Source organism: Mesocricetus auratus, unplaced genomic scaffold (genome assembly GCF_017639785.1).
Source record: "Mesocricetus auratus isolate SY011 unplaced genomic scaffold, BCM_Maur_2.0 Super-Scaffold_100009, whole genome shotgun sequence".
NCBI classification, from domain to species: domain Eukaryota; kingdom Metazoa; phylum Chordata; class Mammalia; order Rodentia; family Cricetidae; genus Mesocricetus; species Mesocricetus auratus.
The window spans coordinates 68,164,648-68,453,005 of NW_024429193.1; the positions used below are offsets into that span (position 1 = coordinate 68,164,648).

The 288,358-nt window shown below is 46.1% G+C and overlaps 2 protein-coding genes, 2 long non-coding RNA genes, 1 other non-coding gene and 2 pseudogenes across 10 annotated transcripts; 3 read left to right on the plus strand and 4 right to left on the minus strand.

The window, feature by feature from the left end:
* Positions 1 to 30,480: 30,480 nt before the first annotated feature.
* LOC121142448 lies at positions 30,481 to 33,564 on the minus strand. The gene is made up of 3 exons (XR_005879486.1): positions 33,207 to 33,564; positions 32,747 to 32,892; positions 30,481 to 31,623 (listed from the first exon to the last, which is right to left on the minus strand). It is a non-coding gene; the product is annotated as an uncharacterized LOC121142448 (long non-coding RNA).
* A 24-nt stretch (positions 33,565 to 33,588) lies between these two features.
* On the plus strand, positions 33,589 to 131,530 carry Kirrel1 (kirre like nephrin family adhesion molecule 1). 5 transcript variants are annotated; one of them, XM_040752551.1, is made up of 16 exons: positions 33,702 to 33,837; positions 67,406 to 67,551; positions 113,454 to 113,618; positions 115,279 to 115,428; positions 118,932 to 119,089; positions 120,548 to 120,698; positions 121,161 to 121,266; positions 121,416 to 121,564; positions 121,755 to 121,882; positions 122,460 to 122,634; positions 122,721 to 122,821; positions 124,193 to 124,391; positions 125,509 to 125,616; positions 125,742 to 125,881; positions 126,270 to 126,347; positions 126,552 to 131,530. In XM_040752551.1, the coding sequence occupies exons 2-16, from the start codon at positions 67,419 to 67,421 to the stop codon at positions 127,026 to 127,028; spliced, it is 2,418 nt and encodes an 805-aa protein (XP_040608485.1). In that variant the 5' UTR covers positions 33,702 to 33,837; positions 67,406 to 67,418; the 3' UTR covers positions 127,029 to 131,530. The 5 variants fall into 5 exon arrangements, with proteins under 5 accessions (XP_040608490.1, XP_040608487.1, XP_040608485.1 ...); XM_040752554.1 differs by having other exon boundaries at positions 33,704 to 33,837; positions 122,508 to 122,634; XM_040752552.1 differs by having other exon boundaries at positions 33,705 to 33,837; positions 67,409 to 67,551.
* On the minus strand, positions 83,557 to 95,306 carry LOC121142449. The gene is made up of 2 exons (XR_005879487.1): positions 94,766 to 95,306; positions 83,557 to 87,891 (listed from the first exon to the last, which is right to left on the minus strand). It is a non-coding gene; the product is annotated as an uncharacterized LOC121142449 (long non-coding RNA).
* Positions 131,531 to 146,794: 15,264 nt separating the features above from the next.
* On the minus strand, positions 146,795 to 148,370 carry LOC101841018 (annotated as a pseudogene).
* Positions 148,371 to 177,999: 29,629 nt separating this feature from the next.
* LOC101840748 lies at positions 178,000 to 181,160 on the plus strand (annotated as a pseudogene).
* Positions 181,161 to 207,025: 25,865 nt separating this feature from the next.
* Positions 207,026 to 211,360, plus strand: Cd1d (CD1d molecule). Of its 2 annotated transcripts, none has more exons than XM_013120707.3 (6): positions 207,026 to 207,198; positions 207,472 to 207,738; positions 208,029 to 208,307; positions 208,771 to 209,049; positions 209,671 to 209,773; positions 209,862 to 211,360. In XM_013120707.3, the coding sequence occupies exons 1-6, from the start codon at positions 207,138 to 207,140 to the stop codon at positions 209,881 to 209,883; spliced, it is 1,011 nt and encodes a 336-aa protein (XP_012976161.1). In that variant the 5' UTR covers positions 207,026 to 207,137; the 3' UTR covers positions 209,884 to 211,360. The 2 variants fall into 2 exon arrangements, with proteins under 2 accessions (XP_012976161.1, XP_005080332.1); XM_005080275.4 differs by having other exon boundaries at positions 209,674 to 209,773.
* A 75,557-nt stretch (positions 211,361 to 286,917) lies between these two features.
* LOC121142540 lies at positions 286,918 to 287,080 on the minus strand. Its single transcript, XR_005879581.1, has one exon. It is a non-coding gene; the product is annotated as a U1 spliceosomal RNA (small nuclear RNA).
* Between the last annotated feature and the right edge of the window lie 1,278 nt (positions 287,081 to 288,358).

The following is a 288,358-nucleotide window of genomic DNA, read 5'->3' on the forward strand; positions in this document are numbered from 1 at the left end:
CTTTCATTATTTCCACTTCTTTGCAGAAACTAAACAGCTAGGTGAGACAAGACTACCAATCTAGCTTCCGCTAAAATCAAGCATCCACCTGATACTTTAGTCTCCATTTTTCCAGCAGTTTCGCTAAATCCTGCCTCATACTAAGGTGACAGCCCTCACAGGAAACCCAGATTCACCACTGGGTGTTGCAGTCTGACCTCCGTATCAGGCCCGGTTGTCACGCTTCTGGCTCCATTCAGGAATCCTGGCTGTTCGCGCTGCCTGAGGCTGGGCAGAGTAAGACACCTTGTAAATTAGCTGTATGAGCTTTGTGCCTGTCATTTTCTCCTCCCTGGTCTTGAATCTCACTAACAAAAGTGGAGAATTAAGCCAACCTGGCCCACACGTTTTCTCTATCTGTGCAAACACCTAGAAAGCCTGGGGAATGCGAATCTTTTTATGTAACTGTCATTCCACAAACATGTCCTATGTGCCAGGCACTATTTTGAAAGGTGCTGGGACACAAGTTTTTGTTAAAAAGTTAAGTTCTAGATTGTCGTGATGGCTCAGTGGTTAAAAGGCTAGCTGTGCCAGTGTGGTGACTGCAGCTCTGATCCCCAGAACCCATGAAAATGGCAAGCCCACCTATAATTCCAGAACTTGGTAGGCAAAAGACAGGGGACTCCTTGGAACAATCTGGCTATCCAGACTAGCAGTGTTGGTGAGCTCTGGGTGCAACTGGGAGATTCTGCCCCAGTGAATAAGGCTAAAATTGATGGAGGGAGACTCCTAATGTCAGCCTTAGAGCTCTAGATGCACCCACACATCCATGTGTGCCCACACATATGTGAGCATCCATATATGCATGCACACATGCCACATTCATGTGAGGGGGAAATAAGTTCTTCAGAAACCAGGAAGTGGAAGAAGTTGGTGGAGGGAATTAGTGATTTCACATATATTAAATGCATGCTATTTGTCAGGCATTTCACAAAGTGTAGGAACAGCACCTCACAATTATACATAGCAGAAAAGGCAAAGCTTACACCAGCCTGACCTGTGCTAGATTCTTAGCTCTGTCACTGTGTAACTGTCACCGATGAGCCATTATCCTTAGAGGCAAAGCCAAATTGTTTGTCCAGCCTGTGGGAAGGCTACAGTACTGTGTTGCTACAAATAGACAGCTGTGCTTCTTACGAAGAAGTGGCCTACTCCCCAAATCCCACACAGTTGTCCAGGAACTGGCCAGTTGGGTGTGGGGTCCAGGAATAGTTCATTTCTGGAAAGAGGTGCAGGAACGCCATTTCTAGGTCTCAGCAATACCCTCACACTGCACAGATCTAAGCATTTGGAATATTCAAAGCTCCTGGGAAAAGGGGGGCAAGAAGGCATCACCATCAGCTGCAACAAACATAGTGCTGCCCCCCCCAGCCTCCTAACGCCTCTGCTCAGCACTCCAGACCTCAGAATGCTGAGTTTCATCGGTGATGTCCAGGTCTTCCCATTACAGCCGTCCGACTTGTCTGCAAGGGAAAGACTTAAACATTGCCCCCTTCACCAAGGATTACAGCTTTCTCCTCCTTGTTCTCAGGAAGGTAGTACCAGAGAGTATTTGCTAACCAGACACTCCAAGGGCCTGTGGAATCTGTCTGACTGCCTCAGCTCTCGGAGAGCAGGAAGCTCTCTGGCGGTTATAAGTAGCTATATCGTCACCCAGTTCTGAACAATGGCTTATGAGAAGACTACTAGGAGTATTCTAGAAAATCCTTTGCTTTCCTCATGAACAGAAGTACTTGCTTCTGTTCCCTTCTGTGTGCACAGAACAGAGTTGTGGTTCTAGGAGCGTTAGAAGCAGTCTCGTGACCGTGGATGGCAGTCCTGAGAATGAAAGGATACTAAATCATGGCGCAGTACTTGATGGTGCTGTTTGGAGTGACCCAGGGGAAGTCGTCTCCAAACACAGGTTCATCCTTTTTTCAAAAGCCAGTGTTAGCTGAGTACTCTATTTGTTTTTTTTTTTTTTCTCTCTTTTTGAATGAGGGAAAGGTTTATTTTGACTTGTAGTTTACGTGATTTCAGGCCATGATCACTTGACCCTGCTGCTTTGAGCTTGTACATCATGGTAGGAACACATAGAAAAGGAGGTCTGTTCACCCCGTGGTGGCCAGGGTTCAGGGAGACAAGAAGATGCAAAGTCATGGCAGATGAGGCCTAGTCACCTCATGGTGGCCAAGAAGCAAAGGGGGACAGGATGAAGAGAGGGTCCTGATATCCATTTCAAGAGTACAGCCCCCTATCAAGAAATTGCAACTGAAAGCACTTAAGGCGGGTTAACCTTGGTGGATCAGTGACAGAAACTTAGCTTGTTAGAAAACAGGTTTGTAGGCAAGACTGGCCAACTTGATCAGTTGCTCTGGATTTTCCTGGTTTTAGAACGAGAAACCAATATCCTGAGAACCTCTTCAGCCTAAAGCAAAGACAGAGGCTGTGCATCACTTCACTGATGAAAATCCTAATGCCTAAGGAAGAAAAAGGCTTGCCCAAGATAAAATAGGACATAGTCCAGACTCCTGATACTAACTAAATTCAAGACTTTCTAGTGACACTGTAAACCCACATCAGTCTGTTTTCCTCTCCTGGAAACAAAGTTACACAGCTTCAAGTTGCAGTCTGCGACCCCTGCACCTTCTAGTTAGTGCCTGTTTCATCATGGGTGGCGGAGTCAGCACGGCTGCACCTGCAAAGACCAGCGCTGGAGGAAGGGAAGCCACCTCTGACCTTTCACAACAGCTAGAAAGGGCGTGGCCTTTGGTCATGGGCCACAGTGCTTGATGATCACTAGCTCTAGGAAAACTAGTTAAGACAGGTTAGTAGTCGCCATGGACGTCAGCCATCTGCTTTTCTTGATTTCAGATTTGAAAGCCATGTATTGGGAGCTGAGTGAGTTGGGAGCTGTAGCCAATGGTTCTCTGAAGCATGAATAATCACTGTGTTAATCACTCTTCCCGTTGCTGTGAAGATACCTGACACATATCTTCACCCTGGTTGGATCCAGGCCCCGGTGCGTTCTAGGCAGCCTGCAAGCGCTTACTTTGACATGTGGACAAAGATTAGACCAGGGATTAAGCACTCTTGCTATGTAGTGTGACATAGGGTCAAAAGGTGTGTCCTGCAGCCCAGACACCTCCTGTACCCGGAAGACCTCCCCTGCTTTGCCTTCTCCAGCCTGCACACCCAATTCTTTCCCTGCATACTTACCTGAAAAAGTAAGTCACAATACCAACACACACTCTGGAGTGCATGCTAAGTCGATTATTTACTAATGACCCTGGTTATGTCTACAGGGTGTAATGGCTATTCTTGGTTGTCAATTGACTACTTCAAACTAACTAAAACCCCATAGGCATAACACATGTGAAGTGATTTTTCTTGATTGGATCATTTGAAGTGGAAAGACCCACCATAAATCTGGGCCACACCTTCTCGGGACAGCCTTTATAAAGTACCTGGAAGAAGAAGCTCCCTTTTGCCTGCTTGCCTTCCTTCTTACTGGCAAGTGCATATATTCTGCTATGGAGGTGTTCCTTCACTGATACAAGAGCGTACTTCTTCGGGAATCTGACATGTACTGAAGACCGACTGAGGCATCCAACCTCGTGGGCTGAACAACTGTTGGATTCTTGGGTGTTCTGTTGGGAGACAGTCATTGTTGGACTAGCTGGACACATCCTATAAATCCCCTTTTTACATCTGTGAATATATTCATCCCATCAGTTATGTTTTTTAAAGAACCCTGACTAATACTCGGGGATAAATGATGTTAAGCTGAAGGTCTGTCAGAAAGTTCTAACAAGTACACAATTCTGCATGTTCTTAATGGGTTTTATAGATTATTCATTGGTTTCCAGTTGTGAAACACTATTGGGGGTAAACCCCTTAGACCTGCTGTTTACTACTGAGAACTGCACAGAGTGAGATAAATTTTTCTTGTCAGACAGGCATATGGTCCAGGTACCAGGCTACCCAGCAGAGCCCTCAAGAATAAGGTTACAAGAAACAGGTAACTCTTTCAGGTCATCCGTGGTGGTTTGAATGAGAATGGCCCCATATGCTCATATATTTGAATGCTTGGTCACCAGGGAGTGGAACTGTTTGGGAAGGATTAGGAGGTGTGGCCTTGTGGGAGGAAGTGTGTCACTGAGAGTGGACTTTGAGGTTTCAAATACATGTGCCAGGTACATTGTCCTTTCTCTTGGCCTGCAATTTGCAGGCGAGCTCTCAGCTACTTCTCCCACCCCATGCCTGTCTGCCTACTGCCATGCGCCCACTGCGATGATAATGGACTAACCCTCTGAAACTCTAATCGAGCCCCCAATTCAATGTTTTCTTCTATAAGTTCCCCTAGCCATGGGGTTTCTTCACAGCAATAGAACAATAACTGCATCACCTCACAAGAATGTGGAGTCAGACGTGAGGTGATCTGCTCTAGCTTCTGGATTTGTCCTATAGCATAGTACTGCAAAGCACGGGAGCCTTTTCTTTCCTGAATTCATTTACAGCAAATGTGGGAGCACCCTGGGTCTCAGGCTCTGTCATATGAACTAGGAAAGCAAACACAGACGTGTACCCTAAGGGAAGGAGACAAGAGTGGAGGTGCACTGTGATTGACACTGGAATTATAGAGTTACCCGGTTCATCGAGTGAATGTCTAAGTCAGCTGTTGAAGAGGGGAAAGCCCACCCGGCTTCTTGGGTTTCTGATTAAAGGGAACACTTCCAGTCTCGGTTTTGCCAGCACAGTGAGTTCTGAGTTGAGCTGAGATCAAAAGTCCTAACCTGGAAAGTAAGAGAAAAGCTATGAGAGAGAAATATTTGTGCACACTTTTACTGTTCTATGTAGCTCTGTGAACTCATCAACTTCTGTAGACTGAAAATTAGTGTGTTAGACTTCTAGTCATCAGCGTGACTGAGTTTAAAGTGGATGTGACTCACTCTCTAACACTGAACTCCCAGTGTCCACTTCTACTGAAACATGACTGCCATTGTGACTGCTACTACTACTATTGCTACTATTACTGCTCTATACTACTGCTGCTGCTGCTGCTGCACAGTGCCACCAGACATAGTGAGTGCCTGAGACTTTGCTAGCTACTGTCATCATCATCACTATCATTAACAGTAGTCGAGGTATTCTAGTGGAAGTGGATACTAGAGGCTGAATAGTAAGGAGTCATGTCCACAAACACATGCACACACTTGAGCGTACACACACACACACACAGCACACACACTCCATCAGCTAACGTTTTCTGAGACAGCATCCTTCCTCTTGGCATCATTACCAACAGTACCCTCAGCTAGAAGCAGGTGTTGGCAGCGGTGGCACAATAATCCTGACCTGCTGCCATCTTCTATCCACTCTGCACACACCCTCCAGGCTTCAGTTACCAGCCTCAGAACTAGAGCACGAAGAATGCAATCCACAAGCTCAGAACTGGGTCAGAAACCTTTGCTCCGCTAATACCCCTGATTCTCTTCTCAGGCCGCCTCAGACCCGGCTCACCGCTTTCTTGTGTCAAATGTTGAACTGGTGCTGCTCAATTCCTGACCTGGGTTCCAGTGGCCGAGAGTGATGGCTTGATGAGACGTTTCCTCCCTGAGCTTCAGCACGTGGTTTGCAGTCGGCTGGAGGAAGTACGGTAACTGCTGGGGACAGTTCACAGCCCCACCCTGCTTCCAGTGTCTGAGTCGTACTTATGGCTAAAGGTAGGATCCCTCAGCTTCCTGCTCCTGCTGCCATGCCTGCCTTGCAGGCACGCCTTTCCCTGCGTCATGATGGATTCTTATCCCTCTGGAACGGGAAGCCAAAATAAATCCTCTTTTCCTTAAGTTGGCATTGGTCATGATGTTTTATCCCAGCAACAGAAAAGTAACAGTACACAAGGAAGAAGGAAAGGAGCTTGTAACGGAGCCAGGGCCTCTGCCACCTTCCCAGAGGCCAAAAAGATGTCTGTTCCTGTGGCTGTGCTGTCGTGTCGGCAAAAAGGAAGCAGGAGGAAGAAAGTCATGTAGGACACTCCTCTCCAGATGACTCCTGGAGATATGACTCGGTGACTGGGGAGTGGGCCTTAAGCAACTTGTACCAAGGCTCCACGCCTCTTTCTTTCATCAAGATGCATGGGGGATCAAAAACTTAATGAGATGGTTGTTTAGAATCTCAAGGGGGAGCTTCTGGGTCCACAGTCACAGCCTGGTCTGATCCGCCTAAGTAAGCCCTAGGTGGTGGAGGAAAAGGAAAACATGGTTTCCTGTCTCATAATTGAACCAACTCACACTTATTCGCACCCTGGCAAGATTTCAGCACTGTGCGACCATCAGTGGCTACTCATTCAGTGCGTGCGACTGTCTCTGCCAGGAGCAAGGGGGTGCTAGGCAAAACAGGTGGCTACACAGACTGTGAGGTTCCTGGAAATGTGCAGTCGAGTGGGCGGTAAGACGGTGCTGTGAGGCAATAATGTAAAGCAAGAGCACATGCCCATTTATGGGCAGGGATGGTGGGGAAATGCAGGGAGAGGCCTTAGATACCTGTGCCGCTGACCACGTCCGTTTGGCCTCATCTCAATGGCAAGCATTTCAGTGAAGGGCTATTGGCATAAGGTGCTCTGTAAGCCCCTCACCCCCTACTTCTAGCTGGGATATGGCACTTTGTGGGAGGCTGGGACTCCGTCTGCAGAGTGGGGTGAACTGAGCAACATGGCGGTTAGAAAAGCAGGGTAGGAAGGTGTGCAGTGACGTCACTACAGGTCCTGACCCCGTCATCTGTCCCTAGTGTGACACTACAGGTCCTGACCCCGTTCATCCGTCCCTACTGTGCTTCCAGGAACCAAGAAAAGCAGAATGGTGGGACACTGGTCATAGCATAGGTCATAAAGATGAATAAACTAGAAACTTTTTGCCTTCTCCCATGCAACAGGCATTTGCTTTTTACTGTATGTCATGCACTGGTGTAGGACTTTTGTGCTATTATTTTATTTTTCCCCAGAACAACACTTTCCTTCTTTCTCTTTTTCTTTCTTTCTCTTCTTCTCTCTCTCTTTCTTTCCTTCTTTTTGTCTGTCTGTCTTTCTTTCTACTGCTAAAGATAATATTTTGACAATGCTCAAGAATGCTTTTAGTTAACTGACTTGTGGGTTACAAATTGTTAGAAACTGCAATGGATATTAAAGTATTTTTAAATGAGAGTTTTTATATTTTTGATTGAAATTATTTAAGAATTTAACTTTTAGCTGGGTGCAGTGTCCCACACCTTTAACCCAGGACTCAGGAGGCAGAAGCAGCTGGGTCTCTGTGAGTTCGAGGCCAGCCTGGTCTACAAAGTGAGTGCCAGAATAACTAGAGCTGTTATACAGAGAAACCCTGTCTTGAAAAGAAATTTTTGTATGTTGTAAGCAGAGCTTAAAGAGCTGGTGGGAGACTGGAAGGCAACAGTGCCAAGAGCTCTGCAGACTAGGGAGGTCTTACTCAAAAGGCTTCATAAGGAAACAATGTTGGGGACTAGACTAGAGGCCATTCTTGTGACACTTTAGCAAAGAATCTAGGAGCCTCTGTCCTCATCCTAAGAACTTGCCTACGGCTAAAATTAAAAGTAATGAAGTATTTTGTTTGGCGGAAGTGAGTTAAAGATTACTTAATACTGAATCTATGGGTTTTTTGTTTTTTTTAACCTTTGTTTTTATTTTACAGGTATGGATGGTATTTTACCCGCCTGAGGATCTATATACCACATGCATGCAATGGCCTTGGAAACCAGAAAAGGGCATCAGATCCCATAGTACTAGAGTTATAGACCGTGGTCAGCTGCTGTATGGGCGCCAGGAATCAAACTTAGGTCCTTTGGAAGGGCAGTCAGTGAGTGTTCCTAACTGCTGAGCCTACTCTCCAACTCTGGTGTAGTTATTACAATGGCTGTTGCACTCGTCCTCAATGAGAAAGAGCAAATGGGTCAGAAGAAATATAAATGTACAGCTTGAAGAGAAAAAGAGCACCCGGAAACTTAATGGTTCAGCCAAGGCTTGTGCTAAAAGAGGTAAGATTAACATCATTAAGGAAAGGCCTTCACTTCAGAACTGAATAGAGAGAAGAGTTCTCTCAAGCAAGACTTCGCCTACCTCAGCTTGGGAGAGAGAACCTAAAGCATTTTCTTCTCTTAAAAGGAAACTGAGTAAAAGAGTTGCTGCCAATGAGATTCTTGGGGGTTGAGTATCCACCCGGATCAGCATTGTCCGCACAGTGATGGCTTTAGACTCCCTAAGGATGCAAGCATAAAGGGAGTTGTTCTCTTCCTATGCAGTTTCAAGAGAGCCACTGAGGCCAGGCGGTTTGTGGTAGGGTAGTCCTTGGGTGAAGAGCACAAGAGGGCAAGAGGTTGTAAGAAGTCAATGTGTGAAGCTGTGACTTCTGTGAAGTCTGGCTTACAGTGGAGACCCCAAGTGTTGAAGATGCCAGAAATATGAGACATTTGCCAAGGAGAGCTGCAGACAGGAAGTGGAGCCAGTCCGAGAGAGGGTTGTATATTCCAGTAGCACTTAGGTTTCTGTCCCATCCCGTCCTATAGCCATTCAGTCCCAAATAAACACATAGGCTTATCTAAATAATAAACTGTTTGACCAATGGCTCAGACTTCTTATTGGCTAGCTCTCTCTTAATTATTAATTCTTTTCTATTAATCTGTGATGCCTGGGTCTCTTGCTTCCTCTGTAGCTACATGGTGTCTCCTTGACCCTGCCTACCACCTTTCTCTATCCCTGTTTGGATTTCCTGCCTGGCTAAACCCTGCCTGTCCATTGACTAAAACAGCATACAGAAGGATGTCCCCCATCAGCAGAACAATCTAAGACCTTTGAAATTAAAGTCCCCAACATCAGACATGGAACCACAGGATTTGATGTTTGCCCTACTGGGTTCTGATTTTGTTTGGGTCCCATATTTCCTCCTATTCTCTCATTTCCTTGTTTTGGGATGGTAATGTATACTGGAAGTATGTAATATTTTTAAGTAGGGGTTAAAATTATGAAATTGCCTTTAGTTTAAGAAGAGACTTTAGATTTGAGACTTTTAAGTGGTGTTGAGGCTGTGAAAGACTATGGGGACTTTGGAAGTTGGACGACATGCATTTTGCATTACGATGTAGCCATGAGCATGTAGGGACTATGGTGTGGAATGTATAGTCGGGTATTTGAACACTCGGTCCCCAGTTGGCAGTTGGCAGTTGGCAGCGCTGTTTGGGAAGGTTTAGAAGGTTCAGCCTTGCTCATCATTTCCAGATTACTTTCTCTGCTTCACGTTTGCAGTTCAAGATGTGAGCTCTTGGCCTCCTCCTGCTGTCCTGCCTGCTGCCTGCTGCCATGCTGTCCTACCACCTGTTAAAACTTATCACCCTGGAACCACAGACCAAAATGATTTCTTCCTTCTCCATGTTGCCTTGGTCATGATGTTTCATCACAGCAACAGAAAAGTTAAGTAATGTCGAATAAGATTAGCTAATAGATGAAACAAGAGGATCAGAGAAGAAATTGACTCGCATGCCACCAGGTTGTCTGATGTCTCCAGTTTTTCCCCCTCTAGCTGTCTTTAATGAAGTAGCCATGGTGAGGTTCTTAAAATACTGATACAGTCATGTTGATCCTAAGCCTAAACCCTTGAAATAGTTTCATGATCCTTAATACAGCATGAGTTCTCTGTACTTGGAAGGTTCTGTCTTCTTCCTCCTGTCTCATCAAGTCCTAGTTTATTGTATGCATCTACTAATTAGAAGAGCTGGCATCTATTGAGCATATAGTATGTGCAAGATGTTGTTGCGTGATCTATGCATGTATTGATTTGTTTTTTTCTGCATTGTAGTATGAATAATACAAACCCAGAGACAGATATCGGTGTTGAAGATCAGAGAAGCAAAACAGCCAGCCACTTGCTCTTACCTGTACCTCAGCCTGAAAGGGTGATCCGGTCTCCACAGATCCCCAGACTTGACTGCATTGCTCCTCAGACTCACTGAGACTGCAGTGAGCTCCTGTCTCCCCCTGCCTTGTATCCCTCTCTCTGCCCAGACATCTCACTGCAGTCTCCACCTCCCTAGTGCTGGGATTACAGTTGTGAGCTCTGTTGCTCTTTTAAACTGATTCACTCTCATGTAGCCCGGGATGGCCTTGAACTCACAGAGATCCATCTGCCTCTGTCTCCAGAGTGCTGGGATTAAAGGTATATGCCACCACTCCCTGGCCTCTATGGCCGTGGCTAGCTTTGCATTCTGACCTTCAGGCAAGCTTTGCTAGATAATAAACAAAATATTGCCACACTACATGACAATCCCTGTCGTGGCTCCACTCTGTGTTGAAGGAATTGACTCACATGTAGTTTAGTCAGTGCCCAGGGTTACACAGGCTGCAGAGTCAGAGCAAGATGTTTTTGAGAAACCGTCATGCAAGATTCCACGATCCCTTCAATCTGGCGTCTTTCATACCTGAGAAACCAGCACCGCGTGCTGCAATGCCGCCACATTCTGCAGACGCCTAGGAAGGGGTCTGGTCTCCTTGGCTCCCAGTTGCATCAGCCCCTTGCTGACCCAAGGAAACGCTTTCCTGGGTAGTTGCTTTTGAGGAACATGTGGCTGCCTCAGTAGTCTTCTCGCTTTAGGCTCTCTCCTCGCAAATGGATTTGGATTTTCATAAGATGGAACCGTTTATGGGTGGGATCATGTCCTCAGAACACCTTTCTTGTCACCCCAGGGCCAAATGCTATGTTTCTCTTCGATAGCACTCACCTCAACAACCATAGATACTTCCAAGCCTGGTGTATCTGGAGGGCTGAACTAGCTCACACTATTTCCCCAACACACAGCACATTTTCCATCTCTCTGCTCTTTCACTGCAGACTGCGGCCTGAGTGATATACTGTCATGAAATTTACTACACACAAAAAAATTAGTTAATTTCTCTTGTGTTTAGCTTCAAATTCTCAGGATGCTAGCAAAATGCAGTCAGATTTGGGGCCAGAGAGATGGTTTAGCAAGTAAAGGTATTTGTTTCTAATCCTGATGCCCTGAATTCAATCACCAGGACTCACATAGTAGAAAAAGAGACTAGCTCCTTTAAGTTGTCTTCTGATCTTCACCACATAGTGTGGTACACACACACACACACACACACACACACACACACACCACAGTAGAGCCCTACACTCCTCTCTAACCTCCACCGTCCTTGTTTCTCTCCATCCTGGTCTTCAAAACTCCCACCAGAATGTCCATCAAGCTGTGCTAACAGCGTGCTAGGGCTGGTCAAGCCCAACATTCCAAACTCTTTGACATCTCTTCCATGAATGGTTCCCAAAGGCTTAGGAACAACGCAGTCAGGTTTATCACAGCTAAGGCCCCTCTTCTCTGTGTTGGTTACAGACCTTATCGCTGCAACCAATCCCTAACAAGAACAACTTCAGGAAGGGAGGCTTTATTTTGGTTTACAGCTTCAGAGAATGCAGCCCATCCTGACAGGCAAGAGATGGGGTTATAGGAGGAGAAGGAGGCCGCTGGTCTCAATGTGTCCCAGTCAGAAAGTAGACGGGCAATAATGCTTGTACTCAGGTCTCCTCATTTTTATTTAATTAAGACCCCATATGTAAGATGTGTCACTCATGTTTAGGATTTCGAACCCAGTTAGCATAATCTAGATAATTCCTCACAGATGTGCCCAGAGGTTTATCTCTTCAGTGCTCTCTTCTAGATCCTAACAAGTTCACAATGATCCATCACAACTCCAACACTTTGTGTTTCTCTCTACTTTAGCTCCTTAGTCCTTGCCAAACTATGCATACTTATTTGTCATTTTGTCTACTGTGTATTTATTTATGTATTTTGGGTCTGGTACCTACACTCTATGAACATTTGTTCAAACTGATCTAGTCTCCAAATCTACTATACCATGGGCAGTGAGCAGTGAAATTTCCAGGACATTAAATGCCACTCAATTCACATGTTGACACAGAAACACAGCCCCAGTCCAAAGCGAAATTGCCTGTGTACTTCCATATGTGTGGACTGCCTTGGCTTCAGCCCATCTTTTAGAATGAGGGACAGACAGCCAAATGGAATGTGCTTCACTTACAAACAGACAAAAATACTTTCAAACCAGTCCCGGAAAATGTTCTCTTCAAAACACTGAAGAGTTTCTTGGTCATCTGGGAGAAAATTTCTGGTTTATTGCATTCTCTCCAAAGTTATGGCTTCCCAATCCTGCCAGAGACCTCTCAGAGTAGGGATTACAGCTCTGAAGTCTGGTTTTAAATAGAGACACATTTCACCTCCCCACAGAGCACTTACCACAAAAGTGCTGCTTAGGCTCAGCTCAACTGCCAGATCCCTTCAGGCTGGGAAGTTGTAGGGCGTGGCCCTCCAGGACCCCATACCATGCCAATTGGCCCAGACCTTGCCCAACCCTCCTCCCTTCCTGAGTCTCCATTCTTGGTGCTATTTCTCTTGGTCTTCATCGGCCATTTGAATCCACAGATAGTTGTTGGGTGTCTGCTTTTTTGACTTACACTGCGCTGTGATAGGTACTAGGAGTGACAGTAAAGGCAGAACAAACATTTAATGTGTGGAGACAGATGAAGGAGTCCCATGTGTCCTTGGTAAGCCTTTCGGGGGTTATTAAAGCACTGCTGAAATCACTGCTGGCCAGGCTTGGAATACAACTCAGTTGGGGAAACACTTATGCACACGCCTGAGGATCTGAACTTGGTCCCCACACCATGTGAAGATGCAATTGAGTGGTACACACTTGCAATCCCAGTGCTGGGAAGGTGAAGACAGGCAGACCCTGGAGCACAATGGACAACCAGACTAGACTAATCAAAGATCCTAATCCTAATCAATGAGCCTAATCCCTATTGATCCTAGTGAGAGGCACAAAAGACAAGATGAATAAAACAGAACAAATATGAAGTACATAACCCAGGCTGATCCCTAGCCTACACACACACACACACACACACACACACACACACCATGCACACCATGCACACACATACACACAGCATGCACACCATGCACACACATGCACACACCATGCACACACATACACATACCATGCTCATACATATACACACCATGCACACACATACACACACCATGCACACACACACCATGCACACACATATATGCATTTACACATACCTACTACACACACACAAACACACATCTACATACTCCCACATGTGCACACACATACAACTCTACATCTACGCACCTGCTACCTATAAAAATAATTTCTAGTGTTAATGATAAGTTAACTAAATTTATATTCTGAACACTCTTCGAAGTGTTTGTTTTCCTGTAAAATAGGAAGGATTAGAGGCCAGGCCAATATGATTGCCTTATTAGCAGCTGTTGGCCTCAAGCTCACAGACATGTGCTTGCCTCTGCATTCACAGTCTGGGATTAAAGACATGTACCCCCTGGTCCAGCCCTCTAATGGAGGCGTTTTCTCAATGGGGCTCCCACTTCTCAGATGATTCTGGTTTATGACAAACTGACATCAACCAACCAGGACCCTCCCTTCTTCTGAAACCTATGAGAAGGGACATCTGTTTGGTCACATGGGCCTAAACTTGTCCCAGAACTTCTACCATTAATAACTCTTCTAGTAGATTTCTTAACCTGAAACCTTTTACCTGGCACTTCTAAGAAACCTTAAATGTGTCAGGGGAAAGTGAGGGAATTGGTCTACTTTCTTAGATTCTCCTTTTATTCACTCTCGATGGACGCCAATGACAGGCCAAAGTACCACTTTACTGAAGTCCAAGATGATGAGACATGAGTTTACTGGACTTTCTTATAGAACATAGATGAAGAGTTACTTAAAGGAGCCTGGGGGATTCCAAAAAAGCTGTGTCACCACAAGGTCCCACCCATCGTGGATGGGGCACCCTCATGAGAGCTACACCATGGAGTCTCCCTTCCAGTTGACTTTCTATGTCCCTGTACTCTGCCACCTCCCGATATGGCTTGCACCTGGATGGTGATGGGTGGTGGGGGCAGGGGGAGGGGTGGTAGAGTGGAGGAAGCGTCTAAGAACAGTCCCAGGTGAGGGTCTCATAACCCTGTTCTTCTTCCTTCCAGCCCCATCGCCATTACCACAGACGTGACTACCTATCACTGTGTTCTTCTCCAGTCGACACAGCCACCAGGCCAAGAAGGTATCATGTCACGACTGGGGAAAAAGCCAGCCAGCAGGGTGGATTTGTGGATGTCAGTGTCCAGTCTAGAGTCAACCCCACAATCTGCAGTCTGGCAGCAGACTGGTCCTATACCTGAAATAAAGAAACTGATGTTAGCTGACTTTGTTCAGCGGGATAAATAGGCAAAGAATTGCCTTTCCGGGAAAGTTAACAGACTGAAATGCAGAGAGGACAGGGCAAAAACAACCACTGGGTACAAGTTGAGCACAAACTCCTGCTGGGATGGGAAGGAGCACGGAACACCCAGGTTTTGGAATTCTTAGGATGTGCGCGGGAGTGTGAAGTGGGCCTCTCAGTTAGACACATTTCTTTCTTTTTCTTTCTTTTTTCTTTCTTTTTTTTTGAGACAGGGTTTCTCTGTGTAGCCATGGAGCCCGTCCTGGAACTCACTCTGTAGACCAGGCTGGCCTCGAACTCACAGAGATGTGTGCCACTACCGCCCAGCTTCAGTTAGACTTTTTATAAGACTCCCCCAGATATCTGTCTCTGAATGGGTCTTCTCCTTCCCCGACCTTTCCATGAGCAGCCCCTTAGGAGTCCTGTCCGTGTTCTCCCTGACATCCTGTTACCTCCTTCACGCTGAATGCATCATGGGCTGACCCCGGTCCCCCAAATTCATGTGTTAATTCCCAGTACCTCAGAACTGACTGACTGCACGTGGAATAAGGTGTTTGGGTGGGGGGAGTTCTGACATAAAATTCCCTTCAGACACAGTTTGTTAGGTAGCCATGATCAGACTTTCAAGCAAGAGGGCACTCAGACAGAGGGAACACCAAACAGTTCTGGTTTACTCATTTCCCAGGGGCAGGATAGGCAAGCTCCACACCAAATGGTCTAACCCAGCTTGGCCTGTGTGCTAAGACTCAGGAAGGAGACAATGAAAGTCAAGTTATACCGCAAAGTTGTCCCGATCTAGGAAGCAGGGGGACCTGGCCTTCCTACAGCTACTCGTGGGAAGGAGCAAACTGCCAGGTGGGGAAGGCTACAGATACCACAGCCTGATTTCTGGAAGACAAAGAAAGTCCACTGGAGAGTCTGTGGTATAACAGGGTCTTTAAAGAAGTGCTAAGTTCAATGAGGTCACTAGCGTTCACCTTAACCCAATATACACAGCCTAGAGAGATGACAGTGTGGGTACCTAGAAGCCAAATGGGGGACTTCAGGGGGACCCAACCCTGTCAATACCTTAATCTGGGGGTAATTTTAGTCTCCAGCTATGAAAAATGGTGTGAGGGCTCTTCTTGATTATCAGTTTGTCAACATCTGGAATTAACTAAAACCCAACTGGCTAGGTATAACGTGTGGGATTTTTTTGCTTACTTAAATCATTTGAAGGGGAAGATCCCACATTCAATCCAGATCTTCTGAGGGGGGAAGAGCTGCCTTCATCTGGGCCACACCTTCTGCTGGCCGTCTAGATGGAAGACACAGAAGAAGGAAGCGGGCTCCTTCTGCCTGCTTGCTCTCACCCTTGCTGCCAAGTCCACTCCTTCACTGGTATTGGAGCCCACTTCTTTGGAATTCCCGTAAATACTGAAGACCAGCTAAGACAGCCAGCCTCATGGACTAAACGATTCCTGGATTCTTGGATGTTCTGTTGCCAGGCAGCCATTGTTGGACTAGCTAGACCACATCCTGTAAGCCATCCTAATAAATCCCGTGTGTGTGTGTGTGTGTGTGTGTGTGTGTGTGTGTGTGTGAATATGCATATACATATATATATTCATTCTTTAAGTTCTGTTCTTGTAGAGCAGTGGTTTTCAACCTGTAGATCATGACCCCTTTGGATGTGAAATGACCCTTTTACAGGGGTCCCATATCAGATATCCTACATAGCAGATGTTTACATAACAGTAGCAAAATTATAGTTATGGAGTAGCAATGAAAATAATTTTATGGTTGGGGGTCACCACAACACAAGGAACTGTACTAAAGGGTCGGGCATTAGGAAGGTTGAGCACCACTGCTGTAGAGAGAAACTGATATAAATAGATTTGCATTGTTTAGGCCCCAGTCTGGGGAACTGCGCTAAGGTGAGTATGACAGACCAAGAGGAGAGCTAGAAACTTTGCAGATGGTAGAGGCAGACCCTGGGACTTTCCCTGGGTCACATACTTTATCGTCACTCTGTTTCACTGGAACCACACTTGGCTGTAGGGAAAGGACTGTGCAATGCTGTCTTGGAAGCTCTCTGCTTCCAGGGTTCCCTGGCTGGGAATTATCTGTGGGGCCATCTCCTAGTTTCCTGGCCTCTGCAGCTGGGAATATTCCCTCCCAGCCCTTTGTGGCTTAGTCTAAGTTAATAAAAATGGGGGAGGCTAAGTTGCTGGTGCTGCGGCTCCTAGAGGCACCCACCTTCTAAAGGCATGTCTCAGCCATCTCCAGCCTGCCCAGCTGGCCCCAAGCTGCAGTGGGTGACACCCCAGCCACTGCCTGGGTTTGGGCCAATGCTGGGTGCTACAGGAAGGGAAAACTTGCAGACTGGAGGTCTAATCCTGTCTTTGTCTGTCTGTCTGCCTGTCTGTCGGTCTGTCGGTGAGTCAGTCACACCTTCCAAGTCTTTGGTGCCCCTATAAAGCATAAACTGTATAAAATGCGAGTGTTTTGTACTTGAGTCTGGGATTGAAGAAAGGGAGGGAAATGGTAGAAACAGGCACCCGGGTGACCCCAGACTCCGCCACCTCCCAGCTGAATAAGACTGAGCAGGACATCAGTCTCTCCTTTGCACCATGGAGGGAATGGAGCTGTGGAGAGCAAGAGCAAGAGACTCCCTGGAAACTGCAGGTTCACAGCTTGGGAGGAAAGCGCCACCACCGGCAAGTTCAGCTTGTCTGGCCTTCGATGCTGTGCACAGGGGCAAAGTCAGAGTTTACAGTGGCTGGGAGTTTCTCCCATAAAGGAAAAGACAATGCACCAATACAAAATTAATACAGATGTGAAATTTTATTTTAAATATGAGTAAAGTAGTCAAAACAAGTTATGAAATTTTTAGGCAGGCAAATCAAAATTATTAAAAATTCAGGAAAACTGTGCATGTTTGATTAATCAACTGTCCCGCATGCTTATAGCTGCCCCATTTTTTGGCTCTGCACTCCGATTTTTCATAATGATTTTGTTGAGGAGGGAACAGAAGGATAATTCAGTTTCCCTGTAGGAGGGGTGATCAAAACTTGACAGTCATTAAAAGTGCCTTTCAACGTTAGAATTTACTGCTAGCAATAAATAGCATGTGTTTTGGGGATTGTCCAATTTGGCAGGGAAAGCTTCTACAGGATTTTTTTAATTGAGCTAAATATTTCTTTCATGGTTTTCTTAGGCAGTAAGTAATCCTAAATACTTAAATAATCTCGGCTTAAAGGGTAGTAATATTCAGTAACTAGTTTGCCCTAGTGGTAGCAGTCCATTGGGGATTTTGTGATCATTTTCTTCATCAAATCAAGAAATTTAAAACTTTTTCCAGTGTGTGCACATGAATTCCTCTTCCATATTACTAAGCAATCCAAGAGCCTGTTAGAAACCCATCTCATCTACTTGATACAGCATCTCTCCGGGGATAATCTGAGTTTTCTGTTACAATTCGCTTCTTAATGGCAGTAATTTCTAGTAATTTCACATGAAAGTACATGGAGACGTGTGCACGGTGTGCCTGGGATTGCATTCACTGCATTACCGAGTGTCTCCACCGCCATGGAGCCAGAACCCCGCACACAGCAGGCGCTATGCTTAGGCCCAAGCACAAGAGGCTACATTCCCACTGCTGTGACCTTCGTGTCACAGTACCGCCTGGCTGTAGCTGTAGGAGTCATTCTGGAAACCATTCTCACACCACAAGAGTTGGCAACAGCTGAACTCTAGACAGCTGTGGACCGTTTTGTCACAACCAGGGACAGTAGCTTTAACCAGCGGTGACCACATTTCACTCATGCATCTTCTGAGGAGCCATGTAGGCAATCTGGCAGGGCTTCCCCATGGCCCAAGAGAACTAAGTGAGCCTTGTGGGCCCTTGGACTAGGAATCATACAGAAAGACTGTAAAAATGTCTTTCTGCATTGTTCCCCAGATGCCTTCTTATTATGTAAGAGTTGGCTCTTTTGGCTAATGCAATGTCCCAATGCTGGCTATAGTTCTCTTTAAAAATACATTTTTTTTTTGTTTTTTGAGACAGGGTTTCTCTGTATTGTTTTGGAGGCTGTCGGTCCAGCCCAGCCTCAAACTCACAGAGATCCGCCTGCCTCTGCCTCCCGAGTGCTAGGATTAAAGGCGTGCGCCATGCCACCACCGCCCGGCTTTTAAAAATACATTTTAAAAAGTGAGGTGGGCTGGGAAATGAAGACCCTCACATGTTGTATGAATTTATTACCCAAGCAAGTGTGAATAAGACAGTGCTGAGGATTCTGGAATAGAGACTCAAAAAGGAAAGGCTGGACCTGGCGGGAAGGCGGGGAGCAAGATCTTGTTATCAGAGATCTAAAGTCAAGGCAAGCTGAGCTCAGCCCAACAAACAATACACACGCACAAAGGCTAGTCTCTTTAGATTCTTTGTAGAATGGTAGAAATAGCGGCTCACACCTGTAATATCAGCAGGAAGGGGGATTAGGAAGATGAGGCAGGAGGATTTCTGTGAGTCTGAGATCACACTGAGCCACATGGGAAATAAGTCAGCCATGGTAATATAGTAAGACTTTGTCTCAAAAAACAAATAAAATATATTAATAATAGTAATTTTATCCAGAACCGATGTGTTGACTTGGGCTGTAATCCAGGAGTATGATCGGGACAATTGAAAATACAAAGCTAGCCAGGGTTATACAGACAAACCCTGCCTGTGAGGACTCAGGCACTATGCTGACCTGCCCCTGTCACCTGGCAGAATGCACTCCGGCAGCACCCTGGTCAGCCCAGGGTCCATGAGTACTAGTCTGGATGCAGGTGCAAAGGACACCTTTAAAAGAAAACCCGCCCACTTATGCTCTCTTTCCCTCTCTATCTCTGCTCTCTTTCCCTCTCTCTTTCCTTCCTGCTGTTCCCCTGGGGCAGACAGGATGCTTCCTGTCTCCTTCTTCTCTTCTGTCCTCTCTCTGTCTCTGTGTCTCTACCTCTCTTTACCTCTTTTCTCTTTCCTTCCCCTCCCCCTTCCCCTTTCTAATAAAACTTCTCACTAAACTCTGTCTGATGGCTGATTGTTCCTCCACCTTGGTCACCCTCAACTTCCATGGAATCCGCCAAGGTTCCCCACATACTGCCTGTCCCCAAATAATAATTTTTCAATGATATCATGTCCCCACTCCTGCTGCCTGTGTGCATGGGCGCGTGCGTGTACGTGAGTGTGTGTGTGTGTGTGTGTGTGTGTGTGTGTGTGTGTGTGTGTAGAAGAGAGAGAGTCTCACTGTATTGTCCTGCCTGGCCTAGAACTTGCTATGTAGACCAAGTCAGTCTAGAGCTCATAGAGCTCCACCTGCCTCAGCCTCCTAAGTGCTGGGATTAAAGGCATTTAATTAATCACTTTTCTTAATAAATGTTTTAGATTTTACTGAGTGCTCATGACACCCCTCACCTCACCTCACCCCACCCCATTTGTCACCAGTCCCCATTTCCCAACAATTTAGGAGAGCCCAGGGCAAGGCAGCCTGGCTGAACTCTACCCTTATCCTTGACAGGTGACCAATGGTTGTGAGCTGAAGCTAGCCCCTCATCTCACCTTCTCTCTCCATTCAGAGCAGAATGTGGTGGGTGACACTTCCCCACATCTGTCAGGCTGGCAGGAGAAAGGCTCGGGGACCATCTGGGGCTGCAGTTTTTCCTAGAAGTGATTTTCTGATCAGTTGAAAACCCCACTGCTTGAGTTGCCTGCTCAAACCTCTTCCCTCAGCTGGGAAGAGACAGCCTCCGGTTAACTGAGACTAGAACGTAACACCAAGGATGTTAGAAAGAAATCAGGCTCAACACACAGCCCGGGGAGTCCAGAAGTAGAAGGGTTATGGTAGTGTCAGAACCCAGTGACCACATCTACGCGATGTGTGACTTTGGGAAGCTTCTGACTCAGTTCCCCTATACAGAAGTGGAGAAGTTATGTTCCTTGGTCATCGTAATTACAAAGACCCATGTGTTGCTTAGCACAATACCTGACAAGAGGGATCAGACACCACGGAGAGAATAGACAGGTGAAGATATTTCATTGAAATAGTTCCCTGCGATTCCTTCATGTGCCAGACCCCAAGCGGGCCTCAGGTGTGTGGGGACAGTCTGAGGGGAGATGAAACACATGTGACTGTAACAGTGACAGGTGGCATCGAGGAAGGTGTGCCAGCGCAGTGGTTTGGATGAGAATGCCCCACCCCCACAGGCTCATGGATTGGAATGCTTGGTCACAGGGAGTGGTGCTGTCTGGGAGGATGAGGGGGTGTGGCCTTGTTGGAGGAAGTGAACCACTGAGCATGGGCTTTGAGGTATCAAAACCCCATGTGAAGCCTGTCCGTGACCATCTGTATTAGCCCCACATTGCAGGGGCCATACGTCGCAGACTGGTGTCTTCGGGGCTGCAATCGGGACCAGCTGAACAGCCCTGGGTCTGTTCCTGAGTGGGGGAGTATGGATGAGGGAAGGCCAGCTATCGGCATTGAAGGAAAGATGGAGACATAGGATCCTATCAGGAGGGCAGGATCAGTTAACACTGAATGTGCCCAGTTTATCCATGTATCAATCTTAAGTAACCAACTAAAGGTGGGGACAATGGCAGAAGCCTTCTATTATCATGTATAAAGAGCATGTAGCAATTATTCCCTGAATCCTAAAGACACTCTGTAGCAGCACTAGGCCTTCAGGCACTACTTAGCTGCAAGCATCACCTAGCCTTCTCGGAGAGTATAAACTCTGTGCCCAGGTCTATTGTTATTTAGATAGGAGTCGTTCACCACCGAGTCCAGGGCTTCCTGTAGCTGTTAAGCTAAAATCTTAAAGACAATAGGAGTCGAGGCTCTCAGAACTCATGGCAGGATGGAATAGATTTCCAATATAAGGCCCGACAGACGCCCAGAGTCAGAGTTCTCTCTCTCTCTCTCTCTCTCTCTCTCTCTCTCTCTCTCTCTCTCTCTCTCTCTCTCTCTCTCTCTCTCTCTCCTCCCTCCCTCCCTCCCTCTCTCTCTCTCTCTCTCTCTCTCTCTCTCTCTCTCTCTCTCGTGGATCAGGATGTAGCTCTTAATACCTCCAGCACCGGCTTGCCTGCCATCATGCCCCCCACCATGATGATAATGAACTCACTTCTGAAACTAACCCCAAACAAATGTTTTCCTTTATAAGAGTTGTCATGATAATGGTGTCTCTTGACAGCAACAGAACAGTGACTAAAACAGCCAGTGACATTGGAAAAGGTGCTTTGTCCCATCACAGTTTAGGGAGAACACTGCACCACAGCTGGATCTTAAAGAAAGTGGGGCTTTTGGTGTTTTTTGTTGTTGTTGTGCAGTGTTGAAACAAAATCTTGCTATGTAGTCCAAGGTAGCTTCGAATTTGCAGTGATCTTTCTGTGTCTGCCTCCCAGGTGCTGTGGCTGAAAGTGTGTACTAGCTGAAGGATACGTTCTGATTAGCGGCTTAAGTGAAAGGAAAAAGAAAACAAAAACAAAACCATGGCACATAGAAGGGAACACACGGACAAGGCAGGAAAAGACAGAAACCTGGGGCCACCTGGACAAAATAGAGAATGGGGGCTTCTGGGTATGTGAAATGGGGGCTTCTGGCTTTGCATGCTGTGAAATGTTGATGTCTGCGTTCAGAATCTACCTGGAAAGGGAGGGGATTCTGATGATATGGTGTCTCCTCTCCTCACGTCTCATAAATATCTTAACCCCAATTGGCCCAGCCGTCCAGCTTCATCAAAAGAGCCAGGGAGCCGATTTCTCCTGCCCTGAGCATTCCTTAGTTGCTGGCAGGCCGTTGAGGTCTCCTGGGATTCTCCCATCCCCCATCACGTTAGCATGTCTATTGTTATCCAAATGATCAGACCTGAAAACATACATACAGGTAACATTTGTCATTATGCAGAGAGAGAGAGAGAGAGAGAGAGAGAGAGAGAGAGAGAGAGAGAGAGAGAGAGAGAGAGAGAGAGTGTGATAACAGTTAATTAAAAAAAAAAAAAAGAGGCCATGAATTCAAAAGGGTTTGAAAGGAGGAAGGGAAAAAAGGAATGACATAATTGTCTTATAATCTCAAGACATAGTGTTTGTTTGTTTTAAAGAGCAAGAAATGTGGTCACCTCTCTGACCAGGAGACTGAGTGGGCGTTAGTGAGGCGTGTAGAAGTACTGCCAAGCCACAGCATTGTAAATCCCCTTCGGGCATGTGACATGGCTGTAAATTGCTATGCTCAGGTATGGCATCCCACGCTCAGCTATATTTATCACTGTGATCACTGCACCCTGGGACTCCTTTTTTTAAAAACATGTTGTAGGTAATATGTATCTCCCCCACATATTCTGAACAACAAAAGATAAACTTTTATGCCATTTCTGCTCTTCTGTTTCAGCCCCCAGGAAGAATAATTTCTTGAAATTTTAACAAATGCCTGCTTACTGGGGAAGTTCCCTTCTAATCCAATTACTACTAGGTCTCTGCACAATGGAGCCCAGCTCTGTAGACAACTCAAAGCATACACATCTCCCTTTTCCTCCAGCTCTAGGTGCCAGCAGTCCCTGCTTATATTCGAGGCAAACTGCAGAGAAATACCTAATTACACGTGCGATCAATGATACTGGTGGAAAGGGAGGGGATTTGACAGCAATAGTGAGACAGTCGCTTGTCTGGATGCAGCAGAGAAGATTCTGTGGAAATCGACATTTGGCGTGAGCTCTGAAGGATGAACAAGGCGGCTCGGGGCAGGGCCAGGCAGAGAACCCTGCAGGAGAGGGAGCCGACAGCGTCACGGTTAGAAAGATCTGGGCACTCCGAAGAACTGGAAGAAACCTAGTGGACAAGCGCGGTGTGGGGAGCAGGAGGCTGGGGAAAAGGCAAGTCCACCCCAGGCCAGCTCCGGAGGCTGGGGGAAGGACACTGTGTCTGACTATAGAGACAGCGGGGATGACTGGCAGCTTCTAAGCGGTGTAGGGCTGTGGTTAAGCCTGTGCTTAAGAAAGACAACTGGATGCCGGGCGGTGGTGGCGCACGCCTTTAATCCCAGCACTCGGGAGGCAGAGGCAGTCGGATCTCTGTGAGTTCGAGGCCGAGATGGACCGACAGCCTCCAAAACAATACAGAGAAAAAAAAAAGAAAAGAAAAAGAAAGACAACTGGAGTTACAGAGGAGAGAGTGGACTGAGGCAGGGTGTGAGCAAAAGGAGGGGCCGGTCCACAGCTGGAAACAGATGACAGCATTGATCAGGTGGTATCAGCTGGTGTTAGGGAGTAGATGAGCAGGGCTTAGAGGCCAGGTGTGAAGGGATAGTAGGAGTCAGGAACAGATTGGCAGAAGTCTGGTTCAGGGGATAAGATGCAGTTCAGGTGTGTGTGTGTATGTGTGTGTGTGTGTGTGTGTGTGTGTGTGTGTGTGTGTGTGTGTGTGTGGTGTGTGTAGTGTGGAGGGGGGGTAGGGGATATTTCTTGGCCAAGGGCCACTGATCATATTGTGTGACTTCTCCTGGACTGGAAAGACATTAATAGAAGCCTCTTCAGCCCAGACAAGACACCCATAACAGACCAATGAAACAAGTCAAGCCAAGTGTAGCTAAGGGAACCAGTGCGTTTTCTGTGGTGATTGACAAGAACCCAGGTGAGTGGTTACTTACAGGAGTCTGGGTGACCCAGCTGCCCCACTGAAAAGCCCCACCCTCTCCCCAGCTAAGAGTGGCTCACAGAAGCTGCACCCTTGGAGCTCCCTGCACAACTTGCAGGCTTCCTGGCTGCAGAGCAGTGCCTCTCCCCAGCCATTGTCCATGGCTTTTATAACCTCTGGAAGAAGGCTTGTAAATCTCGATTTTCTAAACTAATTGAGTTTCACTAGCTTCCTGCACCCAGTGAGTTTCCTCAGCTTCCGGGCTCTCTGGGGCTCATCTCTGTCACCAAGAAGGAATGCTCTCCTTCTACCTCTGCTCCCTGGGGACTCTGTCAGACCTTGGTGTGGACACAACTTTCCTCCTACCTGTGGACCCTCTCAGCCCTCAGGTCATCCCTCTCCATTTGCGTCCTACCCGGCACGCCCCATGACCCCACACCTGGCAGGGACTCAGGAGAGTCACGCTGTCCTTCCTGTCTTCCATGGCTCTCTCCATTCTCCCCTAAGCCTGCTAACTCACCGTCACCCCTTCCACCATTGCAGCTCCAGTCACTGGAGGCACCAACTCTTGATTCAGACCCGGGATCCCCCCACCTTTCATCTTGTCTCTCCAGATTATTCTTTGCATTACTGAACCCCACTTGCAGGATCCCCAGTTAGCACTACACATCAACTCCCTGAGGACCCCACCTCTAGATGTGAGCAGGATCCCCTTAGCTCTTTGCTGAAGCCCCCCTCACTGTCTCCTCCTAGCCCATTTCAATTGCTCTCTGCTAACCACCACACTTTCCTAATTAGTCCAGAGAGGGTGATGGAACCAAGGAACGGAATATCCACTCAAACAAGACAAGGTAAGACCAACATCTAGACTCGCCTTAATCACCCCAACCCCAGATGCGTACACACCAGAACAAAATCATAAACACCACAGCCAAAATAATATGCTTCCACCAGAACCCGCTAGCCCTGCTGCAGTAGGCCCTGAGAAATGCAATATAACTAAAAGCAACAGACAAAGACTTCAAAATGCCAATTATGAATATGTTAAGGACGTTAAAAAAGACATGAATGAGTCTGTTAATGAGGTCTATGAAAACACAAAGAGTGGAATGAAATCAGGGAAACCATTCAAGACCTGAACGTGGAAATAAAATCACTAAAGAAAACCCAAACTGAGACAAAACTGTAAATGATAAATGTAGGAAGTCAAATAAAAACTTCAGAAATAAGCCTCACCAACAGAAGAGACCCTTCGGACAGTAAAGACAAAATACAAAAGATGGGTACTCCAGTCAAAAAAAATTAAATCTAAAAATTCCAGGTACAAAATATTCAGAAATTTTATACACTATTAAAAAAACAAATCTAAAAAATAATAGGAACAGAAGAAGGAGAAGAAATCCAGGTCAAAGGTATAGAAAATACTTCCAACAAATTCATGAAAGAAAATATCTCCAACTAAAGAAGGTACATGAAGTATACAGAACACCAAATAGACAATACCAGAGAAGAAATTCCCTACAACACATAATAATCAAAACACTAAAAGTACAGAACAAAGAAAGAATATTAAAAGCTGTAAGAGAAAAAGACCGAGTAATATATAAAGGCAAACTATTAAAATAACACCTGCTTTTTTGATGGAGATTCTCAAAGCCGTAAGAGCCTGGAGAGATACTCCACAAGCAATAAGGGACCAAAGATGTCAGTACAGACAATTGTACCAGCAAAGCTATTGATCATAACAGACAGAGAAAGAAAAACATTCTGGGATAAAATCAAATTTAGGCAATTTCTGTCTAGAAATCCAGATCTAGATAAGGCACTAAAAGGAAACTTCAACCTGAAGAGGATAAATGTACCCCCAGAAAGGAATAAATAACCCCAGAACAGTAAATCATAAGGGGGGTTCACACCACAACAATGGAATAGTGGGAATTAATAAACACTACTCATTGATAACACTCAATATTAGTTCAAACAGACAGAAACAAGGCGTTGTTTCAATTTTCTTAATAAATGGGGCCTCATGAAACTACAAAGCTTCTGTAAGCAAAGGACACATCATTCAGACAAAGCCGCTGGATACAGAACAGGAGAAGCTCTTTATCAATTATATATTTGGTAGCAGGTTAATATCTGAATTATATACAGAACTCAAAAAAGTGGACATCAGAAAAACAAATAACCAAATTAAAACATGGAGTAGAGTACTGAACAGAGAATTCTCCATAGATGAACACAATTAAAAGAAATGTTCAACCTCTTTAGTTATCAGAGAAATGAAAATCAAAACTACTTTGAGATTCATCTTACACCGGTCAGAATGGCCAATATTAATAAAACAAATGACATGCCGAGTGGTGGTGTCCACGTCTTTACTCCCAGCATGTGGAGGCAGCGACATGCGGATCTCTATGAGTTCAAGGGCCGGCCTGGTCTACAGAGTGAGCTCCAGGACAGCCTGGTCTACAGAGTGAGCTCCAGGACAGCCTGGTCTACAGAGTGAGTTCCAGGACAGCCAGGGCTGTTATACAGAGAAACCCTGTCTCAAAAAGCAAAACAAAACAAAAAAGCCCAATAAAACAAAACAAAGCAAATGGCAGCTCATACTGGTGAGAATGTGGGGGGAAGGGAACACTTATCCACTGCTGGAGAGGGTGCAAATGTGTATAGCCTCTATGGAAACCAGTGTGGTGTTTCCTCAGGAAGTTGTGAATAAATAGATCTACCTCAAGATTCAGCAATATTACTCTTGGGCATATATCCAAAAACTCTATATCCTGCTGCAGAGATATTTGCTCATTCATGTTCATTGCTGCTCTATTCATAATAGCCAGAAATTGGAAGGCACCTAGGTGTCTGTCAAAGGATAAGCAGAAAAAGAAAATGTGATGCATTTACACAACAGAATATTATTTAGCTATTAAGAAGAAAAAATAATAAAATGTGCTGATAAGTGGATGGAGCTAGGAAAAAAATCATTCTGAGTGATCTAATTCAGATATGGTATGTATTCTCTTTATATGTGAATATTAGCTTTTAGGCCTTTGAATGGCATGCTACAATGCATATAACCACAGAGGCTAGGTATAGAATAAGGGACTAAGGGCAGGGATCTCCCAAGGAAGGGAAAATATATAGTTATGGAGTGACATGGGCAAACTAGAATGACAGGATTAAAAGGGGAGGGAGAGGGATTAAGAGAGTAATGCAGGAAGGACAGGGAGGGACGACTAACCCTGAGGGCCTTCTGAGCAGTCACATGGAAACCTACTTCAGGAGAAACTTCCTAAAATATATATGTACTCGAAAGAAATAAAAATGAAGTCAGCAAATAATGGGGAGAGAATACCCCGACTATACACATTTTACCACCCACTGGAACTTCCAGTGGAAGGAATTAATTATGGCTGGCAGAGGCAGGCAGGTGGATCTCTGTGAGTTCGAGGCCAGCCTGGTCTACAGAGCAAGTTCCAGGACAGCCTCCAAAACAATACAGAGAAACCCTGTCTCGAAAAACAAAAAGAAAAAAGAAAAAAAGGAGAGAAAGAAAGAAAGAAGAAAAGAAGAAAAAGGAAGGAAGGAAGGAAGGAAGGAAGGAAGGAAGGAAGGAAGGAAGGAAGGAAGAATCAGTGTCTTGCAGACACAGCAGGACTGGTGCACACATGAACTCTCAGAGACTGTGATAGCGTGCACAAGTCTACACAGACTCAAGCCAGTCAGTTTCCCAGCACTGAGAGGGGAAAGTGGACACATGCTCCCACCGGTAACCAAAAAGTTATTTGGAACTGATACCTACAGGCAAAGGAAAAATATGTTTTACTTGTTCTCCAGTGGAGTCTCAGTAGGTATATAAACTACACTTAAGGTAAGCCCCATGCATAGTAATAGGTGGTCAATACAAAACAAACTCAATGTTATTTTTGTAGGTGTGTGTGTGTGTGTGTGTGTGTGTGTGTGTGATATTGCTTTGTTTGGCCTTTTAAAAACAATCTTCCTGGTCCTTTGCTTGTACATCATTGTTTCCAATTTTATGTTGCTATGGTCTGTGTGTTTCGTGTGGCTTTTTTGTTGTTGTTATTGTTGTTGCTGTTAATTCTGGGTTTTTTTGTTTGTTTGTTTTGCTTTGATTTTGCCTGTTTGTTTCCCAGGGAAAGAGGTTTGGAATTGTGTGGTTGAAAGATGGGGAATCTGGGAAGAGATAGGGGAGGAGAAACTGTGATCAGAATATATTGTATGAATTTTCAATAAAAATAAATAAATAAAATAAATGCATTTAAATTAATTGTAAAGAAAAAAGACAAGCAATGAAAACTAAAACCCAAAGAAGGTGAGGAAGGCAGAGGCAGGCAGATCTCTGAGTTCGAGGCCAGCCTGGTTTACAGAGCGATTTCCAGGACAGTCAGAGCTATGCAGAGAAACTCTGTCTTCAAAAATGAAAAAGAGGAGGGGGGAAGGAGGAGGGGAAAGAGGAGGAGGAGGACTAGGACTAGGAGGAGGAGGAGGGGAGGGAGGAGGAGGAAAAGCAACCTCCCCAGTGTCCCTCAGGTCCCACTCACTTGACCTGCCAGGGCAGCAGTAGCTAGAGTCAGAGTTGTTAGGCATAAGGAAATGACGCCTGGGTATAGAGGTGGGACGTGGGGTGGGTATCCATGGACAGACCTGAGCTTGCGCTCTGGGCCAGCCTCACCTGAACTAGCTTAGTGACTCTTGGACAGCTTCATTCTCCCTCTCACAGGAGATGGGCTTCAAGGTGTCTGAAGTCTCATGTGTTTGAGTCACCAATTTGTCTTACTTTCCACACCTTTCTAGGATGTCCATTTTTCTCTCCTCCCATAATTCCTCTGTTTGGGGTTCCTGAACCTGTTGTCTCTCTTAGCAAGTCTTCTCAATGGACCAATTACTGGAAGCGGGGAGCTTCTAATTCCTGTAAGCTTAGGCAGTGAAATCCTTATTACACCTAATAAGAGTTAACTGGTCCATTTCACACAAATTGTCTTCCTGTGTGGGACTGAAATATAAAGCACTAAAATCGAGAGGTGTGGGCTGGAGGACAGTTGTTCACAGCCAATGCTGGCACTCATGGGGACTGTGTCTTAGCCAATGCCATCCTCTAGAAGCCAGAGCAGTGTCAACATTTCACACCATCTTTCCCTAAATAGTTCAGCCATCCACAGTGGGTGGTCCCACGTAATGTTTTTGTTTTATTGTCATTGTGATCAAACACCTGATAGAAATAACTTAAGGGGAAAGGCTTGCTTTTGCTAGTGACTTCAAATGCTTCAATCAATGATGCTGAGTAAGGCAGATATCTCCCAGGAACCACAGCTCACACCATGGTAGGTAGGGAACACGGTAGATCCTTAGCAGGAATGGGCCAGTCTTATGCCACAAGAACACACCTCCAGTGACCTTTTTTCTTGAACCAGGCTCTCCACTTTCCAAAGTTCTCCTCCCTACCAAACCAAGGTCAGAATTCATGATCTATTGTATCTGGAAAGGTCTACTTCCCTGGCGTCCTAGGCATTTCACATTCAAATCAAGTTGACATAGGGCCTAGCCTTTTCTCTTCTCTAACAGCCATGCAGTTTCCTCACTTAGGCCCTGACACCCAACCTCCATCCATGGTCTCTGACTTCTTCAGGAGGCTCAGTGAAGACGGCTAACTGCTGTTGTTGCCTAGGATGCCTAACTTCAGCTGAGCTTCCTCTTGACAGCTCTGTGTCTTAATCAACCAGAAACATGGGCATCTATAGAATGTCTTCTTTGCTTTGCACACACACATAGAGGGCAGTTTCAGCTGCCAGGACCCTAATCCTTGGCATGATGTCAAGCACAGTTGGCAAATACGAGATGAGGACACAGCAGTTTGCACACCAGAATTTCTACTCCCACTCCTTTTGCAGGGCCGGGTACTCTTTACAGTCCAGGTCTATCTGGACATAGGGCCCCTTGGCCACTAGGATGCTTCAATGGACGCTTTTCCTCTGCTCATGTTTCCCTCACGAGACTGGAGTCTCCCCTTGCTCCTGCCCCACTACTGTATGAACAAGAGTTGGTCCCTTAAGGAAAACGAGAAGATGAGCGAATGGACTGTTCCAGCAGCTGGAAACTCATGGCCTAGTGTCTGGAAGTGTCTGTTGCAGTTAAATGATATATAAGACACAGCAGACAGCTGCTTCTGCCTGGAGGCGTGTGAGAAAGGCTATGCCTCCCAAACTCTGGGCTGCTGGCTTAAGTCATAGCTCGGCAGGTGAGGAGAAAAGTCAAGGTGGCCTCTGAGGCTCCCTCAGCCAGAGGGACTCTGGTGGAGGTTTCTGATAGAGCAGTGCTTTTCAACTTGGGGGTTGCTACCCCTTGGGGGTCCAACGGCCCTTTCACAAGGGTCACACATCAGATATCCTACAGTTCAGATATTTACATTATGATTCACTACAGTGGCAAAATTAGTTATGAAGCAGTGAAAAAAATAATTTATGATTGGGGGATTCACCACAACATTAGGACCTGTGTTAAAGGGTGGCAGCATTAGGAAGGTTGAGAAGTACGTGTTAGGGCCTTTCTTTCCTATCTCTGTAGTAATCATTAGGGAGAGAATCTTAGCCTTTCTCTGTTTCAGAGTCCATCCACGTTTCCAACTTTCAACTACTTTGCTACTTCAGTGATTAAGAAGGGAGATCCAGCTTCCTCTTTACTCTCAGGAAGTCCTAACTAAGGAGACAGAGACAGTCCTTGCCTTCAAGGAGCTCAAAGTTTAAGAAGATGCCCTGTGCTAAGGAAATCGTTATGTCTAGTCTGTCGGGACATGGGGTTTCTCTTCACAGTGCCTGGATACTGGAAGGCTGACCTTCAGGATGCCTGCTGTGATAACAGGTATGTGATGAGAGGCCAGGAGACTCAGATAGCCCGCTGAGACAGAACTGTGAGCTTTGGTATTAGTGAGCAGAGCTAAGGAGCTTTAGTGGGGTTGGCCTGGACGGAGGAGGTGAAGCAGGATCGGTAATACTCAAGTATGATCGCAGAGAGACGAGAGCGCATGTCCTGGGGATGCGCAAGCGCACTGGAACGGTGTGGTATTCGGCTCCACAATGCTCACTCAAGTCACATGGGGTATGTTTGAAACTAGTGATGTTCGGGTGACACGCCAGAAAAACCCATCTGTCCAGGACTAGGCCTCAGTGCTGCTCTAGGAAAATCTATCAGGAGACCCTCGTCTGGCTGGTGTTGGGGACTGCTACGCAAATGGGCATCAGGCTTTAGGATCTGGGATGCTGAGTAGCTTGTAGGAGACTAGCCATGAGAGGAAGGAGCTTCTCTCAAGCTAATTGGTGGAGATTTATCTTTAAAGGGAGAGGGCAAGGTAAGCTAAGGCCAGGAAAGCGAGCTCGTTAGCTGCTGGGGACATCTTCCTAGCATTTTCTTTTATCTCTGCATGCACTCATTCAGAGTAAAAGGGGAAAGGCTGTTTCATTCCAGAATACCCTGACCTAAGGTATTCGGTCTGTTCCTGTCCACTTGCTATGTTCTGTCCTCAGATGCCTGCAGAGACGAATGCCCAGTGTTACCCCAGGAGGACAGCTTTCCTTCCTTGACCTACAAGAAAAATAAAAAAAACACTCCTTTCTCCCGTCTCTATTTTGTTTTGTCAACATAACCTAATATCTTACAATTTTTATGGACCCCTTCTCCCCGATGAAACGCTAACGGGAGGAGCTTGTATCGGTGTGCTTTTTCTGTGACAGGGTGTCATTATTTTGACTGGGTTCTCCTTGAACTTACAGTTCTTGTCTTTATTTGTTTTGTTTTAAGACAGAATTTCATTTACGCCCTGGCTATCCTGGAGAGTCCTATGTAGATCAGGCTGGCCTCCACTCACAGAGATAGATCCACCTCTACTTCTAAAGTACTGGGATTAATGATGTGAGCCACGATGTCTAGCCTATTCTCCACCTTTGTCTCCTGAGATAGGATTACAGACATGTACCACTATACCCAGATTTTATTTATTTATTTACTTACTTATGTAGTTGTATTCTGAAAGCCTAGTTTTGTGACTGGACCATATTAAACACAAAAGAAATATCTGTTGAATGACAAGTTAATGAATAAATAAATTAAAAACTCTAGCATATCCAAGTTCTGGCCTGTATTTGCATGGGTGTGTCTCTGTGGGATGGTATTCTTAATCTCTGGATTAGCTATCCCTGTTTTTAAATTGTGGTTTTTGCCTATGCATGCAAGTATTTTTTAACGTAACAAAATCTATAAGTCCTTGCATAATATGCTTTTGAATGTGAACTTTTTTAGTTTTGGTTTTGTTTTGTTTACTGTGTTCTGTGTCCTCTAGTTGTGTGTGGTTGTGTCTGGATCACTCTGCCTAACTGTCAAGGTTTTTGGAGGAACTGTGTCCATCTCCTGTCAGCAGAGGGCACTAGAGCTATGCGCCTTAGTTCCGGGCATCAAGCTCAAGCTATCTTGGTCAGGAGCTTTAAGGGACTCAGGTGATCTAGAATCTGAGAAGGAAGAGGTGGAGACCTCTCTCCAGTTCAGCGTAACTGGAAAGTTGTGCAATTCCTGTGACTTTCCTACTATTTTCCCCACATTCATTCTCTCGGGCCCAGGCTTCATTCAGTCTCAGCAGCCCAGGGAGCATGATTTAGTCAGGGATTGGGGGCGGAGAGGGTCACTACACGAGGTCCTTGGCTGGACCACTCACCCAAATGCCCTTCCACTTCGGGTCTCCATCTCTCCGCCTCGAGCCCCGGAGTGCTTAGAGATCGTTCGCTGGCTGCCTTCTGTGGCAAGCCTTCGGGGACGCAAAGCCATGGAGTTGGTTGGCTTTCCCTCCGGATGGATAGATGTCTGGGATGAACAAAGGAAGAGTTAACTGCGCCTCTTCGCGGCTGCTACCGACTCCAGCGTTGAGAGGCGGGCCTCAACGTGGCTGGCTGAAGCCCTCCGAAGGGGCTCAGAGGCAGACTCAAGATTTCTCCAGTCTGAGATTTGTGGGTTGGAAGAGCTTCTCCCCTTTCCAACATTCTCTAGTTAATTGAGAATTCTTATTTTAGGCATCTAGGGTTAGATTCTGGGGTGTGAGATTAGAACAGAAAAGACCTTAAAGCTTTTAGCCCCCCACCCCCTCCAAGACACAAGCACACCCCTCCCAACGCAGTCACCCAATTGATGGAGGTTCGTCCTCTGCCCAGCCTGCCACCCTATGTCCGGCTCAGTTACGCCACTGGGGGCAAAAGTAGGTCTCGGCACCGGAGGGGCGCGGATGGACCGGGGCCCGGCGGTCTTTGCTTCCGAGCCTGCGACGCCGCGTTCTCCCCACCCCTCCCCACCCCTTGCCTCTGCCCTCAATTCCTTTCTCTTTGCTCTCCTCCCATCTCGGCTCCAGCGAGCGGAGCCAGTGTGTGTGCGCGCGCGTTGGGGGACCAGGGGAGGGCAGTGGAGGGAGGCGCCGTCGGAGGGAGAGCAGACGTCAGGAAGAGGGAGGGAGCTGGGGAGGGAAGAGAGGGAGAGAGGGAGAGAGAGAGCGAGAGAGCGGCGAGGAGGTTGAGAGAGGCCCCGAGAGATAAAGCTGGAGGGCAGAAATTATTAGGGGGCGCGGGACGAGAGGAGGGGCCAGGGGAGCGAGCCCGCGGCGGGAGAGGCGAGCGAGTGTGCGCCGAGTGTGCAAGGGCGGGAGGGAGGAGAGAGAGCCCGCGGCGGCCGGGATCGCGCCGACTCGGGCCCAGCGGCGGGCGGACAGCATGCTGAGCTTCCTCATCTGGATCCTCACTCTCTCCGACACTTTCTCGCAAGGTAAGCCCCAGCCGCGGGCCGGGGAGTCCGGGGAAGGGGCGCGGAGTCACCCGGAGAACACCCGAGGAGTTCTTGATGAAACGGCCCAACTTGCTTCCTCCCGCTGCGCGGGAGAACGGAGAACTTAGGTCGCGAAAGCCGAGATCCGAGTAGAAATGGGACCCGAGTGCTCAAAGTCTTTCCTCCCAGTCCCCGGCAGTTCTCCCTCCCTCCACCTCCTGGGCCCAGGGCTGGACTCCTGGGTCCCGGCCAAGAGAAAGGCTGGGAAGAGGTGGGATTTCAGATCTGGGGGGTGGAGTGCGTGGAAAGCACGGGCGCAGGCTCCCAAAGATGAGGCTGAGGGGTCGATCCTGCTACCCCATCCAGCCTAGAGTCACCTTCATCTCAAGTCCGGCTGCAAACTGCTTGGGGTTGCCCCTCAAAGGAAGGCTGCATTCGCGCCCCCCCCCGCTGTGGGTGAGAGGTAGAAGTCCGGACATCAGGGCTGTTTGGATTCATCAGGGGAAGGGGAGTTGATTCGGCCAGGCACTCTCTACAGGTCAGGAAAGTGCAGCTATCTGGGGCTCCTTTGGAACTGGCAGGGCAGAGGTTAGAAGAAAACCGGGGGAGAGAGAGGAGGGTGTCCAGGTATACTGGTCTGGGTGCCCGTGAAGGAAGCAAGGGTCTACACCCCAGCCAGGCCCGGGGTCTGCGGGAAATGGGTCTTGTCTCCTGAGACTGACTCCAAGGAGGATTTAATGCTGTTGGGCCCCTCCCTGACCTGGAACACAGAAACTGACACACCAATAGCTTCAAACTGAGCCACTGAGACAGACTGCTCACCTAGGGAGACATCCCCACAAACATCTCCCACACAGAGACAGACACATACACAAAGACATTGACTGACATCTCTGAAGAAGGAAGATTCCTCTTCCAAGCCAACACACGCTTACCTAGTCCTACACCAGGCATCAAACTTACACTGTACACGCATGTGTGCTCCATTGAAAGGACATAACACCCACCACACAGCATTGCTTCCACATACCCCAGCCATGGAGCAAACAAAGAAACTTGGGCAGACATTCTTATAGGCAGGCGCCCACAGAGAGGTACAGTCTTCAAAATGGAGGAGGTGGTCTCTCGCTGGGGTGGGTGAGTGGTCTGGGAAGAGGGAAGCCGCCGAGTGGGAAGAGCCTCGGGCATTGGTCGGCTCTCTTCCTCTCCTGAACACTGTGTGTGTGTGTGTGTGTGTGTGTGTGTGTGTGTGTGTGTGTGTGTGTGTGTAGGGGTGGAGTGTTTCGCTGGACCCCTCCTCTCTTTGCTAGGCCTCTCCTCCAGCTCCGAAGGCAAACCTGGCTTAGTTCAGGGGGGTCTTGATTCACCTTCCTTCACCGGAGCCCCAGGACCCTCTTAGGACGTGGGAAGGCACACATCCATGGTATGTGAGCAGGAGTGGAGCTGGAGGAAAAAGAAGGCCTGGCCTCGGGGTCGGCCACTTGGCAGAAAGTTGGGAAGATAAGTTAAGTTCTGACTTTGTTCAGCCAGGTTGCAGGAGAGGGGGAGGGGGAGAGCATGGTGGGTGAGGGGCAGCGGAGTCAGTTCTGACGTGTTGGGAGCAGGCTTCTCTGCCTGCCCCTCTTGCAGCCCTCATATGTCAGTGAAACAGAATGAGCTTTAAGAAACAGAAGCTGCAGTTAGGAAACAGGAGAAAGATGCAGCTTGAACCTGAACTGATAGAAGATCTGGAAAAAAAAATGCTTGCCGTGTTCCTCTCCATCTTTGCGGGTGGGTGTGGCTAGGGAATGCCACTGAACCCCAGCCTTCTTGACTCTGTCAGAGGTGAAGAACTGCAGGAGGGGTGCAGATGAATTTTGGGGTCACAGGGAGGAAAGCAAAGGGAGAGAGGAAGCAAGAGGGAGAAGAGATCACTAGTGAGTCTTCAGGGGACACAGGACTGGGGAGGAGACCCTGAGGGAGAAAGGGGGGGCTGACAAGAGAGGGCACGCAGCGCGGTTAGCAGGGAGTTGGAGGCAGACAGAAGACAGTGAAAAGTGGCCAGAGGAGCAAGAAAATTGAGAGCAGAGAAGAGCTAGGAGGGGGAGACTCAGCCTAGCTGAGAAATAAAAATCGTATTTTACAGGATTTCAACGGGCTTCATCTATTTTCATTTTTTACTAAATAATTTTCCGTATCTTATCTAAATGAAAACCATTATCTTCCCCCTCCCCCGCTACTGTGTCCATCATGCCCCAGCTCCCCAGACTGATTACGCTGAAAATTGAAATATTTATTCATTTTCTAAGAGATTCTTCTCCCTCCCTAGTCTCGGGGAGGAGAAATTGAAAAGGAAGGATTGTAGTTAATCAGAGCAATGTGGGATGACAGGGTGATTCCAGTGGGAGCTGCCTCCAGAGGCTGGTGGCTCTGACTGGAGGAGGAAAATCTGTTCCTCTGGTACCCCCCCCCCAAGCTGCTCTGTCTGTTCCGCCTTTGCTCCAAGGAGACTAAGGGGTAAAACAAAGAGACCCAAGGGCCTCCTATGTTCCCAGCATTTAGCTCCCGGTGCACAGCTATATCCTGGCAGAGGATGGTGAGCCTGGCTTCTACAGCTCTGTTCTGCACACATATGCATGCCACACACTCCAAATGGCCTACTTCTGCCCAAAGCTGGGGTAAGGTAGGGAAGCTGGCAGAAATCGAGCAGTTAGGGCCGCCCCTGACTTTGACCGAGCTCTATCTCCAGCCTTCTACTCAAACTCAGAGGGAGACGTGAAGCCAGCACTGGGTGCCAGGGGGAAGCATCTGCGACACCCAGGCAGGGCAGGAGGGGTGGGGGTGGCATCCATTGCTTCCTCCCTTTTCTCCTTATTGCCACTGGGTGGCTGGCTGGTCCCAGTTTGCTTTTCCAGTGGGGTAGGATGATGAAGTCCCCTGCTTGCCCGTGCTTGCAGAGAACCGCACTCTGAGGAAGCCTCCTTTTGAGACCTCTGGAGACCAGGTCTTCACTTCTCTCTCACTACAACACGGCCTGGTGCTGTGCATATAGTCAGTGCCCCCTTAGTACCTGATTGATGAGGGAGCCGCAGTGCAGGAGGGAGGTCGCAGTAGACAGTGATGATGTCACGGTCTCAGCCTGGTATGCCTGGAATCCTGGTGTTCAAGAGGCTGAAGCCGGAGGACGGCGAGTTCAAGGCCAGCTTGGACTACACATACCAAGTTTCAGGCCAGTCAAGGCTGAATTGTAAGCCCCCTATAAATAAATAAATAAATAAATAAATAAATAAATAAATAAATCCAGAGACCTCCATTCAGCTCTCCCGAGTTGGTGGTCTAAAGAGGTTGTGTGCTCACTCATTAGGTGCTCCAGTTTAGTTGTATGCAAAGTGGTGATGATATATATTGTATATGTGTATATATATATATATATATGTTTGTTTTGGGTTTTTTTTTTTTGGTTTTTACGAGACAGGGTTTCTCTGTATTGTTTTGGAGGCTGTCGGTCCAGCCTGGCCTCGAACTCACAGAGATCCGCCTGCCTCTGCCTCCTGAGTGCTGGGATTAAAGGCGTGCACCACCACCGCCCAGCCATATATGTATATATGTTAATTCATAGATTATCAACATATATTAATCTGGGGAAAGTGCACGGAACGGTGTCTGGCCCAGAAGTGTACCGTGACTGTGTTATGACTGTGTCTGAATGTAAGTGGACATATGTTGAGTTGACTGCCCCTTCTATTTTCCTGATTGTGGTTCTCTTTGTTTTCTGGTTCAAATCCCCCTGGTTCTTGGTCCAGTGCTTTGCCCCAATCATAGAGATTGCCTGGCTCAGTCGACCTAAAAGGCACAATTCAGCTCCTCCCAGCTGGTGCTCTCAGAAAAGGTCTCAGAAGGGCCACGAGGGGAGGGCAGAGTGGAGAAGCCTGAGCCTGTGGGTGAAATGAGAAGTGGCATGCTGAAGTCATGCTAATGACTTTTTGTTTTATTTTATTTGCATTGGTGTTTTGCCTGCATGTATGTCTGTGAGGCTGTAAGATCTTGGAGTTACAGACAGTTGTGAGCTGCCATGTGGGTGCTGGGAACTGAACCCTGGTCCTCTGAAAGAGCAGTGGTGCACTTAACCACTGGGCCATCTCTCCAGCCCTGTTAATGACTTTAAATGCATGTTAACTTCGACAATCCCCTGAGTTAGGCTGGGTAATTAATTCCTTTTTCCTGGATGGAAAACTGAGGTTCAGATATGTAAGGCAGGCCATTACAGGAACCAGCTGATTTCAAGACCTACACCATTTTCCTCTGCCAGAGACCCCTCAGCTATCAGGGACTGGAACTGGCCTGGGGTAGGGTTGTGTTGTTCTGGTCCATGGTAGAATAAGTGTGGAGAAGGGGATTCATGCTAGTAGCTTTTAAACTTTTAAAAACAGTGTGCCCTATATTTTTGGGTTACTCTTTCTTTATGATATGGCAATCTCCTGGTTATTTGTTAAAAGGACTTTACTTGCCAAATATGATTTATACTCTTGTATTTGTTCCATATATGAAACCTAGCCTTTCTAACCCATGGATTTATACTTGAGGACCCCACCCCACCCCAAGTGACTCTGTAGAGTCCTAGAGGCATGCAAGGACTCACACACTCAGTGGACGTCTGGGGACAACCTGTACTCTCCCGCTTTTAGCCTCCACACCAGGCACAGTAGGGCTATAAGCACAGTAGGGCTCGAGGCACATTAGAGCTGTAGGCACAGTAGGGCTGCAGGCACATCAGAGTTGTAGGCATAGTAGGACTACAGGCACAGGGTGGCTGTAGGCACGGTAGGATTATAGGCACAGTAGGACTGCAGGAACAGTAGGATTGATTGTAGGCACAGTAGGACTGACTGTAGGCACAGTGGGGCTGTAGGCACAGTAGGACTGACTGTAGGCACAGTGGGGCTGTAGGCACGGTAGGATTGATTGACTGTAGGCACATCAGGGTTGTAGGCACAGTAGAAGGTGAAAACTTGGGTGTCTCATTGAGCTCACCTGGAGGTGCACAGCTTTGCTTTGCAGCTGATTTCCCCAGGACCTGCCTGGTCTAAGGTACTGAAAGGGATCATGGGAGGTCAGCAGCATACCAAGGTGTCAGCATTACCTTTCACTGAGTTCCTGCTGTGTGCCTTTCAAAACTGATGCTCCTGCCATTTCATAGATAAGAAAACCAAAACTGAGAGGTTAAACAACTCACTCAGGGCCATCTCTGGAGTGTTACCACCCTGATCCAAGTCCTTTTATGTCACTACAAAGCTCATCTGTGCTGGCAACCTCTATTAGACAGGAGGAGAACCTAGGTCTGCTGTCTTGTTCCATATGACAGTCCTCTCTGATAGGCTGCATAATTATTCGCCGATCCTCAGCTAGGAATGCTAGGCTACCCATAGTTTCCCCGGGTTTGATATCAACATACAGAGGTGGGAGTGAAATATTAATCCCTGTCAAAAAGAGGCTATGTCACCCCAGTTTCTTTCCGTCTGTGTTCTCAGGTGTGTTTTTTGGAGGGTGGGGGGTAGGGTGGAGTGAGGTTGTGTGATGGGAATCAAGTCCTGGGTTAGGCAAGTCCTTTATCGCTAAGCTACAGACCTAGTCCTCCCTCTCCTTCCTGCCTGTCTCCTAGCTTTGTAACCGTGTAATACTTTCAGATTTTAGTAGCTGTCACATGTGCCATAACATTTGATAGATTGTCATGTGATATAGGCAGGATCATCGTTATTTTTCCATTTAGTAGAGGAGAAAATGGAGTTGCAGAGAAGTTAGATGGCTTGTGAAAGGGGTGAGAGCCGAGATGGAGGACGTGACTGGGAGGCACGTTTCTCTATCTCCCTCTGAAGGCAGGGCAGCCTCTCGTGAGCAAGTGAGTGCCTGACCAAGCTGCCTTCTGTTTGCTTCCAGCTCTCCCCAGGGCTCCAGGCCAGTCAGTTTGGCAGAGGGGGTTTTGACCTGAAAAGGGCTGGGGGTTTCAGTGAGGGGAGGAGAGAGAGGTTGCTGTGTTCTTGGTCTTGAAATGTGAGACGTGGGGAGTAGAGAGAATTCTAGGAGTCTTGATGCCGAGTGACTCTCAGAATGGAGAAGGAAGTCATGCACACTTGGGGAATGGCTGCTTTGTGTTCTGCATATAATTGTAATGTCAGGTGCTATTCCCATTTTATAGATGGGCAACTAGGGGACTAGATAAGGTAAACAGATTGCCCAAAAGGACACAGTCAGTACCTGGCAGAGCAGTGCCATTAGGATGGTGGCTGGGAACAGATCCCAGAAAGACACTCCAGAAGGCCGTGCACGTTTGCCTCACACGAGCCTGCAGGTTCAGTCCATGTCACGTGTGCTTGGACTCCTCTTCCCCGGGTGCATCGGGACAGAAACCTCTGTGTGTTCTGACCCTTCCATCTACCACGGCACGGGTTGGTATCAAAACCAAACCAAACCAAACCAAACCAAACCAAACCAAACCGTTCCCTTCCCGTCATTTCTCTTCCCAGCCGCAGCAGCCCTGGTGAGTCTGGGGGAGCGCTATCCTTGTGGTGTGCCCGCTGACAGATGTGCACAGAAAGCCAGGGCCCTTGAGTTCCCTGCTCTCTGACCCTGCCCCCTGTGTCTCTCATCTCCAGCTCTTAGACTTTCCATTCCTGGTTCTCAGACAGTGCGAACCTGATTGAGTTCTTCCGGCGGCGCCCGGGATGAAAGCCTCTGCAGCTTCTAGGTGCCTCCGAGGATCATTTTTCTTTCTATTCGACTTTCCCTCTATCAGCTCCTCCCAGTGTCTCCTTCCTACACATTTAATTTCTTCAGCAACTTTTATTAACCTCTCTCGTCTCTGGGGACTGCAGTGCTCATCCGTCTCTGCCCTTCTCAGACCCATTCAACAAAATTGGGATGGTATTGAAATAAATGGGCCTTGCAACCAGCCACCCTCTTCAAGATGGAGGCTCTTAAATCTGGGCTAGACATCTCTAACAAACGCCATTAGTTTTCCAGAGATGATACTGCTGTTTCACTCTGGGTCTGAGCCCTGGGAATGTGCTGGCAGGGTCTCCCAGAAGGCCCTGGGGCCTGGGTTTTGAGGCAGAGAGGGGAGAGCAGGATTCTGAGTCTCATGTAGCACCCAGGGCCCCTCAGAGCTATTTCAGGAAGCTGTTCTACGTGTGTTATCTCTTTCCCCAGCTCCCTAACTTGGCTTAAGAATAATAAATTCTTCTTTAGGACAGGATTGCTCGTTCTCTCTGGCCTGCATTTCCTTCTGAGGCAATATGAGGAGTCTATCCTAACTGGAGGCTGTGGAGAAAATGTAGAATTAGTTCCCTCCCTCACCAGCAATGTACAGTTAGGCATGCCTCGATGGCTGGAACTGCACAGTCCCACATGGGCTAATGGTGGAGATGCCTTCAGAGAGATGCGTGGTTGGGCAGTTTCCCCAGCTGTGACACCATCACACTGTTTGCACAATTCTACTGCCACACGATGTCATTGTATGGTTCCTTGGGCACAGGTATTTCCTTTCTTTTCTAAAAAATCTATTTGTTTTTATTTACATCGGTGTTTTGTCTGCATGTATGTCTGTGTGCCGGTGTCAGATCTTGGAGTTACAGACAGTTGTGAGCTGCCGTGTGGGTGCTGGGGATTGAACCTGGGTCTGCTGGAAGAGCAGTCAGGATGCTCTTAACCACTGAGCCATCTCTCCAGCTCCAGGTACAGGTATTTTCTCACTGACCCCAAACATCATTAGGGGACTGGTTCGAAGCTGAACAGCAGGGCGCATGGTAATGTGCAAGCCCTGACTGAGCTCAGCCTTCTGCAGCACAAATAGAATTATATTGTTATGTAGCAAATGGGCAGATTGTGTTAAAAAATGAGTAAGATACTATCTCTACTCTTAAGGACCTTTATCTTTTATGTGAAAGTATTCAACCCCATAGGCCTTAGTTTCTTCTTCCACAAAATGGGGACAACTGATTTCTCAAAAATCTAGTATAATTATTTGGAAAATGGATACAAATTATGTGTGTGTGGTGGGGGGAGGGGGACAGTATGTAGTTCCTTCTTTCCCAAGAAACTAAACCTCAAAACTACACAGACTCTGTGTGTGTGTGTGTGTGTGTGTGTGTGTGTGTGTGTGTGTGTGTGTGTGCGCGCGCGTTGCTATTAAGGGGCTACTGTAGTATTGTGAAGGCCAGAGCAGGAGCATTCAGTACAGAGGAATAATTTGCTGTGGGCTGCAGTGATCAGGGAAGGCTCCCTGGGAGAAGTGGTCTTAGAGTTAGGGATGTATATATCCCCACAGGTCCACCTTCCCCAGCCAGGGTATGGTTGATAGCCAGGCAGGTATGCAGGTGCAGTAAGACAGGGGGGTCCGGGTGGGAATGAGAGAGGTGGGGTGTCACTGAGAACTCAGCCGACACTGCTGCCAAAGTCCCCAAGGCTCAGAGGCTCACAGACATCCCTGCAAAGAGTGGGAAACCAGCTGATTCTGGGATTTCTTTTTTTGACACATCTCACTTTGTAGCTCAGGTAGGCAAATGCTTCAAGCTGCCTCTGCCTCCTGGGTCTTCTTCTGACTTTTAAAAGAAGGGTTTGCTTAAAAAAAAAAAAACCACCACCAACAAAAAACAGCAATAACAAGTTAGGGCCCCTGCCTCATTCTCCATCAAATCTCCCTTTCCTCTAAACTCTTAACCTGGTAGGTAGAGCAGCTATGGAAACTTGTAAACCCTATGGTAAAATAAAATTAATAAATAGATAAAACACATAAATGAAATGAAAATCAACTTAGCTAGGCAGAAGTGAACAGAGATAGGAGTGTCACTGAAGTTCCCAGTCTGTGGCCTAAGTTTGGGGATTGGGAAGCAGAGTTCCACAGAGTTAAGGAAGAAGAGAGCCTTTTTACCCAGACGCCTGGAGCAGAATGAATCTGAGCATTTCATTGTTGGTCCACTCTGAGCCTGGGCAGTCTGTACCATCCAGGGTTGAGAGAGACACCAGGGTTAGACTTGCATGGTCTTTCTGGCCAGCAGCCTTAGCTCTCATCATGCAGAATTTCTGAAGGCCTCAGCAAGGAAGGGAGCTCCAGGATTTCAGTGGGATCCTCAGCAGAGGGGCCCTGGCAAGGAGGAGGAGGCCAGTAAACAAGCCTTAGCCATGTTTTGTTTTGTGGTGGTCCTAGGGCTCTGGTAAAGAGGGGAGATTTAGTCCTTGTCCTTGGAGCACTCTCAGCACGGTGTGGGAGATGGATATGTAAACACAGACAGTCCTGTAAGGCAGAGGTTGTGAGAGAAGAATGTGAAAAATGTTGGAGACTGATTTTCCTGGTGTTTGCCTGAAGCTGGGAGGAACCGGCCATAATGCTCGCTATGCCTGCCGCTGTGTGGCTTGCTGGAGTGCTGGGCAGCAAGCTGTCCCGGCTCTGGACAACCTTGATTGTACCCCTGCTCTAGAGGAAAGGAACTCAGGAATCCCCAGGACCCAGTCTTTATTCTGCCTAAGGATCTTGACTTGCAAGAACAAAGGCAGTTTACGTAAAATACCCTTTTCCTCAAGTCTCCCAAACTCTTGTGTCCACTTCCTTCTCCCCAGCGGCTCCCCCCAACCCCTGCACCGCTTCTGCCCAGTAGAGCTGATTTCTAAATTAACTTTCTCCTCCTAATTAGCTTAGCCGAGTTTTTATTATTATTCCCTCTCCCCAAATTCTCCATGCACAGCCTGGGGCCCTGTGTGCTCCGTTACCCAACATTGCCCCACCACGAAGCACACACTTTTAACTGTTTCTTCCCATTCCGTTCACTTAGCTGGGAGTTTATTACAGGGAAGGAAGAGATGGACCAGAGGGACTGAAAACAGAAGGGAGCAGGAGAAGGCATTTTCTAAGCAACAGAAACCCGTGGCTAGCCATGCTGGCTGATGGGAGCTTTCAGAAAACTTGAGGTTTTCTCCATCTTCATTTTTAAGCAACTGAGGACTTCCTGCCCAGACAGTAGGACTCCTTTGTCAGGAGTTTACCCTGCTCTGTGGCTTCCACCCATCTCCACTCCCAATTCCCGGAGGAATCTGCCAGCTTGACTTGATTGTGGAATGGGTGTCTCCAGAGTTCCCACAAAGCCCTCTCTTCCACACTCCCTGTGGCTGTGCTGACCGGAATGAGCAGCACTCGGATCAGCTTCACCGACTTTGTTGATGATGCTGGACTAAGGCACCCCTCTCCCAGTGCACGTCTGGGGATGTCTCCCTTTCCTGGTCAGTGGATGAAGTGAGGATGCGGTGTCATTTTAATTGCTGGTATGAGCCAGAGATAACTAGGAAGTGAAGTCTGACATTGTAAAATAATAGATAATTATAATGCATGGCCAAGGCAAGCTGATGACTTTTGGACTCTCTGTACCACTGCTGTGCTCTGTTATGCAGGGCATGGAGAAGCTGGTAACATCTGCATGTGAGGGGTTTGCACACACTTTCAGGTTCACTCCAGGGTCATGATGTAACATAGGTTACTCTCTAGAAACCCGAGTCTCCTAGGACCCCCTAACCATGGGACTTTAGGAATGTCAGCCTTTTGCCAGAGGTGCCACCCTGTGCCCCTTAGAACCTTGGCTTCCTCATCTATGACATGCAGATGGCTGCCCCTGCCTCCCAGGGTGATTGTGGGGATTGAATGAAATGATGTATGAAGCAGAAGTGTCTGGTACTTACTACACTGTATTAATAATGCACAGCGCTTGATTTTTCAGGGTTCACAGTGCAAGGCAACTCCAAGAAGGGAAACAAGAGAATGAGAGAGGACCAGTGGCGGACCAAATGCAGCTTGGGTTAGTGGTGCAGAGTGAGGTGACCAGTACTCTGAGTTTCAGTGAAGGCGGAGCCCTGTGGGGGTGACACCCTTCTTTAGAATTTAGTCTGCGTTTGTTCTGTCTGGAGACTGAGTGGCCTTTTACCCGTTGTGAGCCATGGTTTCCTCATTTTCAAGATGGAGACCTGTTATCCACCTACTTCCGTGAAATCTTCATCCTGGAAGAGTCATTGCAGGGCAGTAAGCTTGACTATTACTTCAAACCCCACCTTTCTAGAAGCCTCAGCTGTGCGTTAGGACAACAGCCCTCAAGCTTTGGAGGAAGGGGAAAACACAGTCTGTGTTGGCACCAGGCTCCCTGGTGATGCTGGCGCTGCCTGTCTGAGGAGCCGTGTCGAGGTGTGAGAGGGTGCTTTTCTCTGTCTTCTAACACGAGCCAAGAGCAGAGTTTGCTTTTAAAACAGCTTGGATGGGTCGTTAATTCAATGGCACTGATGTGCTCGTTTTGGGAAGGCAGGTGTGGGGATTCCTTAGCGCCAGGCTGACCTATCAGGTCCCCTGCCTGCTACCTGCCCAGTCCCATCTCCACGCCAACTCGCCCCTGCTCCCGACCGCAGAGCTGAAAGCCCCAGCCTGTGTGTTGCTGGAAGCTCTCCCATGCCTGAGCAGTCATTACCACATCGATTTTTTTCTAAGTTCTCATGATTCATCATGGGAGGTTTGGGAGAAACATTTTGACAGAGCTTCTAGCCAAACCCTGACCCTTACTGGCTTTGGCTTGAAAGTTGGGTTACTAGCAAGATGTATGATGGAGAGGGGAAGGGGTGCCGTGGCTTCCCTGCACATGGCTGTAGGGGAGCAGTGGGAGGTCTCTGAATAGGCCAGCGTCTCACCCTTACATGACACAAGAGATGCTCAGCCTTACAGACCGCACTCACCCCTGGCTCTGTGGAGGAGTCCTGTCTTAGTAGGCAGGCGCCCCACTGATTCTCTTGCTTCCTCTTGTACCCCAGGAACCTGGTGTTCATGCAGCTCTCTGCAAGTCCAAGGGTAGCACAGTGACTAGCAGCAGCAGCCTGGGGAGTTTGCAAGGTACAGGGAGGGGTGCAGTCAGTCGGATTTGGTTTCCTGGGACAGAGAAAGAATTTAAGGTCAAGAATGTGATGCAGGCCTGGCGTTGGTGCACACTCCTTTAATCCCAGCACTCGGGAGGCAGAGGCAGGCGGATCTCTGTGAGTTTGAGGTCAGCCTGGTCTACAGAGCGAGTTCCAGGACAGACTCCAAAACAATACAGAGAAACCCTGTCTCGAAAAGCCAAAAAGAAAAAAAAAGATGGCAACCCTTTAAGAACACCATCTTCATACCCAAGATGTTTCTCTCGAGGAGGGAGTAAATCAAGTGAATTTGTAAGTCAGCATTTGGCCCTTGTTGGAAGAGAAAGGAATTTTACTAGCACTGTCCGCCCTTTCCCTCTCATGTCTGACAATCCCTAGCAAGTAGGAAGCTCTTTGTGCCTACCCTGGGCTTTCCTGCTCCGCATGGAAACTGTAATTAGCGGTTGTAACCGAATACACCTACAGTACTCTCTATATCTGACTAAATATTTTTTCCCTAACAGTTCACTTTTTCAAACTTTATGGTCTGCTCCTTTAATTGAGAAGCAAGGCCTGAGAGGTCAGAGGTAAGCCTCTCCCAGGCTCCATGGGAGTCAAGGAGTTCTCTTTAAGGGTCTTCAGATAGAGGCTATCACTGCGCAGTGTCCTGGGCCAGGGCTGGCAGGATGAGACTCATAGCTCTGACACCTCCCACCAATGGTAGGGACAACTTGAAAGCCTCTTCATCTCCCTCTGTGAGTGACCAGACTGAGAAAGGAACTGTGCCCGCTGTGGAAGTCTGGTTATTAGGAAAAGAACCCAGCACGATGGGCCCTGAAATCAGCAGTGTCCCGAGCCCAGCTTTGCCTGCGTGAATCTCGTATGACAGTGACGTGTGTAGAGGAAGTGTCTGTTGTGCATGAGCAGGGTAGCAGATTGAAACAGGTAGTGGAGCTGGCCAGTTAGGAAAACGGCCCGGGGAGGAGCACACCGGGGAAAATGGACTCATCTGAGAAGGAGAGCCAGGACTGGACTTGTGGGAAAGGTAAAGGAGACTGACCACCTTGTCATGGAGTTTGGTGGGAGAAGCCACGAGGCCCCGGGAGATCTGCCCGATTAGGGGTGTGTAGTAAGAACCTCTGAGACATGGTAACTAACTGTGGGGCGGTCATGCTGGCCGGGGCCCCCACAGCTGTCACATCTGCAGCCTGGGTGATGAATGTCCCACACAGCTGTGCGGAGGGGGGGAACAACCCCTGCTCCTTTCAAACAGGATGGGCTATCAGGCCTTCAAGAGGAAGGGCTGGACCGTGGCAGGAGGAGAGCACTGAGCCATTGGGCAACCTGGCATTCCCTTTCTCAAGGGTAGGGTAGGGAGGCAGGACAGCCATGGGCTAGAGTCCCACAAACACCAAGTGTGGCCTGGCTTGGGACGGTGGCTGTCTTCCAGCTACACTGCTAGCATGGTCTCTGGCTCTCCCTGCCCCTGGATGGCTGTTCTCGGCTCTCCTAATCCTGCTGTCCTCTGTCTGTCACTAGGCAAGGATGCATGGCTCTCCTGAAGCGCTTGGTGCTTAATAATTTGTGGATTACAGCTAACTCTCGATAAAGATTCCCCTAATTGCTTGGCTCACCTCAGGTTCCATCATCAAAGCGGAGTGGTGAGGCCCCCCTCTCGCCCTCCTCTTCTTTTTATTATCTCTTAATTAATCACTCTGGCTTTCACACTTAGCAGATAATTACAGTCTCCTGGGCACGAAGCTCATTTTCATAACCTCCTGCTCCAAGCCTGCAGCAGCAGCGTGGAGGGGGTGGGAAGGGAGAGGGAGAGGGGAGAGCAGATAGACACATGCTAGAGGAAGGTGGGGTGGCAGCAAGCCAGCCAGGTGAAGAAAGGGACAGCGGAAGGAGCAGCAAGAGGGACATGCGGACTGGGGAGGGGCACACAGGGTCAGGGCCCTGACGGTGGGCCGAAGGTTGGTGACGCCTGAGGAGCCTCCTCCAGCGACAGACTTTCTCTACTGAGTTATTGTCGGCAGTCCCTTCATTTGCCCTGGGGCACAGCAGAAGAGATGTGCGTTGCCATAGAGCTTAGGGATGACTACAGAGCAATAGGAGTGTAGTCTCTGGGCACAACTGAGATGTTTGCAGCATGACTGTGACTGGGAACTCTTCTCTTCTGGGAGAGCAGAGCACACCTTAGGGTTTGAAGCTATGGGAATGAACAGGCAGTGGCCATTTAATAGCGTGGCCAGATGGAGGGCAAGGCCAGGCATTCTCTTATCACCTTCACTTGGGAGCTGTGCCTGATGGCTCCCAGTATGTTAATTACCCCATTTTAGAGATGAGAAGACTTTCCCTGGGGTCTGCTGCATTCAGGAAGGGTGACCAGTTGGCCCAAGTTACATGAAGTTAAGTCCAGGTCTGAAGGCAGGGTTACAGTCCAAGCAAGGGGGTGCCCTCTGTGCCTGTGGAGGCCTCTGGACCATCAGGTTCTCCTTGCACTGCTGACTCCTAGATAAATAACTGACCGCACATTCAGACGGCAGACCTGAGAGGCACAAGGGAGAGAGAAGTTTACCCAGTGAATCCGGTGTGGAACTGGACTGGGACACAAGCCTCTGACATGAGCTCCCTATCTGGCCCTCATCTTGTTCCTTGGCAAGTCGCATGCTTACTGCTGCTCTATGCACGATAACAGAAAATTTCAACCACCCTGGTTGTCTATCAACAGTTGAATAGACAATGAAAATCTCTTACTTATAGAAAATTAAGTACTATTCAGCTGTAGAGAAAAGTTGAAAAATTTGCAGGATGAAGGAGGGGCTTAGAATGTATAATGTCTAAGTGAGGCCACACAGTTTTAAGAAGAAATAAACCACATATTCTCTCTTATATGCGGAATGTATATGTACAAATATCCATGTGGCTAAACATAAGGGGACGAGAAAGGCATCAGTGCAGGCAATGGGCACAGATTATGAACGAGACTATACAGTTGCTTTTCTTGTTCAAATTCTGCTGTGTATTTGTGGGGGCTGGTGTGGATAAGCCCATAAAACATAGTAGATCCTGGAAATGTAAAACAGAATGTGAAGCTTGGCAGCGTCTGCGTCAAACGCCGATTCTAACTGCCTAAGTTCATTAAGTTGTATGGACTTGGGGTCTGGTTAATTTTGGTGTGTGTTGTTTTTATTTATTTGCAAACCTTTTATATAATAAAGTTTATTTAAAACAAAACAAACCCTCAAAATTGAGTCTCTGTGGCCTGGGCTTCAGCGGGTCTTAAAGGAGGCTCTACCACAGGGATTCTTTTCCATGAACATAGTCTGCTGTTCTTGGTTACAGATTTCTACTACTTTGCCATTAACCAGCACTAAGATCTCTCCAAATCTCTGTTTCCTTTTGGGTAAATGAGAATCTTAAAAAGTTTGAGGCCGTTTTGTTTACATCTAGAATAGAGTCTCGGGCATGGTAAGGCATTATTAGTCAATGACGGCTTCTGTTTCTCCTACTGTTGTCCCCATGGATGAACGCAACTAGCCTGTGCCTAGCCAAGGGTAGTGTTGCCATTCCATTCCATTCCTTCCTTCTTTCTTTCTTTCTTTCTTTTCTTTTTTTTTTTTTTTTGGTTTTTGGTTTGTTTGTTTGTTTGTTTTGTTTTGTTTTTTTCGAGACAGGGTTTCTCTGTGGCTTTGGAGGCTGTCCTGGAACTAACTCTTGTAAACCAGTCTGGTCTTGAACTCATAGATCTGCTTGCCTCTGCCTCCTGAGTGCTGGGATTAAGGGCGTGCGCCACCCCGGCCCCATGCCCCATTCTATTCTTATGAAACTGGTAAGAGAGGGCCTTCTCCGTTTCCTGGTGGGAGGGTGGGAATAAGAGTCTTGCTCTGCGCTAATTCTGGGTGCAGCTCGCAGAGCCCTGACAGCTTGACCACCCAGTCCACAAACCAAGCTGTTTGGCTGAGGCTGCCTCCCACCCAGCGTGTAAGGACATCAGCTTCAAGCGTCAGGGGCCTGTATAGCAGAAGGTTTATCTTACTGAGTCGAAGAAGGCTTGCAGCTTCTGGCTTCCTGGGCACTATGATGTAAGAAACGCCACATATGAAGGCACTGTGGAAATAGCACTGAACTGTGCATACCAGATGGGGATGTTTAGTCCTGCCGTGCCCTGTCCCCAATGGAGTGACCTTAGTGACATGGGCTCTCTTAGCATAAATGATTGTCTAAGACACTTCATAGAGGCACAGTTTTCTGACTGCCATTTAGGGGGAGTTCCTCATAGACTGGCCCTGGGTCTTCTGTTTGGTTTTGTGAGCCACTGTCAGAAAGGCTAGTCTCAGAGAGCCAGTTAGGGACCCAGGAGGAGCTTTTGCTCAGGACCCAGAGGAGCAGCAGATATGTTAATACATTTAATACATTTTTAGATCTGATATGGGCTTGGGGTAAGATGTTCGGGAACTCCTCAACACGTGTGCATGTATACACACTCGGAGACATACAGAGACATACACACATGCATTCATGCCTCCACACCATACACACACCCCACACATATTCCTACCCTCCCTCGTGCACGCCCTCACTCCACACACACTCATACAAGCCCATCACAAACACAGATACATGCAAATACTTATCCACTGCACCCCATACACACACACACACACACACACACACACACACGTCCTCGGAGCAGATGGCCTGACCTGTGTGGGATGTGGGGACCCCACTAAGGGTGTGGGTGCTTATGTGTTCATGTTGATAAAATGTTCTCCCTGAAAAAGCATGCTCTGGCTTTTCTCTGAACTTTAGCTTTGGCCTATGAAAAGGTTTTGCAGTCTTGTGGGAATATAAACATTTGGCAGATTTCTTTCTCTGAAAGCTGTTTCGCCTCTTTTCTTTTTCTGGGAATTTTAACCAGCAAGATCAAGGTCCCTCCGCCCATCCTTCCTCTTTCCCCTTTGCCTGCAACACCCCCCCCCCGTCTTTTGAACACCCCCCAAATAAAAACAAAGTTAATTGGTGTACACTGGGAATGTCTTAGAGCCAGAAGAAAGGAGTGAAGCAAACAGCTCTCCCAAGAGAAAAAGCCGTAGGAGAGAAAAGGAAGCCAACAGCAGTGGTGAGGAGTGAATTCTTTTGGTTTTAATCATCTCAGAGGGCAACCAGCGCTGAGCTGTGGGGGCAGGGGAGAAATGGAAACCAGGGCCATCTACTTCCAGCCTGCAGGACTCTGGAGACTAAAAGTTTCCTGATGGAGGCTTCTCAGTCTTCCCTGCCGGGACCCTCAGAACCTGGTGTCTGCCTACCCCAGTGTGGCGCCCAGAGGCTCTTCCTCCTCAGCCCCCCTCCCGTTTGGTTTACAGGCTCAGGATTCTCAGTTTTAAAGCATTGACCTTTCAGGTTTCCAGCCAAATTGCAAGTTCCCCCAGGCCTGGGATTATGTGTTGTTCAAAACAAAACAAAACAAACAGCAAACTCCAGCTCTTTCATAAGCCATAGCTTTTCCTTCAATGGAAAAGTGGAGCCATTGAAGTATTTAAGGAGCTCTCTCTCTCTCTCTCTCTCTCTCTCTCTCTCTCTCTCTCTCTCTCTCTCTCTCTCTCTCTCTCTCTCTCTCTCTCTCTCTCTCCCTCCCTCCCTCCCTCCCTCCTCCCTCCCTCCCCCTCTCATAGGAAGGGACTTGTGAGAGAGATGGAATGGATGGGGTTTTCTTACGTTCCCTCAGCACCAGCTAGCTGACATCAGGGAAGTTTGGGACACTGGTGTCTGGGGAGGATGAGGGGGATGTAACTCCAGAGTCCTGTCTTCTCCACCAGAGTGACTCTTTGGGTGATAGAGGGAGTCAGGAAATCTTGTGACCAGGCCCACGGGGATGCCCATGTGAGGTCACGGGTTTCCAAGAGGCAGCCATCTCTCTTCCTAGCCCCATTTCCGGGTGTTCAGCATCTTCTTTCCTTCCTAATGCCCACCGCCCGCCCCCCACCCTAGCATCAAGTTCTCTGGTTCTTTCTTTTTATCTGGGGCAGCTCCCCATATGCTGGTGGCCACCCGCTGTCTCCCCACCTTCCATCCTTTCTCCCACTTTCCAAAAGTTTTGATTCTTGGGTCTTTGGTTCTTTTCCTCTCCCCTTTTTCTTCTTTTGAGTAGCGTTTACCCATTCCTCTCTCCTGACTGCCCAGGATATCAGCTTAGAATGGGAGTCAGTCAGACGGTGGCTGAGCTTTGACTTTCTCCTCTCAGCTTTCCACCTGGTCAAAGCTGCTCGCTGCTCGTGGGCTTGGGGTTGCTCGTGGGGAACTTGCCAGCTATTCCCATGATCCAGCATGAACGTGTCCTTCCTTTGTTTCTGGAAAAAAGAGGAAGGTGGAATTTGGAGTCAAATCCAGAAGCTCCCTCCTACCAGTGTGACCCATGCAGGGCACTTCATCTCTTTGTAGAACTGTGCTGTCAACACATAGTGACAGTCGAGGCCACATTGATAATCTCTGATATGATTTTGCTATTCCCCTGTGGTCTGTGTCAGTCTTCTTGTTTTGGTGGCTCTAAATATTTAGTGGTGAAGAGTGATAAAGAGAACCATGCGGCCTGGGGTTCTGACTGACCTTATGGAAGTCCCCTTTCCAGCTAGAACATGAGTTCACTGCCACCAAGCCCATGCCACCCGAGAGTAGAGAGTATAGGTGACACAGTCCTTCTTTGTCTTGGTCTTATAGCTATCTACTCCCCAGTACTTCACATCAACACTAGTAAAAATGTGAATCTAGGGGTAAAGAACTTTGGGGTCAGAGCGTCACAGTGACTCTTAAGTGGATATAGCTGACCCTTGTTGGGGAACCTTCTCTGCACTGCCTTCTACACACTGAAAGCCAGTGGCATCCCCTCTCTAGGTATGACAGAAAATGGTTCTTCAGATTCTTCCAGAGTGCCCTGTGAACAAAGTGGCCCTCATCTGAGGACCAATGAGTTTGCAGGAGAAGAATCTGGGCCAAGAAAAACCTGTTCCTGATCATGGATTTTCTAAAAATGCCGAGTGTCTCTCCCTCCCTTCACATATCCTTGATCAATATTTCATAAAAGTGAGACATTTTAAGTTAATGATGGTGAGGAAATGTCTTGTCCTCTCATCCATTTTAGAAATGGTAAACTTCCTGTTTAGACCTTGGTTTATCTCCCAATCCAAGGTTTGATTAGGGAGGTGGCAAGCATAGGATCGTGGTACCTCCTGGATGAGCTCTGATGCCCTGTAGGGCCGTTGGAAGATCTACCATGCCCTTGCTTTAATCCATCAAAAGCTGCCTGCCGGGGATGTCAGATCATGGTCCCAGATGTTTGCCATGATCTTGCCTTCTTACTTGGCACCCTCCCTCACATCCCCAGAATACCTGCTGAGCCCTCTCCCAGGTCTTGGGTACCGTTGGAGTACAGTTTGGAAGCCCAGATTTTGTACAACCCCTGAATGATCCCAGCAGAATGAGAACATGGAGAATATGGAACTCAGGGCCCAGAACTGCAGGTTCACCGTAGCCTTTCTCAGTAACCACTGCATGTTAAAAACCTGCCTCCTCCCTTCTCCACAGACTGCACTCGCTGCTTCACGGTCCCTGTGCAGATCGGAAAGTGGTGTCTGAGTGTTGGCTGGTGGGCAGTCTAAGCTGGAGGATTTGAGGTCCAGAGAAGAAGGAAGTGGTAATAGCCTAGATGTGTCCCAGAGAATATAGGATGAACCTGCCCTGGACTGACTGCAGGTCCCCTGCCCTCCCCAGACATGCCCACACTTTCCAACCTTTGCCCCTAAGGGGCCCAACTTGCTGTGGCAACCAGGAGGTTAAGAGCAGTTTGGAAGCCCAAAGATACAGAAGCCGGCTTAGACAAGGAGGCTGCCAGGAAGAGGAAGTGATGGAACCTGATACGGAAACAGCGGAGTGGAAAGTGGGAGGCAGCCAGGAAGGGAAGAGGAGAGGAGGGACAAACCTCATCCCTGGAAAGAGGGGAGAAAGGGGTGGGGGGAGAAGCCTCAACTTTTATTTAAAATCTGAGAGCAGTTATGTGCCTGGAGTTGTTGCCATAGCAACAGCACAGAAAAGGAGATAGCTTGTAAAGGGGGGAGGTGGCAGGAGGGAGATGATTCAATAGAGGTAAATGTTTAAAGACAGGAACAAAAACCATTTACAGATAATTAAGTAACACACTGCGGGTTCTTCAGCCCTGCCTGTGTCTGGGGACTGGCCTACGATCTGGCCTAGTGCCTTCCATCCTTTCCCGTCCCCGGCTCACCAAGAAAACTTCAAAGAGGCAGCCAGGAACGCCAGCCACATCCACACTATGTCTGTCTAGTCCTCTGGCCTCCTGTAGTCCCAGCTCCTCAGAACAAGGTGGAAAATAAGGAGAATAAAATCTTCCTGAGGCGAAAGCCCGCCCCAGCGTTTGGGTGGCAGGGCTCTTGCCTTGTCTGCCAAAGACCCAAAGGCACAGCACTTATGCCTGGAGGCATGGCTGGGGCTGTCTGTGGCAGCATCACCCTAACCCCTCTGGGAGTGCTCACCCCTCTCTATTTCAAGTTCATCCTCAGAGAGCCAGGCACAGGGCAGGGGACTGTGAGTCAGCACCAGATAGCTTCGCCCCTTTGAGATCTGCCCTGACTGAGCTGAGCACTTGTGCCCAGAATGTGACTCTACATGTGAATGCCTTTTCGTGAGGGTCCTTGGTGGAAGTTCTGCAGTGGTACTTCTGGTTAGTTTTTATGTATGCTCCCCGACACACACACACACTCAAAACTCTAAATTGGGGCTGGAGAGAAGGCTCATAAGTGAGAGCATTGGCTGTTCTTCTAGAGGACCTGAGTTCAGTTCCCAGCACCCACATGGTGGCTCACAACCAGCTGTAACTCCAGTCCCAGGGGATCTGGTGACCTTTGACTCCTAAAGGCACCATATATGCATCTGATTCAAAGACATATGCAGACAAAACATACATACACATAAAATAAGGATATTTTATGTGTATGCGTTTTATGTGTAAATTATGTCAGGAATTTTGAATTTTTGTTCTTTGTATTAGCTGTTTAAAATCTAGGGCTGATCCTAACAGTTCATCTCTGATGAGGCTTTCAGTACATTATCACACGTGCGCGCGCGCACACACACACACACACATTCACACATGCTTTACTGCAGCCTAAGTGATTTTTTTCCCTCGTAATCATCACTATTGCCACTCACTGTTGTTCTCTTAGTTTATTTTTTATATTACTGACCAGATGTGTCTGTTTATGTTGCCTCAAATCTTTTATGGAGCAAATAAACTAGTTGAATGAGTTAAGCTTTCTAACACAGTGTAGAGCCTGGCAAGAGGTAGGAAGCAGAGAAAAATGCCAGCTACTGTTCCATAGAGGCAAGAATATGAATCGTCTCTCACCTTGCTTTAGAGACTGTGTGAAGATGGACCAGACTTCAGAGACCTCTCCAGACTAAAGGTCACCTCAGTTAACACCCAGTTGAACTGTTTAGAAGGGGAGTGCCTCAATGTTTTTAACACCCACTACCCCGATTTCTTTAATCTTTTCCACACACACACAGTGTGGAATGCTTCGTGTCGGTATGAGGACATTAGCCAGGTCTGTTTGCTTTTTTGAATTGACTTGGATGCTGTTTAAGCAAGCTTCTAATTGCTTGCTCATACCCAAACATTCTGGGTGTAAAAGCCTGCCTGGGATTAAGGTTTTTTTCATGGATAATCCTCGGGGTAAGAAACCTGTGTCTCCCTGTAGCTTTTCACCAATTCTGCTCTGCCTGGCCAGACCGGGAGGGAATGAGTAGGTCGGAGTAGAGAAACTGCAGCAGGCACTCCTGGTCCTCAGTGGAGGCCGCCTGCCTCAACCCACGGGGCACTGGCTCTCTCCAGCCCAGTTTCTCTTTTGTTCCTTGGTTTCCTCCTGGGGGTGGGGGTAAGAAGGAACTGTGAACCCCATCCTCACTCGTCAGTGCTGCAAGTGAGATCCTGGAGGTGTGGTGGGTGCAGCAAGTCTTGCAAGCGTTCCTGCGTGCAGTGGGAAGCCAGGTGAAAAGCTGCTCAGTGGACGCACGTCATGAAGAGTCTGTCTCTCTTTCCCTCGGGGAGTCTGCCGGCCTCCCTCCTTTTCCAGTCCTCCCTTTGTCTCCCCTCTCCTTTGGGGGTGGGGAGGTCTTCTTTTTCCTCCACATTTTCAAGGCCTTCCTCTTTGTTTTTATTTAGATAGATTTTTAAGGAAGAAAACAATTTCGTAATTGGTCCCCTCCCCTGTACTTGTTTATCTGTTTTTATTTTTAGAGGAGGGGTTACATATAGCACAGGCTGGCCCTGAATTTGCCAGGCCTGCACATACCTCCTCTGTGACCCCTCCCCAGATTCTTCCCCAGTTACTTACAAGAGAGGAAAAAAGAAGATATCCGGCCCTCTCAGTCTGAGCTATTCGACTTAGAAGACAAAAGACCCTTCAGAATTAAGAGAGGAAGGGGGACAGGGAAGGGGGGAAAGATTTCGGTTAAAAATCTTCACCAGGGTCAAAACCCTGACAGGAGCGCTTTGTCTGAGGGGCGTGAGGGCAGGGTGGGTGAGGGGCTGGCAGTGGGCCCTCAAAAGGCAGATGTCTTGAGACGGAGGAGATGTGTACTTCAGTGGGTATTCCCGTCAAAGTCAGGAGGATTTCTGAGTCCGGGTCCTCTGAGACCAGTAGGGTGTGTTGAGAGCAAAGACTGCGTGGGAGGGAAAGGGAAGCAGGAAGCTGCCATTTTAATCCCATACCACTCCAGAATTGTCAAGAGTCTGCAGAGACTCCAGGGGCCTCGAGCGCTGGCCATCTGAGGGAGAAAAGCCAGTGAGCAGAGCTGAGGTGTGGTACGGTGTAGGGCTAGGCAGAGGACTTGCTGCCATGGACTGGCATGGGTGACTGGGAATGGTGCCGTGGGCAGGGAGGGAAGAATTCCCCCTTCCAACCATTAGCATTTCTAAGACCTCGGGCAGACAGGACTCAGGGACGTCCTTTGATTGGATACCAAAGTAGAGGGTCAAAGGTTATCAAGAATGAGACAGCTAGCCTGGTCTGGTTCACAGCCAGCACTTGAGAGGCTGAGGCAGGAGCATCAGGAATCTTAGATTAGCCTTTGCTATGTACTGAGTTCCAGGTACGCTAGGGGGAGATCCAATAGGACAACCAAAAGAGGATGTGGTCCCATCCCAGGAGGACCCTAGACTGCAGGGCTCTCTAGAGTCCAGGGAAGGGCGGGGCGGGGATCCAGCAGCAGGAGGCCACACTGATGCTGGGCTCCCAACAGGGTCTGCTAAGGGCATGGCTTGGTCAGTTTAAGAACTATTTGTGGCAAAATTTTAAAACCCAGGCTGCTTTGCCCTAGTACCTGGAATCCAGCCACCAAACGCTATGTCACAAGAGCATATGAACTGATTTTACTGTTGGCCTGAACAAAGTAGAAGAGGAATTAGCTTCTTCTCCTCAGCTGCTGTGGTTCATTCAGATGTCTTTCTTGTTCTTGCCCTTCTGTCTCTGTCTTGAACCATAATATAGAGGTCCTTAGCCTCTACCCTGCCTCTTAGAAGTCCCCTAGACAGACAGATTGCCAGGGGCAGTCCTGTGACCCACTCGCTGGAGCAGGCACTGTACAAGGGCACGAATCAAAGAAACCAACGCACGACGAGCATGTGGGCATAGGGCGAACGACAATAGACTGGCGAGGAGGGGGTAAGCGCCCGAGGAGTGCCTCGCTTAACTCCTGTGGTGCTGGCGGAGGGAGACACCGAGCTGCAACTGCAGAAAAAACAAGTTGGCTTGGGGGGGGGGATGGCTAGCTCTGTCCCCTGTCCGGTTACCACTCTCTCAGGCAGGCGGAGGAAAAGGTGTGAGTTCCTGGGAGAGAAAGGAGGCAGGGAGTGACCTCGGGCACAGATGCGGTCCTCTCTGGCCCCACCGCCAGCTTTCGACTCGGACCACTGTGGCGGAGGAAGGCGGGAATGGAAACTGGAGGCCCTAATTGCTAGGTCTCTCTCAGCTCTGCTCTTCCAGGGAGCGCAGGGCAGGAAATTCCTCAGATTCCAGGCTTGTAGGATCATTGCTGAGTGTTAACCGCAGAGCTAGGGTAAGAGGCTGGAGGCAAAGGGAACGGCCTCCTCTCCTGCCTCTTTTCCCTTTGTTTTAAAACGGTCTCAATTAAAAGGGTTTAGAGGGGCTGCTGGCTGGAACAAAAGCCCCCACTGTCACAACCCTCCCGGAGAAAAAGTCCCAGGTCTGGGAATCCCAGAAAAATTAGCGCTGAATTGAGTAACTTCGAAGTTGAAAACAGACTGTTGTGGACTTGTGCAGGAATTTGTTCCCAGGGTGAATTTTTTGGTTGTTGTCCGCTCCTCCCCCCGCCCCCCCCCCGGGACTCAGCGAGTGGGAAGGAACTGGCGTGAGAAGCTCCGAGAGTTCCTTGTGGAGAGAGATAAGGGTGGCTGTGTGGATCCGGCACGAGGGCGCTTCCCCTGCAGCGTTTGCTTCACTGGGAATTGGGATGGGACTCCTCCTTAGTCACAGGTTACAGGGTCTGTTTGCACCTCACCACTCCATGTCCTGGGCAGGGCAGGGCAGGGCAGCCCAGAGCTCTAGCGCTGTGTCTGCCTTCCAGAGACTTCTTGCAAGCCCTCCAGGGAGTGCTCTCAATCTCCCAAAGAATAACTGCCTCATCCCCTCAGGCTCCCAGAGCAACTGCTTGTCCTTAGGTAGATTCTGTCCCAACTGAACTTGAGTGAGCTGTTTACTGCCCTAGAGTTCTGTGTTCTTTAGGGGACAGAGTGTGTTGACTTGGTTATGTTATTAACCTCATAGAGCGATGGGGTGAATGCTACATGGTAAACCCTCAGAAACAAACAAACAAACAAAAAAGTAAAGACAGCAGCAACCTTGTTGGGTGACTGTCCCTGTCCTTGGGGGTTGGATTATCCATTTGGCAAGTCCCTAGGATGGATGTTCAATTCATGGTCTGGATTTTCTTCCAGCTCAGCCCTTCACTGTCATGTAACATGTACTCTGAGAAGGTGAGAACTGTGGTGTGTGTGTTACCTTCCCTAGAACATAATAATTGCTCCGTTCCAGTGAGCCCAGACATGACCCCTGTGCTGCCCACATCCCTGCTGGTACAGCGTGGGAGATGGTCCATGCTGGATTTGTGTTCCATTATAACTGATGTAAGGCTGCCTTAAGAGCAGAGGCCTTGTGGGGTCTGGGAGGAAAAGCAGTGGCCCATAGCCACTGTAATTCTTTCAGTTGCTATGGATTCTGGGACTTGGGTTGAGCCTACAGTATCGAGCACCCAGCCTCAGCCGCAGCCTCAAATGAGCAATGGGAACTGGCAGCAAGGAGGCATTCAGCCAGGGCCTCAAACAGTCTGGGGATGAGCACATGTGATCTTCTCATTCTTCAGACTACCATGTCCCCATGGCAGGGTGACCAAGACCCAGCGTGCTCTGAGAGAGAGCAGAAACCACCCTGCTGCTCATGTTAACTTTCTGCTGAGCCGGTTCACTCTTCTGGTTTGAATATCCAGAGTGTGGATGAGGCATCACCTATCTAATCTTCTTGGGTTTCCAAAACTCCTAACATGGCAGAGTTGGGCTAGGTAAAGACTTGGTTGTTTGTTTGAGACACAGTCTCTCTAGGTAGCCTTCACTAACCGGAATTTCAACATGCGGACCAGGTTAGCCATAAAATCACAGAGACCTGGCTGCTTCTGCCTCTCCAGGGCTGGAATTAAACGTGTGTGCTGACAAAGTGATGCTCAGCCGATGAAGTTCTTTCTAACTGTAACTTTTTGTGTAAGTCTGTGAGTGGAAAGAAAAGTTCATGCATTTCTTTTCTTCCTTTTCTTCTTTGACTGAGTACCATTTACTTCCCATAACAAGTTATATCTGTGTATTTTTATCTTCCTGTAGCCTTATCTTCCTTGAAAAGACCACCAGGTCCCTAGGAATTCTATGGCATGACAGTTGTGGAAGGGAATAAATATATGGGCCTTTCCATAGCCCCACTGTTAATCTGCAGCTTTCGGAAGAATGCCCATTGTTACCGGGGTGTATGCATGCTTACATATATGTATGTAGGCAGCTGCAATGTGACTCAAGGTGTTAAACATCAGAGAGACAGGAAATAGGATCAGCTATCATGTGGGTGGGGCTGGTTTGGCTAGGCTTCCTGAAAGAGGTTGAATTCACCGTAAGGCTCAGAGGAGCCAACAGTTTTAGGTTGCAGAAGGGGGAGGAAATCACTCCAGGTGTGTGAGTGCCTGTGGCTGGCATAGGGGTGGGGGACTTGGTAAAGCCTTATGCACCTGGATTCTTAGTGGGCAGCTTCTGTAGGTTCTTGAACAGTAAGTCAACTTTACTGATGCCAGAGAGGCTACATTCCAATTTCTAGTCATCTGGGGGGAAGGAAGGCAAGAATCAAAGAAAATTATAGAGGGGCCATTTTCACCCAAATGAAGCTAGAAGGATGGAGGGATGTGGAGAACTTTATAGATATCCAGAGGAAAGGAATCTCATAGCAGAAACTATTGTGCTGAATACCTACCCTGTTCCAAGGTGTCAATTCTGGAAAGGACCTTGGGAAGTGATCTAGTTCCTAACTTTGAAAACTGAAGACCTGGGGAAAAAAAACGTGACCTGTTCAAAGCACACAGCTTACTCTGACCCAGCCTGGCTGGAAGACCTGACTACTGACTTCCATTCCAGCAGAGATAGCTAAGTGCTACCCACTGTTTTGTTTTGGTGTGTGTGTGTGTGTGTGTGTGTGTCCTAGGTTCTTATGTAGCCTTGGCTTCAAACTCATTATGTAGTCAAGGATAACCTGAATTTCTGTCCTGCCTCTGTCTCTCAAGAGCTGGGATTAAAGGCTTGTGCCAGCACCCAGTTTATGTGGGACTGGAAATGGAGCCCAGGGCATCTTACACATCAGACAAGCACTCTGCCTACGGAGATATGTTCCTAGCCCCACCTACTGCCTTTGGCTCTTGGAGCTGCATTGGGGAGTGACCTTAACATGCCCCTGCATCCCTGCTGCAAATGTGCTGCCTCCTAAAAGTCAGGACTTGCCCCAGATCTTCCCTTTCCGCCAAAATTGAAGGCCCTGAGAAAAACTAAAGTGCTCCTACAATCTTAGACGAGGTGAGACAGTGCAGTAGCTTGATGGAAGGGAGGCTGAGGGCCGAGGTTCAGGCAGGTTCTCCCGGGCCACTGCCTCCACCCATCCCCAGCATTCATTACGCTCCTTTGCCTTGCGTGAGGGTTTCCGTAGGGCTTCTGCTGAAGTGGTGTGGACCTAACTGGTTTCCAGCCTACTCCTTCCCAGGACCCCTGGTCTACATATGCTCAAGGTGAGTCAGGCGAGGAAGGATCTAGCCCGGAATGGGGGGCAGGAGGAGCCAGTGGGGCTCACTCAATGGTAGGGTTCCCAGGTGTCTTCTAAAGTTCTTTTTGGTTTGGCCTGCAGCCATGAAGTGTCCCACCCAGTTGCAAAGTCCCTGGCTTGGAAGGCCATGCCGTTCTCCTTTGATCTCGGAAAGGGCAAAAGCGCAAGTTGGGCTCGTAGCAATTCCTTCTGTCCTTTGGGATGCCGGGCAGTGCGGGACAGTGCTGGCTCCATGGGTTGTGCCATTCTTTGCCATTTTGTTTTGAGAAAGAACCTCCTTTGCCCTCCTGTTAACGCCAATCTGTTGTTTTAGATACCCACAATATGTTTTCATTTTGTTCCCGATCTGGCAGACATCCATAGAGAGCCAGGTATGGTTAGGCGCTAAGGAAACAGATGAGTACAACATGCCTACTGGCTTCCCAGGAGCTCAAGGTTAAGTGAGTTTTTAAGACCAACATCATTCATATGAAATACAGCAAAGAGATTGCGTATGTAGAAAGACACTTTAGGGCAGAGGACAGGAGGCATAATAATGAGAATGTGTTGCCCATCAGACGGGGCCATCAATTGTCCCTTCTTTGGCTGGCAGACAGCTTGGCAGGATAGAGAGAGTAGAACAGAAGAATCAGGAGACTTGCTTGCCTTCTCCCATTGGCAATAGATACTCCCTGTGGACTGTGTTAGTTACTCTTCCATTGCTGTGACAAAACACCGTGACCACGGCTGCTCATGAAAGAACGTGTTTGACTGGGTTTCCAGAGAGTCTGTGATGGAGGAATGAAGGCAAAGACACAGATGGCTGGAGCAGCAGCTGAGAGCCCACATCTTGATCCCCAAGTAGGAGGCGGAGGGGGAACACTGGGAACAGCATGAGTATTTTGAAACCTCAAAGCCCACCCCCAGTGACACACCTCCTTCAAAAAGGCCACACCTCCTAATCCTTCCCAAACAGTTCCATCAGTTAAGAACCTATTATTCAGATAGATGAGTCTATGGGGGTCATTTCTTTCAAACTACCACATGGACTGAGTAAAATATACAACCACTCTGGTACTCAGGGTCTTACGTGCAGATAAAGATGCAATTAGATAATTAATTAGTGATAGTGTATTTCCTTAGGTAACTTCCATATTTAGGATAAGATCAATTGGAAGGCTTCTTCAAAGGAATGCAATTTCAGAAGGTGGAAAAAGAGATGCTCAAGTTATACTTCTAGGAAAGATATACCCCTCCCTTTAACACCATCCCAGGGAAAAGGAACTTGGAAGTAAAAGGAGGGAGAGAACCGAAACAAGAGCCTGGAACCAGCATTGTGAATAAGTGATGTTGGAGCCCCTGAGGTGACTGTAGCAAGGTCTTCAGATCCAGCTATAGAAAACCATATGTGAAAGCAAGGCGGTGGTGGCGCACGCCTTTAATCCCAGCCCTCACGAGGCAGAGGCAGGTGGATCTCTGTGAGTTTGAGGCCAGGCTGGTCTACAAAGGGAGCTGAGAGCTGTCACACAGAGAAACCCTGTCCCCCGCCAAAACAAAAACAAAACAAACAAAAAAAGAAAACCATACATGAGAGTGGAAGTTTCTAGAGAAGAACTGAAGGAGGCAGGAAAGTTCAGATGCTCTCCCTATGGCAAGCTCCCTCCCTTCAGCTCCCCTGGCCTCAGGATTCAAGCTGGAGGTAGCATAGCTAAGCTCAGAAGTTGAAATTTCTTGCACTAATAGGAAGAAGCCATCCCAACAAGGTCCTCTCTTTAGACTTCCTTAACAACAGATGTGGCAGCCTAGGTGTGGCTGGCAGGCACCTGTCACCAAGCTGGCCTCTGATGACTACACAAAGCCTGTGCTGCTGCCTCTGAGTGGAAACAGCATCCTTGCTGGGCTTCTCCTTAGCCCTGAGCCACAAACTTTAAACTGTCACTGGGCTTCCTGTTCCGTGCTAGCAAGTGGCACTTAGGCTACACTAATGCTAGCCTTGACCTCCTGGGGCTTTTCCAAGCTCTCTCACCAAGACAGAACTGGGTACAAACATGGAAGAAAGTGGGTGTGTGGGTAAGGGCAGGAAGGGAGGAAACAGTAAGAAAATGGAAAAGAGAATGAGAATACACCAACGAAGGAGAGTTAGGTGGGGCTGAGAAACGGGGCGTGGAACGAGCTTGCCGCAGTGGAGCTAGCTCGGGCTGCCCCAGGAGCGCGAGCGGCAGCCGGGGTCTGTGGCTAACAGCGATGGCAGGGTGACTCCCAGGACTCTCTGGAAGCAGACTGGCACTTACCCTGGCTACTATGACAGAATGGTACACTAATTTGCTTGGAACTTGGAGCCCTAGCGTTTTCTCAGGTGAATCGTGGGTAGTCCTAAGGAGGCTAGAAGCCATGTGAGAAACAGGCGAGCGGAAGTGGCCGCAATCAGGGCTTTCTTCTCCAGAGCTTCTGTGATGTTCCTCTTCTCAGTGTCCGCACTGGCGCTCCGCACACAGCCTATAGGCAGGACAATGGAAGCATGGAAGCATTCCTTCCCCCTGTTCTGATTCTGAGCTCTCTGGCTGATGCCATTGAGGTCCATGGAGTACAGAAAGGTGGTTTGGAGCTACTGTTCCATAAGGGATTTACCATCCAATGCAGGTTTGTCAGAGACGGAAGACAGCATACTTTGAGATGGGAAGTGGGCTGACCGTGAGTTTTCAAGTCAGATCAACTTGATTATAACCACCTGCTGGGGCTGGAGTAAATGTCTGCATGCTGTTTACCTCATGCACTAACCGTGCCCTGGTGCCTACCTAAGTGATGTTAATACACTCAGCTTCACAGTGATTTTAGGAGATTTTTTAATTAGCCCCCTTATTTTACACGAGTAGTATCTAACATACACGGAGAAGTTAAGCCCCTTATCCAAAGTCACAGATAGGATGTGACAGAACAGTGGATTTAGAATCGTACTGGCTGGTGGTTGGTTGGTTTGTTTGTGTCTCAGAAAGTATACAGTTGTTGAGGAGCAGGACCGGCCGGTACCTTGGTGCTTAGTGGGTCCTCACAGAGCAAGGCGGGAGATGCTGTATTAGCATGTGGGTAGCATGACTAGGAGGCTCTGAGCAGCAGAAATCAGGTCCTATTAGAATGTCTGGAGGAGGCTTCACCTTCAGGGTGAGTTAACAAACAGGATTTCAGTCTTTGGGATAGATAGGGTTGGGGGAGTAGTCTAGAAACTTCAGAAAAGACCAGCACTCCAATCTCCCCTGCGCATTCTCAGGAGAGCTAATGCTGTTTCTGTTACTGCCACCCCACCTATCTATTCCCGAGTCCCCAAGGCGGGGCCTGCTCACTTCCGCCACCAGGCGTGTAACATTGCTGGCGGACTGCTCTGCTTGCTCCGTCACTGACCCCTGACCTTCACCTCCTATAAAACCAGCTTATAAATCTTACCCTAGCCAAGCCGTGACTTGGTTGGCCTTGTCTGCCCACTCAAGGTCTGTCTCGTGCTCCCCTGGGTCCTCAGAGTGAACTGCATGGTAATTTGCTCTCACTAGCCTGTTATTTCAGCCTACCTAACGCTGGGTGGCAGTGGCGTGTGTGGAGCTGTGTGCGTTGCCCCTTCCAGGACGGCAGGAGATGAGCTGGTGCCAACTCAATGGAATTTAGAACTTGGGCGAATTCCTCTCGTCTTGAGTCGTTCCCAAAGCTGGGTGCAGCAAGCGTTAGGACTCTCTCCAGGGTGTTCCTCCCACTCCTTGATGCACCAGGCTTCGGCACGGTGACCATGCTGAGCAAAGCACGTTCTGATGCTGGGGATACAGAGCCCAGGAGGCATTTTTCCCCTTGGAGGTTTTGGGACTACAGCATCATAGCGGGACTACAGCATCATAGCGGGACTACAGCATCATAGCGGGACTACAGCATCATAGCGGGACTACAGCATCATAGCGGGACTACAGCATCATAGCGGGACTACAGCATCATAGCGGTTTGATCACTTATGATTTTTTAAAATCTATTTTCCTCTTTTTTTTCTTTTTTTTTTTTTTTGGGCTGGATATCAAACCCAAGGGCTTGTGCATGCTAGGCAAGTACTGTAACAGTAATATGTATCCTTAGTGCTTTCTCTCTCTCTCTCTCTTTAAAAAGGTAATTGATATATAATGAATTTCCCTTCAGTAAGGAGTTCGCAGTTCTGTGTTTAATTTTCACTACAATTCCATGAGTAGATATCATCTCCATTTTCTAGTAGGTAAACTCATGACAGAGAGGCCAGCATTCGTGTGTGTTCTACCGTATGGCACTGTGTGGTGAAACTTGTCCTGCCCAGAGGTTTTGCTTCCATTTAAGTTAAAATAAATGATCTTTATCTTGGTGGTTATTAGCGCAAGCCTTTATGTGAACATGTGAAGAGATATATATTGCCCACCCTTGCCCTCCTTGGACGCTAGTCCAAGCCAGAGGCATTGGCATGGATTGGCTGGATAAGGCAGTAGGCAGCAGAATTAAAGGAAGAATCTACCATATGTTCATGACGGTGTGAGCCAAGTTGCCTGGGTGTGTCTCCATACTGCCAGACCACAGGACCACATTTTCTTTTTCTTTTTGAATATTTATCTATTTATTTAATGTACATGAGTGATCTGTCTTCCCTTATACCAGCAGAGGGCATCAGATCCCACTACAGATGGTTGTGAGCCACCATGTGGTTTGCTGGGAATTGAACTCAGCACCACCGGAAGTGTCCTTAACAACTGAGCCACTTCTCCAGCCCCACAGGACATTTTCAATAGCCATTCTAATTCTCTCTCCCTCTTTTAAAAAAAGCTGCCACCATCCTCCCCAAGTGTGTACACACATAAATGCGTATTTAAGTGTGTGTGTATATGTGTGTGTGTATGTATGTGTATATATATATTTTAAAAACAATTTTCTTTGGGCAGCAAGTGGACAGTTGAATGGGTCATAAGGCCAATAGTTCCGGGATTCCTATGTTTAGATAATAATGGGGAAAGTTTCAGACCTGCCCCTGCCCCCAGTAGCAATATAGTGAAATTTATTCTTCAACGTATACCATTTTCATCTGTTAACACTGAGCTTTTAAGGTAGAATAAGCATCTACAATTAATATATGGAAGTATGAGATTACAGCTCTGAAAACAGATAAGAATTTTAATCCTACCATCGAATATTCAGCCACATACCTGACACTGGCTGGCTTATCTGGGAGCTTGCTGAACCTCAGTTGCCTTGTATGCAATTGGGAAATTTATCTCTACCACACAGGCTGCCCAGAGGATTGAGTGAGATTATATGTGTAAAATGTGTAACCTGAGGGTTAAAGTGTTCTTGTGAAATTTTAATTTATATTTTCAGGAGCTAATACATTTGGGTACAAACATTTTAGAATGATGAGCTGTGAAAAAAGTTCCTTTTCAGTGTCGTCTTTTGGCCTCTATTTCTTATCCTTTATGCATATTGGACCTCAACAAATCCTCATGTGTTGGGCAAAGCATGGTTTATGAGTCTTCTTTTTCAGGCATTAAAAATAGAAGCCTGAGCGGGGTAAAGAGGTCACCAGAGGTCACTCAGATGAACTGAGGTTGGAACCCACAGGAGAAAGTGTGGTCAGGGATGAGCTCCGCATTGCTGAATTCTGCAGTGGGGCCATAGGCTCCTTTGACAACCCTTGGAGTGCTATGGACCACTCCCCGCCCTCGCTTTAACTCTTACTATGATTTTAAAATTATATAATTTATAACCATACTATCTTACGGTGTATTTTTAAAAACGATGTGTACTTGTGTGTATCTGTGTGTAGACATGTACATGTGAATGCAGGTCCCTGCAAAGGTTAAAAGAAGGCACCAAATGTCCTGCAACTGGAGTTACAGGCGGCTGTGAGCTGCCTGACGTGAATTGAACTCAGGTCCTCTGTAAGAGCAGTATGTACTCTTAGCCTCTGGGCCATCTCTCTAGTCCTAGACTCCTTTTCCCCCTCCTGAGACAGGGTTTCTCTGTAGCTTTGGAGCCTGTCCTGAAACTAGCTTTGTAGACCAGGCTGGTCCTGAACTCACAGAGATCTGCCTGCCTCTCTGCTTCCCAAGTGCTGGAATTAAAGGTGTGGGGCCACCACCATCTAAGTTCTTTGGTTTTTGTTGTTTTGTTTTTGGTTATAGACTCTAACTTAGATGATTTTACATTTTATGAGGATTTTAGATCTGAGTCCTCTATCACTGAAGTTCACACTGTAATGCCTTCTTTGCATTCATCCCCAGCAGGGCTGTAGGAATGCCTCTGGAGAGCAATAGCACATGTCTGATGAGCTGCCAATCAAGCCTGCTCCCTGAGAAGCCCAGGTTTCTGAATCAGAAGATGTGGGCTCCACACTTAGCCATTGCTTATCTTATCTCTGTGACTTTGGGTGAGTTCCTCCGTTTCTCTCAGTCTTTGCCTATTAGATAGTGTTGGGATTCTTTGCTCCCAGGGACTGGTGAGCTAACATGCATAAAGCGTCCTGTTCCAAATCGTGTACTCATAAACAAATCTGTGATATTATTTCTCTCTGAGAATCCTGGGGAGGCCGAGGAATCCAGAAAGAAGTGGATTGATTATTCTGCAGCTCAGAAAGTGCCTTGTTACTGCGTACCCTTCCCTGGATTAGGCTTCCAGAATCAAGGTCCCCAGCCTTGGGTGTGAGTGCTGACTCATGTAGGATTGACTATCCATTCCCCTAGCTGATCTCAGCCCCGTGTGCTTCTTTCAGCCCAAAGGGAGCAATAATCCCATTATGAAGACATGTCTCATTAAGACATCTCTAAGATAGAGCCAGCAAACAGCCCTGTAGACGCTAGGTTGTTGCCTGGGAAAGCTTCTGCTCCCTTCCCCCATTCATTAATGGATATGGGAGGTTTTATTCCCCCCAACAAAAGTGTTAATTAGACATTGCTCTGAACAGGGATATTACACAAATGAATTAAACCTAAATCAATCAGCAAGCCAGCTCTGTGCTTCAGGTCCCCCGGATGAGAAGGGAATCGAAGGCTGTAACGGGAAACAGGTGGTGGGATGTCTTCCCTCTGTTTCCAGCACCAGTTTTCAGGCAGATAGCTTTATTCTCTCACTTTCTTTGCCTTCCTGCTTCCTTCCCTGTATCCAATCCCCTTTCCACCGCACGCATGCACACCCACAAATGGCCTTGACGCCTTGAGGGTCTGGATTCAGTTTTCGTAACTGAAGTTGGTCTGGATTTACCAGTAGTGCTTCCTGGGCGCCTTGTTGTGCTCAGGGTGGATATGCCAATCAAAAGCCACCAAATGCAGTCACACCCTACCATGGCCTTTCCTTGTGGCCCTAGTTTTCTCACCAGAAAATGGAGTGTAGCTTGCTCGTGTGTGGCAGGGAGGGGAACCTGTACAATCTGAATGGCTGGGTGACTTCTGGATCTCCGTGGACTTGTGATGCTGGTCATCCCTTGTGCATTGAACGCAAAAGCAGTGAATTATGAAGGAGATGGGCCAGTGTGATGGCTCACAGGCAAAGGCCTGATAACCTGAGTTTCCTCAAAAGTGGGCTTCTATTCACATGTGCACACGTTTGCACACATGCACAATGAGCAAATAAATAAATGTGAAAAATTAAAAATCTAAATGGAAAAGTCCTCATAAATGTACAAATGAGCCAGGTATGTTGGCATATACCTGTAATCTTAACATTGTTGGCTGAGCCGGGAAGATTGCATGAGTTCAAGGCCAGCCTGGCCTACATATAAGCAAGACTTCACCAACACACACATTATGAACATGTCATATACACCACATATTCACCACATATGAACTCCACATATGCCACATATAATATATTCCATACACACGTATGCCAAACACATGAACATAAGATAGGACAAAAATTAAGTATTAGGTATGTAATTGGGAGAATAGGTCTGTTGAGAACTGTGGAGAAGTTGGAACAAGGATTCTTGTCGCTCTGATAAGGGGGGCCAGTTAGGGGCAAGAGATGCAGAGGGACGGTGATGAGTTGGGCCACCAGGTTTGTGCCAGGGAAGGGTATATGTGCCTCTATCTGGCACAGAGCAGAGTTTGAATAAATGCATGAAGCAGCACTTCTTTCTTTTTTTTTTTTTTTTGGTAAAGACTTATTTATGTCATTAATTAATTTATATAAAGATTTTGTTTACTAGCACACACACAAACTATGTGTGTGTATGTGCGTGTTTGACTGCGGTTGCTGGAGGATGCCAGAAGAGGGTGTTGGACCCATGGAGCGGAAGCCGCTCTCTCACGTGGGCTCTAGGGACTGAACTGCAGTCCCCTGCAAGAGTAGCAAGTACTTACCGAGCCATCTCTCTAGCCCCCACCTCCTTGTCTTTGAAGGGGCAGCCTGCGGTTCCAGGCCAGGCAGGAGCTCCCGGGCGCTGTTATCTGCTGTGCCCACTCCTAGAAGCCCATTTCTGTGGCCCTTTCTTATTACCAGCCCACCAGAAGCTGTCCGCTCCTTCTCTCGAGCTCGGCCACTGCAGGCTTTTCTCTAGTCAGCCCTTGGCTACACACCACTGGGTTCTTGCTCAGAGGCAGATGAACATTTTCGTTATTCCTTGTTTGTTTGTTTTGACCTTCAGTGTTGGAGGTTGAAGCTAGGACCTCGTGCATCCTAGCCAAGTATTGTACTGAGCTGAAGTCTCGGCTGCCTCTGTTTCCTACAGACTCACCATTCACACCTCCACTCTACCTTAAAAAATTGTTTTATCCTATGCGTGCGAGTGTTTTACTTGCATGTATATGCGTGCACGATGCCCCTGCCTGCTGTCCAAGGAGGTGAGAAGAGGGCACAGAAGTCCAGAACCGGACTTACAGGCAGCTGTGAGCAGCCTTTTGGGTGCTAGGAATTGAACCAGGGTCCTCCCATCCAGACACTGAACTCTTCATTTTCCAGAAGTTTATAATCGGGTGGTGAGCAGCGCCCCCAACAGGAAAGCCATTCTCTGGTCTCTCTGGTATCTCTTTCACTGCCCTCTGTGATGTGACAGGGAGAGAATGGGCAGCCGTAGTGCTGATTTTCCATCGCTGTAACAAAATGCCCGTGGCCATAAGACAGGAAGTTTGAGGATCCAGTCCTGCATCGGTTGGCTCTATTCTTGTGGGCTTGTGTCAAGGCCGTCTGTCCTAGCGGGAGCACACAGCAGAGGGAGCTCCTCATGTCATGGGGCTTGGGAAGCAAATACAGCTGAAGAGGAGAACCCAGAGTCTCAGTAACCCGGCCGTCGTCCAGTAGGTCCCATCTCCTCGGGTGACAGCACTTTCTCAATAGCCCTACAAACTAGGAAGCACACTTTCAGCACACGGGCCACTGGGGCCGTTTCAGGCTCAGACTACTGGGAGGAATCGGATGTGGGCTCTGCCTTATGGTCTCTGACCAGCAGTGAGAACTCAGGGAATTGATTGAGCGTCTCTGAGATTCAGCTGCTTAGGGCTGAGATTTCATGGCTCAAAATGAAAATGGATGTGGAAGTGTTTTGTGAGTGCTTAGCTGTTCATCAATGTAAGCAATTGCTATTTCTTGCTGTTTCTGTTCATTTGGTGCTGAAGGACTGGAGGTCTTTGTGGGTGACACCACAGGCAGGTAAAGCAGACATGCTTATGGGTCTGAGCCTATCCAGAGATGCTAGAAACACTTGTTTCCCATCCCACCACATATAAAGGAATTCTTTTTCTTTCATTTAAAAAAAGAATAATCAAAGCGGGCTGGAGAGATAGCTCAGTGGTTAAGAGCACTGGCTGCTCTTCCACAGGACCCAGGTTCAATTCCCAGCACCACATGGTGGTTCACAGCCACCTTTAACTTCAGATCCAGGGAATCCTATGGCTTCTTCTGGCCTCCATAGGGAGGGGGGTCAAGGCATGCTGGAGAAAGAAAACCAACACTTAAATTGCATGGTGTGTGTGTGTGTGTGTGTGCTTTGTGTGTGTGTGGTATGTGTAGTATGTTTGTGCAGTATATATGTGTGTGTGGTATATGTGAGTGTGTGTGATGTTTGTGTGTGGTATGTGTAATATGTTTGTGCAGTATATATGTGTGTATGGTATATGAGAGTATATGTGAGTGCTTGATGTTTGTGTGTGTATGTGTGTGTGCTGTATGTATGGTGTTTGTTTATGTGAGGTGTGGTATATATGAGTGTGTGTAAGTGTGTGTACTGTGGTATATGTGAGTGTGGGATATGTGAATGTGTGTGTGTTGTTTATGTGTGTGTGGTATGTGTGACTGAGTGTGTGTGTGTGTGGTGCATGTACATGGTGTGTATGTATGTACTTTTATTTATTTCTGCCTTTCAAAAAATTGCTTTTGCCTATTTCCTTCCTTTATTTACTTCCTGGGTTGTGTCTGGTCTTAGACCCTTAAAACTTCACTGTAAATTTTAGCAGCTCTCTTCCTTTGTCACCTGTATAGGCCACTCTTACGCATCCTGCTAATGGGTCAGTTACTTACCATTACCCAGTTTCTGTTTTCTTTTAGAAGAAACCAGGTGAGAACAGTCCACTTGGATTAGCCTGAGGCTATGCGCTCGGAGAGAGGGACGTCAGACAGTCCTGACACACCTGTCACACAGTGTCACAGCAGAGTCCAGACAGTCCTGACATACCTGTCACACACACAGTGTCACAGCAGAGTCCACACAGTCCTGACAAACCTGTCACACACAGTGTCACAGCAGATTCCAGAGAGTCCTGACACACCTGTCACAGTGTCACAGCAGAGTCCAGACAGTCCTGACACACCTGTCACACAGTGTCACAGCAGAGTCCAGACTGTCCTGACACACATGTCACACACACAGTGTCACAGCAGAGTCCAGACTGTCCTGACACACATGTCACACACACAGTGTCACAGCAGAGTCCAGACTGTCCTGACACATCTGTGCACACACAGTGTCACAGCAGAGTCCACACAGTCCTGACACACCTGTCACACACAGTGTCACAGCAGATTCCAGACAGTCCTGACACACCTGTCACAGTGTCACAGCAGAGTCCAGACTGTCCTGACACACCTGTCACACACACAGTGTCACAGCAGAGTCCAGACTGTCCTGACACACATGTCACACACACAGTGTCACAGCAGAGTCCAGACTGTCCTGACACACCTGTGCACACACACAGTGTCACAGCAGAGTCCAGACTGTCCTGACACACATGTCACACATACAGTGTCACAGCAGAGTCCACACAGTCCTGACACACCTGTCACACACAGTGTCACAGCAGATTCCAGACAGTCCTGACACACCTGTCACAGTGTCACAGCAGAGTCCAGACTGTCCTGACACACATGTCACACACACAGTGTCACAGCAGAGTCCACACAGTCCTGACACACATGTCACACACACAGTGTCACAGCAGAGTCCACACAGTCCTGACACACCTGTCACACACACAGTGTCACAGCAGAGTCCAGACTGTCCTGACACACCTGTCACACACAGTGTCACAGCAGAGTCCACACAGTCCTGACACACCTGTCACACACAGTGTCACAGCAGAGTCCAGACTGTCCTGACACACATGTCACACACACAGTGTCACAGCAGAGTCCAGACTGTCCTGACACACCTGTGCACACACACAGTGTCACAGCAGAGTCCAGACTGTCCTGACACACATGTCACACACACAATGTCACTGCAGAGTCCAGACTGTCCTGACACACCTGTCAGTGTCACAGCAGATTCCAGAGAGTCCTGACACACCTGTCACAGTGTCACAGCAGAGTCCAGACTGTCCTGACACACATGTCACACACACAGTGTCACAGCAGAGTCCAGACTGTCCTGACATACATGTCACACACACAGTGTCACAGCAGAGTCCAGACAGTCCTGACACACCTGTCACACACACAGTGTCACAGCAGAGTCCAGACTGTCCTGACACACCTGTCACACAGTGTCACAGCAGATTCCAGAGAGTCCTGACACACCTGTCACAGTGTCACAGCAGAGTCCAGACTGTCCTGACACACCTGTCACACACAGTGTCACAGCAGAGTCCAGACAGTCCTGACACATCTGTCACACACAGTGTCACAGCAGAGTCCAGACTGTTCTGACACACATGTCACACACACAGTGTCACAGCAGAGTCCACACAGTCCTGACACACCTGTGCACACACAGTGTCACAGCAGAGTCCAGACTGTCCTGACACACATGTCACACACACAGTGTCACAGCAGAGTCCAGACAGTCCTGACACACATGTCACACACACAGTGTCACAGCAGAGTCCACACAGTCCTGACACACCTGTGCACACACAGTGTCACAGCAGAGTCCAGACTGTCCAGACACACCTGTGCACACACACAGTGTCACAGCAGAGTCCAGACTGTCCTGACACACCTGTCACACAGTGTCACAGCAGAGTCCACACAGTCCTGACACACCTGTCACACACAGTGTCACAGCAGAGTCCAGACTGTCCTGACACACCTGTGCACACACAGTGTCACAGCAGAGTCCACACAGTCCTGACACACCTGTGCACACACAGTGTCACAGCAGAGTCCACACAGTCCTGACACACCTGTCACACAGTGTCACAGCAGAGTCCAGACTGTCCTGACACACCTGTCAGTGTCACAGCAGATTCCAGAGAGTCCTGACACACCTGTCACAGTGTCACAGCAGAGTCCAGACTGTCCTGACACACATGTCACACACACAGTGTCACAGCAGAGTCCAGACTGTCCTGACATACATGTCACACACACAGTGTCACAGCAGAGTCCAGACAGTCCTGACACACCTGTCACACACACAGTGTCACAGCAGAGTCCAGACTGTCCTGACACACCTGTCACACAGTGTCACAGCAGAGTCCAGACTGTCCTGACACACCTGTGCACACACAGTGTCACAGCAGAGTCCACACAGTCCTGACACACCTGTCACACAGTGTCACAGCAGAGTCCAGACTGTCCTGACACACATGTCACACACACAGTGTCACAGCAGAGTCCAGACTGTCCTGACACACATGTCACACACACAGTGTCACAGCAGAGTCCAGACAGTCCTGACACACCTGTCACACACAGTGTCACAGCAGAGTCCACACAGTCCTGACACACCTGTCACACACAGTGTCACAGCAGAGTCCACACAGTCCTGACACACCTGTCACACACAGTGTCACAGCAGAGTCCAGACTGTCCTGACACACCTGTGCACACACAGTGTCACAGCAGAGTCCAGACTGTCCTGACACACATGTCACACACACAGTGTCACAGCAGAGTCCAGACAGTCCTGACACACCTGTCACACACAGTGTCACAGCAGAGTCCAGACTGTCCTGACACACCTGTGCACACACAGTGTCACAGCAAAGTCCAGACTGTCCTGACACACCTGTGCACACACAGTGTCACAGCAGAGTCCAGACTTTCCTGACACACATGTCACACACACAGTGTCACAGCAGAGTCCACACAGTCCTGACACACCTGTCACAGTATCACAGCAGAGTCCAGACAGTCCTGACATACCTGTGCACACACAGTGTCACAGCAGAGTCCACACAGTCCTGACACACCTGTCACAGTATCACAGCAGAGTCCAGACAGTCCTGACATACCTGTGCACACACAGTGTCACAGCAGAGTCCACACAGTCCTGACAAACCTGTGCACACACAGTGTCACAGCAGAGTCCAGACTGTCCTGACACACCTGTGCACACACAGAGTCACAGCAGAGTCCAGACTGTCCTGACACACCTGTGCACACACAGTGTCACAGCAGAGTCCACACAGTCCTGACACACCTGTCACACAGTGTCACAGCAGAGTCCAGACAGTCCTGACACACCTGTGCACACACAGTGTCACAGCAGAGTCCAGACAGTCCTGACACACATGTCACACACACAGTGTCACAGCAGAGTCCACACAGTCCTGACACACATGTCACACACACAGTGTCACAGCAGAGTCCACACAGTCCTGACACACCTGTGCACACACAGTGTCACAGCAGAGTCAGACAGTCCTGACACACATGTCACACACACAGTGTCACAGCAGAGTCCACACAGTCCTGACACACCTGTCACACACAGTGTCACAGCAGAGTCCAGACTGTCCTGACACACCTGTGCACACACAGTGTCACAGCAGAGTCCACACAGTCCTGACACACCTGTCACACATAGTGTCACAGCAGATTCCAGAGAGTCCTGACACACCTGTCACAGTGTCACAGCAGAGTCCAGACTGTCCTGACACACCTGTCACACACAGTGTCACAGCAGAGTCCAGACAGTCCTGACACATCTGTCACACACAGTGTCACAGCAGAGTCCAGACTGTTCTGACACACATGTCACACACACAGTGTCACAGCAGAGTCCACACAGTCCTGACACACCTGTGCACACACAGTGTCACAGCAGAGTCCAGACTGTCCTGACACACATGTCACACACACAGTGTCACAGCAGAGTCCAGACAGTCCTGACACACATGTCACACACACAGTGTCACAGCAGAGTCCACACAGTCCTGACACACCTGTGCACACACAGTGTCACAGCAGAGTCCAGACTGTCCTGACACACCTGTGCACACACACAGTGTCACAGCAGAGTCCAGACTGTCCTGACACACCTGTCACACAGTGTCACAGCAGAGTCCACACAGTCCTGACACACCTGTCACACACAGTGTCACAGCAGAGTCCAGACTGTCCTGACACACCTGTGCACACACAGTGTCACAGCAGAGTCCACACAGTCCTGACACACCTGTGCACACACAGTGTCACAGCAGAGTCCACACAGTCCTGACACACCTGTCACACAGTGTCACAGCAGAGTCCACACAGTCCTGACACATCTGTCACACACAGTGTCACAGCAGAGTCCAGACTGTCCTGACACACCTGTGCACACACAGTGTCACAGCAGAGTCCACACAGTCCTGACACACCTGTGCACACACAGTGTCACAGCAGAGTCCAGACAGTCCTGACACACATGTCACACACACAGTGTCACAGCAGAGTCCACACAGTCCTGACACACCTGTCACACAGTGTCACAGCAGAGTCCACACAGTCCTGACACACCTGTCACACACACAGTGTCACAGCAGAGTCCACACAGTCCTGACACACCTGTCACACACAGTGTCACAGCAGATTCCAGACAGTCCTGACACACCTGTCACAGTGTCACAGCAGAGTCCAGACAGTCCTGACACACATGTCACACACACAGTGTCACAGCAGAGTCCACACAGTCCTGACACACCTGTCACACACAGTGTCACAGCAGATTCCAGAGAGTCCTGACACACCTGTCACACACAGTGTCACAGCAGAGTCCAGACAGTCCTGACATACCTGTGCACACACAGTGTCACAGCAGAGTCCACACAGTCCTGATACACCTGTGCACACACAGTGTCACAGCAGAGTCCACACAGTCCTGACACACCTGTCACAGTATCACAGCAGAGTCCAGACAGTCCTGACACACCTGTGCACACACAGTGTCACAGCAGAGTCCAGACAGTCCTGTCACACCTGTGCACAGAAAGTCCTGCCATGGACTACATTTTCCCTCCACCAGGGAAGGGAAGGAGTTGGCTCTGAAATAAGAACCTGCTGTGCAATGGAACTGAAGTGGGTGTGGCTGGGTAGGGAGAAGGAGAGAATTCATTGGAAGAGAATGGAGTCATGAGTTCCTTCTCTGTTCTCTGTAACAGGCCCTGTGGAATCTTCTATCTGCTGTTGAACGGTTTGCTAATTCACACAGAGGTCTGTTAATAGGAATTAGTGACCCTATTTTCTGAATGAGTGATAAGTCTATAGAAATGAATGTGTATCTGAAATCCAAACCTGGGCCTCTGGCTTGGCTCTTTTTACCGTGATCTCTTAGGCTTTCATATAATCTTCATGATGCAGTTGCTGGACCATGTCACTGCTAAATAGACACCATGTGGCTAATCCCACTAGTTGGATGATTGGGTGGCTTGTTTTATTCGTTTGTTTTTTTAGATAGGGTTTCATTCTGTAGCCCAGTTTATCCCAGAACTCACCGTGAATCCCAGGCTGGCCTTGAGTTTGAGGTTCCCTTCCTGCCTCGGCCTCTGAAACGCTGGGATTACAGACTTGTGCCTCCATGTAGCTCTTGTTCATCTCCTGGTAACTGGAGAGATGTGTTCTTGCCCCTCAAAGAGTCGTTTACAAACTGAAGCATCCTATGGAACTACACAGGGGTAGACTTTTGTGCTAAGTTTTCCAGTCTCGAATCCTGATGCAAACAGCTGAGATACTGAGAGAGAAACTTCCCTATAGTGACAGTCGGATCAAGGAATCTCTAGGATCCTAATAGTGTGTGTGTGTGTGTTTGTTTCAATGTAAAAGGACTATTGAGTCTTGACTTTACAAGTCAAAGAATAAGAATTACACACACCGCACTGTAAATGGAACCCCTTGGAGCATAGGATCCAAGTGAGGGATTTCAAACTGCTCATTCATTCATTCATTCAGTCAGTCATTGTTCTAGACATATTTTCTAGTGCAGCTTGTTTGGATGGCTCCTACAGTTCAGTGAGTAGACCGTTTAAGAGGTTTACAGAGCTACTCTGGGCTGAAGAACACAGGGCTCCCTTACAGTCTGGTGCAAGAGACACGCTTGATGCTCAGCCAACAGCAAGCACTGTGCTGGGTGTCCTGTGTTTCTGGATGGTGGAGAGGTAGGTGAGTCAGGACAGACAGGGTGGGTTCCGGGAGCCCTCCAGATAGACAGGGTCTACAAGGAGGAAAATAACAGGCTCCATGGAGGGGAGTCCATGGGTTTGGGGACGGCTGTGTTGTCCAGGTTCAGGCACAGTTTCTAGGCAGGGCTTGATGGGCACTTTAAGGCCCTATTGATAGAGACTGGCACCGCCTTGGTCAACCCGTGGAGGGGTGGCCTTCCGCTTTAAAGCAAGGAGGTGGCTGGCAGGTGAGTGAGGTATCCCAGTAGCTGAGCGCAGTCCTGTCCCCTGGTTTCAAAGGGGACGAGGAGACGACTTGGGGTGGAGAACAAGCCGTATGAGGAAGACTCCGTAGAAAAGGACACCAGATAGAGTGAGGGCATCCAGCTCGTGGGCGCTGTGGCTTTTATCTGGCGGAGGCACTTGGGAGATCTGCCTTAAACTACAGAGGGGCTGCTGCTAAGGTCTGATTTAGCTCGAATTTGGTGACCCCCCCCCACATCTCTTGGCCTTGGGGCCTGTCTGTCCCACTCAGTGACCCTCAGAGAGCAGCTGCTAGTATGGGGCTGGCCTCAAACTCATAGCAGTCTTCTCGTGTGCTGGCGTCATGCCCAGCTGGGGCCCTCCATTTGTGAAAGGGGTTGGCCACCCTGCCTTCTCCAGGCTTTGTAAACATGATGTGGATCTACGTCCTTGAGATAGCCGAAAACCTGGTATACATTTATGCAATAGGTGTCCGTAGTTCTCATTGCTGCCGGACATCGTGTCTCATCTCTCTTCTTAAATGTTAGACGTAGCCATCTTCCAGGGAAGGAAGCATTACCTCTGGTGGGCACTCAGTGCTTCCTGTCACGTAGCTTCCCTTTGGGGCTCTCAGGTAGCTGCTGGCTCTAGTGTTCTAGGCACCTGGTCTCTGTCCCCAGATCTCTCCCCAGGGCCTAGAGTAGAGCCCGAGTGACTTACAGTTGACCCCTGCCACTTGAACCCTCTTCTTCAGCAGGAACCAATTCTACTCTGTCAGCTAGATCCAGAGCAGGCTGCCATGCCAGCCACCAGTAGTGGTTCTAGCTGAATCAGGGTGTGGCTCTGTGCCCACAAACTTTCTCAGGAAGCTTTTTCTCAGACTTGCTGTCCATCTGCATGGGTCTAGGAGGAAAAACCCTAGGTCATGCGGAGAGAACATTAAGTAGATGGGCCCTTGTCTGTGAGTACCAAGAAGAACTTTTGTTTTGTTCACCAATGCATCTCTCTAAGATGAATGGAGAGGCATTATCCCACTGTTCATAGAGAGCTGCTTTTTAATAGCAGGACTGTCGGCAGAAAGAAAGTGTTGCTTCATGAGGGAGTAAGCCCTGCAGCCTGATTCAGGGGCACCTGCAGGACGCGTGCTAGACATGCTGGGTGGGGACAAGGTGGTCCCACCATCCCTAATGCTGAAGTGTCCCCTCCCCTCCCAAGCTCAGGCCGCCTGGCCTTGCAGTATAAAAGCTTGGGCTTTGCTGACAATGCCTGGATCTAGATTGCCTGGTAACTGTCTGTGAGAGTGCAAAATGGAAACGCTTGGAAATCCTTTTACCTTTACTGACCCTGCAGCGTTGTTCTCGTTTACTTTTCTGGATCAAATTGCCAGTGGTGGGATTTCTGGATGCATGTCACGTGCCGTTTGCTCTCCTGCCTGCCCCTCGTCCCCCCACTTGTAGCCATGGCTTGGGACTGGGGTCGGAAGACTTGAGAGTGGCAGGTCTAGGTGGGGTGAGGTGGCATGTCGGAGCCCAGCAACCTAGGACAGGGTACAGGGACCGAGGGCAGGTGTAGCAGTGCGCTCAATTTCCCCCTTTGCTGCTGCGTCCAGTCTTCAAGCTGGGCTGTCCCCCTGGTCTCCCGTGACCCCTGAGGCTGTTGCCTGGGGGAGACCCTCTGGCTTAGCACGTTTGTTCCCCTCTCCGCCTGGCTCCGTTTTTACATGTGTAAAAACCTAAGCTGTAAAAACCGCCCGGCCCTGTGAGATATGAATTACCTCTTCCAGGGCATTCTTTCCGGATGGCCTGGGGGTTGCTACATGTTTTAGTGCACTGAGCTCTGAGGGAGGTCCCAGAGGCAGGGAACGAGTCTGGCTTGCTCTTGAGAGAGAGCTGCATTTGTCGCTTGTGGGTAGTGTTGTTATGGTTTTTCCTTTGGTTTGTTTTGATGTGTTTGGTTTCTGTTTTTTTGGCAACCATGCCATCTCCTCACGGCTGTTCATGTGCTTAAAAGCAGAGCTCCAAGCAAGGCGACAGTTAGTGCTCAGGAGGCTCTCCTGCTGGGCACATGGGACTGGGTCTCTCCGGCCTGCTTTCCCTCAGGACAGTCCCCTGCTCTTGCCCGGGGCTGGGGGAGTGATGTCACACTCAAGGTCATTCATTCGTTCACTCACTCTCGCTCCCTTAACCAAGTTTACGAGGCCCTTCTGCCAGCTGGTTTGTGGGTCCAACCTTTACGAATGGAGTAGAGGAGGAACTGGGCTGTCACGCTGCATCTGGGGACAGGGACAGACATAAAGTGGCCCGACAGTGGAACACACAAGCCAACCTCCTAACAAGGGTAAGAAGTGAGAACCATAGGCAAAGGGACCAGGGCCTTCGGAGGCTGCTGGGTCCTGGCTCCAGCTTGCATTCATTTAAAGACACACAGACGCCCAGGTTTGCTGGAACGGTAGTGTCCCCACACAGCCAGCGTGCGATGTTAAGAAAAGCATAGGGCGAGGGCAGAAGAGGGCCAAGACAACCTCTCACAACCCTGGGAGTGGAGGGCAGTCCAGACCACCAGGACCTCGTGACAGTGACCAGTGGCTCTTCCCCTGGGGAAAACGACTCAGTTAGGGGTAACTACCAAACAAGGTTGCCAGGTGACCTGAAGGTAAGAGGGTCCAGGAATTGGTAGGGATGACCTTTGTACCCTTCTCCCACCTCCCGGTTTTTCGGGAGGCAGATTGGATATTTAGAATCTTTCACCCGGGCTCACAAGCTTTTCCATAACTTCACTCTGTGACTTGTGGCTTCCCCGTGTGAAGCAGGAGAGATAGGAGACCAGGTGAGATTGTGGAATCGGAGCCACCTGAGGAATCCCCGTATCTTCACACTGCTGCACTGTCCACTGAATCCCCACTAAGGGCCAGGCTGTCTGTGTCCTGCGCACACCGAAGTCTTCATCACCTGGAGGTGGTGCAGTTTTCCTGCTCTGTAGGTGAGGGAGTGGATGGCAGCCAGGGGACACACACGCAGGCAGCCTGCTTTGGCCTTTGCCTTCTTGGTTACTCTTGCCTTTTGCCTGCGTAGGACTGCACGCCTTAAGGGTGGGGGAGGAAGAATCAGACGTCGTGTACGTAACTGGGCTGTGACAGCCACGCTGGAGTATCTGGGGAAAGAGCCTTCATGAAAAGTTTCTTGGGAATGGGAATTGTGAGATCTCTCTTCTGCCCTCCTCACGGAGGGAGAAAAGTAGAAGTGCTGACGCCAGCCCCTCCCCTTTCCTTCTCCAGTTCACCCCAGCCCCTTTCTTGGCCCCTTCTGCAAGCTTCCCTACCCCAGCTTGTGGTCTTCACCCTGTTGGAATCAGATATGGCCTTTGTCTTTCTGCCTGGCTGCTCCCTTTCAGGGATAAAGGGCTCTGTGTCTGGGAATGCTGTGGCTTAGGGAAGCCTGGGGCAGCTTGGGGACCTTTTCTCTGCATCACCTTCCCTGAGACTGGTGAGCCCCGTGGAGGTAGAGAAAGCCTTTGCTTTCCTGGGTCACTGCTCAGGGGGGAACGGGGAGCAGAGCAGAGAATGTGACCCTGTGGAGAGGCCTTGGAGTATGGTGGGTTGCGTGTCAACAGGGGTCTGAAGAAAGGACAGCAGCATCGGTTGAGTCTCCTGCTCCCAATGCTCGCACTCGGATCAGCCCTGCATGTCTGAGAGGACTCATGTCGGGTTGGGTGGTGGCTGTCCCTTTGGGTGCACCATGTGCTCCTTCCCACCAGGGGAAGGCATAACTGTTTGCCAGCTCAATGTAATCTGAAAACCATGGTGTTGATGGTAAAAGGGCTAGTGAAATTTCATGTCTATTTATAATCGTAATTATTGCTAATAGCTTCATCTGCATAACATGTACAAGACTAAGCACTTCATATACTTTGGTTCATCCAGTCTTTACAGCCATATTTTATAGACGAAAAAAACCTGAGGTTCAGACGAGTTAAGTTTGTTTGTGCAGAGGGCAGCTGCGAAGCTCTGAGTCAATCCGTCAGTAAGCCCATGCTCTCCCTGGCGGGAAGACCCTGTAGGAAACCTGCCTTTCCATCCCAACAGCGTTGTGAACCATGCACTCCTTAATGTCTTTTCACCTCCACATTTCCATCAGTACAATGGCGTTAATGATAGGAACGTTCATGGCGGATATTAGGATTCACTGAGACAACTACATAAAACGTTCATCCAGAAGGTTTGAACTGGAGAACAGAGGTGACACTGCATTTAGATATAAGAAAGTGAGCAGTATGGGCATGGTCCCTCCCTATGTGCAACCCAGCTGCGCCTGCAATGCTCACATTCTGTATATTGGATGCACACTCACATTCTGTATATTGGATGCACACTCACATTCTGTATATTGGAGACACAGTGTAAAACCAGCTACTCAAGGGTGGCAGAGCCAAAGGTAAGCCCTCTTCTGCCTACCTCCAGACCCAGGCTGAGCGTCTCGTGAAGCCCTCCCTGGGGAGGGGGTGGTCCTGTGCTTTGTGCTGGGAGTCCACATCTAGAGAGAGCATCCACCCTTTCTGAACAACCCCCCTTTTCTTGAGATAGTTTCTTTGTGTAGCCCTGGTTGTCCTAGAACTCGTTCTGTAGACCAGGCTGGCCTGGAACTCACAGAGACCCCCTGCCTCTGCCTCCCGAGTGCCGGGATCAAAGGTGTGCGCCACCAACGCCTGTAGCAGATTTTCTCCCAAATCAAGACGTGGAGACTTATCAGTTATCTTATGCATGTCCCACAGGCTCTTAGAACTTAATTTAACCTGTTTCTCTCCATCTGTTTGTTTTTGCCTCGGGTCTCTACCATTTTTTCCTTCTGTATGTCCTTCTTTCCTGCTTCTTCATGTCTGTCTGTCTGGCTGGTGACTGGCTGGTCCCAGGCATCTCCCTCTCTTTCTCCCTTTTTCTCTCTTCTCTCAAGCCCAGATTTCTCCTCCTACTTATTCTCTCTGCCCACCAGCCCCCCTCCCTTTACTGCCTAGCTATTGGCCATTCAGCTTTTTATTAGACCAATCAGGTGCCTTAGGCAGGCAAAGCAACACATCTTTACATAGTTAAACAAATGTAGCACAAACAGATGTAACACATTTTTGCATAGTTAGAGTAATGTTCCACAACAACTGCCTGGCCCTGGCCACCCACTTGAATGAGGAGTGGATCAATAAAACTCCTTGCCAGGCGGTGGTGGCGCATGCCTTTAACCCCAGCACTCAGGAGACAGAGGCAGGCGATCTCTGTGAGGTTGAGGCCAGCCTGGTCTATGGAGTGAGTTCCAGGACAGCTGAGGTGGGGCGGTTACACAGAGAAACCCTGTGTCAAACAAACAAAACAAAATTAAAAAAGAAAAGGAAAAAAAAAAAGGAGAACAGAAGGCAAGCTTTAACAATCTAATTTATCCATTTAACGCTTTAAATCTCCTGATGTATTTTCTAAGTGCTGTGTTGACAGTAATAACTAAAACAGGAAAAGAAAATGCCCACCTCTTAGATCTATAAAGGAAAGATCCAGTAGATAAATTAATAATTACAATATGAATACTCAGTTACAATAGGAGCAGTGGTAAGGGTCATGGAGAACAATCAAGCAGTAGGAGGGGAGTCTAGGATGTGGCAAAGCTGGTCGACAGTTTAAATCAGTCAAATTTCTGTGGCTGTAACAAATATTTGAGCAACCTATAAGGAGGAAAGGTTTATCCTGGCCCGTGACTTTAGTCCGCAGTTGCTTGGCCCCATTGCTTTGGTGGTGAAGCAGAACATCTTAGTGGAGAGTGTGTGGCAGAACCAAGCTGCTTATCTCACAGCAGCCAGGAAGCAGAGAGAGGAAAGAGCAGAATCCCAGTCACCTCACCCGCCTGAAGATCTCACCGTCTCCCGACAGCATCATCCAGCCTTTAGTGCATGGGCTTTGGGAAGAGCAAACCATAACATACGATCCAAACCATAATGGGCTGGAGAGCTTACTCAGAAAGCAGCAACTTAGGAAAGATCCAGAGGAGAGAAAGGCACAGGTGAGACGCAGGAATGTGCCTGGTGTAGCTGAGCAAAAGCTGACACGGGTGTGGTGAATCGAGGGAAACAATGGCTGTGGAGGGTGCGGTGTGGGTTCGTAAAGCAGCGTGCAGTGCAGGCCATGTCTTCAGTGCCACAGCCCATTTCTGACCCTCATCACCTTGGACACAGGGCAGATTTCACACAGTGCAGAACATGGCCCAGCAAAATTCCCTGCACTTCGAATGCCAGTCTCAAGTTCAGGAGCTGCCACGACCCTATTGGATTTGATAACTTCACGAATGTCTCACAGAGTTCGGAAAAGTCGTACGGTTTTCAAAGAGACCTGCCATAGAGATCTGAGAAGGTTTCAGATGGAGCTGCCATGTCCTCTGCTTGAGGAATCAAGACTAACATCCTCCACAAGTCATGCATTCAGTAACTAGAAGCTTCTGGAGCCCTGAGTGTCTGGGGTGTTTACTGGAGTTTCTCAGTTGAGTTTGCAGCCTCTAGCCTCCCTAGCATTAACCCAGGTGTGGAGCTGGGCACAATGGCACACTCCTGTAATCCCAACACTTGAGCAGAAGTGGGAGGCTTAGGAGTTCGGGGTTGTCCTTAGCTTTATAGCTAGTTCAGATCATTTTGGGCTACATGAGACTCTGTCTCAAACAAGCAAAAACCAAACCAAACGAAAACAAACAAACAAAAAACCATCTGTGGGTCTAGCATGAGTAGCAAAACTACTCCTGTCACTCCGAAGTCCTTAGAGCTTGGAACTAGAATGAAGACCAGACAAGCTTTTTAAGAGCAGGCTTTGAAGGAATTCTCAGGACCATGGCTTCTCAACAATATCAGAAGCCATCTGTGGGTCGGGGGAGGGATGAAGTAGGCAGAGGAGCCACATGTTAGAATTTCTGTTTGAACAGTTATTCTGGCTGCTATGTTAAGAGTGAACCTAGGAAGGAAGGAGTGGGGTCTCCATGGCTACTCTAGCTGTCTTGGCATGAAATGGTGGCTAGCATCAGGTACCCATCTCTAGAGTTACTTTGAACTTAGAACTACCACTATTGACTGGTGGTTTGGGTACTAGGCAAGAAAGAAATAGGACTCGGGTGATATGTTTTGCTTTAAGTTCTGGAGGAGTGAAATTGTTATGTACTGACAGTATAGGGTCAGGGTGAAAACCAGAGGCTCAGTTTCACTTTGGGGGATGAAATCCAGGGCATCTTATGTGCCAAGCATATATTCTACCACTGAACTGTATCTCCAGCCCAGGAGCTTCGTTAGTTAAGTGTGAGATACTAATTAGATACCCAAGGAGGGATGTTAAATAGGCCATTTAATAGATGCATCTAGGTCTTGAGGGGGTGTTCTGAGCAGAGATAGGACACCAGAACACATGTTTAAAGTCATGTCACTAAAGGCTGGGGAGACTGCTCAGTCAGTAAAATGCTTGCCACACAAATATGACTGAATTTAGATCCTTAGTACCCATGGAAAAAGCCAGGCATAGTAGTGGAAACATGTCATCCTAGTGCTGGAGGGTCAGGTGGCAGGAGGATCCTTAGGTTTTGCTGGCCAGCTAGTCTTGTGAATATGTAAGTTGCGGGTTTAGTGAAAGACCCCGTCTCAAAAAAATAAACCCAATGTCGACCTCTGACCTCCACCACAACTGCATGCATTCATACATGCACAAATATGTACAAATGTATGCACAGACCGTATGATTAAATGAGTTCGCCACAGACAGGCCCAAAGCAAAACCCTGGAAACACACAGATCAGTGTAGTCCTCACCCCTTATCAAGGAAACTCTTCGTAACAGGCAGAAAACCATGGGTAATCAAGATGAGAAGTGGCGGGGCCCAGTTCCAATGGGAACACCTATAATACAGCTCCAGAACTGAAGGCTCAAGGATGCTTATGGAAGAGGGGTGGCTAAGAACAGGGAGTTTTGCCATGAGATCATGTTTCCTGGGAATGTCAGAAGCTCCCCCCATGGAGCCTCACCAGCATGAGTGCTGAACAAGGGCAACAACTGGCTTGCTAATGTGAATAGAAGCACGCCCAGGATGCCTCAGCAGAGGACCAAAGGATGCTGAGCTGGAGAAATGCTCTTCCCCAGGGAAGAGCACACTGCTTGTTTGTCTGATGGCAAATGGCCAGCCCTGAAAACATGCACGTAATATACAGACTGGACGGTTATATTTAGGAGTATATGTGTCACACACATGCACATGTAACCGCAGTCGGTGGAGAGGGGCGGAACATAACTTTGAAAGCCAGCAACAAGGTATATGGGAAGAAAAGGAAGGCAGAAGTGATGTAATTATATTATAACCCCAAAAGTGAAGAGGAAATACCAGAGGGTAGGCAGTCACAGAAAAACCATGTGTGTGGGTCCTGCAGGACCTGTGAGGAAAGCTCCTGCTTTCAACTAGAAAGTTCTATTGTGGCCCATGAGGCAAGATGGCTAAGGACTAGGGGTGGGCTCAACAGTAGAGCACACGCGTGCCTGGCCCGTGCAAATCCCGATCCAGATCTAGGCATGGAAAATTAGGTAACGACCCACCCCAATAAGAGGAGGACTAAGATGGGCTAGCGTTACCCGCTGAGGAGCTCCATCCCCAGTGACCTTAGTGAGATGTTCTTGTGTGGGACGGGGGATTATGTACCCAGTTCTGCCAGGGTGCTTTTGCTTATGAGGAGAGCCGAGGTTATGGATTGAGCAGTGTCCGTCTGGGGTCCAGAGAGTTGAGCAGTGTCCATCTGGGGTCGAGAGAGAAGATGCAGTGTGTTTACAGGGAGGTGCCTGTGGGAGCAGCAGCAGCGTTAGAGATGAAGGATCTCTGGTCAGAGGTAAAGGAGACTCGGGGGGAATGTCATAACTCGCCTCTCATACTTAAAGGACTATCATGTGGAAGAGAATTAGATTCGTTTTACGTGACCCCCGAGGAAAAGCTAGGATTGACGCCTGGAAGCTGCAGTACAGCCTGAATTAGAAGTCCTTGCCTGCGTTGTTTCCTCATCTGATTAAGCTGCACTCGGTGCCTGCTGTGGAATCAGCATTGGCTGAAGGAGGCACCGAGACAGAGTTCTGCTAAAATCCCAGCCCTCTTCGGATAATGCAAAGGAACTCGGACGCGTTGCGTAATGTGGGCTGGAAATGCTAACCTGCCTGGGGTGGAGAGTGGGGGTCTGGGGATCATATGGCTCAGATGACCATTGGCATAATTCCTGGCTAAGGATATTCCACTGTCTGGTAATGGAGATTCGTCTCAGTCAAGCCCGGTGAGTTTTCAGGACGCCTCGGCTGTGTGGGTGCAGCCTTCGTAAAAACGATGTCTGACAGACGATTGGTGGTAGTATATTACCACTCGCCGAGCACTTCCGGTTCTCGTCCCAGGCCTGGCGAAGCCAGTCTGTGGTCTTGTGCCTTTTAGCTGGGTATCAGGTGAAGCATCTCTTACCGCTGCCTCCCGGTTTGGTCCCCTTGAACCTGCTCCAGTCAAGCCTGTTTTCTGTCCTCTGCCTTTTGTGCTCCTCCTCCAGCTGAACACTCTCCTGTTTCCTGGACGTGTTTCATGTTTTCTTTTCAAGAAGGTCTCTGGAAGTCAAGTTCCCTGAATCTGTGACGTTCTGTGGTCCAGTCATCCTTGTAGTCTTCGGGCGTGCTGTGAAGCATGCCTAGTTTAAATGGCATGGAGGTTGGTCTGTAGGATGCTGTAAATAAGGAGGGTGGAAGACAAAGAAGAATGAAGTGAGATTGGTTCCAGTTGCACCTTACTGGAAGCTGGTATCCTCTTCATTCTACAAAGCAAGCGTGTTGCCCCGGGCTGACTGGCCTGGTGGGCTGCCGCACGGATACACTTGAGCTCTGCGCTCTGCTGCCTCTCTCAGGATGGAAAAGAGTTAAGATGGGAAAGCGTCTTTCTGTTCTGCCTGGCTGTTCTGAGCTTCAACCTGCTGGACCTGTGAGGGCAGACAGACTATGCCCTGTCCTCTTTGATTTCACAGCTGTAGAATCACAGGATAGCAAAGAGGGACATGGGGAGATGACTTGGAGTGGCCACAAAGGGAAAGAAACTGTGAGCCTTTGTGTATATACAAAAATTACAGAATGTCCAATTTGGTAACTCAGGGTGGGTTCCCGAACAGCCACAAGTTAATCCTGCTGCAGTGAATCTCGTTTCTGGTGTTGCTTTAAGAGTGAAGCAATGTCCTTATTCTCCAGGTAGAAGGCTAATTACAAGAGTAGGAAATGGTACACTGTTGACCAGAGTATGAAGTGGTTCAGTGTGTCGGAGGAAGCATAGGCAGCAGAGACTAATGGGATCAGTCTCCCTTCTCAGAGAATAGAGAAAGACAAGGTGGACAGCTGAGCTGAGGGATTCCAAGAGGAGCAGTCAGGTGGGCTGTTGGGGAAGGTTTCCTGGAGAGGAGGCACTGGGAGAAAAAAACTTGGACTGGCAAGCAAGAATGAATAAGATATTTGTAGGATGCTAGGAAAGGGAGCAGGAACTACTTTGAGGTTTAGCTCAGTTCTACAAATGTTACTGAGGCCTAGACATCGCGGCTACGTACAAAGGTTAATTAACACTACCTGTCCTCTAAGAGCATACCAAGGTTTTGCAGAGTGATGAGGTGCACATGATCCCTCCGTAGCGGCCTTGGCCCAGGCTGAGTGGTAGGAAGGCTCCCAGGATCCAAGCCAGAAATGCATCTTGAAGGATAAATAGAAATGAGCAAGGGTTGGGCAGGGAGCTGCCCGGCGTGGATGCTGGAGCAGGATGCTACTGGCGTGGGCAAGACCCTGACAAGGTGAGAGTCCTCACGGGAGGAAGTGGCACTGCAGTGTAGAAGAGGACTCTGAAGAGTGAGTGGCAGTAGCTTTGGGTAAGCCTGATCTGTACTTCTTCTGAAGTCCCGGAGAACCCCTGAAGGATTTTATACTGGGCCTGTGCTTTAGAAAGACCATTTGGGCAGCTGTATTGAGAATGGATTTAAGAGGAGCAAGCTGGAGGCAGGGAACCATTAGAAAGGAATTGGAACAATCCTGGGGAGCAATGGAAAAGATTTTAACCACTTTGGTGAGGATGGAGATGAAGGATTAAAACTGGAACCTCCTTAGGAGATACACATGCACAGAGACACACACACACACACACACATGCATGCACATATATATCCCTGATATGCATCATGAGAGAGTCTTGGATGAGTCTCGGGTCTAATCGACAGTGAAGAGGTAGCAGAGTCTCTGGACAGAAAGATTAAGGTAATGATCCTGAGAATCTTCCCACATCACAGAAGTCATGGCCCTTGGTAAATGAGGGAGGGTCATCAAAGACAGAGCCACAACCCTTATTGGCTAAGTCTAAGTGATGTGAGCACTTCCTGAGAATCTCTGGCTGGGGTCAAGGGCTGTGCAGCTCTTCGGGTTTAGGGCCAAAGTCAGCGTCATGAAAGGGACTGGAGGTTGAGAGGGCTGTGCCTGCGGTGTAGGGCATCTGCATCATTTGTTTCATGGGGGTCTATTACAGGGACAGAGCAGCAGGGTGTGGTTGGCATGAGATGACATGAGATGGATTCTACGGGAACACACTCACACTTCATTTCTGGTTTGGCTGTTAACCGGTTCTATGACATGAGACTTCAGGAGATCCACGTCTCCTCTTTTGACCCCTGATTTTATCTTTTGTAGAGTAAAGGGCCAGATTAGATTAGGAAGTTTCATCAAATGTGAAATCTCACAATTCTGGAGAATACAGTCAGGTATTGAGTCTAATGAAGCGCAGGATGGCCTTGAACCCAGCAAGTAGCAGAAGGTGACTTAGATTCTCTCGCTCCACTCTCCAATTCCTTTTCATGGGCAAGTAGCACCGTATGTGGCTCCGACACAGACCCGACTGGGGAGAAGGGACGCCTGTTGTTCCTGTAGCTCCACATGAAGACTCACCCCTCATGCCTCAGTTTTGTCTAAAGCAAATGAACGATTGGGACCACTTACTGAATGTCCCAAAGGCGGCACAGGCCAGCGCTCACGGGAGTCTGTCCCGCGCTCCCGTCCTGCTCTGTGCCCACGGCTTATGCTGCCTCTGGAAGACCTCCCCCCTCCCTCCTTGTGTCTGAGATGGCAATCCTGCTCCCACTGGCAGCTCTCGGCATCTATAAAAACAGACAGTAAGCTATTGTTCTGAATGGTTCAAGGTCACATAGCAAACACGTATAGATTATGAAGTAGACATTAATGAAGTAGAAACAGTGGCCATTTCATTACTATGTGTAAAATCCCTTTAGGTCCTCATAACTCAGCACTGCCAATAACGGATACACAGCCACAGCAACCCCAGCGCAGTAGCTGTGCCTCCTCTGACTCCCGCTTTTCTCCTGTCTGGGAAGGAATGCAGTGCAGAGATGGGGCCCTTTCTTCCTCTCTCTTTGCTTCATTCATCCTCCCTTCTTGCTTACCCTTTTCCTGGGAAAAGTACAAGAACAACTTAATAATACCCGGCCCCCACCCGGTCATCTGCAGGATGAAGTCACCCACACATCACTGGCCTCTGCCTCCCCCCCACCACACCAGGGCTCCTGTGAATGTCTTCACTGACCCTCCGCTCTCAGATCCCACGCTCCTCCAACCCTGCGGATTGACATCTACTGCCTTTGCTTTACACTCTTACAGTTTCCCTCCAGATGGAGTGTGGCTTCTCTGCGCCGTGCCTACCGTTTCCCCAGCTTGTATCTCTGTTGCCCCATGATGAAAGTCCAGACTGGTGCACCTGAGAGTCCGTGCGAGCCCATCAACGCTCTCCCCTTGCCCCGTCTCTTTAGTTCATCGGAAACCCTTCAGGGGTCTCAGTCCACCGTAGCCTCCCGTTTGCTTCCGTGCAAGTTTTGCTTGAAGGACGCCTCCCCCCCCGAATTCATTTGTGTGCTTCCTGAGCACCTCCCACGTTTCAGATCGTTGCCTGGCGGATGCCCCCTTTCTGCCAACCCGGCACACTTTGTCCTTTCACCTAGAACCCTGCACTGCATGTGTATGTGACTGTGTTTGCTTGTAGATCCCTGAGCGGGAGGTGTGGCACTCCACTTCTTGTCCATCCCATGATAGTACCACACACACACACACACACACACACACACACACACCACACACACACACACACCACACACACACACACACACACACGCACACACACACACGCACACACACACACACGCACACACACACCATGTACATCCACACTCACAATAATGATACATTTTTACTTTTTTTTTGTTTTGTTTTGTTTTTCAAGACCTGGTTTCTCTGTGCAATCCTAGCTGTCCTGGAACTCTCTCTGTAGACCAGGCTGCCTCCCAAGGATTAAAGACAATTGCCACTGCTGCCTGGCACATTTTAACTCTTTAAATAGATCTGTTTTATTTGTAATTTTGCGTGCCCCGGCCCCCACGCCCCGTTATTCTCCGGACACACTTGCTGCCCCGCCTACCTCTGTCAAACGGTACGTACTCTGTCGCATCTGCTAGCTCAAGGCTTCACCCTATCCTTTGCAAACTTCTCATGTTCACTCTTCCCTCCTTTTTGTCATCTTCAAGACTGGGTCCAAAATGGCCTCAAACTTTTTAATTCTGAAATGCATTTTATTTTGCGTGCGTGTGTGGTGTGTGTGTGTGTGTGTGTGTGTGTGTGTGTGTGTGTGTGGTGTGTCTGAGTTTAAGCCTGTGTGCTGCATGTGTACACAAGCCCGTTGATGTCAGAGGAGGGCATTGGGGCCTTGGAAGCTGGAGTTACAGACAGTTGTGAGCTACCATTTAGGTGCCAGGCACCAGGGTCCTCTATCTACAAAGAGCAGTAGGCGCTCTTACCTCTGCGCGGTCTGACTAGCTCTGGCTCCTCCCTACTCTGTGTGGCTAAGGCCGGGCTTAACCTCCTGCCCCTACTTTTTGAGTGATGGGACTGCTGGTGTGTGCCATTGTTCTTAGTCTTTCTTCTTTTATCACCATTGAAACTGCTGATTTCTTCCCAGAAGAAAGCTGAGACAGGAGGATCACTGTGAGTTTAAGGCCAGACTGGGCTACAGAGTGAAACTCTGTCTCAGTCTCAGAAACAACCAAATTAATAATTTCTCTCCTACATACCAGAGCTGATGTTTGGCTGGAGGTCATTGTTCCTAATACCTGGAGGCTATGCCTTATCCCTCCCCCCCCCCCCTTATCTCCATAGCGACAGCCATAAACCCTGCATGAAGTGGCCCAGGATGGAAGGCAGAGTGCCTCTGCGTTGCATCACCTGTTTTGATTTCTGGGTTTCCTTTTTTTTTTCTTTCTTTCTTTTTCTGGACTCATGGGCCACAAAGGATTGAGAGAGTGGTGGGCTGGGTTGAGAAGAAGGTGGGGGGGGGGGGGGGGTAGGTCCAGCCGGAAGACTGGTTCAGTTTGACAACTCACAGAGGTTACAAACAGGATTTCTTCACCGCTGAGCTACCTGTGAATATTTATGGGAACATCACCATCCTTACATTATTACTCAAGTTTTGATTATCTTAAACACATGCCAGGCTGTGGGGAAACATGCAAAAACTGTGTTAGTTACCCGGTTCTCCACCTCAGAGTTCGGGGCCGTATCCCCTCCCCATGCCACTAATGTGCTTGAGGTCTGGTCATGATATTTATAGTGATTTTCAGTGCCTCTCTCTGGCTTCAAAAGTACTCCGACATCTGAGCGTTGCTCATCATTTTCAAGGCCTGTCCAGCCCGTGCTCTTTATAGAGGAGGAAATGAGAACTGGGAAGTGTTGCTGGCCCCCGGGCCTACTTCCTTGGCGAGTGGTTGTTCAGTCTAGGTCTTCTGACTCCAGTGAAATGTCTGTTGTTTTTGAGGCCTCTACTGGGGATGGAACCCAGACTTACGCGCCTGCCAGGCAAGCAGTCCGCCACTGGGATGTGCCCTTTTCCCCAGCAGACATTTTCTCCCCACATGCTACTAAAACCCGCCCACCGACTGTTCTTAGAATTCCTCTGTCCTCATCAATTCTATTTATTCTACAAATGGTTATTTTATCAAGTATGTACTCCTGCAGAGATAGAGACATTAAAATAGGGCAATGAGGTCAGCAGAGATGCTCCTCTTGGCAAGGTTACCCCTTTTCTGGATGCGGGGATTTACGGGTGTGCACACAGGAACCTTCCTTTCATGGACCATTTCACTGTATTCTTCAGAATCTTTTTTGTGGTCTTTTCTGTCACCCGTTTCTGGGCTGATCTGTCACCCTGTTGCATCACTGATGAAACTGAAACTCAGAGAGTCTTAGCCTTCACTTGGCTGAACCTAGGCCCAAGGGCTTACAACTCTACCACCCTCAAGAAAGCAGGAGAGCGAAAGAACAAAAAGAAAACAAACCGTGGCTACCTAACCCGGATAGGCCCACCTGGGAACGCAGGAGCAAAGCGGGGTGGGCTCTGCTAAGTTCCTAGAACCCAGCATTTGCTGTCATTACCCACAGCTGCTCGAAGCTCCTTGGTCCCCTGAGGGTCCTTCTACTTCATTATGGAAGAAACATGCTTTGAACTGCTTTTGCAGCTCTGCCAGAGATACAGGCTTCTGCTAGCAGAAAGCTCTGTGTTTGCTACAGCTGTCCCTCACCTCAGAGGTTTGGGCAGCACACCCTCCCTAGACCACCGTCTAGGTGCCATCTGGGGAAGGCCAGCACGCCAGAAATTTGCGTGCCTCAAAACCATTTTATTGGCCTCTTGTGGTACTGAAAGTCATGTAATTACCAGCAGAATTTATACGTTACCAGGGCTGCGAAGGCACCCTCCCTGCATCTCCTTCCAGGCACTGCAAATATTGAAGGCTGGCTAAGGAAAGAGTCAAACATACCCACCTTTATTATCTGTGCACCCTGTAGATAAGGTTTAATTGAAAATTGGTTCATCTGTTCCCTGCGCCTAATTACAAGCTGCCTGCAATGCCAATGGAGCTCAGGAAGAGGAGCCCAGCACTCTCAGAGAAGACCTGAGCTTGGAACTTGAATGCAGCGGCGGCGAGTGCCATATCCCCTGCTCTATGTGTCCTCTGGCTGCCGGTGCAGGAGCAAGCCCTGGGTCCACTGCCGTGGCTTTTTCCTTGCGGCTCATGCCTGCTTCCTCCTCCCCAGGGATACATTCCCCCTACTCCATCCTTTCCACTTCTTCCCTTCCAGCCAGATGGGCCCAGCCTCTATCTGCCATCTCCGTCCCCTGTACACTTTCGGGCTTGTCTGGAAGCCCCATGCCCTTCCAGGACACCCCTTCCCATATGGTGCAACCTCCTCCTCTACATCTTTCTCTAACAAGCCCTCACACTGGTAATGGCAGCTCTTGGGCCCTTGTGACCACCCCAAGGACTTGTTTCTCCCACCACGCCATACCAGTCTTTACCTTCCCTAGCTCTTCCTTCCGGGGCACAGGCTCTGCATACGGGGCGGTGTTTTCAATAGAGCGGGAGAGCCTGGATTCCAGGCCCTTTCTGCATTCCGAGAGTCGATCACTCTGCCAGATGGCAGAGCCAGATAGATCAAGCCGGCTGTCTTGCTCAGACACCCAGGACCTACCTCCGATGATGCGTCTTCCACCGTGGCCTGCTCCGTCCTGGCCCCACTCACATATCATTGCTGCCGCGTTGAGCTCCAAGGATAATTCTGCTGCCAGAGAGCAGGAGGAGGAATTCATCTTCCAGCTCCGGGCGGGCAGCTGTGAAATACGATTTCTAAAGTGTTTATAATGCACCGTGTTTAGATAGCACTTTACATCTTCCAGAGCAGCTGGCTGAGCAGTGGCACTGCCCATCTGGGCTGGAGGGTGGGGCTCGACTCTTCAGCTCAAACACACGCCTGGCGTCGGTACCTTAGTTTCTCCTTCCGAAACAGCGAGGGAACCCTTGGGTCTCTGCCTTCTGCTGGAATATGAGATGGCATCTCTCCTCCCCCACCCGATCCTCATCTTTCAAACCCGTGCTCTCCTTAGCTTATCTCCTCCTGGAAAGTGCCCGCATGCCTCGTTTCCCCCAGCAAACCCACAGTGTGTGCCCGCTGGTGGCCAGAGTCTGGGATACAGAGGAGCCTAGAGCCTTTGTGGTCTCTCGGAAGTTGATGGAATAGGAGTGTGAGTCTCCTGCCTCCAGCGCTGTGGTCTGAGAAGGCAGCGGAGGAAGCCACTCCCACTGCCCTTAGTTTGGGGTCAGGATATGCTCCCTGTGGTTGAGGACTCCTTGGGGAACCAGCAAATGCAGACACAGAAAAGATACTTGCCTTGTTCATGGTGTTCTGCTCAGAACCCTTAAGCCTAAGATCTAGAACTTTCCTCAGTCACCACACTTCCTGGGCCTTTTGCTCAGATGTGGAATACGAGCATTTATCTCTTTAGTCCTCTCCAGACCTCTCGCTGGACCCAGAATTCTTCCCTACTTACAAACCACTGAATCCTTTCCGGTCATCCATCCAAAGACCAGGAAACCCCAGGGTGAGCCAAGGAATAAAAAGGACATAGAGAGGTTGCTATGGCCACCCTTGCTTCTTCCCAAAAGACAGCTGCTCCAGCCGTGACAGCGTCCTAGTCTCCCTCTTTGAAGCAGTCGTCCCCTGAAAGGCCCATGGCAATTCTGTTTGTAGGTAAAATCATATCGATTTGTAGATAGTCTGGGGTTTAGTTCCCAGGGTTGCTGACTTGGGCAATAGCAGTCCAGGGTCTCGGGAGTCGAGGGTCACCGGGGACTTACTCTAACCTTTTGTGGTGTGACCATGCTACTTAACGATTCCTCAGTGGACCACCAGGTGGAGAGAGTCTTTGGTAAGTGTGTGGTTGCTGTACGGCTGATTGATGCACAGGCCGGGCTAGGGAGGCGTTTTTTCAGGCGGATTGCTTTGGCTGTGCTCCGGAACATTCTTCACGGGATGCTGCATGCCTTTAGCTACATTTGTGGCATGTGTGCCTGGTCAGAATGGAGCCTTGGAGCAGAGGTTCAGACCGAAGGCTCTGTGTGTCTCCACTTTGTGTACTTGCTGATTTCAGGCTTTGGCCTGGAGTGTGGATGTCTCCCCTGTCGGCAACCCTGTGGACTCTTTACCTCCCAGGAAGACGGTTCCTCACCAGAGTTCCCCAGCCTTTGTGCCACTGCTTTTCAGCAGACACCACGCCTGACGATATCAAACATTCTTCATTATCATTCTGAATATCCTCCCTCCCCCTCCTCCCTTCCTGTCCTGCCCTAGGCTTCCAAGGCCCACATCTGTCATTGAGAAAGGCCGAGAGGCCGTTAGCCAGAACACTTGTTACACCCCCTCCATCCAAGTACTTGTCACAGGCATTGAAAGCTGGTCTGAGACTTTAGGTCCCACCCAAGGGCGGGAGATCCCGACTCGGTGCCCGCTTCCAGATTCAGAGCTGAGCGCAGATGTTACCGGCTCAAAGTTGTTTAGATCAAGAAATAGTTGGGAAGCTCGGGAGATGACTCAGTGGTTAAGACTACTGGCTGCTCTTCCGGAGGACCAGGGTTCAATCCCCAGCACCTGTAAATGCCTAACAAACTGTCCTTCACTCCAGTCTCAGGGACCTGACATCTTCTTTGACCTCCTTGGGCACCGTATGCTCATGGCTCACTGCAGACACCCATACATGTGAAAGAAAAAGAAAAGAAGAGGAAACAGCTGGAAGCCGGGCGAGTTTTTTCAGTCTCCCTGGTTAGGGTGACATCTCCTATGAATGCGAGCTCCAGATGACATCTGGGAACTGATGTCTCACCCCCTAGAGAAAGAACTACAACTAACTCCATCATCCTATTCCAGGAGATGAGGACCCAGACCTAGCACATCTGTCACACGTAAAGTCCTCAGATTTGGCTGTGACAAGAGTAGAACAGCCGTTTCCCAGGTGCCGCAGCAACAGCTCCTGAGAGATGCGCAGAGCTGTGCTCTTTGGAGATGTCAGGGAAGGAGCAGTGCCCAGAGGGAGTTCTGCTCCAGAGTCAGGCGGCATCAGGTAGGAAGCAGCTCCAGAGCAGCTCAGTACCTGTCAGCGCCCTCCCCACCTCAGTCTCCTGTCAGCGCCCCCCCACCTCAGTCTCCTCAGCGCCCCCCCACCTCAGTCTCCTGTCAGCGCCCCCCCACCTCAGTCTCCTCAGCGCCCCCCACCTCAGTCTCCTCAGCGCCCTCCCCACCTCAGTCTCCTCAGCGCCCTCCCCACCTCAGTCTCCTGTCAGCGCCCCCACCTCAGTCTCCTCAGCGCCCTCCCCACCTCAGTCTCCTGTCAGCGCCCTCCCCACCCCAATCTCCTCAGCGCCCTCCCCACCCCAGTCTCCTGTCAGCGCCCTCCCCACCCCAGTCTCCTGTCAGCGCCCTCCCCACCCCAATCTCCTCAGCGCCCTCCCCACCTCAGTCTCCTGTCAGCGCCCTCCCCACCTCATCCTTCCTGTCAGCGCCCTCCCCACCTCAGTCTCCTGTCAGCGCCCTCCCCACCCCAATCTCCTCAGCGCCCTCCCCACCTCAGTCTCCTGTCAGCGCCCCCCCACCTCAGTCTCCTGTCAGCGCCCTCCCCACCTCAGTCTCCTGTCAGCGGCCCCCCACCTCAGTCTCCTGTCAGCGCCCTCCCCACCTCAGTCTCCTGTCAGCACCCCCCCACCTCAGTCTCCTCAGCGCCCTCCCCACCTCAGTCTCCTGTCAGCGCCCTCCCCACCCCAATCTCCTCAGCGCCCTCCCCACCCCAGTCTCCTGTCAGCGCCCTCCCCACCCCAGTCTCCTGTCAGCGCCCTCCCCACCCCAATCTCCTCAGCGCCCTCCCCACCTCAGTCTCCTGTCAGCGCCCTCCCCACCTCATCCTTCCTGTCAGCGCCCTCCCCACCTCAGTCTCCTGTCAGCGCCCTCCCCACCCCAATCTCCTCAGCGCCCTCCCCACCTCAGTCTCCTGTCAGCGCCCTCCCCACCTCAGTCTCCTGTCAGCGCCCTCCCCACCTCAGTCTCCTCAGCGCCCTCCCCACCTCAGTCTCCTGTCAGCGCCCTCCCCACCTCAGTCTCCTGTCAGCGCCCTCCCCACCTCAGTCTCCTCAGCGCCCTCCCCACCTCAGTCTCCTGTCAGCGCCCTCCCCACCTCAGTCTCCTGTCAGCGCCCTCCCCACCTCAGTCTCCTGTCAGCGCCCTCCCCACCTCAGTCTCCTGTCAGCGCCCTCCCCACCTCATCCTTCCTGTCAGCGCCCTCCCCACCCCAGTCTCCTGTCAGCGCCCTCCCCACCCCAATCTCCTCAGCGCCCTCCCCACCTCAGCCTTCCTGCAGGCAGCCTGCACAGCACAGGGCTGGAAAGCAGTTAGAGGCAGAAGATGTCTCCTATTCTGCCAAGCGACTGGAGCTGACAGCTTCTGTCTGCTCAGACTTGCCTCTGTTTGTCTTCCTCAGTCTCACTGCTCTCTGTCCAACATCAGATTCCTTTGCCCAGAGCCTCACATCCTCGTAACAGACCCCAGACCCCTCTTTACTCCAGGGCTTAGGACCAAACCACTGGAGCGGTAATAACCATGTTAGCCTGAGAGTCTAGGGGTCTGCGTTTCTAGTGTGATGTGGCTTCCAGGCTATTTCTCTCCCCTTAACGGCCGCTGCGGTTTAGAGCACCCATCCAGGTATGTGGGGGTAGGAAAATATGGGGTGAAGTAAAGTTGGAGATGGGCACAGTGGCCTTTGGGCTTAGGACGGGGATGAATAAGAGCGGGAACCTGGGGTCAGATTCCATGTTAGGTTACCTGTAAGATGCGGGTGTGCTAAGGATTTTAGTGACTCGGTAAACATCTTTTAATCACCCAAGCTGTTCTTGGCACTGAGGTGGCCTCAAGACAAACAGTCTACTCAAGACTTGCTGTCACGATTGGTTTAAGAAGCATTCGCGTTGGGGTTGAGGGTGGGCTAGAGACTGAAGCAGGGATATGTAGCCATCGAGGTGGCAGGGAAGCGGGTTCTGTGTAAGTTTCCTTCTTCCCAAGCTCTGCTTAGTTCTTTTCTCCCAGTGCTTACTCAAGCTTGTCTCTGCTGCCCACGGCTTGCAGGACTTACTGAAATCCTTTTAATGACTGTGACCATCTGCTACCCCTCCCAGCTATCAGCCCTTCCCCCCCCTCTCCTCCCGCTTCCCCGGCAGGGTGTCTGCCTTCCTGGGGCTGAGTCTCCGAGTCTCACCTCTTATTTTTAATCTGCTTAGAGTCTCTAGGACGACCTACTTGCCCCCATCCCTTCCTCCTTCCCCTCACCACTGCCCCGTGTAGCCCCAGACTCTCACACTTGGACTTCTTTACACACACGTGAGATCCTCTGTCTTTACTGAGAGTGCGTTTTCACCCCACTCAGGGCACCTGGTGTCCCCGGTGTGTCCTGCTGACGTCCCCTTTCTTCCATTACTGGAGTCATAGGAGCCACGCCCGAACCCCCCCCATCTCTGCCGTTTCACGCTGCTGTCTTCCTCAGGCCGTTTCCTCAAGCACACTCCCACCTCATCCTTTCTCCCCACCTCTGCATCTGGGACAATATCCAATGGTCGCCTTCATTGACCCTTTAAAGCAGACCCCTCCAGGAATCATGTGCACCCAACCAGGAGCAGGTAGTTCTGCGTGGAGCAGTCACTTCCAAGGGACACGGGTGAGCAGGAATGCTGGAATGAGGCAGAGAAACATTTCTTCTTTTGTTCCCAGTGAAGAGACACGACCGCTAAGTTCTGTGTGGGAAGTGGGCAGACGAAATACCGATATTTCAGAAGGAAGGAAGTTTGTTCCAGAACCCTCTGAGCAAAGGTCAGACTGCTCCTACTTTCCATTTTAGAAAACTCTGCAGTCCACCCACTGAGAGCCTGGGTTAGAGGTCTCCACCCAGCCCCTCCTTGACCCCGCCTTTGCTCTCAGGACCATCCTGTGATCCTTGGAGAACTTCGGCTCCCATGTGTTAATCCATCGACCCATGCATCCGAGGACTGTGGGCTCGATTGACTCTGATGACAAGGAAAGCAGGGCTTGTTTGTTGGAGCGCACTGCACCCTGCCCCGCCCCCTCAGAGATACTTCAAGGGGAGTATTGGCTTATCCAGGAAACACGGTGCTAAATGTGTTGAGAGACTGCTGTCATAAGACATCAAAGGAGCCTCTTGATGTGGAGGGTTGGGCAGCTAAATCAAAAATCACTAAGTTATTTCAGGGCCCAGAGACTATGGAAATGGAGAGAGAAGAGACCTCCCCTCCTTGGGGCAACAGAGGGTTATAATATATATAATACATAATATCATATATATATATATATATACACTATCAGTAAGAAAGAATCAGATGCAGGGAACAGATGTGAAGGAAGTTGGCTGCATCCTGGAGGATGCTCCCATGCTGTGTCTGCATCTTCTCTGCCGTGGGCCCCAACAGGCTCCAATCTGAAACCTTTGATGATGAAGAGGCTCTTTGGAACTCCAGATTTTGAATCCAAGCAGTCTCAGATTGATGCCTCTATGAATTCTTGCCATATACCCACAATCTGTTGTCACTGTGTCCCCATCATGTGGTAAGATAAACTATTTTAGCCTTCTTGGTTCACCTTTGCCCTTGGGACATGTGTGTCCCATTTAACAAGCAAACTGAAGCAAGCAAAGGAAGAAAGATCAGTGTCGCGTCTGCTGCGTGGCCTGTGTCCGAGAATGTGCGGAGGGTGTCGGGGATTGACAACACAGAGACTCGTTCAACGATGTAAAGAAAACTTTAAGCAGGCTCCAAAAAGGTTCAAGAAAACTTCCCAAGAAAGGCCCCCACCAGAGAAGCTTCTGCTCTCTCTTCTCCCCTGGCTGGTTCTGCTCTGACCCCAGAAACTGATCTGGGCGTGTCAGAAGAGGCGGTTAGTCTTTGGACAAGGTCAAGGTCAGGGCGGATTCCGTGGGCAGGCCTTTTCCAGGAACTTAATGCCCCCAGGCATTGTATTGTTTTTAGTAAACATGTTTTTAGTAAACATTGTCTTACAGCTGCCTACTCCCAGGCAGAAGGGGAAGTGGGTCTCTGCTCAAGGTCTGGTGTTCCCACAGATCAGGAACAAATACAAAAAGTTGCTTACATGGCTCCCTGCCCTGGAGTCCTCAGCCAATCTCTGAGCCTTCTTCCCTCTGTGCAGGCTGCTGGGGCCCTGTTCTACCACGGTTGGTTTTAGAGCCGGCCCCCCCCAGGCTCCCCCAGGTCCCTGCAGCAAATTAACATTCCATGCCTCTTATGCGTGTAGAGTGAATAGTTAGATGGATCAATTCCACAGCCCGTTGGCACTGCTTTCACTCTACTCAAGATTGATCCAGATAACCTCAGCTTGGGGCTTCTGGAAGTGCCTTTGTGGAGAATCTTTTTAATGGAGATTAATTGGAAAAGCTCTTGGTTTTAGGAAGAAGGTTCTGGTGATGACATATCAGCTCGTGTGTGTGTGTGTGTGTGTGTGTGTGTGTGTGTGTCTGTCTGTCTGTCTGTCTGTCTGTCTGTCTGTCTATGTCTCTGTGTGTGTCTTTGTGTGTGTGTGTGTGTGTGTGTACAAAAAGGGACTATAGCTATAGTTAGTAGGCCTAAGAAACATGAGCCTTACTCCAAATGAGGAACAGGTCAAACATGTGACAAAATTAGGTATATTTATTCATTCGGTAAATATCCATTAAGATATTTGAGCAGGAACTGCTAAGGTTCTAAGATCCATACACCCATGCTTGCGGTTGTAGGGGAAACCTTACCGCTGCTCACTAAACGCACTGCCAAGCTTTCATCTCTTCACCACCATTGGTTAGTTAGTACTGTCTAGCATGACACTGATGGAATCTTCAGCCCTTAACTGGTTATCACCTCCTCCAGCTCCCCTGTAGAATATGATAGCAAGGACAGCTTCCTGTTTCTCAGCATGTCCATTCCAATGCCTGTCTTCAAGGACACAGTAGCAGGGCTAAACTATTTCTAGGATCCTGAATGAATGTTCTTTTCCAACTGCCCATGCCTTTTGTCTTCTGAGAACATTTTGTTCTCCCTTTTCTCCCTCCTGTCCAATATAACTCCTGTACAGTCCTCAAAGTCCAGCATAGAGACCCAACAGTTCTTCAAGGATTCTTCCTATAACCTCAGATATTTTTTTTCTATTCTGTTTTACACTATAGTGTCTACAGGCTGAAGGTTCCATATGTTGTTCCCTTTTGGTGAGACATATCAGTGTGTGTGTGTGTGTGTCTAGTGGATTTCTAGTGGGCAAGGGCAGGTCTACCAGGTCTTTGCATCCTGAGTCCAGGACAGTGCCTGGTAGGTAGTTGGCACTCAATAAATACTTGTTACAATAATAAATGTATATTTAGTTGATATAATTATTAATGAACACCACTGAATAAGTATTATTGAGAAACCATGGTATGCAAGGCTAGTTATTTCAGAAGATAAATATCTGTTATATTTGTTATTCCAAGGGGTTTTCTATCTTGTCATCAGAACACAAACCCAGAATAAATTACAGAATGGTTACAAGTCTAAGTGAGACTTGTTTCTGTCCAAGGCCCAACACTATTATATTGAGGTCTTAGTGGCTATAGGTTAAATATCTATCCTTCACTTGGTCTTGACTTCTCTCTTAGATCATCGTTGACCTGTTCTTTTCCCCTTAGATGCCACAATTCATAGTTCCTTTCCTTTACATTTAAAATCTACCTTGATTGAACCATCATGGATTGATTATTTGATAGGTGTTTACCTAAAGCAAAAAGAAAACAGAAATCATAAGTCTACCCAGAGTTCTCTAGAATTCTACTGAGAGACAGCCATCCTGCTTCATCCCTGATGCCTCCAACGATGGGGGTGCACTGCTTGGTACTTTTAGAAAGTTTGATCTGGTGGTGGTAGCACCCATCTGTAATCCCAGTGTGGTAGTTTGAATGTAATTGGCCCCTGTAATTCCATAATATAGGGAGCGGCGCTATTAGGAGGTGTGGCTTTGTCAGAGGGATTGCATACTGTGGGGGCGGGCTTTGAGGGTTCATATACTCAGGATGCCGCCCAGTGTGACAGTTGATTTCCTATTGTCTGTGAGATATAACATTCTCAGCTCCAGGACCGCCTCTTCTCGTACGCCTTGATGTCCCACCATGATGAACTGAATCTCTGACTGTAAGCGAGCCTCCACAGTTAAATGTTTCCTTTGTAAGAGTTGCCGTGGCCGTGGTGTCTCTTCACAGGAGTAGTAAATCCTCACAGACACCCAGCTTTTGGGCACCGAGTCAGCAGGGTTGAAAGTTAAAAGCTTTCCTGACAAGCTGAGTGAGACTTGTCTCCAAAGAGAGAAAAGAGAATTCAGAAAGCCCTTATGTAACTAGAATGCTCTGTTCCAAAGAATCCACAGTCATTAATGTGTTTCTCTATCTTATGCAGAAGTACAGTCGTGGGGTCTTGAGACACACCCAGGTTGTGCTCATGCACAGAATGTCCTCCACCTTTTACAACTGTTCGGGTGAAGAACCAAGTCAAGTGCTCATGGAGTTAAGACCCATGTCTTCCTTCCTCTATTGGTTGATCCTGCTCATAGATGCAGATTATCCATCTAAAAGGGCTAGAGCCACCTGCAAAGGACTTCTGTAATAATGGGTTGACGATTCTAGGAGATTAGTGTTTCCCCCGGATCTGCTGGTGGTGGGAATGTAAGAAGCCTCATAAACTCGGAAGCAGAGGCTTACTCTCAGGAATGCTAGCCTGGCATCCCAAGACCTGGGCTTCCTTCTGGCTTTTTCAGTGCCTAAGTGAAGGAAAACTTCTTATTCTTGTCTAGACCCCTCTGAGTCTCTGAATTGAGACTTTTATTTTGGAAAATATTACTAAAAGTTCCAGAAAAATCTCCATGGAGGGACCTAGCCTACATTTCTTCCTAGGCTTCAAGCCTGTAGGGGACTCAGGTGTCACTGTGACCCTGCTAAGTTCCTTACAGCGATAACTAAGAATGTTCAAACAGGTAGAGGTGGGCTTTCTGGGCAGAACCAGCACCCCGGGGACTCGTGTGCCCAAGAAAACGGCTTCCACGGAAGAGGGACCATGGGGCTAGAACCAGGAAAGTATGTGTGTGCCGAGGCAGGGGCAGGCAGGCAGGGAACGAGATGTAAATGTCCGGAGAGTGAGACTTCGACCTGCTGAGTACCTTGTAGAAGGGTGCCAGGTTTGGACGGTGATAGGCAGGGACCTTCTGAACTCTCTCCTTGTATAGTCCTCTCAAGAGTAGCTCCTGTGCTCAAAGACATCCCTCCTTTCTCTGGCCTAAGACATCAAAACCTTGAGATGAGGACGTGGGGTGGTGATGTGCCCTCATGCCCACCTTCCCTTGGCTCCCATCTCTGGGACCTCCCGTCTTACTAAGGCTTCCCTGCTGCTGTCTTCCCTCTCCTTTCTTCCCCCCGACGGTCCTCAGCACTTTCTTGAGATTTGCTTTGCGTCGTTTAATCTCTCAGGTCTTCCTTCAGTGCCTGAGCGCTTCCAACAGGATTCTCTACCCCGTCTGGCTGTTCTATCCGCGCAGGGACAAGCACACACTGTGCTATACCCAACTCTGTAAAGGGGACTCTGTAATTGGAGGCTAGTTCCGAAACCACCAGGGATTTGCAGGTTTTTCCCTGTGCCCCATGATTCCTACTCCCACCCTGTTTATTTCTTCTAAATAAAGGGGTTTGGGCTGCATTTTTACCAGTGCCCTTTCCAGTCCTAACCTCTGGGCGCTGCTCCTCTTTTTTTTCCTAGCAGATGGCCTTGGGGACCTAGGCTTTTTATTTTTGGATCCACCTCAGGGGCTGTGCGTGTTCAGGGTTCTATTTCTGATTTATTTCTCTCTCTTGCCCTTTTCTGTCCTTATATTTTTTCTCTCTCTTTTGTAACATAGTATCACTCAGCTCGGCCCTTTCCTTCCTTGCCTAATGTTAATTCTTTTTTCTGAGATGGTCTCATGCATTCCAGGCTGGCCCCGAACTTGTTATGTAGCTGATGCTGGCCTTAAAATCCTGATTGCCTTTCCTCTGTCTTCTGAATTCTGGGAGGATAGACATGTACCGCAGTGCCAGGCTTTCTGTGGCCCTGGGACGGAGCCCTGGGCATTCATGTTTACATGCGAGCGCTCCACCAACTCATCTGCGGTCTTAGTTTTAGTCTTCTAGTTCACCCCCGCTTCTCCCGCCTTCATGGCCCAGATGGAGTGGAGAGCAGAGGTCCCGTTGCTCACCGTCTCTCGTCTCTCGCTTTCTCTGTCCTTGTTCTAGTTCCCCCGTTCCTTCGTCACCCATCTGAGCTGGGTCCTCGCTCGCCACCTGCCTCTCCTCCCTCCCCTGCCCACTGGAGCCAAATGGATATTCAGGGTTTTCGGTTTGATTTTTGCAGAGCCAGACACTGGGCCCTGCCGTCCCTTTCCGCTTCTGCCTGCTGTACCTGCTACAGCCAGCCCCACTTGGCTCTCCGTATCATTGTACATAAAACATTGTCAGGGCTCCCTGCCAGGCCGTATTTGCACAGAGCTGTCAGATTGGGTCTGGCCCAGGTACCTAGGGGCTGGAGGCCAAAACGGAACAGGTGGGACTGTTTCTAGCCACACCTGCCAGCCTTTTTCACTTGAAGAGCAGTGTCCCTGTGAGCTGGCCTGGACTAGCGAATGGCCTCAGAGTCCATGCTGGCCTTCTCTCTCTCCTCTGTTGATTCACTGAGAGCCTGTGGGAGGGAATACACAAAGAATAGCCTCTGCCTCCTAGGCTGGGTACCCCATTTGGGTCCTCTCTGCCACTGTCCTGTTGTCACAAAGCCATCAGCTGTCCCCATATCCTGCAGGAAACACTAGGATAAACCCAGGCTCATAGGCTCCCTTTAGTCTGAAGGAGAGTGGGCATGTAGCCTCAAGGCTTGGCCATGGTGTAGACAAACAGGAGGCAGGGACGATGAACTCTTAGAACCTGGGTCAGGGGGCTCCTGTGGCCGAATTACTCAGCCCCTTCCTGTTATACCTGAGGAAGCTACTGCCCAGAGGAGTGGTGTGTCTTCCCGAGAGTTACGCAGGTTGGTGACAAAGCCAAGACCAGGTCTACCCACACCTCTTTGGCTTCTGGTCCATGGGTTTCCTGCCTCTTCCGGCAGAGCTGTGTGGAGCCTGTCCCTCACCCTCATCCTGCCCCTTGTATTTCAGGGCTCTTTCCTGGCTCTTTGGGAGACTGATCCACTGGTCCAGACCTAAAAACCTCTTTTCCTGTCACAGCAGATACCAGCCGGCCTCTGCAGTCTGCTCCAATGCATGGAAACAGGCCAGGCTGTGTGGCCATTTGCAAAACCCCATCTGGTGCCTGGAAAAAGTGTCCTTTGGCTTTTCTCTCTACCCTCCCTCCCCATCCCCACCAGCTTTAGAGGTAGGCATTGGAGTCCTGTGGCCATACAGGTTGTGTGGAAGAGAAGGGCCTGGAAGGAAGAGGGTGGGGAAGAGGACATTTGAGGCCCCTACCACCTGAGTTTTTTTCACTCAAAGAGGGAGGTGACACTGGGGGACTCTAGGCAGGATGGTGGATGCTGAGATAATTCTGGCTGTGGTCTGTTCCTTGAGCTCTTCACCGTCTACCCATAGCACCTGATGGAGGAATTAACCATTCCTCCAAACAAGTCGATACGTTTTCCAACTCGCAAAGTGAAGCTTCATCCGCCAGAGGAGGAGGCCATGGGTGCACAAGACGCTCGCACCCATTTTAATGTTTAGGACTCCAGACAGAGTTCAGCCGAGAGCAGAAACAACAGGCCTCGATTCTTCCTGCCTGCTCAGCTGGGGTGAAGCCTCTTTCCTGGAACTTCCAGTCTGAGGGTCTGCTTCGGGGTGTCGGACGGCTCTCTGCTCTTTTCCGTTATCTCTCCTCACTCTGGCCATCAGCCTTGTCTGTGACCTTCCTCCTCCCCCTCCTCCCCTCCGTCCTCTTCCTCCTCCTCCATCAGAAGGACAAATCTTTGTCCTTTTTCCCTTCCTTTGCTGGCCCATCCCAAAACGTGAAACCCTCTTTCCTCAGAGGATTCACTGTGGAAGGCTCTGTGGTGGCTGTGAGTGAATGTCTGGGATGAGGAAGGAAGTCCCGTCAGGATGAGGAGAGGGAGGGACAGGAGATTGGAGAGAGTTAGTTCCATCTGAAAGCTGTCAGTGTGAATCAAAGGCTCCCCTTTGAACAGCAGCATGGTCCGGAGTGGTGAGCTCAGGGACCGCTTCAGCCCAGGGGGTTCATTACTGCTCTTTGATAAATCCAGGGAGACGGGGCTCAGCCCCCGCCATCCGTCTCTCCTGCTGCTTAGCTCCCTGGCTCCTGTGTGCTTGGTTGGCCCCATTCTCTCTGGTCCTGGTTGGTCCTGTCAGGCTAAGCTCTGGGAACATGACCACCAGGGCACGGGCTCCAGAACAGGGAGCAGACTGGTGCCCATGGGCACAGACAGCTGTGTCCTCACACGCAAGGATGCGGAAGGGGTGTTCACGTGGGCAGGAAAATGAGCACGTGGGCTTGCTCATTCCTGCCCACGTGTGACCTCGTGAAGTCTATGGCTGTGAGAAGTTATACACATGTCCATCATATCAAAGGTTTAGGGGCCGATTCCTAATTCTCCATCAAAAACAGGGTTTGAGGCCTACGGGTGTGAGTTCAGTGGTATAACTTTGCCTAGCATGCATGAGTACTTGGGTTCGAAGCCCAGTGCCAGGAAAAAAAAAAGCAACAATAAAAAGAGGTCTGACCTCTCTGTCCTTGCTAGGCTCAGCAGAAACAGGAGATTGGATATTTGTTCATGAACAAAGACTGGCTTGGCCCTGGCCCCCAGTGCTGTGATGACAATGGAGAAAGGGACTGAAGGACAGGCCTGGGTCATGAGGAAAGGGGAAGAATGTATTAGATGAGGGAATAAAGAGATAACATCAGGAGTATAGAGGCCTGGGGACCAGCCTCTGGCCCAGGGGGGCCCAGGAGAAGACAACAGCCAGGCTACCAAGATAGCATTTGGGGAGAACTTGGTGTCTTCCTGAGCTTACTGTGTCCCAGCCTTAGCATTTGTGAGGCTCAGGGAAGCTCCTTGGTGTCTCTGAGCTGTGATTTCTTATTATGAGCAGTGACTACCCCAGTGTCTTTGAGGTTTTCTGTCCTCAAGCTTGGTAAAAACAGTACCAGTGTGTCTACGGACAGCAGCAAGTCTTTCACGTGCTGAACCTGTTTACCAACACGCGCGCACACACACACACACACACACACACACACACACACACACACACACACACACACACTTGTATGTACTGCTGGCCGTCATTGATGGCTTAAAGACTGTTTTTGTTTGTTTGTTTGTTTTGTCACTGAAACTCCCTGGGCTCAGGAGAGCTACTCTGGCCTTGGGTACCACTCACTGTTCCCCCACACAGTAAGATCAAACTTCTCCTGTGCTTACGTAACGTGCAAGGCAAGTGCGACAGGCTGTGGGGCCAGACTTGAGTACTGCTGTCTATCCAAGAGGTAAACAGGGTGGAGAAGCAGAAGTCAGAAATGGCCAGTGGGTAGAATTTAAGGCTACCAGTAGCTCTTGTCCAGGCTGAGGCATGAATCCAATTCATTTACGAGACTAGATATTCCTAGAATGTGACAGAATACCAAGAATGGCGACTATGGAACTGAGAAGGCTGTTTTTATCTCATTTCTACCAGACGATAATTCCCCTTTCTTTAAAATGCAGGTAATAACTACCACTGTGTAGCGGATTATAATGCTAGGAACAAAGTCTGTAAGACATCAGAGTGGCACGCAATCAGCATTTTATAATTGGAGGTATTTATTATTACGGAGCATTGCTAGACTGAATGAACAGAAATGGTAAATCAAAACCTCTGTTCTCAGAGGCTTCCAGGAGAGTGGGGAGACAAAGCACACATGAGTAGCTTTTAATGCAAGGCAGGTTGTAGTGTGTGCTCTAACCAGAAGCCCAGACAGCACCAGGAGAATAAAGGAAGGAGCCATTTTGAGTCTGAGGCTAGAAGAGGTGCGAAGGGTTGACCGTGAACTTGGAGGGAAGGCAATCTGGGAACAGGGCAGGGTGATGACGGCAGGGGGTCAGGGTCCTCCAGCTCCCATGCTCGCAGGCAGGCAGCGTCCTGTAGCTCCCATGCTCTTTATAGGCTAGCAGGCAGCAAAGAGCTCTGCCGTGTTCCTGCTGCTGTACTCCCAGGTTCGACTAGGGTCCCTCTTACCTCTCCAGTGTGGATGTCTCCTCCGCTTCACTCTGTTCTCCCCGGCTGAGTCTCCAGATATCCCGGTGGAGGTAGGAAAGAGAGGTTGCTCAGACAGAGGGACTTAGCAGGTAACTGAAGGAAAGGCTGAGCCGGCCTCACCCCTGCAGGCCCCTGCCTCTCTGCTCTTGATCTCTTTTGGTCTGTAGCTCTCCGCCGGCCTCACCCCTGCAGCCCCCCCCCGGCCTCTCTGCCCTTGATCTCTCTTGGTCTGTAGTTCTCCGCCGGCCTCACCCCTGCAGGCCCCCCCCCCCCGCCTCTCTGCCCTTGGTCTCTCTTGGTCTGTAGCTCTCCGCCGGCCTCACCCCTGCAGCCCCCCCGGCCTCTCTGCCCTTGGTCTCTCTTGGTCTGTAGCTCTCCGCCGGCCTCACCCCTGCAGCCCCCCCCGGCCTCTCTGCCCTTGGTCTCTCTTGGTCTGTAGCTCTCCGCCGGCCTCACCCCTGCAGGCCCCGGCCTCTCTGCCCTTGGTCTCTCTTGGTCTGTAGCTCTCCGCCGGCCTCACCCCTGCAGCCCCCCCCGGCCTCTCTGCCCTTGGTCTCTCTTGGTCTGTAGCTCTCCGCCGGCCTCACCCCTGCAGCCCCCCCCCGCCTCTCTGCCCTTGGTCTCTCTTGGTCTGTAACTCTCCGCTGTCTTCCCTTGCACCTTGGTCCCTTTAAGACTCTACAGACATCTTTGTCTTTAGGGTCTTTCCTTGCTCCTTTCTCTTCTGCCTTCGTGTGGATGTCTGTCCTTGGCTCTATTTCTCAGCGTTCGTCTCAGTACCTCTGTGTGTGTGTGTGTGTGTGTGTGTGTGTGTGTGTGTGTGTGTGTGTACATACATGTATGTATCTCTTCGTTGTGGCTGTCTTGCCTCATCTGTGATGGAGTCTGAAGGTTGGGAGGGAGCAGGATCAAAGTGGGAATTCACTTTAAGACGCCACCAGAAATGTGAGGCCTTGAGTTGATGCTGCAGTAAGAGGCTAGCTGGCCTGTGCTCACCTGTCTGTGGCCAGGCCCTTTCTGGTTCTTTCTCTGCTTTGCTATGCTGTGTTGGTTCTGTTCCTGGACATGGATGAGGATGTGTGCATAGACCCAGACATAAGGATGGGGCTGGGATTCTTTTCCTCTCTGTTCAGAGCAGGCTCCCCTAAGCTTAGCTGGCAGCTCCGGCACGCAGGTCCCCGGAGACACACTTGAGTTGTCTTGTGAGGCAGTGCAAGACAGTCATGGCAGATGCCCAGAAGAGGGGACTAATTGATGCCCAGAGAAGGGGGTGCTTTGCAGAGACCCGTGTGAAGAGCTGAAGGGTGACCTATACCCAGCTTATACAGAGTTTAGAGAACAGAACTGTTAGATCAGACTGAGTTTTTCCTAATCCTGAGTTGACTTAAGTACCACCCATGGCTTCTGGTCTGTCTCGTATGCTGTCTTGGCTGCAGGGCTGTTTGGGAACATGGAATGCTGCTTGTGACTTTGGTACAGAGAGTGGTCTTTCCATAAATTCAAATTCAGAAGAGTCCCTCCTTTCCTTCATCATCGGGCCACCCATCATTGCTTCCATTCTGTTTCTGAACCAAATTGCTTCAACTGGGGCTAGGTCAAAATTTATTTTACCTCAAATTTCACAGAAAAGCAGATACCACCCTTCTGTCACTCATTCCTAGGTTCCTGAAAGTGTCCCCAATGTGTACCTCTAGTTGTCTAACGGCTCAGGGGTGAATAATGGTCATAGCTATTTAGTAGGTACACGCAAAGGACTTTGGTAGGCCTAGAATCCACCTCCCCATATCTGGCTTCACAGCAGTCCAGAGACAGACATATCATCCTCAAGTAAGAAAATGCAGTTTGCAGGATAACTTCCCAGTTAGGAAGAGCTGCAGAGGGACCATGGGAACTTTAGTCTTCCCCTAAGCCAATCCTCCTAGTCTTTGAGCATGAGCAGAAAGGTTCTTTGGCAGTCTGTTCCAGACTTGTCATCTTCCAATGAGCTCACTCCAGCAAGACCCCTGTGTCCTGACTTCAGGTGCATCCCACTTCAGGGTCATTCAGCTCCTCATTGCAACTAAACATGCAGCCAGCTGCCCACTGTCCTCCGGGGACTCCAAGAAGAGGCCAGCCCTCGGCTTCATGTAGAAGAGCTATGACAGTCGGTCCAGACTCTGATGCAAGCTCACAGGCCACCCCATCACAAGTACTTGACTTGGGCTCTAGGGTCCTTGAGAAAGAGAAACAGAGTTTGGTGCACATAGCTTCACTAGAGAATGTGCGAGGATATGAATAAATTTAAATACTAATGAGCACAAATGCTTGAATTAATAACACTGGCTGCTCACCTGACCAATCCTTCCTGCAGGATCTCAGCACCTGCCATCCTTTTCTCCTTTAAGAGACAGGCTGGGGAATCGGGTCTGCAGAGTTGGGGAGTCACTTACAAAAAAGCAGATACCTGTTTTCTAACCTCCTGGCCCCATGCAGATCCAAAGAGCTGCATTGTTGCATTTAACCTGTGTCATGTACTGACCGACCGCCAGGTCCCAGGAGACCCAGAAAGAGGAGAGAGCTCCCGGCTCTGTGCTGTGAGAGAGAGGTTCCATTCTCAAGGCAGACACTCCCAACAACAAGCTGTCTTCCACCTCCTGATGACAAAAACATAAACATGATCCCTGACAGCTTTGGACAGGAAAACCCTGTAGCTAGAGCTGCCACAGCAGGACTGAGCGATGGGACAGGCTGTGCTTACACAAGGGGCTATGGAATCAACCTGGGAGACTTTCCTGAAAGGAGAATGTGGAAACAAATTTGGAAAGAAAGGAAGAAATGGAACTGGAGAGAAGAAAGGAGTGGATGGACTAGGATCTCGGGGCTGGGGTGTTGCTGGGGGACAGAGTGCCCTGTGTTTGATTCCAGAGCCAGAAGTGGGGAGAAGCCCACACACGGAATGAAAGGGAGGTCTTGACATGAGGAGGATGAATTGGGAAGTTGGGTTTGGGAGGAATTGGATTAGGGGGATGCTGCCTCTACAGACTCAGTGAGCTGGAGGAGAAGGTGAACCAGGAGTCTGAAGGTTGAAGGGAACTTATTTTGATTGCCTGGTGTGACCCATTGGAGCTATGGCGAGGACGCCTCGGATTTAACCCTTTGCTGACCCCTCATCAGTCCCTCTCCTTCCCTAGTGTAGGAGGCTAACGCCCGTGTTATGCTGTTCACAGTGTGCAGGCCTGCCCCACCACTGGGACCAGCCAGTGATGAAGCAAGCCTGCTGGTGGTGGCAAGAGAGAAGAAATCTGCAATCCAATTCCCTACTCCATTTAGGCTCCACAATTAAAGGCAATTACTCTGCAGTTCTCTAATCAAATGCTCCCGGCCAAGCTGCCAGCCAGGCAGCCATGTGTAGCTCCTGGAGCTAGAGGGAGAAGAGAACAAAGTCCCACACTGTCTCCACTCCCATGATGCAAGAGGCCGTGTGCATGCAGATGAATTGGTGTGTGCATCCCTGTGTTTCAGCCCTTGGGTCAAGGGTAAACACGTGGAACAGAGCCAGTGCGCCAAGAAGCGGGTTCAGGGCTGTTTGGCTTTGGATGAACTATCACCTTAGAGTTGTCTATGCACTCAAGTGTCATGTTGGACGCGGTAAAGCCAAACATCTGCTGGTCCATACTGCATGGGAAGGAAGAGATTGTGGCATAGCAGTCCCCTTTGTTATGAACGTGTCGCCCATGATCCTGAGAATCTAAGGGGAAGCAATGGATGCAGAAGAGGTTTAAAAAAAAAAAAACAGCCTTGGACCCAGATGGCAAGGGCTTGAAATCAAACCCTAGCTCTACTGTTCATTCAGTGGGTGGTCACTGGGTAAGTGATCGTTAAGCCCTCCAGACGTTAGACTTGTCCCTGGGGCCCTGAGAGGGAGCACGTGGCATCCTGGGGGGGAAGGCATGGCCTGGGTTGTAGGATGAGAGCTGAATCCTGCAAGGAGCCCCTTAGTGGAGCCCTCCTCACTCATCTCCTTATCCACTGCTAGCTTTCGCCTTGCCTGGGACCCAGACTCGCTTCAGCCAGGAGCCAGCTGATCAGACCGTGGTGGCCGGACAGCGGGCCGTGCTGCCGTGTGTGCTCCTCAACTACTCTGGGATTGTACAGTGGACCAAGGACGGCCTGGCTCTGGGCATGGGCCAGGGCCTCAAAGGTGAGTGGCGGGCTGGGACTGTGCCTTTCTTAGAGAGCATGCTACCGTGTGCAAGCCTTGAGTTTGAGCCTCAGCACAAGAGGAAAAAAGCAAGTGTGTGTGCATGTGTGTGTGTGTGTGTGCGTGTGTGTGTGACTGCTCAATCACCCAGCACTCAGAAATCCGTACTCTCAGCCGGGATCCCTGGACTTCCACCCATCCTTTCTTCTGAGGTCTCTCACTTGTACCCTGCAACTTCCGCTTTCTCGGGTTGTGTGTTGGCTCAAGAAAGGCAGCGTGTGTGAACTGGGAGACCAAGGGAGGCAGACCTTTACATTGAGAGCCGCAGACAGAGTCGGGGAGACACCATGGGGTGCGGCAGGGGTGCGGCAGGGGTGTGGCAGTCGGGTCAAGCAGGAGGTGCTGGGACAGCAAAGCCCGCTCCACCCCACTTAGGTGGCACACTCAGGAACCGCCTGCCCCTTTTCCCATTTTATTTCAGAAATGATAATAATTACCCTGGTTCTCCCTTCCCTGTCTGCCTTTTGAGTACCTCATGCTTTTCTCATCCTCCTATGTAGTCCATGTCTGCTTTGAGACCAACCTTTTGCTTTTAACATCAGCTTTTCTTGTTTAGTAATTCCATACACATTTGTTAAGCAAAGGCTACGTAGCCAGTGCTGAAAAAAAAAAAAAAAAACCATAAAGACTCAGCCAGCGGCAAAACCCCTAACTTCCTATATCCCAAAGCAAGCACAGAGATAAAGAGTCAAGATACCTGGCTGTCATTACACCTCAGCCCCTTGCCCACTGAATGACTTTCAGGAAACCACTTTGCCTTGGTTAGCCGATTTGTGAGGATCACATTGTTATCTGTGAAGCACCCCGGCAATGCAAGTGGGTGGGGGGGGGGCCGCACACTTCTGCTTGTTATTTTTGAGGGTGGTGAGATTATTTGCTGTTGGGTCCAGGTTGAGGGAATGTGCATGGCACACTCTATAAAGGAAAGAGATGAATTTCATGAATCTATTGTTGATGAGAGAGAAGATGAGAGAGATTGAGGTCAATAGACATGCGGTCAGAAGAATCCATAGCCTCTGGTGGGGGGGAGCAGCGGGGAGAGGGCAGTGGGCAGGAGATGGTGGGTGTGTGCAAGACAGACTAGATCCAGAGGCCTTCCCTGTGTCTTTGGAAGGAAGTAGAAATCTCGTTTGGGTCCTCCTTGGAGGATCCTGCAAACCTTGCTCATTCTCCTTCCCCCGGTAAGTGGGGATGAGGCCTTGTGAGCTGCACCGCGGTGCCCAGTAGGTGCTGAGACGCCTGCACTCAGAGCGCATGCGCACACACTGTCTGCTCTCCACTCTCCTGCCTGCCTGCCCACTCTCTTCTTCCTCTGCTGTCGTCGTGAGAGACGTTTACCTGCAAACAGCTATGGAGATTTCATACGCTCATCTCTCTCTGTTTATCCCTCACCATCCCCTCCCGCTTTATGGTCCCAACGTTATGGAGTCTTCATAGCCTCGCCTGCCAGTGGTGCCCGGGAGAGGGCAGGGTGGGGAGAGCTGGATGCGGCTTCTGCTTTGGCGAGGATCTGAGGAAATGATGAGGCCTGGCGGGAGGACAGCGTGGTCCAGGCCTCAAGACTGGGTCTCACTCTGGTCTCCCCGTTCTGTCCCTGCAGCCTGGCCACGGTACCGGGTCGTGGGCTCTGCGGATGCTGGGCAATACAACTTGGAGATCACAGACGCCGAGCTCTCTGACGACGCTTCCTATGAGTGCCAGGCCACAGAGGCTGCCCTGCGCTCCCGGAGGGCCAAGCTCACCGTGCTCAGTAATGACTCCAAAGCTGTTTCTCCCCTCTCCGGGTCCCTCTTCCATGTCCCAACCTTTTCCTCTCTAACTAGCCTCACCTCCCCCCCCCCACACACACACTGTCTCTACTCACCCTGGTTCTCTGTCAACAACTGCTTAAGGGAACTTCAAAATTTAAGTGAGTGGGGCTAGAAAGATGGCCCAGTGCTTAAGAGCGTTTGCTATTTTTGCAGAATGTCTGGGTTCAGTACCTGGCACCTACATCTGGTGGTTCACAACCACTGGTAACTCTAGTTTCAGGGGAATCTAATGCCTTCTTCTGGCTTCTGTAGCCACATGCTCATGTGTGGTACACAGACAAGCAGGCGTGTTTATAAACACACTCACGTGCCCACACACGCGTGCGTGATGCAAATTATACTTTCGAAAACTAAAAGCAGGTCAACAGTCGAGGCAGCTGTGCTATGTCAGCCTTTACTGGGCATTATGGTCTCTGTAAGACTGATATCCTTTGGTCCCACCTCTGCCCAGATCACGCTAAGAACCCAGAGCTCCATGTGAAATAGTTATACAGTACAGGACTCTCTGTGTTGAGGATGGTGATGGAGACACAGCCCATACTTTCCCTGATTTACATTGCAGTCAAGTTTGTTGTTTAGAGAACTTTCCTCGTTCCTCTCCATCTCTCTGCCGCCTCTGAACCCCAGACCTTCTCCCTTTCAGCCCAGCCTGCCTGGCTGTTCCTCTCCTGTCAGATGTCCCCTGGAATGAGCCTGGGGGGCTAGACCCAGGGGCGAGACTGTTTGCAGCTAGAGTGGCCACAGGGGGACAGAGTAGATGTCACTGTGGCAAGCCTTGGGCCATCCGAATGAGGAGAGCACTGTCCTCCACACGGAGCAAACGTGAAGCCAGCATCCCCCATCTTTAGGTCTTAAGCTCCCCCAACTCAGAAGCTTCCGGGCTTCTGTTGTGCTCTCTGGCTCGGACCCTTCTCCCTGTGAGTTCCTCTTCCCTTTTTCATCTTCTCTGTCCCTTTCCCTCCTCTCTGACCTCCATGACTCATCTTTGCCCTCCCTCCAGCAAGAAGTCATTGAAGTGGGGAGAAAGGAGTGAGTCTGTATCCCAAATTCCTTCCTCCCGGGGGAGGGGGAGGATGGGGACTCTGAGCAGTGGAAAGAGCTCCAGGCCGCTGGGAATCCGAAGCCCTGTGTTCAGGTCGTGCCTTGGTCATTTTTGTGCTGTGATCCTTATCACTGGCATGGAAATACGTCATCAGGCTATCAGCCTGCCCTCCCTCCCTCCCTCCCTCCCTCCCTCCTTCCCTCCCTTCCTTCCTTCTTTCCTTCCTTCCTTCCTTCTTCCTGAGATTTAATATTTTATGCTATTAAGGATTAAATGAAGTCATATGCACAGGTGCTTTAGTGAACAGGGGGTAAAATTTGGGGAAATGGTAGAAATTATTATTAATTGGCTTATGGTTTACAATTGACAGTTAGCTTCAACGACTTTGAGAAATTCTAGAGAAATGTGGGTTGGTGACAGGGGTGACAGACAGTCTTTGCCTGAATGAAGGGGACAGCAGCATGACAAGAGCAGAAAGACCAGTGAGGGGAAATGCTTTGCTCTCTTTGTAGCAGGGACCCAACGTCTCTGGGCATCTAGGGGCTCAGCTCAGTAGTGCAGTGGGGAGGTACAACTGTAGAGGGCGGGGCAGACCAGGAGACCATCCCTCCCCGTGTGAATGCTTCTCAAGTTTCTCCTGCTTCTAACCACAGCCTCGCCCCTGTCAGCAGGATGGTACGTACCAGGGAGCAGGGAGGAGGTGGGGAAGCCAGGACTGAGAGAGAAATGAGGTGGGCAGAAGCCAGATCCTTTCATCGTAGTAAAAGTACATTGTACACATCACAGGTACCCCTCACCCCGTACTCATGGGCTCCGTGGAGGGACTCTGTTGGGTCTCTGAGGGAGAAACAGACTCAGTATCCTTAGGGGCTCAACCACAGGACAGTAGAGGAAGGTGGCAGGATTTGAAGGACACTAATCTAAATTCCATCCCTTCTCCTCTCTGCCACTCCACGCACACACACTGAACAGAAAGCTGTGTCAGCAACTGTACCTGGAGCACACAGACCTTCATTTCTCCCACGCCGGCACAGCCCTGTCTGCCTCCAGCTCCATGGACCTCCCAAGGTCTCCCCACGAGGGTCTCTCCTAGAAGTTTCCTCTTCTCAGAAACAAGAAAACCAAATCCTTGCTCATTTCTGTCTGTTGAACATTGAGTAGACCTAGATGTCTTATCAAAATCTTCCTGCCTTTATCCCCTCAATAGACAGTTCAGCCAGTAACCCCTAAGGGCTTGCGGTTCACCCCGCTCTGATTAGACACTACAGCTGTGACAGTTCATAGGAAGAAACCGATACAATGTCACATGCCTCTAATCCCTACACTTGGGAGGTGGAGGCAGGAGAATCATGAATTCAGTGGCAGCCTAGACTGCATAGCCAGTGTCTGTCTGAAAATAGTAAGTAAATAAATACTTTATTTCAAAGAAGGAGGAGGAGGAGGAGAAGAAGAAGAAAAAGAGGAAGAAGAAGAAGCCTTGTCCTCAGGGAACTTAGACCTTGGGGAACTGAGGATCTGGTTCACCTTAACACTTAGAAGCCTGTGGCTGTGGTATAAGGAAAGGTACCTTATTTCTTAGAACCAGATGTATAGAGCTAACTCAGCTCCCTAAGCACATAGCAAAGGCCTGCTTTAGCCACTCATTAGGCAGTGGAGACTATTTTTAAATGCTAGTGAGACTGGGACCTGCTTTTTCCAAGAAGATTGAGGCTGGGAGAGACAGTCACCAACAGTAACCACGGGGCAGACAACACTCAGAGCTCAGAACTGCCACAGGTGGGACACACGGACTCTCCGCATCAGCCGGGATTTGGCCGGGGTGGTAACTCCTCCACAGCTAGCTGCTCTGGGAGAGGCCATGCCCCGTGGGGAAACAGCAGTAGCAAAGGAGGAGGTGAGGGTCTGCAGGGCGTGACTTGTGGACCCTAAAACAGGAGACTGGAGGGTTTGGAGTTCATTCAACAGGCGGTTGTGGTCTCTAGATGAGTCTGAGCAGAACAGCACAGTCTTAACTGCTATGGAGAAAATAACCTTCTAAAGGGTAATGGTAGGGTTGCCCATCTGGCCATTCCAGGCAGGGGAGCAGCTGGAAGGGATAGATGGAAGGGGTCCTATGAAAGATGCCCTCCTTCCCTGGGGTGTGATCTGAGATAGCCTTCCATCGAAGTAAGGACCCTTGAGCAACAGTGGTGAGTACAGCATCAGAGAACAGCAGAGAAAGAGTAACCGGCGAGCTGTGGGCTGAGTGAAGCCTCTTCCTAAGCACTGTGTGTAGTGATTGCGAGCTGGGCTGGGGTAGCATTGCCCGACCGTGAGGGACCCATACAGATGGGAGGACACCTCCTAGGCAGGGGGCACAGCTGGCTGTATCCTGAGCTGATTTTGTTCTCTTCCCTCCAGTTCCTCCAGAGGACACAAAGATTGATGGTGGCCCTGTGATTCTGCTGCAAGCAGGCACCCCCCACAACCTCACGTGCAGAGCCTTTAACGCCAAGCCTGCTGCCACCATCATTTGGTTCCGGGATGGGACACAGCAGGAGGGGGCTGTGGCTAGCACGGTGAGGACCTGCCCGCTCCCCAGCTCCAGGTTGTCTTTCCTTTCCTAAAGGACTCCAGGGTCACTGTGCCATTCTCGAAGTGCTTCCTGTGTTCTAGGTACCATATGGGCGGCTTCTCTTAAACCTCAGTAGAGTCCCACAAAGTAGGCATCATTGTGTCCGACTTACAAAGACAGAGAAGTCGAGTGCCTGACCCAAGTCGCACAGAGAGCAAGCAGCGGGATTGGCATTCTGTACCCGAGTCTGGCTCCCGTGTTGATCTCTTTGGCCCTCTTCCTTCAGCACAGCTGAGAGCTGTGGAAGCCGGGTTGTGCACATTCTCTGATGGGGAAGGCACGGCAGAGAAAGGCATCGAGTGTCTTACCTGGAGTCACATGGCAACACCAATGGTGGTGGAATCCAGAACGTAAAGCATTCTGCCAGCTGCGGCCTGCAGTGCTCCTAGCCCTGTGCTGGGCACAGTGACACTTCCCAGCGGGGAGAGAAACCGCCCCCTGTGTTCCTAGAGTATGAGGATGGAGAGCTCGGATTCTGGCTTTAGCTCTTAGTGACTGACCGCTGTGGCCTTGGGCAAATCTCTCCTTCATGGCCTCAGTGTCACCATCTGAGAAATGATTATTTGACCCCAGTGGAGCCAATCATTTTCACCAGCAAACCTGCTGTTCTCCTCCTGGGGGAGGGGCCACATCTTTTACATTACCTTGGCAGCCAGACAAGCTGATTTGTTAATACCGTTTGTTGCCGGCTCCTCTCCTTTGCGGATTCACTTAAGGCTGTGGCGCTCCAAAACACCACTGTGCTTTGCCTCAGCTGGGTGCCGCACTGGTCACGTAAAGGTGCGTGCACGGCTGTCTGAGCGAGAGGCCTTATTCTTGTCCGTAGCGTGGCTTCCGTGGGTAGGTGACAATATAGGACGTGGCCTGGGATGTCACTGAGCCAGTGAGTCTTTGAGCCGATGAATCTGGCCCTGCACTTACTGTAACACATGGTGCCAAATGTAAGACATTCTAACTGTACATGGTGCCAGTCCAGGCGGGAGAGAGGTCTGGGCTGGCCTGGGAGGACTTTCTAGAAGAGGAAGAACTTAACTGTGGGCCTCGAGATTTCCAGGAATAAGGCTCGGTTACACAGAGGGAAATCATACCGCAGAGAGTAAGCGTTCATGTGCACCATACACCCCAGTTAGTGGTAAGATATCAATATTGGTATGTCTGTTGTAATGAGCCCTCCACACTACTGTAAGGTATAATAATGAGGGATGCCATGGTGGAGAGGGAAACTACTTCCTGTTCGATTTTTCCATAGATTTCAGAGAGCTTTTTAAAATAGCATACTTCTTTAACATACGAAGAAGCCGGGACAGGGAAGGAGCTGCGCCACAAAGGCCTATCCTTCAGTTGGCTTCTCTGAGAGCAGAGGAGGGCACTTTCTCTTGACTCTATCTTCGCCTCTGCCCAGGAACTGCTGAAGGATGGTAAACGGGAGACTACGATCAGCCAGCTGCTCATTCACCCCACAGACCTAGACATCGGGCGTGTGTTCACCTGCCGCAGCATGAACGAGGCCATACCCAATGGCAAGGAGACATCCATCGAGCTCGATGTACACCGTGAGTGGGGTACTGGGTAGGGGACATGAGATGGGACAGAACATAGGCAGTTTTAGAAGCACAGAATGAGGATCCTGGTGTGGTCCGCGGGCAACGATGGCTGGTACATGGAGCACTGAGTAGGGTATCACATCTGCTTGCTGAGGCTGTGAGTGTTAAAGAAGAGCATGCCTTCCTGTTTCATGCATCCCTCCTAGTCAGGGATGCTCTAGCCCCTACATAAGCTAAACTAACTCACAGCGGCACCTAGTGGCCATATTGGGCCATTACATCCATTGAAGACTTGGTTTCCTCAGTGTCATTCTTAGCGAGAGCCCTGGAAAGGCTGTTGTAGAAAGAGTGAAGGTGATAACTGATGTTTTGTAAACTTGAGTTCAAAGTGGTGTGGATACATCTGTCACGGAGGGAAAGAGAGAAGCCCGGGACAGAAAAGACTCTGTCTTCCTCTCCCTTGCGTTGCAGATCCTCCTACAGTGACTCTGTCCATTGAGCCCCAGACGGTGCAGGAGGGCGAGCGAGTCATCTTTACGTGCCAGGCCACCGCCAACCCTGAGATCCTGGGCTACAGGTGAGAGGGTCGGGGTCTGGGGGTGCTATGCCAGTGATGGGGAGGGGCCCTTGAGACGGAGTGGTGGTGGAGCCACCGGGGAGGCCACGGTCCCCGAGCGGGGTTGAGAGAGTCCCGAGTTCTGACCTCTGTGCTGCCTCGTCCTCCAGGTGGGCCAAAGGCGGGTTCCTCATTGAAGATGCCCACGAGAGTCGCTATGAGACAAATGTTGATTACTCCTTCTTCACGGAGCCTGTGTCTTGTGAGGTCCACAACAAAGTGGGGAGCACTAACGTCAGCACGTTAGTGAATGTTCACTGTGAGTAGCGGGGGGGGGGCGGGGACCGAGCAGGGTGGGAGCGGGCGGGGACCGAGCAGGGCCTTCACCCTGGGTACAGGGGGCGGGGAGACAGCAGCGAACCCGGACAAGAGCAGAAAAGAAGGGGCAGACTGGCACTGACCCTCAGGTCCCTGCGACTCTGACCAGCACCTCTCTCTCCCTCCCTCAGTTGCGCCCCGGATTGTAGTTGACCCAAAGCCCACCACCACAGACATTGGCTCTGATGTGACCCTCACCTGTGTCTGGGTTGGGAATCCCCCCCTCACCCTCACCTGGACCAAGAAGGACTCAAACATGGTAACCCTCGGCCGGCCTGGGCTGAGTGCTGGGAGGAAGGGGCGTGGCCATCCAGGTGCTGTGGAGACAGTGGGAGGGCTCAGGACTGTTTTGTCCGGTCCAGACCGGAACACGCCTAGGGCGGTGGGGTTTGGGAGAGAAGGGCACGCTTGCAGCCAGCTGTCCCCTTCCTGGACTTGGCTTAGGACTAGGGGTGGAGAGGATGAAGGGGACGGGTGGCATTCTGCAGCAGTCAGGGGGTCAGTGCTTTAACGGTGCACAGGGCGGTGGCGGAGCTGGCAAAGTTCTCAAGACCCCTCCTAGAAAGCCCGAGCTAGGATTGTACAGAGGAAGTTGGGAACAAACTGTCTTACCTGGCTTGGTAACTAAAGCGGGAACAGATCATCAGAAAGGACTTTGACATTTGCCGTAGCCAACATCTGCCGCTCCGGTACAGACGGCGCCCTTATTGCCAGCCTGCTTAGAGTCAGGGGATAGATCAACCAGACTCAGGAACCCCTTAACCTTCTGGGAATTCACGTGCGACTCTTCGTGCTTTCTTTCCCGTGCCTCTGATGCGGGGCCCTCGCCCACCTAGGGGCCCAGGCGTCCTGGCTCCCCACCCGAGGCTAATCTCTCTGCCCAGGTCCTGAGTAACAGCAATCAGCTGTTGCTGAAGTCAGTGACCCAGGCAGATGCTGGCACCTACACCTGTCGGGCCATCGTGCCCCGAATCGGAGTGGCTGAGCGAGAGGTACCGCTTTATGTAAACGGTGAGTGCACTAGGTGGGTGAGACCCGGGGGGTGGGGGCAAGCCTTACAGCGACTGCCTGGCCTGACCGTGTCTTCCTGCTTGCAGGACCCCCTATCATCTCAAGCGAGGCAGTGCAGTTCGCTGTGAGAGGTGACGGTGGCAAGGTGGAGTGCTTCATCGGGAGCACCCCACCCCCAGATCGGATTGTGAGTGCTGGCCCAGCTTAGCAGGCAGCCCTGATGCGTCTCTCCCGTCCAGCTTCTCCTCACCACTTCCGACTTGCAGCTTCCGTCTCCCCACCCTCTTCTGGCCTTGTAATCGTCTGGCTTCTCAGTTTCTGTATCATTTTACCTGTTCCCATCCTACCTCCTCCCTTACTTGTGTGGCCCTGAGCAGATCGGTGCTTTGGACCTCAGCTCCTCATCCTCCAAGGGGAGGCGTGTCCCGAGATAAGTCATTCCAGCAGTGGTTGTAAAGGCCCGAGCTCCTTGGAGCCAGGGGGCGGCGGGTTCCCTCTCATTCCTGGTGAGGGTCCTGTCTCTCTGTTCCCTCGTCTCCGCTCTTCTCTTCCCCTCCCCCTCCCACCTGTCCCACTCTTTCTCTTCCTGTCTGCCTCCCACAAGTCCCTGACCATTGCTCATCATTTTCTTTGCTCCCCTGTACCATAAACAACTAATTCCTCCTGTGACCACTAACCATCAAAACCCTCATCACATTTAATGACCATTTGGCTAACTCCAGGGCTGCCCAGGGATACTTCATTACCACAGCTGCCTAGGCAGAAGACGCTTTGGCTCCCGGGAGGTTTGCCTCATAGAGCTGGGAGGACTGATCTCTGGAAAGGAGCCAACACGTGGCTGCTCCTCTCCCTTAGCCTCCCCTCTGCCACGGGCACACGCGGCTGGGAATGCCTCGGCTGGGGCGGTCAGGGATGGGAGGCCTGGGGGACACTCCTCTTGACTCCCTGCTCATAATTAAGAGCAGGCAGACGCATCTCCAGAGAGCCAGGCAGGCTTCTGTGGGTTGGTTCGTGGTAAGGCTGGTAGGACAGACTCATTTGCAGTGAGAATCCCAAGGCTGAGCACTGCCATTTACTGGCCAGCATCTGCTGTTTCAGAGACGAGGAAAATGAGGCCCAGGCGGGGAAAGCATGGCCACGTGGCTGCTCTGGAGTGGGAGGTGTAGGAACTAAAGTCCCTGCCACACCCAAGGTCCAAATACTGGCTCCCTAGCTCAGCTGCCTCCACATCACAAGATGCCACACAGTGTCATTCTTACAGCATGGGACCACTGCAGAAGCAGGTTCCTGGATACTTGGCACATAAGTCTCAAGGTAGCAGTTTTTAAAGTCTCTCTGGAGAAGTCTATTGTGTGGGAGCCACAGCCTCTGGAGCGGGAGTGGAAGAGCAGTGTCTAGGATTTGCGGCAGTTGGTGGGACACGGGTTGTTCAGGGCGGAGGTTTGTTGGGCCTGGGGACAACACATTCCCTGGGGTAAGGCTACCTAAGAGTGGGATACAGTGTGCTTTTTCTAGTGTTCTTTTCTTACGTCCTTCCTGCCTTCCCCCCTTCCCCCAGGCATGGGCATGGAAGGAGAACTTCCTAGAGGTGGGGACCCTTGAGCGATACACCGTGGAGAGGACTAACTCAGGGAGCGGCGTGCTGTCCACGCTCACCATCAACAACGTCATGGAGGCTGACTTTCAGACCCACTACAACTGCACTGCCTGGAACAGCTTCGGGCCAGGCACTGCCATCATCCAGCTGGAGGAACGAGGTCAGCTATGTGGCCTACTCAGGGTAGCCTGAAGTTTCATCTTCTCTCTCTCTGGCCTCTCTGCCAGAAGCCAATTATAGTGCTCAGCTAATTAATCTACTCCATAAATGTTCCTGAACATCTTTACATGTCAGCTCTGAAGGAAAGGGTTGCAGGTGTGAACACGGCGTCATCTCTGCCCACAAGAAACGTTCACCTTAGTGGAGGAACTTAGATAGTAGAAACAAAATAATTCAGACGGAGAAGAATTAAATGCTGCATGTGACAGATTAACACAAGTTATTGAGAGGATTAAATGGGGGATATTTGTAAATTTTGAAGGTTCCACTACCCTTTCAAGGGGCCTTGGTTTTATAGAAGGGATATATTCTCTCCAGGTACCTTTGGCAAGATGAAGAAGGTATCTAGATTTTGACAGAGATGTTTGGTGAAGGAAAAATAATGTTTGTTTTTGAGAACGGTCATTGAAAAAGGAGATACAGAAGACCCTTGGGAAATGTCTGGTTTAGTTAAAGATACCTGCGGGGTGGGTATGGGAAACAGAGAAGGGTAATGTGGGAAGGATCTTAGAGGGCCAGATCCATAGCCAGAGTCTGGATCCAGCTAGTAATTCCAGAAAGAGAGAGAAGGCCTGAGGGAGCATTCCTGGGCTCGGTATCAGCTAAGAGAAGCAGGGGCACTAGAGAGGACCATCGACGCCGCAAGTGCAGATGGAGCAATGTTGCAGGCAAGAAATGTCGTAGAGGAGGTGGGAACAGATGTGGCAGGTTGGAATTTGGAGAGAGCTGACTGCAGACAGAAGCCCAGCTCAGGAAGGCGGGGCCTAGCTTCACGGGTAGGTGGGCTAAAAGGAGGGGCAAAACAGCTCTAGGCAAACTGATGGCAGAGATGGAACACTGCCCTGACATCAGTTCTGGCCAAATGAAAGCCCAGATCTCAATCCAGGCTCAGCCCCGATCTTCTCCAGTGTGGCCTGGACTTAGACATCAACACAGCCCAGCTCAGGCAAAACTTAGCTTTGTACGGAATCTAGGGTTGGCACCGTATCTCATGGCCAAGTATTCAGGTCTGCGTGTGGCGGCATCCTCACTCCTTCTCTCCCGCCCCCTGTTTATAGAAGTGCTACCTGTGGGTATCATTGCTGGGGCCACCATTGGCGCAGGCATCCTGGTCATCTTCTTCTTTGTTGCCTTAGTGTTCTTCCTCTACCGACGCCGCAAAGGCAGTGAGTACAGGCGCCGTGCGGCCATAACCAACCCTTCATCCCCCAACCTTACCCTTCAGGGTCACATCAAGGGGTGGGGGCTGGAAGCCGGTGCTGCAGAGACCGCCCACACCTCCGTGTCCTAGGTCGAAAGGATGTGACCCTGAGGAAGTTGGACATCAAGGTAGAGACGGTGAATCGGGAGCCACTCACCATGCATTCTGACCGGGAGGATGATACCGCCAGCATATCCACCGCAACTCGGGTCATGAAGGCCATCTACTCGGTGAGGACCACGCTTCTCGCTGGCCTAGGTTCTTCAGCGTCCTAGGGCCAGCTCCACCAGGTTTTACTATCTTCTGTCACCCCTTCTTCTTCAGCGAGCTTAATCTGTGCCTGCCACCCCAAGTCCTGTGTGCCAACCCTCCCACCGGAAGTTACACTTGCGCGTTGGCACCCTTCCACACACTTATGCAAAGCTAATCTCTCCTCCCCGCCGGCCGACTCTCCTCACACAGAGGGAGACCTGTAGAAGAGTTTGGGCTCAGCCTCCTCGTTACTGAGATGTGTTCCCAGGGCTTCCTTCAGCAGGTGGCCTCTGGGCGTGGAGTTGGCAAAGGCGGGGAGGGGGTAAAAGCGGTGTCTGTCCCCTGACATCCGCCCCTGTTCTTCAGTCCTTTAAGGACGACGTGGATCTGAAGCAGGACCTGCGCTGTGACACCATCGACACGCGGGAAGAGTATGAGATGAAGGTGGGAAGCGGCATTGAAGCAAGACACGTGGGACGGGGGGCGGGGCGGGCATCCGGGGAGGAGTGGTCAGGAGGGCTGCAGAAGGAACAGGAGATGGAGGGGTGAGAAGAGCGTGGGTCGGGGTGGGCGTGGGCAGAAGGCCATTTGGGATTTTATTACACCGGAGGAGACTCCACTTTTATCCCTTCTCTCACCGCCTCCCAGGATCCCACCAACGGCTATTACAACGTGCGTGCCCATGAAGATCGCCCCTCCTCCAGGGCAGTGCTGTATGCCGACTACCGCGCCCCTGGCCCTACACGTTTTGACGGCCGCCCATCATCCCGCCTCTCTCACTCCAGTGGCTACGCCCAGCTCAATACTTACAGCCGGGCCCCTGCCTCTGACTATGGCACAGAGCCCCCACCCTCTGGCCCTTCTGCTCCTGGTGGCACCGATACAACCAGCCAGCTGTCCTACGAGAACTATGAGAAGTTCAACTCCCACCCCTTCCCTGGGGCAGCTGGGTATCCTACATACCGGCTAGGCTACCCCCAGGCCCCGCCCTCTGGCCTGGAGAGGACCCCCTATGAGGCCTATGACCCTATCGGCAAGTATGCCACGGCCACGCGATTCTCCTACACCTCTCAGCACTCAGACTACGGCCAGCGGTTTCAGCAGCGCATGCAGACTCACGTGTAGAGGCTGGAGTCTGGCTGGGGTATCTCTGCGGGGCAGAGGAGAAGGCTTCCCAGCTCTTCCCTGACATTCAGGGACATTGCTCATTGCTCCTTTCTTGGACCCAGCCTTCCTCCTCCTGCCATCACAAACAAGGAGCAGGTCTCCCAGGAACACCCCATCCCAAGGATGGTGCTCTGGGCGTGCCCCAGTCCCCTAGACCTGCTGAGCTCTTCTCCAGGAGGATGTCTCTACTGGCCTTTGTTCATTCCTGACCAGGCTTGGGCACAGGGAACTGGAGGTGGTGGGGAGGGGAGGAGGGGGAAGGAGAGGAGAGACGAGCACACTTTATCATTTCCTTTCTGTCCTGCTCCTCTGATCTCCCACACGTGGCCATGGAGGTGTGCTGAGGTGGGCAGCTTTGGCCTAGGTGGCTCTAGTCCAGGCAGCTGGGATGCGGGGCAGCCTACCAGTCCCTCTCTTGATTTCTCTCATACTTAAGTTAATTTTCCCCATCTCAGGAGATTACAGATGGGACAGGGAGTTCAAATCCAATCCTTGGTCAGTTGGGGTCAAAATGCCAGTCACAGCAGCTGCTGTCTGTGGCTGTCTTAGTGAGGAGGGCTCCAGAAATCACCCGTAGCACCGTTCCCTTTCCACTCTGCTTCGTGCTGGACCAGCCAGATGTGTCCTGGTGGGCGGGCAAGGGACCACGGTGTGCTGCCTGGCAGTCCCTGATCCAACCGTAGTCAGAACCACGCCAGCCTTCTTCTTTCATGTTATCTGCTCCTTCTCGGTATTTACTCGTGAGCCTTGGAGAATAGGGTAGGGCAGAGGTGTCATGGAGCTATTTTTTTTCAAAGGCAATAAAAACCTCATTCGGAAAGAAAAGCTGTAGAGGTTTCCCCACCATATGCCAGTCCCTGTGGAAAGGAAAGGGGTACCTGTCCTCCACCAGGCTCCTAACGCCTTGCATTATTCTAAGTCTCCAAGCGCTCTGAATCTATTGTGTACGTACGTCCCAATGGCGAGACCTGCCTGCTGCTGGGTCCTGATAGAGTTAAGCAGTCCTGAACCCCAGACGCTACTGTCCTACACTGGGACTCAACCTAGTTAGAACTCACCTTGCAGGTGGCACGGTAAATACTTTATCCAGGCACATTTTGGGTTTGTCTCCTCCTTACCCCACCCCCAGGCCAATCAGACTTCTTCCATTTTCAGTGCCTTGAGTGTCAGGTTCGTGATGCTGTCCCTGTGCGGGGAGCAGCGATTTGTGAGCTTTAGATTGTCCTGTGTTAGCATCTAGGAAGAGACCAATGAGAGGGTGTGAAGGGAAGGGGGCCTGGAAATGGCCCTACAGGAAACTTCTTACTGATCTAGCTGGAGCCCCCAGTGCAGAACACTGCAGGCATCGTAGTCTACAACCCATGCTGTCTCTTCCCATGTAGCGTACACACGACCACACACACACACACACTCTCTCTCTCTCTCACATTCCATGCCACTTCTCATCTGCCACCGTCTGACCAAAGATTCTGTAACTCCTGATTCAGGCTCACTTTTCCAAGAAACCGCTGCCCATCTGGAGTCTACTGCCATTCTAGAGCCTACTGTCCGCCTTCCCACTGAGGCCTGCATGACGGGAGGCAGTGTTCCCAGAGTATTCCTTGCCCTTTCTCATTGGTCACCATTCATTAATCATGTCCATGAGTTCATCAGCCACAGTCGTCACTAACCTTATATGGGCCTGTGGGGTGATACTGTCAGCTCTCTCCTTTCTGATAAGGACCGGGTAATACTCAGAGATCAAGGAGGTCCATTCCCAGCCTGCCACACAGTTTTCCCTTCTACTCCAATCAGCGCGTCTGCACAGAGTGGGCCTCCCCGCAGCACTGACAGGCTCGTAGCTATAGTCCAGTTCAGAGGACTCCCGGAGTCCTTTCCTGAGAACTCAGTGAGGCAGACAGTGTGTTTACAGTGTAGGTTCTTGTGAATATGAATTCATGCAAGTTTTTAATTTTCATTCACACCTCAAGCCGTGGATGATCCAAACACTTTAAAATCTAAATAGAGTGGCATTTCAAACAGCAATACTCCCTAAAATAATCATCTTGTTTGGGGTTTGGCTTGCTTCTCTTATTTCTCCCTGATTTAAGCAGTAGATCCCTCCCATGGAAACAAGAACATCGCTAAGGTCAAGCCCTGCCGGAAATTTGTGGGTATCAAGCACCATACACAGCACAGGAAACACCACTGAGACAGACTCGTTTCCTACCACCCAGATTCTACAGTCAGAATCCGAGTTGGGCCCTGCAGAATAACCAGCGGGATTGCGTGTCTGGGGAGTTGAAGGCCCCTTAATCACAGGGCTCTTCCATCTGAAGCTAGTTGATAGCAGCATGCCGGTACCCTATTACTTGGTGATCCTTAGTTGAAAGAATAAGGAACCAGGAATCAAGAGGTCCATGACCCCGTTCTGCAGCTGCCATTTGCTGAGTAACCATGATCTGACTTCTGTTTTCATTGCCTCTGATTTTCTGGTCTTTACCTACAACTGTTCTGTGTTGGCTGTGTTCATCTGGGGAGGCAGAATTTGGGATTGCCCATCCATCAAAAACTCAGGGACAGTAAGCAATCAAGGTGAGGGTCGGGGCAGGGGAGACGCCCTGCCTGTACCACCAACTTCCTGAGCTTGCCTATCGCCCCTAACCCTGAGTGAAATGGAGCAATCTGTGTTGTTCTCCTCTTAGGTTCAACAGGTTGCTGTGATCATGGTAGGGCCCAGTTTCCTTTAGTGTGGCTGCAGACTGCCCCGTGTGGACTCGGTAAGATGGGGAAGCTGCCCTCCGCTGGGTCTTCAGGAGCAGTTAACCCCTCCCTGTAGGTTGAAAGGGAAGCTGGTAGAGGAAGAAGCGGCTAGTGGCTTTAACATAAACTCTGCATATGGCCCTTGTGGCTCTGGGTGAACCTTACTCTGTGGAGAGCCCAGCCTGCTTGCCGAGTCCTGGTCCCCCAAAGACTAACCACAGAATGTGCACGAAACAAAACCTATTGAGAGAAAGGAAAGTAGCCAGGAATGGAAGCAGATGTTGGCATCGGAATGAGAACGATGAGCTCCACTCACATGAGTCTGGGTGACACGCTTTCCTCATGCTGACAGCTGCGCTCCTTGCTGTGTGGACAGGAACGTCCCCTGCCCTGTGGGATGGAGCACACTGACCCCTGTCTTGCCCCCTTGCGTTCTGTTGACCTGTGGGTGTTCTGTCAGGAGCCATGGCTCCTGGGCTCCTTAAGATGGAATTGGGTGGCCCTGTGTACTTGGCCCACTACATAGCAATGTTAGGCAATTGGGATTTATAGAGACTCATGTTAAAGCCAAAGACCCTGTTTGGACATGTGGAGTCTCAGTCACTGCCTCAGCCTGCTCTGTGAGTAGTTCTGTCCCTAAGGGTGAATAACATGACCTCCCAAAGCCACCACAGGCTCAAAAAACCTGGCTTCCCTGCTATTTCATTTCTGTGTACTCTGAGCCCAGGCTTGCTGTGTGCCTACAGAACCGGTGAATGATAACAGAACATGAGGTACACGGACCTCAAGACTCCATTGGTGAGGCATTGACTGTTGTGAAGACTGTAAAACTGTCACCCAAACCCAACATTCCTTTCTCCCCAGTCCTCCCCACCTCCCGGGCTATTTTTCCTTCTCCTGAAGGCGGTGTTTTCTGGCCAATGCTGACTAACCTTTGGCAGCTTGCCTGTGACACCACCCTTTGGCCAGTGGAGAGGCCTGAGGCATGTGGCATGGCAGAATAGGGATTTGAGAGGAGGGTACAGCATTGAGACTTCCTGCATCACTGTGAGGGAACCCCAGGGCCCTTTCCCAGAGGAAAAGAATTGTTGCACAGAAGACAGAGGCCATACCAGGAACTTCTGGTGCAAGCCTACCCTTACGATAGTAATAATTTTGTGTGCACAGAACATCTTACCCGTCTTAGTACCCATCCTAGCAGATGCTACCCCCCAATCACTGGCCTTTGCAAACTGGTGGCCTGGTTCTTCTCTTGGTTTCGGGACCTGTTGGTAGACCCTGGGAACACCAGCACTCTGGAGAGAGAACATTCAATTTGCTGATACAACAGAAGTAGACTCCTTAGCAAAAGTGACCCACAAGGTCATGCTGCCTCCACTTTTAACAGGGCACCCAGGGCTCTTGGGATCAAACTGTCTACCCCAGCCATTCCTGGGATTGCAATCCCCATTTCTGATGCCAGTCAAATTTTCTCTACCAAAATCCTCATAAATGGATCCATGATGACAACTAAGAGAAAAAAAAAAAGTATTTTTGTTAGGACAAACCATCATAGATTTTTAGCAATGTGTATCTGTGTGTCCTTTACACCTTTTCCTATTCTGACATTTTTTTCCTTTTTTTTAAAAAAAATATTGTGTACTATATTTTTAGCCTCAAACACACTATATATTATATATTTAATTTTATATATATAAATATAAATGTTTTAAAAAGTACCATGTTTGTGTTATTTAATATATGAACAATTGGCTACTTTAAAGGCCTGCTCAGTTTTGTGTGAAATGGTCCGGGTTTGGGGGTGGGGGAAAGCTGAAGACTGAGATTGCAAAAGTTATATAGCTTCACTTCAAGACCGTGTGATAGACATTTTATTCACCAGTTTTTGAGCCTTGGAGAAGCCGGGGGCCAATTCTGGCAGCTCTAGGACAAAGGTCTCAATGCTTTTGTGGCTTCCGAATGCTCAGGGCCAGGCTTGATTGTGAGGGTGAAGTGACAGGAACCTCTGCATGGGCAGCCCCAATCCCACAGGGCTCCTCTGGGCTGCTCTGTGTATGCAAATACTGTGATCTGGATAAAAGCATCTGCAGGTCTCTGGCCATTTGAGCTGGTAGTGTGAGGGTGCAGAAGCCGATGGTGTATCAGCCACCTAACGGACTGGGGTTCACACTGCTGACCTCGCAGGAATGTTAAAGGGTCGGCAGAACCGGAGATAGTAAGTCTTTGAGGCTGTAAACCATGAGAGAAATGCAACAGTGTGCTGTCCTTGCCTGGTTAATGACCAAGGAAATTCAAGACTGTTCCTGGGAGCCTTTTTACACACAAGGAAGGCAGAGCGCAGCTAGAAACAGTGTGAGGAAGAAAGAAGGCAAGACTGGGAATGTGGCTCGGTTGGTAGAGTTCATGTCCTGTGTGCATCAGGTGTCAGGCCTTGGGGGTGGGGGCACGCGGGGGAGCAGGTGCAAGCCATTGCCAAAGGTTACAGATCACAGCTCAGAAGGTTTATCGGGAAGAGTGCAGCTACCGCAGGGGCTGGAGTTTGGAGCCTTGAGGACCAGGTGCAGGCTGAATCTGGAGGCCACAGTCAGGTAAGTAGAACCAACACAGTTTTGGGGGATTTGTGCATGCGTTTGTTTTATAAAGAAGCAGCAGCAGCATTGATTGGATCCGGAAACAACAAGAAAAGGGAGGTGGGGCAGAGCGAAAAGGCAGAGTTAGGCCGTCTGAGGCCCAAGTGACTAGGCCAAGTGGTGTTGGCTGGGCGCTTCCTGTGCTGTGAGCGCTGAGACCCTGCACAGGGCCAGTGCTGCTGGGAGACAAGACTGTGTACAGCACACCACTTGGAGCTCCAAAGGCCTAAACCTACTGAACCCCGAGAAGGTCATACAGACCACACTTATTTCTATGCATTACATCCAGTCCTGACTCCAGTCCCTCATGGAAGTGACCTGCAGCTCAAGGGCAAATAGTAAAGACATGGCCTTTATCACCAAGCCTACGAGGATTTTATATATATATTTTATTTAAATTAGAATCAATCTTATTTACATACCAATCCCAGTTCCCTCTCATCCTCCCATGCCCTCCACCAACCCCCCACCCCATCCCCATCCACTCCCCAGGGAGGGTGAGGCCTTCCATGGGGGATCTTCAAAGTCTGTCAAATCATTTGGGGCAGGGCCTGGGCTCTCCCCCATGTCTCTGGGCTGAGAGAGTGTCCCTCCATGGGGAATGGGCTCCCAAAGTCCAAGCACTAGGATAAATACTGGCTCTGAGGCTTTAAAAGCTACTCTCTCCATGTGAGGTCTTCAGAGTCAGGACACATGCTCTTGGCCTAGCTTTAGACAATGCCTTTCTGCACTTTCTCATCCAAGAGTAAAGCTCTAAGTCCTCCAGGATATGATTCCAAGTTATCCCCCCCAAGGAGTCAGGCCACTAACTTTTCTTTCCCACCTTTCAATCTAGACAGATGAGTGTGCCTTGTTAGCCCTGAGCTTCCCTGCTGCTGTGTCTCCGCCTAGAGAAGCCCTTGACCTTCTCTTTTCCAGAGTTTACTTATTTGAGAGGCCACCTCAAAGGCCTTTCCCTAAAACGAATCTTGCCTAACTCATTAATCACCTTTTCTTCTATCCTGAGAAACATCAAGCTGGTCTACACTCATAGTTTCTCTTTTGATCATAGGGTTTTGTGTGTAGCACATTAGCACTTTCCTTGTTTGCTGTTTAGGGGTGTTTGTTGATTTGTTTGTTTTAAGACAGGATCTCACTATGAAGTCCTGGCTGCCCTCTTCCTCCCGAGTGCAGACATGCCAGCCCTTGTCCTGTGTTTGATGATCTTATGGCGCTAAATCAGGAATAAATGTCTTATAAGAAAAAGAACATCCAAGCTCCTGTTTTCAGTTCCAGGTGGTGAACTTTGCAGTGGTTTCTGTCTGGGCCCCTGAGTGACTGTGTAATGCAGAATCCCTTTGTCAATGGGAGCTGAGGGAGAAATTAATCTTCATTTTGCTAAGATATTGAATTGGAAGTTGCCTGGAGATCAAATCAAAGGCGTGTGTGCTGAACAGAGCTCTGCCCGGAATAGCCCCAGCTTCTGAGATGCTGATGGTGTGGTTACCCCTCGCTGTAAGCCAGCATATCCCATCTCCACTAAGTCGGTGTTGAAATCCTGCCTTCCACCGTTTGTTTCTCGGGAAAATTACATCTCTGTATATCTCTCCTCTGTGAATTAGATTGCTTACAGTTTCCGTTCTACTTGGACCAGGATTGATTGCTGTAGTCTGAAACCCCAGTTCATGCTAAATCTTTTCACCAGACTATAGGGAGGGGTAATAGGCACCTGCCCACCACCCACCACCCTTTGCTCCTGTTTTAGAGACATCGGGAAAAGCGTCAGCAATTGCCCGGGGGTTCAAAGAGAAGTGTGATCTTCAGAATGAGAACTAGGTGTGATCTTCAGAATGAGGACTAGGGTAAGAGCTAGGCAGTGCTGCCAGTCACTGGGCAACACATGACAGGCCCAGCTTTCTGAGCTACCTTATCCGGAAAGGCTGCGAGCAGCCAGTGGGATGAGAGATACAAAAGCCTTTTGTAAACGGCAGGATGCAATCCAAATGTGAGTTGTCTGGGGCCGGTAATGCCAGAGCATCCGAGCATTCCATCCTGGTAGCATCATCCCACACCACACGGCCCACTGCCTGGTGCAAACGCTCTTCCAGCCATGACCTGATAGTAGCATGTGCTTGTTCAGCTGGGCTTAATAGGTCCTGCCTTGCCAGGCCCTGGGGTTCTAAATTCAAAGGATCAGTTCTCAGCAAAGAAAGCACCTGGAGGAAGAAAAAAAATCAATTCATTAGTACTCACTTTCCCATTTCCTTTACTCAATGTAATTAGCTACACAGAGGCAACCTCCTGGGGAGAACAGAACCCGCCCAAGCTAGAGCCAGGCTGGGGGCTTGGTCTTGTCCTCCCCTGCACAAGCCCTGTTCTCTGGTGCTCTCTGGGCGGGCTGGGTGAGTTCAAGACCAGCTCTGGTCTACAGAGCTGAGTTCCAGGACAGCCTCCAAAGCAATACAGAGAAACCCTGTCTCGAAAAAACAAAAAACAAAAAACAAAAAACAAAAAAAAAAAAACCAGAAGACTCAGAAAGGAGGAGTAAGAAAGAGAAAAGTGGTTAGGCAGCCTGGTAGAACAGAGAGGCAGAAAAGATCGTGTGGGGTTTGAAAATTATTCTGAGGTGGAAAGATATAATAAATTGTTATTGTGGACAAGATCCAAGATGAACATTTCCAGACTCTCAGTATCTTGTTAAAAATGAAGTAAAGGTACACAGAGATCACAAAGTAACAGGGAAACTCTAAGTGAAGCATGGTAAAGATTAGAAAAGATTATTTTATGCAGGTCTAATGTCGAGATCTGAAGGTCACCAATGCTGAAGCATTCTCAGGTCCGGAGAACGCCACTGTGTCTGGAGTCTGATCCTGGTGTCTTCTAGGGACGCTGGAGCAGTGCCAGACAAACTAGAAAACTACAAGTTCAAATGTTATGAACCATTTAATTTTACTTAGAACACGTGACTCTTGAGGTGGTGGTGCTGCATGACTGGATTCAGAGCTTCATACATGTTAAGCACGCGGTCCACCACTGAGCTACATTCCAGCCCTGGTCACACGGCTTCTGTATCTACAGTATTTGCTGCAAATCAGTGCAAGAAGAAGCATGCAGGTCTTGGGCTGCAAGGCCTCCTCCCTCCATGCCGTACGTCTATTGTGAGGAGGACACTAAGCATACACACACACCCCTTCCTAGTCTTCAAGATCAGCACAGAAAAGGCAGACACGGGCAGATGGGTCTTATGCAAAGGCTAATCCCAGTACTTGAGAAGCGGGGCAGCCTGATCTATATAGTGAGTTCCATGCCGGTGAGGGCTACATAGTGAGATCCTGTCTCAAAAAAAAAAAAAAAAAAAAAAAAAAAAAGCCAAGCAAACACCTCAGGAGCTGTTCAGTGAAGGCCACCGTACCAAATTATGTGCTCCCCGCTGCTACCACCTCAAAAGCTATACTTCTCTACCTCCATGAGTGGCACTGTCACTGTTTCAGTGCAAAAACACAGCTGTCATCTTAAAGAGGATGAGACAGAAGGAAGAAAACCCTAAATCAAGGTGAGAGATGCAGTTACAGCAAGGAGGGGACATCTCTCATGCCGTCTGATGACAACCTTAGCTCTGAGGTTGGTGGAAGCCAATGGCCTGCTAAATCAACAGATCCCGAAAGGTCCTTAACCATCAGTCATGGGATATTAGCTCCTACACAGAGCTGGGCAAGGCATGGGTGCTCGGAGAGCTAAAACTAGTCCAAGACATAATAATTAGGTTCCGAATCTGCACTACCCAACCTCTCCACATCACTCCAGTTCTATCGGCCAATCAGATTCTTTCTAGGAGTTCTTATTCACAGTGTTTTGTTTTAATACCCTGGCAGTTCGAGGGACTGTAATATACAAAATAAGATCAATCTTATTTTAAAAATAAAACAAATCTTTAAAGATCAAACAAATCTTTCCTTTCTCCTGCTGTCCTGGAACTCGCTCTATAGACCAGGCTGGCCTCTAACTCACAAATCCACCTGCCTCTGCCTCCCGAGTGCTGGAATTGAAGGTATGTCCATACTGCCCGGCTGCAACCAAGTTGTTGTTGTTGTTTTTTCCCCCCGAGACGGTTTCTCTGTATTGTTTTAGAGGCTGTCCTGGAACTCGCTCTGTAGACCAGGCTGGCTTTGAACTCACAGACATCTGCCTGCCTCTGCCTCCCAAGTGCTGGGATTAAAGGTGTGCGCCACCAACGCCCGTGAAGCCAAGTTCTTAAAAGGCCACCCTTATGTTTACTCTTTCACCCAACCATGTGCTCTGTCTCCTATTCTGTAAGTCCACCTAGCACGGTTTGTGGGAGTTCTAAAACCTAGTAGTGACTTTTCAGTTATTTTCTTCTATTGTAGGATAACGCTTTAAATTTAAATAACTTTTATATACACATAAAATGAATTCATGTCAAATTATATTTAATCACCAACAACTGAGGACTATTTACAGTAAGGTATTTCAACTGATTCAAAGGAAAATTCAAAGTGTCACATCTATATAGGAATTCTGAAGTGAATAAGTTTACAAATATATATCAGTGGGACATGGTGGCGCATGCCTTTAATCCCAGTACTCGGGAGGCAGAGCAGGTGGATCTCTGTGAGTTCAAGGTCATCATGCCCAACAAAGTGAATTCCAGGGCAGCCAGAGCTACACAGAGAAACCCTTCTCAAAATTCCAAAGCCAAAACCAACAACAAAAAAAACCCAAAACCAAGTTTAGCCACAAGATACTTCCCACTGCATTCTGTTAGACGCGATTAATGATTAATTCACTTTCCAGTGAGCAAGAACCATCATACTTCAATGGTTTGGGTTTTGTTGTTGTTGTCTTTTTATGATTACCACAGTTGTATATCAGTGTAAGACAATTCCGAAGGTAAGGTAGAACACTCAGACACCTACCTTTGCTGTTCTCTAAAAGTCTTTTCTGGCCATTTTTCTTGCCTTGCCTTTCAAACACTTCCGACCTGGACTTTCGCTCCGTTGAACCCCTCAGAGTGCTGCTCATCTCTCTGATGGGTTCTTCCCAGCAGGAACGGACTCTTTTGCCCTTATCTGTCCTTTCCCGAAGATGCTCTGCAGTTCCACTCTGGGTCCTCTCTTCCTGTCCACACACTTGAGGTTGTGTCATCTGCTATTTTATTGTCACGTCACCAAGTTTGCAAGAATGATTCCAAAGCCTCTAGCATGACTTCTTCATAGGCCAAGCATGCATACTTACTTCCTTGTACAGAACCGCAGGAACAACAGGCTCTACCCCAAAACCTCTTTAACTCTGGTTTTTAACACAAATCCTGGAGGCCAGGCCCCGTTTCCCTTCCTTAGAGCTTGAGTGCCCACACGCCTCCTTCCTCAACTCCACTCTGGCTGTTTTTCTCTTTCTCTCCTGTCTGCCTGGCCCACGCTTGCCCCCTTTCATTTTTGTTCTCTTCTACATTAACGACAGAATATCTGGTCTAATTTTCTCTGCCCCCAGATTGTCACTATCCACTCTCTACCTGACAGTGTTGCTGGAAGAATCCTCCAAAATCGAGTCTGATGTGAAGTTCTTCCTGGACTTCCTATCGGGGTTGGAATAAAATTAATAACGGAATGCGTCCCAGGGCATGTTGGCACAATTCTGTTGACATAGATGCAGGAAGGTCAAAGTTCAAGGTCATCTTTGGCTCCGTAGCAAATTAGAGGCCCACTAGGGCTTCTTGAGACGCTGTCTGAAAGCAACAGTAACAAAACAGATGGAAACATCAGGCAGGTGAGTTACAGCAAAGCAGGGAAGTCTCCGATGTAGGCCCCGGCTGTCTGATGACATTCTCAGCCTTTGGGTTGGTGAAAGCCAGTGAGGGGTCTGTTATGTTCAGAAGGGACTTACCTAATACGTACCAGATAGTAGATCAAACACAGAAATGGTCAGTGAAGAGCTGAAGAGGGCTAAAAATAACATAATTTGGCTCTTGACCTATAACATTCCAGTTCTCCACAATCACAGACATTCTAGTCATTAAGTCACCCTTGGAGAATCTTTTTACGTTTTTCGTTAGATTTATCCATTTTACTCTGAGTGAGTGTCTTGCCTGCATGTATGTCTGAGTACCACGTGGGTGTTTGGTACCCTTGGAGGTCAGACGAAGGCATCAGATCTCCTCTGGAACTGGAGTTAGGGATGGTTGTGAATTCCTATGTGGCTGCTGAGAATTGAACCCAGGGCCTCTGCCACAGCAACCAGTGTTCTTAACTGTTGAACCATCTCTCCAGCCCCAGAGAAGCCTTCCCACCCCTCGGAACTTCAGTTCAGTTCATATAGCATAAGGGAGATCAGGGCACACTTACACGGGTTTCCCCATCAGGCTGGTTGTAGTTACCCAGTCTTTATGGAGCTACAGTCTATGTTAACGGAATTTATGGGGCTTCAGCTGGATACAGCTGACTTTCCTGGTTCCCACCTGAAAGGGGGAGTATGGATTGAGAAATGGCAGGTAAAAAGATACTAAGGAAAAGATAGAGACACAGAATAGAGGACAATCTGAGGAATACTGAATGCCCCAAGTTTATTCTTCAACATTCTAACATACCCAAGCCAAAAATGGGAAGACTCCTTTATCATGATGCAAGGAAGAGACAGACTTCCTTAATTCTCTGGACATTTAGTAACCATGCCTTAGACTAAATCTCTCATTATCTGTCCTTGAGGGTTAAGAGTAACCACACCTCACAGCAAGTCTCTTGTTATTTAGATAAGACATCCATGCCCAAGACCAAACATCTACAGTAGCCCTGCCTAAGACCTTTAGGTTTTATGACGTTAACCTTGGAAGAGTAAGGATAGTTTTGAACTCTGACCTTAAGCCAAGATGAAGCAAAGCCATTTTTATGGACCCCGACAGCTGCTGTCCGCATCAGGCTGGTGTACCCATTTGTCTAGACAGGCTGGAGCTGCAAACACACACCCCTTTGCCTCTTCAATGTCATCTATTTGTACAAGGGTGCATAATTTCTTCCCGCCCCTACAAAGCATCCCAGGAAAGAACAGGGATTAGAAGGAGGGAGCACTTGTTAGGCATGTGCTGGCATTTAGGGGAGATGGACAGCAGAAAACCATGGTTTCTCCCCATTCGGAAAGTGTGGCTCAAAAGCTAGAGCAATATTCCTGCGTGCAGATAACAATGTAAGATGTAAGCATTGAGTACTAGGAGTCAGAATGGAGTGTCCGCTCAGCTGGAAGCAAGACCCGTTACTTCTGCTAAGATTTGGGGCAGGAGATTCAAAGGGAGGAGGTTGCCTCCTCCTGGACAGGGACCAGGAAAATGAAAAGAGTGGCAGCTTTTCCACGTGGAAAAAGACAGGGGCAGTGAGACCCTTGTAAAGACAGCCAATGTAACCCATGTCCTGTGTGGTTTTCCTGGGACAGAAAGCAGCTCACACATTTGGTATGGACTGGGTGCAGCGATGAGACATCAAGAGACACCAGAAATTAGATTTAAAGTGCTACCCAAGTCCCCTGGGTGTGATGTAATACTCTGCAGGGCTTGGGTGGGGAGCACCATGCATGCCTGGTGTATTAGGCAAGAAGCAGGCAATTTGCCCTCTGCCTGGAGAACCCACCTTGGAGACAGTCAGGTAGTTTACCTTCTGTAATGACTTCTGCTGGGGTAGACTTGTAGGAATGCTGCCTGCCTCTTGCTTGGCCTCACTCCTTTGCTTGAACCCTCACACTCTGTCTCTTGGTGCTCCTAGCCTTGCTCCGGTTTCTCTAGCATTTCCACAGCCCTGTCCTGCCCTCGCATAAGTTCTGTCCCAACTTTGCTCCTTTGTTTTGATTTTTTCGTTGTCCTCATCATTCTGCTTCTGAGCTATTAAGTCTGTCCTTTCTCCTCACTCATCCACACCCTTTCCCTTCCAATCACAGTCTCTACTGGGGAGCCGGTGCTCAGGGACGAGTCAGGAGACATACAAGGATGACTAAAATCAAACAGAATACTGGGAAACTTGGCCAACTCCTGCCCAGAGTGGATCACCTCTCTTTCCCCCTGTCTCCTCATTGTTTCTTAACCTATCAATGAGTACCTCTAGCATGCATCCCACAGTTTCTAGGTGAGGAGAGTTCTCTTAAACAGATCCCAAGCTTAAGTAATCTCTTGGGGTGCTTGCCCTGTATTCCTCATCTACCAGAAGTCTGTTCTCTACTGAAGCCAAAGGACTTCTGGAAGGGAGAGGGAATGAGAGAGAGAAACCTAGACTGATGAGCTGGGCTGATACCTCCCGTGGTGGTGTCTTCTATGTGAGAGATGGCAGACTTGCCCACTTCCTCTTTTGCAAAGTATCCAGGATAGATCAGGAAGAAACTGTGGGAGGCTGAGGCGATGAGATCTAGCAGCCTCCCACAGACAGTCATTCCTAGCTCTCCTCTACCCCGACCCCAACCCTTACACCAAGCAGTGGAGGAAAATGTGTATCTATATCCACGTAAAGGTCTGCATATCTGGCAAAGGCCTGCCTGCCGTGTATGTGCCTGTTATTGGAGCTGTAGGTGTCACAGCCTATACCCTGGAAGGCGTAACAGATCAAGCTCAGCCGCTTGCCCTCAATGGGCCAAATAAACAACAGTGAAAAGTAGTAAAAGATTTGTCCAAAAGAGAAGCAAATGAAGCCAGTGATCTTCTAAAGCCCATTTTCTGGGTCCTGACATGAGGCTTAGGTCTGAGTAAATGGCAAGAGATATGCACACTAAGGGCCCTGGTCATTTAGCTCTGCCCATCACTGTCTCGGCTCCTGTCTCCCCGCAAGGTGTCCGGTAGGTGGTTAGATCTACGTGGAATCTCTAACAAACAAGCCCCCTGCTGGCTGTACCAGGCCTTCATTTTCCTTCTTCTACGGTAAGACTGCACTGGAAGTTCCAATTTCTCAGTGTCCAGTGTTTACTCTGACAGACTAAGGGAGGGGCACAGATTTCTGTTTAGAATATCTTCATTCTTGCCCAGAAGGGTTACATGCAGATGGCCGTGTTGTGTGTCCTGATGAGTAACCTAAGTGTTCACTGTGGTCAAAACATAGGCAAAACACAAAAACAACAACAGCCACAACCCACAACCCTCAACCCTCACTTCACAGAGGCTAAGAATTGTTAATTCCGGGGCCACATGTGAGCAACCATGGCCTTAGAACCCTGAAGGAGAGTTCTTGGAAGGAATCTGTGTCTGATTGATTAGCACAGCAATGATGTGGAGAGGTTGGAATGTTGCTGGTCCAGAGGCTAACTACCTTATCTTGGGCTCATGTTAGCTCCTGGAATAGCCACACCTTGTCTACCTCTGTGTCAGAATTAACATCCTGTGACTAATAGATAAAAAACCTTTGAAGTCTATTAACTTGTCAGATCACCAGGCTCCACCAATCCAAAGGCTAAGAGTGTCATCAGAGAACATCTGAAGTGTGCCAGAAAGCTCCCGCGTCTTGCCGTAACCCCTCTTTGATCTACCCACCAATGAATTTTAAACTTGCCTTTATGACTCTCTTTGTTCTGCAAGCCATAAAACTTCATGAAACCACTTCCATGTTGGAACATGGAATTTGGGTAACCCAAAGCTGTATTCCTGGGCTGTGGTCACCTCAAATGACTCCAGAATGAGCCACCTCCTATTCCCTTTAAGATGAAAGCTGTGGTTTTTATCATCAACAGAACACTGATTTAGATTTCCCAAATTCCATGTTCCAACAGTTTAATGAAGTTTCTTTTTATAATAGCAAGACAAAGAAAATCATAACTCAGGACATTTAGAAATATATTGATGGAAACATTAAGCAGATGGGTTATAGCAAAGTGGAGATGCCTCTATTACAGGCCTCAGATGCCATCTTGGCCTTCTGATTGACAAAACCTAGGGTGTGTTAAGTCAATACATTTCAAAAAAGATTTTTTTAATTGCTAGATGTTAGGTCCAGCATAGAGGTAGACAAAAAAGAGGGGGGAGCTATTTAGAGAGCTAAAAATGGCTGAAGATAAGTTGTAATTAGTTTCTGGACCTATAACTTTTTAATGTCTCCACGGTCATTGAAGTTCTAACCATTTAATTGCCTGGTAAAAGGTTCAGCTGAAGGTACAAGCTTTTCCTGGAATTTTGTTCACTCTGTCAGTTCTCTTATGAGTGAAGTAAGGAATTGGATGTCCTATAAAATGTTAAGCTATGACTCTGTGTTGGGAGAATTTCCCAGAAAACTGAGATTATCTCATGTGTTCAAGAATGCTCTCTGGCATGGGAATTCCATGAGCAGGCTTCGGGGATTCACCGAGGAGCTGGGTCTCAGTAGAGTAGTGAGAAGAAAGAGGAGCAGGGCTCTGGGGCAGGAACATTCCTGAAAGAAGATTGGTGCAGTGGCCCACACCCCTCTCCTCCATATTCCCTGAGCCTTAGATGTACGAGTTGCACTGTAGATTTATCAGTTTGGTCTGGGCATCCCATGCTCGCTGAGTCCATGCATTTTACACATTGTTGATGTCTGTAACCATCTCCACCTGCTATAAAGAGCCGCTCCTTTGATGAGGAGTAAGAGCCACACTTACCTGTGGATGTGAGGATACATATTTAGAATACAGTTAAAAATTAATTGGCAATGGTAGGTTTTCCTCTGGGATTGATGGTCCCTCCAGCCACGGGTAGCTGACTAGGTTTGCAGTACCAGGTGTGAATTCCCTCCTATTGAGTCGGCCTTAGGTTCAGTTAGACAGCTGTTACTCAAGAACCACTATGGCACCATTGCAGATAACTTGCCAGGCTAGTCACTGTTGTGGTTCACAGGTTTTACAACTAGTTAGTGTTGTTCTTTTGCTGCAGTGGCAGGCTTTGAAACACAAACCACGAGACTCAACATACCCACGTGAAGTTCATTGGAGGAAGGGAACAAGGGTGATGGCTAAGTGTTGGCCAACCAGGAACAGAGAAACAGGGGGGAAGGGGAAGGGGCGCTTGCTTAAAAGGGGAAGCTTGCACATGTATACTGAGTCCTTACGCAGCCCCGTAATGAGTGATGTAGCCATGATGTGACCACGCCACTATGTGTGTCCCGTCCATTGTCAGGGGGCATAATACCGCGGTTCCAACAATTAGAACTGTTAGTTGCTTTTCTTTTTTCCCTCTTGGCAGCTTATATGCACCTTCCAATACTACAAGAGTTGGTCTTCAGGAAGAAGGCTTGCAGGTCAATGCTAACTTAATTCCTCCAATTCCTGTGTCTGAAATATGTGAGTATTCAGGAACAGGGGCTCCTTAGTGTGTTTTGAAATCAGTTAAGGTGACATCTCCAGCATTATTATTATTACTATTATCATTATCATTATTATTCAGAAATGCTTTGGCTATCTGGGGTCTTCTGTGCTTTCATATGACTTTTAAAATTTTTCTACTGATGGAAACAATAGTTTTGGATTATTGATGAGGATTGCACTGGATTTGTAGATTGCTTTTTTAAAAACAGCCATTTTCACAGCATTGATTTTTCCAGTTTGTGAGCATGTGAGCATGTCTTTCCACCTCCTAATGTCTTCTTCAATTTCTTTTAAAGCTCTCAGTATAGTGGTCTTTTACTTCCTTGGTTAGGATAATTCTGATTTTTTTTTTTATAAATTGCTAACGGAATCGTTTCCCTGGTTTCTTTTTCAGCATACTTATTGGTATACATGAAAAGTTTTTTTGATTTTTGTATGTTGGTTTTGTGTCCTGCCACTTTACTGAAAGTGTTTATCAAATCTAAGAGTTGTCTGGTGGGGTCTTTAAGGTTTCTTTTCTTTTTTAATTTTAAAAGCCAGATATGACTTTAAAAGATCATGCTTACAAAAAGTAAATTATGTAGTAAAGAAACATCAAAATGAAGTTGGTGAATAAAAAGGCACATTTGAAAAGTTTAAGGGTACAAAGAGTCCCTTGTTTGTCCTACTAACATAGGATGAAAGGGAAATCAGTTAAAAAGTTCCTCAAAAAGCTGAAAATAGATCTACCACAAGATCCAGCTATAATATTCTGAGGCATATACCCAAAGACTCTGTATCTCTCTATATATCTATATATCTTTATAGATATAGAGGCACTACCCATGTTTCTTGCTGCCCTATTCACAGTAGTCAGGGGATGGAAACAGCCTAGATAAATTGACAAATGGGTAGTGAGAGTGCTGTAATTCACACGGTGGAAGATTCAGCTATCAAAAAACTGAAATCCTGAAATTTGCAGATCACCTTCCCCTTCATCAGAGACGCTTTTCCCAGGACGTGGCAATTAACACAGCAACCTGCCACTGGTCAACATGCAGAGAAAAAGAGAATTCAGAATGCTCAGCCCTGAATGGGATGGCTATATCATACCCCTCCTCTCAAGGCTCAAAGATATTTGAGGAAGAGGGGTGGAAAAGTCCTAAGAGCCAGAGGTGGTAGATGACTCCAAGGAAACGGTGTCTTCTAGCCACAGCAAGGCAGGTGTGCATTTGAACTTACATGCACAGCATGCACAGGCCCAAAAGAGAAGGGGCGGTGGGCTTGAAGTCCCAGCCCTAGCTGAGGCGCTATTGGCGTTTGAGGGCTGCTGGGAGAAGGAGTCAGTTGTCTTCACTGGTGTGACACCTGGTGTATTGACCACACTCCAGGGCAAGCCCCATGTCCAGGAGTAGTTGACTAACACAAATTGGACTCAGCGATTTTCAGAGAGAAATGGGAGGGCGGAGAGAACATGAATTGGGGAAGGTAGGGAGTAAGGAGGTGGGGAAGGATCTAGGAGGAGTTGGAGGGATAAATATAATCAAAATGCAGTGTAAGGCCGGACGGTGGTGGCGCTCGCCTTTGATCCCAGAACAGCGGGAGGCAGAGGCAGGCGGATCTCTGTGGGTTCGAGGCCAGCCTGGTCTACAGAGCGAGTTCCAGGACAGCCCCCAAAGCCACAGAGAAACCCTGTCTTGAAAAAAAAAAAAGGGCATTGGTGGCACATACTTTTAATCCCAGCACTTGGGAGACAGAGGCAGGTGGATCTCTGTGAGTTTGAGACCAGCCTGGTCTACAGAGATACAGAGAGGGTTCCAGGACAGACTCCAAAACAATACAGAGAAACCCTGTCTCGAAAAACCAAAAAAGAAAAACCAAAAAGAAAGAAAGAAATTATCAAAACATTAGTAAGAACATTACTTGAAAAGGCAGGAAGGGGGGGGAGGGAGAAAGGAAGCAGAGCAAAGTGTGGAGAACACGCAGGAAGTCGTATTCCTCTGTGCTCTGTGCTTCAGTTTCTGCCTCCAGGCTCCTGCCTCGGCTTCCCCCCAGTGGTGGACTGTGTAACCTGTAAGCCAGATAACCCCGCTTTCCTCCCCGGTGCCCTTTGGGTATGGTCTTGTCACAGCAACAGAACAACCTCTTTGTTGATGAACCTACCCACTGATGTTCTGTTGGATTTATCTATGGTTTTGTATCTAGTGTTTGTTTCATGAAACAGTGCACCCATGTTAGTACATAGATGTCTAAAGCATTTGTTTATTTTTATTTGTTTGCCTGTGTGGGCTGCAGTCTGGGTGTAGGTCAGGAGACAGCTCTTAGGAGTTTGGCTCTTTCCTGTCACTCTGTGGGATCAAAAAGTCAGGTCATGAGGCCTGCAGTCAGGTATGTCTACCCCTGAGCCATCTGGCAGGTTCTACATGTTTGAAGCTGTGATTTTTTTCTTGACGCGTTGCTTCCTTAATCAACTTGAGGTGCTTTACCTCTTCTGACTAGTCTTGGTTCGAAATCGATTTTGTCAGGTATTGGAACAATGAAAACTCCCTGCTCCCTGGTTCCATTTACGTGGAATATCTCCTTCTATCTTCACGTTAAGGTGGCATCTGCCTTTGATGGCCAGGTGCATTTCTGAGAGACAACTAATAGACAGGTCTTGTTTTTTCATCCACTCAAACAGTCTGTGTCTTCTTTTTTGTTGTTGTTGTTGTTTTGGTTTGGTTTGGCTTTTTGAGACAGGGTTTCTCTGTGTAGCTTTGTAGACCAGGCTGGCCTCAAATTCACAGAGATCCGCCTGCTTCTGTCTCCTGGGTGCCGGGATTAAAGGCGTGCCCCACCACCGTCTGGCAACACTATTCTTCTTGAACTCTTCCTGTTTAAGACTTAGCTGAGGATCGGACACTGAGAAAATGTATTTGAGTACAGCGTATGAAACAATACTTTTTCTTTTTCCTTCTTCCCCCACCCCAGCGTTGGAAAGTTTTACTGAACTCCCAACCAGCTGCCTCCCTAGTGTGCTGCTCAGATGTGGTGACAGATTCTTCTCTGTGTAGGAGCTTCTAGCTCATCTGTTTTCCACTGTCTCTAGACAGTTTATATGAATTCTTACATGCATTCTTCCAGAACCCTCTGCCTTTGCTGGTTGGGGTGCTCTCAGTTGTGTTTTGAGGGCTGTTTGGGAGAGGGAGCTTGGGAAGGGTGAGTTACTGTGAGGAGCTTGTGAGTCACTGGAATCCACGGTTGCAGGAACTGAGGTGTGTGTGGCTGAAAGAGATAAGGATGAGCTGTTTGCTGTCTGTGACTGGCCAAGGAGCTGAAGGATCAAGAGTTCTTTGTCAGCACAGTTTGGTACGCTTTCTGGGATGTGACCTGTAATTGCTCTGTGGATCTCAGTGGCAGCTGCCTTCCTCATCCCTAGAGACCTTGCTCACTGTACCAGGACATTTGTGGCATGCAGATGAGGTTTGGTGCATCTTTCCACCAACCCTGAGTGAAGCTGTTCATGCCCATGGGCTCAGATTCAGGCAAGGGAAGAGCCGCCCTTGGTAATCTTGCTTCTTTGAGGGCCCAAGCTAAGGCTTTCTCATCCACCAGGCCACCACGTTCATGGAGAATGCTTCGCCTTCTCTGCTTGATAGTGAAGTTGCTGGTGTGGCTATGCTCCTTCAGGTTGCAGCGCAAGGAGATGCAGTCGCTCTGATGCAACAAGTTCTGCGAGTTGTAGACCTTCCACACACGCAGGGACCACTCCATCCTATCTTGCAAGCAGGGGTCAAAAACTATGGCTTGGAACCCGAAGGCCTTGGCTCAGACAGCAACTGCCTGCCTGTTGTGACCAAAGCTGGTGAAGCCCAGTGTCTCGCCATGGGTAGAGCTGATACTGGAGCCACCCCATGGATCTGTTCCGTGCTCTGTACCTGTCTGTGTGCCTTCCCCCAAGCACCTGGTACAGACGTGTTCCACTCATGTAGATTGAGAGTGTGTCAGAAGGCAGAATAGGCTGTCTCCTCCACAGCCACAGATGGGATGTTACACGTGGCCATCCCGAGTTTGCCAGCAACCTCAATGTCCTCATTACTGTGGCCGCTCTCAAGGCCTTGAACTTCTCCAGTCTTCCCTAGTGAGTGTGACAGGTGGCAGGTATGTTGTGACACTGACAGACTTACTTAATACCTTCTCATGAGACTGTGCATCTTAGAAGGCCACAGTGGCCAAGTAGTAGTCTCTGCAATCTGGCAGCGCCACCAGGAGGCGGGGATATGAATCCTGGTTCATAATCTGCCAGTGGATACCCTCACTTATTCTGTACAATCACTGTGGCCTGACTTTGAGCTCATCCACAAAGGCCATTCCTTGTCGATCTTTGCAATCCTGAATCAAAGCAGTCAGCAGTTCTAGGAGAACCCACAGGAGTCTGTGAGTGTGTTCATTGCACCCAATATGGGTGCTTATGAATGAACCCAATATACGTGTCAACAAACTACAGCTCTGGTGACGGCCTGTCTTTTTAGGGGGTGAGGCTTTATCAGTTCACAATCATTTACTGTGTTGCTAGCTGTTGCTGGCATGTAGGAGACAGCCACCTTGCTGGCAAGGCAGAGGAGGGGTGTCGGGGGTGATTGCTCGGGCATCGTGGTTTCTGTCTGGACCTCTAGCTCCTCTGGGTCGCCCCTGAACCACCTTAAAATCACACATACACAAAACACAGGACAACAAAGCAAAGCCCTTAAGCTCTGGAGCTCGCCGGGCGGTGGTGGCGCACGCCTCTAATCCCAGCACTCGGGAGGCAGAGGCAGGCGGATCTCTGTGAGTTCGAGGCCAGGCTGGACCAACAGCCTCCAAAACAATACAGAGAAACCCTGTCTCGTAAAATCAAAAAAACAAAACAAAACAAAAACAAAAACAAAAAAAGCTCTGGAGCTCTGAGTTCCAGGAGCTCCTGCCCCACCCACTTCCTTTCCCTCCAGCCTGTCTTTTGATTGGGGAACTGGTGATTGAGAACATTAGTGCTTAGAAGTTATTGAAAAGTGTACATGAATTCCTGGCTCTTAAAACATTTTGTACTGTTTGTGTTTTTATATTCCTCACTTGTTCATTATTATTTTGTCTTTTAAAATGTTTTCTGATCTTACATTAATTGTGACATTTTCACACTTGTGCGGAGTATATTTGGCTCATATGCATGTCTTGTTAATGCTCCCTTTCCCCTTATACTTCTACTACTGGCCTTCCTTTCCCACCTGGTCCTCTTTCATGTCTTTCATTTATTTATTTTCTATATAAAATACAAATCAATGAATTGCATTGGGGTCACATAAAGGAGGATGGCTGGGGTTTCTTTTTTAGAAGCAGGGGCACCTTACCAGTGTTACGTTAATGAAAAGATGTCTCTCCTCCTATCAACCATCAGTGGCAGGTAGATCCTTCGGAGGGGTAAGACCCCAATTGGCCCTCGTACCTTCCACGACAGGTTGTTGACTGTTGTGAGTTCCAGAGCTCAGCTGCCGAGTCATAACTGAAATCAGCCTTCCGAAGCACTCTCCCTCTTCTCATGGGCTTAGGTTCTTTCTGATCCTTAAGATGCTTCTGCTCTTCAGTGATAGCCCGGGGTCTTGGAGGGGGTGACACAGATGTCCTATTCATTTCTGAGGTAAAAGCAATCCCTTATTCTCAGTACTGCCTAACAAAGCCTCTCTGGTCAAAGTTAGCATTCACAGAAATCTGTGGGCATAAATATAGTTCCTCGGAAGGTAATTTGATAGCACATGAGTCCACTTAGCAAAACAGCCACAGTAGCTTCCCCTACAAAGCCTGTGAGCTCTCCAGTCATTGTGTTTGCTATCGCGCCAGTGGGGTTACCTTGGTCAGCATCGTTGCATACAGGATCCACAGCTGACCTGATGATGATTCTTCCCCCACTGACGACGTGGCCACCCGGCACAAGAGGGGATGGCAAGTGGAATGGACGTTTTTCAGCTCAGTTCCAGCTTGAACTCTGGGTGTCTTGAAACCAAGAAGGTGATGCCCTCAGCAGTAGGATCTTACTGTCTAGTTCTGTAGTGGGAATTCACCTGTATTGTTTGGGGGAGGCCTCCTGACCAATAACTCGTAGACAACTAGTCCACCTGTGGCCCTAGATTTTTGTTTAATGATCTTCGGAGAGCAGCTTTGTTCACGTACAAGAAAACCTCTGCTGGAACTTGAAGTTTTTTGGTTACTTATTAAGTATCACATGTCTTTATGGCTCTCATACAACATTAGTTTTGGTCGCCATTCCTCCCACCCTGCTACACGCTTAACCCTTTCCACACCAGTGTGAAGCTTGCACCTTATATCATGTGCATTCTTCTACCTTCTCCAAGTGAAGACTCCGCTCCCCTTCTCATGGTCCCTTTCTACTGCCCAGGACGTGCACTTACTCTGTTACTTTTTTAATGCACACATATAAAAGCTAGAAGCTAAAATCTGCACATGGGAGAGAGAGAACATGCTTTTTCTGAGTTACCTTACCTGATGCATTACACACTTCTAGCCCTTTTCCTAAAATTTTCATGTTTTTATTTTTTCCTTATGGCTGAGTAAAATGTCACTGTATTTTTTGTTAAATTTCATTATCCATTCATCAGTTGATGGACTTCTAAGCTAATTTCATTTTCCTGATATTGTGAATAGGGCAGCATTCATTATGAATGTGCCAGCATCCTGGAATAAGATAAATCCTTTGAGCACCCAAGAGTGAGAAAACTGGGTAGTACATTATTAGCTCAGCTCTAAGATTTTTGAGATCGCTCCATACTAATTTCCATAATGTCTCCACTGAATTACATTCCCACCAACAGAGCGTAATAGTTCTCCTTGCTGGTGTGATGGCACACAAATAGTTCCTTGTCCTGTTTGCTCTCTTGATGTTTAGGGCTTGTTGTTGTTTTAGTGCTTTGAATATTCTAGATACTAACCCTCTGCCAGAGATAGAGCCAGTTATATTTGTTCTTTTTTTTCCCCAAAAAGATAAGACATTATTTATCCAGTTAATATAGCTTCCTTTTATTTTTTACATTTATTTTAATTTCAATTAGAAACAAGCATGCTTCACATGTCAATCCCAGCTCCCTCTCCCTCCCCTCCCTCCCTGCCCCCCAACAACCCCCCAACGCCCCACCCCATCCCTTCTCTGCTCCCCAGGGAGAGTGAGGCCCTCCATTGGGGAGCTCCAAAGTCTGTCATATCATCCAGGGCAGGGCCTAGGCCCTCCTCTATGTATCCAGACTGAGAGAGCATCTTTCCACATGGAATGGGCTCCTAAAGTCCATTCGTACACCAGGGATAAATGGTGATCTACTACCCAAGGTCCCATAGACTGCCGAGGCTTCCTTACTGACACCCACGTTCAGGGGGTCTGGACAGTTCCATTGTGGCCTCTCAGCCATCATTCTGGGGTCCATGAGATTTCCCCTTGTTCAGGTCAGCTGTTTCTGTGGGTTTCACCAGTCCAGTCTTGACCCCTTTGTTCATCACTCCTCCCTCTCTGCAACTGGGTTCCAGGAGTTTAGTTCAGTGTTTAGCTGTGGGTGTCTGCTAGAGCCAGTTATATTTGTTTCTATTCTATAAGATTCCTCTTCAGTCAAATGATGGTGTTCTTTGCTGTACAGGAATCTTTTATTTCGTTCAATCCCATTTATTAAATCTTGGTCTTTGAAGAATCATTCTTAAAGGTTTATTTATTTTTATTTTCTGTGTATCAGTCATGTATATGTCTGTGTCCACCAGCAGAGAGCATTAGATCCTCTGGAACTGGAATTACCATGCTCTGAGAGCTACCACCTGGGTGCTGGGAATCAAATACAGGTCCTCTGGAAAAGCAGGCAGAGCTTGTAGCCACCGAGTCATTACTCCAGCCTCCTTAGTTGTTGATCTTAATACTGTGCTATCAAGTTCCCATGCAGAGAGTCATTTCTTTTTGTTGTTGTTGTTGTTTTGTTTTTTGGTTTTACGAGACAGGGTTTCTCTGTATTGTTTTGGAGGCTGTCGGTCCAGCCTGGCCTCGAACTCACTGAGATCCACCTGCCTCTGCCTCCCGAGTGCTGGGATTAGAGGCGTGCACCACCACTGCCCGGCTGAGAATCATTTCTTTTTTTTTTTTTTTTTTTTTTTTTTTTTTTAGTCAACTGGCTACTGAGAAGTTGAGCAGGCTATAATATGTGGAGTCTAGTTACAGGAAACAGGCTTCTGGGGTATGCCTTTTGCTTTGTTTTTTTTTTTGTTGTTGTTGTTATTGTTTTGATTTATTTTTGTTTTTTCAAGACAGGGTTTCTCTGTGGCTTTGGAGGCCATCCTGGAACTAGCTCTTGTAGACCAGGCTGGTCTTGAACTCACAGAGATCCATTTGTCTCTGCCTCTCCAGTGCTGGGATTAAAGGCTTGTGCCACCTACGTCCAGTTTTTTTTTTTTTAAGTTTAAATTTAGATTAGAAACAAAGTTGCTTCACAAGTCAGTTCCAGGTCCCTCTCCCTTTCCCTCCCCTCCTCCCCTGCCCTCCCCCCAACCCCCCCCCATATCCCCTCATTTCCCCAGGGAGGGTGAGGCCCTCCATGGGGGTGTCCATAGTCTGTCATTTCATCCAGGGCAGGGCCTAGACCCTCCCCCAAGAGTTCAGGGTGAGAGTGCACCTCACATTGTTGGATGGGAGTCATTTCTTGAGCTAATGGAGTCAAGTATATTTCCTTCTTTTCTATTAGATTCAGGGTATAGACTTTATATTGAGGTCCTTGATCTATTTGAAAGTTGAGTTTTGTGTAGGGTGAGAGGTAAAAATTAAGTTTCACTCTAATTGTAGCTATCCAGTTTGACCAAAACCATTTGTTGAAGATACTGTCTTTTCTCCAATGTGTATTGTTGGCTACTTTTTTTTTTTTTTTTTTTTTTTTGGTTTTTCGAGACAGGGTTTCTCTGTATTGTCTTGGAGGCTGTTCTTGAACTCGTTCTGTAGACCAGGCTGACCTCGAACTCACAGAGATCTGCCTGCCTCTGCCTTCTGAGTGTTGGGATTAAAGGTGAGCATCACCAACACCCAGCAATTTATTTATTTTTATTTTATATATGTGGGTATTTTGCCTGTATGTTTATTATTTTAACTGATGGAGTTTCATATTTGGTCTTGTCTATTTGATATTCTTTGTGCTTCTTATATCCGTAAGGGTGTGTCTTTCTTTAGTTTAGGGAACTTTCCTTCTGTGATCTTGCTGAAGATCTGGTATATGCCATTGATTTAGGTTTCTTCTTTGTTCATATAATGCAAAGATTTGATTGTTTCATGGTATCCTACAGTTTCCTCCTCTCTACAAGTCCCTTTCCTGTGTTCACATCAGGAATTTGTGATAACTAAATTCATTGAGCTGCTCTTTTGTGTCTTCTTTAGACTCCTTGAGTTCTTGTGAAATAATCCTTTTGTACACTGGGAAGATTTGTCACTCAGACTGGTTTTATAAAGAGCTAAATGTCCAATAGCTAGGCAGGTAGAGGTTAGGAGGGACTTGCCCACAGAAAGCATGGGGAAGAAGGAGGGTGGACTTTCCAGCCAGACGCAGAGGAAGCAGAGGTGAACTTGCTGTGCTGAAAAATGGTACAGCCATGTGGTAGCGCGTAGATAAGAAATACGGGTTAATTCAAGTTGTAAGAGCTAGTTAGTAACAATCCTAAGCTATTGGCCAAACATTTATAATTAATAAGTCTTTGTGTGGTTATTTGGGAGCTGGCTGGCAGGACAGAAACTCCTGCCTACACATACCTGTATATAATGCACAGTGATTTTTCTTACCCCATCCTCTTTTATATCTATTCCACTCCCAACCACGTTTCCTCCTCTCTACAAGTCCCTTTCCTGTGTTCACATCAGGAATTTGTGATAACTAAATTCATTGAGCTGCTCTTTTGTGTCTTCTTTAGACTCCTTGAGTTCTTTGATGGAGGTGATGATTGCTCTTTTAAGTTCTGCTTCCCGGGGTTCATCTAGGTAATTCTCAATAGAGAACAGACTGGCTGATTTTGGATGAAGGGGACGTGTTTTCTTGATCCTTTATATTGCTTTTATTTTTGTGATGAGACCTGAGCATGTGGACTTCTTGTGTTGGTTGTGTGTCTGGTGTGGACACAGCATGTTGGGTTGGAGCATAGGGTGTGAGTTGTGGTGAAGATATACAGGCAGGCTGGGCGTGAAGTTTGGCTATAGTGCAGGTAGGATATGTTAGGTCTATTTGATTTATGGTGTCTTTTAACTCCAGAGTTGTTGGGGAAGTCCTGTGTATATGTCAATAAATTACTGCTGGCCAATAGGAATCTAGATAGGTGGGGCTAGGAATCCAGGAGGATTCTGGGAAGGAGAAAGACAAGAGAGTCAACATGTGACACCATGGGGGTAGGACGCTGGGAACTCTTCTCCGGTAAGAAACATACTTAGATTAACAATTATGGGGTAATTACTTAAGGCAGAGCTAGCCAGTAAGGGACAAACAAGGCCAAGAGCTTCATAATTAATATAGCCTCCTGTGTGTTTATTTGGGACTAATGCGGCTCTAGAACCAGGCTGGCGCAGCAGAGCCCAGGCGACTGGCGGGGGATAAACCAAAGCGGCTAGCAAAGAAAAAGCTTCTCTTAACACAGAGTTTCTGACTAGTAATTTTTCTGGATTACTTGCCCATTATTGAGGGTGAGGTATTAAAACCAATCACTATCACTGTGTTGGGATCAATCTAATTATGTTTCTTTTACAAATTTGGATGTCCCTGTGTTTGATGCATACATGCTTAGGATTATAATATTCTATAGGTGGATTTTTCCTTTAATGAATATGAAATTTCCCTATCTCTTTTCAGTAGTTTTATTTTGCATTTTATTTTGTTGGAAATTAAAATAACTACTACTGCTTCCTAGTTCCCTTTGATTATAATTTCATTTTCCATTTGATTCTTGGAGACAACAACAACAATAATATATCTTTTATTGGGGAGTTAAGATAATTAATATAGTTATTAATAAAATAGGTGTATAACTTCTATCATTTTGCTAATTTTATAGTGTTTTATCTTGTAAATACCTTGAACTTAGCTATTTTTATTTGCTTTATAACTGGGACATGTGTGTCACCTTTTCTTTTGAACTTCCCAGTGGAAACTGATAGATTCAGAGGAGCACAGCAGTCATTGTCACCACTGATAACTGCTGTGTTCCTCTAAATCTACCAGACGCTAATAGTTAGCAAAATATGTTCCCCTTGAGACACTCCCCCAACAGATGGTCGACCACTGACAGCTCCGATCTTGTGCAGGAGATGCTGTGAAATCGTGATCTCAGTGAGGTGTATCATGTCTTTCTCCCTATCTCCAAGCTCTTGCATCCCTCTACCCCTTCCTCTGAAATGTTTGCCGGGGCTTACAGGAGTAGTTTAATATCCTCTTTAGGACTGAGTATTTGATTATTATGTATTCTTAGCACTTTGAGCAACTGGGAGTCTCTGCATTCACTGCTATCATTTCAAAGAGAGTGTGCTCAGACTAGGACTGAGAGTAGCATCTGTCTATGGTTATAAACATAAATATTTGGAAGGCATTTTTGTGCAATTTCAGTTAGTGAAACAACAGTAAGCTGCCCCCTGGAATCTAAGCCCTCCATGGCTGTATTAGTCAGGTGTCTCTAAAGGAACAGAACTGATTAAATATATAGAGATATAAAGATAGATAGATAGATAGAGATGATATATTCGTAGACTGACTTATAGGGTGTAATCTGTGTAGCCCAACAATATCCGTATCACACAGAAAAGACCAAGAAGTCAGTAGTAGTTCAATCCACAAGCCTGGCTATTTAATCTAGCACTGGTATCCTGGAGAGTTGCTTGTCTTCAGTCTATTTTGCAATTCCTAAGAAGTTGGCTCTAACACTGGTGAAAGAGTGTCTCAGGACTAGGACAGGTGACCACGCTAGTGAGAGTGTAGGAAAGCAGACACAATGTAAAGCTTTCTGCTGTGTCCCTCTGCGACTGACACCAGTTGGTTGGGGAAGAGGATGCTTCCAGCGCAATCCCAGTGTAATTTCCATCTTCCCACCCAAGTGTGTGGTGTTTTCTCAGCTAAAACTCCACTCATTTCACCGTTTTCTATTTTATTAAGTTCTGCTCTGCTGTTAGCTACTTATTGTGAATTCTGTTTTTGTGCTCCTCCTGCATGTTCAAGACTGTAAGATACATTGTTGGGCCATTATTCCACCTTTCTAATTTTTGAACTTCCTCTCAGGACTGCTTTGATTGTATCCCATAAGTTCTGGCATGCTGTACCTTCATTTTAATTCAATAATGGGAGTTTCAAAGATTTTTTCTTAATTTCTTTTGTGGCCCATTCAGTAGCATGTTGTTTAACTTCCACTAATTTATGAATTTTCTGTATATTCTCTTGTTGATTTCTAGCTTTATTCTATTACATTATGATAAAAGAAATCATTTCTATTTTCCTTTTTTTTTTAGCTAGCTTTGTGTTATAGGGTCTGACCTTATCTTAGATGAAGTTCCATGGGCTGATGGGAAAAAATTGTGTTCTGCAGTGTTCAGAAGGAATTTTCTGTAGATATTTGTTATGTCCATTTGATATATGATGTCATTTAATTCAGATAGGTTTAATCAGTGACTTGACATTTAGGAGTATTTGTTTTATAAAATTGGTTTCATTTGTGTTTCGTATGTATATGTTTAAAATTGGATTGTCTTCTTAAAGGGTCTTTCCTTTAATCAGAATGAAGTGACATCATTTATCTCTTCTGGTTACTTTTGATTTGAAGTCCATTTTGTCAGATGTTAGAACAGTGAGACCTGATTTTTTTTTTCTAGGCCCTTTGTCTGGAACAGCTTTTAGAGTCTTCACCACAAGTGATGTATAACTTGTTTGATGATGTGTGTTTCTTGGAGGTATCAAAAAAATGGATCCCAGGTTGATTCAGTGTGCTAGTCTATGTCTTTAAAGAATTCTTTTAAAATTTATTTATTATCATTAGTGTGCTTGTGTGTGCCTGAGTGTGTGCATGTGTGTGTACCTGTGTATGTCTGTGTCTGTGTCTGTGTGTATGTGTGTGTGTGTGTGTGTGTAGGCTGGAGAATAATTTTCTAGAGCTGGTTCTCCTTCCACATTTATATAGGTTCCAGGGATAAAACTCAGATCATTAGGCTTCTGCAGCAAGCATTTCATTTGCTAATCCACGTCACTGGATCCCTGAATCTTTTTATTGGGGAACTGGGACCATTAATGTCCAGGATTATTAACAAAAGGTATGTGTTAATTTATGTCACTTCTGTATATTTATTTTATCATGCCTCAGTTAGCTACTTTGATAGCATTATTTATGTTTTTCCCAGGAGCCTCTTGAATGTAGCCTCTTCATTACTTTTTTCAATCTAACAAATTATTTTCTTAGGCAAAGGCAAGTAGATCTCTGTGACTTCAAGACTGGCCTACATAGTGATCTCCAAGCCAGCCAGGGCTACACAGTGAGACCCTGTCTCAAAACAAACAAGGAACAACAACAAAAGCGCCACCAACAGAAATGAATTCCTTTCTGTAGCCTCTGTAGAGCTCCACTGACGATCTTAATCCACTGATGATCTTAAGTGCTTCTAGCCAGTTTCTATCTTGGAATTAATTGTTTCAGATAATTTTTCTGGGCTGGAAGACGTGGTTTTTCAGAACTTGAAATACATCCATCCATCCAAGCTTTTTTCACTTTCAGAGTTTCTATTTATAATTTAGCTGTTATTTTTACAGCCTGCCTTTCTGTGTGACTTGGCATGTGTCTTTTGCAGCTCTCAGTGCATTTCTTTTGTTCTGTATATTTAGTATTTTAACCATAATATGATGCAGAGAGTTTCTTTTCTGGTTCTGTCTGTCTCTAGAATTGGATGAACTTCTCTTTCCTTAGATTCGGGACGTTTCCTGCTTTGATTGTACTGAATACTTTCCTGTGCCTACATCAGTCACTTTTCTGTAACTGATTAAAACACCGCGTCCAAAGGCAACCTATAGCTCTGCTTATGGTTCCAGAGTGAGAGCCCACAACAGCAGGAAGACATGTAGCAGGCGGCCACACAAGAGGCTGGCAGATGTCTCTTAGGCGACACGCAGAAGTCAGGGAGAGTCAGCGGAAGTGAAGTGATGCACTTTCTCCAGTGAAGCTTCACATTCTAAAATAGCATCGCCAACTGAGGGTCAAGAGTTTAAAAACAAGCCCGCAGGAAACATTTTCCATCCAACTGCCACAGTGTCTTTGCACAGTATTGTTCTTCTATGCACGTGACTCACAACTTGGCTTTTTACCTAGCGTCTCAAGTAACTTCCATATTTCATTCATGCTTTAACGTTTTTTATTTTCCTTGGGTGAATGTGCTAATTCTTCAAGTTCTAATACTCTGTCTTGTTTGGAATGCACTCCTCTGTTGATCATTTCCACTGAGGCTTTTATTTGCCTAACTGAGATTTTCATTTCCAAGTTTTCAGTTTAGATCTGTTCTTGTTTTTTTAAAAAAATCATTTGTGAGTTTGTGTCCATCTTAAGTAGTATTCCATTGCTGTGAAGAGACGCCATGATTACAAAAACTCTTACAAAAGCAGGCATTTTGTTTTGTGTTTTGTTTTTCGAGACAGTTTCTCTGTGTAGCCTTCAGCCCTGTCCTGGAACTCGCTCTGTAGACCAGACTGGTCTCAAACTCACAGAGATCTAACTGCCTTTGCCTTTGCCTTTGCCTTTGCCTTTGCCTTTGCCTTTGCCTTTGCCTTTGCCTGGGATTAAAGGCATGAGCCACCACTGCATGATTAAAAAGAAAGCATTTAATTGGGGCTTGCTTACAGTTTCAAAGGTTTAGTCCATTTTCATCATAGTTGCATGCAGGCAGACATAGTACTGGAGAAGTAGTTGAGAGTTCTGTGTTTGAATCCTCAGGCTTCAGGAAGAAAGTCAAAAAGCCATTGGGTCTGGCTTGAGCTTCTGAATCCTCAAAGCCCACCCTCAGTTACATACTTCCTCTAACAAGGCCACACCCCCTAATCCTTCTAAGTAGTGCCTCTCCTTGATAACTAAACATTCAAATATGTGAGCCTATGGGGACCATTCTTATTCAGTCACCACAGTGTTCTCTTTGTTTGGAACTTTTTATAAATGTTCTTTTCAGTTTTCGTTTGGAATTTTGTCTATGTCATTCTCATTAGCAGACATTACATGGGATTAGTAGTTTTGGAGGGGAGACATGCTGTCTTGGTTTTTCACGTTTCATATATATATTTTGCCTTGGTACTTGCACATTAGATCACTGACTGAATTTTTTTTTTTATTTAGCTCACCTTTCTCCTTTCCATGAAAGTGGGCTAGGTTCTAAAGCGGCTTGTCCTGCAGATCCAAAGATGCAGAATCTCCATGACAACAGGGCAACAAGAGATTATCTAAGAGGAGTTCCAGTGAGGGACCAGAATTGACAGTGTAGCAGAAGCCAGAGGCCTCAAACCAGACCAATGACTCATTGCAATGAACACTTGCATGTAAAGATGTGTGGGTTAAAGGGTTTACTGGCTTACTGTGTGACTCACTGTGATGCACCACAGCTTCCACGACGAGATTTTTCCCCCCTTTTAAATTTTATTTTATTTTTGGGGGGAGGTTGCAAGGGCAAGAGGGTGGACATGGATGGGACAGGGATGCAATATGTGAAATCCTCAAAGAATCAATAAAAGTCAAAAAGAAAAACAATCACTATTAGAAATTAGACCCATTATTAAATATAATAATAGTAAAAAAAAAAACACCTCTTAAGTACCAAGCACTTTAGAAAGTAAGTGGACACTGATGGTAATGTGTGTGCTAACATATTAACTACTATGTATATGTGTGAAAAGGAAAGATTCTGAGAAAGACCAGTCATTAATATTGGGTTGGTCAAAAAGAAGAGGAAGGAAGTGAATGAATAGATATGGTGATGATAGATGTGGGGCTGAGAGGTGACAATTTTGGCCAAAGATACATGAAAAGAAAGAGATAAAGAAATGCAATTCGGCTGGGCGTTGGTGGCGCATGCCTTTAATCCCAGCACTTGGGAGGCAGAGGCGGGCGGATCTCTGTGAGTTCGAGGCCAGCCTGGTCTACAGAGCGAGTTCCAGGACAGCTTCCAAAGCCACAGAGAAACCCTGTCTCGAAAAACCAAAAAAAAAAAAAAAAAGAAATGCAATTCGGCCATTCAAAACAATACTGGTTCTTAGGGAGCCAACACACAGAGACCTCACAAACTAGACCAGCCTATGCTTTTTGGGAAAGTTTATGATAAGGAAGCTTAAAAAAAAAAGCAAAACGGGGAAGGACAGGAGAAAAAGGAGGAAAGTAGAACGAGCGGGCTCAGTGATAATGTGTATTAAGCAGTGGAGGAATCGATATGAAGAGGGAAAGGGGTGTATGGAGTGTGGATGTGGTCTGCCCTGTTGACCTTTCGTAAAATGGGCCTCATGGCATTCCTTTCTGAGATCCTAGACCCCAGCACTTCCTTCCTAGCTTCCCTCGGTCTTCTTTATAAGGCTGGGCCTCTGATGCTGAGCATACCTCTGAGAAGCCGTTCCAGGTCCAATTTCAAATGCTGTTCTCGCTGTCATCTTTGGGGAGATCTTGTGAGAGGTGATACTCTTGGCATTGGGTATTCTTTCACAATTGCAGTCCCAGAAGCTGGTCATCCTTCCGACTGGTTCTGCAGGAGTCTGGCTGGGGATGCTGGTCCCACCTCTGGGCAGCCCTTTGCAAAGCTGGGTGATTTGGTCCACCGCTGTGCCGTTGGTCTTGATGTCCCACGTGTTGCTTTGACTCTGAGTCTTTGTTCTCTTTAGATCTGATTTTTTTTTCACACCACCCAATACTGTGTGCTTCCGATTTACTGTTTCCGCTCCACAATCTAGAGGTATTCAACTGGTCAAGTTTCAGTATGTAGTCCTGTGGCACTCACTCTGCGTCTCAAACATCTTGAAAGTTTATTTATATGTGAGTGGATGGTTTTGTACGAATGTATGCAGGTGTTCATAGAGGCCAGCAGATGGTATCCAGTTCCCAGGAGCCAGAGTTTGGCTGGTGTGAGCTGTTGAACATAGGTGCTGAGAACTGAACTTGGGTTCCCTAAGAGAGCAGGCAGCTCTTTCTCTTGACAGTCCCCACACTGAGTTTCCTAAAGTGGGGTTCAGGGAGAGTCTCAGGCCACCAAAGTGCTGACTCGGCAGCTGTCTTTTAAAAATGGCATTCTGCAGCTGAGAGCACAGGGGTTTCCTGACGCCTCTTCTCCCTGTGCCAACATCAGTGCCACGCCCCCGTTGCCCTCTCTCTTGCCACTCTTTTACATGTCCATCCCTGATGACGTAACGCCGGTTTGCTGACCCTCTCTCTTAAGCCACGGCTCGCCGGTCTGCTGTTTGTTTCCTGTTAGACAGGGATTGATGGAGGCGACGCGGAAATAAAAAAGAAAGCGGACAGGCATCCCAGAAGCAGAATTTTTCTGTAATCACAACTGAAGGGCTGCAGTCTCTGCGTGGAAGTGGTGGGGGAGGGGCTCGGGATTTTGTGGGGTGGGAAACGGGGAGCTGGGGGGATGGAAGGGTCCATCTGCAGGTCAGTTCCCTGCAGGCTGGAAGCGGGAGATAGCAGCTTTGGTATGTGGATCCCCTTATCAGAAGCTCCCATGGCGGCGGCAGCATCAGTCAAGTCAACCTCCCTTCAGAGCTTCTCAGTCTCCTGGAGGCTTTCAGAGCATTAACCCTTCACTTCCTCTCGACGGGAGTGAGAAGCTTGCCTTGTGGCCGAATGAAGCCCTTCGGGACAGGCTCTAGACTAGACTCCCTCTGTTTCGTTGCAAAGTTTCTTGTTTTGCCTTGCTGTTAAAGCTAGACATATTTTGGCATCACCCACCCTTTCTGATGGGTGAAATTCAGTCTTCCCCTTGGGTATTATAGTGAACTGGGCCTATGTGTAACGTCTGTCATCTTTTGAATCCAAGCTGTTATTTCTTTCAGACATATGTGAAAGGGTTTTTTTTGGGGGGGGTTGTTCAGTAGGGAAAATGAGGTGCATTGCTAGGGATGGGAGTCTATTAGAAGAACCACAAAGCCATGACAGGACAGCGGGAACTTGCTGTGGGGATGGGAGGGGCCCTATCACCAGGGGCAGTCAGTCAGCATGTCAGAAGTTTTGAAGACAGGAAAAAGAAGCCCTGTGGCAGAAGTGGGGTCTTTTAAAAAATACACCTTGTTAAGGATAGGGTGAGGTTGCCCAGCATTCGCCTGCAGCCAGGCTATCTAATTCCCTGGCAGGAGGCAGGGAAGGGGTGTGTGTGTTAGGCAGGAGTCTCTCCGGCAGTGGTTCTCAACCTGTGGGTCACGGCCCCTGGTGGGGGCGTTGAACGACCCTTTAATGGGGGTCATCTAAGACCATTGGAAAACACAGATATTTATAATATTTACAATATTTCATAAAAGTAACAAAATTATGAAGTAGAAATGAAAATAATTTTATGGCTGGGAGTCTCCACAACATAAGGAAATGTGTTGAAGGGCCACAGCATTAGGGAGGTTGAGAACCACTGTTCTGAAGAAATAGAACTGATAGAGTGAATACACACACACACACACACACACACACACACACACACACACACGTATATGTGGAATTTATTAGAGTGGCTTGCACCTGTAGTCTGACTACTCCAACAGTGGCCATCTCCCAGTGGAAAGTTCAAGAATTCAATAGTTGTTCTGTCCACAAGTCCAGATGCTTCAGTTGGTCTTCAGTATATGTGGCCATCCTGAAGCAGGCGCTAACACCTGCTAAGGAATGAACTTGCCAGTGAGAGCAGGCAGGTAAAGAGCAAAAGCCTCCTTCTTCCACGCCCTTCCATAGGCAGCCACCAGAAGTGTGGCCCAGATTCAAGGTGGATCCTCCCGCCTTAAACGATCCAACAAAGAAAAACTCCTCAGAGGTGTACCCAGAAGCTCGAGTCTTAGTTAATTCCTGATGTAGTCAAGTTGACATCAAGGACAGCCATTAAGGTTGAAATGCAGGATTTGGCACTGATGCCTGGACCTCAGCTGAGAGATTCTGGCCTCTTAGCTAGGGATTCAAAGATAGAACCTCAGCAGGGTGTCTGTGGGTATCTGTAAAAGAGGCTGCTGCAGATATTGTGGCCAGGGCAGGGGCTGGATTCTAACATGTCATGTTCACAACAACATGTCATGTTCACAATATGTAACACTGTTTTCTTCCATGGATTTGTGTAAGAATTAAACAAGGTAGTAACAGTTGGTATTTGTTGGAGGTTCTACTAGTGGGCTATTTCTGCCCTCAGGTGGTTGGAGATATGAACTACAGCCGAGCCGGCATTTCTTGGATCTCAACTGTTTACAGGCACACCTTACTGTGACAAGGCTAGAAGGAGTCTCACTCCTTAACACACAAGGGGTCGGCCCTGGGCGTGGCAGTTCTACAGGGCAGCCAGCACTTGTCCTTAGGCATGGAGGCTTCTCTGTACTCTTAACCCTTGGCTTCCTAGGCCCCAGCCCCTGCTTTCTGACGAAAAACTGTCAACAAACAGTAATCCTGTTTTTTTGGTATTTGGTATTTGGGAGGCAGAGAAAGGAGAATCAACCTAAGGTTGAAACCAGCTTGATTTACACAGTGTGTTCCAGGCCAGCCCAAGCCAGCCAGGACTACATTGCAATGCCCAGAGGAGGCCTTGTCAAGAGTTGGTTCTGTCCTCCAATGGAGTGGGTCCTTGGGGGGGTTGATCTCAGATTGTCAGGCTTAGTGGCAAGTGCCTTCATCAAGTAAGTCACCTTGCTGGATTTCTACTTATTTATTACCTGGCCTCCAGTCTTTTGGGTATTGCCCAGTGGGCCATATGACAGACTTTTGTTTTGTTTTGAGGTACTACTCTGATTTCCAGTGATTGTACTAGTTTATACTCCCTTGTCTCAAATCATCACCCTCGGTGCAGGCATTTGTTTTCTTGATAGAGACCATGCTTTTTTTGTTTTTGGTTTTTTGTTTGTTTTTCGAGGCAGGGGTTCTTAGTATTGTTTTGGAGGCTGCCCTAGAACTCACTATGTACCAGGCTGGCCTTGAACTCACAGAGATCCACCTGCTTCTGCCTCCGGAGTGCTGGGATTAAAGGTTTGAGCCACCACCGCCCGGCAATAGAGGCCATGTTTACTGGTGTGAGACAAAACTTTTTTTTCTTGTTATTTTTAAGACGGGCTTCACACTGCAGAACAGGTTTGCTTCAAACTCAGAGATCTTCCTGCCTCTGCCTCCTGGGTGTTAGGAGTAAAGGTGTGCACTATGACTGCCCAGCTTAAGACAAAATCTTAAATTTGCTTTGCCCTACATTTCTTTCATGCCTTAAAGATGTTGAACTTTAAAAAAAAGTTTATTAGCCATTCATATTTCTTCTTTCAGAGGTCTCTCCAATCCCATAACTCATGATTGGGTTGCTTGGTGTTTTCACTTTTTAAAACTATTCTAAAAGCCGGGCGTTGGTGGCGCACGCCTTTAATCCCAGCACTCGGGAGACAGAGGCAGGCGGATCTCTGTGAGTTCAAGACCAGCCTGGACTACCAAGTGAGTTCCAGGACAGCCTCCAAAGCCACAGAGAAACCCTGTCTCAAAAAACCAAAAAAAAAAAACCAAAAAAAACCAAAAAACTATTCTAGATATTATACTCTCTCCGACATATAGCCGTCAAAATTTTTCTCCCATTCTGTAATTTGCCTCTTCATTCATTTCACCATTTTCTTTGTTTTACAAAAGCTTCTTAATTTTATAAGGACCACTTTTTAATTGTTGGCTTTATTTCTTTTTTTGTATTTATTTTTCTTTTTAAGTTTACATTTAGATTAGAAACAAGGTTGCTTCACAAGTCAGTTCCAGGTCCCTCTCCCTTTCCCTCCCCTCCTCCCATGCCCTCCCCAACCCTCCAATAGCCCCTCATTTCCCCAGGGAGGGTGAGGCCCTCCATCGGGGTGTCCATAGTCTGTCATTTCATCCAGGGCAGGGCCTAGACCCTCCCCCAAGAGTTCAGGGTGAGAGTGCACCTCACATTGTTGGGTGGGAGTTGTTGGCTTTATTTCATGAGCAACCATCGCCAGTATTTTGTGTGGGTTTTGGGGATCAATGTAAGGTTCTCATGCTACAAGGCAAACATTTTTTACCGACTGAGTCATCTCTTTAGTCCCCTGGGAAGTCTTGCACCTAAGATTTTAACTTCTCGTCTCAGTTTGACCCCCAGATATTTCCGGGCCGTTCACCACGTTTTAGCATTCTCTTCTAAACCCAGTGTCCCCTGGTGTAGTTGGCTGCCACCCCTGCTCATGCCACTACTGACCTCTACTCTCCCTCTCCTGGGCAGCTGTAGCTGTCACACCATTGCATCCGCGGGGAGGAGCCAGGCCTGACTACCCTAGCCCAGAGCCTCTGTAGTTTCAGATCCCACAGGACTCTACCAGGACATCATCTTTGGCTTTTTGGAGAAACCCAAGGGAGTTTCTTATCCACATCTGCACTTGAAGGAAGCAACAACGTCACATTCTTCCTCTTTTTAAAAAACAACAAAAAACTTTCCCTTTATTTAGTGTTTGTATCTTTTACACCATTCAGCTCAATCCCATTCGTTTCCCATCCCTGTGTACCTACCCTCTGCCCTTGCACACCCCCCCCCCATAAAAGTTAAGAGAAAAAAGGGAAAAGGACAAGAGGCGGGGACTCTCATCGTGGAAGCTGCAGTGTGACATCGTGAGTGAGTCATGCCGTCAGCCCTTTTGTCTTAACCTGCAAGTGTTCATGCAAAGAGTCATTGGTCTGGTCCAAGGCCTCTGGTCTCTACTACGCTCTGGATGCTGGACCTTCACCGGAACCCCTCTTAGTTATCCTGCTGGTGTTCCCGTGTTGTGGAGATGCTGCAGCTTTGGGTCTGCTGGATCAGTCCCTTCAGGTGGTCTAGCAGCTCACACGTGGGGTGGATACTGGGGTGGGCCAACACATAACCTTGGTTCTGGGCCTGGGTAGTTGCCGGGTTGGTCAGCCCGCCAGCTCTCCCTTGTCCTCACCACCAGGGTGAGCTCTCCTGCATTGCCTTGGTGAGTTCACCCTTTGCAGCGATGAGCAGGGGAGGGTGGGGAGGCAGGGGACTGGGGGGGGTGTCAGTTCTCCTGCTTTCCTGTCCTCAGGGCCGGCTCTCCCACCTGCCTCAGGCATTGAGGGTGGGGAGCACATTCTCGTTCTTATGCCCACAACCCACTGGGTGTTACGGTAGCTGGCACTTGGGGGCTCATCCTTATAGGTACTGGAGTTAGGGCTGCACTTAGTTAGGGTTTCTATCGCTTGGGCTTACCATCACCGAGGGAAGTCAGGACAGGTAATCATAGCAGGCTCCTGGAGGCTGGAGTTGATGCAGAGACCATGGAGGGGAGCTACTTACTGGCTTGCTTCCCATGACTGGCTCAGCCCACCTTTTATAGAACCCAGGACCAACAGCCCAGGGATGGCACCACCCACCATGGGCTTGGCCCTCCCCTGTCAATCACTAATTAACAAAATGCCTTACACCTGGATCACAGGGAGGCATTTCCTCAGCTGAGGCTCCTTCCTCTGTTGACTCCAGCTTGTGTCAAGCTGACACACAAAACCAGGCAGTACAGATGACAAGGAGAAGCTACTGGAGAAAGCAACAGAGACAGATGCAGAACACCAAGTCAGGAAGTCCCTGCTCACTCCCTAAAAAGAACACCGCATACAATTTTTAGAGTAAAAAGAACTTGAGAGCCGGCATTGGTGGCGGACGCCTTTAATCCCAGCACTCAGGAGGCAGAGGCAGGCGGATCTCTGTGAGTATGAGGCCACCCTGGTCTACAGAGCGAGTCACTGGACAGCCTCCAAAGCTACTACTCTGTCTCGAAAAACAACAACAAGAAGAACTTGATAAAGCGAGCAAGGGGTATCTTACTCTATGAAGAATGCAGACAGCATCAAGAGAGAGGATGTGTGCTGGGCTTTGCTGTGAGTGTTTGGGTCTATGCCTGGCCTCTCTGACATCCTCAATCTCAGTTTTGTCTCTATAGTAGCAATAATGCTCTGTTGTTAGACAGTCGAGAACACACCCCAGCAACAGCATAGAATTGAGGCCTAATGTTTTAAAAATCCCCAATTTTTATGTACCAGATGGGTGTAGGAGACAGTCTTTACTGTGGACCACTTGACTCTGGTCCTTGGTCGAGTCAGAAGTTACTAGTGTTGGAAGGGAGCATTTGGCTACTGGCTGCTACAAAGACCAGACTAATTGACCTTTTGCTGCCCTCTGGTGTCCATAAGTTTATAGTGCAGTCTGGCTGGCTTGCCATTAAGCTCCAAATGATGGAAACTGAGGGGAATGTGGTGTACAAAAGGAATGGGGGCTGGGCGGGCGGGGGCGGGGGCAGGGGGGCTGTGAAAGTCCTGGAGGATAGGAGAAAGTGGCTGAGCTATGCTGGGGGATGGTGACTTCTTGTCCCTGGGAATTATGGAACAACTGGGTCTGAAGCCTTAATACATTCACATAGCTAATAAATGAAGGGGTGTACTTCCTGAAGCACTTGGGAGATCTGCCTTTCCACACTGTTCTCCCTCTGACTCTTAGCGCCCACGGCTGCTCGCCCTCTGCCTTTCCCCACCGCTCTCCCTGAGACTGCTAGCGCCCACGGGTTTGTGATATCTGCTCCCACCTCGATTCCCAGCCCTTGCCGTTGTGGTGCTCACTCTCTGAGCCGAAGAGCTGCCCTGAGCATCTTTCTCTTTCCTGCTGTTCCTCAGTCTGATGCTTTCTGCTCCCTCTCCCACACCTCGCCTGCTTCCCGCTCACTTATCCCGAGCCAATCAGCACAAGCGTTGCTTCCTCATGTGGTTCCTCTACATCGGGGGCAGAGTCCTTTTACATGCACCCTTCTGCACATTGCACGAAGCATCTGCAGGTCAAAGAGAAAGATTGAGGGAGAGTGGGGAATACTGAGACCTGCACAGATTTACTGAGGAGCTCCTTCCTCCCCACACAGAGACATATAGAAACCACGGCCATGAGTGTGCATGGTTCTTATCCCCGTTCCTTCCCAGCTAGGAAAGCTAGATTGAGAAGGGATGGGAGAGCCTGCTCTAGAAGAATGCTGACTGTGTCCTAATGAGGGTACTCAAGCTGCCAGTGATGAGAGGCGAGTCTTCTCCCTTGACCACAAGGCTTTTCGGTCTCATCTGTTCGTCCACCTATAAGACCACCACTGCCCCCAGGACTGGAGGAAGTTGGCAGGAGCCCTGACTAACGTGAGCTCCCTTTGGTGGAGGAGCAGCTCTGGCCTCTCGGCATCAAGGGCGAAGACTTCAGTCTCTGCCGCTTAAAGTGGAAGCGAAAGGATGACTTTCAGTTTGAGATGCAGAGTGTGTGACCCAGAACCCACAAAGCACGTATATTCCCAGGGGACTACATACAGCCCTGAGAGAGTAAGGCCCCAGCGGCTGGACACAGCTCCGAGAGCGTAAGCAGAAGTAGAAAGCTTTTGAGGGAAGAACTCTTGATCGAAGTGTCTGGGGCAACGCGTACGTGAGTGTGGAGATAAGGAGACATGGACGGGTTAGTGTGCTGGCGGGATTTGACACAGACCTACGCATACCCGAGAAGAGGGACTCTCAGTCAAGGGATTGCCTCCATCAGACTGGCCTGTGGGCATGTCTAAGGGTATTTTCTTGATAAGTGTAGGCAAGTCTACAGCTGAGGGCTATGCCTCGGTATTGGCGGGTGTGGTTGGGCCCGTACAGGAGCGAGAACACAGCAAGCCAGTAAGCCGCATCCCTGTCCTTTCTCCTTTAAGCTCCTGGCTTGACACCCTGCCTTAGCATCTCTCAACGGTGGACCATGACCCGTTCGCCAAATAAATCCTTCCCTTCCTTCCCTTTTGGTCCTGGTGTTTATCCCAACAGAGAACAATCAAGGACCATTAACAGTGAGGCTGCTCTACAGCGAGGCTGCTACGGAGCTGAACTGCAGTGAGACTACAGCCAGGTTGAACTTAGAAGTGTTTCTTCCCAGAAAAGTGCTCACTTTTCAAAAAAGAGAAATGGACAATTTTTTTCTTAAGGCAAACAAAAGAAGTATCATTTTAAAACTTCCTTTTAATTTGGATTTCACTTGAAATTCATGTATCAGCTTAAAATACATCTTTTAAAATTTTGTAAATCTATTACGTCAGAAAGGGGAAGGGAAAAGGGGTACTTGCTGCTTCACATAAAAAATTAAACTTATTATTAGTCTTTGATGATTTCACATATGAATACTGTATTGAAGTTACTCCCCTTCTCTCTCCCCTCTTCAGCTGCTCCCACGCCCTCTACTCCTCAAATTCATGGCCCCTTACTCTTTAACTGTTTGTCATTTTTTAAGAATTTCACATGATGCCCTTGGAATATGTTCACACACCTCCCTCCCACTTCGATACTCTTCCATCCCTAACCACCAGCTTTGAGAGTACTTACATTTTCTTTTCCCACTGAGCCCAGCTAGTCTTGAGACAAGGCCTGCCCTGATGTGTGCTCATCTCATCAGGGGTCATATCTCTAAAAAACCTGACTCTCCTGCTCCCAGTGGCCAGCAAATTCTAATAGTCCCTCAGCTAGGGATGGGATTCAATATCCAGAGCCCCGTCCTCTATGGTGGGATTTTGTCTGGCTGGAGTTTGCAACAGGTCTTCCGCACGCTGTCCCAATAGCTGCAAGTTTATACGTGCATCTGCCTTGCTGTCTAGGAAGCACTGTTTTCTTGATGTTATCCACTACCTCCGGCTCTTTCTTCCCCCTTTTCTGCAAAGATCTCTGAGCCTTGGTGTGAGATATAAATGTCTAATTTGGTGCTGAGAACGTCACATGTTCTCCCAGTGTTGATCAGTTAGCAGTGGTAATAGCCATCTATTGCAAGGAGGACCTTCTCTGAGGGTTGAGAGATGCTCTGATCTACCAGTAAGTCTTTAGGAGTCATTTTAATACTATGACTAGCAGAGTAATGGTATTGGATTCTTTGTGTCTTGTTACATTGCTGAAACTGTTGATCGTTTCTAGAAGTTTTCTGGTGGAGTTGGGGGATTTCTTAATATTGTGTAAGTAGGGATAATTTGACCTCCTTGGCTATTTGTATCCCTTTAATATCCTTCCTCATCTTATTGCTCTAGCTAGTGCCTTAAGCACTATATTGAAAAAGGAGTGAGGATAGTAACATGTCTGTGGTTTTCTTAATTTTAATGGTATTGCTTTAGGATGATGTTGTGTGTGTTTGTCATATAGACACTTTATTATATTGACTTACATTCTCTCCAGTCCTACTTTCTCCAGGCCTTTTACCAAGAAGGAATGGTGAATTTTGTCAAGGGCCTTTTTGGCATCTATTGAGATGATCATGTGACTTTTAGCTTTTATATTTATAGAACTTATTACATTTATTGACTTACATATGTTGAAACATCCCTGATTTCCAGGACAAAGCTCAGTTGGTTATGCTGGATGGCAGGGTTGATACATGCCCATATTCAGTTTGCAAGTATTCTATTGGGGATTTTTAATTTAAAAATTATTTACTTAGTTACTATTTTATATGTAGAATGTTTTTGCGTGCATGTGTGTGGATGTGCTACATACATTCCTAGTGCCTGTGGAGGTCAGAAGAAGTCACCAGATTCCCATGGAATTTCTGCTCTAAGTGGTATCCCCTCCCCCCGCCCCACCCTGCCCCGCCCCGCCGCCACATACACACCTTTTTTTTTCCTTTTACATTTTTTCATATTCTTGCTTAAGCAGTCTACCTCTTCTACTTTTTCTTCAAGTCCTGATACTGTATCTTCAGCTTGATCCATTATAATAAAAGGGTGTTCCCCTGTGTTTTCTAACTCAGGTATTGGGTTTTTCCATTCCATTTTTGTTTCAGCTCAAGAGTTCTCTTCAACATTTCTATGTCTTTTATGAATTCAGTTTTCATATCCTGATTTGTCTTTGTCATTTCAGTCATCTAGATTTTTGTGTTTTCTGGGACACCACTCAAGCAGTAGTTTCTATCTTTTTAAACTCCATTGGGCTATTTATCTTGTCTTCTTTAAATACCTTGACTTTAAAGTGAGTTCTTTGGTGAAATTATGATTGTTCTTTTAAATTCTGTGTTGTGGGGTTCATCTGGGTTATTCTCATTGGAGAAAATTTCAGTAGGCCTAATGAATTTGAGAGGAACCACACTGTCTTAGTCTTTCATATTGTTTGTATTTGTATGATGTAATCTGGGCATAAGGTCTTCTTTCGTTGTGTGATATGTGACTCCACTGGGGCTTAGGTTGGGTCATTGCAGGAGCAGCATGTCTAGAATTAGGCCAGGAACAGTCAGTGTATCTGCAGCTTAATTGGAGGTCAGCCTGGAGTGTGGTAATGGCATGGGCATGGTAGGGGTCAGAGACAAAATGAGTTCCCTAGTCACATATTCGGACCCGGCCCAAGTGTGGGAATGGGTTCAAATGCTTTAACTCCTTTTTGCTTTCAGTGAAGGGGAGGAAAGCCTCACGTAGATAAAGATCACATAGGCTGAATCTCTGGGTACTCCGCAGAACCTAGGCGAGGACCCGGCCCTCCTACCTGTGGACCCCCTCAGCCCTCCCTTCCGGTGTGTCAGCCTCTGACCCCCCAAAACACTTGCTGCCTGGGACCCCAAGTGTGACTCCACTAGGACATAGCAGGCAGTTTTCACTCTGTCACTCCCTCAGTTACTGCCTCTGGGGTCTCACCCAGTCCGCTTGTAGGCAGCCCCCCCCCCACTTGACCTCCATTCTCAGGGACTCTGCTGAACCTAGGACAGAACCTTGTTTCCTCTTTACTGTGGGCCCTTGCAGTCCCCCCCCCTTCTAGCCCATTCCCATTCCTTAACATCAGAGGCCGATTCCTAGAAAAACTTCCTACTGGGACACAGTGGCCACACTGGGATGGGACACAGGAAGGTGATTATAAAGACACAGACTAACAAGTTGGATTAGAAAACAGGATTCATCTTTCTGCTGCTTCCAAGAAACACACTTTTCCATCAAAGATAGATATCACCTCTGGATAAAAGAATATAAGAAGATATTCCAAAAAAAATGAACCCAAGGAGCAAATAGGTATAACCATTTTAATAACTGACAAAGTAGACTTCAAACCAAAGCTAATCAGAAAAGATAAGAAAATACACTGCATACTCATCAAAGGAAAAAAAATCCACCAAGAGGACATTGAATCCTAAACATTTATGCAACAAGCACAAGAACACACAAGTTCATAAATAAAATGCAACTACAGCTAAAATCACATGTTGACACTCACACAGTTGATAGTGGGTGACATCAATCCCCTACTCTACCAATAGACAGGGCATTTGGACAAAAACCAAACAGAGAAATGTTGGAGTTAAATGGTGTCATAAATCAAATGAGTCTGGTAGATATTCAGAGAACATAACACTCAAAATACAAAAGAATTCACCTTCTTCTCACAAGCTCATAGGATTTTCTCCAAAACTGACCTCATTCTTGGACACAAAGCAAGTCTCAACAGGTATAAAAAAGCTGAAATAATATGCTGCATCCTACATTACCACCATGGCTTAAAGCTGGACATTAACAACACAAACGTCAGAAAGCTTACAGACTCATGAAAACCAAACAACTCACTACTGATTTTTAAAAATGGGTCAAAATAGAAATTAAGAAGAAAATTTAAAGTTTTTTTTAGAATTGAATGAATATGAGAACACAACATACCCAAACCTATGGAACAAAATTAAGGTGGTTTGAAACAAAGTGCCTATATAAAAGCATTGGAGAGTTTCACAGCAGTAACTTAATGGCACACCTGAAAACTCTAGGACAAAAAGGAAAAATAACACATAGAAGAAATATATGGTAAAAAATAATCAAACTCAGTGCTGAAATCAAGAAAAAAAAAAAAAACAAAATACAAAGAATCAATGAAGCAACGATTTGGTTCTTTGAGAAATATCAGTAAGATTAACAAACCTTTAGCAAAATTAACCAAAAGGTGGAGAAAAATATCTAAATTAGATAAGAAAAGGGCAACATCACAACAGACCTGAAAAAATTCAGAGAATCATAAAGACATACTTTTTAAAAAATCTTTATTCCCAGGGCTAGAGAAGTGACTCAGAGGTTAAGAGCATTGTTTGCTTTTCCAGAGGTCCTGAGTTCAATTCCCAGCACCCACATGGTGGCTGACAACCATCTATAATGATATCTGGTGCCCTCTTCTGGCCTGCAGGCAAACATGCAGGCAGAAAACTATATACATAATAAATAAATATTTGCTTATTTTTAATTAATATATCTAAAAATAGAAATCTTTACTCCCCCCAGAAAGTATCCCCCCAAAAGGATAAATTTCTTGGTATATATATATATATATATATATATATATATATATATATATATATATATGGCCTACCAAAGTTAAACCATTGTCAGATAAGCAATTTAAACAGACCCATGACCCCTAGTGAAATGGAAGCAATGATTAAAACTCTCCCAACCCAAAGAAGCCCAGGAACAAATGGATTTAGCACAGAATTCTGCTAGACTTTCACTTCAGAATTAACAACAATATTCATCAAATTATGACACAAAATAGAAAATGAAGAAACACCAGCTGATTCTTTTAAGGAGGCCACAGTTACTGTGATACCAAGCCACCCGAGGGCCCAACAAAGAAAGAAAGTTACAGACCAATTTCATTTATGAACCTAGATTCAAAAAGCTCAATAAAATACTTGCAAACTGTAACCAAGACCACATCAAAAAGATTACCCACTATGATCAAGTAGGCTTTATCCCAGAGACACGGGGATGGTTCAACATACATAAAACAGTAAGTGTAATTCACCACATAAACAGACTGGAAGAAAAAAAGCCTCATTGTCATTCCATCAGATACAGGAAAGAGCTTTGACAAAATCCAACATCCCTTCATGATAAAATCCTGGGGAGACTAGGGATACAAGGGACATACCTAAACGTAATAAACGCAATATACAGAAAGCCCATAGCTAAATATCAATCTACACAAAGAGAAACTAAAAAGTATTTTTATTCGTTTAGTTTTTCAAGACAGGGTCTCTGTATGTAGTCCTGGTTTCCCTGGAACTCACTATATAAAACAGGCTGACCTCGAACTCAGAGATTTGCCTGCCTCTGCTTCCTGCATGCTGAAATTAAAAGTATGTACCACATGCCCGCATCAAATTATCTTCACTAAAATTAGGAATAAGACAAGGTTGCCCAACCTCTCCATACCTGAAGTTTTATCTAAAGAAATCATATAACTAAACGAGACCAAGGGGATACATATAGGAAAGGAAGAAGTCATAGTATCTTTATTTGCAGCTGATATGTCTTTTCCATAATAGATTCTAAAAACTCCTCCAGGGAACTTCTGTAGCTGATGAAAACTCTGAGCAAAATAGCACGATATGAAATTAACATTAAAAAATCAGTAGCCTTCCCATATACAAATGATAAACAGATGAATAAATAAGGGAACTACTTTTCATAATAGCCTCAGAAAAAATACCTAGGGCTAACTAAAACCAGGCAATGAAAGACTTGTATAATAAAAAGCTAAAGACACCAAAGGAAGAAACTGAAGAAACTGGAAGATGGAAAGATCTCCCATGCCTACGGATGTAGGACTGATATGGTGAAAATGGCTATCCTACCAAAAGCAACCTACAGATTCAACAAAATCCCAACACAGTTCTTCACAGAAATTGACAGGACCATTTTCAGCTTCATTTTCACACACACACACACACACACACACACACACACACACACACACACACCATAAGAGCAAAACAATTCTGAACAGATAATAGACTCACTGGAGGTATCACCATCACTGCTTTTAAGATGTTCTGCTGAGGGGGCTGAATCTGCTCAGTGGTTGAGAGCTCTGACTGCTCTTCCGGAGGACATAGGTTCAGTTTCCAGCACCCACATGGCAGCTCACAGCCACCTTGGCTCCAGTTCCAGGGGACCTGACACCCTCACACAGACATACACACAGGCAAAACACCATTTCACATAAAATAAAAATAAAAAATTTAAAAAAGATGTACTACTGAGCTATAATAATAAAACACCATGGTGTTAACATAAAAACAGACATGCTGATTAATGGAATCAAACTGAAACCCAGACATAAATCTACACACCTATGGTAACCTTATTTTTCTGACAAAGAAGCCAGAAATACACACTGGAAAAAGATGCCATCTTCAACAAATGGTGCTGTCCAAAGTGGATGGTAGAATGCAGAAGAATGCAAATAGATCCACATCTATCATGCTATACAACTCCAAATAGATCAAGAATCCCAACACAAGGCTAGAGACCCTGAATCTGGCAGAAGAGAAAGTGGAAAAGGGCCTTGAACTCTTAGGCACAGGAAAAGGCTTTCTGAACAGGATACTGATCGCACAGGCACTAAGGTAAACAATTTATAAATGGGACCTCAGGAAGCTGAAAAGCTTCTATATGGCAAAGGACACCATCATTCATACAAAGCAGCAGAATATAGAAGGGAAAAGGGGTTAATACCAAAAATATATAAAGAACTAAAAAAACCCTAGATGTCAAGAAAACAAGCCAGTTAAAAATGGGTACATAACAACAGAGAGTTCTCGAAAAATGAACAAGCATAAACGGCTGAGAAACACTTAAGAAATGCTCAACATCCTTAGTCATCAGGAAAATGCAAATCAAAACTACTTTGAAATTTCAAATTAAACCACTAAAAATATTTATAACCACAATATTCATACCAACCAGGATTTTAAAAAAAACAGACTTATATAGCAAGACTGAAGTCATTTGCTATTCATAATCAACTCCAGCTCTAGCTCCTCTTCCAGTATCAGAGAGCTAAAAACTCCCAAGCTTCTCATAACGGGCTGATCTTCATAGTGACTCACTCCCACTCTATCTAGGAGTACACCAAGAGTCACTCATGAAAGTCTTTGACATCATCTTTGTCAGTCAGAAAATCCCAAGTACTTTGAGAACTCTCTGACAGGACAGGGGCAGAGACGTTTTAGGCCACAGTTAGTAAGACAAAAACAGTTAATATTTACTGGTAATTAGTTTGTGCCCAGAACCATACTAAGTACTTTATATGCATCATCTCTCTCTCTTTTTTTTTCTTGAGACAGGGTTTCTCTGTGGCTTTAGAGGCTGTCCTGGAACTCTCTTTGTAGACCAGGCTGGTCTCAAACTCACAGAGATCTGCCTGCCTCTGCTTCCCAAGGGCTGGGATTAAAGGCGTGCGCCACCAACGCCCGGTGCATCAACTCTTAAATCATTACTAACACCCTAAAAAAAGATAATAATACTTCCAGTTTACAAATGAGGAAATGGGCACACAATAAAATGAGATATTCTGTTTTGTAGTCGGTTCACTGTAGTTTTGTCAAAAAAATAAGGATCAAATTAATTAGAGGATATTAATATGTTTATATCAAATTTGAGAAAATGTACCCTCAATTGAACCTTGCACAAAATATGCCAAACTTAAAATTCTTGCAATAATTCACCTTGGCATTTTGCATGCTGACCAATAGCTAGGTTGCACTTAGCACACTCATTATGTTGTCAAACATTAACTCTGCCTGGAACAGTATTATTATGAGCAGATATATAGTTTGTCATACCTGTTTACATCATTTAAGTACCTCCCTAAAACTTACTCAGGGTAGACTTGAGAGTGTGCAACGACTTCTGCTCCTCAGTGGATCTGTGAAGTATACTTGTTGGTTACATAATATGGTATCAAATTTATGTACCACCACAATCAATCCAAACACCAAAAAATGGTATAAAGAGAAGTTAATTACTTCCACTTTCTACCGTGAAAAGTAAATTCTGACATTATGTTTACTTGGATGCATGACCTTACTTGAATATTGTCAACCATTCCTACTTGAGAGGAAGATGGGAAAGAGAAGGTACTGAGGTCCCCACTTTGCCCTCTCTGAATCTAATAAAGAACTCAGCCATGTTGCTGGGACCCTCAAATTGTGCAATCTCGTGGACCTAACTTTGTATTTATAAGACTTGGTCCTCTTTTTATCTGGAAAATATGGTTACTAATAGTACTTATTCAAATTTTGTAGAAAAATTAATGTAAAGCACTTAATATAGAATGGCTACATAGAAACTCTTCGCAGAATATTAGTAATCAAAGAATTGTAGTAAGAGGCAAGCTCACTTCCCTATACCCAAGCTTCATTTCTTTCTCTGTGCTTTCCACTTCCTCTGAAATTTACATTATAGTCATCATTTCTTTGTGAAACAGGAACTAACCAAAGGGCATCAGGTTAGGATACCTTATAAGAAGCCGTAGTCAGCAGCTAGAATGAAATGAAGGGATTAAAAAAAAAACAAGGTAAGGAAAAGGAGGAAAGAGGATTGTGGGAAGGGAGAGAGGACCGGAGTGGCCTTGCTGGATGTGGATATAGATGTGGGCGGTTTCCAGGGAGAAGGTAAGTGGTGTGGAGTGGTGTGGGGAGCAGTGGGAAAGGAGAAGAAAATATGATGGGGATAGTGAAGGAAACCCAAGAGATAAGATAACATATGGGCTAAGAAACCGGCCTATGCTGCTCGTTGACTATTGTATGGTGTTTGTGCTTCAAAGACATTAGTGTTACAAGTTGTAGCTAGGAGAGACCATTGCAAACTCAAAAGTTGGAGATTCTGAGAAAGCAGCCACCTAAACTTCTGGACTCCTTAAGCTATGAAATGGGTTAGGATTTCATCACACAATTGAAGTGTCTAAGAACGTAATCAAAGTGTCTAAGAACCGGACGCTTTCACCGTGCTTGCAAGTTTTATGTTAAGGCATTTGGGAAGGGGGAACCTCACTTGAGAAAATGTCTCCATAAGATTGGGCTTTATGAAGCCTGTGGGGCATTTTCTTAACTAGTGAATGATGTGGGCACAGTGACTATGCCCAGTGCATTGTGGGTGGCTCCACTCCTGGGCTGGTGTTCTTAGGTCGCACAAGAATGCAAGATGAGCAAGGCGTGAGGAGCAAGCCCGTAGGTACTCCTCCATAGCCTTCATGGCCTCTGAATTCCCTTCTGCTACCAGATTCCTGCTCAGTTGGAGTTCCTACCCTGACTGCCTTCATCGATGAACTACGATATGAAAATGTAAGCAAAATACACCTCCTCCCCACCAAGTTGCTTCTGTTCCTGGTATTTCATCACAGCAGTAGAAACCCTAAGACAGTCACTCTGTGATAATTTCTTCACCCGCCCATTTGACGTACAAACATGCAGGCCCAACACAGACATGCAGGACTGTCTTAGGGTTTTTACTACTGTGAAATGACACCATGACCAAGGCAACTCTTATAAGGAAAACATTCAATTGAGGGGGCCCGCTTTTAGTTTCAGAGATCCTGTCCATTATCACCAGGGCAAGGGGCATGGCAGCATGGGCAGACATATTGCTGGAGTGATTTAGCTGAGAGTCCTACGTCTTCCAGGCAACAAGAAGTCAACTGACTGTTGCATTGAGGAAAGAATGAGCAAAAGAGACCTCAAAGCCCACCCCCACAGTGACAGGCCACACTCCCTAATAGTGCCACTCTCTTTGGGGACCATTTTCTTTCAAACTACCACAGGCCCAATGTAGACATTTGTAGGTGTCTTGTCAGTGAACTTGTAACGGTGGCCACAACTCCTTGGATGTGGCCTCAGGTAGGAAAGAGAGGAGCTTGAGGCGTGGCTTTCCTTGGTGCACTCTTTCTGATGGGTTAGCAGATCTGGTAGGAAGGGCGGGGAAACGCTCCCATGGTTCTTTATATTTTTCTGTGTAATTGTTCCCCGATTTATCATTTATCTTTGGTTTAGTGATGTAATTGCATCCTTGCCTTCAGATATTCCTGTTAGTAGAAGTTCATAAAAATCAAATCATCCTTTACTGGACAACAGAGATACAAACGTCTTTTGGCAACTTTCACCCTAGTCCTAATGACATTAGTCAATGCAATGATTTCCCATTTCTTTGTCACAGATCTTCAAACAGTGGCTAGACATCTGCAATTCCTCAATACTGCAAAGCTTACCTCACTTTGATGATTTAAGACTTTCTCTATTCTGAATTGCAGATGTTCCCTGTCAATCAAGCAACATCAAGCATTACAGTACAGTTTCTTCTTTTTAATTAAATATTTTCATATAATATATAATGCGTTTATATATGTTTTCCCCTCTATTAACTCTTCACAATGGTCCCATCTCCCTGCCACCCAAATTTATGTTTTCTCTCTCTCTCAAAAGAAGAATCAAAACCATAAGAAACAAAGTAAATGAAGAAACAGAACCTCCCACCAAAAAAAAAAAACAAACCCACAAGCAAACAAACAAACAAACAAAAAAAGCAGGAAAGTCAAAACAGCAAAAGATCAATAAGACCACCCCCCCACCCAAATATACAAAAACACCATTGAAATTGTTCTATGTTGATCATTTACTTCTAGGCATGGGACCTGCCCTGGACTGTGGTTGTTATACCCAGTGAGTCTCCACGGGAGAAAACCAATTTCCCCCTTGTCAGTGGGTATCAATTGCAGATGTCTTCTTGAATAGATTGAAAGCCTGTGTTCACTTCTCCGTTTCGGTGCTGGGACTCTGTCTGTGTTGAACCTGTGTAGAATTTGGGCGTGCTGCCAGTCTCTGTGAGTTCATGTGTGTATCGGTCCCGTTGTGTCTGACAAAGAACATTACCTCACAGTCATCCACCATCTCTGGATCTCACAATCTTTATGCCTCCTCTTCTGCATGGGTTCCTGAGGCCTGGGGGGAGGGACTTGATGATGACATCATGTTTAGGATCAAGTATTCCAATATCTCATACTCGGTTTCACATTGTCCACTTTCGAGTTACTGGGTAATTCCAGTCTACTGTAAGAAACTACTCTGATGAAGGCTGAGCCAAACACTGATATATGGCTCTCTGTCACCAGGAGTCATTTTACTGCTGTGTTCCTTTAGGACAATAATAACTAGGTTTTCCCCAAGGTCATGAGTAGCGTCCAGTATGAGTTCTAATTTATGAAGTGAGCCTTCAGTCCAATCAGAAAATGGTGGTTACTCCCACAACATTTGTGAGACTCTTGCACCGTGTATCTTGCGGGTAGGTAACCATTGTAGGAAGCAGGATTCGTGGCTGGGTAATATTGGTGATTACCTTCCAGTACCATGAACTCTAGTCAGTAGGGGTGAAGCTTCAAGCTATCCACCAGCTCAACTTTCCATGTTACATGACATAAGTAAGTTATTATTATCTACAGCAACAGGGACTTACCATCATGGAGAAACCAACACCCTTGGCAATAGCCTGCTTGGGAGATTCCACAGGATACCTTTGGCCAGTGACTCAGCAAAATGTACCCCACGAATGACACTGGAAGTTTTACTTGGCGGGCCCCCAAAAATTAAGTGTCAAAGATCTCTTCCCATTTTGCAGGCTGCCACTTTGTCCAAATGATGGTGTCCCTTGCCATGCAGAAGATTTTCAGCTTCAGGAGGCTCCATTTACTAATTGCTGTTTGTAGTTCCTGTGCTGTTGGTGTCCTGTTCATAAAGTCCTTCCTGTGCCGAAGTGGCGGTGGCGGACGGCAGCGTGTGCCCAGAGCTCTCTGCCTCCCCTCGCCCGCCAGCCCGAGCCCACCCCAGCAGCAGCCCGCAGAGCAGCCCCAGCAGCAGCGCCAAGGCCGGGTGGAACGCCTACATCGACAGCCTCATGGCAGACAGGACCTGTCATGACACGGCCGTCGTAGGCTACAAGGACTCGCCCTCCGTCTGGGCCGCCGTTCCCGGGAAGACCTTCGTTAGCATTACGCCAGCTGAGGTTGGTGTCCTGGTAGGCAAAGACCGGTCAAGTTTTTTAGTGAATGGGCTGACACTCAGGGCCAGAAATGTTCTGTGATCTGGGACTCACTGCTACAGGATGGGGAGTTTACAATGGATCTTCGTACCAAGAGCACTGGAGGAGGAGCCCCCACCTTCAATGTTACTGTCCTGCTGATGGGCAAAGAAGGTGTCCACAGTGGTTTGATCAACAAGAAATGTTATGAAATAGTTCCCCACCTGCGGCATTCCCAGTGCTGACCTCATCTGTCCCATCCCCCACCACCCCTTCAGCTTTTGCACCCTTCTTTCCGTACACACACACACACACACACACACACACACACACACACACCATTGTTATTATTTTTTGGGGGGGCATTACCCCATTTCCCTTATTGCTGCCAAAACCACATGGGCTGGGGGCTGGGGCTGGACAGATACCTCCCCTTACCCATACCCCCTCCTGTGTGTGTTTGGAAAAAAAATTGTTTTTTTGTTGTTGTTGTTGTTGTTTTTTCTGAATAAAAAAGATTCTACTAACAACAAAAAACAAACAAAAAAAAAGTCCTTCCTGTGCCAATGAGTTCAAGACTATTCACCACTTTTTCTTCAATTGGATTCTAGGCATCTGGCCTTGTGTTGAAGTTCTTGGCCCATTTGGAGTTGGGTTTTGTGTAGCGTCATAAATATGGATATCGTTGCATTCTTCTAATGAAGCTATTCAGTTTGTCAAACACTATTTGCTGAAGATGTCTTTTTTGCAGTGTCAAAATCCAGGTGTCTCTGGGTGTGTTGATTTATGTCCGGGTCTTCAGTTTAATTCCATTGATCAACGCGTCTGTTTTTATGTCATACCATGCTGTGTTTATTACTATAGCTCTGCAGCAAAACCTGAAATCAGGGATGGTGATGCCTTCAGCAGTTTTCTTATTGTTCAGGAATGTTTTGACTATCCTGGTTGTTTTGTGTTTGCATATGAAGCTGAAAACTGTTTTGTTTTTCAGTTTCTATGAAGAATTGTGCTGGGCTCTTGATAGGTATTGTATTGAATTTCCAGATTGTTTTTGCTAGGAAGGCCATTTTACAATATTAATTCTATCAATCCAGGAGTATGGGAGATCTTTCTTTCCCTCTTCTGATGTCTTTTTTTTTTTTTTTTTTAAGACAGGGTTTCTCTGTGGCTTTGGAGCCTGTCCTGGAACTCTCTCTGTAGACCAGACTGGCCTCAAACTCACAGAGATCTGCCTGCCTTTGCCTCCCGAGTGCTGGGATTAAAGGTGTGTGCCACCAATGCCCGGCTCATTTGTTTCTTTTTAAACATAATTCTTCATTGATTCTTTGGGAATTTCACGTCATCCACCCCAGTCCCACTCACCTCCCCAGTCCCTCCATGTGTGCCTCTCACTCCTGCAGCGCCCCCCCCCATTAAGTAAAAACAGAACAAACACACCCTGCCTCATTCCTCTGTCTTCCCAAGCCTTCTTCATTCACCTACTGGCATTGGGAGCTACAGTGTGTCACATGATATACCCCTTTGTCCAACCAGTCCCACCCACAAAGCATTCATTGCAATGAGTCATTGGCTGGCTCCAGGCCCTGGAACACCATCATCACGGGGTCCTTTCTGAAATTCCTCTCAGATATCCTGCTGTTGTGCTGAGTCATGGAGAGTCTACAGTTACCGTCTTCTGGACCAGTCCTTTCACACACTCCAGCAGGTCATAGATGGGGTGGATGTTAGGGTGGGCCAACCCAAGACCCAAACATGGCCCTCAGCAGCAGCCCTGTCCATGATGACACATGGCACCAGGTGACAGTGCCAGTCACTCAGATTGGCATGGCCCCAGTGGCAGCACGGCCCTTGAACACCAACATGGCCACTGGATGCAGCCTAGGCCTGGGGTATCTGTGTGGCCTTTAGTGGCACCATGGGCCATAGACGTCATAGACCCTGACAGTAATAGGATCATGGACCCAGACATGGTCACAGGTAGCAGCCCAGGCTCAGATGTCACCATGGCCCCCGGCCACTCAGATTACCATGGCCCACCTCAAAAGAGTGTCCCTCAGGCACCAACATGGACCCATGAAGACCCACCCAGGCTGCCCTGTGTGTGTCTTTCACCCACCTGAGCCTCATCCTTCTTCCATCTTTTTAATTCAAAGTCTTAAAGTTTTTATTATTCAAGTCTATCACTTGATTGGTTAGAGTTATCCAAAGGTATTTTTGAGACTGTTGTGAAAGGTACTATTTCCATGATTTCTTTATCACTCTGCTGTCATTTTTATATAAGAAAGCTATGAATTTTGTGTGTGTGTGTGTGTTTGACTTCTTCCTTTGCTTTTTGTATCTCTTTGATCTCCTTCTGTTGTCTTATTACTCTAGCTAAGGATTTCAAGTACTATATGTAGCACAAATTCTAATTGTTCTTGATAATAAAAACCCAGAGTCAGATATTGGTGGCGGGGAGGGGGAGGCTGAAAGATCAAAGAAGCAAAGTAGCCAGCCACAGGAGAGCACTTTCACCTCTACTCTTCAGACTGAAGGGGTGACCCTGCTTCCAGGAATCTGCAGACTAAATGCTCAGACTGATGCCTAGACCGCCCAGACTGTCCTCAGACTGCATTGAGCTCCTGTCTCCTCCCACCTTATATTCCTGGCTCCGCCCAGCCATATCACTCCTGTCTCTACCTCCTTAGTTCTGGGATTAAAGGCTTGGGATCCCAAATGCTGGGATCATCTTTGTGTGAGCTGTTTCTCCTTTAGACTGGATTAATTTCGTGTAGCCCAGGGGGGCCTTGAACTAACAGAGATCCATCTGTCCCTGTCCCCCTAGACCTGGAATTAAAAGTGTGTGCCACCACTGCCTGGCATCTAGTGGCTTAGCTCTGCATTCTGATTTTCAGGCAAGCTTTATTTGTTAAAACACAAACAAAATATCACTACAACTACATTGAATAGGCAAGGGACAAGCAGACATCTTGACTTGCTCATTAGAGGAAATGTTTTGTTTTTCTCTGTTTAGGTAGATGATGGCTGTTGATCTGCTGTAAACTGTCTTTATTATAGTAAGGTATGTTCCTTGTATTGCTAGTCTTTCCAGGACTTTTATCATAAAGGGATGTTAGATTTTGTCAAAGGCCTTTTCTACATCCAATGAGATGATCATGTGGTTTTTGGTTTTCATTCTTTTTATGTGGTGGATTACATTTATTAATTTATGTATGTTGAAACAGCCCTGCATCGTTGTCATGAAGCCAACCTGATCATGGCAGATAATCTTTTTTTATGTGTTCTGAAATTTGGTTTGTAAATACTTCATTGAGAATATTTGCATCCATAATAGATATTGATCTATAATTTTCGTTTTTGTTGGTTCTTGTGGTTTTTGATATTAGGATAATAGTGAGAGAATTTCCTAATTCATTTTCTATTTTATAGAATAATTTGAGGAGTATTGGAGTTAATTTTTCTGATAAAATTTCAAGCTGTATCTACCTGGCCCCAGACTAATTTTGGTTGGGAGAGAGTAAAGATTTTTAAAGTATGTCCTTATGATTCTCTGGTGTAATGATATGTTATTTATGCTTTATTAAAGCTTGCCTGAGGATTCAGAAAGCAAAGTCAGCCCCAATCAATAGAAGTCAGGCACACACCTTTAATCCCAGCAACCAGAAACTAGGAAGTGGTGGCACACACCTTTAATCCTAGGACTCAGGATTAAGAGGTAGATGGATCTCTCTGAGTTCAAGGCCACCAGGGATACAGGAGATTGAATGAGTCTAAAAGAGTAACAGATCACACACCTTAATCCCAGCACTAGAGGGTATGAAAGATAGAAGCAGGGTCTTCAGTATTCAGTAGTAAGGTATTTGTTCTCTAGCCATGCTGAGGAGAGGCAACAGTTTGAGGCTTGGTGAAGAGCTTGTGGATTAGTCCTGTAAACCTGAGGTAGTGTTAAGAGCTAGTGGCCTGCTACTTTGCTTTTCTGTTCTTTATCTTGAAGTCTCAACTCCAATATCAACCTCTGGGTCTTTTATTAATTCGTGTTACACTCTGGATTCCCTCATGTCTATTCTAAGGTCCCTTTTTCATCTCTATTATATTAATTTAGACATCGCTCTGTATCTTTTAGTTAGTTTTGCTAAGGATCTGTCAACCTTATTGATCTTCTCAAAGAACCAACTCTTTGTTTCAATGATTCTTTGCATTGTTCTTAGTTTTGTTTGTTTCCTTTTTTTTTTTTTTTTCATTGACTTCAGCTCTGACTTTGATTATTTCTTGCTGTCTACTCTTTTGGGTGCGATTTCTTATTTCTTCTTGTTGTTCTGGAGGTTTCAGATGTGTCACTAAGTTTTTAATATAAGGTTTCCAGTTGTTTTAAATGTAGGTGTTTAGTGCTGTCAACATGCATCTTACAACCGTCTTCACTGCAGCCTATTGGTTTTGGTATGTTGTGTTTTCATTTTCACTCAATTCTAAAAGTTTTAAGTTCCTTCTTGATTTCTTTCTTGGCCCATTTTTCATTCAGAAGTGAGTTGTTCAGTTTCCACAAGTTAGTATACTTTCTGTTGTTGGTCATACACAACAGCGTTTTGTTCCAGTTATTTTTTTTATATTGAGACTTGCTCTATCTCTAAATATGTGGTCAATTTTGGAGAAAGTTCCATGAGCTACTGAGAAGAAGGTATATTATTTTGTGTTGGGTGAAATGTCTGTAGATGATGGCTAGTTCCATTTGACTTATAGTATTTAATTCTAGGATTTCTCCTAGTTATTGTCTGGATGACCAGACTATTGGTGAGAATAGGGTATTAAACTCTCCCACTATTACAATATGAGGATCACTATGTGATTCTAGCTGCAGTAGTATTTCTTTTATGAACTTAGGTGCCTTGTGTTTGGTGTATAGATGCTTAGAATTGTTATATCCTCTTGGTGATTTTTTCCTTTATGTATGTAGTGTGCTTCCCTAGCTCTTCTGATTCATTTTGTTTGGAGCTTATTTTGTCAGCTATTAAAATAGCTATACCTGTTTGCATCTAGGGTACATTTACTTGAAATATCCTTTTTCATCCTTTTACCCGAAGGTGATGTCCATCCTTGCTGTTTATATGTGTTTCTTGGATGTAGCAGAAAAATGGATCATGTTTTTTTTAATCCAGTCCATTATTCTGCATCTTTTTTATTGGGGAATTAAGACAGATAATATTGAGATTTCTTTTATTTTGCTGCTGTGTTGTGAATGCTTAGTTAACCTCTTCATGTTGGCATTATCCTTGTAGTCCCTTTTGTAGACCTGGATTGGTAGACAGAAAATGTTCAAATTTTGGTTTTATTGTGGAATGTTTTTCATTCCCTACCAATTGGGATTGATAGTTTTACTGTATGGTCTCAGCTGGTACCCATGGTCTCTAAGAGTTTTTAGAACATTTTCCCAGGCCCTTCTAGCTGTAAGAGTCTTCATTGAGTAGTCAGGTATTATTCTAATGCATCTACCTTTATATTTGACCTTCCCTATATAGCTTTTGATGTCCTTTTTGTTCTGTATTATTTATTATTTTACTTACTTATCCTGTGTTGGTTATAATTTCTATTCTTGTCTTATTTGATGTTCTATATGTTTTTAGGTTTTTGTTTATTTTGTTTTTTTATACCTTGAAATGCAATTTTTTCTTTAGATTGGGAAATTTTCTTGTATGACTTTGTTAAAAACTTTTTTGTTCAAAATAGATTTAAATTTAGAAATTGTATCAAATAATAAAAAATGTAATAAATTTTTCTGTGCCTTTGACCTGGGTTTCTTCTCTGTCCCCCATACCTATTATTTGTAGGTTTGGGTCTTTTCATAGTGTCTCAGATTTCCTGGATGTTTTGTGCCTGGAATTTTTAGATTTAATAATTTCTCTGGATGAGATATTCATTTCTTCTACCTTCACTTCAACAGCCAAGGTTCTTCCACCAATGTCTTTTTATCATTTTTTTAATCACTTAAAAAATAAACTTTAATGCAGTGTATTCTGATCACAGTTTTTCTCTCCCAATATTCCCCAGATCCTCCCCAACTTCCCTTCCACCCAATTCCACACCTTCTTCCTATACTTCTTTAGAAAACAAATAGCAAACAAACCAAAAAAATTTTAAAAATCAACAACAAAAGACAAGGCATAAGAAACATACATGTACAGACACACACACACACACGCACACACATACACACACACAGAGTACCCATAAAAACACAAAATTACAAACTATAATATACAAACAAAAGGGCAGTAAGACAAAAAATGTCCAGACAGTAATGTGAGACAAAAAGTCTACAAAAATATCACTGAGTTCATTTTCTGTTGGCTATCTACTCCTGGCTATGGGGCCTGCCCTTTAAGGGAGACTCCACTGGAAAAAAAAAAGGACAAAGCAAAGGCTGTATTTCCTTTGCAAGTGGGCATCAATTGCAGATAGCTCCATGGTAACGGATGGGACCATGTGCCCCTTTCTTCTCTGGACACTGGACCCCTCTGGTTTGAATCTGTGCAGACCCTGTGCCTGCTGCCACAGTCTCTGTGAGTGATTTGTGTCAGTCCCGTTGAGTCTGGAAGACGACACTGTTTCCTTCACAGATACATCCTTCTCCTCTCACCGCCTTTCCCCTGTCTCACGGAGCCCTGAGGGCAGGATTTGATGGAGACATCCCATTTAGGCCTGAGTGCTCCAAAGTCTCCTACACTCTGCACATTTTCCGGATGTGGGTCTCTGTGTCTGTTCCCATCCACTGACTAGGAAGCTTTTCTGATAATGGCTGATGCAGCACTGATCTGTGGGTATAGCGTGGTTAAATTAGGGATCATTTTATTGATATGTTCCTTTAGCAGGACAATATATTTCATTTTTCCCTAGGTCTGTAGGCTCTCTAATCTCAGACCACCACCCAAGGATGTCATTCATGGGTTCCATATAGTAGAGTGGGCTTTAAATCCAAGCACATATTTTCTGGTTACTTTCACGACTTTTGTGCCACTATTGTGCTAAGATACCATGCAGGCAGGTCGCCATTGTATATTGCAGCCTAGTATCTGGGCTGGTGGGTACCTTTCTCCTCTGTACCGCCCAGAGTATCTTGCAGTACCATTGACACTGGTCAATGGGGGTGAATGCTTTAGGTAGGCACAGGTTCTGCTTCTCTGTTTTGTTGGGGCCGTATTTTTGGAAATCTATTCTACCCTGCCACCGCCAATTCAGAAGAGCCCAGAATTTCTATTGTCTTTTAGATGTCAGCTAATAACTGATGGGCGTCCTGGCCTCAGTGGAGAATGACTCCTATCTAAATAACAATAGACTTGGGCCAAGGGTGAGTCTATACCCACCCTGAAAGCTAGTGAGTCCTGCTGGTGGTGTGGGGGCCTGAAGGCTTAAGTACTTGTGCTGTAAAGGAGTGTCTTTAGGATTAAGGGAAATAATTGCTATCAACCCTTTACACGTGATAACAGATGTCTTCTGCCATTGCCCCCACCTTTGAATGGCTACTTAAGATGATGAATCAATAAACTGGGCGCCTTCAGTATTAACTGACTGCCCTCCTGTTATGATCAGATTTCTCCATCTTTTCTTTAGCGTCATTGGGTAGTTAGCTTTCCCTCATCCACACTCCCACACTCAGGGTCGGATCCCAGGATTTTTTGGCTGGTTGCAATCGCAGCCCCAAAGACATCAACCTGTGATACTGTTTTCAATGAGGTATGTAAGTATTGTTTTTAGTAATACAGCATTACCATCAGTTCGTAGAGGGCAACCAAAATCCTTGGCAATAACTTTGAGTTGTTTGAGGGTTCCTATTGGACCATGTCTTAGTTAGGTTTTCTATTGCTATGAAGACACAGCATGACAATGACAACTCTAATAAAGGAAAACATTTCATTGGGGTGGCCCACTTACAATTCAGGGGTTCAGTTCATTAATATGGCGGGACATGTCAGCACACAGGCAGATGTGGTACTGGAGTAGTTGAGAGTCCTACATCTTGCAGGCAACAAGAAGTGGTCTGAGACACTGGGTGGCATCTTGAGCATATATAAGACCCCAGAGCCCACCATCACAGTGACATACTTCCTCCAACAAGACCACATCTACTCCAACATGGCCATACCTTCTAAAAGTGTCACTCTCTTTGACAGTCATTTTCTTTCAAGCCACCACAGACCCTTTTGCCAAGGACTCAATTAGATGTAATCCATTCCTGGCAATGGATGATGTTTCACTTGGTGGTGAGAGATGTCTAGTTGCGGCATTGTCTCCCCTGTCAGTTGGTGGCTCCATTTAGATTTCATTCATATATGCATATATGTTAAGAAGCTTTTACAGTAGTAGGTTTCTATATGACCCCACCCTAAATAACCTTTGGTGTTAGTTGTTCCTCTTATATTCCCTCCTTACACCCCGCTTCTCTCCTCCTTCTCCTCCTCATTTAATCCTCCTATTCCAGTCTTCCCCTGTCTCTCTATAACTGCATATTCTTTTCCCCCTTTCTTGTGAGATCCTCCCTTCCTCCCAGTCTCTTTCTCTGTGTCTAACCTCTGTGGTTTATGGATTGTAGCATGCCTGTCAACAACTCACAATGTAACATCCACATGAATACATACCATATTTTTCATTTTGAATCTGGGTTACCTCATTCTGGATGATTTTTTTTCTAGCTTCATCCATTTACCTGCAAATTTCATGGTTTTGTTTTTTACGAGCAAAATAATCCTTTGTGTAAGTGTACAACATTTTCATTATTCATTCTTCTGTTGATGGACGTCTAGGCTGTTTCTACTTTCTGGCTACTATGAGTGGAGCAGCAAAGAACATAGACAAACAAGTGTCTCTGTAGCAGGGTGTATAGTCCTATGGATATATGTTCAGGAGTGGTACAGGTAGATCTTGAAGTTATTCCCAGCTTTCTAAGGAACCACCACGCTAGTTTCCATAGTGACTGCACAAACTTATACTCCCACCAGCAGTGAATAAGAGTTCCCCTTTGCCCACATCATTGACAGCATGAGCTGTCCTCTTTTTCTTTTAAATTGATCTTGACCATTCTGACTTTTGTAAGTTGAAATCTCAAGGTAGTTTTTATTTGCATTTCTCATGAAGACTAAGGATGTTGAGCATTTCTTGAAGTGTTTTTCAGCCATTTGTGTTTCATCATCTGAAAACCTTCTGTTTAGTTCTGTATGTAAAACTTTCACCGAGGGCAGCCTGTGATTGAGCTAGTCCTCCCCTTGGCTTGCACATGTCTCTGTGGAAGGCAATCTGATAGTCAGAAAGAAATGCCTTTAGATGAGCTTTTGCTGGAAGTGTGTTCAGAAGTTAGCTCCCAGCCCTTCCTTATGATCTCTAAGTTCCAAGCAAGGCCTGCCACTCCCAATCACACAACTCTGTCCTTTAAATATACCAAAATATAAAATAAAGTTGTTTATATTTTTTGGTAAAAGAAACCCTGACAGTCTGTGTGACTCTCTGCCTGCATGGTCATTGATCTTTGCAGGTCCACAGGAAACTCCATCTCCCCAAATTCTGGTGATTAGACAAAAGCTCTTATTCCTCAGGAGCTTGTGAAGCTGGTTTCCCTTTACAAAAGGATCCATTTCCCTGATCCCTCCCTCTCCCTCCCTCTCCCTCTCCCTCCCTCTCCCTCTCTCTCCCTCTCCCTCCCTCTCCCTCTCTCTCCCTCTCCCTCTCCCTCTCCCTCCCTCTCCCTCTCTCTCCCTCTCCCTCTCCCTCCCTCCCTCTCCCTCTCTCTCCCTCTCCCTCCCTCCCTCTCCCTCTCCATCTCTCTCCCTCTCTCTCCCTCTCTCTCCCTCTCTCTCCCTCTCTCTCTCTCTCCCTCTCTCTCCCTCTCTCTCCCTCTCTCTCCCTCTCTCTCCCTCTCTCTCCCTCCCTCTCCCTCTCTCTCCCTCTCCATCTCTCTCTCCCTCTCCCTCTCTCTCCCTCTCCCTCTCCCTCCCTCTCTCTCCCTCTCTCTCCCTCTCTCTTCTTCCTTCTCTCTGTCAAAATTCAGGTGTTCATAGGTATGTGGACTTATGTCTGTGTCTTAAATCCCATTCCATCAAATGTCTGTTTTTATACCAATACTATGTCCATTTTTCATTACTTTAGCTATATAGTACAACTTGAAATCAGGATGCGATATCTCCAACATTTTTCTTATTATTCAGAGTTGTTTTAGCTATCCTGATGTGCGTGTGTGTGTGTGTGTTTGCATATGATGCTGAAAATTGCCTTTTTAATTTTTTAAAACCTTTTTAAAAAAGATTTATTTACTACATATACAGTGTTCTGTCTACATGCTAGAAGAGGGCACCAAATTCAATTGTAGATGGTTGTGAGCCACCATGTGGTTGCTGGGAATTGAACTCAGGACCTCTGGAAGAGTAGCCAATGCTCTTAACCTCTGAGCCTTATCTCCAGTCCTTGTCTTTTTAATTTATGAGATAATTTTGTTTGGAATCTTGATGGGAATTGTGTTGAATGCATAGATTGCTTTTGGTAGGATGTCCATTTTCACTATATTAATCCTTCTGATCCATGAGCATGGGAAATCTTTCAAATTTTTGTGTCTTCTTCAATTTCTTTATTCAATGTCTTAAAGTTTTTATTACATAAACCTTTAACTAGCTAGTTTAGAGTTATCATAAGATATTTTATTTTTCCTGAAGATGTTGCTTCCCTAATTTCTTTCTCCATCTGTTTGTCATTAGTATATAGGAAAGTTATTGACTTTTTTAATGCTAACTTTGCACTGTGCTATTTTGCTGAAAGTATTTATCATCTGCAGAAGTTTCCTGTAGGAGGTTTTAGGGCCTTTTGTGTGTAAATTCATAACTGCAAATAAAGATACTATAACTTCTTCCTTTCCTGTTTATATCCCCTTGAATTCCTTAGGTTGTCTTATTGCTCTAGCTAATACTTTAAGGACCATATTCAATATGTATGGAGAAAGTGGATTGCTCCTGGTTTAGCGGAAATGCTTTGAGTTGCTCTGTTTAGGTTGATGTTGGCTGTGGACTTGCTGTAAATTGCCTTTATTATCTTGATGTATGTCCTTTGTACCTCTAGTATTTCCAGGACTTTTATCAAAAGGGGTATTGATTTTGCCAAAGGCCTTTTCTGTACCTAATGAGATGATCATGTAGTTGTCTTTTAGTTTTCATGGTAGATCATATTTATCGATTTATGTGTGCTAAACCATCCCCGCATTTGTGCCTGAAGCTTACTTGATCATAGTGGATAATCTTTTTGATATGTTCTTTGATTTGGTTTGCAAGTATTTTATTATGAATTTTTGGATCTAGATTCGTAGGTCTGTAATTTTCTCTCTTTGTTGGTTTTCTGTGAAGGTGCTTTGGGCTTTGTAAAAAAGAATCAGTCAGCGTTCCTTCAGTTTCTATTTTACAGAATAATTTGAGAAGTATTGGCATTAATTTTTCTTTGACTGTATGGTAGAATTCTGGGCTTAGTCTATCTATCCCTGAGCTTCCTTTTTGGGGGAAAACTTTTCATTGCTCCTTCTACTTCATTAGAGGTTCAGGGGCTCTTTAAATTGCTTATGTGCTATGAACCTACCTCTTAGAACTGCCTTCATTGTGTCCCATAGTGCCGTGCCTGCTGCACAGCCTGTATCCGAGAATGGGGCGAGGGTGTCGGGATTGATGACACAGAGACCAGTCGGTTGTGTTAATAAATCTTTATGCTCCCCAAGAAGGCTCAGGAGAACTTCCCAAGAAACACTTCCCTCCAGAAAAGCTTCTGCCATACACCAACCACACGTACACACACCTCTCTTCCTCCTCCTGGCTGGTGGTTAAATCCTTGACACCAGAATTGGTGACAGCAGGGGGCAGGAAGAAGTAGCTAGCCATCAGGAAGATCAAAGTCAGGGTGTTTCAGTGAGCCAGCCCTTATCAGGAACTTATGGCTCAGGTAAACATTTCTTAGGGCACTGGATTGTTTTCAGTAAACATTGTGTCACAGCTGCCTGCCCCCAGGCTGATGGAGGAGTGGGTTCCCAGCCAAGGTCTGTTGTTCCCACACCATAGGTTTGGGTGTGTTGTGTTTTCATTTTCATTCAATTATAATGTTTGAAGTTTTTCTTCGCATAAGTATTTGATCTTCTCACTTTTTGGTGTGCACTCTCTTCTTTGGTTGCTGTTGCCCACTCAATATCATAGGCAAGTGAATCCTTGGTAGAGAATGTTTGTGTCAGCCAGTGACATAAAGAATGGAGATGGGCTAGAAGAGAAGGCTGAGTAGTCCACAGTAGAGAGCTATGAGGACCCTGGGTCTGCACCAAGAAATGGGGTCTCCAGGGAATGGAAGTGGGGCTGAGCACAGGCAGGGCTCCTGCAGACAAAGTGATATAGGACTAAGAGCGAGTCTGGAGAGACCAGAGTGGAGAACAGAGTGAAAACCTACTGTGTCTCAGGCTCTGTGAGGTCCTATGTGCATCGGTCCTGCTGTGTTTAAGCCTTGGTGTTCTCCATCTCCTCCAGCTTTTATAATTGTTCTGCCTCCTCTTCCTCAGGGATCCCTGAGCCCTGAGGGAAGGGGTTTTATGGATACATCATCAGCACTGAGTGTTCCAATATCTCTTACTCTCTGCATATTGTCTAGCTGCAGAACTCTGTATTTGTTCCCATCTATTACAGAAGGAAGCTTCTCTGATGATAGCTGAGCAAGACACTGACTTATGAGGATAGCAGAGTGTCATTAGGTGTCATCTTATTGCTATGTGACTTAAGTGGAACAGTAGACATTTGCTTTCCCCTAGGTCCCTGGGCTATCTAGTTCCAGGTTCTTATATAAATTGTTTTTACAACTTAGGTCAAGTAAGGCATTTACATTAGGAAACATCAGAAGACTTTAACAAGCTTCCTTTGAAGATAAAACTATGATAGAAAGGACAATTTAGTAATAGGAATAAATAAAAGATCCAGAAACTGTTATTAGGGCTCAACATTCATATTAAATATCAGAAAAGCAAAGCAGCCAGCCACTAGCTCTTACCTCTAGCTCAGGCTGAACGGGCTAATCCACAAATGAGCTCTTCATCAAGTCTCAGGCTGTAACCCCTCCTCAGTGTGGCTGGAGAATGAATGCCTCTAACGAGACTTTGTTTCTGTCTTATATACTTCCCTAATATCGGGATTAAAAGTGTGAGCTATAATTCACTCTTGTGTAGATCTGGGTGGCCTTAGACTCACAGGGATCTGTCTACCTCATAATCCTGAGTCCTAGGATTAAAGGTATGCACCACCACAACCTAGCTTCTGGCTGCTGTGCCTGATTCTATGGCTTGTGGCTGACTTTGCTTTCTGAATCCTCAGACAAGCTTTAATAAATCATAAATGATATACCACTACACAGTTACTTTGAAAAGGAGTTAGAAGATGTGACATGAAAATTCACTTTCCAAGAATTAAAGATGGCCCAACTACCTTTGGCTGCTTGCCAGGGATTATGATCTTCTCTTGGACTGTTTCTCCCCCTTTGGAATTCATCAGACTGTGGACCCCACCCTGCTGGCAATCAGAGATATAGATGACCTACCTGCACACCCTGTCAGAGCTCCACCAAGCTCCAGGCACACTTCAGCTGCTTGTACCAGATCCACTGCAGGCTCAGACAGGGCCACACATCTTGTGCTCTGGCCCAGCCTAATGAGTCTGTTGGGGGAAGGCACCGCTGAATCCTCCCCAACTCCCAGACCTACACCAGGCTCGACAAACAGTGCCTGGCCCAGCCCGGTAGGTACTGTGGGAACAACAGATCTTGGCCGCAGGCCCACTTCCCCACCAGCCTGGGAGCAGGCAGCTGTGAGACAATGTTTACTAAAAACATGTTTACTGAAAACAATCCAGTGCCCTAAGAAAAGTTCGCTCACTGAAACACCCTGACTTTTATCTTTCCAATGGCTAGCCACCTCTTCCTGCCTATCCAGAGTTTGCTAAGGTCCTGATGCTAGGATGGCCTCCATCCATGCAAGAGGAAAGCCACCAGGGTATTGGACCTGCTCCTACCCACTGGAAAGGGGTCACATACCCACCAGGGGAGGAAGAGACTCCTTCTGCACTCACAGGAAGAAATGATGGGAAGGAGACAATACAAAAACACACCCACCAACAGAAAAACCAATATGACACCGCCAGAAACTAGAGAATTTACACCCGCAAGACCTGAACAGTCCTTTGCAGAAGAAGCAGATGAGAAAGACCTTAAAAGCAACTTCATGAAAGTGATAGAGGCCCTCAAAGAAGATATGAAAAAAATCCCTTAAAGACATGGAAGAAAGAACAAACCAAAATTACAAGAATTGCAAGAATTGGAGGAAAAAACAATCCAAGAAATGCAAAAAAAAAATGCAAGAAATGGAAGAAAAGACAAACCAAAAACTTCAACAAATGCAAGAAAGAGAGGAAAAGACAAAGCAAAAATTACAAGAAACAACTGAAACAGTGCAAGGGCTGAAATATGAAATAGAGACATTAAAAAAAACACAGTCTGAAGGAATGCTGGAAATAGAAAAGCTGGGCAAATGGTCAGGTACTACAGATGCAAGCATAACCAACAGAATACAAGAGATGGAAGACAGAATCTCAGGTGTCGAAGATACACTAAGGGAAATAGATTCATCAACCAAAGAGAATCTTAAGTCCAACAAATCCCTAACACAAAATATCCAGGAAATATGGGACATCGTGAAAAGACCAAACCTAAGAATAATAGGTATAGAAGAAGGTGAAGAAATCTACCTCAAAGGGTCAGAAAACATATTCAACAAAATAATAGAAGAAAACTTTCCCAACTTAAAGAAAGATATGCCAATGAAATTACAAGAAACCTACAGAACACCAAATAGGTGGACCACAAAAGGAAATGCCCTCACCACATAATAGTAAACACCCAAAACATACAGAATAAACAAAGACTATTAAGAGCAGCAAAGGAAAAAGGCCAAGTAACATACAAAGGCAAACCTATCAGAATCATACTTGACTTCTCCATGGAAACTCTGAAAGCCAGAAGGTCCTGGATAGATATTCTACCAACACTAAGAGACCATGGATGCCAGCCCAGACTGCTATACCCAGCAAAGCTTTCAATCACTATAGATGGAAAAAACAAGATATTCCATTAAAAAAAAAAAACAGATTTAAACAATACGTATCCACTAACCCAGCCCTACAGAAAGTTCTGGAAGGAAAACCCAACCCAAGGGAGTTAACTACAACCAGAAAAACAGCAGTAGATAATCCCACCTTACCAACACTCAAAAGAAAAGAGGTGGAAATCCACATACAATTCCACTACCATCAACTATTCCAAAACAAACAAGAATGAGTAAAATGAGTAATCAATGGTCATTAATATCCCTCAACATTAATGGTCTTAACTCTCCCATAAAGTGACACAGGACCCAAGAAAAAAGCAGGGGTAGCAATTCTAATATCTAATAAATTAGATTTCAAAATAAAATCAATCAAAAGAGATGAAGGAGAGCACTTCATACTCATCACAGGAGAAATTCACCAAGATGAAGTTTCAATTCTGAACATCTATGCCCCAAATACAAAGACACCCACGTTTGTAAAAGAAATATTACTAAAACTCAAATCACATATAAAGCCCCACACCCTTACAGTGGGAAACTTCAACACCCCACTCTCACTTCTAGACAGGACTACCAGACAGAAACTTAACAAAGAAGCAAAGGAACTAATAGGAGTTATGACCCAATTGGGATTAACAGACATCTATAGAACATTCCACCTTAAAAAAAAATATACCTTCTTCTCAGCGCCACATGGAACCTTCTCAAAAATCGACCACATACTTGGCAACATATCAAACCTCAAAAGGTACAAAAAAATTGGAATAACTCCATGCACCTTATCAGACCACAATGCGTTAAAATTAGAATTCAACAACAGCACAAATTGCAGAAACCCTACAAAATCATGGAAGTTGAATAATGCACAATTGTACCATTCCTGGGTCACTGAAGAAATAAAAGAAATTAAAGACTTCCTAGAATTCAATGAGAATGAGGACACAACATACCCAAACTTATGGGACACTTTGAAAGCAGTGCTACAATGGAAGTTTATAGCACTAAGTGCCCATATGAAGAAACTGGAGGATAGTAACACAAGAGAATTAACAGCACAACTGAAAGCTCTAGAACTTCACCTAGGAGGAATAGATGCCAGGAAATAATCAAATTGAGGGCTGAAATCAATAAAGCAGAGACTAGGAAAACAATACAAAAAAACCAGTGTAACGAAGAGTTGGTTCTTTGAGAAAATCAACAAGATAGACAAACCTTTATCCAAACTTACCAAACGACAGAATGTGAACATGCAAATTAACAAAATCAGAAACAAAATGGGGGACATAACAATGGACACTGAGGAAATCCAGGGAATCCTCAGGTCATACTTTGAAAACCTGTACTCCACACAATTTGAAAAATCTAAAGGAAATGGACAATTTTCTGGATAGATATCACTTGCCAAAATTAACTCAAGAACAGATAAGCAATTTAAATAGACCTATAACCTCTAAGGATATTGAAGCAGTTATCAAAAGTCTCCCAACTAAAAAAAGCCTAGGGCCAGATGGCCTCAGTACAGAATTCTACCAGAAATTCAAAGAACAGCTTATACCAATTCTTCTCAAAGTATTCCATGCAATAGAAGCAGAAGGGTCTTTGCCAAACTCTTTCTATGAGGCTTCAATAACCGTGATACCCAAGCCACACAAAGACACAACTATGAAAGAGAACTTCAGACCAATATACCTCATGAACATTGATGCAGAAATACTCAATAAAATACTGGCAAATTGGATCCAAGAACACATCAGAAAACTCATCCACCATGATCAAGTAGGCTTCACCCCAGGGATGCAGGGATGGTTCAACATACGAAAATCTATCTATGTAATCCACCATACAAACAAGCTGAGAAACAAAAATCACATGGTCATCTCACTGGATGCTGAAAAAGCCTTTGACAAAATCCAACACCCCTTCATGATACAGGCCTTGGAGAGATCTGGGATAACAGGAACTTACCTAAACATAATAAAAGCCATATACAGCAAACCAACAGCCAACATCAAACTAAATGGACAGAAACTCAACACAATTCCTCTAAGATTAGGAACAAGACAGGCTGTCCACTCTCTCTATACCTCTTCAATATTGTACTTGAAGTTCCAGCTAGAGCAATACAACAACAAAAGGAGATCAAGGGGATACAAATTGGAAAGGAAGAGGTCAAACTTTCACTATTTGCAGATGATATGATAGTCTACATAAGTGACCCAAAAAACTCCACCAGGAAACTCCTGAAGCTGATAAATACTTTCAGCAAAGTGGCAGGATACAAGATCAACTCAAGAAAATCAGTAGCCCTACTATATACAGATGATAAAAGGGCTGAGAAAGAAATCAGAGAAACATCGACTTTTACAATAGCCACAAACAACATAAAATACCTTTGGGTAATGCTAACCAAACAAGTGAAAGACCTGTATAGAAAGAACTTTGAGTTTTTAAAGAAGACACCAGAAGGTGGAAAGATCTCCCATGCTCTTGGATAGGTAGGATCAACATAGTAAAAATGGCAATCTTACTGAAAGCATTATACAGATTTAATGCAATCCCATTAAAGTCCCAGCACAATTCTTCACAGACCTTGAAAGAACAATAATAAACTTTGTATGGAAAAACATAAAACCCAGGATAGCCAAAACAACCTTATTCAACAAAGCAACATCAGGAGGCATCCCCATCCCTGACTTCAAGTTCTATTATAGAGCTGTAGTCCTGAAAACAGCTTGGTACTGGCACAAAAATAGACAGGTAGACTAATGGAATAAAATTGAACACCCTGATATTAACCCATACATGTATGAACATCTGATTTTTGATAAAGTAGCTAAAAATGTACAATGGAAAAAAGAAAGCATCTTCAACAAATGGTGCTGGCATAACTGGATGCTGGCATGTAGAAGAATGCGGATAGATCCATGTCTATCTCCATGTACAAAACTTAAGTCCAAATGGATCAAAGACCTCAACATAAATATAGCCACACTGAACCTGTTGGAAGAGAAACTGGGAGGCACCCTTGAACGAATTGGTACAGGAGACCGCTTCCTGAATATAACTCCAGTAACACAGACAGTGAGATCAACAATTAATAAATGGGACATCCTGAAACTGAGAAGCTTCTGTAAGGCAAAGGACACAGTCAGCAAGACAAAAAGGCAACCCACAGATTGGGAAAAGATATTCACTAACCCTACATCTAACCGAGGGCTGATCTCCAAAATTTACAAAGAACTCAAGAAGCAAGTCTCCAAAACACCAAAGGATCCAATCAAAAAATAGGGTACAAAACTAAATAGAGAATTCTCAATAGAGCAGACTAAAGTGGCCGAGAGACACTTGAGAAAGTGCTCAACATCCTAGCTATCCGTGAAATGCAAATCAAAACAACTCTGAGATACTATCTCACTCCTGTCAGAATGGCTAAAATCAAAAACTCCAGGGACAGTTTATGCTTGAGAGGTGTCCCGACCCGCAGGACATTCAACGTGGGTCTGGTGGATACCTAGGAGAAAGATGGAGGACAGGGGATACAGGAATGCACGCCAAGACAGGATTCTGATCAAGGCGACAACTTTATTTCATCACAAGGGGATTTATATAAGAGAACTGAGGAGGGAAAGGGGGAAGGTGTACTTGCACCTGCAGGGGCAAGAGGTCAGTGGGAGAGGTGGTCTGCTGTGCTGCCTGGCTACCTAATCTACAGGGCAAGAGGTCAGGGGTAGGAATTCCTATGTTGCTTGCTAACCTGACAGCAGGATCCGATCCTATCTATTACAATTTACTACTGCTCAGGCCTATCTTCTGAGGACCTTGTAGTTTTTCCAATTAAGCTAATCTTTAACTGATTGGTAAACCCCAGGCTTGTTACTTGGAATTTGCTTTATGTCAGAAGGGGTGGCAGGGTGGTCTTAGTGTCACGTCTTCTCTATGAGTACGTGATACAGCCTAGCTGACTGATGGCTGGAGGTCCCTGACAGAGAGGATGTAGAGAGAGGGGAACACTCCTACACTGCTGGTGGGAGTGCCAACTTATACAGCTACTTTGGAAATCAGTATGGAGATTCCTCAGGAAAATGGGAATCAGTCTACCACAAGACCCAGCAATTCCACTCTTAGACATAAACCCAAAAGATGCACATTCATACAACAAGGATGTCTGTTCCACTATGTTCATAGCAGCATTATTTGTAATATCCAGAACCTGGAAGCAACCTAGATGCCTCTCCACTGAAGAGTGGATAGAGAAAATGTGGTACATTTGCACAATGGAGTACTATTCAGCGGAAAAAAACAATGAAATCTTGAAATTCGCAGGCAAATGGATGGCACTAGAAGAAACCATACTGAGTGAGGTAACCCAGTCACAAAAAGAGAAACATGGTATGTACTCTCTCATATATGAATTTTAGATATGAAACAGGGGAGTGCCAGCATACATTCCCATTGCCAGAGAGTCTAGGAAACAGAACCTTCATCTAGTGACTGATGAAAGCAGAGGCAGATACCCACAGACAAACACTGAACTGAACTCCTGGAATCCAGTGTCAGAAAGAGAGAACTGATGGGCAAAGGGGTTAAGACTAGGCTGGTTTAACCCACAGAAACAGTTGACCTGAACAAAAGGGGAGCTCTTGGACTCCAGTTTGATGGCTGTGTGGAAAGCATGGGACTGACCCAGGCCGCCTGAATGTGGGTGTCAGTGAGGAGATTTAGGTAATCTGTGGGGTCTTGGGTAGTATTTATCCCTGGCATACAAATAGACTTTGAGTGCCCATGCCACAATATGGGAGGCTCTCTCAGCCAGGACTCTTGTGGGAGGGCCTAGGGCCTGCCCTGGATGAAATGACAGTTACTGGAGATCCACCATGGAGGGCCTCATCCTCCTTGGGGATCGGAGTGGAGATTGGGTGGGGGACTGGGGACCTGGTGGGGAGGGCAGGGGAGGAGGGAGGGAGAGAGAGCTGGGATTGACATGTGAAACAAGATTGTTTCTAACCTAAATAAAAAAATATTTTAATAAACAAAACAAAAAGCTATAGGCCAATAAGATAATGAACATGAAATCATATATGCTCAGTAAATTGAGGACTCTCATCACCAACTGAATACAGGCAAATGTAAGAAATGCTATTTACCAAGACCAAGTTGGATTTATCATAGACATTCAGGGATGGTTCAACATATAAAAATCACTCTAAATGTAATAAGTCACTCAAATGGGCTTAATGACAAAAATCACACGATCATTTCAATAGATGCAGCAAACGTCTTTGATAAAATTCAGCATGCCTTCATGATAAAGTCCTAGAGAAGATGGGAGGGAACGTACCTCAATACCACAAAGGCTCTAAAGTCGACATCCTAAATGGGGAAAATTTCAAAGCAATACCATTAAAATCAGGAATGAAACAAGCCTGTCCACTGTTTCCACAATGAAACTGCTGGGTGAATAAGCCGTCAGTACACTGCAGGATAAAGGTATAGGAAAGGGCTTTCCTACCTGAATAGAGGCCGGATGCCCTGGAGTTAAGGCCAGCAATGACAAGTAGGAACCTCATGAAGCCAAAAAGCTCCTGCCCTGCTGAGGAAACAGCTGAGTGAGGAGGAGGGCAGCAGAGTGAGGGAGAATCTTCCCAGCTAAACACGTGACAGTGGATTGACAGCCAGCGAATGCAAAGAACTCAGAAATTCAAAGACCCAAGAGAAGAGTTCTCAGACAAAGACATAAAAACGCCTAAGACATATTTTGGAAAATGTTCATCATCCTTAGCAATTAGGGAAATGCAAATAGAAACAACTTTGAGATTTCATCTTAACCCAGTTAAAATGGCAAAGAACAACACAACAGCTGGCCGCAATGCTGGAGGAAATGTGGTGAACGGGAACCCTCATTCCCTGCTGGTGGAATTGTGAACTGGGGCAACCATTCTAGAAAACAGCTAAAAATAAACCCAGCGCATGACCCAGCTATGCCGCTGCTGGGCATGTGCTCAAAGATTTTGACATTCTACTCCACTGATACTTCCTCAGTCATGTTTGTTGCTATTAGTAATAGTATGAAATGGAAACAAACTAAATGTCTTCCATCTGACAAAGGGACAATGAAAATGTGGTACATAAACACTATGGAATGCCATTCTACTATAAAAAATGAAGTCATGAAATTTTCAGACAAATGGATAGACCTAGAAAATATTATATTGAGTGAGGTAAACCAGACCCCCAAAGACAAACATTGCATGTTCTCCCTCCTCTGTTTCTCAGCTCCCAAACTAGACAGTGGAGAAGACCCAATTCTGCCCTAATTTGGGGTCGAGGGCATGTTTGTGTTTTCTTGCAGGAAAAGAATAAAGCTCTGGTGGCTGTGAGACCATTTAGTGAGATGCATGGAGCAGAGAAAAACTGGACCTGTTACCGTGGGAGCCTGCCCAAGCCAATCAAGTGAAATCTCCTAAACCATTGTTCCTGACCCCTGATGTCATGGAATCTACAGCCTGAGAAAGAAAGGAAACAGTCGGTTCCAGGTTTCCAGTTTCTCAACAGGTCGGCTGCATCAACCTTCCGGACCCATGAGTTTTCATCCCAAAGTCAACAAAGAACCGAAAGATCAGCAGGTTGCCCTTGACACACCATGAAACAACAGAATTCATTTTGCCAGTTTTTCCCTTTGGGGTAAAAAAGGACCCATTTAAAACAATTGGACACTGGTATGGACCGTGATGAGTGGCAAAAGCTCCTTTTCAGTATTTGAACAGGATACGGCCACTTGAAATATCAGCCTTGGTGGTTCTTGTTTTTGGAATCGTACCTATGCCAATATATTTTTCTGGAGAAATGCAACTTGTCCTAATGTGGCAAAAAAGAGACTTTGGCATCACGGCCACTGTTGTCGCAGCCATCGCCATATCGGCCACTGCGGCTGCTGTGGCCAGAATTGCCGTTGCCCAATCTTCTGCCAAAGCAGGGACCGTTAACAGCCTTGCTGGTAGAGTTAGAGAAGCGCTGTCCACCCAGAATGCACTCAATTCACATATTCAGCTGAGGCTGCTGATGTTAAATCAACAACCTGCATCACCACAGGAACAAATTGGTGCTCTGTGGATAGTGCAACAAGCCTCTTGTTCATATTTTTATCATGCTGTATGTGTAACATCAATGAGTGTACCTAATGTATCTGTGCAAGTGTGCCTTCTAAATGCTTTCCTGAGTGGATCTTGGAATAACTGTAAACTTTATCACTGTTTTGACCATCAAATTGTAACTGTAAATCATATGTGGGTTACCCTGGTAACAGAGGAAGGCTGGTAGAACACTATGGCCCAGATCGGGGGATGGGTACAGCGATGGGGAGGCGTTATGTCAATGGGAATCCTGGGAATGGTGACAGTGGTGGTAGGCATTCTGGCCTTATGCCGAGTTCAAACGTGCCTTGTTCCCTAGGCAACAGATCTGTCACCAAGTATTGCTCAGCTTAGGCCATGGCAATCCCAGTAGCCATGAAGTCTGGTTACAAATGATTCAAGGATGAGGTTCTCTGATGACGGACAACCTGTGGGGAAGAGACCTCCCGCCTAAGACAGGGGTCACAATGTCCCCCAAAGATGGATAAGAGAAGGTGACCCTACTTGACCTAAGACAGGAATGCCTCATTAGAAAATAAAAAAAGGGGGAATTGTGGGAACAAGAGACCTTGGCCCGTGGCCCACTTCCCCATCAGCCTGGGAGCAGGCAGCTGTAACTGGTACAAAACATGTTTACCAAAAACAATCCGGTGTAAGTTTCTGATGTTTTTGGAAGGGCTCGCCCATGGGAACACCGTGACCCTGACCTTTCCGATGACTAACCGTCTCTTCCTGACCCCCCACCCCCACCTCTGGTGTCAGGGTATATAACCAGCTGGGGTAAGAATAAAGCGAAGTCTTCTTTTACCACCGACTGGTCTCTGTGTCATCAATCCCGACACCCTCCACAGATTCTCGGTCCCAGGCTGCACAGTGGTCACAGCAGTGAACATGTAACCTAGAGTAGCAACAGAAGCTAGGAAAGTGAAAAGGGACCATGAGAGGGCATATTTGTATTTACCTAAAATTATATACAATACACATAAGTGTGCAGACATGAGAAATCTATGTACTCACTGATAGGGGAGTCCAAGAGACTTCCCCAGACAATGTAGGCTTTTACTGTTGTCCTCGGTTGCCTGTCTTGGTTGCTGAAGACACCATGCCCTTCAAACACAGGACTCAAAAGATTCAAGCTGTATCTGACCTGAAAACCTTCTCCCTGGGGACTAGCATTCATAGTTTCAGAAGGTGCTATTCAAGCTGCCAAGGGAAGGATGCAAGCAATAGTTGTTCCCAGATGCAAAGTCTATGAATCACAATAATGACCAGCATGACATGATATCTCTAATGACACAATAGTGTTACTCATGTCTTGGTGGTAACCAGCAGCTATCTAATAGGACGTAAGGTCCACTCAACAAAAGGGAAGTCATGCCAGGTACTGGAAATCTAGCAGACTACTCAGGGCTAGTGAGGTCATGAATCTCAGAGGAGAACTTACACCCACTTTACTAAACCAATATAATCCCTAACTGCATTCTAAATATCCATCCCTGTGCCCACAGATAAGCACGGCCCCCAATCTGTCATCAGAGAAGCTGCTCTTTGCAACACACAGAAATCACCTCAGAGATCCACACAACTGATCATGGGGTGACCAGCCCCCGTGGACACACTACAGTGTAAGTTCTGCACTTCAGGCTCAAGGGAACATCATGGAAGAGGAGACAGAAACATGTATGAGACAGAGGACAAGAAACTGCTGTGAGATCGCATCTCCTGGGAATGACAGGGAAGCTTCATCCACGATACCTCAACATGTGGTTACTTAACAAGTTCTGAAGAACAATAGACGATATCCCAGTGTTGAAGGGGGAGAGGAATTTCGCAGGATCCTGCCTTGGGATACAGAACTAAGAGATGTTGAGAGTAGAAGTATTCTTCCTCCAGGGACAAGACCCCTAAGTGGTTCTCCAATACCAAGCAGTAAGCTCGGAAATCATGTACTTGGTAAAAGCACTGAATGGATTAAGCAGGTAGTAGTAGTAGTAGTGTGTGTGTGTGTGTGTGTGTGTGTGTGTGTGTGTGTGTGTAATAAAGAAGAGGCCAGGGAATTGAGAGTGTGGGAGGAATTGGAAGAAGGAAAGGAATAGAGGGAAATGATGTAATTATATTGCAATAAAAATAAAACATTTTGAACTAAATAAAAGTAATTTAGCCCCTTATATTTTATTTTATTTTTTTTTCTTTTCTTTTTGGTTTTTTGAAACAGGGTTTCTCTGTGTAGCCCTGACTGTCCTAGAACTCACTCTGTAGACCAGGCTATATGTGCTGCAATTAAAGGCATACCCCATTATGCCCTGCTAACCCCTTTTTTTATTAAAACTTTTCAGTGTAACTTCAAACTGTTTTAGGAGCAACATCCAGTAAAATAAGATCTAATTGATTAGAACTACCCCTAAGACCTCAACCTAGAGGGAAAAACCTGTCCTCTGGGGCTCTTACAACAGTGGGACATAGCAGGGGTAAAGTTAGTGAATCAGGAAATGCCACCCTTATGTCCTGACACTCCCGGGTGATTATAGAGAGGACATAGAAGCAGACAAACTAACACTTCTGTACTTCCGTAATTACAAGGCCTATGTGTCAGGGAGAAGGGCCCACAAAGCTAGCTGTGTGTGAAGATGGGGCTGGCTCGCTCTCCTGCCTTCATGCACGCTGCTGCCTACGAAGCTTGAGAAGGCTCTAGTGAGACAGCGACGTTGGAGTTTGAAGTCTGGGTGGAAACAACTAGGCGTGGGCTTGGGGGCAAGAGTCGGCCAAGGCGCAGAGGTCTCAGAAGGAAGAGGCTGCAGGGAAGGGACTGAAGCCTGTGAGACTGACTGTAGAGTTCCTTTTGGTGTTCCAGGCAAACCAGAGCAGGGCCAGGACGATGCTATAGGTCACACACACTGAGGAGGTTTTTCTTCCCAGGAAAGCCGTTTCACATAGGAGAAGCAGGAGGGCAGGGCAATGGTGGAGGTGGAGATGTAGAGAAGAGGACCCCCCTAGGAGACAAGACAAAAAGATAGAGACAAACTCACAATGGGGTGGACAAAAGGAAGGAGAAAGGTGGTACCCAGTTGCTGCGGGAGTCTTGCTTTACCAACGAGGACTTCTTTCTTTCTCCCCGTAACTCAAAGTTCTGAGTAATTGTTTTGTCAACTGCTTGCTCCCAGTGTGAGAAGTAGGGAATGACCAATCGCAGGCACTCTTTGTGATCCTCCTTGATGCCCTCAAAAACAAGAGGTCATTTGAGAGTGGGTGGCCAGGCAGAGGAAGAAGCCAGTAGGCAAGGCTGGCCAAGAGGGAAGGGTACTGGAAAGATTCCTGCAGGCTAGTATACAGCACATGTTTTCCCTGTGCTATATATAGCCCTTTGAGTGTGCACACCTTGCCACCGTTAGTTTTTCTTCACATCCGATTGCCGCAAGTCTTCAATTTGCACAGATCATGATGTAGTGCACTATAGTAAAACACACCTGTTTCTCCCGAAATGGAGCCAGGGAAGACAGAGAGGCAAGGTAACGGGAGACCAGACACTACCAGGTCAAGGGGAAAGAGTCTGGGGACCACTGACCCAAGAAACTGGAGATACGGACGCTGTGAAGGAGCGTAGCCCACCCAGTCCTAGCCTCTCAGCGGACCCTGCGAGAATCACATCTATCCCATTTTATTATAAACGCGGAGATCTGGGAGGAGTCAGAAGTGAAAACAAAGCCGGGCCTGCAGACACCACTGCTAGCTAGGTTGAAACTGTCCTCCTTTCCTCCCCTTGCATTTTTAATAATACCATCCGAGCTGTAACACAAATACGAGGTTATGTCTTGCTTTTAACATTGAGATGGCAGAAAACAAAACACCACCAACAAAAAAACAACGGTCTCAACCTCTTTCTTTAGTGTAAGGGAAAAACGGTTGAGAAAAGTTGGTTGGGTGGCGATACTGATTAAAGCTGCACTCCAACACTCAACCACGAGGGGGATGACTTTGTTTATATATATAAAAAAAAGTAGTTTCCCAGTGCCGGTGCTTCCGGATTTGGCCGGCACTGCACCAAAAGCTGCAGAGACTTTGTACTCGGGCAGTACAGTGCAGAAGTCAGAGCCTCCGGCGGTGTAGCGGCTGTGTAGAGCTCTGAAGCCATGCGGTACCTACCGTGCCTGTTGCTCTGGGTGTTCCCGTGGGTCTGGGGACAATCGGAAGGTGAGTGGAAGAGCGCACAGAAGGGGCTGGAGAAGGAGGAGGAGAGTGCCTGGCTAGTAAGCGCTGCGATTGTGGGTGGGTGGAGGTGGGACTCTGGCGGACTTGGAGCACACAAGTGGACGGAAGCTTGTGTGGACCGGGTCCAGAGCCGAAGGCAGTTCTGAACCCTAGTCTGTATCTCCCTATCGCAAGCCCAGCTAAGGCTGTTCTTTTTTCCTAATTGCCTGCGGACTTGGTCACTCGCTATGCTCATTCGGTTTTCATTGTTTCCAGACCAGCTAGAGAACTTCCCGCTGCGCTGCCTGCAGATCTCTTCCTTCCTAAACAGCAGCTGCTGGCGCACAGACGGCTTGGCCTGGCTGGGGGACGTACAAACGCACCGTTGGAGCAATGCCTCTGCCCTTAGCTTCCTGAAGCCGTGGTCCCGGGGCAAATTCAGTGACCAACAGTGGGAGAAGTTGCAGCATATATTTCAAGTTTATCGAACCAGCTTTACCAGGGACATACAGGAATTAGTCAAAATGTTGCCTAGCATGCACTGTGAGTAGAGAGATGGAACCCGAACAGGTACCCCGGGGGTGAGAGAGGCCCCAAACCCCACCTGGAGAGCTGAGGGCCTGCTTGATGAGATTCTCTGCCTTCTCCACCCTTATGGTTTTCACTTCTGTCTAGAGAGATCCTTGTCTTTTCTGAAAATAGTCCCTGTTTCTGCTCCAGGCCACCCGCTATCATTTCCCTCAACTGGGACCTAACTATTGTCTTCATGCCAATTTCTCCCCTTTCTTCCAAACTTCTTAATCACTTTGATCTCCACCCATTCCCCTCTACAGATCCCATTGAGATACAGTTGTCTGCTGGGTGTGTACTGCACTCTGGGAACACTTCGGAAAGCTTTTGCCATATAGCATTTCAAGGACAACACGTCATGAGTTTTCAGGGAACTTCCTTTCAGAAGGCCCCAGATGCCCCACCTGGGACAGAGTTGGCCATTAAAGTACTCAACAGTGATCAAGGGACCATGGAAACGATCCAGCAACTTCTGAACTACACCTGCCCCCAGGGTGTCCGTGGCCTCATAGAAGCTGGGAAAGCAGAACTGGAGAAGCAAGGTCAGCCCGCTCTCCTCACCCCGCCTCTCCACACGGGTTACTTTTGCGCTCTCTCATCACTGCAGGATTTAGAGAAGGGGCAAGGCTTGGCAGAGGTGAAGAAGTCATGTGGGGTTTGTTCTTTTCACTGACCATCACTCTTGGAGTCTATGAACTGGGTTAAACAAACACTGGGGATGAGAACTGAGCCAGGCAGTATTTGGGATACGCTTGCTCTATCTATCGACTGAACCCAGGGTGTTCTGGAGCACAGAGGAGGGCCATGCACAGGACACTTGCATCAGGGAAGGGGTAGAAGTATCATGTATGGTTCCTAGTCGCAGTGAATCAAATGGATTGAAACTAACAGGCAACGCCTTCTCCAGCCGTGGACCCTTGGGAAGCATGAACTTGACAGGTCTGGAGCCTCGAATGTGAATGTTCTTGTTTTAAGATTTATTTTTTATTCTCTTGCCGGATACAGAGAAGCCTGTGGCCTGGCTGTCCAGTGGCCTCAGCCCTAGACATGGCCATTTGCAGCTGGTGTGTCATGTCTTCGGCTTCTACCCAAAGCCTGTGTGGGTGATGTGGATGCAGGGTGAGCAGGAGCAAAACAGTACTCAGAGAGGTGACACCCTGCCCAATGCTGATGGGACGTGGTATCTCCGAGCCACCGTGGACGTGGAGGCTGGAGAGGAGGCTGGCTTGGCCTGCCGGGTGAAACACAGCAGTCTAGGAGGGCAGGACATCATCCTCTATTGGGGTAAGGAAAGCACTATAGCCTGAGTTGAGAGTGAGTAGAGGCACCATTCCAACATGGAGCGAGAGTTGAACAAACCTAGTTTCAGAGATGACACCCCCTAACTATTATAGGAAAGATAGGAGGAGGGAATTCTAGATACAGAAAGAAAGAAATCCCCCCCCAAATTGAGGCAAAATGTTCTGTATATAGGAAGAAAGGAGACCCAGAAATTCAAAAGATCCAGAGGCAAATGGCAAAGAAGTGCAGGAAGACTCATCCCCCAGGATAGAGGGCTCAGGGCCCTGTAGTGTCCCGAGTGCCTCGTGTGTGAGCACCAGCCCCTCTGCTGCTGGTGTACCCTTTGTCACTCAGCTTTGAGGCAGGCACTGCTTGCTCTTCTGACTTCATAGATGAAGAAGTCCATGCGAAGATAGGGTAACCGCCCAGAGTCACACAGAAAGATGAAGAGCTGGGAGTAGACAGATCCTGACAAAAGATGCTCAGTCTAAACTCAAGAGGAATAAAAGGATGTAGTTTAAGTGAAGGAAGAAATAGTGGCATGGCTTCCTTACATGTGCTTAGAATAGGGAACTTGAAATGAGGATGGGTTCTTGTTTAGAGATACCTTGTATTCTTCCAAAGCAGGTGGCAGACATTCATCAGTGGCTATTATCGTCCCGGCAGTACTAATAATAGGAGTGTTAGTTCTTGGGTCCTGTTTTATGCTCATCTACAGGAGGCGCCGGTAAGTCTCCCCTTCCATGTGTTCCTGTCCTCAGCATCCCTCCTATATTCCCTCCTTTTCTTTCCTAATGGCCTCTCTTTCCTCACAGCTCCTATCAAGACATCCTGTAGCTCCTCCTCACACCTGCCTCTTCTGAGACTCAGACCTTCCGACTTTTAGGACTTCGGTCCTGGTCTGCTCAGGAAGAAGTGAAGAGCAAACAAAGCACCCTTTCAACATTTATTTAAAAGAAAGTAATTCCGTTTCTGTTGTATTGCAAGTGTACCAGCCCAGGTGGTTTGGAACAAGCGCGATTGCAGATGCCCATTTCCACCAGGAACGAGCTGTGGGCAGTCTTCTATGGGATTTGCACTGAACTGGAGAGCACAGGTCCTGCCCAAACAGATGCTTCAGGGTTTGGTGACAAGTGTAAAGTCCATCACAACATAACTCAACTTTGCGGCTTTCAAGAAAGCTAGAAATATGGATTTCTGGGGCTGACATGCAGATTTTAAAAAGTAAACTCAAATATTGGCACTGTTTGATATCTTAGATCCACACCTGCTGGATGCGAATATAATGATAACCCCAGGGCTTCCAGTTTATGGCTCTTTAAAAAAATGTTTGTCCTAAATACCATAATGATAATTTTAGGACATAGTCTCTATTGTAAATACGTATTTGTGACTAAAGGGTGTATTCTCTTTATTAATTAGGAGATCTTCTGAGGTTTTGTTTGAAGTAACTGTAGTTTTAAAAAAGAGAAGTCACAGAATATGCCAATATAGTTGAAAAACTAGTCTCCTTGAGATATTTCCCTCAAACACTGCTATAATTTGCCTCTGAAATGTACCCCCAACACCCCATGTATTGAAGGTCTGGTTCCCAGCCCATGGCCCTATCAGGAAGTAGTGGTCACAGTAGCAGGTGAAGCCTGCTAATGACACAATGGGCTGATCCAGTCATAGTGGGACACAAAGTCTCTTTGCGAATGCAATTCCTGGACCTAGAAGGAAACTCGAGGATTTTTAAATTTTTTTTTTGTCTGAGAAAGTAGGGCAGGCAAGCTGGAGGTCTGGGCAGCTGCCAGGAGGCGGCAAATGGAAAGACAGGTTATGTCTTCAAGAGCATCAGCAAAAACAAACACCTTGAAAGACAGAGTAAACACACCAGTCCTCCAATCTGGGCATTTTTACCTCTAGGCTTTTACTGAAGGATCATAAAATCTCTGACCTCTCTGGGGGACAAGGGCCTTAGAAACAAGAGCAGCATTTTACCCTTTTGGGTTATCAGGGAGGAAATATTTAATATTATTTGGTTTAACCTTGCAGTGTACTAAGTGCTTCTCAGGGTGACCTAGAACTCAAGCTGTGTATAAGATAGGAAGGAAGGAAGACAAGCTACAGCAATTGTCTAGTTTCCCATCTAGTTTCGTTTTTAAAGCGATTTAAAACCCCTAACCTGGGCTTGTCTTTAATCTGGAAATGAGTTACAAGTGACTTGTAGAGAGTTATCACTTCCTGAAACGTCAGTGTTGGATTACATTCAGTTTAGCTATGGAAGCCCACCCAGCACTTGGAAATAAATTAGAACAACTTGGCAATTTTCCATTATTGTGTTTTAAATCTGTCTTATTTTAAAACTCTGTAATGCCCTGTTTACCACAGTACTTCTAACTATTGACAGCGCCGTCTGTTTTAGAGGCAGTTGAAATGCTGATGTCTCTATGTGGGGTTGAAATGCCGATGTCTCTGTGCGAGGTTGAAATGCCGATGTCTCTATGTGGGGTTGAAATGCCGATGTCTCTGTGCGAGGTTGAAATGCCGATGTCTCTATGTGGGGTTGAAATGCCGATGTCTCTGTGCGAGGTTGAAATGCCGATGTCTCTATGTGGGGTTGAAATGCCGATGTCTCTGTGCGAGGTTGAAATGCCGATGTCTCTGTGTGGGGTTGAAATGCCGATGTCTCTGTGTGGGGTTGAAATGCCGATGTCTCTGTGTGGGGTTGAAATGCCGATGTCTCTGTGCGAGACCTGGGAAGTAGATGGTTATAGAGGGAGAATCCACTCTGTCTCTTCAGGCGTAGCGTCCTCTGTTGGTGTTTGTGGGGAGATAATGGAGCCCTTGCTCTCTGCTTTCTCATTGTTTCCTGGCTGCCATGATGGAAGTAGCTTTACCCCACACCATGCCCTCACCCGTATGCCCCTCAACAACAAAAATGATAGGGTCAAAGTTACAACTCACACCCTGTGAAACTCTGATTCAAACCTTCCACCTCTAAGCCCCTCTCCCCCAGAGATTTCTGTCACAGTGATGAAAATATGACTGACATGAATTGTCACATTTTACGTTTGGAAGATGATAGTCTTATAGGTATTATCTACCAAAACGACAACACCAACAACAAAAGTTGTGTCTCTTTTTAGATGCTAAAAAAAAAATACAGGGCAGTGTGCTTCTTACTACAAAGCAGGGAAGTCTGCATTACAGACCTCAGATGTTGTAGGGTGTCATTTCTTAGCTTAGGTTTGGTGGGAACTGAGGTTATGTTTATATAACCCAAATAATTTACCCAGTAGTCTAAATGATGTTAGTTCGCACTCAGAGGTAGGCAGTAACTTGCTACGGATGGAACTAAAGATAACCGAGGTAACCTGGCTCCCACCTTGCAACAGTCCACATCTCTACAATCAGAATTGATCAGTCAACCAGCACTATAGGATTTTTAACATAGGCACAGGTTTTTTTTTTTCTTCTGTCAACTTCAGCATATTAGTCCAGTGATGGGGAAGTCCTTCAGTATATATGTTTCTCTTATTGGTTAATGAATTGGTTAATGAAAGCACTGTTTGGCCAATAGCCAGGCAGAAAGCATAGGCAGGACTGCCAGACCAGGAGAAGGCTGGGGGAAATGAAGAGAGAGAGGCCTTGAAGTGATGACATATAGAGACTGGGAAGATGGGACACACCAGGCATTCTCTGGTAAGATAAGGCCATGTAGAAATACATAGATTAGTAGGTACGGGTTAATAATTAAGAGAGAGCTCTCCAGTAAGAAGCCCTAGCCATCGACGAACAGTTTATAAATTAACATTAAGTCTTTGTGTGTTTATTTGGGGCTAATCGGCCGTGGGGCCAGGCTGGAAAGAAACTCCAGCAACAATCCAGTTTATGAGTAGTGTGTTCACTGTTGCGAACTGTTCTAGCACAATGGACTCTCCTAAAGTCATGACATTGTTGGGCGTTTTCACTGTGTCACCCTGAAGAGATGCAGCGGGAGCCACGTATACTTTGATACTGTGAGGTACAGCAGAGGTGCTGGAGGCCACCCTCCAGGGTGCTGCTTCTCGTGACTCCAGATGGCCTGCACACTTGCAGTTTTCCTAAGGACTCTTGAGATTTTCTTTGTGACTCTCCCCAGGTGCCCGTTGTCCAGGGACAAAGTACAGCATGGTGTAATACCTAAGACCATCTTGGCAGTTGGCATTTCCAGCACTGGAAGGGTTAGACCATGGCACTGCTGTATGACTGTGCTGCTGTCTGCAGGTTTCTACAGAAGTTCCCCTGACGGCGCGCCCTGAGGCCTGCAGGCTTGCTTTCAAGTCATCTATTGGCTGCATCCAGCTCTAACTATGATGAAGCAGTAAACTTCTCTACAATTACAGGAACCTACCAGTAGCTTTCCCAATGAAGCCTTGAGCCCTGGCTTAGGGGAGAGTTCATCCTTCTGAATTGTTCTTCATTGAATTTTCTCCTTCAGCACTGGGGATTCACATGGAGTTTCCTATTAGCAATACATATTTACTTATTATGGTTTAAGCATTCTCTTAAACTTCCCCTATTTAACTCATGGGATTTATTTTCTACTGGGTTCTATCAATACAGACACCAACTTGGTTGCCTACCTGAATCTGTGAATCTCCAAAGCTCAGAGATTCAGGATTTGGATTAAAAAGAAATGAGGAGAGGGGGTATGTGATCGCAATACGCTGTATACAAGTTAAAACTGCCAGAAGTTTCTATCCTGCCTTAGGAAAATTTGTGGACTGGGTAAAAGGTTCTAGCCACAGAAAGGTTTAAAAGCCAAGGTTGAAAAACTGGAGAAAAGTGGGAAAAGATAAACTAGCAGAAAGTTGGTCTGATTCAGTCTCATGTCTCATCTGTTGTCCCGACTTGAGTGCTGACGGTTACTGCCGACCTCCTCCCTGGTAGCTCGGCTCCTGCCTCCATGTCTTGTGTAGGTGGTCACCGCAGCTGTGTGTTCTAACCTGCAGCAACCATGGGATCCTCAAAAGACAACACTATATGGTATTCTTCTCCAATCTCCGAGTCTCTCGGTCTTTCTGCTCCCTCTATTGCCATGTCCCCCGAGCCTCAGAGTGGATGGTGTGTAGATACATGCCTCACTTAGGACCGAGCGCTTTGCAGCCCATTATTCTCAGTACTTGCTCCAGTTTGACCCTCTGCTTCGATCATCACTCACTGCCGTGAGATTTTCCTGAATGAGGCTGAGAGGTGCACTAGATCATATGTATACCGTAAGAATCCAGAAGGCAGTGCAACTACATGTTCCTCTAGCAAACATCAGTAGTAAATTCTTCCATACAGTTTATGACCTCTCTAGCCACCACTGTTTAGCAGTAATAGGATCTGCATTCCCTGTCATGGAATGGGCCTCGGATAAAACCAGGATGCAGCTTGTTATGCCTAGAGCAGTTGTGGCATTATTCTACCTGTGTGCACATTTTGTGTAGCACGTCAGTATTGTGGATACAGGGTCCGCCTCTGCATTAGACACTCACCATCTGAGCAGTTGGCATAGCACCTTCTAGACCATGTATACCCGGGGCAGAAGACTCTGGGGCCACCTTGCTTTCTGTGTCCTGTACCCAAAGTGTGTGTTGCCTTCAGTAATGAGGTCTTGCTGCCTAATTCTGGTAAGAAGCAAAGAGAAGTGACAATGTCCTGTATTGTTTTGGGGCAGAGGCTCTATAGCTAACAACTCATTGGGAGGTGTTCTACGACTGGTGCTAAGACTTTGGATTTATAACCTCTCAATTCTGGAAGCCACATACTTACTCATTCAAGGAAAAGCTATTCAAGCTCCTTTCTGTTAGGTTATAAAATATGTTCCCAGTGGCTGTCCTGGTTAGCTTTAATAGTCAGCTTGACATAGCCCAGAGTCACTGTGTTAGTTGAGGTTCTCTAAAGGAACAGAACTGATGGAATGAAAACTAAAGGAGTTTTATGAGAGTAGCTTACAGGCTGTGGTCTGGGTAGGCCAACAACAACTGTCACCTGACAGAAAGTCCAAGTCGTTCAGACCACAATAGTGGATGTCTCAGCTTTCCAGTATGAGGCTGGAGTCCTACAGGATCCCTAGAGAACTGCTGCTCTTTAATCTAAGTTGGAATCCCTCAAAAGTATGAGCAAAAGGATGTCTCAGAAACAGGATGGATGAATTTGCCAGTGAGAGCAGGGACAAGCAGATACGGCCCATGTTTAGAGTGGGCCTTCCTCTCTCAAATGCCCCAATCAAGAAATCTCTCACAAGTGTGCCCAGCAGCTTGATGCAGTCAGGTTGACAACCAAGATTAGCCATCACATCATCTCAGAAGGGATTCTCATTTCAGGGATTACCCAGATCAGAATGGCCTGTGGGAATATCCATGGGGGATTATCAACTGATGTAGGAGGGCCAACCAGCATTAGGAGGTACCATCCTCTGAGCAGCTGGTCCTGGGCTGTATAGGAAAGCTAGCTAAGTATAAGACTGAGCAAGTCAGTGAGAAGCACTCCTCCATGGTTTCTGCTTCAAGATGCTGCTTGAGGTCCTGCCCTGACTCAATGAACTGTAACATTTACAACAAAATAAACTCTTTCCTTCTCCTAAATTGCTTTTGGTCAGAGCGTTTTCTTACAGCAACAGAAAGAAAATTAGAACATCTTTTTCTGTCTGTTTGGTTTTAGTCGATTTACCCCTCTCATCATTCTTCTGTTTACTCACCCCAGACCCCTTTAGACATTTCCCTACCTCTGCTTTCATTTCCCTCCCTCAGAACTGTTTCCCTATCATGGTCCTTTATTGCTGCTTGGCCTCTACTGACACTTACTCCAACTCAAACATTGTAATCTGAGTATTTGTGTCTTAGATTTGTGTAACACATGTTCTTTATCAGGTAAGTGATTCACAAACACTTTCTACAAGTTTAAGCTTCTCTTTTTTGTTCTTTGAACAGTGACTTTGGAAGAGCAAAGTATTTCAATTTTATTAAAGTCATGTTTTTGATGTCATGTCTATCCAGTTTATAAACTTATTTTCCACAATATTTAAGGGTTAGCTCTTACATGTAATTCTATAATCAACTATGTAGTAATTTTCGAGTAGGTATATAAATTGTTTTTTAAATGAAAGGCTGTCTTAGTCAGGGTGTTATTACTATGACGAAACAACATGACCATGATAACTGTTATAAAGGAAAACATTTGATTGGGATGGCTCCCTTACAGTTTCAGAGGTTCAGTTCGTTATCATCAAGGTGGACATGACAGCATGCAGATAGACATGGTGCTGGAGAAGGAGCTGAGTATTCTACATTTGGTCTGAAGACAACAGGAAGTGAACTGTCTCACTGGGTGTAGCTCCAGCAAAGACCACGAAGCCCACCCCCACAGTGACACACTTACTCCAACAAGGCCACACCCACTCCAACAAGGCCACACCTCTTAACCTTGTCACTCCCTATGGGGACCATTTTCTTTCAAACCACCACAGAGGCCTTCCTGTCTTTTTATTTATTTTTTTTTCACTTTTTGAATTTGGTTTCTATGTGTGTATGTGTGCTCACAGAACCCTTACAGAGGTCGAAAGATAACCTGAAGGAGTAGGTTCGTGCCTTCTACCACATGGGTCCCACGGGTCAGACCGTAATTAGGGTTGGTGGCGGGTTCCTGTAAGTACCTAATGAATTCTTTTGCTGGTGAACATCCATTTGCTTCAGCATCATTTATTGGTGACAACATAATGAAGGAAGGAAGGGAGTCAGATGGAGGCCTGGAGTTAACCTCAGCATTGGCCCTAAGGCTAGGCTTCATTCACCTGGAACTCAGACCCAGGGCTAGAGTTAGTCTCAGAAGGATCCCAGATATAAGGTTAACCTCAGATCCCGCCCCACTGATAAGGTTAGTTTCAGGGCCCCAATGGGCAAGGGTTAGCTTCAGACTGGCCATGCTGTAACTGAAACTGGAAGTCAAAAAGGTAGCAGCAAAGACAAGGGCTCCTTTCTTGTAGTTAACACCTGCCTATCTCTTTGCGGAGCTGGTGTCTGTGAAGCTGTTGTTTTCAGTGGGTTTTTAAAGGAAGTGTGGGTGTGCTGTTGGTGTGACATGACTGGTGAATAAGTAGGACATTTCTTTTAACTATATGGATTATTGCATATGTCAGTGCTTTATTAAATGTTAATTTAAAAACTTTCACAACTAAACTTTAATATTTTTTTACTTGTAATAGAGTGATCAACGAAATGTTGATTTGTATTTGACATCATACCACAGAAAGAAAGGTAAATCTTAAGGAAATATTAAATATCAGCTTAAGTATCTGTTTTCCTTTCATATATTTTGATCTGATTGTCACTGAGATACTGTCACCAGAAAAGCAATTCTGAAGTATTTTAGTAGAAGAGTTAAAAAGAAAATAATTTTCTCAAAAATACACATATCTTTAAAATCTGGGAATGTTAATTTTTTTCCACATGTTTTGTTTGAAAGCACTTTTAAAAGCTCGTACAGAACCCCACAAACAGTACCTGTCTTTGGGAGGTTATCTTACAGCTTCCGCTAGTGGCCTTGCTGAGGTTTAAGTGGTGACACCAGCGGGTGCTCTCTGCCCCACTCACCCTCCATACACACATTCAGACATTTTCAGATAGAGAGTTCCTCGGTGGCTTTCCTGCTTTGTTCTTTTATTTTACAGCGTGTGATAGACGAACTTTTTCACAAGCCCCTGTTTTCCCTTGAACAACTTTATGGTGTCACCAGGACACCTTTGTTGACTCCCCTCTTGGAGGGGGTGGATGGGGGGTGGGGCGGGGGGGGGAGGTGGGGGAGCAGGAGGAAGGGAGGGAGTGGGAACTGGGATTGGTATGTAAAATGAGAAAAGATTGTTTTAAAATAAGAAAATAGAGGAAAAAAAGCTGTGGCTTGAGGTGACAGAAATCCAAGAGCAACTGAAAAGGCTAACTTTTAGATACACACTCATTGCATTTAAAACCATGAATATGATAGTTTTATAAAAAACATATGTTAAAAATTTCCACTAGTGAGCCCAGTGGTAGTGGCGCACGCCTTTAATCCTGGCACTTGGGAGGCAGAGGCAGGTGGGTCTCTGTGAGTTCCAGGCCAGGTCTACAGAGCAAGTTCCAGCACAGCCAGAGCTGTTACACATTGAAACCCTGTCTCAAAAAAACAAAAAACCCAACCAAACAAAAAATTTCCACTAGTGGCAATTTTCTAAAAGCTTGTGGAAAAAAATTGTTTCTGTGACATTAAATCTTCTGTACTTCAAAATGAACCCTTCTCTAGATATCTTGGGTTTCTTCTCATATGGAAAAACAAACACAACTGCAAAGAAGAGAAGACAAGGAACATGGGAAAGGAGCACACATATGCTATATGATTTTTAAAAATGCATACATGTATATAAAATTCCAAAGAAGAATGTCACTGCTTCTGAACACTAAAATTTGCTGATTAGCAATCAATCCAGAGCTGATACTTGCTTTATTGAAAAATCTTTTGAGATTATAGCATAACAAAGGTTCCTGGTTCCCAAAAGAAAAAAAAATTACAAGTTATTGATGGACCAGCCTGACTCCATCTTGTTTACAAGAGCAAATTAAGTTCCTTCTTGCTTTCTGTAAAACTTGGACTTGACCATGTCCTGACCCATTTTTCTGGAGTTTGATATATTCCACACCCTGACCTCTACCCTGATAAGGTATTCTGCCAAATATTTTGAGATGTTCAGCCATTCCCACATAACCAAAATTCCTATGGAACTCCCCCAACTCCTGAAAACCCCATCGTCTTGCAGTTTTTTGGACTATATAAACCTCACTATCCCCTATATTCACTTTATTTTCTCAAACTCTGCTTTAGGGAGCTAGCCCTCTCTGACAGAAAATAAAACTTGCATAATTTGATCCAAGAATTTGGGTGATAGTCTTTAATCTCATTCAGTAAGATTAACAGTTATTTGTTATATAAAAGAAATCATATGATATTAATGTGATATGCAATATGCATTTTATTTTAAAATATTTTGAAAATTGTTCATTTGATTTAGCAATTAAGTTTTTGAGACACACTTGTCTAACTTGTTTAGCTCAGGTTAGTATTACAAAAGTTCCATGTTAAATTTGGGCATGGTACCACATGCCTGTAATCCTAGCACTCAGGAGGCAGAGACAGGAGGATCTCTGTAAATTGAAGACCAGTCTGGTCTACAAAGTGAATTTTTTTTAAAGATTTATTTATTTATTATGAATACAACATCCTGCCTCCATGTTTGTCTGCATGCCAGAAGAGGGCACCAGATCTCATTGTAGATGGTTGTGAGCCACCATGTGGTTGCTGGGAATTGAACTCAGGACCTCTGGAAGAGCAGTCGGTGCTCTTAACCTTTGAGCCATCTCTCCAGCCCTACAAAGTGAATTCTAAGACAGCGAGGGCTACACAGAGAAATGCTGTCTTGAAAACCAAAACCAAACAAACAAAAAATGATATCCTGAAACAGCTGCCTGTTGATATTGTTATGCCAAGTTCGTGAGACTCCAAAAAAAGCCCACCAAGGGGCCGGCTCACTGATGCAAACGCATCACTTTTATTGTTAAGTTACAAGCCTCGGCAGGGACCCTGTCCAGCAAACTGGCATAGCAGCTGCAGGGAAAGAGTCCTGGCCTCAACAGCGAGGGGTTTTTAAAGGAAAAAGAAAACACAGCAGGATGGTACAGGTTCAGGATTGGGTAAGAGTAGGTGACCTTTGGATTCATTGATGTGGGGACTAGGAGAATTTCAAAATTGTTACTACAGTTGCCCACAAGGACAGTTGTGACAAGAAGATGTTATTTATCAAAATTAGTCATTGCCTGACACCCGGATGGGGTCACTTTGACAGTGGTGGCACAGTTTGGATGCTCCTTGGAACTGTTTATGGTTCCTTGGCTGGAGCTGAATCAGCCTTGTGCCATGCAGGGAATTTCTCAGGGTGGCTTTTTTCTGAGGATGGAGTTAACTTAAAACTCTAATTATGCCATTTATCTTCATTTACAGATAAACCATCATTTTTAAAAATCTCATTGTGGCAGTGCCAGCACCTCCCTGCTAACATGTTGGAATATGGTGTTCTTTTCTTTTTTCTTTTATTCTTCTTTATAAAAACCAAATAGAGGACCTCATGGGGCTTTTCTTAACTGCCCATTTGGAAAATTATTATAGGAAGGCAATGTGCTTATTTGTAATTTCATCAAATCACTTAAAGTGGCACCATTTTATTGTGTTAATTTTTCTATTTTTAATGTTCCCAGGGAAAAATAAAATACCCCTTGATTTAGCAGGATTGTGGTGGTGCATGTCTTTAATCCAAGCGGTTGGAAGGCAGAGGCAGGTGAGTCTCTGAGTTCAAGGCCAGCCTGGTCTACAGAGAGAGTTACAGGACAGCTAGAGCTACACAGAGAAACCTTGTCTTGAAAAAACATAAACAAAAAAATCAATAAATAAGACTTAAAAAAAAACTGTTCCCAGGAAACAAGTTCACATGATTTTATTTACAGACAAGTGACTAGAAAGTAGAAGAGTTACTACTTTAGAAATTTTGTACAAAATAATTCTTTACAGTCTCAGAACCCTAGATTCAATAAACACAGTGCATACTTGATAATTTTTACTTTTCTTACTGTAATAGATACTTTTCCTCAAAGGATGCTGAAGGTATATTGGTGGGGCTGGGGGATGACTCAGAGATTTAGAGCACACGCCGCTGCTGCGGAAGAATGGAGTTCAGTTCCTAGCTCCTGTATCAGGTTACTCACACTGCAAGTCCAGCTCCCGGGGATCACAGGTCCTCCTGCTTCAAGAACACTGGTACCCAGGTGCAAAGACACCACCACCACCACCCACTCCACGTATACACATAATTTGAAATAAAGTAAATCTTAATTAAGAGTTAATGCTTCTAAATTTTTACAAATCTTGTATATTTAGTGATTACCCTTGGACCACATTGGAGGATGTTTATATTTTGTTGCTTTTTAATGATGGTACAATAAACCGCTATATTTTTTTCCCACTTGTCAACATGGACCAGATGCTATAAGCTGTAATATGCATGTCTTCACTTGGACAGGTGAGCCTGTTTGGATCAAACTGTTAGGTGTGAAACTGTGGCTTGTACCATCGTGAATGAACACATCTTGCCAAAGGAGGACTCTTTTATGTGCATATTTACTCAGGAGGAGGAAGTAAATAAATTTCCTTTTGAATCGCTTTTTCATTTATTGGTCTCAGTGGTCGTAATTTACTGAAAATCTGATAAGAGGAACAGGAGAGAAATAACAGGTTTGATTATACCTCATTTATTAAAGTTAAATATATGCATAAATTATATTAATGGGAATGTACAGGCCATAATGTCTTAAAAAGACTTATCAGCTGTAGTTCACTCAGTATTTGGCATTAGCGATATTAAGACCCTTGCTAATGATACGCGATTGTTCTTCTTACCCCTTTAATTCTGAGGTCTAAGAAAGCAAATGTGAAAAACACAAAGCAATGTGAGTACATAACCTTTGTCTTGACTTCCTTGTTCAGTTTTACAGAGACAGGGTTAAATTCTAGGCCAGGAGTTTCTGTCGTAACAGCTACATGGTGGCCGGGTGGGTGGGCGAGAGGGGATCAGAGGCAGGAGGATTGCTTGACACCAAGAGTTGTGGACAGTATGGGCAGCATAGCAAGACTCTACTGGGGGAACAAAAAAGCTAAATTCTCAAACTGAAAATAGGATACACATTTTGTTAAAAAGAAACAGATGAAGCAAGTTGCGTCCCCGATTCAGGAACAATATGAAATTTACATTAAAAACTTATAAACTGCTAGTTATTATTACTAGACATTATTTTCAACGACTCATTTAATAAGCTTACCAAATTCCCAGCAAAATATGTTTTGTTAATTTGACGCATACCTGAAGGGCTTGCTGTAACTGCAGACTGAGCTGTTACTCACATGAAAATAAAAGCTTTTGTCAATGCTTGACATAATTTCATATCTACACTGAAGCTGCTATGGGGAAAGTGATCTCAAAACACTTAAAAAGTAGTAGAAGAAGCCTTATTAGGCGAGCTTACTGAAGTGTCATCCCTTTTCTCAGGTCTTTCAATATGATATTAGAAGTCAGTTGCTAAGGTAACAGTGGAAACCACTTATCAATGTGTGTTTGTGGTGTAGTTTACATGAGCAAAATGCTATTTTATTAGTGTGTTTTCCAGGTATATAAAAGATAAGTAGAAACATTGTCTCCTGTAGTTACTCTTTTTTGGCCTTTGAGTTCCAGGGGGGAAAAAAAGAAAAAAGAAAAAAAGAGCTTCAAACAACTACATGATGGCATCTTTAAAAAATTTCCCCCTTTAGCTTGCCTGCATATTTAATGGCTTATAAAGTATGTATTTCAGTTCTGCCATGTTTGTTTTGAAAACTCCACTTAAGAATCAGAATTGAATTGGCAAGTAAGCAGTGTATTTAGGCTCACTTCTGAGTTAGCAGTAACAGGGAGCTTAGTCTCAGTTACCGTGTGGGATTTCTTTGGATGTTCCAGGTTTAGCCCATGACATCAGAGAAACCACAGCAGCAGTAACTGGGAGCTGGTCACGCCACACTCATAATCCGGAGCAGAGAGCGATGCTTTCACTTTCGTTAGGATGAGTTATTGAAGCCACAGACACGAAACTCATGAAACTAAGGCAAGTTGTTTTCAGTAGAATTCCTACTCTAATACTTGTGTCTTTAATGTAATTAAGGGAATAAATGTCTAAAATTAGTCATTTCTTCCAAAAATATTGTGAGTCACCCTGTCTCGCTAACACAATACCTCTAGGAGCCTTTCAAGTCCCTTCCGGGTTAGTTGGATAGATAGAAGGAGAGAACAAGCTACTTTAACCATTCTGTGCTATAGGCCTATTGTCTGTAAAACAGGGATAATTACACAGCCAACCTGTGAAGATTATTTTGAGGTTAAATAACTTGATATGTGTAGAGCTCAAAGCAGTATCTGGCACATAATGAAAGCTTGGCGATATTTAACATTTTAATAGATGATATTTAAATCACATTAATAGTGTTGACTTATGTGAGGGCAATGGAAAGACAATAGTGTACAAGTGCAAAGTGAGAAAACATTGTCCCTGTTGTCATTGGCACTGGGTCCCAATAAAGGCAAACTTTAAGTGTATAAACTGAGAGTTTCAGCACCAGATATGTAAACTGATCCAAGGTATAGGTATAGTTAAACAGAAGATTCTTACTGCAGATGCGAGGGAGGGAGTAGCCAGAGGCACCTGCAAGAGCAGAGAGAGAAAGTAGCAGGCTGGACCTGGCCAGGGGAGCAGGAATAGTAGGATGAGAGAGGAAGGAGGAAAGAGAAAGGAGACAGTGGGCCAAAGAGGGTGCATGTAGCCGATGTAGCAGGGTTATAAGAGCAATGAGTAGGCGGAGGTGGGCACAGAGGCCCGTGACCTGGAGAAGTTTGGGATAAGGAGTGGGGTGAGAAGATCCAGGGTGTCAGCATGGACCCTGAAATGTGTAACAGGTACTTACGCTACTAAGGGAGTCTGGAGGCCGGCGTGTGCTTTGGTATGCTCATAGGCACCACAGATAGCCATTTGTCCCTTCTGCCAGTGGTAAGGAAATGGTTCCCTTTGTGATGCTGTCTTTTGTCTATACACCAGAATTTGGACCTGACAGCCAGCCGATTGGTATGGTGAGGAATGAGAAGTCAATCAAGAACTGGGCTTTTAGTTTCCCAGCCTAAGTCAGTGGTGACTTCTCTTTCCTTGGTTATCAGTCACAGAAAGTTTAGGCAAATTCACAAGGTATAGTCAATAAGAACACGGTTTGCCTGCCTCTCTCTGCTTTTCTGAGATCTTCTGGGGATAAAAAGTGTCAGGTTCCAGGGTCTCACTGGTCTATGCTGAGTACTCAATACAGGCTACAGGGAAGAACTGTGATTACTTTTCAGTCTATAAAGCCCCAAGATATTTGGATCCTTAGCCTGGTGTGCTGGCACATGCCTAGAATTTCAGCACCAGACAGGCTAAGGTAGAAAGAATATAAATTCCAACTCACTTTCTCCTTTTCACACTGCTCACATGAGGGTGGGTCTTCCCTCCTTGGTCAAACTTGTGGAAACACACTCACAGATACGCCTAGAGGAGCAGTCCTGGGTGGTTCCAAATCCAAGCAAGTTGACCATGAAAACAAACCTTTACATGTGCATTCTAGCATGCTTACTCCTCTCATACACACATGTAAAAATGTTTCATTAGAGCCCATTTAATTTTTTACCTTTATTATGGAGAACTTAGACTGTGAGTTAGCTTTGTGTTTATTGCAATCAAAGTGTAAGTGGAGAGCTGGGCTGTGGTGGTGCACGCCTTTAATCCCAGCACTTGGGAGGCAGAGGCAGGTGGATCTCTGTTCAAGGCCAGCCTAGTCTACAAGAGCTAGTTCCAGGACAGCCTCCAAAGCCACAGAGAAAGCCTGTCTTGAAAAACAAAACAAAACAAAAAGTGTAAATGGATTAGGTAAGCATTATCCTGCTGCCTTCCAATTAAAATGTAAATCTATCTCTTTATTTCAGCTGCTCTTAGGAAACAACATGTAGCTGAACTCCATCTAGGGGTTCTTTTGGTTTCTCTTCGCAGAGTTGTAAACATAGCATCTCATAAGAGCTTTTCAGATGTGTCTGTTGCCCTTGCTTAAAATGTTTTTAGGTGTTAATGTGTATTTTATTAATGCTAAACTTTAACAGCATTGGGCACCTGATCTTGGTTTCAAGACTTTTCTTCTTTGACTTTTGATTACTTATTTGATTGGAAAAAAAGCAATTTCAGAGATAATTGTTAAAGAATTAATAATACCAAGTGGTGCTTGGAAAGTAATAACTTAATTTGTTCCAATTATAACATGAACTCAAGATAAGTGAAAATGTATGTAATATATAATTTACTATAAGTCTATGATGGTTTGAATAGGAATGGTCCCCATGGATTCATGGGTTTGAATGTTTGGCCCATTAGGGAGTGGCACTATTAGAAGATGTGGCCTTGTTAGAGTTGGTGTGTCCTTGTTGGAGGAAATGTGTCACTGTGGAGGTGAGCTTCGAGGTCTCAAATCCCCAAGTCCAGGCTCAGTGGCATACAGCTTTTGTTTTGTTTTGTTTTTTTCCTGTTGCAAACAGATGAAGATGTAGAACTCTCAGCTCCTTCCCCATCACCATGTCTGCCTACATGCTGCCATGCTTTCCACCATGATGATAATGGACTAAACCTCTGAAACTGTAAGCCAGCACCAATTAAATGTTTCCCTTTATAAGCGTTTCCATGATCATGGTGTCTCTTCACAGCAATAGAACACTGACTAAGACAGAGTCTGATCTCACTATTTGGATTGACCAGGTCAGATCTGAATTTGTCTGTCCCCTCTATGATTTCAGCTGCCTTGACTGTGCCTTTGGTTTGTGTGGTGTCTATGATAGTTCTGCATAATACACCTAATTCCTAGTTCCAGCCTAAAAGTCTGGTGATGTTAGGTAGATTACTCAAAGTCTTTGCTACTGTTTTTTTTCAAAGTTTTGGTAAACTATATATAACAAAATTATCATTTGACCATTTAAGTTACAATTTCAATGAATTAGGCATATTGTATCATTTCTACCCATTTCCAGAACTTTTTCACTATGTTTTTGAAATATACAAAATCATAGTATAGTATTCCATGTTATAGGCTATTTTATGTTTATGTCCTCAATATACTTTAGCAATTTTCCCCAACTAGTATAACTTACAACTTCTTTTAATGAAATGAAGTTTATGGTAGGGTCTTAAAACATAAACACCTGGTCTTACTAAGTATGCCCCTAAAAAGAGTACATATTTATGCACTAATATCTCCATCTTGTCTAATTTCAGAAAAGTACAAACTGCTTATTGTGCATTGAGAGGTACTATGTTCAACATATAGTACACACATGTATGAAAGCTTAATAAAAACACAAAAAGTTTCTAATCTCTGAAATAGGACGTGAACTAGAGCATGGTATAAGAGTATATGATTGGGTTTTAGAGGCTCATGGACTTTTTTTTTTTTGGTTTTTCGAGACAGGGTTTCTCTGTGGCTTTGGAGGCTGTCCTGGAACTCACTTTGTAGACCAGGCTGGCCTCGAACTCACAGAGATCCGCCTGCCTCTGCCTCCCGAGTGCTGGGATTAAAGGCGTGCGCCACCAACGCCCGGCGAGGCTCATGGACCTTTTAACAACTCTAGTTTTACAGAAGTATGGAGTTTTGAGTCTCAGTTTCCTCATTAAAGTGAGTTCTAACTCAGAGTCTGAATTCAGGGTTAATGTATATGAAATAGATAGCCTACCTCTGTCATGCGTGATGGCAATGCTTGTCTAACAGACACATAGATTGAAGCATGAACATGAAGTTAATGCATATATAGTATATGTGTATATGCTAATAGGTATAGGTTAGGTCTAAAACTCGTGTGATAATAGATAGGTTAAATACAAATCTCTTTCATTCATAAAATGCTTTGTAGTCTTAAGAAAAGTGAAGTTAATTTTAACTCTGCATGTCAGTTACATTGATAACAGGGTAATTTCTCTGCTGGCCCACTTGCTCTTCATATCCTTGACCTATGCTACGAGCTTGTAAATCGAGTGTAGAAGATGACCAAATGGCCCCAGTTTGTATCTTTTAAGTTGTTAGAAATTCTTTTCACATCAAACTGAGAGTTACCACATTCTCTTTAGTTGTAAATGTGTCTTGTCTTCAGTAGCATAGTCTCTCTAAGATTTCTTTCTTTAGCCTTCATTCTTATGAGATGGGAAGAGAAAAAAGTTGTGGGGTGTAAGAAGCAGAGGATAAAGAATACATGTAAAACATAAGAAACAGTATTGTATAAGTATTATATAAGAATACATATAAAACACAAAAACAGTATTATATCTGGAATTTCCTAGTTGATTGGGCCTCTAGAGAGAAAAAATTGTGAGATAGTAAAGCTGAAAGAAACATTCATATCTAGAATGGCAACTTAAAAACAGTAGAAGACATTTTGAAGTGAGCTAATGATCTTTTTAAAATAAAAGTAGATGTTGGATGTTAGCATTGTCAATTTTCAAGTGCCACTGAATATTGCAGTATGTGATACCTCATAAAAATACATAACATTTCTCTTTAAATATTTCATCATCATTTCCCTTCAATAAACCAGATTGTTAAATGCCTAATTTCCCTTCTGTTGTATGTGGGAGATTCCCATTGCTCAGGCCAAATGTGCTACTCAAATAAAGGAAAAAGAACAAGAAATAAAACTACAGGTAATTGATTCTTCCCCCAAAAAGGAGTTGTTAGACCTCGTGTGTAGATAACCATCTCTGTCTCTGGGTGCAAGGTCTCATGAAGGGCCTTGCTGCGTCATTAAAATTCTATCTTCCATTAACTCATCACTAGCAGGCATCTCATACTTGATGTGTTAAAAATAATACCCTTAGCCCCATCACATTCTGTTCTTTCCCCAGCTTCTAGCTATTACTGAAGCGAACCTTTGAATCCTCGGAGAATCCCTGACGTCGTCATCTCCCCGACGTCGTCATCCCTGACTCCTGTCTCGCTGTGTAATTGATTTGATTAGTCTCCGTGTACCTAAATGAACAACTAGCTCTTTATGGGCACTGTATCCCCTGCCCTGCACAGTACCGAAAACTGGTAAATGTCTGATACCTGGGGAATAAAACCAAGGAGCATATTAGAGATCTGATTTTCTTCCAAATACTAACCCAGCTTCCTTTCTGGTAGAAGCAAGGAGAGCTGGAGGAAGAAGATGAGAATCTCCCCTTTCCAGAAGTCTCTCCTTGACCCGGGGAAAGCTCGATGTCAAATCATGAAAATGGACAGATTTGAGCTCACAGTAGTGGAGGGAAAGGGTATGGATCAGCATCAACATGGGTGAGTTCAGGGTGCTATCAGTGGGAGGTGAGAAGATTTCTAAGTATTTGTTTTTCTAAAAAAAAAAATTTGAGTGGTGGAAACCTCACAAGACAAAGAACTTCAGACAACCAAGGAATGCCGAGAGCAGGAGACATAGTCTTCCCCAGGGAAGATCACTGGTTATCCAGTACCATTGCTCAGCCCTGAAACCATACAGACAAGTAACATTACCCAGACTGAGCACTCTGTGGGAACACAGAGAGACAGAGACAGACAGAGACACAGGAAGAGAGATAACAATAAGTAGAGAAAAAGAAGTTATGAATCCAAAGGATCAGGAGGAGGTACATGGGGGCTTGGAGGGGGAAGAGAGGAAGAAATGATGTAAGATTATATTATAATCTCAAGAAAATTATTTGAAAAAGGTTTTGGTCCCTTTTTCCTGGGCTCTCTAATTGAAAACAAACAAACAAAAAACGTTTCCAAAGACAAGTTTTATGTAGATGATACTCTGTCGTGTTGTCGTAAGTGGAAGAGGAGTGAAGGATATAGATGAATTCTGCTATTTATGTAATACTTCTTTAAGTCTAAAATTATCTTAAAGTTTTTTAATGAGCGATTAAGATACCATGCTCTATCCCTCCCAGAAGGGATCATACAGAGGCCCCATTAGTGAGATGGCTCTGTCAGACACATGTTCATCTGGGAAAGCTGTTAGAGGTGCAGTCAGCATTAAGACTTTTTTTCTTTTTTTAAACTAGGTTCAGGCATACAGTTACCTTTTATGGCATGTGTTTAGGTTCCGGAAGGAAAGTGGGCTAGTGACATCAGTCTTATACAGTGTCTACACAGGGAGCTGGCCTTATCAGTGGAAGGAACAGTTTATTGGTCCAGTTCCCCAGTGGAGATCCTCTGCAATAGGGTGAGACCAGCTCAGCCAGTTAAATGTCATGTGACTTCATTCTTACAGGTGTTTGGTTCTGGTTTTTGTTTTGAGGTAGGATCTTGCTGTGTAGCCCTGGCTATCCTAAAACTTACAGAGATGTACCTTCCTCTACATCTTTGCTTTGATTAAAGGTGACTGTCACCACACCTAGAACTATTATTAACTTTTTGTTTTAATGTCTTTATCATTCCTGTTTATTTCCTGAGACGTTGTCTTGTCTTACAAGGACTGGTCTTTGTCTCAGGATTCCTCTCTTAGCCTTTCAAATGTTTCAATGAGAATTAACCTTTAAAGTCTGGCTTTGGTATTATTTTAACATAACACTTCTGCTCAGTCTAGGACTAAGCTGCTATCATTGTAGAGTGCACACACACACACACACACACACACACACACACACTACAGTCCCATACAGCATATGCTAGCATGCTACAAACCACGAGTCTAGTTGATACGGAGCCCCTACTCAGGACGTCTGTTGTCCCACAGTAAGGTTGCTGCATCCCAGTGCTGTCAATCACTATGCAGCCTTTCAATCTCTTCTTTGTTCCCATTTCGTCCTGAATAATTTAGTTGAGTCCCTAGTTTTGAGGGACTGTCTCAAGCAGTCAGTTTTAGAGATTTTGTTATCTTTGGCTTCAGTTTGTGTCTAGACTGTGGACAGCATTGGACAGTGTTTTATAGGAAAGTCAGAAGTGTAAGCATTTAGGCATTGTGCTGACCTGCCCCTGTCACCTGGCAGGATGCACTCAGCCCAGGGTTCCGTGGTTGCCTAGTCTGCAGGCAGGTAGGTACAAAGGACCCTTTAAAAGGAGTTCTGGCTGGGCGGTGGCGGCACACACCTTTAATCCCAGCACTTGGGAGGCAGAGGCAGACAGATCTCTGTGAGTTCGAGACTAGCCTGGTTTACAGAGCTAGTTCCAGGACACCCTTCAAAGTCACAGAGAAACCCTGCCTCGAAAAACTGAAGAAAAAAAAAAAAAGAAAAGAGAGAGAGAGAGAGAGAAGAAGGAGCTCTGCCCACTTATGCTCCTTTTCCCGCTTTTTCCTGCTGTTCCCCTGGGGCAGACAGGGCATTTCCTATCTCCCTCTTCTCTTCTGTCCTCTCTCTGTCTCAGTGTCCCTTTACCTCTTTTCTCTTTCTTTTCCCCTCTCTCCCTTTTCTGATCAAACTTCTCACTTAAGCTCTGTCTGCCTGGCATGTTTGTCCCTCGCCGTGGTCAACCTCGCCTGCCATGGAATCCCAAGGTCCCCCACGAAAGGTTCCCCTCAAGCATTATCATAGCAAGAAGTATATATCTTCTCCGATGTCTTCTAGTCTGTCAGGCTGGAGAGAGGCTCAACAACCAGTTTGAGTTTCAAGTGCTCGCACAGCTTTCAGGGCGGTGCTGATGCTCTGCTTCCAGAGGAGAGTAAGGGAGGGTCAGTGCCCGACGACCTCCCCGTCCCTCCACACTCCCCTAGGACTTAGGCGTTTGCTTTCTCTGTATCATAATAAATTTGATGTTCCCATTAATAATTTGAATCTTTCAGTATTTTGTTGGGTTTTGTTTGTTTTAATTTTCATGTACATCTTTTGTGCAGAAGAGTTGAGTGCAAGATGGACCAGCATTTTTGTTTGGTTTTGCTTTTTTTTGTTTTTCAAGACAGAAGTTCTCTGTGTAACAGCTCTGGCTGTTCTGGAACTCACTCTGTACACCAGGCTGGCCTTGAACTCACAGAGATCCACCTATCTCTGCCTCCGGAGTGCTGGAATTAACGGCATGCACCACCACGCTCAGCTGAGTCAGCATTTTATAAAGACATTCAACAGATAAATTAGGGTTTAGCCAGGACAACAAACATTCCAACTTTTTTCTTTCCAAATAAGGTTTTAAAACCTACATGTTGGGGCTGGGTTAAGAGCACTGGCTGTTCTTTCAAAGAAGTCGGGTTCAATTCCCAACACCCATGTGGCAGCTCATGGCTATCTGTGACTCCAGCTGGGGTCTCTGACGCCTCTTCTGACCTGTGCAGACTCCTGCACACACTTGGTGCACAGACGCACACCCACCCAAAGCACCATACACAGCATGAAAGAATTGTCTTTAAATTTGAAACACACCTCTTTTGTCCTGAGCGACCTAAAAGATGCCGGTCTCTTCTGGGGCCAGCTTCAACGGCTAACCCGCCTCACTGAGATGTATCGTGTTGCTGGGGGAAGGCAGCAAGGCTTGTAGAGTCAAACTAAGCACATCTAAAGCCGAAAGCTGAATGGGCATGGGAAGTCCAGAGCAAGAGGACATCACCAGCAGGGGCTTGAGTCGGCCCCTTAGGAGCTGAGGGAGGAAGTTAGTCCCATCCCTTCTGGATAAAGTGTACACAGGAGGGTAGTTAGAAAATCCATGTGTAAGAAGTTGAAGCTTTCCATGAATAACTTTCTGAACGTACCCCCTCAACATCATAATTACGCTGTACGCTAATTGTTTACTTTAAATGTTGTAAGTACCAAGGTTATTCTGCATATTTTACAAGGTGAAGAATAAATTTGCCTTATAAAATATTTATAAACTAATAAAATTATTTCATCTTTATGTTATTTCTTCTTAGGCTGAAAAGAAAGGTAATATGGCTCCATAAGTGTGTAAGTATTATTTATGTGCATATTCCCAAGTTTCAATTAATGTAGTAATAGCAAACAGTTTTTTTCAGTATTAATGAATATTGTAAGTTGGTTTCTTTTTCTTTTTTTTACTTTATATTGTAAAGTGTTGGGAGCGCCTCAGGTACCTTGATCTTTTGGAGCCAAACCTGTACTTTCTAAAGTCTAAAGATTTACATAATTGGCCTATAGCCCTAACAAAGGAGCCTTCTGGGAGTACTCAGAAGAGGAACCACAGAGGTAGAACATAGGAACACCATGATTCAGAAAACTTGTCCAAATTCAGCCAACCCTAACCATCACCTAGGCAACGGCCGTTAGCCCACCCATTCCTCTCCCTTCTGAACTTTTTACATTGCCAATATCCAAACAGTACCCTGCTACGTGCATACCTGGTGTGCAAAGCAACCCTCTCACTCCCTCACCCCCTCCCGTTTTCCTGCTCTACCAAGTGTATTAACTGCCCTGAGAAAAATAAAAATGGCCACTTGATCAGATCCTTGTCTGGTGACCCTTCTTTCGTGTCTCCTGTCCCCATCCCCGGTCCTTAGGTCTCTTGCTCCAGGTTGACATCCTGGGGGTCGGGACAGTAAAGGAAAATAGAGGTAACAAAGGCATTTGTGCAGGGGGTTCTTATTGTCCAGTACGTGATTTTAACCACCGCACTACCTCAGACATGTGCTCTATAGGGCTTACAGTGACAGGCTCTTTCAAAATGGAAAGCAGACTCTGACACTGTCCAGCGCTAGTCAAGGGATTGCATTACATCCCTGGAACAGTAAAAGATCCCAAGACTTGTTATTCTGGAGTGTTGAGGATGAGGTTACTGTATCTTCCAGAATATTTTTCCCAACAGTTGGTTCCAGCCACCTACACCTTGCTCATTATCTATCCATTGGGTGGTCCTACCTAACCTGGTCATGAGAGGTTCAACTGACAGAACATTCCAGAAGGCCATATTGTTTGTTAATCACTTCAGTGGGTGTGTAACATTTCCTGCCCATTGCTGGGGGTGCATTTCAGACATAATAATACACTTGCATTATGTTGATATTCTATAAAATGTCTTAATTTTAATGAAAGAAGCATGTTAAGCCTTAAGAACCCATTTAAGAAGCAATAACTCAGTTGACAAAGTACTCACAACCTGATTTTGATTCCCAGAACACTTTCAAAAAACCCAGGTATGGTTAGGTATGGTGGTGTACACTTTTGTTTTGTTTTTCCAAGAGGTGGTGCACATATTTAAGCCTCCCAGATATGGGTGTGTCTCTGTTAGTTCAAACCCAGCCTTGTCTACATAGAAATTTCTTTTTTGTTGTTGTTTTTTAATTTAATTTTTCAATTTAAATTAAATTGACATGCTTCACATGTCAATTCCAGCTCCCTCTCCCTCCTCTCCTCCCCCGCCCACTTCAACCCTCCTCCAACCCCCCACCCCATCCCTACTCCACCCTGCAAGGAGGGTGAGGGCCTTCATGAGGGATCTGCAAAGTCTATCATATCATCCAGGGCAGGGCCTAGGCTCTCACCCATGTGTCTAGGCTGAGAGAGCATCCCTCCATGTGGAATGGGCTCCCAAAGTCCATCTGGATGCCAGGGATAAATGCTGATCTATTGCCCGAGGCCCCAAAGAACGCCAAGGCCTCTTCACTGACAACCACATTCAGGGGCTCTGGACCAGTCCCATGCTGGCCTCTCAACTATCAGTCTGGGGTCCATGAGCGCCCTTGTTCATGTCAGCTGTTTCTGTGGGTTTCACCCACCAAGTCTTAACCCCTTTGCTTATCACTCCTTCGTCTCTGCAACTGGTTTCCAGGAGTTCAGTTCAGTGTTTATCTGTGGGTGTCTGCCTCTGCTTCCTTCAGCCACTGCATGAAGTCTCTAGGATGGCATATAAGGTAATCATCAATCTTATTATGGGGGAGGGCATTTAGGGTAGTCTCTCCACTACTGGTTAGATTGCTAGTTGGTGTCATCCTTGTAGGTCTCTGGATATCTCACTAATGCTAGATCTCTCTTAAACCTGTAATGGCTCCTTCTATTATGGTATCTCTCATCCTGTTCTCCTCTATTCTTCCTCGACTCAACTTTCCTGCTCCCCCATGTCGTCCTCTCCCCTCATCTTCACCCCTCTCTTTCTCCCAGCTTCTCTGCCCCCTCCCCCCCACTCCCAATCCCCTCAGAAGATTCTGTCCTGTTCCCCTTCTTTGGGGTACCATGCATATCTCTCTTAGGGTCCTCCCTGTTTCCCAGACTCCCTGGCTGTGGGATTGTATGTTGGCACTCCCATGTTTCATGCCTAAAATCCATATATGAGTGAGTACATACCTTGCTTGTCTTTTTGTAACCGAGTTACCTCACTCAGGATGGTTTCTTCTAGTGCCATCCATTTGCCTGCAAATTTCAAGATTTCATTGTCCCCGTCCCACCCACTCCACACCCCCCCCCCCCCTGAGTAGTACTCCATTGTGTAAATTACCACATTTTTTCTATCCACTCTTCAGCTGAGGGGCATCTAGGTTTCTTCCATGTTCTGGCTACTACAAATAATACTGCTATGAGCATAGTGGAACAGACGTCCTTGTATGAATGTGCATCTTTTGGGTATGTGCATAAGAGTGAAATTGCTGGGTCGTGTGGTATACTGATTCCCATTTTCCTAAGGAATCTCCATACTGATTTCCAAAGTGGCTGTATAAGTCGGCACTCCCACCAGCAGTGGAGGAGTGTTCCCCTCTCTCCACATCCTCTCAAGCATAAACTGTGTCCCTGGAGTTTTTTATTTTAGCCATTCTGACAGGAGTGAGATGGTATCTCAGAGTTGCTTTGATTTGCATTTCCCTGATGGCTAAGTATGTTGAGCACTTTCTCAAGTGTCTCTCAGTCATTTTAGACTCCTTTATTGAGAATTCTCTATTTAGTTCTGTACCCCACCTTTTAATTGGATCCTTTGGTGTTTTGGAGACTTGCTTCTTGAGTTCTTTGTAAATTTTGGAGATCAGCCCTCTGTCAGATGTAGGGTTAGTGAATATCTTTTCCCATTCTGTGGGCTGTCGTTTTGTCTTGTTGACTGTGTTCTTTGCCTTACAGAAGCTTCTCAGTTTCAGGAGGTCCCATTTGTTAATCAGCAATCTTAGTGTCTGTACTACTGGTGTTATGTTCAGGAAGCAGTCTCCTGTACCAATTCATTCAAGGGTACCTCCTACTTTCTCTTCTAAGAGTTTCAGTATGGCTGGATTTATGTTGAGGTCTTTGATCAATTTGGACTTAAATTTTGTGCATGGTGATAGGCATGGATCTATCTGCAGTCTTCTGCATGCCAATATCCAGTTATGCCAGCACCATTTGTTGAAGATGCTTTCTTTTTTTTTCCATTGTATAAATTTAGCTTCTTTGTCAAAAATCAAGTGTTCATAGGTGTGTGGGTTAATATCAGGGTTTTCAATTTGATTCCATTGGTCTACCTGTCTATTTTTGTGCCAATACTAAGCCATTTTCAGTAGCTCTATAACAGAGCTTGAAGTCAGAGTTGGTGATGCCTCCAGAAGTTCCTTTATTGTACAGGGTTGTTTTGACTATCCTGGGTCTTTTGTTTTTCAAGGTTTGTGAAGAATTGTGCCAGTATTTTGATGGTGATTGCATTGAATCTGTAGATTGCTTTTGGCAAGATTGCCATTTTTACTATGTTGATCCTACCAATCCAAGAGCATGGGAAATCTTTCCATTTTCTGGTATCTTCTTTAATTTCTTTCTTTAAAGACTCAAAGTTCTTGCTATACAGGTCTTTCACTTGTTTTGTTAGCGTTATCCCCAGATATTTTATGTTTTTTGGGGTTATTGTAAAGGGTGATTTTTCTCTGATTTCTTTCTCAGCCCATTTATTGTCTGTATATAATAGGGCTACTGATTTTTTTGAGTTAATGTTGTATCCTGCCACTTTGCTGAAGGTGTTTATCAGCTGTAGGAGTTCCCAAGTAGAGTTTTTTGGGTCACTTATGTAAACTATCATATCATCTTCAAATAGTGAAAGTTTGACTTCTTCCTTTCCAATTTGTATCCCCTTGATTTCCTTTTGTTGTCTTTTGTTGAAGAGCTATGGAGAGAGTGGACAGCCTTGTCTTGTTCCTGATTTTAGAGGAATTGCATTGAGGTTTTCTCCATTTAGTTTGATGTTAACTGTTGATTACTGTATACAGCTTTTATTATGTTCAGGTATGTTCCTGTTATCCCTGATCTCTCCAGTACCTTTATCATGAAGGAGTGTTGGATTTTGTCAAAGGCTTTTTCAGCATCTAGTGAGATGATCATGTGGTTTTTCTTTTGCAGTTTGTTTACATGATGAATTACATTGATATGTTGAACCATCCCTGCATCCCTGGGATGAAGCCTACTTGATCATGGTGGATGATTTTTCTGATGTGTTCTTGGATTTGATTTGCTAAATTTTTTTGTTTGTTTTTCGAAACAGGGTTTCTCTGTATTGTTTTAGAAGCTGTCCTGGAACTCGCTCTGTAGACCAGGCTGGCCTCAAACTCACAGAGATCTGCCTGGCTCTGCCTCCTAAGTGCTGGGATTAAAGGCGTTCACCATCAACACCCTGCTGATTTGCTAATATTTTATTGAGTATTTTTGCATCAATGTTCATGAGGGATGTTGGTCTATAGTTCTCTTTCTTAGTTGTGTGTTTGTGTGGCTTGGGTACCAAGGTAATTGTAGCCTTGTAAAAAGAGTGTGGCAACTGACCTCCTGCTTCTATTTTGTGGAACACTTTGAGGAGTATTGGAATTAGCTCTTCTTTAAATTTCTGGTAGAATTCTGCACTGAAGCCATCTGGGCCTGGGCTTTTTTTGGTTGGGAGATTTTTGATGACTGCTTCTATTTCATTAGGGGTTATAGGTCTGTTTAGATTGCTTATCTGCTCTTGATTTAATTTTGGTAAGTGATATCTATCCCAAAAATTTTCCTTTTCCTTTAAATTTTCGAATTTTGTGGAGTACAGATTTTCAAAGTATGCACTGAAGATTCTCTGGATTTCCTCAGTGTACGTTGTTATGCCCCCCCTTTCATTTCTGATTTTGTTAATCTGCATGTTCTCTCTCTGCCTTTTGGTTAATTTGAATAGAGGTTTGTCTGTCTTGTTGATTTTCTCAAAGAACCAACTCTTCGTTGCACTGATTCTTTATATTGTTTTCCTATTTTCTACTTTATTGATTTCAGTCCTCCATTTGATTATTTCCTGGCGTCTACTCCTCCGTGGTGAGTTTGCTTCTTTTTGTTCTAGAGGTTTCAGTTGTGCTGTTAATTCTCTAGTGTGACTATTCTCCAGTTTCTTCATGTGGGTACTTAGTGCTATGAACTTTCCTCTTAGTACTGCTTTCAAAGTGTCCCATAAGTTTGGGTATGTTGTGTCTTCATTTTCATTAAATTCTAAGAAGTCTTTAATTTCTTTTTTTATTTCTTCTTTGACGCAGGAATGGTTCAGTTGTGCAATATTCTATTTCCATGAGTTTGTAGGGTTCCTGCAATTTGTGTTGTTGCTGAATTCTAACTTTAAAGCATGGTGGTCTGATAAGGTGCATGGAGTTATTCCAATTTTTTGTACCTGTTGAGGTTTGATATGCTGCCAAGTATGTGGTCGATTTTTGAGAAGGTTCCATGTGTTGCTGAGAAGAAGGTATATTCTTTTTTATTTGGATGGAATGTTCAAGTGGGTCCTAACTTCTATTAGTTCCTTTGCTTCTGTGTTAAGTTTCTGTCTGGTATTCCTGTCTAGAGGTGAGAATGGAGTGTTAAAGTCTCCTACTTTAAGTGTGTGGGGCTTTATATGTGATTTGAGTTTTAGTAATATTTCTTTTACAAATGTGGATGCCTTTGTATTTGGGGCATAGATGTTCAGAATTGAAACTTCATCTTGGTGGATTTCTCCTGGGATGAGTTTGAAATGACCTCTTTTTTCTCTTTTGATTGATTTTATTTTAAAGTCTAATTTGTTAGATGTTAGGATTGCTACCCCTGCTTGTTTCTTGGGTCCATTTGATTGGAAAATCTTTTCCCAGCCCTTAATTCTGAGGTAATGTCTGTCTTTGAGGCTGAGGTGTGTTTCTTATATGCAGCAGAAGGATGGGTTCTGTCTTCGTATCCATTTTGTTAGCCTGTGTCTTTTTACAGGAAAATTAAGATCATTAATCTTGAGGGAGATTAAGGACCATTGAGTGTTAATTCTTGTTTGTTTTTGATTTGTTGTTGTTGGTATTATTGTTTGTGGATTTACCCTGCTTTTTCTTTTGGCTTTTGGTAAAGTTGGATTATCTATTTCCTATGTTTTTATGAATGTAGTTACCTTCCTTAGATTGAAGTTTTCTTTCTAGTAGTTTCTGTAGGGCTGGATTAGTGGGTATATATTGTTTAAATCTGGTTTTGTCATGGAATATCTTGTTTTCTCCATCTCTAGTGATTGCTGAGTATAGTAGTCTGGGCTGGCATCTGTGGTCTCATAGTGTTGGTAGAATATCTATCCAGGACCTTCTGGCTTTTAGAGTCCCCATGGAGAAGTCAGGTGTAATTCTAATAGGTTTACCTTTATATGTTACTTGGCTTTTTTCCTTTGCTTCTCTTAATATTCTTTCTTTATTCTGTATGTTCGGGGTTTTTATTATTATGTGGTGAGGAGACTTCCTTTTGTGGTCCACTCTATTTGGTGTTCTATAGGCTTCTTGTACCTTCATTGGCATGTCTTTCTTTAGGTTGGGAAAGTTTTCTTCTATGATTTTGTTGAATATGTTTTCTGCACCTTTGAGCTGGGTTTCTTCACCTTCTTCTATACCTATTATTCTTAGGTTTGGTCTTTCATGGTGTCCCATATTTCCTGGATATTTTGTGTTAAGGATTTGTTGGACTAAGATTTTCTTTGGTCGATGAGTCTATTTCTCCTAGTGAATCTTCAATGCCTGAGATTCTCTCTTCTAACTCCTGTATTCTGTTGGCTATGCTTGTATCTGTAGTTCCTGATCTTTTACTCACCTTTTCTAATTCTAGCATTCCTTCAGACTATGTTTTTTTTTTTAGTGTCTCTATTTCAGCTTTCAAACTTTGGACTGTTTGAATTGTTTCTTGTAATGTTTTGTTTGTCTTTTCTTCCATTTCTTTAAAGGATTTTATCATTTCTTCTTTTAGGGTCTCTATCATCTTCATGAAATTGTTTTTAAGGTCGTTCTCTTCTGTTTCATCTGTGTTGTGATGTTCAGATCTTGCTGGTGCACAGTCCCTAGACTCTGGTGGTGTCATATTGGTTTTTCGGTCATTGAATTTGTTCTTGTATTGTTGTCTTCCCATCCCTTCTTTCAATGGATACAGGTGAGGTCTCTTCCTTTCCTGGTGGGTACGGGTCCAAGGTTCTCTTCCAGTGGGTGTAAGCGGGTCCAATTCACTGAAGGGTCTCACTGTGGGTGCAGATGGGGCTGAGGCACTCCCTCTCCCAGTGGGTGGGAGTTCTGCCCTCTGCCCTCTGCCCTGAGTGGGGGTGGGAGTAGGTTAACTCTCACAGCAGGCTCCTGGTCACTTGGTCCTCCAGGGGAGAGTGGAGCTTGCTGCAATCCCCAGTCAAGGAGATCCCAGAGAGTCTACATAGAAATTTCTAAGCCAGCTAGATCTACATAGTGAGATCCTGTCACGAAAACACAAAGTTTTCTGATCCCATTCCCAGAGGACTGCACAAATCCCTCCACACACACACACACACACACACACACACACACACACACACATATACATACACCATCCTCATGCTTGTGTCTCAGCCTCCAGCACCAGAGGCACTCTCTTTCTAGAAACCCTAGCCAGGCCAGCCTGAGAATCAGAAAATTGATCCTTACTCTCCTTCTTATCCTCCACTGCAAATTCCCTAGACTCATCCCGTCCTTGGAACAGATCACATACAGGGGCCTGTCATCCTCTCTTCCTCCATTCTCTGGGTATCCCATAGATCCTCTTGGCAGACCCAGCTAGACCACTCTTGGGCATTTACCCAAAGGATGCTTCATCCACTACAGAGATGCTTGCTCAACCATTTTCATTACTGCTCGATTAATAATAGTCTGAAATTGGAAAAAGACTAGATAAATTTTTGTCAGTGGGTAACTGGTTTTTAAAAAAATGTAGCAAATAGAATATTACTCAGTTGTTAAAAAAAAATGAAGTCACAATGGTGACGTGGCTGTAAGACGCATGAGTGCAATGGTGGTGTAAAGCTTGATTTGACTTAAGGCCCACTTCACAAGATGGAACCCCAACCTCACAGTGCTGGGGTGATGAAGAACCTGAGACAAAAATGCCCAGGGACCTAGGGTGAAATTCTAGTTCTTTTCAAAGGTGGGGCAATAAAATGACTCCTAACGACATTCTGCTGTTCTCACAGATGAGTGCCTTGCTCAGCCATCATCAGAGAAGCTTCCTCCTGCAGCAGATGGGGACAAATACAGAGGCCCACAGCAGGACAGTATCCAGAGAATGGAATGCTCAGCCCTAAGGTAATGTCGCCATCAAATCCCCCCTGTGCTCACAGAACCCTGCAGAAGAGAAGGTAGAAAGAGTGCAGGAGCCAGAGTGGATGGAGGACCCCAAGAGAGAATGTATGTCCTTTAAATTAGCATCATCACATATAGACTTACAGAGTCTCAGGCAGCACGCACAGGGCCTTTGAGTATAGCTACAGTTTAGTGTTTTTACGGAACTCCTGAGTGAATCTCTGTCTCTTGTGCTCTTTCCCTTCTGGATTTTGCTTTGTCCAATCCCAATGTGTTAGTGTTTGTCTTATATTACTCCACTATATGTGGTTATATTTTGTTTATATTATATCTTATTGTATTTTATCTCTCTTTTTGTTTTTTGGTTTTTTGTTTGTGTTTTGATTTTTCGAGACAAGTTTCTCTGTGGCTTTGGAAGTTGTTCTGGAACTCACTCTGTAGACCAGCCTGGCCTCGAACTCACAGAGATCTGCCTGCCTCTGCCTTCTGAGTGCTGGGATTAAAGGCGTGCACCACCAACGCCTGCCTATTTTACTATATCATGTTTTATTTCATTTTTATCCCTTAGAAACTTGTGTGTTTTCTGATGAGAGACAGAGAGGGGATGGATCCGTAAGGATGGGGATGTGAGGAAGAACTGGGAGGAGTCACGTAGACCTCTAATCAGTATATATTATGTGAGGGAAAAAATGTTCTCAATAAAAGGGGAGAAAAGAATATAGCTCAAATTTTAAAATGTTCCACACATATTAACCACTATAAAATATTTGTTACATTAAAAAATAAATAAAATTCAGGCCAGACCATGGCACATGCCTTTATTCCCAGCACTCAGGAAGCAGAAACAGGAGGATATCTGTGAGTTTTTATCCCATCTTACTATTTTTTTCATACAATATAGTCTGATTACAGTTTCCCTCTCCTCCTCTTAAATCCTCCCTGTTTCCACATCTACCCAACCCAAACCCCTTCTTTCTCTCCCTTATTAGAATAAAAACAAGAATTTTAAAGTTTTTGGAGATTCGTTATCTCATAAAGCTCTGTCAGGGCTTTTAAATATATATGCACCCCTGCATATATATTATGGTTCTGGTTCTGTGTTTTTATGGAGTTCTTGTGTATACAAATGTGTATCTCTGTGTTTGTGTTTTTCTTTAGCTCTTTTTCTTCTGTTTGTTTTGTTATATTCTGGATTGTTTGGTTTTTATCCCATCTTACTATTTTTTTCAAATTCTTGTTTTATTCTAATGAGGGAGAGAAAGAAAGAGTTTGGGCTGGGTAAATGTGGAAACAGGGAGGATTTAGGAGGAGTAGGAGAGGGAAACTGTAATCAGAATATATTGTATGAAAAAAATCTATTTTCACTTAACCACACAAACAGAGTGAGAGAAATCCAGGTTTATTGGTCACACTTGTAATTCCAGATCTGGACAGGTAGTAGAAAGAGGTGGGTCCCCGTGTAACACGAATAATAAAGACCCAGAAATAGATATTGGGGTTCAAGATGATGGTCAGATAAGCAAAGCAGTCAGCCACTTGCTCTGGCCTCTAACTCAGACTGAAAGGGTGATCTTGGCTTCACAAATTCTCAGCGACAATAGCTCTCCCCGTCTGGAAACTAAATCTCCACATGAGATCCCTTGCTTCTTCTTTTTACACCTCCAAGTGCTGAGATCAAAGATATGAGCTCCGTTACTCTTTGTTCTTGTGTAGGTCAGGGCGGCCTTGAACTCAGAGAGTTCCATCTGCCTGTCTCCTGAGTCCTGGGATTGACGGTGTGTGCCACCCCTGCCTGGTTCTATGGCTTGTGGCTAGCTTTGCCTTCTGAACCTTCAGAGAAGCTTTAATAAATCACAAATAATACATCATCACATCCCTGGATTTCACTATTCAGCGGCTACCCTAGCCTACTTGATAAGTGAGGCCAGTAAGAGACCCTGTCTCTAAAATAAAATAAGAGAGTACCTAGGAGACAGCACAGTAGGTTGTCCCCTGACCTCCACACACATACACAGACATTTAAATGCATCCATGCATGCACACAAGCTGTGTTATTCTCGGTGATATTTGGAGTAGAAGGTAGTACCACAAGCAAGCTTGGGCTTCTGATTTATTACTATGAGACCCTTCTGGAATCTGCGCTGCTTTCAGACTTTTGTAGCCCCAATAATATGAGTCACACAGAGAACATAGCGTCTGAAAGTGGACCAGAAGCTTGAGGTCCCTCACCAGCAGCTAGAAGGCACAAGTTTGATTCCCAGCATCACATAATACTAGGTGGTACTCCTACAAGTCTGGTCCAGATACCTTCTTCATCCTTATCTCAGCTTTGGTTCTACACATGGTTCCTATTGCTTAAAGATATAAATTAACCTTGAGAGAGGATTGCTCCACTGCAAGATATGCTTTTTCTTATTGACAGTTGTCTTCCCTTGAGATACAAAACTCTTCCAAAGATTAAGAGGATAATTTATGCCTGTGTCTTTAGATGTATCTTTTTATATATTAGTATATATAAATATAAGCATTTTGGTTTGGGTATTTTTTTTGAAAAAGGGTCTACCTGTGTAGACCTAACTGTCCTGGAACTTGATCTGTAGACCAGGCTGGCCTCAAACTCACAGATCTGCCTGCTGGGATTAAAGTTATGTGCCATCACAGCCTAGTTTATGAATGCTAACTTTTTAAGGATTTAAGGATTTTTTTTACCACCACTACTTCTTTAAACAAGCAAAAACAAGTAAACACAAGGTTTTGCAAGATTTTTATTTTGTCAGGGCTATATAAGAGAAAACCCTAAGTATTTTTAAATTGTCATTTTGAAAGCCTACTTTGAGGCTTACACAGACATCTTCGAGTTTACGGATCATCTTAATGGGTTATGAATAGTTATCACAAAGACTATGTATCTATAGCTATAGTTAGAAAGCATTAGACATTTGTGACTGCTATTTTATTTATTCATTCCTCAGAGTCAGGTGATGCTCCAGGTATCGTGGAAGAGATTTTGCTAATTTTTCTAAAGTCTTCTGTAAACCTGTACTCTCCTCATGGTTTCTTGATTGGCCAAGTTGGTGAGCTATAATTATCTGAGATTGACAGTCTTATATTTTCCCTTAGTAATTCATTCACCCCTTCAGTTATGTCTTCATGTGCTCCTTTTATAGGACATTGCTTGGTAAAAATAGGAGGTGCACTACATAATTGCACAGCTTTCTATCTTAATGCTGTCATGGAGGTGCCTTGTAAGGCATTGTCATTTTTTAATCTTTTTTATTGAGGTAGTTATAATAAGTATATAGCCCCATTCTGATTGGTACATTCTTGAGATTATAACTGTCCAGTATTCCAGAACCTAAGTTCAAATGCATCAGCTATCTTTCAAGACAATTAGTTTATCAATTAGGTTGTTTATGTGAAGTCCTATTCTATGAGTTCCTGATTTACTGTTACTAATCACCAAATCACTTTTATTTTCCATACCTAATACATCATGATAGATGCTTATGATAATATAATATCTTATTGTCTTATAGGCCCACCAGACAGGTTAGTTGAGTCAATTGGCTCATACAATTGTAGTACCATCTAATACCACTAGGTGATGCACCTACTCCAGATACATTTCATCTATGTTGTCCAGTGATTTTAGAATTGGGGTTTTCTGCATAAACTAACCAATTTCCTCCAGGTTGATTGCACCAAATATTGAAAAACTGTATCCACAAGTGTCAGGAGTTTTGTTTTACTTCTAAACATACTTAAATCAATTCAAAGTTAGTCAATATAGAGAGATATAGTTTGGGACTGTGTTGCAATTAAACTCATGTGCTCCAAAAGCCTTGCTTGCAATATTGTGAAACCATGGTGCAGGATTTTAGAAGAGTAAGTACCTGGATTTGTTTTGAACTTTTTTTGTTGTGAGCTTACTAGAGAGGATTCTAATGGTTGATGTCTGGGTTCCGAAAACACAAGTGGGTGTTATGTGTTCCAATACATTCAAAACATATTAGAATACCGTAATGATGGGGTGTCTGGTTGAGAGATGTTAGAGATCAAGATGGGACTTGTGAACAATGCTACACTTTATGGGTGGATAGGCAGAGTTGCTCAAAGTAAGGAAGATTAGGGAAGCCTACAACCCTATAATTGTGTGTGTGTGTGTGTGTGTGTGTGTGTGTGTGTGTGTGTGTGTGTGTATGTGTGTGTGTTCCTCTATTCCAAATGGGGGCATATAGGTGGATTAAAATAATGTGGTTCTGTTGTTACTGCTGCTGTATCACCTTCATTGTTGGGTCCCTCAGTTTCTAATTCATAGTTCTTGTCTGCTTCCACCCTGGGTTGGCACCAGAACTGGTACCATTCTGGTGTAAAGCTGACTTCCACAGCTTAGCTACGTTTAGGATTGGTGGAGGTTTTTGTCTAGGTTGGTAAACTTTTAACCCATTGGTTATAATGCTTAGTATTTTGTATACTCATTTGCACTTATGTTCCACAGTGTGGTCCAACAGACTTTATGTGCCCATTCTATAGCATTCCAGATGGCTATTGCTTTGATATTATTAGGTATGGTGATTACGTTAAGTCCATTCCATCCTTCTACAAGATTGGGGAGTTCTGGGGGAAAGGATGTAGTGGGCCAAGTCCAGGTGACCACAGTAACAGCGGTGATAGAACCTTCAGAGCCGGGCCCTGTGTGTACCATCAGTCCAAGGACAGGGTTGGCCAGCTTCATTCTCAGGTCTCTGTGTGGTGTCCCAGACGACATGTGGCACCAGGATGGAGGAGTTCGTGATGTTTGATATAGAGTCAATTCAAAGAAAATGCTAGTAGGACCACAATTAAGGAAGCATGAAATGGGAGATTACAGTGAAGGAGATACAAAGTGTTAGGAGAGTGACCAGGTATCTATTTGTCATTGAGTCTTAGGATCCAGTCTCATTTTTGCCGACCAGAGCTGAAATAAAGTCTACCCCCAGTATGAACTTGTGTGATACAAGTTTCTTTGTAAGTTTTGGAAAGTTTGCTGTCTTGGTGTTTACTATTGCTGTGAAGAGACACCATGACAATGACAACTCTTTTTTAATAATTATTTATTATGTATACAGTGTTTTGTCAGCATGTATGCCTGCACACCAGAAATGGGCACCAGATGTCATTAGCGATGGTTGTGAGCCACCATGTGGTTGCTGGGAATTGAACTCAGGTCCTCAACAACAACAACTCTTGCAAATAAAAACACTTAGTTGAGGGTGGCTCACTTACAGTTTCAGAGGTTCAGTCTATTACATTCATGAAGGGGAGCATGGCGGAATGAAGCCAGATGAGGTGCTGGAGCTGAGAGTGTCTGCAGGAGTGTTGGCTGCTCCTGTAGGCAGCAGGGAGTCAACTGAGTGAAGCTTAAGAAAAGACCTCAAAGCCTGCCCCAACAGTGACACACTTCCTCCAGCAAGGCCACGCCTACTCCAGCAAGGCCACACCTCCCAATAGTGCCACTCCCTTCGGGGTCGTTTCCTTCCAAACTACCACACTTGCTATGTTCTCACATCTGAGAACGGAAAGAAGGCTGGAGAGGAGCAAGGTAAGTTGAATGAGGGAGGCCAAACCTCAAATTAAGATCCTTTTCCTATTAGATGCCAAGAGCTTAAACATTTAATAAAGGTTGTGAAGGCAGCTGTGAGTTGTTGCAGACCATCTAGAGTCTATGCAATTACTCTAATCCTATGGTCTGGTTAAGCTGCTAGAACATTAATTTGAGGGTGACAATACCAGCATTCTATCTCCTGATCAAGGTGTCAGAGAAGCAAATCATGTAATTAGTACCTCATGTATTCAGGTATTGTTAGAGTCCAGGTGTCAGAACAAGAAATGGCCAAGGATAGGGACCACAAGGAGGGGAGCAATGTAGTTGATGGTGACCTTCAAAAGTAGCGATGGTGTCACAGCACAGCAAACGCTCTTTGTCTCCTCTGTGTAGCTGGAGGTCGCCCTTGGTGTTTGGTGTCCACCAAGAATTCCCATCTGCAGTTGTCAAGATCTCGGATCTGTAGATACAATTATCTCTCAAGATTTTTAACACGTATTTTAAAATTAGTCACAGTGTTTAGTTTGGGGTGACTCATCCATCAGGGCTTTGATGTTGGAAAGGAACTAAGTATCTTGCATGATCAGGGTGTCAAGTTCAGGGTGTAAGCAGCTTGGTTAACAGGAGCCACCAGATCTGGTGGGGACACCTCCAGGGCTGTAAGTTCTTCCCTCGGGAGAGCTATTTCACCATCCTGTCTGAGTTCTCTTTCGTTTCCAGGTTGATAGCTTTGTTCCATCTGTACTGCGCAGAGCGTTTCTCCAGTTCCTCCGGTTCAAGAAAACAGTGGTATCTAGAATCGTAAAGTTACGGATTGGTCCAGTAGCAATGGGTTTGTGTGGGTCTCCTTCTTCCTCGCGGATTGCTGGCCACGGGTCCGTGAGGGAGGAGGGAGCAGAGGCCGTTAGCTGGGTTCAGATGACTGTGGATACCACGGAAGAAGCTTTCCAGTAGACAGTTTCAGGGTTACAGCTCAGTTTTATTTCAGTTAGGGGAAATAAACGGGATGGAGACAGAGACTGTGGCATCACCTAATTTGCTTCTGGCAGCACCGCCCCACCACACAGCTGGAGCACAATACCTAATTATCACGTGAGCAGCAGGGGAGAGCAATCTGTGTCAAAGGTCACGCTTTAGATGGTCAGGCACCCAGGCTTAGGGACAGCTTCCAGATAAAGCCAGGCAGAGAGCAGGAGGCCCTGCTTGGGGGGAAGGGGGTCCTCCATTTTGTGCTGAACTCAGAGAGCTGTCGAACATGGTGGATTGAAACATTAAGCAACAGAGCCTAACAACAGCTTTAGACTTTTTAAAGCCTCAAACAAGGTCTAAATGTGTTTCCCAGAATTTGAGTATCTATTCTGAGTATGTGAAATGTTTACACCAAAATCCGATAGGTTTCATGTTTCATCCTATTTTTTGCTATAACATCCAGTTACCATATCTCTTAATATAAATTACGTCTATGATTCAAGGCAAGGTTGGGTTTGGATGTGTGGTGAGAATTTTTTTATAATTTATTTTATTTAATTAACATTTCTTTTTTTATTTATTTTACATACCTACCACAGTTTCCCCTCCCTTCCTCCTTCCCCTCCCATCTATTCCCCATCCATTCCTCTCCTCAGAAAGGGGCGGGCCTCCCACGGGCTTGAACAAAGCAGGGCACATCAAGTTGAGGTAGGACCAAGCTCCTTCCCCTGCATCAAGACTGAGCACGGTAACCCAGCATGGAGAACAGGAAGCCAGCCAAGCACCAGAACAGGCCATTCTCTCACTGCTAGGAGCCTTACAAAGAGACTGTAGGGAAAAGGGGCCAGCCAAAGAAACGCACCTTGAGCAGAGCCAAAAAAACACACTTTGGCCCTGCAACCAGAACCAAAGAAATGCACCCTGACCCTGAAACCAGTGCCAAAGAAACACACTTTGTCCCTGGAATCAGAGCCAGTGAAAGAAATACACCCTGACTCTAGAACTAGAGCCAAAAGGCTAAAAAGGACCAGAGAAAGAAACACACTTTGGCCCTGAAACCAGAGCCAAATCTGACTCTCAACCTGTGCAGAAAACTAACCAATCCCTGAGCAGGAGATGTAGCCATCCTAAACTTGGGGATTGAAATCTGACCAATCCCCACCCTGGAAAACTCTGCCCCTAAGAAGCCCTATGTAAACCCTATGTCTGTTCAGATTGTGCCTGTTCCGGCTGCCACCATGGCAGAGGGCAGACACTCTCCTGGATTCTTCCCTCCTAATAAATCTCTTGAATGAGCTTTGGATGAAGATCTTCTTTTGTGGCAGAGCAGAGATGACCCTGGGTAGAGCAGAGCCAGCAGGACTATAACACTTCTGCCAGGGAAACCTTCCCCTGGCAGAGCGGAGTGTAACTCCGGTTTCCACTCTCCCGGGAGCAGAGTTGAACTGTAGCAACTTCAACAAACTGCTTCACTGGGAAAACATCCCCAGCTGGAAAACCCTGTCCTGCCAGAGCAGAGCTGACGCACTGGGAAGCCTTTCCCTGAAGCAGGGCTGTAAGCTGCTATGCTTACTGAGATCTGTGGTGGTCCTTGGCTCCCGAGTGCCAGAATACCTTTCCATCTGAGCTGTAACACTCAGAATTCTTTGGCACCCGAGTGCCATAATCCATCCCCGTTCATCACATCCGATCTGTCGAAATGCTTACAGAGACCAAGTTACACAACTGTCACACACTTGCAGAGGTCATAGGTCGGACCCATGCAGGTTCCTTAACTGCTGGTCTAGAGTCCATGAGGTCCCATGGGCTCAGGTCAGCTACCTTTGTGGCTCCCTACCCCCACCCACCCCTGTCATAACACGCACACAGGCACGCACACACAAACGCTCTTGTACAAGCCTTCCTCCCTTTCTTCAGGAGGACTCCTGGAACTCAGCCCAGCTGAGGAGCTCTGCATCTGCTTCCATCAATTACCGGATAAAGGATCTCTGGTGATAATTAGGGTAGTCACCAATCTGATTACCTGGCACCAGGTTTCTTCCTAACCCTGAAATGCACCCCATCAAGATGTCTCTTTTGTCACTCTTCCCCTCCATCCTGCCCCCAGCCCGCCTCAGTGCCCAGCCAGCCCAACCTGCTCCCTCAAGTTCCCATCCCCCACCCCCTCCACCCCAACCCCAAGGAGATCTCTTCTATTTCCCCTTCCCAAGGACATCCTGAGTCCCTCTTTGGGCCTTCTTTGTTACCTAGTTTCTCTGGGGATGTTGACTGTAGGTTTGTTATCCTGTACTTTATTCCTCATATCCACTTATGAGTAAGTACGTACCATGTTTGTCTTTCTGGGTCTGGGCTACCTCACTCAGAATGATTTCCTCTAGTTCCATCCATCTGCCTGCAAATTTCGTGAGGCTAAGGAAAATGTGGTGCATTTACACAACAGAGTATTACTCAGCTGCAAAAAACAATGGCCTCTTGGTTGTAGATAGGGCCAGATAGGTTATTGCCAGTGCTAGGGTTAAGGGCATGATTAATACTAGGGTTAATGCTATAGCAAGGATTGTAGTCAGGGTTAATTGTAGGCTTAGGGTAAAGTTTAGAGCTAGGATTAGGGTTAGAACTAAGCGTACAAATAGGCCAATGTGAGGGTTAAATTAAAGTTTGGGTACAGTTCCAGTCAGTGCTATTGTTGAATTATAGACTTGGTTTAGGAATATTGCTTTCTGTAGCATTGAGATAAGGGGGACAGTTAGTGTTAGAACTTGGTATTTTATTAGTTTTAAACATAGTTTTTTTTGTTTTGTTTTGTTTTGTTTTTACGAGACAGGGTTTCTCTGTATTGTTTTGGAGGCTATTGGTCCAGCCCGGCCTCGAACTCACAGAGATCCACCTGCCTCTGCCTCCCGAGTGCTGGGATTAAAGGCGTGCGCCACCACCGCCCGGCTTAAACATAGTTTTAATGTTCAAACTAGATGTAAGAGTCCAGTTAATATGTTGGGTAGGGTCTGATCAGGTTTATTGTAGAGCTAGAGTAAGAGTTAGGGTTAAGGTCAAAGTTATAAATATTGTGTTATTATTATGCTTCATATTAGTGCTAGAAATTGTTTATTTTTGAGATGAATGTTAGAATTATAGGTAGGATTGGTTATCATTAGGCCACGGTTTTTGGTAGGGAAAGGGATAGTTTCTAAGGCTAATATTAAAGGTTAGGGTGAGTACTAGTGACAGTATTTGTATTTCTAAGGTTAGTACTACATATCTAGGGTTATTATAAATTCTGTGATTATGGTTACAGCTAGGATTAGGTTAGGGATAGAATTGTTGACAGAGTGAAAGCTAGGATTATGGAGAGGCTTGGGTTAGAGCTTGGTATAACGATAGTGTAAGAGTTATATTTAGTTTAAGAACAGTGTTAAGGTTAGTTTTAAACCTAGTTCTAGGGTTCAAGCTGGAGGTAGAGTTACAATTTCACTTAGGGCTACAACTACATTTATGGATAGTGTTTAAGCTAGGGCTAAATATAGTATGAGAGGTATTGTTTGAGTCACTATTCAAGTTAGGTCGAAGAATAGGATTAGGGTTAGGACTTGAGTTTAAGATTAGGATTAAACATATATTTAGGTTTAATGTAAGAATTAGGTCTACAAGAAGGGTTCATTTTATGGTTAGTACTAGGATCAGGCCCCATGTTTTTGTTTGTGCTATAGCTTTATTCAGTGACAGGGTTGGGTTATGTAGGGTTGGGTTAGGTTTTCGAGTTAGGGTATGTTTATGCCCATCGTACAGTGCAGTAATAGTATTGCATCTGCCTTTCTTTTCTAGTAAAGCTACGTCCATACTCTTCCAGGAGACCTATGTGCAGCAGTGCATCCATGTTTACTGCTTGTGCACTTCGGCACTAGTACAACGAGGTGCACTGACTTACTGGGGCCTTGGGTAGTATTTATCCCTAGCACACAAATAGACTTTGAGTGCCCATACACAGTGAGGGATGCTCTCTCAGCCTGGACTCTTGTGGGAGGGCCTAGGCCCTGCCCTGGATGAAATGACAGACTCTGGAGATCCACCATGGAGGGCCTCACCCTCCCTGGGTGGGGGGCTGGGAGGCCTGGTGGGGAGGAGGGGAGGGAGAGGAGAGGAGGGGAGGGAGAGGGAGCTGGGATTGACATGTGAAACAAGATTGCTTCTAACTTAAAAAAAAAGGAAGAGAGAAAAAATAAAAGTGTAATAAAATGCTTAAAAATAGTGTACGCTGCTGCTGTAGTTCAGGCATACTGAGAGCTGTACAACTGCACCCCCGTGCTGTTTTACTTATGAATGTGCGTCTGCTTAGGCTACAGCAGCAGGACATCGTTTGCATCCAGACACTGAGGTGCAGTGTGTTGTGCAGTTCTATTACATCTGATACCAGCGCTGCACTTGTATGTACGTCTTTGTGTGCTCCTGTCCGGTACTGCCATGGGTGTTGGTTTGCTAGCACAGCCATGTATCCCGCTATGGCAATGTGTCCTTGTATGTTTCTGTAGTAGTACATCTGAGTAAACATGCGATAGTACATGTTTCATGTCTGAAGCTGGAGTTGCACATCTGTAATCCCTGCTCTAATGGTAAATCGGTGTGCATTTCACCAGTACACACGAGTTTTGATGTTCTGGTACAGTCACGTGTGCTGCCATACTGGCATTATCGTGTGTGATCCTGTATTTACATGTCAGTGAGCAATGCACTACATAGCACCCCTGTGAACTGTTGTAGGAGTCCACCGATGGGCACCGCTCTGCTGTCATGTATGTATCTGCGCTGCTGTACAGCTTACCCTTGTATGCTCCTGTATAACTAAATGACTCTGTATAGTGAAATGATTCTGTGCTATTACAGTCGTACTCATGTGTGTTGCTATATGAATATGTCCATGTCAAGTACTGTAATAGTATATTAGTTTGTGCTGCTTCCCTGTACACCCATGTGCACTCTTGCTAGTATTTCTGCACATAGAACCCTCAAAATACATCCATGCACTCTGCTCTTCACACGTACCCATGTATCAGGCTGTACTAGGGCACCAGTGTGCAGTGTTCTACCCCCACGGCAGGACATCCGTGTTTCAAGCTGTACAAAGACATCCATGTGCGGTGTTATAAATACGTCCAGATGTGCAACTCAACCAGGACAACCGTGAGCACTGCTGTCCCAGGACATTAGTGTGTATTGCAGTATACTTCATTGATCTTTACATTGATTTTTATCAGTAATCCTTGTACAAAGCTGTTGTAGTATATCCATACGTGCTCTTGTCTAGTAGCTGCTTGTGCACTGACTTATGAGGTCATTCTTCTTTCCTTTTGTAGCTATATCTCTGTGCACTTCTGTAATGGTACATCTGTGTCTAGGGTGTAAGACTACCTCTATGTGTTCTGTTTTTGGGGTACACCCATGTACAATGCTGTTCATGGATATCTGTCTGTATGGCTGTATAGGTATGTACATGTGCATACTTATATTAGAGAATAAGTGTGCATGTCTGTGCTGCTACACTAGTACTCAGTGTCCAGGAACAGTGCCATAATGATAAATCATGTGCATAGAATTCTGTTAAATCTATGGTCACTGCTGTCCCTGTACAAATGTGATGTCTTAGTACTGCAACCATTTTTTAATACTTACTTATTTTATACATCTACATATAGAGTCTACATGCCATGAGAGGAGAGCATCAGATTTCATTATAGATGGTTGTGAGCCACTATGTGGTTCCTGGGAATTGAACTCAGGACCTCTGGAAGGGTAGCCAGTGTTCTTAACCAATGAACCATCTCTCCAGCCCAACTGCAACTATTCTTAATGCTTTGTTTAGTTATTTCCATTTGCATGGTGTTTCTTGTCATCTGACTGCACTTCCCTTTCAAAACTGTGTGCACTGCACTCTAGTTCAGGTATGTGTTAATCTGTACAAATACACCTATCCACTTCGTGGTACATGCGCGTCACTTTGTGTTGTAGTAGTAGTGGACCAATTTTTGCAAAGATGCCATTTACAGTGCTTTGGTAGTAGATGCACATGCAGTGCTCTGCTGGTACATTCATGTGCGGTAGTGCACTAGAGCGTCCTTGTGTGCTCCTGCATAGGACTCCCATTAGTACTGATGTCCCACATCCATGAATACTGATGCGGTATTACATTTCTGTGTGTTTCTGTAGCAGTACACCTGTGTATGGCTGTACTGACATCCACGAGTGCTGCTGTAGTATTATTACATTTCTGTGCGTTTCTGTGACAGTACACCTGTGTGTGGCTGTACTCTGACATCCATGTGTGATGCTTTAAAGAGCATGAGTGATCATTACTGTTATATCTTGACTCTAGACAAATTGTACTGATTAAGGGTAAAGCGTCTTGACTCATAAATCTGAGAAACTTAAGTATAACAAGATAATCTTCTTAATTGATTACTGTGTGAGCCATCTTTATTTTGGATGTTTGAGTCTTCAACTAAAGAAGTGTGACAAGTATCTGTCAGCATGGCTGGCCATTAGTCTATAATTTGTTTTTAGAGTGCAGCTTCTTGAAATACGGGACATAAAAAAATTGGCAACAGCAAGAGTTTCTGGACATATAACAAATTTGTTAAAAATCAAACAAGTTGGACAGGCATGTTGGTGATTGCCTTTAATCCCAGAACTCTGGCTGTAGACGCAGGTGGATCTCTGTGAGTTAGAGGTCAGGCTTACCTAAATAGTGAGTGCCAGGACAACCAAGGTTATAATGAGAGACCCTGTCTCAAAAACCCAATACACAGAGAAACCCTGTCTCGTAAAACCAAACACACACACACACACACACACACACACACCATCAAAGCCATATCTGCCTGTGTTGGCACATAACTTCACTGAAGCCTCAGTTCTGGACATTCAACGTGTGCACTTTACACTGTCTGTGCCTCCTAGCCACACGCCGCCACCAACAAACACTGCCTGAAACACAGCAACTCATATGTGAGACTACAGTGTTGTGAACTGTGGTGTCTTTAGTATACAAAGTTTCCTGCTCTCACAGAAATACAATGGTTTAATTACAAAAGACAAAGATGTTCAATTAATATTTACCTACAGTCATTCCTCAGCATGTATTAACTTAGTATATCTTAGGACTGCATTATGTTAGAATTTTTAATGTTAAAAATTGCTGTTCAAGTTGTTGACTTGAGTTTCAATTTTTAAAAATCATTGAGTAAGTTCTCGATTGAAATTTCAACAGTTTCTTAAATGGTCCTTAAGCATATTTCTGTCCATGATAGTTTGGATAAGAACGGCCTCCCGTAGCCTCCTACGCTGGAATGCTTGGTTATTAGGCAGTGACTTTATTTGGCAGGGATTAGGAGGTGTGGTCTTGTTGGAGGAAGGGTGTCACTGGGCATGGGCTTTGAGGTTTCAAACACTCAAGCCAGGTCCAGTGTCTCTCTCTCTTCCTGCTGCTGCTGACCCAGATTTAGAGCTCTCAGCTACCTTCCCAGCACTCTGTCGGCCTGTGTGTTCTCATGCTTCCTGCCATGATAACAGACTAAACCTCTGAACCTGTGAGCACGCCCCAGTTAAATGCTTTCTTTTACAAGAGTTACTGTGTCATGACATCTCTTCCCAGCAATAGAACACCGACTATGACAATGCCATTATATACTTGTTGGCATTGATAATTACAAAAATATTGACTTTCTCTACTAAACAGAAGATGCTGTTTATCCTTCAGTATCTGACATTAGGTCAAGATTTAATTCTTTAGGTAGAAATTGAACAAGTATATCTACCATATTACCATCCAGGCCTTTCCTCCTTAATAGATGATGAGTAGTTGTGGGGACACCAGACCTTGAGCAGAAACCCACTTCCCCTTCGGCCTGGGAGCAGGCATCTATGTAATGTTTACTGAAAACAATTCAGTGCTTTAAAGCTTGATAGGGCTCAGATAAGGGCTGGCTCACTGAAATACCATGCCTTTCACACCTCCTACGGCTAGATGCCTCTTCCTGTTTCCCTGGGGTGTCTCCCCGATTCTGGGGCCGGAGATTAGACCACCAGCCAGGAGGAAAGAATGGTATGTAGATGAATGGCAGGAGTCCTTAAAAAAGGGAAGCTCCTTTTTCTTAGGGAGACTTCTCCTGAGATTTCTCCTGAGAGCTCGCCTAAGCGGACTGGGGTCTCCTCCTAAGCTGACTTGGGAAGCATAAAGTTTTCTTAAAGCAACCGACCGGTCTCTGTGTCATCTATCCCGACCACCTCGCTACATTCTTGGATGCAGGCCGCACAGCAGGTGCGACAAGTAGTTACATATACCAAAGACTTGCTTTCAAATACATTTCTTTATGATTTAATGCCAGTAGGCATTTGTTTTGTATGCCTGTATTCTATGTCTGTGTGGTCAGGGTTATGTGAAAAGTTACTCAGGTGAAAAGGGGTTAAGCATGGGAAAAGGTTAAGAGACCTGGCATTAGAGCACCCAGGTGAGTCACGCAGCTGCAGTTTGCTGGGTTTGATATTTCTCATGCAAACTCATGGGTCTAGCATGCAGGCCTTGCCATGTACACAAGTTCAGGAAAGAGATAAGTCCCTGCAGCCCCAGCAGCCTCTGCAGTTCCTTCTCAGGAGCTAAAGGAAAGGCTTTGAGGAAAACCTCAGTGAACTCAGGCTGTCAGCTCTGAACTCAAGTGAAGAACAGAATAGAAGGGGAAAGCCCATAGATCTGCTGGGTAACGTGTATTTAGCATAATCTGTAACAGTATCATTGCTTTTATTTTCTGTTTGAGGTGATTTTGAATCAGGAGGACTAACTTGCTGAAGGTCACAAAGCAAGGAAGCACCAGAGGTAAGTTTTGAACATGGATCCCTCTGCTCCATACTGACACCCCTACCTAGTTTGAAATTCTCTCCTGAAGAAAAGATTGTGCCCACCTTCTTCTGAATCTGAGATTTAGAGTTGGCAGACAGCAGGAAGAAGGTTGAGTCCCTGGGAAAAGAAACACAGATCCCCAGTCACCACACCAGGCCCGGAGTCAGGTAGGTGGTGCTCCCTCTCCTTCCTGTCCTCCACTGGTGTCTCCAGTCTCAGGTGGGTGGTGCTCCCTCTCCTTCTGTCCTCCACTAGTGTCTCCAGTCTAGGCGGTGCTCCCTCTCCTTCCTGTCCTCCACTGGTGTCTCCAGTCTAGGCGGTGCTCCCTCTCCTTCCTGTTCTCCACTGGTGTCTCCAGTCTCAGGTAGGCGGTGCTCCCTCTCCTTCCTGTCCTCCACTGGTGTCTCCAGTCTGGCAGCACTCTGCTTGCAGGCCCCTCCTCCTTCCTTTCTACCTCCATTCCTGGGGACTCCACCACACCTTGGTGTGGACCCAGCTTTCCCCCATTCTATGAACCCTCTCAACCTCCCTCCCCTTGTATCCATCCTGTTCCTTCCTGTCAGCCCTCCATACCTATCCACCTGGGACTCCCACCGGCCATACCTGGAAGGGATTCAGGTAGGTGAATCCCATTGTCCTTCCTGTCCTCCATCATTATCCGTCCCATTCTCACCCTCAGCCCACAGCACATTCTTACCTGTGCCTCTTCTCCCACCTCAGCCCCATTCACTGGAAGCTCCTACTCCTGGTTCAAACCCAAGGTCCCCCTAGCCCCTTCATCCCCGGCTCTCCAGACAACCCATTGCCTTACTGCAACCTACTTGCAGTATCTCCCCCTACCACACCCCCAACTCCCTGGGGACCCCACTCAGGTGTGAACAAGATCCTCTTAGCTCTCTCTTGAAGCCCCTCTTAACCTGTTCTCCTAGTGCGCCTCCATTCCTGTCTGCCTCTCACCGACCTATAGAAGTAGTCTATCAGGCAACCCATAGTTTTCACACTTCATTCTAATAATTGATTCTCATCCTAAGAAAACCTGTGAAAATAAAAACAAACAGTAGAATGAAATAACAAAAAAGAGTTCAAGACATGAAAACAGAAAGAGAATTACTAAAGAAAACCCAAACTGAAATAAAGCAGTCAAACAAAACTTCAGAGATAAATCTCACCAACAGACTAAAGACATGGAAGAGAGAATCTCAGGGGTCGAAGACAAGGTAGAAGAAATAGATACCTCAGTCAAAGAAAATGTCAAATCCAAAAATCTCCAGACAAAAATCATACAAGAAATATGGGACTATGAAGAGGTCAAATCTACAAATAATAGGAACAGAAGAAGGAGAAGAAACCCAGGCCAATGGCACAGAATTATTTTCAACAAAAATTACACAGGAAATTTCCCCTATCCTAAAGGAAAAAGGGTCTATCTAGATGAAAGACATTTACAGAACACCAAATAGACTGGACCAGAAAAGAAAGTTCCCATGGCACATAATAATCAAGACACTAAATGTACTGAAGAAAGAAAGAATATTAAAAGCTGTGAGGGAGGAATACCAAGTAACATATAAAATCAGACCTGTTAGAATAACACTCAGTTTTCCCATGGAAACTCTAAAAGTCAGAAGGGCCTTGTTTGATGCTTTACAAATTCTAAAAGACCAAGGTACCAGCCCATACTACTATGCACAGTAAAACTATCATTACAATATACAGAGAAAGAAAAATATCCCACAATAAAACCAAATTTAACCAGTATCTACCAATTCAGCTTACAGAACTTTCAATTGGAAGAGGTTAACCACACCCAAGAACATGAGGAATAAATAATTCCAGGACAGTAAATCAAAAGAGGGGAGAAAAATCCAAACCATAACAACAAAATAACAGCATCTAATAAAGACTGCTTACTCTCAATATTAAAGTCACAACACCCCAATAAAAGAAACATCAATCAGACCAGGTTAGAAAACAGGATATATTCTTCTGCTGTATCCAAGAAACACACCTTTTCATCAAGGATAAGCATCACCTCAGGGTAAAAGATGGAAAAAATATTCCAAGTAAATGGATCCAAGAAGCAAGCTGTTATGGTTAATATCTGGCAAAATAGAGTTCAAACCAAAACCAACCAGAAAAAAGAAAAAGATAGTACATACTGATCAAAGGAAAAATCCACCAAGAGAACATTGCAATTCTAAGTATTTATACACCAAACACAAACTAAACAGAGAAATGCTGGAGTTAAAATGATGTCATAAACCAAACAAACGTAACCAAGTATCTACAGAACATTTCACTTACACACAAAAGAATACACCTCTTTGTCAACACTTTATGGAATTTTCCCTGAAATTGACCACATACTTGGATACAAAGCAAGTCTTAGTCAATATAAGAAAGTTGACATAATGTTCTGCATCCTAGCCACAGATTAATTACACCACAGGTTAAAGGTGGACATCAGCAACAACAGAAAACTTACAAACTCATGGGACCTGGACAACTCACTACTTAATGAAAAACGGGTCAGGACAGAAATTAAGAAGGAAATTTAAAACTTTTTAGAATTGAATGAAAGTGAATACACAACAAACCCAAACTTATGGGACACAATGTAGGCTGCTCTGAGAGGCAAGCTCATAACACTGAGTGCCCACATGAAAAAAACTGGAGAGATCTCACACGGATAACTTAACAACAGCACATCTGGAAGTTCTAGAACAAAAAGAAGAAATGACACAAAGGGAGTAGATAACAAGAAGTAACCAAGCTTAGGGCTGAAATCAATAAAATAGAAGCAAAGAATCAATGAAGCAAAGATTTGATTCTTTGAGAAAATCAATTAGCACTGTCAAACAATAGGCCAGATTGATTAAAAAACAGAAGGATCCAAATTAATAAAATTAGAGACGAAAATGGGCATCACAACAGACACCAAGGAAAATCCAAAGAACCATAAGGACATATTTTAAAAACCTACAATTCACAAAATTGGAAAAGCTAAAAGAAATGGATAGTCTTCTCAATATGTACTATTTACAAAAGTTAAATCAAGATCAGATAAACAGTTTGTAACCCTGAGAGAAATAAAGCAACAATTAAAAGTCTCCCAGCCAAAAAGCTCGGATCCAGATGCACTCAGTGCAGATTTCTACCAGACTTTCTAAGAAGTATTGCCAATATTCCTCAAATTATTCCACAAAATAGACACTGAAGGGACATTGCCTAATTCTTTTTATGGGGCCACAATTATCCTGATACCTAAGCCACACTAAGACCCAATAAAGAAAGAGAATTAGGTCAATTTCTCTTATGAACATTATCTTAGAGTTACTACTGCTGTGAAGACACACCATAACCATGGCAACTCTTATAAAGTAAACATTTAATTTAGGGTGTTCACCTTAAATTGTTTCAGAGGTTCAGTTCATTATCATCATCATGGCGGGGAGCATGGTGGCATGCAGATAGATATGGTGTTGGAGGAATAGCTGAGAGTCCTACATCTTGACTGACTCACTGGGAGGTATCCTGAGCATGAGAATCCTCAAACCCCACCCCCACAGTAACACACTTCCTTTAGCAAGGCCACACCTCCTAATAGTGCCCCTCCCTTTGAAGGCTATTTTCTTTTAAATCACCACAAACTTAGATGCAAATTTTTTCAATAAAATATAAAAATACTTGAAAACCAAATCCTAGAACACTTAAAAAAATGATCTATCATGACCAAGTGGGCTTTGGCCTTGAAGTGTAGGGGTGGTTCAGCATATGTAAATTTATAAATGTAATAAGCAGACAGAAAGAAAAAAAAGAACACGATATCACTTCATTAAATACAGTTACATCATTTGACAAAATCCAACACCCCTTCTTGATTAAAAGTCATGGAGAGACTAGGGATACAAAGGTAATTTTTCAACATAATAATGGTGATTTACAGAAAGACCACAGCTAACATTAATCTAAAAGAGCTTAGTTCAAAGCATTTCCACTTAAATTAGGAACAAGATAAGGATGTCTACTCTCTCCATATATATTCAATATAGTAGTTCATGAAGTCTTAGCTAGAGCAGTAAGACAACTGAAGGAGATCAAGGGGGATACAAATAGGAAAAGAAGAAATAATAGTATCATTATTTGCAGATTATATGACAGAACACATAAGTGACCTAAAAACAACACCAGGAAATGCCTACATCTGATAAACACTTTCATCAAAATAGCAGGATACAAATTAGCACACAAAAAATCAGTAGTCTTCCTGTATTCAAATGACAGACTGAGAAATAAATCAGGGAAGCAATACCTTTCACAATAGCCTATAAATAAATAAACAATCAAATAAATAAATAAATAGTGAGGTGACTTTAACCAGGTAAATGAAAGACTTGTATAATAATGATAATAATAAATCTTTAAGCCAGGTGAAGAGAACTGATTGTTCTTCTAGAGGACCCATAGGTGACTCAGACCTGTTTATAACTTAAGCTCCAGGGGATCCAACACCCTCATACAGACATACATACAGGCAAAATACAAATACACACAAAGTAAAACTATATAAACCACTAAAAACACTTGAGGACATTTAACAAGCTATCAGAGGACAGAAAGATCTCCCATGTCCATGGATCAGAAGGATTAATATAGTAAAAATGGTCATCCCACCAAAAGCAATCTACAAGTCAATGCAATCCTAATCAAAATCCCAACACAGCCCTTCACAGAAAGGATAGTTTTAAACTTCATATGTAAATACACACACACACAGAGAGAGAGAGAGAGAGAGAGAGAGAGAGAGAGAGAGAGAGAGAGAGAGAGAGAGAGAGAGAGAGAGAGAGCAAACAGCATGATATTGCCATGAAACAGACATGTTAATCTGTTGAATCTTTGACAAGCCAGAAGTACACACTGGGGGGAAATGACAACATCTTTAACAAATGGTGCTGGTCAAACCGTGCAGGAATGCATTAGATCCTTACTTATAGCCCTGTACAAAACTCAACTCCAAGTGGATCAAATACCTTAATATAAAACCAGACAAACTGAACCTGATAAAAGAGAAAGTGAGGAAAAGTCTTGAATTTGTTGGCACAGGAAAAGACTTTCTGGACAGAACACTGGCACTAAGATCAACAATTCATAAGTAGGGCCTCATGAAACTGAAAAGCTTCTGCACAGCAAATGAAAGAGTTATTTAAACAAAGCAGAAGGCTACAGAATTGGAAAAGATTTTTACTATTTACCTGACAGAGGGCCAACATGTAAAATATTTAAAGAACTAAAAAACTGAACATCAAGAAAACAAATAACCCTTTTTTAAAAAAATGGGATACAGAACTAAATGGACAGTTTGCAAAAGACAAGACACAAATAGATGAGAAACACCTAAAGGAATGTTCAAAATCTTAGTCATCAGGGAAATCCAAATCAAGATAAATTTGTGAATCCATCTTACACCTGTCAGAATGGCTAAGATCAATCGAACAAATGATAGCTCATGCTGTTTGAAGATGTGGGATAAGGGGAACACTCATCCATTGCTGGTGGGAGTGCGTGCTTGTACAGCCATTATAGAAATCGGTGTGGACAAATGGGGAGCCTATATAAGACCGAACTAGACTCACTTAATATAGGTGACAATGGTGTGACTGGGACAATAGATGAGGTCACTGGCAGTGGGTCCAAGACCTAACTCTAATGCACAGACTGTCTTAGTGGAGCCCATTCTATATGGAGAGATACCTTGCCCAGCCTAGACACAGGGGAGTGGGGGATGAAGAGATGCCTTGGTCCTGCCTCAACAAGATGATGGGGCAGACTTAGTAGACTTCCTAGAGGAGGCCTTGCCCACTCTGAGGAGTAGACGGGAGGTGCAAGTGAAGTGGGGGGAGTGGGAGGGGAGGAGGGAGGGGGAACTAGGATTGGAATGTAAAAGATAAATTAATTAAAAATTAAATTAAATTAAAAAAGAAAGAAATCAGTGTGGAAGTTCTTCAGGAAGCTGGGAATTGATCTACTTCAATTTCCAACTATACCACTCCTGGGCATTTATCCAAAGGACTCTTCATCTTACCACAGAGATAACTTGCTCATCCATGTTTGTTGCTTCTCTGTTCATAATAGTCTGAAATTGGAACAGCTTAGATATCCTCAACAGATAGATGGATAATGAAATATGGTACATTTACACAATGGAATATTACTCAGCTGTTTATAAAAGATGATGAAATTCACAGGTTAAAAAGATGGAGCTAGCCGGACGTTGGTGGCGCACGCCTTTAATCCCAGCACTTGGGAGGCAGAGGCAGGCGGATCTCTGTGAGTTCGAGGCCAGCCTGGTGTACAAGAGCTAGTTCCAGGACAGTCTCCAAAGCCACAGAGAAACCCTGTCTCGAAAAACCAAAAAAAAAAAAAAAAAAAAAAAAAAAAAAAGATGGAGCTAGAAAAAAAATCATTCTGAGTTAGCTAACCCAAAAGACAACTGTGGTCTGTATTCTCTTATCATGGATGATAACTTCCAAGCCTTCAATACATATGTGATAATCCTTCAACCACAGAAATTAGGTAAAGAGTAAAGGACTAGGGGAGGATATTCCAAGAAAGACGTAATAGAATATATAGTTACGGAAAGACGAGGAGACTAATATGGGAGAGTTAAATAGAAAGGGACAGCAGCAGGCCCTAAGAATTAGAACAAGGGAGGGACAGATAACGGGAACATATATGAACAAAATCTAAATGGTATCACCAAATAACAGGGGAGACAAAGCCCGATTAGATATCTCTTGACACCAAGTGAAACCTCTTGTGCCAGAAAGAGGTTACATCTAATTGAGTTGTTGGTCAAAGGGGCCCCGTGGAAACCCCCAAACAACCCAGGCTATTGTCAAGGCTATTGTTCTCCACCAACTGATGGTGAGGTCCTATTGCTGAAGACAACACTACAAATCTCACTGAGCATGGAGAAGTTGAGCTGGTGCCTATTCAGAACCTGCACCCTACTGGCTAGTGCTCATGGTTCTGCCAGTTGCTCTGCACACTACTAGAGGGCAAAGGTAACCACCAGCCCAGATACAGCTCTGCAATATACGATGGTGACCTGCCTGCATGACATCTTAGTGTAACAGAGGCACACTGAGTAGTAACCAACCAATGTCTGCTGGATTTAAAGCCGACTCCACAAGAAGAAACCCATGCCTGGCACTGGATGGGTGTCTAAAAACATGAGACTAGATGGGACCTGGGGTAAAACCAATTGCCATTGTTCTGCTAAAGGAACATACAAAATGACCCCTAAGCACATTAGTGTCTCATCATTAGAGAAGCATCCTCCTAAAACAGAAGGGAGCAGAGACCCACAAGTAGACAATTTGAGTAGAGAGTGAAAGACCTTGAGGCACCCAGTCATAAACAGGATGTCTCCATCAAATCCCTCTCCTCGGGGCTCAGGAGACTGCAGAAGAGGAGGCAGAAAGGTTATAAGAGCCAAAGTAGATTGACTCCAAAGAACACTGTCTTCCAGACACAATAGCACTGAGGCACATAAGACTCAGACACTGTGGCAGAATGCACAGGCCCTATCCAGGTCTAAGCCAGATGAGGGCTTAGAGGTAAGGGACACAAGCCCCAATTCCTGACCAAGAAGCTGTCTCCAGTCAACAATGCTTGCAAAGGAAAACTTAGATCTCTCCAGAGGAGCCTTACTGCATGTGTGTGTACCTGTATAACTTTGTTTCTCAAGCTCTTTTGTTTGTTGTTTGTTTGTTTAAATTCTGTTTTGTTTTTGTTTTGTTTTGTTTTGTTTTGCCTGTTTGTTTTCTAAAGAGAAAGAGAAAGAAGGGTGGAGTTGGACAGATGGGGATGTGGGGAGGGCCTGGGAGGAGAGGCGGGAGGAGAAATTGTGATCAGAATATATTATATGAAAAAATACTTTCAATTAAAAGCAAAACACAGCAACAACAAAGCCCACAGGCCCTTTGGGCTCCTGCAGGGCAGAGAATATCAAAGTTAAGCAAATGCTGTAGGACTAGAACAGAAGCCCCAGATTCGCCAGGTGACGGCCACTCAGCAGCTTTTCAGCCAGGTCAGTGAAGATTCATATTCATCACAATACAAACACAGGGTCTCGACCACACAGCGGGGAACTCGGCTTGAAAGACCATTTCAGCGAGCTTTGCTGTACCCGTGCTCCATCGCGCCGTTCATAGGCCAGTGCTGTGTGACCGGAGCTGTTTCCCGTTAACAGAGCTATCTTCCTTCCCTTTGGGGGTGAGCATGCAACACAAAAGCCTTAGCTTGAAGTTAAAACTGATTGCCCTCTTTGAGAAAACAGCTTTCAACAGAAATCAGTCAATTTTGAAAGGTTCCCTTGAGATATAAACCAAGGGGTGGGGTAGGGCAGGCCCAGTAATGAAAAATGTGACAAATTTAATATTCTATCCTGAGAGGCAGGATCACATCAATTGAACAGCAGTGGCAATTATATTTGACTATTATATTTTTCTGTCACGATGTGCCACAAATGTAAATTAGATTACAATTCCCTTTTATATTAATTTATTATTTATTTTGTCTTAGTGCTAGGGATTTCATCTAGGGCCTCCTGAGACACCCCAAACCCTTTTAATACATAATTTGTAAATGGCTAAGGATGAAGACTTGTATATTAATTCAGTGATTAATAAAATGTTGGCATCGATAACTTTTCACAATCTCACAATACCACAGGGCGGAAGAATACAATGGGAGTGTAGAACAGTAACACTTTGCCCCCACGAAGCTCAGAGGCTACAAAGAAATCCATTTTAAAGAGCCTCATCATTGGCCCCCTACTTTCCGTCCCAAGTCTGCACAGTCACAGCCTGGCGGATGAACACGATAACGAACAGAAATCTTAAAAGCCAGTTCTTGCCTCGTCTCCTCACTATCCTAACTGGGAGCCAGCTCATATCAGTTTAGGCAATGACTAAATAAACAGGAAAACTGACTGTAAATCTGTGGTAGGTGTGGCAGTTTTCTAAATGTCACGTTTTCCCATTTTTCTCTCGAAAATTCTCTGTTCTCTCTTCACACCCATTACCACCGGCTTCCAGATGTCTCTGGTGAGAAACGAAGGTAACAAGAGAACTGTAAGAAAAGCGAGGGAAGAGAAAGTGTGGCCAGTAAGACAGTCTACGCATGCTAGAAGGTGGGGTTGACTTGGGGTACCCCCAAAACAGGCATAAGAAAGTAGAACTCAAGTAAAAAAGTTTTTCAAAAATGTTCTCAAGGACCCAAGATAAGGCGGGAATTCACTCTAAATGACCTTCTAGATGTGTCTTCATGGTTCTCACAAATTCTAAGTCACATGAGAACCCTGTTTCTAGCAGAGTTCTTCTGGTAAAGTTTTTCTACTTCATCTCCAAGCACTGTCTGCTTCTGCTCCAGCCTGTCATAGGTACAGGGGCTAAAGTCAGAACTCCACCGAAGTTCTCCTAAGAACTGCCCCATACCCTCCCTCCCTCTCCCATTCTCCCTCCCTCCCCTCCCTCCTCCTCTTTTCACTTCTATCTTGCTAGCTATGGGAGGAAGACTACATGCAAAGCCCTCTGGCCACATTTTGGCCACACTTTTGGATTCTTCTGGAAAGATCTATGACAGAACCTGCTGGACTCACTTTCTACCTCCAGTCCAATTGTTCAGAGGTGAGATCCTTCCCACTCTCTCAGTTACCCACAAGTTATTGACTGCTTTTGTTACTCCTATATTTTATTTGCTTCTCTGTAAAATGTAGCTAATACTAATTGTTCAGCATGTATACGTGTGTGTGTGTGTGTGTGTGTGTGTGCATGTCTGTTCTTCAGATCACCTCCCCCAGAACCTTAATGAAAGAATAGGTGATGATATTCCTTGCTCTATGTCTAAAATCTATATATGAGTGAGTAAATACCATGCTTGTCTTTTTGTGGGTTACCGTACTTCTAGTTCCATCCATTTGCCTGCGAATTTCAAAATTCCATTATTTTTTTCTGCTGAGTTGTACTCCATTGTGTAAATGTACCACATTTTCTTTATCCATTCTTCAGTTGAGGGGCATCTAGGTTTCTTCCAGGTTCTGGCTATTACAAATAATGCTGCTATGAACATAATTGAACAGATGTCCTTGTTGTATGAATGGGCATCTTTTGGCTATATACCTAAGAGTGGAATTACTGAGTTTTGGATTCCCATTTTCTGGTAGAATCTCCAGACTGATTTCCAAAGTGGTTGTACAAGTTTTCACTCCCACCAGCAGTAGAGGAGTGTTCCCTGATGGGGGAAGTCCTGTGTACATGTCAATAAAGCACTGTTGGCCAATAGGGAACCAAGATAGATGGGACTAGGAATCCAGGAGGACTCTGGGTAGGAGAAACACAGACAGTCAGGATGTAACGCCATGGGGTAGGAAGCCTGGAAACCTCTCCGGTAAGAGAAATACTTAGATTAGCAGTTATGGGATAAATACTTAAGTCAGAGCTAGCCAGTAAGAAACAAGCATGGCCAACAGCTTCATAATTAATATAGCCTCCTGTGTGTTTATTTGGGACTGTTGTGGCTCTGAAACCAGGCTGGCGGAAAGGCTTCTCTTTACAGTTCCCCTTTCTCTACATCCTCTCCAGTATAAATTGTCATTGGTGTCTTTGATTTTAGCCATTCTGACAGGAGTAAGATGGTATCTCAGAGTTGTTTTGATTTGCATTTCCCTGATGGCTAAGGATGTTGAGCACTTTCTTAAGTGTTTTTCGGCCATTTTAGATTCTTCGATTGAGAATTCTCTATTTAGTTCTGTTTGCCACTTTTTAATTGGATTATTTGGTGTTTTGGAATCTTGCTTCTTGAGTTCTTTGTATATTTTGGAGATCAGCCCTCTGTCAGATGTGGGGTTGGTAAAAATCTTTTCCCATTCTGTGGGCTGCAATTTTGTCTTGTTGACTGTATCCTTTGCCTTGCAGAAGTTTCTCAGTTTCAGGAGGTCCCATTTATTAATTTTTGATCTCAGTGTCTGTGTTACTGGTGTTATGTTCAGGAAATGGTCTCCTGTACCAATTCGTTCGAGGGTAGTGGTTACTTTCTCTTCTGAGAGGTTCAGTGTGGCTGGATTTATGTTGAGGTCTTTGATCCATTTGGACTTAAGTTTTGTGCAGTCTTCGACACTCCAGCTTCCAGTTATGCCAGCACCGTTTGTTGAAGATGCTTTCTTTTTTCCATTGTATAATTTTAGCTTCTTTGTCAAAAATCAGGTGTTCATAGGTGTGTGGGTTCATATCAGGGTTTTCAATTCGATTCCACTGGTCTACCTGCCTATTTTTGTGCCAATACCAAACTGTTTTCAGGACTATAGCTCTATAATAGAGCTTGAAATCAGGGATCCACACCACCAGAGAAGGTAGGAAATAAGGAGGACCCTAAGAGAGACATGCATGGTCCCTCAGAGAAGGGTTTCCTGATCAAGAGTTAATTGGGAGCATTCAGGGAGGGGAGAGGGAGTTAGGAGAAAGAGAAGGGGAGAAGAGGATGGGAGAGGAGGACATGAGGGAGCAGGAAGATTGAGTCAGGGGAAGAATAGAGGGGAGCAAGAAAAGTGATACCATAATAGACGGAGCCATTATAGGTTTAAAGAAAAATCTGGCACTAGGGAAATGTCCAGAGATCTACAAGGATGACCCCAACTAACAATCTAAGCAATAATGGAGAGGCTACCTTAAAAGCCCTTCTCCGATAATGAGATTGATGACTACCTTATATGCCATCCTAGAGCTTTCATCCAGTAGCTGATGGAAGCAGAAGCAGATACCCACAGCTAAACACTGAGCTGAATTCATGGAATCCAGTTGCAGAGAGGGAGGAATGATCAGCAAAGGGGTCAAGACCAGATTGGAGAAACATCTGTCCTGAACAAGGGGGAGATCTTGGACCCCAGACTGATAGCTGGGAAACCAGCATAGGACTGATCCAGACCCCCTAAATGTGGATGTCAGTTTGGAGGTCTGGGCAATCTATGGGGCCTCTGGTAGGAGATCAGTATTTATCCCTAGTCACAAATGGACTTTGGGAGCCCACTCCACATAGAGGGATACTCTCTCAGCCTAGACACATGGGGAGGAGGCTAGGCCCTGCTCCAAATGATATGACAGACTTTGAAGATCCCCCATGGAAGGCCTCACCCTCCCTGGGGAGCAGAAAGGGGATGAGATAGGGGGTCGGTGGGGGGCAGGGGAGGAGAGGAGGGAAAGGGAAACGAACTTGTTTCTAATTAAAAAAAAAAAACCAAATAGATCTCTTCAAAGAGACTTTTACCTAAGGCTCTCCAAGGTAGAATAAGTGAAGGAGAGTCAAATCACCTTCAGAGAGATCCATAAGACAGTGCCAAGCTCTAGGAAGGGCTGAAAGTGGGACCATAGCAACTAGTTCAGAAGCCCAGCAGGTACCAAACAGGCAATGTGCATTTTGAGGGAAGGAGTGTGTTATAATAAGTGGCTCAAAACCAAGCCATGAATAGCTGGAGCACAATGAAGCTTCCTGATATAAATCCTGTGATGTGGGAGGAGCCTGAAGCCAGCTTCCTATTGGAATAGCAAGGAGTCAAACCCTATACATAGTCTGATAGAGGAGGGATGACACCCTCTCTATCAGATTATTTAGTATAGGTCTTGTTACTATGGATGCAATGAAACTGAAGATTCCCCTAGGTAATCTATGGGGCCTTGGGTAGTACTTATCCCTGGCGAATAAATAGACTTTGAGTGCCCATCCCACAATGAGGGATGCTGTCTCAGCCTGGACTCTTGAAGGAGGGCCTAGACCCTACCCTGGATGAAATGACAGACTCTGGAGATCCACCATTGTGGGGATCACAGACCCTGGCCAGAAACCCACTCCTCTATCAGCCTGGGAGCAGGCAGCTGGGAGACAATGTTTACTAAAAACATGTTTACTGAAAACAATTCAGTGCCATAAGCTCCGATAAGGGCTCACTCACTGAAACACCCTGACTTTGATCTTCCCGATGGCTAGCTACTTTTTTCTGCTCCCTGCTGTTTTTCTGATTCTGGAGCCAGAGATTTTAACCACCAGCCAGGAGGAAGGGGAGGTCTGTTGGAGATTTGTGCGTGCATGGATGGCAGAAGCTTTTCTGGAGGGAAGCATTTTTCTTGGGAAGTTCTCCTAAGCCGATTTGGGGAGCATAAAGTTTTCTTAACACAACCGACTGGTCTCTGTGTCATCTATCCCGATGCCCTCGCCACATTCTCGGATACAGGCTGCGCAGCAGGCGCGGCACACCATGGAGGGCCTCACCTTCCCTGGGGATTGGAGTGGAGATTGGTTGGGGGACTGGGAGACCTGGTGGGGAGTGATGGGGAGGAGGGGAGGGAGAGGGAGCTGGGATTGAAATGTGAAACAAGCTTGTTTCTAACTTAAAATTAAAAAAGGAAGAAAAAAAAAGAAATTGAAGATTCCTGTTTCTTCAAGTGTGGAAAAGGCCCTCTTCACACCCCAGTGAGTATCAATGCATTGTCTCCTTACAGGAAGGAAGAATATAATAACTCTTGGATGCCACTAATCATAACTTCACATGTCAACTTTGGTACCAATGGTTTGTGTCTGCACTGCTACTGGAAAGGACATGTGTTTATTCCTCCTTGCTACTAGGGTGCTAGAAACATTTCTAAATGTGTGTGTGTGTGTTTGTATATACACATATGTATACATGTGCATATACACGTACACATATACATGTATGTACACATGTATACACATGTACATGCACGTATGCAAGTGTATATATGCACATACATGTATATAAATGTGTGTGTATATATATGCATGTACACATAAATGTATATCTATACACATATACATTTAGCTATACATTATATGTCATTAAATATGTTAATTTTGGAAGTAAAACTTTCAAAATCATTTGAAGAGTGAAAGTAAAACGAATCTTTTATCTATAATCTCATTGCTAAAAATGCATCTTGGTAAATATTCCTGCATAAAGGTTTAACATTCATGACTGTTTAAAACTGAAAATAAACTAAGTTCCCAACAAGAAAGATGTGTTTATCTTTCCAGTGTACCACAATATAGACTATTACATTCAATAATGGAAGAATGAGATAAAATTAAGTGGAAAAGTTGAGCAAGAATTGTACATACACAATTGTGTGTGAATATGTGCTCTGAGAGTGCTGGCATTGTTAGCTTATGAGACCCTGTGGTTAAAATCTCAAGAGTTCCACCCACATATGTGTATATATACATGTATATGTGTTGGGAGATGTCATTCTGTAAAAATGTGTCTGATTGGTTTGAATAAAGCACTGTTCGCCAATAGGGAAGCAAGATAGGTGGGACTAGGAGTTAAGAAGGATTCTGGGAAAGAGAGACAGAGTGAGACACCCATGTAGCCACCATAGGAGTAAGAGATCCGGACTCTTTCTCCGGTAAGAGAAATATTTAGGTTAACAATTATGGGTTAAATACTTAAGTCAGAGCTAGCCAGTAAGAAACAGAGCAAATGGGCAACAGCTTCAGTGTCTTGTGTGTTATTTGGGGACTGCAACGGTGGCAGGGCCCAGGAAGATGGCGGGGAAGGCTACACTCTACATATATGTGTGTTCATATATGTGTATTATACCTATGTTCATATATAGAGACAGAGATAGAACACGAGAGCACACACACAAGTTTAATTCTCTACCTAGCTCAAGCTGGCTCAGTTTGGCCTCAGTGATCCTCCTGTCACTGCCTCCCAAGTGCTGGGAGGTATAGGCCACCATGCTCAGCTGTCATCTAAGTTTGCATGGCACAAAAATCCCATGTAATAGTCTTTCAGTACTGAAAAACTGTTGTCCTTTTTCAGTTAAAAAATTGTTCCTCTTATCGACAAACGAGTGAATTCTCCCCATGTTTTCTCTCTTCACCTCCATCTTAAGCATTAATATAAATAACCTCCAGCAAAGTTCATGTTAGGATCACATGTTGGAGCAGTTAACATTTAACAGCAGTTTGTGTTCATGTTGAACATAGATCATACCCAGATGATAGTGGCACACGCCTTTAATCCCAGCACTTGGGACTCAGAGGCAGGCAGATTTCTAAATTCAAGGCCATCCTGGTCTACAGAGTGTGTTCCAGGACAGCTAGGGCTACAAGAAACCCTGTCTTGGAAAGCCAAAACCAAAACAAAGCAAAAACAAGCAAATAAAAACATCATGATAGCAAAAAAAGCAACTAATAAACTAAAATTAGAGAGATGAAATACTAATCTTTAAATATTTGTCGCACCTGCTGTGCGGCCTGCATCCGAGAATGTAGCGAGGTGGTCGGGATAGATGACACAGAGACCGGTCGGTTGCTTTAAGAAAACTTTATCTTCCCAAGTCAGTTTAGGAGAGCTCTCAGGAGAAATCTCAGGAGAAGTCTCTCTAAGAAAAAGGAGCTTCCCTTTTTAAGGACTTTTGCCATCCATTTACATACCATTCTTTCCACTTCTCACCCTCCTGGCTGGTGGTTTAATCTCCGGCCCCAGAATCGGGGAGACACCACAGGGGGCAGGAAGAGGCATCCAGCCATAGGAGGTGTGGAAGGCATGGTATTTCAGTGAGCCAGCCCTATCTGAGCCCTATCAAGCTTTAAAGCACTGAATTGTTTTCAGTAAACAATACATAGATGCCTGCTCCCAGGCCAAAGGGGAAGTGGGTTTCTGCTCAAGGTCTGGTGTCCCCACAATTCACCCCTTTTTATTTTTAAATGAGGCACTCCTGTCTTAGGTCAAGTAGGGTCACCCTCCCTGGCCCGTCTTTGGGGGACCTTGAACCCCTGTTAGGTGGGAGTGGGTCTTCCCCACAAGTTGCCCGTCATTGAAGTAGCCCCACCCTTAAAATCATTTGTAATAAGGCTTTATGGCTATCGGGATTGCCATGGGCTAAGGCACTTTGAACTCAGCATGAAGCCAGAGCGCCTACTGCCACTGTTACCATTCCTAGGACCCCCACTGACATAGCGCCTCTCTGTCACCTGCCCATCCCCCGATCTGGGCCTTAGCATTCTACCACCAGCCTTTCTTTGCTACAAGGGTGATTTATAGTTACAATTTGACGGTCAAAACAGTGATAAAGTTTACAATTATTTTAAGATCTACTTAGGAAAGCATTAGAGAGTGCACTTGCACAGATACATTAGGTACAATCATTGATGTTACACATGTAGCATTATAAAAAATATGAACATGAGGCTTGTTGCACTATTTACAGGGTACCAATTTGTTCCTGTGGTGATGTAGTCTGTTGATTTAATGTCAGTAGTATCAGCCGAACATGCAACCCGAGTCAAAGTCTTTTTGTCGCACCAGGACAAACCACATTTCTCCAGAAAAACACACTGTGATTCCAGAAACAGGAACTACCGAGTCTGATATTTCAAGTGACCATGTCCTGTTCAAATACTGAAAAAGGCTTTTGCCATTCATCACAGTCCATACCAATGTCTAAATGTTAAATGGGTCCTTTTTCCCCCAAAGGGAAAAGCTGGCAAAATGAATTCTGTTGTTTTAAGGTGTATCAAAGGCTAGCTGCTAATCTTCCAGTTTTGTTGGCTTTGGGATGAAAACTCACGGGTCCAGGAGGTTGATGTAGCAAGCCTGATGAGAAACTGGAAATCTCGAACTGACTGTTTTATTTCTTTCTCGGGCTGTAGATTTGATGACATCAAGGGTCAGGAACACTGATTTAGGAGATCTCGAACTGGCTTGAGCAGGCTCCCACGGTCTCAGGTCCAGTTTTTTCTGCTCCATGCATCTCACCAGATGTTGTGACCGCTACTGAAGCTTTATTCTTTTCCTGTAAGAAAACACAAACATGCCCTCGACCCCAAATTAGGGTCTTCTCTACTGTCTAGTGTATGGATGTTTCCATTTGGCCTGAGTAATAGTTATTTAACTTTCATTATGTTAGAATCTGTCTGAAGCAGATTCCTCACTGGCATTTATATTTTATAAATATTTAAATGAGGAGTGGATTATTTAATGAATCATGTGGAGACTGGGGACATTACTCCCTTTTATTTTTAAATTTTGTTTGAACTGTTGAAGTTGGACCATAACAGTAGAAGGATTTGTCTACCCTCCTTAGTCAACTATCTAGGTGAATTGGGATCACTATTTAAAGTATAGTAGATGTCCTTTAAAAGGGACATAACCATTAAGTACCTTTGAGAATCATTTAAGGATTGTAAACTATACTATGTCCCAAATAGTCCTTTTTTTTTTTTTTTTTTTTTTTTTTTTTTAACCTGTAGCTCTCACTAGCTGACAAGGCCTCATTTGCATCTGAACTGACAAGGCCTAATTTGCATCTACACAGACACCTTTGGGGATGGGGGCCTGCCAAAGTGGCAGGACAGTTCCCTGAAAAAACCTCTCTCTCTCTCTCTCTCTCTCTGACTGGCTCTGAGGGCTTAACTTGAATTTTTTGTTAAAATATTAACCGACTGACTGGATGTTTCTTTTGGCTATATCTAAATCGATTTAGGTAGTTTTTAACTGTTTGAAGGGATTTAAGTATCCCTTTAATCATATCCAAGGCAATTAGAACAGTTGCTTTTGTCAACATTCACGCATTTACATTTCACACTTCATACATACTGACGTGGCCACGTGCATACACACAGACCATGCATACATATCTCTCCTTGCCTAGGTTATGATTAGTTTGTTGAACTGAAACTTCTTTAACAGAACAACTCCAGTCAATCTTTGAATTAAAACAAAAGGTTGAAAAAGTCCTGTATGTCCCTCGTCATTTCTTCATTAGAGAAGTTTTGAGCTACACTCAGGGGCTACAGCCATACCCACTCCTTGTAATTCTGTAGATGCAAAGTGGAAAGGCCAGGCTTTTGCCAAAAGTTTTTAGAGATGACTCACAAAATTCAATAACCTACCCTATATAAATGTAACCAAACATTTATACCTTTGTCTTTTTCTTTACTGAATACTAATACCTCATTTATTAACTGTTACCAGTTTTTTTAAATTTACCCATCTTTAATCTATCCTCCCATTGAGGATGATCCTCCAAACCACCCTCTAACTGAGGGCAACTTTTCATCTTAGGTTCCCTTTCTTTTTTTGACCTTTGTTAGGTGAGGGCCTAGACATTTAATCCAATCCACCCTTCAACTGAGGGTTTAATCATGGAGATATCAAATATTTTTAATAAAGCAGAGATTCCCCTTTTAGGAGGGGAAACTCAGACTCTCGTGTTGGCAGCAGCCACTCCCAATGTATTTATTAGTGCTATAAAGGCGATGAATGGGGAGCTGCAGTGACTAACTGCCATCAAAACGGTGGGAGGGGTTTTCCTCACCAGTGTCCATACTTCCCTTACCTGAGTTTGGCAATGTTTGGATCATTTTTATCATGGCGAGCATTCCTAGTGTCGGGAGCAGAGTCGGGGTCAACATGCCTGATGCACCGTTCGGGGACCCAAATAGGCTTCTCACTTCCTGGAGGGAAAACACAAACAGCCCCTCGGACCCTAGCTAGTAGGGGAGTGGGTGGCTGCCATTTTCCTGTAATCAAATCCTTCCATCTGACCCATCCCAAAGACTGGGAGGGTTTGTTCCAATGTCTCTCCATGGCAGACAAATTATTACTGTCTATGGTCAAAAAATTTAAAATATAAAGTATGGTGGATAACTGAATATTGGGGGAGGTAACATACTCCCCCTTTTTATTTTCTTAAAATACTGTTTGAGAGTGGCATGGGTGCGCTCCACAATGGCCTGTCCGGTGGGGTTGTGAGGAATACCAAAAGAATGGACAATGTGATGTTCCCTGCAAAAGGCAGCAAAGCGATTGCTGGCATAGGCAGGGCCATTGTCCGTTTTTAGGGCATCTGGAACACCCATGTAGGCAAAGGCCTGCAGGCAATGAGAAATAACATCTTAAATCTTCTCTCCTGAGTGGAGAGAGGCAAAAATCAGTTTAGAATACGTATCCACCGAGACATGCATGTATTTTAATTTCCCTGCCTGTGGCAGGTGAGTGACATCCATTTGCCAGAGATGGTTGGCCCTGAGGCCCCGGGATTTACCCCCTCATTGGGAGAATTATGATAAGGGGCACAATCAGGGCACTGAGAGGTAATCTGTGTAGCTATGGATAAGGGGCACCCAGTGTGAAATTTAATGGAGCGGGCATTTAGATGATACCGCTCATGGAGCTGGTGGGCCAGCTGCTCCTGAGTAAATAAGACTCTAGGGCGGGTCAAGGAGTCAGCAATTTCATTGCCCTGGGCAAGGGGTCCTGGAAGGTTAGTATGTGCACGAATAAATCCCACATAAGCAGGGTGGATGCGCTGCCAAATAAGATGTTGGAGCTGAACTAATAAGGAACGAACCTGGGAGGTTGGAAGAACATATGGAGAAGTTTCTAAAGGTCTAACAATGTTGGCAACATAAACACTATCAGTATATAAATTAAAGGGCTCTCCCTCAAACATTTGGAAAGCCATCAAGCATGCAAACAACTTGGCGGCTTGTGCTGACATCTGCCCTATGGGTACCCTCTTCTGCACCTGAGAAGAAACCACCACCGCGAAACCCTTGGAGGAGCCGTCTGTAAAGACTGAGCGAGCTCCAACTAGAGGGTTCTCCTTTAAAATCTTGGGAAAGATCACAGGGTGTTGTTTGAAAAAAGACATCAAGGGGCTGTTGGGATATTGGTTATCAAACTGTGCACCTGTAGATGTAATAAACAGGGTCCACCCATCATGGAAGATCTGTAGATGTTCCACCTCCTCCTTACCATAAGGAAGGATAATTTTATCAGGACTCTTTCCAAAGGTTTGAATGCTAAACTTGTGTGCCTTCCACAACAATTGTAAAATGAGATCATAGTACGGGGTCACTACCTTCTTAGGGGAGGCTGACAAATGTACCCAATAAATAGGACCAGTCTGCCAAAACACGGCAGTGGGCGAAAAGCTAGATGAAAGTACAACCAGAACAAGGGGCTGCCCATAATCTATACGCCGAAGGTGGGCTTGCTCTATACTTCTTAACAACAATTGTAGGGCTTCCCTGGCCTCTGGGGTAATCTGTCTAGGGGAAGTTGGAGCAGGATCCCCAGGAAGAATATCATAAAGCGCTTTAAGAGCCCCTGTTTTAATAGAAAGAGAAGGACGAAACCATTGCACCTCTCCCAAAAATCTTTGCCAATCATGAAGTGTTTTTAAATTTGAACAATCGATCTGGAGTCTTTGTGGCCGGAGGCCAGTTTGTTGAATTTGATGACCCAAATAAGTATAAGGGGGTCTCTTTTGGATCTTTTCAGGAGCCAAAATAAATCCTCGGGCCTCCAGAAGCTCCTGTAGCTCTGCAAAGGCTATGTAACATTGTCTTTCTTCGGCCGCGGCCAAAAGAATATCATCCATGTAGTGGATAATGTAAAGGTCAGGGAACTTACGTCTGAGGGGATCTAAACAGGCAGCTACATAAATCTGGCATATAGTTGGACTATTAGCCATCCCTTGGGGGAGCACCACCCATTGGAAGCGAAGGGCAGGCTCCCTAAAGTTAATCGAAGGAAGGCTAAATGCAAACCGAGGACTATCTTGAGAATGCAAGGGAATAGAAAAGAAGCAATCCTTCAAATCAATGACAATCAAATGCCAGTCTTTAGGAATGGCCACAGGCACGGGCAAGCCAGGCTGCAGAGCCCCCATAGGCTGCATGGTCGCATTCACGGCCCTCAAGTCTTGTAGTAACCTCCATTTCCCTGAAGATTTTTTTATTACAAATATAGGGGTATTCCAAGGGGACGTGGAAGGAACCAAATGACCTGCCTCCAATTGTTCTTGAACTAGCTGGTGAGCCGCCCTTAGTTTCTCCGCTGGTAAGGGCCACTGTTCCACCCATACCGGATCATCTGATAGCCATGTGATGGGTATGGGGGCTGGCAGCGCAACAGTGACCCTCATCAAAAATGGCCAAAACCCTTCCTATCCCCTGGGGCCCTGGTCTCCAAAGGGAGGGATGCCACAGGGCAAACCTCTCCCTGTTCTAGTTTACCTAGTTCCCTCCCCCGGCTCCAGCCCCTCCCTTGCGTCATCTGGGGGCCCCTGCTTTTGGACTTGGGTGCCTGGGTGGTGAGGACCACTCCCATTTCTTGCATGAGGTCCCGTCCCCAGAGGTTAATAGGGAGGCCAGGCAAAACATATGGCTGGAAAAGCCCTGTGTGGCCCTCAGAGTCTTGCCACTTTAGGATTCTGAGGCTTTTTGGGCACAGCCTGTCCTATTCCCTGGAGGGTCACTGTCCCTTCCTCTTTCGGCCAAGCGGGGGGCCAGAATTTATCTGAGAGGACAGAGAAATCTGCCCCAGAATCTAAAACGCCCCTAAAGAACTTGCCTTCTATCTTTAATGTAAGCTGGGGGCGGTTCTCCATAGTGGCTACCCAAAATGCTGCTGGGCCGGTACTTCCAAAACCTTGGTTGCCCCTTTTCTCTTTAATTTTTCTAGCCTCACAAGGAGCTGTAGGGAGAAGAAGTAACTGAGCAATCCGTTCTCCTGCAGGGATGGCAACAACCCCACTGCCCACTGATGTCATTATTTTAATCTCCCCCTCACTATCCTGGTCTATAACACCAGGGTGTACCTGGATGCCTCGAAGAATAGTACTGGACCGTCCCAAGAGTAGTCCTACCGTGCCTGGGGGCAATGGCCCATGCACCCCAGTAGGGAGGGCCTGGATCCCCATTTCCGGTGTTAGGATTGCCCGGGCGGAGGGAGCGAGGTCCAATCCTGCACTCCCTGAGGTGGCTCTAAGGAGGTCTGAGATATGAAGGGGTTGCTCTGGGGGAGAAAATAAGTCCTGCCACTGCCTAGAGCAGGGGTCATTGCCCCGTACACATTGGTTTTGGGGCCCTGGGGCGGGGCCCTCCTCCCGTTTCCCTGACTATTATTAGCAGAAAGGAAATTTCCCTCCCTGTCAGTTTTAGAGTAGCAGTTATTGGCCCAATGATATCCCCTTCGACAACGGGGGCATAAACCAGGTCTCTTGAGACCCGTAGTACTATTTTGAGGGCACTCTCTACGGAAGTGTCCCTCCCTACCACAGCTGAAACATGTTTTTCTCCCTCCCAGAGTAGGTCTTTCTTTCCCCACTTGGGGCCGAATGGCAGCAGCTAACACTTGGCCCTGGATGAAGTTCCCATCAATGTCCCTACAAATCCGGATATAGTCATTTAGACTTTTATTACGATAGGGGCGAAGGGCTTCCTTACAATACTTATTTGCATTTTCAAATGCCATCTGCTTGATGACCGGCATCGCAGGCCCAATGCCCCCAAATATTCTTTCTGCTACCTGACTGAGACGGTCTACGAAGTCTTGAAAAGGTTCAGAGGGTCCTTGAAGGACTTTGGACAGATGATCCCCTCCTTCCTTGGAAGGCAATGCTTTCCAAGCCCCTTGGGCCGCTGCTGCCACTTGGGCATAGACTGCGATGTCATATTGCATTTGTTGCTGAATGGTGGCATATTGACCACTCCCGGTAAGCATCTCCACATTTCTCTGGGGCTGTCCGGCCTGTGCATTTCTTTGGGCTGTCTGGCTGCATCTTTCCTGAAACTCACCTCTCCAAATCAAATAATCTCCCCGACAGAGCTGCTCTGCAAAGCTGCTGCCAATCGCCAGGTGTCAAATTAAGAGATGCAAAAGATTCCATTAAGGAAAGTGTAAAGGGAGCCTGTGCTCCATAATTTAAAGTTGCCTCTTTAAGTTGTCTTATATCCTTAAAATTTAAAGGGTTATGACGCCGAATGACCTGTCCAGAATTGTTCGGGTCTGGAACTTCCATTACTGGGGCCACCACCGGGCAGCATTGGACCCCTCCTCTGGGTCTTCCCTCCAGGTCCGAGAAGGACTGAGTTATCTCATAGGAAGAGTCCCTTTTTTCAGAGTATGGGGAAGGGTTTCTCTCCCTGTCCTGTCTTTTTTTAATTCGAGTCCTTTTTAGTGCCTTTTTAAGGGCCGAGACCTCAGCAAGTAACCGTTCCTTCTCAGACTCTGACTCGTCAGAGTCTGGGTCTGAGCTATTTTCATTTTTTAGGTCTGACAGAGTAGGATATACCCAATTCTGACTGAAGTCCCTCCTTTTGGGTCGCGCCCCGAGATTTCTATTAACTCTTTTGTTGTTGCTAAGAGGCTCCTCCTCATCCTCACTAACAGTGGAGCCTCTAGTTTCAGTCAGGGTTTCTCCAGATGATTCACTGTCACTCTCTGCCTCAGAACTCAGGGAGGCTTGAGTCTCAGTCTCTTGTAACTCTGAAAAAGCCTCTTTTGTGGCCTGGACTACCTGGCGGTGGCTAGCCTTATCTGTCAAAAGTGCGCCCTTCACTAATCTCCATAAGGAGAATGTAGATGGGGGCAGGGACTCAGGTCCCTCTTTTCGTAAAAGTTGATGAAGATCATGGCGAACCTCCTCCCAATCTGGGATATTTAAGCTCCCCCCCGGTAATGAACCATGGACTGGCTCGTTCGATCGACTTTAGAAAGCCTTCTAAGGTTTTAGACTTTACTGTAGTCCCATGTCCTTCAAGTAACTTTTTAACTTGATACTGTAATTCAAGCTTCCCAGAACTATTCCCCATGGTTTCTTTTTTTTTTTCCCAATCTGTCACTGGCCAGAAAAAGAGACGAACCCGCTCACTTACCTCGCTTTCACGATCTCGGTGGGACCTCCAATTGTCGCACCTGCTGTGCGGCCTGCATCCGAGAATGTAGCGAGGTGGTCGGGATAGATGACACAGAGACCGGTCGGTTGCTTTAAGAAAACTTTATCTTCCCAAGTCAGTTTAGGAGAGCTCTCAGGAGAAATCTCAGGAGAAGTCTCTCTAAGAAAAAGGAGCTTCCCTTTTTAAGGACTTTTGCCATCCATTTACATACCATTCTTTCCACTTCTCACCCTCCTGGCTGGTGGTTTAATCTCCGGCCCCAGAATCGGGGGAGACACCACAGGGGGCAGGAAGAGGCATCTAGCCATAGGAGGTGTGGAAGGCATGGTATTTCAGTGAGCCAGCCCTATCTGAGCCCTATCAAGCTTTAAAGCACTGAATTGTTTTCAGTAAACAATACACAGATGCCTGCTCCCAGGCCAAAGGGGAAGTGGGTTTCTGCTCAAGGTCTGGTGTCCCCACAAATATTATTTGTAATGACTTAAAATATTAATTTTAAAGGAAAAAATAACCAATATTCCAGAGAAGAATTACTATTTTCTAAAGTAATCATAAAAGTTCTTTATCTCTTTCCCTTTTTATCTAGCCTTCTCTCCACACATACCAAGCTAGTTCTGTGGCAAGGTGGATACGGCTCTCCTGTCCCTGCCCTTACTGGTATGGAGTAACTCGTAAGCAATTATGCAAACAAATATTTAAATGTAAATTTTGTTTTTTACATTAGAAGAGAACAGGGAATAAACCTGAGTACAGTGACTGTCTTTTCAGAACTAACTTTCGAGCTAGCATTAGAATAAGATTGCCGGGTAGGAGCAGAAATGAGAGGTGAGAGTGGGGGTTCGGTCAATGGGCAGGCAAGAAAAAGCAGAATCACTTACGATTAAAAAAAAAAGCTGAACTGGGGTGTGGGGTATGAGTGGGAACTAGGCTGGTGCCTCAGGGCACTGAACGTCAAGGGTCAAAAGGTTTCAGTCTTATCAGATCTAGATAAAGAAGTTATCTTCCTGGGAGGTGCTTAGCCTCCCTGTACCTACCAGGATCCTCTGAGGTTCAGATGCAGCTGGCTCTAAGCCTCCATCCTGCAGGACCAGGTCTCCCCCTAGGATTTTTGCAGATTCCCAGGGACTTCCGTTTGCTTGGCCACTCTGGAACATGAAGTTGTTCCAAAACGCTTGTGTTTTTCCTGTGTCGACCCTAGAATAAAGCTTTCTCTCTTCTTCATCCTCTCCCTCCTTTTCCTCCTAAAAGCCCTGACTGTATTTTGATATCTCTGATTCCAATCCAATATTACAAAGTCCACTCTTTGTTTTAAAGATGTATTTATTTATGTATCTGAGTGCTCTATTTGCATGTATGCCTGCATGATGGAAGAGGGCATCAGATAGTGGTGAGCGACCATGTGGTTGCTGGGAATTGAACCCAGAGCTCTTAATGGCTGAGTCATCTCTCCAGCCCATAAAGTCCATTCTTGTTTCTCCCTTTCCTTATTTACACATCGTATTTCCTACAGTGACTGATTATCCTTAAAGTACAAATGGTGCTTGCATAACTGGAGGCTGACATGTAGAAGACTGCATATAGATCCATGTCTATCGCCATGCACAAAACTTAAGTCCAAATGGATCAAAAACCTCAACATAAATCCAGTCACACTGAACCTGTTAGAAGAGAAAGTGGGAGGTACCCTTGAACAAATTGATACAGGAGACTGCTTCCTAAACATAACTCCAGTAGTGTAGACACTAACTAAGATCGACAATTAATAAGTGGAACCTTAGAAGCTTCTGCATTGCAAAAGACACAGCCAGCAAGACAAAATTGCAGCCCACAGATTGGGAAAAGATATTCACTAACCCCACATCTGACAGAAGGTAATCTCCAAAATTTACAAAGAACTCAAGAAGCAAGTCTCTAAAACACCAAAGGATCCAATTAAAAAGTGGGATACAGAACTAAATAGAGAATTCTCAGTAGAGGAGTCTATAATGGCTGAGAGACACTTAAGAAAGTGCTCAACATCCCTAGTCATCCAGGAAATGCAAATAAAACAACTTACTCCTGTCAGAATGGCTAAAATCAAAAACTCCAGTGACAGTTTATGCTGGAGAGGATGTGGAGAAAGGGGAACACTCCTACACTGCTGGTGGGAATGCTGACTTGTACATCTACTTTGGAAATCAGTATGGAGATTCCTCAGGAAAATGGGAATCAGTCTACCACAAGACTCAGTAATTCCACTCTTAGATACACATTCATACAACAAGGATTTCTGTTCCACTATGTCCACAGCACCATTATTTGTAATAGCCAGAACCTGGAAGCAACCTAGATGCCCCTCAACTGAAGAGTGGATAGAGAAAATGTGGTACATTTACACAATGGCGTACTATTCAGTGGAAAAAACAATGGAATCTTGAAATTTGCAGGCAAATGGATGGCACTAGAAGAAACCATACTGAGTGAGGTAACCCAGGCACAAAATGAGAAACATGGTATGTACTCACTCATATATGGATTTTAGATATGAATCAGGGGGAGTTCCAGCCTACAATCCCACTGCCAGAGAGTCTGGAAAATAGAACCTTCATCCAACGACTGGTGGAAGTAGAAGTAGACACCCACAGATAAACACTGAACTGAACTGGAATCCAGTGACAGAGAGGGAGAATTGATGAGCAAAGGAGTTAAGGTAGGACTGGTTTAACCCACAGAAACAGTTGACTTGAACAAGGGGGAGCTCTTGGTCTCCAGACTGATGGCTGTGTGGAAAACATGGAACTGACCCAGATCCCCTGAATGTGGGTGTCAGTGAGGAGGCCTAGGCAATCTATGGGACCTTAGGTACTATTTATCCCTGGCGTACAAATGGACTTTGAGTGCCCATCCCACAATGAGGGATGCTCTCTCAGCCTGGATTGTTGGGGGAGGGCCTAGGCCCTGCCCTGGATGAAATGACAGACTCTGGAGATCCCCAGGGAGGGCCTCACCCTCCCTGGGGATCAGAGTGGGGATTAAGTGGGGGACTGGAGTGGCCTGATGGGGTGGGCGGGGAAGGAGGGGAGGGAGAGGGAACTGTGATTGACATGTTAAGCAAGCTTGTTTCTAACTTAAATTTAAAAAAAAGGGAGAAAAGAAGAGTTAACGCCAACAACAGACAAGTGGGACACTCAGAAACTTCTGCACGGATTAATAAACAAGTGACGAGGAAGCACACAGAATAGGAGAGAATCTTTACATACTGTAAGTCTAATAGAGGATTGATACCCATTATTTACAAAGAACTAAAAAAAATTGTCAAAAAACAAGCTGCCCATCCAAAATTTGGGCCTGCAATCTCAAAAGAGTTTTTAAAATGGCAAGGAAATATCTCAAAAAAATATTCATCATCCTTAGCACTTAAGGAAATGCAAATCAAAACAACTTTGAGATTTCATCTTCTATCAATCAGAATGGCAAAGATAAAAAACAATAGACAACAAATGCTGAAGGGGGTGAGGGGCAAAGGGGAACACTGTTTCATTATTGCTGGGATTGCAAACTGTCCCAGCTACTCTGTAAATAAGTAAGGAGAACCATACTACTGCTGTTGCAACAAATTACCACAAACGTTATTTCTTAAATTACCAAGTATTTGTTGTCACATAGTTCTGAAGGATCAGTCTAAATGAATTCAAGTCAAAGTATTGACCAGCTTGCTTCCTTTTGGAGGCTAAAATAAAATTTATTTCTGCATCATTTCTAAAAAAAATGAAAAAAAAAAAAAACCCCACCAGTTGGAGGCCTGCCTGTCTACTGATTTTCAGGACAGCCGAGGCTGTTACAAAGTGAAACCCTGTCTTGAAAAATCAAACCAAACAAACAAAACAACAGCAACAAAAATAAACAGCAGAAGGAAATTCAATTTTTTTCAGTCCTTTATCAGACAAGCAATTTCCCTTTTAAACTCCTGTGGTTTTTGTTTGATACATAGGTAAAGTTTTCCTACTTTGTTTGTTTTTAGAAACTGAAGGCTTTAGAGGAAGCTCTGAAAACTGAGAGTCAAAGGGAACTTCTAAGCAATGTCTCCTTAGCCCAGGATAGCAGCTGCTTTGAGCAAGTTATAAAAGTGGTGCCCTGGACTGGGTTAGCTTCTCATTCTCTTTGTTCTCCTGATATATTAAACATTTTGTTTTGCTTTGATTATGTTTAGCTCTCTCCCTAAGAAATAGACAACCAAACTCATTGACACCCCCCCCAACAAAAAGCCACATTTTCCTTGCCTAAGCTGGAACTGGTTAAGATGGGCAGTGCATAATAGAATACTGGAACCAAAGGGTCTTTTAGGAGTCTTCTCACTGCACACCCTTGGTTTTTCAATGAGAGGAAACTGAGATGCAGTGAGGGGGCACAGTGTTCTGTGTACTTAGGCCTTCTGACTTGGTGACAGTCTCCGTCACTCATCTGTCCATCCCATAAAGACCTGCACACACAGCACTGTGAGGGATCTGTGTGGATATGCAGTGTTTTCAACCACCTGCCCAAGACTGCCTCCAACAATGGGTACGCTCCATTAAGCGCTGCGTTTGCACCTTCCTGACTCGGTCTCCCTTTCTATGTCAGGATCCATTTCCCAAAGCCCAAATCAACTGCTAATACTCCACCGACTCTTCCTCAGGTCCTACAGTCACGCTTATTTGTTCATTTCCGAGTTATTTCCTCCACTGTTGCTATTCCAGCATGCATCCAACTGCCTTCTTCTGGGGTATGAATGACTAAGGTGGAGACAATGTCTACTCTTTCTTCTGATGCCAGCCTTTAAGGACACTGGAAAAAAAATAAACATTTTAGCTGACTTTTTTTTTTCCAGAAAAGGAATCCCCAAGAGCCAGAAACAAAAAGGGAATCAAATGGTAGAATGATAGAAAAGAAAAAGAGAAAGACATGGTGTTAATTTGATGATGATGTTGTCTCTGCTTGCTTGCATGCAAAATAACAAGTCCCTTATGGCATTTTCTTACATACTGAGCTCTACTTGACTCTTCTCTTTTCATCTCCCTGCTTAAACCCTTTATCCCCTGGAGTCCCCCCTTTACCTTGATACCATATGTGTTCTGTATCTCCCTACCCTTTCCCTTGAAGACTGTTTTACCCAGCTCACAGGCCCCTTTCTAGTTTCCTGGCATCTACCTAGACCCATGTCCACATAGAGTACATGTATCAAAAATAAAAGCTAAGACCTACACATGAGAGAGAACATGTGGTGATTTCTTGCTGAGCTTGGGTTACCTCACTTAATATAACACTTTCAAGTTTCATATATTTTACTACAAACGTAATTTTTCCATTATGACTGCACAAAATTCCATTGTGTATATGTAACACATTTTCATTATCTGTTCATCTGCTGATAGACATCTAGAATGATTCTATTTTCTAGCTGTTGTGAATTCAGTAGCAGTAACATAGGTAAGCAAGTATCCATTTCTATAGAAGGATATAGATTTCCATAGGGATATGACCACAAGTGGCATAGTTCAGTCATATGGCAATTCTGTGTCTTAGTGACTTTTCAATTGCTGTGACAAAGCACCACGACCAAGGCAAGGTACACATGAAAGTTTATTGGGGCTACAGCTTCAGAGGGCGAGTCCATCACTATCTTGGTGTGGAGCATGGTGGGAGGCAATCAGGAATATCCCTGGGGCAGTAACTGAGAGCTTACATCTTGACAACACCACAAGGCAGAGGGAGACACTGGAAATGGTGGGCTCTTGAAACCTGAAACCCAGTGACAAGTCTCCCAATCCTTCCCAAACAGATCTACCAACTAGAAACTAAGTATTAAACCATACGAGCCCACGGAGGGGGAGGGCTGTTCTCATTCAAACCTCCACACACTGTTTTCAGTCCTTTGAGGATTTTCCACACTGAGTTCCATAATGGCTACAGTAGTTTATTATTTGTCTTTCCCCAAACCCTCAGTAGCATTTACTGTCACTTGTTTTCTTGATAAATATTCTAACTGAGGTTGAGATGGAATCCCAAAGTAATTTTAATTGGCAACTTCCTGATAGCTAAGGATGTTGAACACTCTGTAAAACATTTGTGTTTCTTCCTCGAAGAACTTTTTACAATGTTCCAGTTTTCTACCTGTTTGTGTTTGTGCCTGTGTCATACTGTTTTTGTTACTATGACTCTGTTTTTGTTACTATGTCTTGAAATCAGATATGATGATACCTCTAGAATTATTCTTGTTTGCTTAGTGTTTCCAAATGAATTTTAACATTTTTTTCTGTTTCTGTTATTTTTTTTGAGTTCTTTGTATATTCCAGATATTGAGGCTCTGTCAGATATATCCTTTTACTTCTATTATAGATTTCAATTTTTTTTCTCTTTTTCTGTCTTTGGGAGAAGGCATGTTTTTCCTTTCTCTGAGTGCTTTTCGTCAGCTCTCATAGAGGACGCCATTGCAAATGGGGCTGTTTTCCTTATTTCTTTCTTAGCATGCTTGTTTCTAGCATGTAGAATATTTACTGATTTTTGCATGTTGCTTTTGTATCTTGACACTTTGGTGTAATTGCTTATTAGGTCTAAGAGATTTCTAAGTTGGAGTAGTCTTTGAGTATGGGCTCATATACGTTCGTTCTATGAGGATACATTTTGAAGGATGACAGCTTGCTAGTGAAATAGATGCAGGGTGTCAGGGCAAGAAAGTTTCTGGAAACTGAGAGGAAAAAGGATGACATTAGCTACTAAGGAGAATATCACCATGTGTGCAGCATGTAGTCACGTGCTCACCCTGGAGCACTGGGTAAAGTCAGTGCAGCCTGATATGTGTGTGCTATAGTAAACATCAAGGTTTACTGTTGCCGGTGACCCTGCTCCAACACCCCTTGCGGGAGGGGGTGAGAAGAGCAGCACCAACAACTCAGGCACTGACTCAGTGAGTAGCAGAGCGTGCTGCAGACTCGTTTATTAAGGAAGTTAGACCTGCCTTTAAACCCCCTCCCAAGGTCCCATTGACTCAGGCGGCTGAGTCTGCTGCATTGTCCTTTCCTCATTGGTGTCTCTGGGTAAAGTGTCTCCTCATCAGTAGTCTCTGGGAGTAGAGGCAGGCTTGGCTCAGGGAGGAAGTGCTTGCCATGCATGCTCACGCGGGCTGAGCTGGCCTGGGCACCTGGGCAGGGCGACTATAGCTTGGGTAGGCTGACCACAGTTCCTCCTACAGTTTACTACCAAGTAGGAGAAAGATGTGAGGCAGTCAAGAGAAGTAAGTAGTTTATTGGGGTTCTGTTCAGTATAATTTTTTTCCAGGGAGAGAAAGAAGTACTGTAGTGGTATTTTGTTTGTACTGTAACAAATAAAGCTTGCCTGGAGATCAGAGGGCACAGCTAGCTAATGGTAGAGGTCTGGAGGTCTGTACAGACAAACAGGAAGTGAGATGGCTGGGCAGAGAGAGGAAACAGGAGGGAGGAGACGGGAGCTCAGTCTCTATGCAGTCTGAGGATTTCATAGTGGTAAGCTCTAGTGGCCGACTGCTTTGCTTCTCTGATCTTTCAGTTTCCACCCCTTAATATCCTGACTCTGAGTTTTGTTATTAAGACCAGTTAGAAATTCATGCTACAAAGTCCCCCACTACAGCAAATTATGCAGTTGAATTTTCTGTATTTGGGGAAATTGCGGGAGTCAACACACCTTAAGTACAATGGATGAGCCTCACCTTAGGAAAACCACCTTCTTGAGCATGATATCTTTCCTGCCAGGTAACTACTTTAAAAGTCACATAGAGTAAAACAAAGCTTAAGAATAAACTTTAGTTTCTTCTTTCTTTTTCTCTTCCCAGACTATTAAGTGCTAACACCCTTATTTGTGGCCAGCAAGGCAGGCTTCTGCCCCAGTGGAGGCAGACAGCGCCTGACTCTGTCCACTGCTAAGCCCAGAGCAGCTGCAACCCAACAGATGAAACACCAATTGCCCAAACATTGGCCTCCAAACACCATTCTCCAGTAAGAGAAATGCCAGCTTCCTGGGCTAGAGCAACATTCAGCATGGATCTGTGATAAGGCAAAAGCACATGGGGTCACCATGAATGCCCAGTTAGACTGGAGATAAATAGTGATAGTGACGGAACAAGGTCGGCTATGTGTGCATTGCTTTTCTCATTACTGTGACGTAATACCTGTAGAGACAGTGGAAGGGAGTGAAGATTTCTTTTGTTCACTGTTTTCAGAGTGTTCAATCCGTGATCTATTGGTTTCATATTTGGACAGAACATTGTGGTGTGGGATGTGTTGGCACGGGTAGATCAGAAGTGGAGTACAAGTCAGAAACTGGTGGTTAGGTGCAAATGTCAAAGGTGTGCCCCAGAGCCTACTTCCCCAAGATACACCCACCTCCTAAAGTTTCCATAGTCTCCTAAAGTCAGGCCACCGGCTGGAGACCAAGCATTCAAAGTATAACCCTGTGATGGACATTTATTTTTAAGTCATAACACTCTGAGTCAAAACTGATAAGGTAAATGAGCAAATTGAGAGTTGGGAGATGAATAAGGAATTTATGTAAGTTGCAACTTGCCTTTCTTCAAAGCAAGTGTGCTGACTAGTTTTGTGCCAACTTGACACAACCTAGAGTTATCTTTAAGGAGGGAACCTCAATTGAGAAAATTCTTCCATATGATCTGGCTGTAGGACATTTTCTTAGTGATTGATGTGGGAGGGCTCAGGTCATTGTCTGTGGTGCCACCCCTGGGCTGTTGGTGCTGGGTTGTATAAGAAAGCAGGCTGAACAAGCCATGAGGAGCAAGTCAGTAAGCAGCACCCCTCCATGGCCTCTGCATCAGCTCCAGCAGCACCCTTCCATGGCCTCTGCATCAGCTCCTGCCTCCAGGATCCTGCCCTGCATGAGTTCCTGAACTCAGTGCTTTTGATGATGAACTGTGATATGGAACTGTGAGTGTGGTGAACCCTTTCCTCCCCAAGTTGGTTTTGGTCCTGGTGTTTCATCACAGCAATAGAAACCCTAACTAGAATGGCAGGTATTGACTACAGAG

What these genes read in the sequence shown, in the direction of transcription:
- Kirrel1 (XM_040752551.1), top strand. Translation starts at nt 67,419, where the DNA reads ATGCCTCTGGAGAGCAATAGCACATGTCTGATGAGCTGCCAATCAAGC. An exon ending in CACGTTAGTGAATGTTCACT is followed by an intron (nt 121,565 to 121,754) that starts GTGAGTAGCGGG and finishes TCCCTCCCTCAG; the next exon opens with TTGCGCCCCGGATTGTAGTT. An exon ending in GGGAAGAGTATGAGATGAAG is followed by an intron (nt 126,348 to 126,551) that starts GTGGGAAGCGGC and finishes ACCGCCTCCCAG; the next exon opens with GATCCCACCAACGGCTATTA.
- Cd1d (XM_013120707.3), top strand. Translation starts at nt 207,138, where the DNA reads ATGCGGTACCTACCGTGCCTGTTGCTCTGGGTGTTCCCGTGGGTCTGG. An exon ending in AGCAGAACTGGAGAAGCAAG is followed by an intron (nt 208,308 to 208,770) that starts GTCAGCCCGCTC and finishes TGCCGGATACAG; the next exon opens with AGAAGCCTGTGGCCTGGCTG. An exon ending in GGACATCATCCTCTATTGGG is followed by an intron (nt 209,050 to 209,670) that starts GTAAGGAAAGCA and finishes ATTCTTCCAAAG; the next exon opens with CAGGTGGCAGACATTCATCA.